The following is a 288,358-nucleotide window of genomic DNA, read 5'->3' on the forward strand; positions in this document are numbered from 1 at the left end:
CCCACCACCCTGACCTGCTCACAGCGGCCTGCCACCTCCGCCCTGTCCCACTCAGTGTATTGCCCCCCGCAGCCCTGACCCGCTCACAGCGGCCTGGGCCCCGCAGCCCTGTGCCGCTCACAGGGACTGGGCCCCGCAGCCCTGTCCCGCTTACAGGGACTGGGCCCCGCAGCCCAGACCCGCTCACAGGGACTGGGCCCCGCAGCCCTGTCCCACTGACAGGGACTGGCCCTGCAGCCCAGACCCGCTCACAGGGACTGAACCCCGCAACCCTGGCCCGCTCACAGCGACTTGCGCCCCGCTGTCTGGACCCGCTCACAGCGACTTGCCCTCCGCAGCCCTGTCCCTCTCACAGGGACTGTGCCACGCCGCCCTGTCGCACTGACAGGGACTGGGCCCCGCCTCCTTGTCCCGCTCAAAGTTACTTGCCCCCGCAGCCCTGACCCGCTCACAGTGACTTTCCCCCTCAGTCCTGACCCCCTCACAGGGACTGTCCCCCGCAGCCCTGACCCGCTCACAGGGACTGGTCCCCTCAGCCCTGTCCCGCAGACAGGGACTGGCCCCCGCAGCCCTGTCCCGCTGACAGGGACTGGCCCCCGCAGCCCTGTCCCGCTGACAGGGACTGGACCCCGCAGCCCTGTCCCGCTGACAGGGACTGGTCCCCTCAGCCCTGTCCCGCTGACAGGGACTGGCCCCCGCATCCCTGACCCGCTCACAGGGACTGGCACCCACAGCCCTGACCCGCTCACAGCGATTTGCCCCCTGCAGTCCTGTCCTGCAGACAGGGACTGGCCCCCGCTGCCCTGTCCCACTGACAGTGACTGGCCCCCGCAGCCCTGACCCGCTCACAGCGATTTTCCCCCGCTGTCCTGTCCCGCTGACAGGGACTCGCCCCCACAGCCCTGTCCCGCTGACAGCGATTTGCCCGCGCAGCCCTGTCCCGCTGACAGCGATTTGCCCCCGCACTCCTGTCCCGCTGACAGCGATTTGCCCCCGCACTCCTGTCCAGCTCACAGCGGTTTGCCCCCGCACTCCTGATCCGCTCACAGCGGTTTGCCCCATGCAATCCAGTCACGCTCACAGCGACTTACTCCCTCAGTCCTGACCCGCTCATCGGGACTGACCCCCGCAGCCCTGACCCGCTCACAGCGATTTGTCACCCGCAGCCCTGACCCGCTCACAGGGACTGGCAGCTGCAGCTGTGACCCGCTAACAGGTACTGGCCCCCACAGCCCTGGCCGTCTCGCAGCGATTTGCCCCCAGCAGTCCTGTCGCGCTCTCAGGAACTGGCCCCTGCAGCCCTGTCCAGCTGACAGCAACGGGCCCCCGCAGTCCTGACCTGCTCACAGGGACTGGCCCCCGCAGCCCTGACCCGCTCCCGGACTGTCCCCCGCACCCCTGTCCCGCTCACAGGGACTGGGCCCCGCCTCCCTGACCCGCTCGCAGTGAACTGGGCCCCGCAGCCCTGTCCCGCTCACAGCGGCCGGCCCCCACCGCCCTGACCCGCTCACAGCAGCCTGCCCCCACCGCCCTGACCTGCTCACAGCGGCCTGCCACCTCCGCCCTGTCCCACTCAGTGTATTGCCCCCCGCAGCCCTGTCCCGCTCACAGCGTATTGCCCCCTGCAGTCCAGACCCGCTCACAGCGGCCTGCCCCCGCCGCCCTGACCCGCTCACAGCGGCCGGCCCCCGCCGCCCTGACCCGCTCACAGCGGCTGGCCCCCGCAACCCGGTCCCGCTCACAGCGTATTGCCCCCTGCAGTCCTGTCCCGCTCACAGGGACTGGGCCCCGCTGCCCTGTCCCGCTCACAGGGACTGGGCCCCGCTGCCCTGTCCCGCTCACAGGGACTGGGCCCCGGCGCCCTGACCCGCTCACAGCAGCCTGCCCCCGCCGCCCTGACCCGCTTGCAGCGACCTGGGCCCCGGCGCCCTGACAGGCTCGCAGCGGCCTGCCCCCGCCGCCCTGACCCGCTGGCAGGGACTGGGCCCTGCTGCCCTGACCCGCTCACAGCGGCCTGGGCCCCGCAGCCCTGACCCGCTCACAGGGACTGGCCCCCTGCAGCCAGACCCGCTCACAGTGACTGGCCCCCGCAGCCCTGACCCGCTCACAGGGACTGGTCCCCGCAGCCCTGACCCGCTCACAGGGGCTCGCCCCCACAGCCCTGACCCGCTCACGGGCTGGCCCCCTGCAGTCCTGACCCGCTCACAGGGGCTGGCCCCCTGCAGTCCTGACCCGCTCACAGGGACTGGACCCTTGCAGCCCTGACCCGCTCACACCGATTTGCCCCGTGCAGTCCTGTCCCGCTGACAGGGACTTGCCCCCGCAGCCCTGAGCCGCTCACAGGAACTGGCCCCCGCAGCCCTGACCCGCGCACGGGGACTGGCCGTCGCAGCCCTGACCCGCTCACAGCGACTTGTCCCCCGCAGCCCTGTCCCGCTGACAGCGACTTGACCCCGCAGGCCTGTCCCGCTGACAGGGACTTGCCCCCGCAGCCCTGACCCGCTGACAGGGACTGGCCCCCTGCAGTCCGACCCGCTCACAGGGACTGGCCCCCGCTGCCCTGACCCTCTCACAGGGACTGGCCCCCAGAGCCCTGACCTGCTCACAGCAACTTGCCCCTCCGTCGTGACCCGCTCACAACGACTTGTCCCCTCTGTCCTGACCCGCTCACAGCGTCTTGCCTCCCATCCCTCTGAGACAGGTCTCCCCTTGCTCAGAAACGGTCCCAATTATCCATGAACCGGAAACCCTGCCCCCTGTGCCAGCTCCTTAACCATGCATTCATCTCACCTGTCTTTCTCTGACTTAGCTCACTAAGATGTGGCACTCATGGCAACCCATAAATTATTACCCTCTCGGTCCTGCCTTTCAGCCTCTTTGCTAACTCCTTGCACATAGTCTGCAGGATGTCTTCCCTCTTTCTGCACATGTCATTGGTACCAACGTGCACCGTGGCCTCTGGCTGCTCACCCTCCCCTTTAAGAATTTGTTGCAACCAATCAGAGATGTCCTTGACCTTGCACCAGGCGAAGCAACACACAGCCCTGGTGTCTCAAATGTGGCTTCAGAATCTATGCCCCCAACGAATGAGTCTCCAACCACACTCACTCACTTGGATTTGCCTTACTCTGTCCCACAGCAGGGTGGTTTGCACTATGGACCTGGCTACTGCTGATTATATAACTGACCCACTTTAGTTTTAGATCAGTGTTAACCTTGGTTTAGTGGATAGCTAAGCACCTCAGTAGTCTACAATACAGGAGAAATACATTATAAGCTGACAGATTCTGTGACAGTCAAGAACAAGCACTGAATTGTTCTGACCTCATTTCCAACACCTGGCCCGTAGCCTTGCATGGCTTGGATTGCACTTGCACATTATAAAAAAATAAATGTAACGATGATGTGAGGGTAAGGACATGGAATTTTTTTGATATGGTCATATTCTCTCTTGTTGGAGCTGATTGCTGCTTAGCACTTGTATGGTGCAAATGTAACTTATCCTTTATCAGGCCAAGCCAGATTGTTGTCCAAGTCTCACTGTATTTTCTCATTGTTGACTTAATGTTGGTTCGGCCCAACAGTGTTGTACATACCCTGCCTATTCTGAAACTCTACCACTTAATATTAAGTCTAATAAAGACAAGTATCCAATCTGCCTTCCAAACCACTTCAACGACCTGGTCCATTACATTGGGGGCTCAACAGGCATGCACATCAAGATCCTGAGATCCCTCTGATCATTGGTGCTTGTGAGGTCCCTATGATTCATCATGGGCTCCAAGATCTGATTGTGCTGTGTCACCTAATCCTTATCCCATTTGTCCTTACATGAAATAATGTTCACAAACGCTTCTCAAAAATTCTTCCCAATCCTACTTTTTGCAATCATGACACAGGTGAGCATAAAACTTGGAACACGACAGCAACAGGAATGTGCCCTTTGGCCCACCATGTTGGGCCAAACATGACAACAAATGAAATAATCCCTTCTGCCTGTCCTTGATCCATAGTCCTCCATTCCTTGCATATTCGTGCACTTAACTAAAAGTCCCTTTTAAATGCTTTCATCGTATCTGCATCCACTACCACCCCGGGCAATGTATTCCACACTTTTAACATGCTCAGTGTGAAATATTTGCCCCTCACATCTCTTTTGAACTTCCCCCCTCTCAGCTTAAATGCATGCCCCCTAATAGTGGACACTTCAACTCCGGGGGAGAAATTTTCTGACCGTTAGCTGTATTTATGTATCTCCTAATTTTGTAGACTTCTATCAAGCCTGCCCTCAGCTTCTACTGCTCCAGAGAAAATGAAGAGTTTTTCCAGCTTCTCCCTCTCGTTCATACCCTCTATTCCAGTCAGCATGCTGGTAAATCTCTTCTGCACCCTGTCCAAAGCCTGCACGTCCTTAGTGTAATGTGGCGGCCAGAATTGAATGCAATACTCTGTGTGGTCTCACCAAAGTCTTGTAAAGCAGCAATGTGACATCCTGACTCTTGCACTGAGTTCCCCTATGAATAAAGGCAAGCATGCGATTTGCCTTCTTGACCACCCTATCTACTTGTGTGGCTACTGTCAGGGAGTTATGGTCTAGGACCCCAAGATCCCTCTGGACATCACTGCTGTTTGGGGTCCTGCCATTAACTGTGTATCCCTTTCCTTAACACTTGGTCTCCTAAAATGCAACACCTCATGCCTGCCCAGATTAAATTCCATCGGCCATTTCTCCGCTCGTGTTTGCAATTGGTCTGTATCTTGCTGTGTCCTTTGACAACCTTCCATGCTGTCCACAAGTCCACTGGTCCTTATATCATCTGCAAACTTAGTAATCCCCCATCTATATTTGCAACCAAGTCATTTACATATATCACAAACAGCAGAAGTCACATCGATGCGGAACACCACTCGTCACTGAGCTGCAGCCAGAAAAACAGCTTTCCACCACTGAGACGGCAAGAACTGTAGATGCTGGAATCAGAGATAACCAAGTGTGGAGCTGGAGGAACGCAGCAGGTCAGGCAGCATCAGAGGAACATGAAAGCTGACATTGTTGATGCTGCCTGGCCTGCTGTGTTCCTCCAGCCCTATACTGTGTTCTCTTTGTTAGCCTTCCACCGCTACCGTCTGCCTGATATGGGCAGGCCAAGTCACCACGGATCTCATGGATCTTAATCTTCTGGATGAGCATACCATGAGGGACCTTGTTGAAAACCTTCGTAAAATCCATGTATATGTTATCAACTGTTCTACCCTAATTGATCACCCTTGTCACCTCCTTGAAAACTTCAACTGACTTGGTAAGACATAACCTGCCCCGCATAATGCCATGCTGGCTGTCCCTTATTAGCCCATACCTTTGAGACATGAGACACTCACCAGTCTGTAGTTTCCTGGAAAGTCCCCGTTTTCCTGCTTGAACAGAGGAACGACTTTATCCACTCACCAGTCTCCGCAACCCCTCCAGTGCCTGGCAAGGATATCAGATCCTGTTGAAAGTGGGGTGTTGATGCATTTGTGTAATGATTGTGTTTTGTTTCAGCCCTAACATTCAAAGCAGTGCAAGAATGTCTTTGTGCAGCAGGCGAGTTGTGATGAGACTGAGCCTTCATACAATTGCAAGATGTTGAAAATTTGCCATTATTTATGAAAACAGTGATAAATTTCCATGATTAACATTTCTGTTACACTGCAATGATTATCCCGTGGCATGTAAAATCAGAAAGATACGATAAAATGAGACTGGGTCATATGCAGGGAGAATGTTTGCCTTTCATGTCTATAGAAGTAGTGAAATATTTCCATGAATTTTAGAGTCACTTTTCCGTTCATTGAAGGACACAATCATCGCCTTGGAAGCTTCATCACGATACTACTTTGCACTTCTGAAGAGGGAAGAAGAAATCAATATGCAAATTCAATTCCATGGTTTTGGAAGTCCCATTGAGAACACGATTCATTTGCGCCGGCACAATGCTCTGACCGAGAAAGAATTGAAGGTGAGTTTGTAGTTTGGAAGATCGCAGCAATTTATGCATCAACTTCTTCATCGATAATGTTCCATTGCTTTCAAACTGCATTTTCCACTCTGCAAGATAATAACTGTTAGAACAAGCAACAGTATCGGTAGATGGTCTATGGGGAATGCAATGTTACAAAACCCAATCCATTCAACAACATATTTCAGATAAGTCAACAAATTAAATATTCCAGCACTGGATAAAACAAGGAAGATGAGAGTGAGGAGGCAATAGCTCTGATGACAAAAGAACAGAAATTTACCTTTATCCATTTGAGCAAAAAAGCAGGCACGCAAATAAATAATCATCTAACAATGCACGTGTGCAACGGAGGCTACAGGGGGACTAAGAATGCCGAATTGTTGTCATGCGTATTGTTGAAAGGGTGATTGAAACAGAATCTGTGGTAAATTTGAAGAAATACAGATGATGCATCTCAGGATGTTGGAGGAAGAACATTTATGGACTGAGGCAAATTGTATTGCCCTTTTCAGGAGTTATTAGGTTCATAATGAATTGAAAGACTTCCTTCCGTGCTGAAAGCTTTAGTTTAGTTGCAGCTGGATGACAATTTCTGTTCCTGGTAGTATTTAGCAAACTGTTAAAAGTGAATGTCACTGCACAGAATTCCAAACATGACTCCAATCAGTAGAGAAAATATCCAAGGGGTATCATGAGTTGTATCCTCTCATGTTGAACAATGCAGCTACAGATACAATGGAGGCACTGATGATAATCTTCCAAGAATCCTCAGATTGTGGAAAATTCTCAGAGGATTGAAAGATTGTGAACATAACACCATTATTACAAAGATGCTTCGACAAAATAGCATGCCAGTATTGCCAATTTAGGTCAAGCTGGGTAGATGTTCATGCCGGCCATGAAAGATGAAATAACAGGGTACTGAATGTGCTATAACATCCGACAGAGTTAACATCCTTTTATAAAGGGGAAATAATACTTGACAAACTTGCTACAGTGCTTTGAGAAGGAAACAAACATTACTGATGAAGGACCACCAGTTGATGTAGTACATTGAGATTTCAACAAAGCATTTGATAAGGTACAGCTCATAAGGTGTCTCAGATGAAAAGAGCCCATGTGTTCAAGGGTAGTTTGTTCGGATGGACAGAGGACTGCATCGTAAATAGAAGTAGAGTTGTAGCAGCAGGATGGTAACTGACAAGTCATGTACGGCCACAGAGCGAATGCTGCGGAGGCCATGCACCTCATGTTGACTGGGTTGATTTTGGAAATGGCGTAGGGGATTGCTATGCTTAGGAAAGTTGGGCAGGCTGGGACTACGTTCATTGGCGTTTATAAGATTGAAAAAATCTTATTTTTTCAACATGTAAGATTCTAAAGAGGCTTGATAGTGTATATCCGGAGAGATTACTCCCATTTGTGAAAGATTTTACGACCAGAGGCCACATTTTCAAATTGGTTGCCTATTAATTCAGGGAAGAATTACTTCTTTCAGGTTGTAGCACTCTATTGAACACTTTAGCCAAGAAGATTTTTGAGGTAATGCCATTAGTCATATGCTAGGCTGTAACGGCCAGGTTAATTTTTAAATCAAGAAACAATGATAATGAGAAAAGGGTCGAGGCCTGAAACGTCAGCTTTTGTGCTCCTGAGATGCTGCTTGGCCTGCTGTGTTCATCCAGCTTCACACTTGGTTATCTTGGATTCTCTAGCATCTGAGCTTCCCATTATCAGTGATAATGAGAAAAGGGTAGTCTTTGCAGTGGAGATACTTCAAGGATCCCCTTATTACTAAAGAATACAGGGAGGAATTAAACACATCACTACCACACCATCACTACCATTAGAGAAGTAGCAGGAGACAATCTAATGGAGTGAAAGCAGATTAGACTCTTTGCCGTGATGGTTTACTTTCTAAGATTCTCAACAATGAGCTTCAGAGTCGGTGTATGCGTTGATTGTAATTTCCCAAAAAGGTTTAGATTCTAGAGAAGCATCTGAGGGCTGGAAAACTGCCGATGTGACATACCTATTTAAAAAGGAGAGAGGCAGAAAGAAGATAACTACAACCGAAACAACGTAACATCTATTGTTGGAAATATGTGGCAATCAACTATGAAGAAAATAATAGCAGGACATTTGGAAAATCAGAATCTAATCAAACAGAATCACCATAGATAATGGGAACTGCAGATGCTGGAGAATCCAAGATGACAAAATGTGAGGCTGGATGAACACAGCAGGCCAAGCAGCATCTCAGGAGCACAAAAGCTGACGTTTCGGGCCTATACCCTTCATCAGAGAGGGGGATGGGGTGAGGGTTCTGGAATAAATAGGGAGAGAGGGGGAGGCGGACTGAAGATGGAGAGAAAAGAAGATAGGTGGAGAGAGTATAGGTGGGGAGGTAGGGAGGGGATAGGTCAGTCCAGGGAAGACGGACAGGTCAAGGAGGTGGGATGAGGTTAGTAGGTAGATGGGGGTGCGGCTAGGGCTGGGAGGAAGGGATGGGTGAGAGGAAGAACAGGTTAGGGAGGCAGAGACAGGTTGGAATGGTTTTGGGATGCAGTGGGTGAAGGGGAAGAGCTGGGCTGGTTGTGTGGTGCAGTGGGGGGAGGGGACGAATTGGGCTGGTTTAGGGATGCGTGGGAGAGATTTTGAAACTGGTGAAGTCCACGTTGATACCATTATGGTGCAGGGTTCCCAGGCGGAATATGAGTTGCTGTTCCTGCAACCTTGGGGTGGCATCATTGTGGCACTGCAGGAGGCCCATGATGGCCATGTCATCTAAAGAATGGGAGGGGGAGTGGAAATGGTTTGCGACTGGGAGGTGCAGTTGTTTGTTGCGAACTGAGCGGAGGTGTTCTGCAAAGCGGTCCCCAAGCCTCCGCTTGGTTTCCCCAATGTTGAGGAAACCACACCGGGTACAGTGGATGCAGTATACCACATTGGCAGATGTGCAGATGAACCTCTGCTTAATGTGGAATGTCATCTTGGGGCCTGGGATAGGGGTGAGGGAGGTGGTGTGGGGCAAGAGTAGCATTTCCTGCGGTTGCAGGGGAACGTGTCGGGTGTGGTGGGGTTGGAGGGCAGTGTGGAGCGAACAAGGGAGTCACGGAGAGAGTGGTCTCTCCGGAAAGCAGACAGGGGTGGGGATGGAAAAATGTCTTGGGTGGTGAGGTCGGATTGTAGATGTCGGAAGTGTCAGAGGATGATGCGTTGTATCCGGAGGTTGGTGGGGTGGTGTGTGAGAACGAGGGGGATCCTCTTGGGGCGGTTGTGGCGGGGGCGGGGTGTGAGGGATGTGTTGCGGGAAATATGGGAGATGCGGTCAAGGGCGTTCTCGATCACTGTTGGGGGCAAGTTGCGGTCCTTGAAGAACTTGGACATCTGGGATGTGCGGGAGTGGAATGTCTTATCGTGGGAGCAGAAGCGGCGGAGGCGGAGGAATTGGGATTAGGGGATGGAATTTTTGCAGGATTGTGGGTGGGAGGAGGTGTATTCTAGGTAGCTGTGGGAGTCGGTGGGCTTGAAATGGACATCAGTTACAAGCTGGTTGCCTGAGATGGAGACTGAGAAGTCCAGGAAGGTGAGGGATGTGCTGGAGATGGCCAAGAGAACTGAAGGTTGGGGTGGAAGGTGTTGGTGAAGTGCATGAACTGTTTGAGCTCCTCTGGGGAGCAAGAGGCGGCACCGATACAGTCATCAATGTACCGGAGGAAGAGGTGGGGTTTGGGGCCTCCAGTGACAGTGCAGCACTCCCTTAATATTGTGAAAGATTTTACGACCAGAGGCCACATTTTCAAATTGGTTGCCAATTAATTTAGGGGAAGAATTACTTCTTTCAGGTTGTAGCAATCTATTGAACACTTTAGCAGAGAAGTTTTTAGAGGTAATGCCATTAATTATATGCTCGGCTGAGATGGCCAGGTTAATTTTTAAATCAAGGAACAACGACAATGAGAAAAGGGTAGCCTTTACAGTGGAAGATACTTCAAGGATCCCGTTATTACGAAAGAATACAGGGAGGAATTAAACACATCACTACCACACCATCACTACCATGAGAGAAGTAGCAGTAGACAATCTAATGGAGTGAAAGCAGATTGGACTCTTCGCCGTGATGGTTGACTTTCTAAGATTCTAAATAATGAGCTTCAGAGTCGGTATATGCATTGACTGTAATTTCCCAAAAAGGTTCAGATTCTCGAGAAGCATCTGAGGGCTGGAAAAATGCTGATGTGACGTCCCTATTTAAAAAGGAGAGAGGCAAAAAGAAGATAACTACAACCGAACCAGTCTAATATCTATTGTTGGAACTGTGTGGCAATCAACTATGAAGAAAATAATAGCAGGACATTTGGAAAATCATAATCTAATCAAACAGAATCACCATAGCCTGATGAAAGAGAAATTATGTCTGGCTAATTTGTTTGGGTTTTTGGAGGAAGTTTTGGGAGGAGAATTAACAGAGGAAAACCAGTAAATGTGTTGTGTTTGGACTTGGAGAAAGCATTGAGAATGTACACAAAAGTAATAAGCTGAGAGCTGAGGTTTTGAAGGTAGTATATTGCTATGGATCAGTATGCTTTGCATGTTCTGGAAGAAGAGATCACATCTCGAGTGAAATGCACCAAGTGAATATATATTTTGGGGAACTTGGTGGCAATGCGGTAAGTCAGTGCAGAGGGTAAGAGGTGCCATTTGCTTGCTTTTTTTGCCTTATAGTTCATAAGCATTTTTTTTTTGAGACAGGGTGAATTGAAGCCAGAATCAGGGACCGAGAGGGTGAACCAGGTTCATTGGTTGGTGATCGCTACTGGTTTAAGAATCTATTATCGGTAGCTTTCAGATTGAAAGTAAATCGGAGAAATATTTACAGGCTACAAACTAAAAGACCAGAATGTTTTCAAATCAAATTAAGATCGAAGTAATTGAAATGGAGATGCCAGGCCAGATGATGATTTGTACCTACATGACGGGCGAGTGGTCAGGCCCCAGACTCCAGCTTACGTTTGATGAACTGGAATCTCAGTTTTCACCAATCAACAAATCATGTGGGGCAGAGTTACCAGGGAATGCTGTGCTTCAGGAGGCAGTCACACACCTTAGATTAACTAGCTGAAATTCGGTCAGTGGCCAATGACAAAGAACAGGGCAGGTGGAAGGATCCAGGATGTAGTGCAGAAGGAACCTTGGCCTTTGATCTTATCGAACAGGTTTGAGATTCTTTCTTCGTGTGTGGATGAGAGTGCAGGGTATAGGGAAGATGAGTAAACTGACTGTAGCACTGTGGGACAGGTGGGACATTCAGGAGGGGATAAAAAGTGAAATGTAGTTATAATCAGAGGTAGTATAGTTAGGGGAATGAACACTGTTCGTTGTGACCAGGATCGAGAGTCTCGAAAGTAGTGTTGCCTGCCTGGTGCCCAGGTTCAGGATATTCCATCTCGGCTACAAAGGAACTTGAAGTGGGAGGAGTAGAAATCCAGCTTTTGTGGTCCACACAGGTACCATTGATATGGAAGAAAGAGGAAAGAGGTTCTCCTGAGGGATTATGAGCACCGAGGTGCTGAGGTGAGAAAGCAGAACCAGAATGGTAATAATCTCTGGATTATTATCTGAGCAATTTGGCACGGTGTGAACATAATTATAGATGTACATTGTTCAAATGGTGGCATGGCAGAAATGTGTTTGAATTCATGGGACATTGGCATCGGTACGGGGAAGGAGGGAGTCGTTCTGGTGTTATAGGCTCGACGAGAATCATATTGGGACAAGTATCCTCGCAAAATACAGAGCTAGGTCTGGGGCTAGGGCGTTAAAATAAAAAGTGTGGAGTGGGTGAGCTCAGTTGCATGGAAAATTGTGGAAAAAGTTAGAAGCTGGTAAGTGCTCAGCAAAGTTTCCAGAGCAAGTAATAGGACAAAAAGTTTGGAAATGGCCATGAGTCTCACTTCAGCTGCAGCAGATAAGAAGGGTGGCTGTAAATGCCAGACTGAAGATCTTGTATTGAATTGCAGGGAGTGTATGAAACAAAGTGAATGAGTTTGTGGTGCAGATTGAAATTGACAGATACATCACTCTGGGTATCACAGAGAGGTGGTTGTTCGGGGATAAGTGTTGGGAATGAAATAGCCCATGATTCATGTCCGATAGAAAGAACAGGCAAATGGGCAGAGATAAGAAAGTGTGGAGCTGGATGAGCACAGCAGGCCAAGCAGCATCTCAGGAGCGTAAAAGCTGACGTTTTGTGCCGAGACCCTTCTACTTCTGTGTGTTCATCCTGATCCACACTTTGTTATCTTGGATTCTGAAACATCTGCAGTTCCCATTATCTCCGATACAAATGGACAGAGATGCCAGGGTTGGCTTGTCCGTAAGAAATGAGGTCGCGCTGAAGGAACCACAGCTCTTGTGCTTGTTTATTAATGACTTGGAGGAAAGAGGTGCATGTGCTGTGGCTAAATTTGTAGATGACAGAAAAAATATTTAGAAAGACAAGGCATGGCCCAGAAACAGAGATTTACCGGGATGTTACTTGGATCGGAATGTATTAGCTATAAGGAGGGTTTGGTGTAAATGCTGTGTCATGATAAATGTAATGAGATCAACCATGATCTCACCGAATGATGGAGGAATATTCAATGGGCCAAATGGCTTTTTTTGTGAGTCTTCTTGTTTGACAATGCATTCATGAAGGTGTTTTTTTTTCTCTCTTGGATAAGATGTGAAAATGAAATGTATACGAGATAATGGGAACTGCAGATGCTGGAGAATCCAAGACAACAAAATGTGAGGCTGGATGAACACAGCAGGCCAAGCAGCATCTCAGGAGGACAAAAGTGCTCCTGAGATGCTGCTTGGCCTGCTGTGTTCATCCAGCCTCACATTTTGTTGTCATGAAATGTATACACTTCCTTTTCATCTGGGAATAAATAATTGTTCTGAACAATTTCCATTGACTAATAGCAATCTGACAAGCTTCGCAATGTAAAGAGATTTTTAGCTTCTTTTTAATTGTAAAGGTATTCTTTGGAATTAATTTGGCATATATTATTTGCATCTCAGGAAGTATGTTCATCACTGCATCTCAAAAAGTGCTCTGTTGTATAACAACAGCTTTTTAAAGATCACTTCAATGGTTGTGATTTTCAGTTGCCATAACACACATTAAATTACACTGTTGGCCAATCTGTCCATGATTATTTCATTATCTTATGCTTCAAACAGACAAGGAAATATTGGTGATGCAATGAAGAGTTTGATTCTCAAATATAATTGCTGTTATAGTTTCCACTTGGAAGAAAGATTCACATCAAATTGACTGGTCAAGGAAATGGGACACTGACTGTGAGTACTTTGAATGTTCGAGTTACTCCTAAAATGAAAGTTATGACCTTGATGATTTCTCTTTCATGCAGCTATGAAGAGACTCTTTTAAAATATCCTCTAGGTTAGTGGTTCAGGCATAAAAGTGCAATATGTATATTTATGTATATACATGTACATGCGTCATCTGAAAAGATAATGAGTATAAATCACTTGTGACAAGGTGAGAATGAGTTATCCAGATAGTAAGAACTGCCAATGTTGGTGTCTGAGATAACACATTGTGGAGCTGGAGGAACACAGCAGGGCAGGCAGCATCAGAGGCTCAAGAAAGTTGAGGTTTTGGGTCAGGACCCTTCCTGAGAAATGGAGGGTGGAAGGGAGCTCAGAAACAAGGAGTGTGGAGGGGGAGGTGGTGCTGGAGAAGGTAGGTGGGATGGTAATAAGTGAGTACTATCCAGATTGGAACAGATTTTCCCCAGGGGGTATTGAGTACGAATTCCAAATCACTCTCAAAATCTTAGTGACTGTTAACATTGATGTTTTTTGTCTGTGTGTTTCAGTAATTGCATGACAGTTGAATGGTTCGTTGAGAGTGAGGAACCTATGGACTCTCACACACCAAGATGGAATTTAGTTCGAAGAGTGACTTCAAAATAGTTGCTTGCTTTTAAAATCTTGACCGTTTTTGCTGTCCAGTTGAATGAATTTAGCTCATACTGCTTCAATCGGAATTAGTGTTTAATAGGAACACATTTGTGAAACTTACAGTTCCGTAAGTTTTAGCATAAACTGGTGCAGCCTTTCGGTGCTTGCAAAAAGGCTCATCTCTCCATTAATACCGAAGGAAAATGGGAGTTTAAAAGTAAGTTCACCCGCTGTCAGGGAATGAAATGTTAATGTTGACTCGAACATAATTTTTTAAAAAGTCATTTCTTTGTGTAACACTGAACTCAAATTAAAATTTGGATATGCTAGTTTTACAGATGGTTGGATATTGAATTCATTTTAAATGAGGGTGAAGATCACTTTAAATCCAGCATATTTGTGAAGAAAAGAAATAGCATGTCAAATAAAATTAACTGCATGACTCTTCATAGCCCTGTATGTAGAATTTCATTCTGAACTATGAGACAGTTGTGACCCCATACTACCTCAGTGCCCATGGCAAGAGTAAGACTCCTGTTTGACGTGCTGTGCACTGCATGGAATGGCGGCAACATCAGATTCATTGATGCTTGAGAATCAAAAGAATATGACGATAAGATTTAAAATCAAAATCTCATTGAACACTTCAAGGAATGTATTAGGAAGATTTGGAAAACATGTATGACTAAGAGAAGGTGGTGGCGCAGATCACATAGACCTGAGTGCTAAAACTTATAACAAATTTCACATTGAATGGAACAGTTTAAACAGGCTGGAGGAAGCAGACATGCCAGCCCAAACTTTTTGAATTTGAACATTCTGTTCGTAAACATCAGCAAAATTGTGGGAAACATGTTTATTCTTTCTCTTTTATTGCACAGAACCATACGATTAGACTGTTTTGATGAGGAATTTAAAGATTATGTGTCCCATCCGTTTGACTCACCGTTTGGTACCATAGGTTGGTACGATCTTCGTTCGAGAAGAAAAAGGGATGTTCCAGATACAGAAAATCGTCAAACCATTTACTACAAAGTCCGTTTCTGGTTAGTATTAATTAATGCAGTTAACATTTTTAGCTCGACATGATTGCACAATGGAGTCAATAAGAAAATTCCATCTGATATTCCACATAAATTTTAAGTGGATATTAAAGCAGCTCATTTCTTTTTCACGCTGTATGCTGCTTTTAAGAATGGTTGTCTTCTTGTCGAAATGTTTAGCTTTGACTCCATGGCTTCTTCCATTAGCTCACATTGAAACACATGTTTCTTCAGCCAAAAATGCACGTTTACCCGGTGTAGCTTGACTAACCTTCCCCTGTGGTCGTTCCTCTGAAATCCCCTGCAGTAGCTCCCCTGAAAAACAACTATACCATTTTGGATACTGTTCCGGGGGATGACTTAGCAGGGGTATGCAGTAGGGTGCAGGTCTCTGGCACAGAGTCTGTCCCTCTTGCACAGAACGGAAGCGGGGATAGGAAGAGAGTGATAGTCATTGGGGACTGAATAGTTAGAGGGACTGATAGAAGATTTGCCGGGAACGAAAGAGACTCACGATTGGTGTGTTGCCTACCAGGTGCCAGGGTCTGTGATGTCACGAATATCCTGGGTGGGAAATTGGCTAGTGCCATTCGGTTGGATTTAAACGAGCTCAGAAGGGGGATGGGAAACTGAGGTGTAGTCCTAGTACACAGGAGGATGAGCATAGGGAGGACATGGTCAGGACCTCACTGTCACAGAAGTGTGCTGGCAGACAGCAAGCTGGATTGAAGTGTGACGACTTTAATGCCGGGAGTATCCGGAATAATGTAGGTGAGCTTGCAGCTTGGATAGGTACCTGGGACTTCGATGTTGTGGCCATTTCGGAGGCATGGATAGAGCAGGGTCAGGAATGGATGTTGCATGTTCTCGGGTTTAGATCTTTCATTCAGGTCTGGGAAGGTGGTAAAAGAGGGGGAGGTGTGGCTTTGTTGGTCAAGGACAGTATAACGGCGGCTGAAAGAACCTTTGAGGACTCGTCTACTGCGGTTGTATGGGCTGAGGTTGCCAAGGAAGGTTTGTCGACTGAGTCAGTGTGGGTCGAAGTTCGGAACAGCAAGGCAGCAGTCACCTCACTGCGGGTTTTCTACAGACCCCAAATAGCAGTTGGGAGATCGAAGAACTCATTGGCCGGCAGATTGTTGAAAAGTGCAAACGTAGCAGGGTTGTTGTTCAGGGTGACTTCAACTTTCCCAATATAGATTGAAACCTCCTCAGTGCAGATGGTTTGGATGGAGCCGTTTTTGTCAGGTGTGTTCAGGAGGGTTTCCTGACTCAGTATGTGGACAGGCCGACGAGGCGGGAGGCCATTTTGGATTTGGTGCTCGGCGATGAGCCAGGACAGGTGTCAGATCTCGTGGTGGGAGAACACTTTGGCGACAGTGACCGCAAGAGCCTCCCATTTACCATAGCCATGGAAAGGGAAAGGAGCAGTTACCAGGGGAAGATATTTCACTGGGGTCAAGGAAACTATGATGCTATCAGACAGGAGTAAGTACAGAATGGGAGCAATTGTTCCACAGAAAGGGCGCAGCAGACATGTGGAGGCTGTTCAAGGAGCAGTTGTTGCGAGTGATGTATAAATTTGTTCCTCTGAGACAGGTAAGAAGGGGTAAGATTAAGGAGCCTTGGATGACGGGTACAGAGGTGCTTCTTGTCAAAAAGAAAAGGCAGCGTACGTAAGGTGGAGGAAGTGAGGGTCTAGCACAGCTTTAGAGTATTACAGGCCTGCTCGGAAGGAGCTCAAAAGATATTGCCTGTACAATTGTTACCTGTTACAACCTTTGCGTCCACGCTTGCTCATTCAATGGTGTCAAGATGCCAGCAGTGCATGTACCTTCTCCATCCCGTAATGCCGTCAGCTCACACAAGACATAGTCCTTACTTAAAATCTTCTGATCAACCAAAGTTCATTGTACTGGACATTTTAGTTATCTGTCATGAAACGAAAACTGATTCTGACTGGCATGACCTGCAGTGCAAATGAATATAATCTGCGAAACGAGATTCCTTATGGGCTTGCAGCCGCTACAAAGAATTGCTTTTCAAAGACGTTGCATACATACATTTTTTTCTCCTATCACCTTAGATTATTTTTTTGTTTATGCATGTTGTGTGGGTTTCCAGTCAGGCGCATAAACACAGGTTGATGCAGTCACTGTTACAACACGGTATTGAAAGAGAATTTGTGATCTTTGGAGTTTCATTCCAGTGTATGAAGGAGTGCACCATCAAGCGACTTCAGAGCACTGCTGGCGACAAATTGTTGCAAGTTTTCAAGTGTTACTGATCGTCACATAAAATATGGCCTTTTTGTTGTTGCACTTTTCATCTTAACTGCAACATATCTAGTATTTAGGCTTGGAAACTATTTCAAGTTTTTTGATTTACTTGTTCAAAATCATTTATGATTGTTGTCATGATATCTACAATATGTTATTTTGATTGGACAAAGAGGATTGGATCTGTCTTAATGGAAATAATGTATGCGCTTATAAAACCCCTTCTGGGCAAGGTAGTTGCTCAGTGGTTAGAGCTGCTCATGCACTGGGGAGCCAATTGAGATTCCAGTCTTGGGTAACTATCTGTGTGGAATTGACACGTCCTCCCCGCGTCTGCGAGGGGCTTCCGCCAGGTGCTGCAGTTTCCTCCCATTGTTCAAAGATGTGCAGGTCCTTATATGTGATTTGTGAAGCATTTCTTAAATGTTTCAATCCTGCCAGCATCCAGTGCCTTGGACAAAATAACTGGAGATGAATAAAAGATACAGTGCCTTTTGACACCATTTCCTGCTGGATTTTCATCAATCCTGCTTTATATCGGTGACAACTTCCATGACCTTTTTTGATGCTCTGTCTGAATTGACAGTCTAGTTCCAAATATTTGTTGTGCAGTATTTCAAGGTCTCTGTTATAGCATACCCACGAATGTCCACTTCAAAAGATACTTCCATATCATAGAATCCCTACGGTGTGGAAACAAGCCCCTTTTGACCCAAGAAGTCCACGGCCACCCTCCAAAGAGCGTCTCACCCTGACTCATCCCCCGACCCTTTCCTCAGTAACCCTACATTTCCCATGACTAACACACCTAATCTACACATCCCTAAACACAATGGGCAAGTTTGGCATGGCCCATACACTGAGCCTGCACATCTTTGGACTGTGGGAGGCAACCAGAGCACCCAGCAGGAACCCATGCAGGCATGGGCAGAATGTACAAACTCCGCACAGAAAATCGTCCAACGGTGGGATCGAACCTGGGTCCCTGGCGCTGTGAGTCAGCAGTGCTAACCACTGAGCCACCGTGCTGCCCTTGGAGTTAGACAGAGCTTGCTTGTTCCTGGGTGGCCTCAAACTGCCAACCTCCACTTCGTGGGAAAAGTGCTGACCAACGGCACTCATCTTCACTGGTTTTTGCTTTGTATCATTGAATTCAATCCTTCAAACTCTATGATAAATATTTAAATTTCCATTGATATGTGAGCGTTGTTTTTAGTTCGTAGTATTGGTTTATTATGTTTCATTGGTACATAATGAATATTGTATGTATATGCAAATGGGCAAGTTGGTAGCGATGCAGTCCGCAGACCTGGAGGATAATAACACTGTCCTCCAATCGCCCACGATGCCCTCTGCAAATTGGTAGAAAACAAAAATTTCTATAAGATTCATCTCTCCTCCCGTCAGTCGATCAAAATTAATTCATGATTTTGTACAGGCCAATAACCGTAAGATTACACGAGCCTAAACAAAACTACTGGCTCATATTAGTTCAGTAAAGTGAAAGGGCAACAATAGAGGTAGTAGGAACTGCAGATGCTGGAGAATCTGAGATAAGAAGGTGTAAAGCTGGATGAACACAGCAGGCCAAGCAGTATCATTCGGCTCTACACCTTGTTATCTCAGATTCTCCAGCGCCAATTTTCTGAAGTCGGGTCTCGTCCCGAAACATCAGCTTTCTTGCTTCTCTGATGCTGCTTGACCTGCTGTGTTCATCCAGCTCTCCACCTTGGGCAACAATAGAGTATGCTTTAAGTCACTAGAGGGGTTTGTCTTCCTTAGGGTGGAGTTAGTGGAACCGAAAAAGATGTCTCCCTCACAGCGTTTGTGACAAAAAAATTGCATCGTTCCTTGGCGGCCTTTCAACAGAAGAATATTCAGAGATTTCCCGAGTGGTAAGAATGTAACTTCTTTTACTTCTCTTTATCTCACTTTTTCCAAAATTGGAAAATAGATTTTAGAAATAACATCGAGCTGATGAAGTGTGAAAAGAATAATAATTCCAAGCAGTGGTGGGAGTTGGTCAGTGAGGTGGGAGGAGTGGATAGGTGGGAGAGAAGGCGGACAGGTCATGGAGGCGGGGATGAGGGGTGGAACTAGTCTTGGGATGAGGCTGGCGGGTGGGGAGATTTTGAGGGTGGCCAAGTCCACATTGAGGCTATTGAGTTGGAAGCTCCCGAGGCAGAATATGAGGTGCTGCTCCTCCAGTTTCTGGGTGGTTTGGTTGTGACACTGGAAGAGGCCCAGGATGGACATGTCATTCAGGGAGTGGGAGGGGGAGTTGAAGTGATGCAATGATTTGGACATGAAAATAGAAGGTGTGGTGAGTAAGTTTCCCAATGATTGAAGGTGTAGTAGCCAGCCAAGAAGGTCACCTCAGAATACAATGGGACATTGACAAGGGCCAATAAACTGAGGAATGGCAGATGGTGTTGAGGTTAGACAAATGTGAGGTGCTACATTTTGGAAAGGCAAATCAGGGCAGCACGTTTACACTCAAGGTTGTGGGGAGTGTTGCTTAATAAAGAGACACTGGAGTGCAGTTTCGTAGTTGCATCAAAGTACAGCCACCGGTAGAAAGGATATGAAGGAGACATTTGGTGTGCTCGCCTTTATCGGTCAGTGCATTGAGTATAGGAGTTGGGAGATCACTTAGCAGCCATATAGGATGTTGGTTCGGCTGCTTTTGGAATACTGCAATCGATTTTGGTCTCCTTGCGAGAGGAAGGATGTCGGTGCAACATTGAGGGCCGAAGGGCCTGTTCTGCGCTGTGTTGTTGTATGTTGTAAACTTGAAAGGGTTCAGAGAAGATCTACAAGGATGTTATGAGCATCGGAGGTTGGAGGTATACCGTGGGCTTGAACAGGCAGCTATTTCTTGGAACTTTGGAGTTCAGGGCTGACCATATAGAAGTTTCTACAATTACGAGGGACATGGATCGAGCGAACAGCCAAGATCTTTCCCCCGGGTTGCTGGAATCCAAAACTGGAGGGAATAGGTTAAAAATGAGAGAGGGAAGATTTAAAATGGACCGGATTTTTTTCATAGTGGTGCATGTATGGAGTGAGCTGCCAGAGGAAGTGGTGGAGGCTTGTACGTTTAAAAGGCATGTGGATGGGTATATGAATAGGATGGGTTGAGAGGAATATGGGCCAAATGCTGGCAAATGGGACTAAATTAATTTAGGATATCTGGTCAACATAGACAAATTGGGCCAAAGGATCTGTTTCCCGACTGTACATCTCTCTGATTCTCAGTGTCTTTTTTCTTAACCACGTGGCCCATAATTAGAAAAACTTGAATCAGGATTTGGGAATATGACAATTCTAATTGGATCTGTTTGATGAAATTAACTCTGTTCGTAATGGTGGTTGAATTATGATTCGTCAAATTTGAGTTTATTGCAGCATCTTATAGAATAGAGGAAACACATGTAATCAAAATTGAAAATCAAAACTTGGTAAAATTTTGCATTGGAAATACATGACCAGCCATTGGAGGAGATTCATGACCATTGCATTCAAGTGAGAACAACAAATGCGATTCAGTGACTCAGTGAAATGGGATTCAGTGACTCAGTGAAATTGGATGCAGTGACTGTGTGAACTGGGATGCAGTGACTGAGGGTAATGGGATGCAGTGACTGAGGGTAATTAGATGCAGTGACTGAGTGAAATAGGATGCAGTGACTGCGGGAAATGGGTTGTAGTGACTGCGGGAAATGGGTTGTAGTGACTGAGGGAAATGGGATACAGTGACTGATGGAAATGGGATGCGTTGACTGATGGAAATGGGATGCGTTGACTGATTGAAAGGAGATGCAGTGACTGTGGGAAATGGCATGCTGTGTCTGAGGGTAATGGAATGCAGTGACTGAGGGGAATGGGATGCCGAGACTGATTGAACTGGGTTGCAGTGACTGAGTAAACTGGGATGCTATGACTATGTCTAATGGGATGCAGTGACTGAGGGAAATGGGATCCAGTGACTGTGGGAAATGGGTTGCAGTGACTGTGGGAAATGGGTTGCAGTGTCTGAGTGAAATGAGCTGAAGTGAATGTGTGAACTGGGATGCAGTGACTCATGGAGATGGGATGCTGTGACTGAGTGAAATGGGATGCTGTGACTGAGGGTAATGGGAGGCAGTGACTGAGGGAAAGGTGATTCCGTGTATTTGGGAAATGGGATGCGGTGACTGTGGCGAATGGGATGCAGTGACTGTGGGAGATGGAATGCAGTGACTGATGGAAATGGGATGCAGTGACTGATGGTTTTGGGATGCAGTGACTCTTAAATGGGATGCAGTGACTGCGTGAAGTGGGCTGCAGTGACTGTGTCAAATGGGTTGCAGTGACTGAGTGAAATGGGATGCAGTGACTGATGGAAATGGGATGCAGTGACTGATGGAAATGGGATGCAGTGACTGATGGGAATGGGATGCAGTGTCTGAGGGAAATGGGATGTAGTGACTGATGGTAATGGGATGCAGTGACTTGGAAATGGGATGCAGTGATTGATGGAAATGGGACGCAGTGACTAAGTGAAATGGGACGCAGTGACTGATGGAAAGGAGATGCAGTGACTCTGTGAAATGGGATGCAGTGACTGAGTGAAATGAGATGCAGTGACTGAGGGAAATGGGATGCAGTGACTGAGGGAAATGGGATGCAGTGACTGAGGGAAATGGGTTGCAGTGACTGAGGGAAATGGGATGCAGTGACTGAGGGAAATGAGATGCCGAGACTGAGTGAACTGGGATGCAGTGACTGATGAAAATGGTATGCAGTGACTGAGGGAAATGGGATGCAGTGACTGACGGAAATGGAATGCAGTGTCTGTTGGAAATGGGATGCTGCGACTGAAGGTAATGGGATGCAGTGACTGAGGCTAATGGGATTCAGTGACTGTGGGGAATAGGATGCAGTGACTGAGGGAAATGGGATGCAGTGACTGAGGGAAATGAGATGCCGAGACTGAGTGAACTGGGATGCAGTGACTGACGGAAATGGTAAGCAGTGACTGATGGAAATGGGAAGCAGTCACTGACGGAAATGGAATGCAGTGTCTGTTGGAAATGGGATCCTGCGACTGAAGGTAATGGGATGCAGTGACTGAGGGTAATGGGATTCAGTGACTGAGATAAATGGGATGCAGTGACTGATGGAAATGGGATGCAGTGAATGAGGGAAATGGGATTCAGTGACTGAGATGAATAGGACGCAGTGACTGATGGAAATGGGATGCAGTGACTAGGGTAATGGGTTGCAGTCACTGAGTGAAATGGGATGCTGTGACACTGTGGAATGGGATGCAGTGACTCAGTGGAATTTGACGCATTGACTGAGGGAAAGGAGATGCAGTGAATGTGGGAAATGGGATGCTCTGACTGAGGGTTATGTGATGCAGTGACTGAGGGTAACGCGATGCAGTGACTGTGGTTAATGGGATGCAGTGAATGAGGGAGAGGAGATGCAGTGAATGTGGGAAATTGGATGCAATGACTGAGGGAAATGGGATGCACTGACTGATGGAAATCAGATGCAGTGTCTGAGGGAAATGGGATGCAGTGTCTGAGGGAAATGGGATGCTGTGACTGAGCGTACTGGGATGCAGTGACTGAGGGTAATGGGATGTAGTGACTGATGGTAATGGGATGTAGTGACTGATGGTAATGGGATGTAGTGACTGATGGTAATGGGATGCAGTGACTGAGGTGAAATGGGATGCAGAGACTGAGTGAAATGGCATGCAGTGATTGAGGAACGGCGATGCAGTGACTGTGGGAAATGGGATGCAGTGACTGATGGAAATGGGATGCAGTGACTGAGGACAATGGGATGCAGTGACTGAGTGAACTGTGATTCAGTCACTGAGTGAACTGTGATTCAGTCACTGTGATGCAGTGGCTGAGTGGAATGGGATGCAGTGACTGAGCGAAATGAGATGCAGTGACTGAGGGACATGGGATGCAGTGACTGAGGGACATGGGATGCAGTGACTGAGGGACATGGGATGCAGTGACTGAGGGACATGGGATGCAATGACTGAGGGACATGCGATGCAGTGACTGAGGGACATGCGATGCAGTGACTGAGGGACATGCGATGCAGTGACCAAGGGACATGGGATGCAGTGACAGAGGGACTGGGAAGGAGTGACTGAGTTAATAGGGAATCAATGCCCGAGCGGGCTTGGGTTGCAGTGACTGAGGGAAGTGGGATACAGTGCCTGACCGAAAAGCGACGCACTGACTGAGTGAAATGGGATGCAGTGACTGAGGGACATCGGATCTTGTGACTTACGGAAATGGGATGAAGTGACTGAGTGAGATGGGATGCACTGTCTGAGTGAAATGGGATGCAGTGTCTGAGTGAAATGGGATGCAGTGAATGAGTGAAATGAGATGCAGTGACTGATGGAAATTGGATGCACTGACAGAGTGACATGCGCTGCAGTGCCAGATAGAAATGTGATGCAGTTACTGTGGGACATGGGATGCAGTGACTGAGGTACTGGGAAGGAGTGACTGAGTTAATAGGGATGCAGTGCCCGAGGGGGCTTGGGGTGCAGTGACTGAGTGAAATGGGATGCAGTGACTGATGGAAATGGGATGCAGTGACTGAGAGAAAAGAGATACATTGACTGAGTGAAATGGGATGCAGTGACTGACGGAAATGGGATGCAGTGACTGAGTGAAGTGGAATGCAGTGACTTAGTGAAGTGGGATGCAGTGACTGAGTGAAGTCGGATGCAGTGACTGAGGGTAATAGGATGCAGTGACTGAGGACAATGGGATGCAGTGACTGGGAAATGGGATGCAGTGATTGATGGAAATGGGACGCAGTGACGAAGTGAAATGGGACGCAGTGACTGATGGAAAGGAGATGCAGTGACTCTGTGAAATGGGATGCAGTGACTGAGTGAAATGGGATGCAGTGACTGAGTGAAATGGGATTGCCGTGACTGTGGAAAGGAGATGCAGTGACTGAGGAAATGGGATGCAGTGACTGAGGGAAATGGGATGCAGTGACTGAGGGAAATGGGATGCAGTGACTGATGGAAATGGAATGCAGTGACTGACGGAAATGGAATGCAGTGACTGACGGAAATGGGATGCAGTGTCTGTTGGAAATGGGATCCTGCGACTGAAGGTAATGGGATGCAGTGACTGAGGGTAATGGGATGCAGTGACTGAGGGTAATGGGATGCAGTGACTGAGGATAATGGGATGCAGTGACTGAGTGAAATGGGATGCAGTGACTGAGGACAATGGGATGCAGTGAATGAGGACAATGGGATGCAGTGACTGAGGCAATGGGATGCAGTGACTGTGGGCAATGGGATGCAGTGACTGAGTGAAATTGGATTGCCGTGACTGTGGAAAGGAGATGCAGTGACTGAGGAAATGGGACGCAGTGACAGATGGAAATGGGATGCCCTGACTGAGTGTAAAGTGAAGCATTGAGTGAAATGGGATGCAGTGGCTGTGTGAAATGGGATGCATTGTCTGTGTGAAATGGGATGCAGTGGCTGTGTGAAATGGGATGCAGTGGCTGTGTGAACTGGGATGCAGTGACTGTGTGAATAGGGATGCAGTGACTGAGGGAAAGGAGGTGCAGTGTCTGTTTGAAATGGGATGCAGCGACTCAAGTGAATGGGATGCTGTGTCTGTGGGGAATGGGATGCAGTGACTGTGGGGAATGGGATGCAGTGACAGTGCGGAATGGGATGCAGTGACTGCGATAAATGGGATGCAGTGACTGATGGAAATGGGATGCAGTGAATGAGGGAAATGGGATGCAGTGAATGAGGGAAATGGGATTCAGTGACTGTGGGGAATGGGATGCAGTGACTGATGGAAATGGGATTCAGTGACTGAGATAAATGGGATGCAGTGACTGATGGAAATGGGATTCAGTGACTGAGATGAATGGGACGCAGTGACTGATGGAAATGGGATGCAGTGACTGAGGGTAATGGGTTGCAGTCACTGAGTGAAATGGGATGCTGTGACATTGTGGAATGGGATGCAGTGACTCACTGGAATGTGACGCATTGACTGAGGGAAAGGCGATGCCGTGAATGTGGGAAATGGGATGCAGTGACTGAGGGAAATGGGATGCAGTGACCGAGTGAAATGAGATGCAGTGACTGAGCGAAATGGGATGCAGTATTTTTGGGAAGTAGGATGCAATCACTGATTGAAATGAGATGCAGAGACTGTGGGAAAGGAGACGCTGAGTCCATGGGAAATGGGATACAGTGAGTGTTGGAAATTGAATGCAGTGTCTGTGAGATATGGGAACCAGTGACTGATGGAAATGGGATGCTGTGACTGTGTTGAAGGAGCTGCAGTGACTGAGTGAAATGTGATGCAGTGACTGAGTGAAATGGGATGCAGTGACTGAGTGAAATGGGATGCAGTGACTTACGGAAATGGGATGAAGTGACTGAGTGAGATGGGATGCAGTGTCTGAGTGAAATGGGATGCAGTGTCTGAGTGAAATGGGATGCAGTTAATGAGTGAAATGAGATGCAGTGACTGATGGAAATTGGATGCACTGACAGAGTGACATGCGCTGCAGTGCCAGATAGAAATGTGATGCAGTTACTGTGGGACATGGGATGCAGTGACTGAGGTACTGGGAAGGAGTGACTGAGTTAATAGGGATGCAGTGCCCGAGGGGGCTTGAGGTGCAGTGACTGAGTGAAATGGGATGCAGTGACTGATGGAAATGGGATGCAGTGACTGATGGAAATGGGATGCAGTGACTGAGTGAAAAGAGATACATTGACTGAGTGAAATGGTATTAAGTGACTGAGGGAAATGGTATGAAGTGACTGAGGGCAATGGGATGCAGTGACTGACGGAAATGGGATGCAGTGTCTGTGTGAAATGGGATCCTGCGACTGAGGTTCATGGGATGCAGTGACTGAGTGAAATGGGATGCAGTGACTGAGGGTAATAGGATGCAGTGACTGAGGACAATGGGATGCAGTGACTGGGAAATGGGATGCAGTGATTGATGGAAATGGGACGCAGTGACTAAGTGAAATGGGACGCAGTGACTGATGGAAAGGAGATGCAGTGACTGAGTGAACTGGGATGCAGTGACTGATGGAAATGGTATGCAGTGACTGAGGGAAATGGAATGCAGTGACTGAGTGAAATGGGATTGCCGTGACTGTGGAAAGGAGATGCAGTGACTGAGGAAATGGGATGCAGTGACTGAGGGAAATGGGATGCAGTGACTGAGGGAAATGGGATGCAGTGACTGAGGGAAATGAGATGCCGAGACTGAGTGAACTGGGATGCAGTGACTGATGGAAATGGTATGCAGTGACTGAGGGAAATGGAATGCAGTGACTGACGGAAATGGGATGCAGTGTCTGTTGGAAATGGGATCCTGCGACTGAAGGTCATGGGATGCAGTGACTGAGGGTAATGGGATGCAGTGACTGAGTGAAATGGGATGCAGTGACTGAGGGCAATGGGATGCAGTGACTGAGTGAAATTGGATTGCCGTGACTGTGGAAAGAAAATGCAGTGACTGAGGAAATGGGACGCAGTGACACATGGAAATGGGATGCCCTGACTGAGTGTAAAGTGAAGCATTGAGTGAAATGGGATGCAGTGGCTGTGTGAAATGGGATGCAGTGGCTGTGTGAAATGGGATGCAGTGGCTGTGTGAAATGGGATGCAGTGGCTGTGTGAACTGGGATGCAGTGACTGTGTGAACAGGAATGCAGTGACTGAGGGAAAGGAGATGCAGTGTCTGTTTGAAATGGGATGCAGCGACTCAAGTGAATGGGATGCCGTGTCTGTGGGGAATGGGATGCAGTGACTGTGGGGAATGGGATGCAGTGACAGTGCGGAATGGGATGCAGTGACTGCGATAAATGGGATGCAGTGACTGATGGAAATGGGATGCAGTGAATGAGGGAAATGGGATTCAGTGACTGTGGGGAATGGGATGCAGTGACTGATGGAAATGGGATTCAGTGACTGAGATAAATGGGATGCAGTGACTGATGGAAATGGGATGCAGTGAATGAGGGAAATGGGATTCAGTGACTGAGGGAAATGGGATGCAGTGACCGAGTGAAATGAGATGCAGTGACTGAGCGAAATGGGATGCAGTATTTTTGGGAAGTAGGATGCAATCACTGATTGAAATGAGATGCAGAGACTGTGGGAAAAGAGACGCTGAGTCTATGGGAAATGGGATACAGTGAGTGTCGGAAATTGAATGCAGTGTCTGTGAGATATGGGAACCAGTGACTGATGGAAATGGGATGATGTGACTGTGTTGAAGGAGCTGCAGTGATGGAGTCAATTGGGATGCAGTGACTGAGTGAAATGGGATGCAGTGACTGAGTGAAATGGGATGCAGTGACTGAGTGAAATGTGATGCATTGACTGCGTGAAATGGGATGCAGTGACTGCGTGAAATGGGATGCAGTGACTGCGTGAAATGGGATGCAGTGACTGCGTGAAATGGGAAGGAATGACTGCGTGAAATGCGATGCAGTGACTGCGTGAAATGGGACGCAGTGACTGAGTGAAATGTGATTCCGTCACTGAGTGAAATATGTTGCACTCACTGAGTGTACTGTGATTCAGTAACTGAGTGTACTGTGATGCAGTCACTGAGTGAAATGGGATGCAGTGGCTGAGTGAAATGAGATGCAGTGACTGAGTGAAATGAGATGCAGTGACTGAGTGAAATGGGATGCAGTGACTGAGGGACATGGGATGCAGTGACTGAGGGACATGGGATGCAGTGACTGAGGGACGTGGGATGCAGTGACTGAGGGACGTGGGATGCAGTGACTGAGGGACGTGGGATGCAGTGACTGAGGGACGTGGGATGCAGTGACTGAGGGACGTGGGATGCAGTGACGGAGGGACGTGGGATGCAGTGACTGAGGGACATTGGATGCCGTGACTGAGGGAAATGGGATGCAGTGACAGAGTGACATGAGCTGCAGTGATAGAGGGACTGAGAAGGAGTTTCTGAGTTAATAGGGAATCAGTGCCCGAGCGGGCTTGGGGTGCACTGACTGGGTGAAATGGGATACAGTGACTGAGGGACATGGGATGCAGTGACTTAGGGACATGGGATGCAGTGACACACGGACATGGGATGCAGTGACCTGAGGGAATTGGGATGCAGTGACTGAGGGAAATGGGATGCAGTGATTGCGTGAAATGGGTTGCAGTGACTGAGTGAAATGCGATGCAGTCACTGAGTGCAATGGGATGCATCACTGAGTGCAATGGGATGCAGGGACGAGGTGAAATGGGATGCAGTGACTGATGGAAATTGGATGCAAAGACTGAGGGAAATGGGATGCAGTCACTGAGGGAAATGGGATGCAGTGAGTGTGGGAAATTGAATGCATCGTCTGTGAGATACGGGAAACAGTGACTGTTGGAAATGTGATGCAGTGACTGTGGTGAAGGAGATGCAGTGATTGAGTAAATTGGATGCAGTGACTGAGTGAAATGTGATGCAGTGACTGAGTGAAATGTGATGCAGTGACTGAGTGAAATGTGATGCAGTGGCTGCGTGAAATGGGATGCAGTGACTGAGTGAAATGTGATGCAGTGACTGCTTGAAATTGGATGCATCACTGAGTGCAATGGGATGCAGTGACCGATGGAAATTGGATGCAGTGACAGAGTGACATGAGCTGCAGTGTCTGATGGAAATGTGATGCAGTGACTGAGGGAAATGGGATGCAGTGACTGAGGGAAATTGAATTCATCGTCTGTGAGATGCGGGAAACAGTGACTGATGGAAATGTGATGCAGTGACTGTGGTGAAGGAGATGCAGTGATTGAGTAGATGGGATGCAGTGACTGAGTGAAATGTGATGCAGTGACTGAGTGAAATGTGATGCAGCGACTGAGTGAAATGGGATGCACTGACCGAGTGAAATGGGATGCAGTGACTGAGGGAAATGGGACGCAGTATTTGTGGGAAGAAGGATGCAATCACTGAGTGAAATGAGATGCTGAGACTGAGGGCAAGGAGATGCAGTGACTATGTGCAAAGGGATGCAGTGAATGTGGGAAATTGAATGCAGCGTCTGTGAGATAAGGGAAACAGTGACTGATGGAAATGGGATGCACTGACTGTGTTGAAGGAGATGCAGTGACTGAGGGGAATGGGATGCAGTGACTGAGGGGAATGGGATGCAGTGACTGAGGGAAATGGGATGCAGTGACTGAGGGAAATGGGACGCAGTGACTGAGTGAAATGTGATTCAGTCACTGAGTGAAATTTGATTCCGTCACTGAGTGAAATGTGATGCACTCACTGAGTGAACTGTGATTCAGTCAGTGGGTGAACTGTGATGCAGTGACTCAGTGAACTGTGATGCTGTCACTGAGTGAAATGAGATGCACTGACTGATGGAATTTGGATGCAGTGGCAGAGTGACATGAGCTGCAGTGACTGAGTGACATGAGCTACAGTGACTGAGTGAAATGCGATGCAGTGACTGCTTGAAATTGGATGCATCACTGAGTGCAATGGGATGCAGTGACCGATGGAAATTGGATGCAGTGACAGAGTGACATGAGCTGCAGTGTCTGATGGAAATGTGATGCAGTGACTGAGGGAAATGGGATGCAGTGACTGAGGGAAATGGGATGCAGTGACTGAGGGAAATTGAATTCATCGTCTGTGAGATGCGGCAAACAGTGACTGATGGAAATGTGATGCAGTGACTGTGGTGAAGGAGATGCAGTGATTGAGTAGATGGGATGCAGTGACTGAGTGAAATGTGATGCAGTGACCGAGTGAAATGTGATGCAGTGACCGAGTGAAATGGGATGCACTGACCGAGTGAAATGGGATGCAGTGACTGAGGGAAATGGGATGTAGTATTTGTGGGAAGAAGGATGCAATCACTGAGTGAAATGAGATGCTGAGACTGAGGGCAAGGAGATGCTGTGACTCTGTGCAAAGGGATGCAGTGAATGTGGGAAATTGAATGCAGCGTCTGTGAGATAAGGGAAACAGTGACTGATGGAAATGGGATGCACTGACTGTGTTGAAGGAGATGCAGTGACTGAGTGGAATGGGATGCAATGACCGAGGGAACTGGGATGCAGTGACTGAGGGAAATGGGATGCAGTGACTGAGGGAAATGAGATGCAGTGACTGAGGGAAATGGGCCGCAGTGACTGAGTGAAATGTGATTCAGTCACTGAGTGAAATTTGATTCCGTCACTGAGTGAAATGTGATGCACTCACTGAGTGAACTGTGATTCAGTCAGTGGGTGAACTGTGATGCAGTGACTCAGTGAACTGTGATGCTGTCACTGAGTGAAATGAGATGCACTGACTGATGGAATTTGGATGCAGTGGCAGAGTGACATGAGCTGCAGTGACTGAGTGACATGAGCTGCAGTGACTGAGTGACATGAGCTGCAGTGACTGAGTGAAATGCGATGCAGTGGCTGAGTGAAATGGGATGAAGTGGCTGAGTGAAATGGGATGAAGTGGCTGAGTGAAATGGGATGCAGTGGCTGAGTGAAATGGGATGCAGTGACTGAGGGAACTGGGATGCAGTGACTGAGGGAAATGGGATGCAGTGACTGAGGGAAATGGGACGCAGTGACTGAATGAAATGTGATTCACTCACTGAGTGAAATGTGATTCAGTCACTGAGTGAAATGTGATACCGTCACTGAGTGAAATGTGATGCACTCACTGAGTGAACTGTGATTCAGTCAGTGGGTGAACTGTGATGCAGTGACTCACTGAACTGTGATGCTGTCACTGAGTGAAATGAGATGCACTGACTGATGGAAATTGGATGCAGTGACAGAGTGACATGAGCTGCAGTGACTGAGTGACATGAGCTGCAGTGACTGAGTGAAATGCGATGCAGTGGCTGAGTGAAATGGGATGCAGTGGCTGAGTGAAATGGGATGCAGTGGGGCGTGAAATGGGATGCAGTGACTGGTGGAAATGAGATGCAATGACTAAGGGAAAGGAAATGCAGTGTCTGTGGGAAATGGGATGCTGCGACTGAGGGTAATGGGATGCAGTGACTGAGGGTAATGGGATGCAGTGACTGATGGAAATGGATGCAGTGACTGAGTGAAATGGGATGCAGTGACTGATGGAAATTGGATGCAGTGACAGAGTGAGGTGATCTGCAGTGACTGAGTGAAATGAGATGCATTGTTTGATGGAAATATGTTGCAGTAACTGACGGAAATGAGATGTAGTGACTGAGGGACATGGGATGCAGTGACTGAGGAACATGGGATGCAGTGACTGAGCGAAATGGGATGCACGATTTTTGGGAAGTAGGATGCAATCACTGATTGAAATGAGATACAGAGACTGTGGGAAAGGAGATGCTGTGACGATGGGAAAATGGATGCAGTGACTGAGTGAAATGGGATGCAATGACTGCGTGAAATGCGATGCAGTGGCTGCGTGAAATGGGATGCAGTGACTCAGTGAAATGTGATTCAGTCACTGAGTGAAATGTGATTCCGTCACTGAGTGAAATATGATGCACTCACTCAGTGTACTGAGATTCAGTCACTGAGTCAACTGTGATTCAGTCACTGAGTGAACTGTGATGCAGTCACTGAGTGAAATGGGATGCAGTGGCTCAGGGAAATGGGATGCAGTGACTGAGTGAAATGGGATGCAGTGACTGATGGAAATGGGATGCAGTGACTCAGTGAAATGAGATACATTGACTGAGTGAAATGGAATGCAGTAACTGAGGGAAATGGGATACAGTGAATGAGGGAAATGGGATGCTTTGACTGAGTGAAATGAGATGCAGTGACTGAGGGACATGGGATGCAGTGACTGAGGGACATGGGATGCAGTGACTGAGGGACATGGGATGCAGTGACTGAGGGAAATGGGATGCAGTGACGAAGTGAAATGGGATGCAGTGACTGAGGGACGTGGGATGCAGTGAATGAGGGACGTGGGATGCAGTGACTGAGGGACGTGGGATGCAGTGACTGAGGGACATGGGATGCAGTGACTGAGGGACATGGCATGCAGTGACTGAGGGACATGGGATGCATCGGCTGAGTGAAATGCGATGCAGAGACTGAGGGAAAGGAGATGCTGTGACTGTGGGAAATGGGATGCAGTGAGTGTGGGAAATTGAATGCAGCGTCTGTGAGATACGGGAAACAATGACTGTTGGAAATGGGATGCAGTGACTGTGGTGAAGGAGATGCAGTGATTGAGTGAAATGGGAAGCACTGACTGAGTGAAATGTGATTCAGTCACTGAGTGAAATGGGATGCAGTCAGTGAGTGAAATGTGTTGCAGTCACTGAGTGAAATGGGATGCAGTGACTGAGTGAAATGGGATGCAGTGACTGAGGGAAATGGGATGCAGTCACTGAGGGAAATGGGATGCAGTCACTGAGGGAAATGGGATGCAGTGACTGAGGGAAATGAGATGCCGCGACTGAGTGAACGGGATGCAGTGACTGATGGAAATGGTATGCAGTGACTGAGGGAAATGAGATGCAGTGACTGACGGAAATGGGATGCGGTGTCTGTTTGAAAAGGGATCCTGTGACTGAAGTTAATGGGATGCAGTGACTGAGTGAAATGGGATGCAGTGACTGAGTGAGGTGGGATGCAGTGACTGAGTGAGGTGGGATGCAGTGACTGAGTGAGGTGGGATGCAGTGACTGAGGACAATGGGATGCAGTGACTGAGAGAAATGGGATGCCGTGACTGAGGGAAATGGGATGCAGTGACTCTGTGAAATGGGATGCAGTGACAGAGTGAAATGGGATGCAGTGACTGAGTGAAATGGGATTGCCGTGACTGTGGAAAGGAGATGCAGTGACTGAGGAAATGAGATGCAGTGACTGAGGAAATGGGATGCAGTGACTGAGGAAATGGGATGCAGTGACTGAGGAAATGGGATGCAGTGACTGAGGGAAATGGGATGCTGTGACTGAGGGAAATGAGATGACGTGACTGAGTGAACTGGGATGCAGTGACTGATGGAAATGGTATGCAGTGACTGAGGGAAATGGGAGGCAGTGACTGACGGAAATGGAATGCAGTTTCTGTTGGAAATGGGATCCTGCGACTGAGGGTAATGAGATGCCGTGACTGAGGGTAATGGGATGCAGTGACTGAGTGAAATGGGATGCAGTGACTGGGAAATGGGATGCAGTGACTGTGTGAAATGGGACGCAGTGACTGAGTGAAATGGGATGCAGTCACTGAGGGAAATGGGATGCAGTGACTGAGGGAAATGAGATGCCGCGACTGAGTGAACGGGATGCAGTGACTGATGGAAATGGTATGCTGTGACTGAGGGAAATGGGATGCAGTGACTGACGGAAATGGGATGCAGTGTCTGACGGAAATTGAATGCCGCATCAGTGAGAAACGGGATGCAGTGACTGAGAGAAATTGGAACCAGCGACTGATTGAAATGGAATGCCGTGACTGAGGGAAATGGGATGCGGTGACTGAGTGAAATGGGAAGCAGTGACTGAGTGAAATGGGATGCCGCGACTGAGTGAACGGGATGCAGTGACTGATGGAAATGGTATGCTGTGACTGAGGGAAATGGGATGCAGTGACTGACGGAAATGGGATGCAGTGTCTGTTTGAAATGGGATCCTGTGACTGAAGTTAATGGGATGCAGTGACTGAGGGAAATGGGATGCAGTCACTGAGGGAAATGGGATGCAGTCACTGAGGGAAATGGGATGCAGTGACTGAGGGAAATGAGATGCCGCGACTGAGTGAACGGGATGCAGTGACTGATGGAAATGGTATGCAGTGACTGATGGAAATGGTATGCAGTGACTGATGGAAATGGGATGCAGTGACTGACGGAAATGGGATGCAGTGTCTGTTTGAAATGGGATCCTGTGACTGAAGTTAATGGGATGCAGTGACTGAGGGAAATGGGATGCAGTCACTGAGGGAAATGGGATGCAGTGACTGAGGGAAATGAGATGCCGCGACTGAGTGAACGGGAGGCAGTGACTGATGGAAATGGTATGCAGTGACTGATGGAAATGGTATGCAGTGACTGATGGAAATGGTATGCAGTGACTGAGGGAAATGGGATGCAGTGACTGACGGAAATGGGATGCAGTGTCTGTTTGAAATGGGATCCTGTGACTGAAGTTAATGGGATGCAGTGACTGAGTGAAATGGGATGCAGTGACTGAGTGAGGTGGGATGCAGTGACTGAGTGAGGTGGGATGCAGTGACTGAGTGAGGTGGGATGCAGTGACTGAGGACAATGGGATGCAGTGACTGAGAGAAATGGGATGCCGTGACTGAGAGAAATGGGATGCCGTGACTGGGAAATGGGATGCAGTGACTCTGTGAAATGTGATGCAGTGACTGAGTGAAATGGGATGCAGTGACTGAGTGAAATGGGATTGCCGTGATTGTGGAAAGGAGATGCAGTGACTGAGGAAATGGGATGCAGTGACTGAGGAAATGGGATGCAGTGACTGAGGGAAATGGGATGCTGTGACTGAGGGAAATGAGATGACGTGACTGAGTGAACTGGGATGCAGTGACTGATGGAAATGGTATGCAGTGACTGAGGGAAATGGGAGGCAGTGACTGACGGAAATGGAATGCAGTTTCTGTTGGAAATGGGATCCTGCGACTGAGGGTAATGAGATGCCGTGACTGAGGGTAATGGGATGCAGTGACTGAGTGAAATGGGATGCAGTGACTGGGAAATGGGATGCAGTGACTGTGTGAAATGGGACGCAGTGACTGAGTGAAATGGGATGCAGTGACTGATGGAAAGGAGATACAGTGACTGATGGAAATGGGATGCAGTGTCTGACGGAAATTGAATGCCGCATCAGTGAGAAACGGGATGCAGTGACTGAGAGAAATTGGAACCAGCGACTGAGGGAAATGGAATGCCGTGACTGAGGGAAATGGGATGCGGTGACTGAGTGAAATGGGAAGCAGTGACTGAGTGAAATGGGATGCAGTGACTGAGTGAAATGGGATGCAGTGACTGAGGGAAATGGGATGCAGTCACTGAGGGAAATGGGATGCAGTGACTGAGGGAAATGAGATGCCGCGACTGAGTGAACGGGATGCAGTGACTGATGGAAATGGTATGCTGTGACTGAGGGAAATGGGATGCAGTGACTGACGGAAATGGGATGCAGTGTCTGTTTGAAATGGGATCCTGTGACTGAAGTTAATGGGATGCAGTGACTGAGGGAAATGAGATGCAGTCACTGAGGGAAATGGGATGCAGTCACTGAGGGAAATGGGATGCAGTGACTGAGGGAAATGAGATGCCGCGACTGAGTGAACGGGATGCAGTGACTGATGGAAATGGTATGCAGTGACTGATGGAAATGGTATGCAGTGACTGAGGGAAATGGGATGCAGTGACTGACGGAAATGGGATGCAGTGTCTGTTTGAAATGGGATCCTGTGACTGAAGTTAATGGGATGCAGTGACTGAGGGAAATGGGATGCAGTCACTGAGGGAAATGGGATGCAGTGACTGAGGGAAATGAGATGCCGCGACTGAGTGAACGGGAGGCAGTGACTGATGGAAATGGTATGCAGTGACTGAGGGAAATGGGATGCAGTGACTGACGGAAATGGGATGCAGTGTCTGTTTGAAATGGGATCCTGTGACTGAAGTTAATGGGATGCAGTGACTGAGTGAAATGGGATGCAGTGACTGAGTGAGGTGGGATGCAGTGACTGAGTGAGGTGGGATGCAGTGACTGAGTGAGGTGGGATGCAGTGACTGAGTGAGGTGGGATGCAGTGACTGAGGACAATGGGATGCAGTGACTGAGAGAAATGCGATGCCGTGACTGAGAGAAATGGGATGCCATGACTGGGAAATGGGATGCAGTGACTCTGTGAAATGGGATGCAGTGACTGAGTGAAATGGGATGCAGTGACTGAGTGAAATGGGATTGCCGTGACTGTGGAAAGGAGATGCAGTGACTGAGGAAATGGGATGCAGTGACTGAGGAAATGGGTTGCAGTGACTGAGGGAAATGGGATGCTGTGACTGAGGGAAATGAGATGACGTGACTGAGTGAACTGGGATGCAGTGACTGATGGAAATGGTATGCAGTGACTGAGGGAAATGGGAGGCAGTGACTGATGGAAATGGAATGCAGTGTCTGTTGGAAATGGGATCCTGCGACTGAAGGTAATGAGATGCCGTGACTGAGGGTAATGGGATGCAGTGACTGAGTGAAATAGGATGCAGTGACTGGGAAATGGGATGCAGTGACTGTGTGAAATGGGACGCAGTGACTGAGTGAAATGGGACGCAGTGACTGATGGAAAGGAGATGCAGTGACTGATGGAAATGGGATGCAGTGTCTGATGGAAATTGAATGCCGCATCAGTGAGAAACAGGATGCAGTGACTGAGAGAAATTGGATCCAGCGACTGAGGGAAATGGAATGCCGTGACTGAGGGAAATGGGATGCGGTGACTGAGTGAAATGGGAAGCAGTGACTGATGGAAATGAGACGCCGTGACTTGGGGAAAGGAGATGCATTGACTGTGGGAAATGGGATGCAGTGACTGTGGGAAATGGGATGCAGTGACTTACGGAAATGGGATGAAGTGACTGAGTGAGATGGGATGCAGTGTCTGAGTGAAATGGGATGCAGTGTCTGAGTGAAATGGGATGCAGTTAATGAGTGAAATGAGATGCAGTGACTGATGGAAATTGGATGCACTGACAGAGTGACATGCGCTGCAGTGCCAGATAGAAATGGGATGCAGTTACTGTGGGACATGGGATGCAGTGACTGAGGTACTGGGAAGGAGTGACTGAGTTAATAGGGATGCAGTGCTCGAGGGGGCTTGGGGTGCAGTGACTGAGTGAAATGGGATGCAGTGACTGATGGAAATGGGATGCAGTGACTGAGTGAAAAGAGATACATTGACTGAGTGAAATGGTATGAAGTGACTGAGGGAAATGGTATGAAGTGACTGAGGGCAATGGGATGCAGTGACTGACGGAAATGGGATGCAGTGTCTGTGTGAAATGGGATCCTCCGACTGAGGTTCATGGGATGCAGTGACTGAGTGAAATGGGATGCAGTGACTGAGTGAAATGGGATGCAGTGACTGAGTGAAGTGGGATGCAGTGACTTAGTGAAGTGGGATGCAGTGACTTAGTGAAGTGGGATGCAGTGACTTAGTGAAGTGGGATGCAGTGACTGAGTGAAGTGGGATGCAGTGACTGAGGGTAATAGGATGCAGTGACTGAGGACAATGGGATGCAGTGATTGGGAAATGGGATGCAGTGATTGATGGAAATGGGACGCAGTGACTAAGTGAAATGGGACGCAGTGACTGATGGAAAGGAGATGCAGTGACTGAGGAAATGGGATGCAGTGACTGAGGGAAATGGGATGCAGTGACTGAGGGAAATGGGATGCAGTGACTGAGGGAAATGAGATGCCGAGACTGAGTGAACTGGGATGCAGTGACTGATGGAAATGGTATGCAGTGACTGAGGGAAATGGAATGCAGTGACTGACGGAAATGGGATGCAGTGTCTGTTGGAAATGGGATCCTGCGACTGAAGGTAATGGGATGCAGTGACTGATGGTAATGGGATGCAGTGACTGAGGGTAATGGGATGCAGTGACTGAGGGTAATGGGATGCAGTGACTGAGGGTAATGGGATGCAGTGACTGAGTGAAATGGGATGCAGTGACTGAGGGCAATGGGATGCAGTGACTGAGTGAAATTGGATTGCCGTGACTGTGGAAAGAAGATGCAGTGACTGAGGAAATGGGACGCAGTGACACATGGAAATGGGATGCCCTGACTGAGTGTAAAGTGAAGCATTGAGTGAAATGGGATGCAGTGGCTGTGTGAAATGGGATGCAGTGGCTGTGTGAAATGGGATGCAGTGGCTGTGTGAACTGGGATGCAGTGACTGTGTGAATAGGGATGCAGTGACTGAGGGAAAGGAGATGCAGTGTCTGTTTGAAATGGGATGCAGCGACTCAAGTGAATGGGATGCCGTGTCTGTGGGGAATGGGATGCAGTGACAGTGCGGAATGGGATGCAGTGACTGCGATAAATGGGATGCAGTGACTGATGGAAATGGGATGCAGTGAATGAGGGAAATGGGATTCACTGACTGTGGGGAATGGGATGCAGTGACTGATGGAAATGGGATGCAGTGAATGAGGGAAATGGGATTCAGTGACTGAGATGAATGGGACGCAGTGACTGATGGAAATGGGATGCAGTGACTGAGGGTAATGGGTTGCAGTCACTGAGTGAAATGGGATGCTGTGACACTGTGGAATGGGATGCAGTGACTCACTGGAATGTGACGCATTGACTGAGGGAAAGGAGATGCAGTGAATGTGGGAAATGGGATGCAGTGACCGAGTGAAATGAGATGCAGTGACTGAGCGAAATGGGATGCAGTATTTTTGGGAAGTAGGATGCAATCACTGATTGAAATGAGATGCAGAGACTGTGGGAAAGGAGACGCTGAGTCTATGGGAAATGGGATACAGTGAGTGTTGGAAATTGAATGCAGTGTCTGTGAGATATGGGAACCAGTGACTGATGGAAATGGGATGCTGTGACTGTGTTGAAGGAGCTGCAGTGATGGAGTCAATTGGGATGCAGTGACTGAGTGAAATGTGATGCAGTGACTGAGTGAAATGTGATGCAGTGACTGAGTGAAATGGGATGCAGTGACTGCGTGAAATGGGATGCAGTGACTGCGTGAAATGGGATGCAGTGACTGCGTGAAATGGGATGCAGTGACTGCGTGAAATGGGATGCAGTGACTGCGTGAAATGGGAAGGAATGACTGCGTGAAATGCGATGCAGTGACTGCGTGAAATGGGATCCAATGACTGCGTGAAATGGGACGCAGTGACTGAGTGAAATGTGATTCCGTCACTGAGTGAAATATGTTGCACTCACCGAGTGTACTGTGATTCAGTAACTGAGTGTACTGTGATGCAGTCACTGAGTGAAATGGGATTCAGTGGCTGAGTGAAATGAGATGCAGTGACTGAGTGAAATGAGATGCAGTGACTGAGTGAAATGGGATGCAGTGACTGAGTGAAATGGGATGCAGTGACTGAGGGACATGGGATGCAGTGACAGAGGGACATGGGATGCAGTGACGGAGGGACATGGGATGCAGTGACTGAGGGACATGGGATGCAGTGACTGAGGGACATTGGATGCCGTGACTGAGGGAAATGGGATGCAGTGACAGAGTGACTTGAGCTGCAGTGACAGAGGGACTGGGAAGGAGTTTCTGAGTTAATAGGGAATCAGTGCCCGAGCGGGCTTGGGGTGCAGTGACTGATGGAAATGGGATACAGTGCCTGACCGAAAAGGGACGCACTGACTGGGTGAAATGGGATGCAGTGACTGAGGGACATGGGATGCAGTGACTTAGGGACATGGGATGCAGTGACTGAGGGACATGGGATGCAGTGACACACGGCCATGGGATGCAGTGACCTGAGGGAATTGGGATGCAGTGACTGAGGGAAATGGGATGCAGTGATTGCGTGAAATGGGTTGCAGTGACTGAGTGAAATGCGATGCAGTCACTGAGTGCAATGGGATGCATCACTGAGTGCAATGGGATGCAGGCACTAGGTGAAATGGGATGCAGTGACTGATGGAAATTGGATGCAAAGACTGAGGGAAATGGGATGCAGTCACTGAGGGACATGGGATGCAGTGAGTGTGGGAAAGAGAATGCATCGTCTGTGAGATACGGGAAACAGTGACTGATGGAAATGTGATGCAGTGACTGTGGTGAAGGAGATGCAGTGATTGAGTAAATTGGATGCAGTGACTGAGTGAAATGTGATGCAGTGACTGAGTGAAATGTGATGCAGTGGCTGCGTGAAATGGGATGCAGTGACTGATTGAAATGTGATGCAGTGACTGAGTGAAATGTGATGCAGTGACTGAGTGAAATGGGATGCAGTGACTGCGTGAAATGGGATGCAGTGACTGCGTGAAATGGGATGCGGTGACTGAGTGAAATGAGATGCGGTGACTGAGGGAAATGGGATGCAGTGACTGAGGGACATGGGATGCAGTGACTGAGGGACATGGGATGCAGTGACTGAGGAACATGAGATGCATCGGCTGAGTGAAATGCGATGCAGAGACTGAGGGAAAGGAGATGCTGTGACTGAGGGAAATCGGATGCAGTGAGTGTGGGAAATTGAATGCAGCGTCTGTTAGATACGGGAAACAATGACTGTTGGAAATGGGATGCAGTGACTGTGGTGAAGGAGATGCAGTGATTGAGTGAAATGGGAAGCACTGACTGAGTGAAATGTGATTCAGTCACTGAGTGATCTGGGATGCAGTCAGTGAGTGAAATGTGTTGCAGTCACTGAGTGAAATGGGATGCAGTCACTGAGTGAAATGGGATGCAGTGACTGAGTGAAATGGGATGCAGTGACTGAGGGAAATGGGATGCAGTCACTGAGGGAAATGGGATGCAGTGACTGAGGGAAATGAGATGCCGCGGCTGAGTGAATGGGATGCAGTGACTGATGGAAATGGTATGCAGTGACTGAGGGAAATGGGATGCAGTGACTGAGGGAAATGGGATGCAGTGTCTGTTTGAAATGGGATCCTGTGACTGAAGTTAATGGGATGCAGTGACTGAGTGAAATGGGATGCAGTGACTGTTTGAAATGTGATGCTGTGACTGAGTGAAATGTGATGCAGTGACTGAGTGAAATGTGATGCAGTGACTGCTTGAAATTGGATGCATCACTGAGTGCAATGGGATGCAGTGACCGATGGAAATTGGATGCAGTGACAGAGTGACATGAGCTGCAGTGTCTGATGGAAATGTGATGCAGTGACTGAGGGAAATGGGATGCAGTGACTGAGGGAAATGGGATGCAGTGACTGAGGGAAATGGGATGCAGTGACTGAGGGAAATTGAATTCATCGTCTGTGAGATACGGGAAACAGTGACTGATGGAAATGTGATGCAGTGACTGTGGCGAAGGAGATGCAGTGATTGAGTAGATGGGATGCAGTGACTGAGTGAAATGTGATGCAGTGACTGAGTGAAATGAGATGCAGTGACTGAGTGAAATGTGATGCAGTGACTGAGTAAAATGTGATGCAGTGACCGAGTGAAATGGGATGCAGTGACTGAGGGAAATGGGACGCAGTATTTGTGGGAAGAAGGATGCAATCACTGAGTGAAATGAGATGCTGAGACTGAAGGCAAGGAGATGCTGTGTCTATGTGCAATGGGATGCAGTGAATGTGGGAAATTGAATGCAGCGTCTGTGAGATAAGGGAAACAGTGACTGATGGAAATGGGATGCACTGACTATGTTGAAGGAGATGCAGTGACTGAGGGAACTGGGATGCAGTGACTGAGGGAAATGGGATGCAGTGACTGAGGGAAATGGGACGCAGTCACTGAGTGAAATGTGTTTCAGTCACTGAGTGAAATGTGTTTCAGTCACTGAGTGAAATGTGATTCAGTCACAGTGAAATGTGATTCCGTCACTGAGTGAAATGTGATGCGCTCACTGAGTGAACTGTGATTCAGTCAGTGGGTGAACTGTGATGCAGTGACTCAGTGAACTGTGATGCTGTCACTGAGTGAAATGAGATGCACTGACTGATGGAAATTGGATGCAGTGACAGAGTGACATGAGCTGCAGTGACGGAGTGACATGAGCTGCAGTGACTGAGTGAAATGCAATGCAGTGGCTGAGTGAAATGGGATGCAGTGGCTGAGTGAAATGGGATGCAGTGGCTGAGTGAAATGGGATGCAGTGGCTGAGTGAAATGGGATGCAGTGACTGGTGGAAATGAGATGCAATGACTAAGGGAAAGGAAATGCAGTGTCTGTGGGAAATGGGATGCAGTGACTGAGGGTAATGGGATGCAGTGACTGAGGGTAATGGGATGCAGTGACTGATGGAAATGGATGCAGTGACTGAGTGAAATGGGATGCAGTGAATGAGTGAAATGAGATGCACGGACTGATGGAAATTGGATGCAGTGACAGAGTGACGTGAGCTGCAGTGACTGAGTGAAATGAGATGCATTGTTTGATGGAAATATGATGCAGTAACTGACGGAAATGAGATGCAGTGACTGTGGGAAATGGGATGCAGTGACTGAGCAAAATGGGATGCAGTGACTGAGCGAAATGGGACGCACGATTTTTGGGAAGTAGGATGCAATCACTGATTGAAATGAGATACAGAGACTGTGGGAAAGGAGATGCTGTGACGATGGGAAAATGGATGCAGTGACTGAGTGAAATGGGATGCAATGACTGCGTGAAATGCGATGCAGTGGCTGCGTGAAATGGGATGCAGTGACTCAGTGAAATGTGATTCAGTCACTGCGTGAAATGTGATTCCGTCACTGAGTGAAATATGATGCACTCACTCAGTGTGCTGTGATTCAGTCACTGAGTCAACTGTGATTCAGTCACTGAGTGAACTGTGATGCAGTCACTGAGTGAAATGGGAAGCAGTGGCTCAGGGAAATAGGATGCAGTGACTCAGTGAAATGAGATACATTGACTGAGTGAAATGGAACGCAGTAACTGAGGGAAATGGGATACAGTGAATGAGGGAAATGGGATGCTTTGACTGAGTGAAATGAGATGCAGTGACTGAGGGACATGGGATGCAGTGACTGAGGGACATGGGATGCAGTGACTGCGTGAAATGGGATGCGGTGACTGAGTGAAATGAGATGCGGTGACTGAGGGACATGGGATGCAGTGAATGAGGGACATGGGATGCAGTGACTGAGGGACATGGGAGGCATCGACTGAGGGAAAGGAGATGCTGTGACTGTGGGATATGGGATGCAGTGAGTGTGGGAAATTGAATGCAGCGTCTGTGAGATACGGGAAACAATGACTGTTGGAAATGGGATGCAGTGACTGTGGTGAAGGAGATGCAGTGATTGAGTGAAATGGGAAGCACTGACTGAGTGAAATGTGATTCAGTCACTGAGTGAAATGGGATGCAGTCAGTGAGTGAAATGTGTTGCAGTCACTGAGTGAAATGGGATGCAGTCACTGAGTGAAATGGGATGCAGTGACTGAGATGAATGGGACGCAGTGACTGATGGAAATGGGATGCAGTGAATGAGGGTAATGGGTTGCAGTCACTGAGTGAAATGGGATGCTGTGACACTGTGGAATGGGATGCAGTGACTCACTGGAATGTGACGCATTGACTGAGGGAAAGGAGATGCAGAGAATGTGGGAAATGGGATGCAGTGACTGAGGGAAATGGGATGCAGTGACCGAGTGAAATGAGATGCAGTGACTGAGCGAAATGGAATGCAGTTATTTTGGGAAGTAGGATGCAATCACTGATTGAAATGAGATGCAGAGACTGTGGGAAAGGAGACGCTGAGTCTATGGGAACTGGGATACCGTGAGTGTTGGAAATTGAATGCAGTGTCTGTGAGATGTGGGAACCAGTGACTGATGGAAATGGGATGCGGTGACTGTGGTGAAGGAGCTGCAGTGATGGAGTCAATTGGGATGCAGTGACTGAGTGAAATGTGATACAGTGACTGAGTGAAATGTGATGCAGTGACTGAGTGAAATGGGATGCAGTGACTGCGTGAAATGAGATGCAGTGACTGAGTGAAATGAGATGCAGTGACTGAGTGAAATGGTATGCAGTGACTGAGGCACATGGGATGCAGTGACGGAGGGACGTGGGATGCAGTGACTGAGGGACATTGGATGCCGTGACTGAGGGAAATGGGATGCAGTGACAGATTGACATGAGCTGCAGTGACAGAGCGACTGGGAAGGAGTTTCTGAGTTAAAAGGGAATCAGTGCCCGAGCGGGCTTGGGGTGCAGTGACTGAGGGAAATGGGATACAGTGCCTGACCGAAAAGGGACGCACTGACTGGGTGAAATGGGATGCAGTGACTGAGGGACATGGGATGCAGTGACTTAGGGACATGGGATGCAGTGACTGAGGGACATGGGATGCAGTGACACACGGACATGGGATGCAGTGACCTGAGGGAATTGGGATGCAGTGACTGAGGGCAATGGGATGCAGTGATTGCGTGAAATGGGTTGCAGTGACTGAGTGAAATGCGATGCAGTCACTGAGTGCAATGGGATGCATCACTGAGTGCAATGGGATGCAGGCACTAGGTGAAATGGGATGCAGTGACTGATGGAAATTGGATGCAAAGACTGAGGGAAATGGGATGCAGTCACTGAGGGAAATGGGATGCAGTGAGTGTGGGAAATTGAATGCATCGTCTGTGAGATACGGGAAACAGTGACTGATGGAAATGTGATGCAGTGACTGTGGTGAAGGAGATGCAGTGATTGAGTAAATGGGATGCAGTGACTGAGTGAAATGTGATGCAGTGACTGAGTGAAATGTGATGCAGTGACTGAGTGAAATGTGATGCAGTGGCTGTGTGAAATGGGATGCAGTGACTGAGTGAAATGTGATGCAGTGACTGAGTGAAATGTGATGCAGTGCCTGAGTGAAATGGGATGCACTGACCGAGTGAAATGGGATGCAGTGACTGAGGGAAATGCGATGCAATGACTGCGTGAAATGCGATGCAGTGGCTGCGTGAAATGGGATGCAGTGACTCAGTGAAATGTGATTCAGTCACTGAGTGAAATGTGATTCCGTCACTGAGTGAAATATGATGCACTCACTCAGTGTACTGAGATTCAGTCACTGAGTCAACTGTGATTCAGTCACTGAGTGAACTGTGATGCAGTCACTGAGTGAAATGGGATGCAGTGGCTCAGGGAAATGGGATGCAGTGACTGAGTGAAATGGGATGCAGTGACTGATGGAAATGGGATGCAGTGACTCAGTGAAATGAGATACATTGACTGAGTGAAATGGAATGCAGTAACTGAGGGAAATGGGATACAGTGAATGAGGGAAATGGGATGCTTTGACTGAGTGAAATGAGATGCAGTGACTGAGGGACATGGGATGCAGTGACTGAGGGACATGGGATGCAGTGACTGAGGGACATGGGATGCAGTGACTGAGGGAAATGGGATGCAGTGACGAAGTGAAATGGGATGCAGTGACTGAGGGACGTGGGATGCAGTGAATGAGGGACGTGGGATGCAGTGACTGAGGGACATGGGATGCAGTGACTGAGGGACATGGCATGCAGTGACTGAGGGACATGGGATGCATCGGCTGAGTGAAATGCGATGCAGAGACTGAGGGAAAGGAGATGCTGTGACTGTGGGAAATGGGATGCAGTGAGTGTGGGAAATTGAATGCAGCGTCTGTGAGATACGGGAAACAATGACTGTTGGAAATGGGATGCAGTGACTGTGGTGAAGGAGATGCAGTGATTGAGTGAAATGGGAAGCACTGACTGAGTGAAATGTGATTCAGTCACTGAGTGAAATGGGATGCAGTCAGTGAGTGAAATGTGTTGCAGTCACTGAGTGAAATGGGATGCAGTGACTGAGTGAAATGGGATGCAGTGACTGAGGGAAATGGGATGCAGTCACTGAGGGAAATGGGATGCAGTCACTGAGGGAAATGGGATGCAGTGACTGAGGGAAATGAGATGCCGCGACTGAGTGAACGGGATGCAGTGACTGATGGAAATGGTATGCAGTGACTGAGGGAAATGAGATGCAGTGACTGACGGAAATGGGATGCGGTGTCTGTTTGAAAAGGGATCCTGTGACTGAAGTTAATGGGATGCAGTGACTGAGTGAAATGGGATGCAGTGACTGAGTGAGGTGGGATGCAGTGACTGAGTGAGGTGGGATGCAGTGACTGAGTGAGGTGGGATGCAGTGACTGAGGACAATGGGATGCAGTGACTGAGAGAAATGGGATGCCGTGACTGAGGGAAATGGGATGCAGTGACTCTGTGAAATGGGATGCAGTGACAGAGTGAAATGGGATGCAGTGACTGAGTGAAATGGGATTGCCGTGACTGTGGAAAGGAGATGCAGTGACTGAGGAAATGAGATGCAGTGACTGAGGAAATGGGATGCAGTGACTGAGGAAATGGGATGCAGTGACTGAGGAAATGGGATGCAGTGACTGAGGGAAATGGGATGCTGTGACTGAGGGAAATGAGATGACGTGACTGAGTGAACTGGGATGCAGTGACTGATGGAAATGGTATGCAGTGACTGAGGGAAATGGGAGGCAGTGACTGACGGAAATGGAATGCAGTTTCTGTTGGAAATGGGATCCTGCGACTGAGGGTAATGAGATGCCGTGACTGAGGGTAATGGGATGCAGTGACTGAGTGAAATGGGATGCAGTGACTGGGAAATGGGATGCAGTGACTGTGTGAAATGGGACGCAGTGACTGAGTGAAATGGGATGCAGTCACTGAGGGAAATGGGATGCAGTGACTGAGGGAAATGAGATGCCGCGACTGAGTGAACGGGATGCAGTGACTGATGGAAATGGTATGCTGTGACTGAGGGAAATGGGATGCAGTGACTGACGGAAATGGGATGCAGTGTCTGACGGAAATTGAATGCCGCATCAGTGAGAAACGGGATGCAGTGACTGAGAGAAATTGGAACCAGCGACTGATTGAAATGGAATGCCGTGACTGAGGGAAATGGGATGCGGTGACTGAGTGAAATGGGAAGCAGTGACTGAGTGAAATGGGATGCCGCGACTGAGTGAACGGGATGCAGTGACTGATGGAAATGGTATGCTGTGACTGAGGGAAATGGGATGCAGTGACTGACGGAAATGGGATGCAGTGTCTGTTTGAAATGGGATCCTGTGACTGAAGTTAATGGGATGCAGTGACTGAGGGAAATGGGATGCAGTCACTGAGGGAAATGGGATGCAGTCACTGAGGGAAATGGGATGCAGTGACTGAGGGAAATGAGATGCCGCGACTGAGTGAACGGGATGCAGTGACTGATGGAAATGGTATGCAGTGACTGATGGAAATGGTATGCAGTGACTGATGGAAATGGGATGCAGTGACTGACGGAAATGGGATGCAGTGTCTGTTTGAAATGGGATCCTGTGACTGAAGTTAATGGGATGCAGTGACTGAGGGAAATGGGATGCAGTCACTGAGGGAAATGGGATGCAGTGACTGAGGGAAATGAGATGCCGCGACTGAGTGAACGGGAGGCAGTGACTGATGGAAATGGTATGCAGTGACTGATGGAAATGGTATGCAGTGACTGATGGAAATGGTATGCAGTGACTGAGGGAAATGGGATGCAGTGACTGACGGAAATGGGATGCAGTGTCTGTTTGAAATGGGATCCTGTGACTGAAGTTAATGGGATGCAGTGACTGAGTGAAATGGGATGCAGTGACTGAGTGAGGTGGGATGCAGTGACTGAGTGAGGTGGGATGCAGTGACTGAGTGAGGTGGGATGCAGTGACTGAGGACAATGGGATGCAGTGACTGAGAGAAATGGGATGCCGTGACTGAGAGAAATGGGATGCCGTGACTGGGAAATGGGATGCAGTGACTCTGTGAAATGTGATGCAGTGACTGAGTGAAATGGGATGCAGTGACTGAGTGAAATGGGATTGCCGTGATTGTGGAAAGGAGATGCAGTGACTGAGGAAATGGGATGCAGTGACTGAGGAAATGGGATGCAGTGACTGAGGGAAATGGGATGCTGTGACTGAGGGAAATGAGATGACGTGACTGAGTGAACTGGGATGCAGTGACTGATGGAAATGGTATGCAGTGACTGAGGGAAATGGGAGGCAGTGACTGACGGAAATGGAATGCAGTTTCTGTTGGAAATGGGATCCTGCGACTGAGGGTAATGAGATGCCGTGACTGAGGGTAATGGGATGCAGTGACTGAGTGAAATGGGATGCAGTGACTGGGAAATGGGATGCAGTGACTGTGTGAAATGGGACGCAGTGACTGAGTGAAATGGGATGCAGTGACTGATGGAAAGGAGATACAGTGACTGATGGAAATGGGATGCAGTGTCTGACGGAAATTGAATGCCGCATCAGTGAGAAACGGGATGCAGTGACTGAGAGAAATTGGAACCAGCGACTGAGGGAAATGGAATGCCGTGACTGAGGGAAATGGGATGCGGTGACTGAGTGAAATGGGAAGCAGTGACTGAGTGAAATGGGATGCAGTGACTGAGTGAAATGGGATGCAGTGACTGAGGGAAATGGGATGCAGTCACTGAGGGAAATGGGATGCAGTGACTGAGGGAAATGAGATGCCGCGACTGAGTGAACGGGATGCAGTGACTGATGGAAATGGTATGCTGTGACTGAGGGAAATGGGATGCAGTGACTGACGGAAATGGGATGCAGTGTCTGTTTGAAATGGGATCCTGTGACTGAAGTTAATGGGATGCAGTGACTGAGGGAAATGAGATGCAGTCACTGAGGGAAATGGGATGCAGTCACTGAGGGAAATGGGATGCAGTGACTGAGGGAAATGAGATGCCGCGACTGAGTGAACGGGATGCAGTGACTGATGGAAATGGTATGCAGTGACTGATGGAAATGGTATGCAGTGACTGAGGGAAATGGGATGCAGTGACTGACGGAAATGGGATGCAGTGTCTGTTTGAAATGGGATCCTGTGACTGAAGTTAATGGGATGCAGTGACTGAGGGAAATGGGATGCAGTCACTGAGGGAAATGGGATGCAGTGACTGAGGGAAATGAGATGCCGCGACTGAGTGAACGGGAGGCAGTGACTGATGGAAATGGTATGCAGTGACTGAGGGAAATGGGATGCAGTGACTGACGGAAATGGGATGCAGTGTCTGTTTGAAATGGGATCCTGTGACTGAAGTTAATGGGATGCAGTGACTGAGTGAAATGGGATGCAGTGACTGAGTGAGGTGGGATGCAGTGACTGAGTGAGGTGGGATGCAGTGACTGAGTGAGGTGGGATGCAGTGACTGAGTGAGGTGGGATGCAGTGACTGAGGACAATGGGATGCAGTGACTGAGAGAAATGCGATGCCGTGACTGAGAGAAATGGGATGCCATGACTGGGAAATGGGATGCAGTGACTCTGTGAAATGGGATGCAGTGACTGAGTGAAATGGGATGCAGTGACTGAGTGAAATGGGATTGCCGTGACTGTGGAAAGGAGATGCAGTGACTGAGGAAATGGGATGCAGTGACTGAGGAAATGGGTTGCAGTGACTGAGGGAAATGGGATGCTGTGACTGAGGGAAATGAGATGACGTGACTGAGTGAACTGGGATGCAGTGACTGATGGAAATGGTATGCAGTGACTGAGGGAAATGGGAGGCAGTGACTGATGGAAATGGAATGCAGTGTCTGTTGGAAATGGGATCCTGCGACTGAAGGTAATGAGATGCCGTGACTGAGGGTAATGGGATGCAGTGACTGAGTGAAATAGGATGCAGTGACTGGGAAATGGGATGCAGTGACTGTGTGAAATGGGACGCAGTGACTGAGTGAAATGGGACGCAGTGACTGATGGAAAGGAGATGCAGTGACTGATGGAAATGGGATGCAGTGTCTGATGGAAATTGAATGCCGCATCAGTGAGAAACAGGATGCAGTGACTGAGAGAAATTGGATCCAGCGACTGAGGGAAATGGAATGCCGTGACTGAGGGAAATGGGATGCGGTGACTGAGTGAAATGGGAAGCAGTGACTGATGGAAATGAGACGCCGTGACTTGGGGAAAGGAGATGCATTGACTGTGGGAAATGGGATGCAGTGACTGTGGGAAATGGGATGCAGTGACTTACGGAAATGGGATGAAGTGACTGAGTGAGATGGGATGCAGTGTCTGAGTGAAATGGGATGCAGTGTCTGAGTGAAATGGGATGCAGTTAATGAGTGAAATGAGATGCAGTGACTGATGGAAATTGGATGCACTGACAGAGTGACATGCGCTGCAGTGCCAGATAGAAATGGGATGCAGTTACTGTGGGACATGGGATGCAGTGACTGAGGTACTGGGAAGGAGTGACTGAGTTAATAGGGATGCAGTGCTCGAGGGGGCTTGGGGTGCAGTGACTGAGTGAAATGGGATGCAGTGACTGATGGAAATGGGATGCAGTGACTGAGTGAAAAGAGATACATTGACTGAGTGAAATGGTATGAAGTGACTGAGGGAAATGGTATGAAGTGACTGAGGGCAATGGGATGCAGTGACTGACGGAAATGGGATGCAGTGTCTGTGTGAAATGGGATCCTCCGACTGAGGTTCATGGGATGCAGTGACTGAGTGAAATGGGATGCAGTGACTGAGTGAAGTGGGATGCAGTGACTTAGTGAAGTGGGATGCAGTGACTTAGTGAAGTGGGATGCAGTGACTTAGTGAAGTGGGATGCAGTGACTGAGTGAAGTGGGATGCAGTGACTGAGGGTAATAGGATGCAGTGACTGAGGACAATGGGATGCAGTGATTGGGAAATGGGATGCAGTGATTGATGGAAATGGGACGCAGTGACTAAGTGAAATGGGACGCAGTGACTGATGGAAAGGAGATGCAGTGACTGAGGAAATGGGATGCAGTGACTGAGGGAAATGGGATGCAGTGACTGAGGGAAATGGGATGCAGTGACTGAGGGAAATGAGATGCCGAGACTGAGTGAACTGGGATGCAGTGACTGATGGAAATGGTATGCAGTGACTGAGGGAAATGGAATGCAGTGACTGACGGAAATGGGATGCAGTGTCTGTTGGAAATGGGATCCTGCGACTGAAGGTAATGGGATGCAGTGACTGATGGTAATGGGATGCAGTGACTGAGGGTAATGGGATGCAGTGACTGAGGGTAATGGGATGCAGTGACTGAGGGTAATGGGATGCAGTGACTGAGTGAAATGGGATGCAGTGACTGAGGGCAATGGGATGCAGTGACTGAGTGAAATTGGATTGCCGTGACTGTGGAAAGAAGATGCAGTGACTGAGGAAATGGGACGCAGTGACACATGGAAATGGGATGCCCTGACTGAGTGTAAAGTGAAGCATTGAGTGAAATGGGATGCAGTGGCTGTGTGAAATGGGATGCAGTGGCTGTGTGAAATGGGATGCAGTGGCTGTGTGAACTGGGATGCAGTGACTGTGTGAATAGGGATGCAGTGACTGAGGGAAAGGAGATGCAGTGTCTGTTTGAAATGGGATGCAGCGACTCAAGTGAATGGGATGCCGTGTCTGTGGGGAATGGGATGCAGTGACTGTGGGGAATGGGATGCAGTGACAGTGCGGAATGGGATGCAGTGACTGCGATAAATGGGATGCAGTGACTGATGGAAATGGGATGCAGTGAATGAGGGAAATGGGATTCACTGACTGTGGGGAATGGGATGCAGTGACTGATGGAAATGGGATGCAGTGAATGAGGGAAATGGGATTCAGTGACTGAGATGAATGGGACGCAGTGACTGATGGAAATGGGATGCAGTGACTGAGGGTAATGGGTTGCAGTCACTGAGTGAAATGGGATGCTGTGACACTGTGGAATGGGATGCAGTGACTCACTGGAATGTGACGCATTGACTGAGGGAAAGGAGATGCAGTGAATGTGGGAAATGGGATGCAGTGACCGAGTGAAATGAGATGCAGTGACTGAGCGAAATGGGATGCAGTATTTTTGGGAAGTAGGATGCAATCACTGATTGAAATGAGATGCAGAGACTGTGGGAAAGGAGACGCTGAGTCTATGGGAAATGGGATACAGTGAGTGTTGGAAATTGAATGCAGTGTCTGTGAGATATGGGAACCAGTGACTGATGGAAATGGGATGCTGTGACTGTGTTGAAGGAGCTGCAGTGATGGAGTCAATTGGGATGCAGTGACTGAGTGAAATGTGATGCAGTGACTGAGTGAAATGTGATGCAGTGACTGAGTGAAATGGGATGCAGTGACTGCGTGAAATGGGATGCAGTGACTGCGTGAAATGGGATGCAGTGACTGCGTGAAATGGGATGCAGTGACTGCGTGAAATGGGATGCAGTGACTGCGTGAAATGGGAAGGAATGACTGCGTGAAATGCGATGCAGTGACTGCGTGAAATGGGATCCAATGACTGCGTGAAATGGGACGCAGTGACTGAGTGAAATGTGATTCCGTCACTGAGTGAAATATGTTGCACTCACCGAGTGTACTGTGATTCAGTAACTGAGTGTACTGTGATGCAGTCACTGAGTGAAATGGGATTCAGTGGCTGAGTGAAATGAGATGCAGTGACTGAGTGAAATGAGATGCAGTGACTGAGTGAAATGGGATGCAGTGACTGAGTGAAATGGGATGCAGTGACTGAGGGACATGGGATGCAGTGACAGAGGGACATGGGATGCAGTGACGGAGGGACATGGGATGCAGTGACTGAGGGACATGGGATGCAGTGACTGAGGGACATTGGATGCCGTGACTGAGGGAAATGGGATGCAGTGACAGAGTGACTTGAGCTGCAGTGACAGAGGGACTGGGAAGGAGTTTCTGAGTTAATAGGGAATCAGTGCCCGAGCGGGCTTGGGGTGCAGTGACTGATGGAAATGGGATACAGTGCCTGACCGAAAAGGGACGCACTGACTGGGTGAAATGGGATGCAGTGACTGAGGGACATGGGATGCAGTGACTTAGGGACATGGAATGCAGTGACTGAGGGACATGGGATGCAGTGACACACGGCCATGGGATGCAGTGACCTGAGGGAATTGGGATGCAGTGACTGAGGGAAATGGGATGCAGTGATTGCGTGAAATGGGTTGCAGTGACTGAGTGAAATGCGATGCAGTCACTGAGTGCAATGGGATGCATCACTGAGTGCAATGGGATGCAGGCACTAGGTGAAATGGGATGCAGTGACTGATGGAAATTGGATGCAAAGACTGAGGGAAATGGGATGCAGTCACTGAGGGACATGGGATGCAGTGAGTGTGGGAAAGAGAATGCATCGTCTGTGAGATACGGGAAACAGTGACTGATGGAAATGTGATGCAGTGACTGTGGTGAAGGAGATGCAGTGATTGAGTAAATTGGATGCAGTGACTGAGTGAAATGTGATGCAGTGACTGAGTGAAATGTGATGCAGTGGCTGCGTGAAATGGGATGCAGTGACTGATTGAAATGTGATGCAGTGACTGAGTGAAATGTGATGCAGTGACTGAGTGAAATGGGATGCAGTGACTGCGTGAAATGGGATGCAGTGACTGCGTGAAATGGGATGCGGTGACTGAGTGAAATGAGATGCGGTGACTGAGGGAAATGGGATGCAGTGACTGAGGGACATGGGATGCAGTGACTGAGGGACATGGGATGCAGTGACTGAGGAACATGAGATGCATCGGCTGAGTGAAATGCGATGCAGAGACTGAGGGAAAGGAGATGCTGTGACTGAGGGAAATCGGATGCAGTGAGTGTGGGAAATTGAATGCAGCGTCTGTTAGATACGGGAAACAATGACTGTTGGAAATGGGATGCAGTGACTGTGGTGAAGGAGATGCAGTGATTGAGTGAAATGGGAAGCACTGACTGAGTGAAATGTGATTCAGTCACTGAGTGATCTGGGATGCAGTCAGTGAGTGAAATGTGTTGCAGTCACTGAGTGAAATGGGATGCAGTCACTGAGTGAAATGGGATGCAGTGACTGAGTGAAATGGGATGCAGTGACTGAGGGAAATGGGATGCAGTCACTGAGGGAAATGGGATGCAGTGACTGAGGGAAATGAGATGCCGCGGCTGAGTGAATGGGATGCAGTGACTGATGGAAATGGTATGCAGTGACTGAGGGAAATGGGATGCAGTGACTGAGGGAAATGGGATGCAGTGTCTGTTTGAAATGGGATCCTGTGACTGAAGTTAATGGGATGCAGTGACTGAGTGAAATGGGATGCAGTGACTGTTTGAAATGTGATGCTGTGACTGAGTGAAATGTGATGCAGTGACTGAGTGAAATGTGATGCAGTGACTGCTTGAAATTGGATGCATCACTGAGTGCAATGGGATGCAGTGACCGATGGAAATTGGATGCAGTGACAGAGTGACATGAGCTGCAGTGTCTGATGGAAATGTGATGCAGTGACTGAGGGAAATGGGATGCAGTGACTGAGGGAAATGGGATGCAGTGACTGAGGGAAATGGGATGCAGTGACTGAGGGAAATGGGATGCAGTGACTGAGGGAAATTGAATTCATCGTCTGTGAGATACGGGAAACAGTGACTGATGGAAATGTGATGCAGTGACTGTGGCGAAGGAGATGCAGTGATTGAGTAGATGGGATGCAGTGACTGAGTGAAATGTGATGCAGTGACTGAGTGAAATGAGATGCAGTGACTGAGTGAAATGTGATGCAGTGACTGAGTAAAATGTGATGCAGTGACCGAGTGAAATGGGATGCAGTGACTGAGGGAAATGGGACGCAGTATTTGTGGGAAGAAGGATGCAATCACTGAGTGAAATGAGATGCTGAGACTGAAGGCAAGGAGATGCTGTGTCTATGTGCAATGGGATGCAGTGAATGTGGGAAATTGAATGCAGCGTCTGTGAGATAAGGGAAACAGTGACTGATGGAAATGGGATGCACTGACTATGTTGAAGGAGATGCAGTGACTGAGGGAACTGGGATGCAGTGACTGAGGGAAATGGGATGCAGTGACTGAGGGAAATGGGACGCAGTCACTGAGTGAAATGTGTTTCAGTCACTGAGTGAAATGTGTTTCAGTCACTGAGTGAAATGTGATTCAGTCACAGTGAAATGTGATTCCGTCACTGAGTGAAATGTGATGCGCTCACTGAGTGAACTGTGATTCAGTCAGTGGGTGAACTGTGATGCAGTGACTCAGTGAACTGTGATGCTGTCACTGAGTGAAATGAGATGCACTGACTGATGGAAATTGGATGCAGTGACAGAGTGACATGAGCTGCAGTGACGGAGTGACATGAGCTGCAGTGACTGAGTGAAATGCAATGCAGTGGCTGAGTGAAATGGGATGCAGTGGCTGAGTGAAATGGGATGCAGTGGCTGAGTGAAATGGGATGCAGTGGCTGAGTGAAATGGGATGCAGTGACTGGTGGAAATGAGATGCAATGACTAAGGGAAAGGAAATGCAGTGTCTGTGGGAAATGGGATGCAGTGACTGAGGGTAATGGGATGCAGTGACTGAGGGTAATGGGATGCAGTGACTGATGGAAATGGATGCAGTGACTGAGTGAAATGGGATGCAGTGAATGAGTGAAATGAGATGCACGGACTGATGGAAATTGGATGCAGTGACAGAGTGACGTGAGCTGCAGTGACTGAGTGAAATGAGATGCATTGTTTGATGGAAATATGATGCAGTAACTGACGGAAATGAGATGCAGTGACTGTGGGAAATGGGATGCAGTGACTGAGCAAAATGGGATGCAGTGACTGAGCGAAATGGGACGCACGATTTTTGGGAAGTAGGATGCAATCACTGATTGAAATGAGATACAGAGACTGTGGGAAAGGAGATGCTGTGACGATGGGAAAATGGATGCAGTGACTGAGTGAAATGGGATGCAATGACTGCGTGAAATGCGATGCAGTGGCTGCGTGAAATGGGATGCAGTGACTCAGTGAAATGTGATTCAGTCACTGAGTGAAATGTGATTCCGTCACTGAGTGAAATATGATGCACTCACTCAGTGTGCTGTGATTCAGTCACTGAGTCAACTGTGATTCAGTCACTGAGTGAACTGTGATGCAGTCACTGAGTGAAATGGGAAGCAGTGGCTCAGGGAAATAGGATGCAGTGACTCAGTGAAATGAGATACATTGACTGAGTGAAATGGAACGCAGTAACTGAGGGAAATGGGATACAGTGAATGAGGGAAATGGGATGCTTTGACTGAGTGAAATGAGATGCAGTGACTGAGGGACATGGGATGCAGTGACTGAGGGACATGGGATGCAGTGACTGCGTGAAATGGGATGCGGTGACTGAGTGAAATGAGATGCGGTGACTGAGGGACATGGGATGCAGTGAATGAGGGACATGGGATGCAGTGACTGAGGGACATGGGAGGCATCGACTGAGGGAAAGGAGATGCTGTGACTGTGGGATATGGGATGCAGTGAGTGTGGGAAATTGAATGCAGCGTCTGTGAGATACGGGAAACAATGACTGTTGGAAATGGGATGCAGTGACTGTGGTGAAGGAGATGCAGTGATTGAGTGAAATGGGAAGCACTGACTGAGTGAAATGTGATTCAGTCACTGAGTGAAATGGGATGCAGTCAGTGAGTGAAATGTGTTGCAGTCACTGAGTGAAATGGGATGCAGTCACTGAGTGAAATGGGATGCAGTGACTGAGATGAATGGGACGCAGTGACTGATGGAAATGGGATGCAGTGAATGAGGGTAATGGGTTGCAGTCACTGAGTGAAATGGGATGCTGTGACACTGTGGAATGGGATGCAGTGACTCACTGGAATGTGACGCATTGACTGAGGGAAAGGAGATGCAGAGAATGTGGGAAATGGGATGCAGTGACTGAGGGAAATGGGATGCAGTGACCGAGTGAAATGAGATGCAGTGACTGAGCGAAATGGAATGCAGTTATTTTGGGAAGTAGGATGCAATCACTGATTGAAATGAGATGCAGAGACTGTGGGAAAGGAGACGCTGAGTCTATGGGAACTGGGATACCGTGAGTGTTGGAAATTGAATGCAGTGTCTGTGAGATGTGGGAACCAGTGACTGATGGAAATGGGATGCGGTGACTGTGGTGAAGGAGCTGCAGTGATGGAGTCAATTGGGATGCAGTGACTGAGTGAAATGTGATACAGTGACTGAGTGAAATGTGATGCAGTGACTGAGTGAAATGGGATGCAGTGACTGCGTGAAATGAGATGCAGTGACTGAGTGAAATGAGATGCAGTGACTGAGTGAAATGGTATGCAGTGACTGAGGCACATGGGATGCAGTGACGGAGGGACGTGGGATGCAGTGACTGAGGGACATTGGATGCCGTGACTGAGGGAAATGGGATGCAGTGACAGATTGACATGAGCTGCAGTGACAGAGCGACTGGGAAGGAGTTTCTGAGTTAAAAGGGAATCAGTGCCCGAGCGGGCTTGGGGTGCAGTGACTGAGGGAAATGGGATACAGTGCCTGACCGAAAAGGGACGCACTGACTGGGTGAAATGGGATGCAGTGACTGAGGGACATGGGATGCAGTGACTTAGGGACATGGGATGCAGTGACTGAGGGACATGGGATGCAGTGACACACGGACATGGGATGCAGTGACCTGAGGGAATTGGGATGCAGTGACTGAGGGCAATGGGATGCAGTGATTGCGTGAAATGGGTTGCAGTGACTGAGTGAAATGCGATGCAGTCACTGAGTGCAATGGGATGCATCACTGAGTGCAATGGGATGCAGGCACTAGGTGAAATGGGATGCAGTGACTGATGGAAATTGGATGCAAAGACTGAGGGAAATGGGATGCAGTCACTGAGGGAAATGGGATGCAGTGAGTGTGGGAAATTGAATGCATCGTCTGTGAGATACGGGAAACAGTGACTGATGGAAATGTGATGCAGTGACTGTGGTGAAGGAGATGCAGTGATTGAGTAAATGGGATGCAGTGACTGAGTGAAATGTGATGCAGTGACTGAGTGAAATGTGATGCAGTGACTGAGTGAAATGTGATGCAGTGGCTGTGTGAAATGGGATGCAGTGACTGAGTGAAATGTGATGCAGTGACTGAGTGAAATGTGATGCAGTGCCTGAGTGAAATGGGATGCACTGACCGAGTGAAATGGGATGCAGTGACTGAGGGAAATGCGATGCAATGACTGCGTGAAATGCGATGCAGTGGCTGCGTGAAATGGGATGCAGTGACTCAGTGAAATGTGATTCAGTCACTGAGTGAAATGTGATTCCGTCACTGAGTGAAATATGATGCACTCACTCAGTGTACTGAGATTCAGTCACTGAGTCAACTGTGATTCAGTCACTGAGTGAACTGTGATGCAGTCACTGAGTGAAATGGGATGCAGTGGCTCAGGGAAATGGGATGCAGTGACTGAGTGAAATGGGATGCAGTGACTGATGGAAATGGGATGCAGTGACTCAGTGAAATGAGATACATTGACTGAGTGAAATGGAATGCAGTAACTGAGGGAAATGGGATACAGTGAATGAGGGAAATGGGATGCTTTGACTGAGTGAAATGAGATGCAGTGACTGAGGGACATGGGATGCAGTGACTGAGGGACATGGGATGCAGTGACTGAGGGACATGGGATGCAGTGACTGAGGGAAATGGGATGCAGTGACGAAGTGAAATGGGATGCAGTGACTGAGGGACGTGGGATGCAGTGAATGAGGGACGTGGGATGCAGTGACTGAGGGACGTGGGATGCAGTGACTGAGGGACATGGGATGCAGTGACTGAGGGACATGGCATGCAGTGACTGAGGGACATGGGATGCATCGGCTGAGTGAAATGCGATGCAGAGACTGAGGGAAAGGAGATGCTGTGACTGTGGGAAATGGGATGCAGTGAGTGTGGGAAATTGAATGCAGCGTCTGTGAGATACGGGAAACAATGACTGTTGGAAATGGGATGCAGTGACTGTGGTGAAGGAGATGCAGTGATTGAGTGAAATGGGAAGCACTGACTGAGTGAAATGTGATTCAGTCACTGAGTGAAATGGGATGCAGTCAGTGAGTGAAATGTGTTGCAGTCACTGAGTGAAATGGGATGCAGTGACTGAGTGAAATGGGATGCAGTGACTGAGGGAAATGGGATGCAGTCACTGAGGGAAATGGGATGCAGTCACTGAGGGAAATGGGATGCAGTGACTGAGGGAAATGAGATGCCGCGACTGAGTGAACGGGATGCAGTGACTGATGGAAATGGTATGCAGTGACTGAGGGAAATGAGATGCAGTGACTGACGGAAATGGGATGCGGTGTCTGTTTGAAAAGGGATCCTGTGACTGAAGTTAATGGGATGCAGTGACTGAGTGAAATGGGATGCAGTGACTGAGTGAGGTGGGATGCAGTGACTGAGTGAGGTGGGATGCAGTGACTGAGTGAGGTGGGATGCAGTGACTGAGGACAATGGGATGCAGTGACTGAGAGAAATGGGATGCCGTGACTGAGGGAAATGGGATGCAGTGACTCTGTGAAATGGGATGCAGTGACAGAGTGAAATGGGATGCAGTGACTGAGTGAAATGGGATTGCCGTGACTGTGGAAAGGAGATGCAGTGACTGAGGAAATGAGATGCAGTGACTGAGGAAATGGGATGCAGTGACTGAGGAAATGGGATGCAGTGACTGAGGAAATGGGATGCAGTGACTGAGGGAAATGGGATGCTGTGACTGAGGGAAATGAGATGACGTGACTGAGTGAACTGGGATGCAGTGACTGATGGAAATGGTATGCAGTGACTGAGGGAAATGGGAGGCAGTGACTGACGGAAATGGAATGCAGTTTCTGTTGGAAATGGGATCCTGCGACTGAGGGTAATGAGATGCCGTGACTGAGGGTAATGGGATGCAGTGACTGAGTGAAATGGGATGCAGTGACTGGGAAATGGGATGCAGTGACTGTGTGAAATGGGACGCAGTGACTGAGTGAAATGGGATGCAGTCACTGAGGGAAATGGGATGCAGTGACTGAGGGAAATGAGATGCCGCGACTGAGTGAACGGGATGCAGTGACTGATGGAAATGGTATGCTGTGACTGAGGGAAATGGGATGCAGTGACTGACGGAAATGGGATGCAGTGTCTGACGGAAATTGAATGCCGCATCAGTGAGAAACGGGATGCAGTGACTGAGAGAAATTGGAACCAGCGACTGATTGAAATGGAATGCCGTGACTGAGGGAAATGGGATGCGGTGACTGAGTGAAATGGGAAGCAGTGACTGAGTGAAATGGGATGCCGCGACTGAGTGAACGGGATGCAGTGACTGATGGAAATGGTATGCTGTGACTGAGGGAAATGGGATGCAGTGACTGACGGAAATGGGATGCAGTGTCTGTTTGAAATGGGATCCTGTGACTGAAGTTAATGGGATGCAGTGACTGAGGGAAATGGGATGCAGTCACTGAGGGAAATGGGATGCAGTCACTGAGGGAAATGGGATGCAGTGACTGAGGGAAATGAGATGCCGCGACTGAGTGAACGGGATGCAGTGACTGATGGAAATGGTATGCAGTGACTGATGGAAATGGTATGCAGTGACTGATGGAAATGGGATGCAGTGACTGACGGAAATGGGATGCAGTGTCTGTTTGAAATGGGATCCTGTGACTGAAGTTAATGGGATGCAGTGACTGAGGGAAATGGGATGCAGTCACTGAGGGAAATGGGATGCAGTGACTGAGGGAAATGAGATGCCGCGACTGAGTGAACGGGAGGCAGTGACTGATGGAAATGGTATGCAGTGACTGATGGAAATGGTATGCAGTGACTGATGGAAATGGTATGCAGTGACTGAGGGAAATGGGATGCAGTGACTGACGGAAATGGGATGCAGTGTCTGTTTGAAATGGGATCCTGTGACTGAAGTTAATGGGATGCAGTGACTGAGTGAAATGGGATGCAGTGACTGAGTGAGGTGGGATGCAGTGACTGAGTGAGGTGGGATGCAGTGACTGAGTGAGGTGGGATGCAGTGACTGAGGACAATGGGATGCAGTGACTGAGAGAAATGGGATGCCGTGACTGAGAGAAATGGGATGCCGTGACTGGGAAATGGGATGCAGTGACTCTGTGAAATGTGATGCAGTGACTGAGTGAAATGGGATGCAGTGACTGAGTGAAATGGGATTGCCGTGATTGTGGAAAGGAGATGCAGTGACTGAGGAAATGGGATGCAGTGACTGAGGAAATGGGATGCAGTGACTGAGGGAAATGGGATGCTGTGACTGAGGGAAATGAGATGACGTGACTGAGTGAACTGGGATGCAGTGACTGATGGAAATGGTATGCAGTGACTGAGGGAAATGGGAGGCAGTGACTGACGGAAATGGAATGCAGTTTCTGTTGGAAATGGGATCCTGCGACTGAGGGTAATGAGATGCCGTGACTGAGGGTAATGGGATGCAGTGACTGAGTGAAATGGGATGCAGTGACTGGGAAATGGGATGCAGTGACTGTGTGAAATGGGACGCAGTGACTGAGTGAAATGGGATGCAGTGACTGATGGAAAGGAGATACAGTGACTGATGGAAATGGGATGCAGTGTCTGACGGAAATTGAATGCCGCATCAGTGAGAAACGGGATGCAGTGACTGAGAGAAATTGGAACCAGCGACTGAGGGAAATGGAATGCCGTGACTGAGGGAAATGGGATGCGGTGACTGAGTGAAATGGGAAGCAGTGACTGAGTGAAATGGGATGCAGTGACTGAGTGAAATGGGATGCAGTGACTGAGGGAAATGGGATGCAGTCACTGAGGGAAATGGGATGCAGTGACTGAGGGAAATGAGATGCCGCGACTGAGTGAACGGGATGCAGTGACTGATGGAAATGGTATGCTGTGACTGAGGGAAATGGGATGCAGTGACTGACGGAAATGGGATGCAGTGTCTGTTTGAAATGGGATCCTGTGACTGAAGTTAATGGGATGCAGTGACTGAGGGAAATGAGATGCAGTCACTGAGGGAAATGGGATGCAGTCACTGAGGGAAATGGGATGCAGTGACTGAGGGAAATGAGATGCCGCGACTGAGTGAACGGGATGCAGTGACTGATGGAAATGGTATGCAGTGACTGATGGAAATGGTATGCAGTGACTGAGGGAAATGGGATGCAGTGACTGACGGAAATGGGATGCAGTGTCTGTTTGAAATGGGATCCTGTGACTGAAGTTAATGGGATGCAGTGACTGAGGGAAATGGGATGCAGTCACTGAGGGAAATGGGATGCAGTGACTGAGGGAAATGAGATGCCGCGACTGAGTGAACGGGAGGCAGTGACTGATGGAAATGGTATGCAGTGACTGAGGGAAATGGGATGCAGTGACTGACGGAAATGGGATGCAGTGTCTGTTTGAAATGGGATCCTGTGACTGAAGTTAATGGGATGCAGTGACTGAGTGAAATGGGATGCAGTGACTGAGTGAGGTGGGATGCAGTGACTGAGTGAGGTGGGATGCAGTGACTGAGTGAGGTGGGATGCAGTGACTGAGGACAATGGGATGCAGTGACTGAGAGAAATGCGATGCCGTGACTGAGAGAAATGGGATGCCATGACTGGGAAATGGGATGCAGTGACTCTGTGAAATGGGATGCAGTGACTGAGTGAAATGGGATGCAGTGACTGAGTGAAATGGGATTGCCGTGACTGTGGAAAGGAGATGCAGTGACTGAGGAAATGGGATGCAGTGACTGAGGAAATGGGTTGCAGTGACTGAGGGAAATGGGATGCTGTGACTGAGGGAAATGAGATGACGTGACTGAGTGAACTGGGATGCAGTGACTGATGGAAATGGTATGCAGTGACTGAGGGAAATGGGAGGCAGTGACTGATGGAAATGGAATGCAGTGTCTGTTGGAAATGGGATCCTGCGACTGAAGGTAATGAGATGCCGTGACTGAGGGTAATGGGATGCAGTGACTGAGTGAAATAGGATGCAGTGACTGGGAAATGGGATGCAGTGACTGTGTGAAATGGGACGCAGTGACTGAGTGAAATGGGACGCAGTGACTGATGGAAAGGAGATGCAGTGACTGATGGAAATGGGATGCAGTGTCTGATGGAAATTGAATGCCGCATCAGTGAGAAACAGGATGCAGTGACTGAGAGAAATTGGATCCAGCGACTGAGGGAAATGGAATGCCGTGACTGAGGGAAATGGGATGCGGTGACTGAGTGAAATGGGAAGCAGTGACTGATGGAAATGAGACGCCGTGACTTGGGGAAAGGAGATGCATTGACTGTGGGAAATGGGATGCAGTGACTGTGGGAAATGGGATGCAGTGACTTACGGAAATGGGATGAAGTGACTGAGTGAGATGGGATGCAGTGTCTGAGTGAAATGGGATGCAGTGTCTGAGTGAAATGGGATGCAGTTAATGAGTGAAATGAGATGCAGTGACTGATGGAAATTGGATGCACTGACAGAGTGACATGCGCTGCAGTGCCAGATAGAAATGGGATGCAGTTACTGTGGGACATGGGATGCAGTGACTGAGGTACTGGGAAGGAGTGACTGAGTTAATAGGGATGCAGTGCTCGAGGGGGCTTGGGGTGCAGTGACTGAGTGAAATGGGATGCAGTGACAGATGGAAATGGGATGCAGTGACTGAGTGAAAAGAGATACATTGACTGAGTGAAATGGTATGAAGTGACTGAGGGAAATGGTATGAAGTGACTGAGGGCAATGGGATGCAGTGACTGACGGAAATGGGATGCAGTGTCTGTGTGAAATGGGATCCTCCGACTGAGGTTCATGGGATGCAGTGACTGAGTGAAATGGGATGCAGTGACTGAGTGAAATGGGATGCAGTGACTGAGTGAAGTGGGATGCAGTGACTTAGTGAAGTGGGATGCAGTGACTTAGTGAAGTGGGATGCAGTGACTTAGTGAAGTGGGATGCAGTGACTGAGTGAAGTGGGATGCAGTGACTGAGGGTAATAGGATGCAGTGACTGAGGACAATGGGATGCAGTGATTGGGAAATGGGATGCAGTGATTGATGGAAATGGGACGCAGTGACTAAGTGAAATGGGACGCAGTGACTGATGGAAAGGAGATGCAGTGACTGAGGAAATGGGATGCAGTGACTGAGGGAAATGGGATGCAGTGACTGAGGGAAATGGGATGCAGTGACTGAGGGAAATGAGATGCCGAGACTGAGTGAACTGGGATGCAGTGACTGATGGAAATGGTATGCAGTGACTGAGGGAAATGGAATGCAGTGACTGACGGAAATGGGATGCAGTGTCTGTTGGAAATGGGATCCTGCGACTGAAGGTAATGGGATGCAGTGACTGATGGTAATGGGATGCAGTGACTGAGGGTAATGGGATGCAGTGACTGAGGGTAATGGGATGCAGTGACTGAGGGTAATGGGATGCAGTGACTGAGTGAAATGGGATGCAGTGACTGAGGGCAATGGGATGCAGTGACTGAGTGAAATTGGATTGCCGTGACTGTGGAAAGAAGATGCAGTGACTGAGGAAATGGGACGCAGTGACACATGGAAATGGGATGCCCTGACTGAGTGTAAAGTGAAGCATTGAGTGAAATGGGATGCAGTGGCTGTGTGAAATGGGATGCAGTGGCTGTGTGAAATGGGATGCAGTGGCTGTGTGAACTGGGATGCAGTGACTGTGTGAATAGGGATGCAGTGACTGAGGGAAAGGAGATGCAGTGTCTGTTTGAAATGGGATGCAGCGACTCAAGTGAATGGGATGCCGTGTCTGTGGGGAATGGGATGCAGTGACTGTGGGGAATGGGATGCAGTGACAGTGCGGAATGGGATGCAGTGACTGCGATAAATGGGATGCAGTGACTGATGGAAATGGGATGCAGTGAATGAGGGAAATGGGATTCACTGACTGTGGGGAATGGGATGCAGTGACTGATGGAAATGGGATGCAGTGAATGAGGGAAATGGGATTCAGTGACTGAGATGAATGGGACGCAGTGACTGATGGAAATGGGATGCAGTGACTGAGGGTAATGGGTTGCAGTCACTGAGTGAAATGGGATGCTGTGACACTGTGGAATGGGATGCAGTGACTCACTGGAATGTGACGCATTGACTGAGGGAAAGGAGATGCAGTGAATGTGGGAAATGGGATGCAGTGACCGAGTGAAATGAGATGCAGTGACTGAGCGAAATGGGATGCAGTATTTTTGGGAAGTAGGATGCAATCACTGATTGAAATGAGATGCAGAGACTGTGGGAAAGGAGACGCTGAGTCTATGGGAAATGGGATACAGTGAGTGTTGGAAATTGAATGCAGTGTCTGTGAGATATGGGAACCAGTGACTGATGGAAATGGGATGCTGTGACTGTGTTGAAGGAGCTGCAGTGATGGAGTCAATTGGGATGCAGTGACTGAGTGAAATGTGATGCAGTGACTGAGTGAAATGTGATGCAGTGACTGAGTGAAATGGGATGCAGTGACTGCGTGAAATGGGATGCAGTGACTGCGTGAAATGGGATGCAGTGACTGCGTGAAATGGGATGCAGTGACTGCGTGAAATGGGATGCAGTGACTGCGTGAAATGGGAAGGAATGACTGCGTGAAATGCGATGCAGTGACTGCGTGAAATGGGATCCAATGACTGCGTGAAATGGGACGCAGTGACTGAGTGAAATGTGATTCCGTCACTGAGTGAAATATGTTGCACTCACCGAGTGTACTGTGATTCAGTAACTGAGTGTACTGTGATGCAGTCACTGAGTGAAATGGGATTCAGTGGCTGAGTGAAATGAGATGCAGTGACTGAGTGAAATGAGATGCAGTGACTGAGTGAAATGGGATGCAGTGACTGAGTGAAATGGGATGCAGTGACTGAGGGACATGGGATGCAGTGACAGAGGGACATGGGATGCAGTGACGGAGGGACATGGGATGCAGTGACTGAGGGACATGGGATGCAGTGACTGAGGGACATTGGATGCCGTGACTGAGGGAAATGGGATGCAGTGACAGAGTGACTTGAGCTGCAGTGACAGAGGGACTGGGAAGGAGTTTCTGAGTTAATAGGGAATCAGTGCCCGAGCGGGCTTGGGGTGCAGTGACTGATGGAAATGGGATACAGTGCCTGACCGAAAAGGGACGCACTGACTGGGTGAAATGGGATGCAGTGACTGAGGGACATGGGATGCAGTGACTTAGGGACATGGGATGCAGTGACTGAGGGACATGGGATGCAGTGACACACGGCCATGGGATGCAGTGACCTGAGGGAATTGGGATGCAGTGACTGAGGGAAATGGGATGCAGTGATTGCGTGAAATGGGTTGCAGTGACTGAGTGAAATGCGATGCAGTCACTGAGTGCAATGGGATGCATCACTGAGTGCAATGGGATGCAGGCACTAGGTGAAATGGGATGCAGTGACTGATGGAAATTGGATGCAAAGACTGAGGGAAATGGGATGCAGTCACTGAGGGACATGGGATGCAGTGAGTGTGGGAAAGAGAATGCATCGTCTGTGAGATACGGGAAACAGTGACTGATGGAAATGTGATGCAGTGACTGTGGTGAAGGAGATGCAGTGATTGAGTAAATTGGATGCAGTGACTGAGTGAAATGTGATGCAGTGACTGAGTGAAATGTGATGCAGTGGCTGCGTGAAATGGGATGCAGTGACTGATTGAAATGTGATGCAGTGACTGAGTGAAATGTGATGCAGTGACTGAGTGAAATGGGATGCAGTGACTGCGTGAAATGGGATGCAGTGACTGCGTGAAATGGGATGCGGTGACTGAGTGAAATGAGATGCGGTGACTGAGGGAAATGGGATGCAGTGACTGAGGGACATGGGATGCAGTGACTGAGGGACATGGGATGCAGTGACTGAGGAACATGAGATGCATCGGCTGAGTGAAATGCGATGCAGAGACTGAGGGAAAGGAGATGCTGTGACTGAGGGAAATCGGATGCAGTGAGTGTGGGAAATTGAATGCAGCGTCTGTTAGATACGGGAAACAATGACTGTTGGAAATGGGATGCAGTGACTGTGGTGAAGGAGATGCAGTGATTGAGTGAAATGGGAAGCACTGACTGAGTGAAATGTGATTCAGTCACTGAGTGATCTGGGATGCAGTCAGTGAGTGAAATGTGTTGCAGTCACTGAGTGAAATGGGATGCAGTCACTGAGTGAAATGGGATGCAGTGACTGAGTGAAATGGGATGCAGTGACTGAGGGAAATGGGATGCAGTCACTGAGGGAAATGGGATGCAGTGACTGAGGGAAATGAGATGCCGCGGCTGAGTGAATGGGATGCAGTGACTGATGGAAATGGTATGCAGTGACTGAGGGAAATGGGATGCAGTGACTGAGGGAAATGGGATGCAGTGTCTGTTTGAAATGGGATCCTGTGACTGAAGTTAATGGGATGCAGTGACTGAGTGAAATGGGATGCAGTGACTGTTTGAAATGTGATGCTGTGACTGAGTGAAATGTGATGCAGTGACTGAGTGAAATGTGATGCAGTGACTGCTTGAAATTGGATGCATCACTGAGTGCAATGGGATGCAGTGACCGATGGAAATTGGATGCAGTGACAGAGTGACATGAGCTGCAGTGTCTGATGGAAATGTGATGCAGTGACTGAGGGAAATGGGATGCAGTGACTGAGGGAAATGGGATGCAGTGACTGAGGGAAATGGGATGCAGTGACTGAGGGAAATGGGATGCAGTGACTGAGGGAAATTGAATTCATCGTCTGTGAGATACGGGAAACAGTGACTGATGGAAATGTGATGCAGTGACTGTGGCGAAGGAGATGCAGTGATTGAGTAGATGGGATGCAGTGACTGAGTGAAATGTGATGCAGTGACTGAGTGAAATGAGATGCAGTGACTGAGTGAAATGTGATGCAGTGACTGAGTAAAATGTGATGCAGTGACCGAGTGAAATGGGATGCAGTGACTGAGGGAAATGGGACGCAGTATTTGTGGGAAGAAGGATGCAATCACTGAGTGAAATGAGATGCTGAGACTGAAGGCAAGGAGATGCTGTGTCTATGTGCAATGGGATGCAGTGAATGTGGGAAATTGAATGCAGCGTCTGTGAGATAAGGGAAACAGTGACTGATGGAAATGGGATGCACTGACTATGTTGAAGGAGATGCAGTGACTGAGGGAACTGGGATGCAGTGACTGAGGGAAATGGGATGCAGTGACTGAGGGAAATGGGACGCAGTCACTGAGTGAAATGTGTTTCAGTCACTGAGTGAAATGTGTTTCAGTCACTGAGTGAAATGTGATTCAGTCACAGTGAAATGTGATTCCGTCACTGAGTGAAATGTGATGCGCTCACTGAGTGAACTGTGATTCAGTCAGTGGGTGAACTGTGATGCAGTGACTCAGTGAACTGTGATGCTGTCACTGAGTGAAATGAGATGCACTGACTGATGGAAATTGGATGCAGTGACAGAGTGACATGAGCTGCAGTGACGGAGTGACATGAGCTGCAGTGACTGAGTGAAATGCAATGCAGTGGCTGAGTGAAATGGGATGCAGTGGCTGAGTGAAATGGGATGCAGTGGCTGAGTGAAATGGGATGCAGTGGCTGAGTGAAATGGGATGCAGTGACTGGTGGAAATGAGATGCAATGACTAAGGGAAAGGAAATGCAGTGTCTGTGGGAAATGGGATGCAGTGACTGAGGGTAATGGGATGCAGTGACTGAGGGTAATGGGATGCAGTGACTGATGGAAATGGATGCAGTGACTGAGTGAAATGGGATGCAGTGAATGAGTGAAATGAGATGCACGGACTGATGGAAATTGGATGCAGTGACAGAGTGACGTGAGCTGCAGTGACTGAGTGAAATGAGATGCATTGTTTGATGGAAATATGATGCAGTAACTGACGGAAATGAGATGCAGTGACTGTGGGAAATGGGATGCAGTGACTGAGCAAAATGGGATGCAGTGACTGAGCGAAATGGGACGCACGATTTTTGGGAAGTAGGATGCAATCACTGATTGAAATGAGATACAGAGACTGTGGGAAAGGAGATGCTGTGACGATGGGAAAATGGATGCAGTGACTGAGTGAAATGGGATGCAATGACTGCGTGAAATGCGATGCAGTGGCTGCGTGAAATGGGATGCAGTGACTCAGTGAAATGTGATTCAGTCACTGAGTGAAATGTGATTCCGTCACTGAGTGAAATATGATGCACTCACTCAGTGTGCTGTGATTCAGTCACTGAGTCAACTGTGATTCAGTCACTGAGTGAACTGTGATGCAGTCACTGAGTGAAATGGGAAGCAGTGGCTCAGGGAAATAGGATGCAGTGACTCAGTGAAATGAGATACATTGACTGAGTGAAATGGAACGCAGTAACTGAGGGAAATGGGATACAGTGAATGAGGGAAATGGGATGCTTTGACTGAGTGAAATGAGATGCAGTGACTGAGGGACATGGGATGCAGTGACTGAGGGACATGGGATGCAGTGACTGCGTGAAATGGGATGCGGTGACTGAGTGAAATGAGATGCGGTGACTGAGGGACATGGGATGCAGTGAATGAGGGACATGGGATGCAGTGACTGAGGGACATGGGAGGCATCGACTGAGGGAAAGGAGATGCTGTGACTGTGGGATATGGGATGCAGTGAGTGTGGGAAATTGAATGCAGCGTCTGTGAGATACGGGAAACAATGACTGTTGGAAATGGGATGCAGTGACTGTGGTGAAGGAGATGCAGTGATTGAGTGAAATGGGAAGCACTGACTGAGTGAAATGTGATTCAGTCACTGAGTGAAATGGGATGCAGTCAGTGAGTGAAATGTGTTGCAGTCACTGAGTGAAATGGGATGCAGTCACTGAGTGAAATGGGATGCAGTGACTGAGATGAATGGGACGCAGTGACTGATGGAAATGGGATGCAGTGAATGAGGGTAATGGGTTGCAGTCACTGAGTGAAATGGGATGCTGTGACACTGTGGAATGGGATGCAGTGACTCACTGGAATGTGACGCATTGACTGAGGGAAAGGAGATGCAGAGAATGTGGGAAATGGGATGCAGTGACTGAGGGAAATGGGATGCAGTGACCGAGTGAAATGAGATGCAGTGACTGAGCGAAATGGAATGCAGTTATTTTGGGAAGTAGGATGCAATCACTGATTGAAATGAGATGCAGAGACTGTGGGAAAGGAGACGCTGAGTCTATGGGAACTGGGATACCGTGAGTGTTGGAAATTGAATGCAGTGTCTGTGAGATGTGGGAACCAGTGACTGATGGAAATGGGATGCGGTGACTGTGGTGAAGGAGCTGCAGTGATGGAGTCAATTGGGATGCAGTGACTGAGTGAAATGTGATACAGTGACTGAGTGAAATGTGATGCAGTGACTGAGTGAAATGGGATGCAGTGACTGCGTGAAATGAGATGCAGTGACTGAGTGAAATGAGATGCAGTGACTGAGTGAAATGGTATGCAGTGACTGAGGCACATGGGATGCAGTGACGGAGGGACGTGGGATGCAGTGACTGAGGGACATTGGATGCCGTGACTGAGGGAAATGGGATGCAGTGACAGATTGACATGAGCTGCAGTGACAGAGCGACTGGGAAGGAGTTTCTGAGTTAAAAGGGAATCAGTGCCCGAGCGGGCTTGGGGTGCAGTGACTGAGGGAAATGGGATACAGTGCCTGACCGAAAAGGGACGCACTGACTGGGTGAAATGGGATGCAGTGACTGAGGGACATGGGATGCAGTGACTTAGGGACATGGGATGCAGTGACTGAGGGACATGGGATGCAGTGACACACGGACATGGGATGCAGTGACCTGAGGGAATTGGGATGCAGTGACTGAGGGCAATGGGATGCAGTGATTGCGTGAAATGGGTTGCAGTGACTGAGTGAAATGCGATGCAGTCACTGAGTGCAATGGGATGCATCACTGAGTGCAATGGGATGCAGGCACTAGGTGAAATGGGATGCAGTGACTGATGGAAATTGGATGCAAAGACTGAGGGAAATGGGATGCAGTCACTGAGGGAAATGGGATGCAGTGAGTGTGGGAAATTGAATGCATCGTCTGTGAGATACGGGAAACAGTGACTGATGGAAATGTGATGCAGTGACTGTGGTGAAGGAGATGCAGTGATTGAGTAAATGGGATGCAGTGACTGAGTGAAATGTGATGCAGTGACTGAGTGAAATGTGATGCAGTGACTGAGTGAAATGTGATGCAGTGGCTGTGTGAAATGGGATGCAGTGACTGAGTGAAATGTGATGCAGTGACTGAGTGAAATGTGATGCAGTGCCTGAGTGAAATGGGATGCACTGACCGAGTGAAATGGGATGCAGTGACTGAGGGAAATGCGATGCAATGACTGCGTGAAATGCGATGCAGTGGCTGCGTGAAATGGGATGCAGTGACTCAGTGAAATGTGATTCAGTCACTGAGTGAAATGTGATTCCGTCACTGAGTGAAATATGATGCACTCACTCAGTGTACTGAGATTCAGTCACTGAGTCAACTGTGATTCAGTCACTGAGTGAACTGTGATGCAGTCACTGAGTGAAATGGGATGCAGTGGCTCAGGGAAATGGGATGCAGTGACTGAGTGAAATGGGATGCAGTGACTGATGGAAATGGGATGCAGTGACTCAGTGAAATGAGATACATTGACTGAGTGAAATGGAATGCAGTAACTGAGGGAAATGGGATACAGTGAATGAGGGAAATGGGATGCTTTGACTGAGTGAAATGAGATGCAGTGACTGAGGGACATGGGATGCAGTGACTGAGGGACATGGGATGCAGTGACTGAGGGACATGGGATGCAGTGACTGAGGGAAATGGGATGCAGTGACGAAGTGAAATGGGATGCAGTGACTGAGGGACGTGGGATGCAGTGAATGAGGGACGTGGGATGCAGTGACTGAGGGACATGGGATGCAGTGACTGAGGGACATGGCATGCAGTGACTGAGGGACATGGGATGCATCGGCTGAGTGAAATGCGATGCAGAGACTGAGGGAAAGGAGATGCTGTGACTGTGGGAAATGGGATGCAGTGAGTGTGGGAAATTGAATGCAGCGTCTGTGAGATACGGGAAACAATGACTGTTGGAAATGGGATGCAGTGACTGTGGTGAAGGAGATGCAGTGATTGAGTGAAATGGGAAGCACTGACTGAGTGAAATGTGATTCAGTCACTGAGTGAAATGGGATGCAGTCAGTGAGTGAAATGTGTTGCAGTCACTGAGTGAAATGGGATGCAGTGACTGAGTGAAATGGGATGCAGTGACTGAGGGAAATGGGATGCAGTCACTGAGGGAAATGGGATGCAGTCACTGAGGGAAATGGGATGCAGTGACTGAGGGAAATGAGATGCCGCGACTGAGTGAACGGGATGCAGTGACTGATGGAAATGGTATGCAGTGACTGAGGGAAATGAGATGCAGTGACTGACGGAAATGGGATGCGGTGTCTGTTTGAAAAGGGATCCTGTGACTGAAGTTAATGGGATGCAGTGACTGAGTGAAATGGGATGCAGTGACTGAGTGAGGTGGGATGCAGTGACTGAGTGAGGTGGGATGCAGTGACTGAGTGAGGTGGGATGCAGTGACTGAGGACAATGGGATGCAGTGACTGAGAGAAATGGGATGCCGTGACTGAGGGAAATGGGATGCCGTGACTGAGGGAAATGGGATGCAGTGACTCTGTGAAATGGGATGCAGTGACAGAGTGAAATGGGATGCAGTGACTGAGTGAAATGGGATTGCCGTGACTGTGGAAAGGAGATGCAGTGACTGAGGAAATGAGATGCAGTGACTGAGGAAATGGGATGCAGTGACTGAGGAAATGGGATGCAGTGACTGAGGAAATGGGATGCAGTGACTGAGGGAAATGGGATGCTGTGACTGAGGGAAATGAGATGACGTGACTGAGTGAACTGGGATGCAGTGACTGATGGAAATGGTATGCAGTGACTGAGGGAAATGGGAGGCAGTGACTGACGGAAATGGAATGCAGTTTCTGTTGGAAATGGGATCCTGCGACTGAGGGTAATGAGATGCCGTGACTGAGGGTAATGGGATGCAGTGACTGAGTGAAATGGGATGCAGTGACTGGGAAATGGGATGCAGTGACTGTGTGAAATGGGACGCAGTGACTGAGTGAAATGGGATGCAGTCACTGAGGGAAATGGGATGCAGTGACTGAGGGAAATGAGATGCCGCGACTGAGTGAACGGGATGCAGTGACTGATGGAAATGGTATGCTGTGACTGAGGGAAATGGGATGCAGTGACTGACGGAAATGGGATGCAGTGTCTGACGGAAATTGAATGCCGCATCAGTGAGAAACGGGATGCAGTGACTGAGAGAAATTGGAACCAGCGACTGATTGAAATGGAATGCCGTGACTGAGGGAAATGGGATGCGGTGACTGAGTGAAATGGGAAGCAGTGACTGAGTGAAATGGGATGCCGCGACTGAGTGAACGGGATGCAGTGACTGATGGAAATGGTATGCTGTGACTGAGGGAAATGGGATGCAGTGACTGACGGAAATGGGATGCAGTGTCTGTTTGAAATGGGATCCTGTGACTGAAGTTAATGGGATGCAGTGACTGAGGGAAATGGGATGCAGTCACTGAGGTTAATGGGATGCAGTCACTGAGGGAAATGGGATGCAGTGACTGAGGGAAATGAGATGCCGCGACTGAGTGAACGGGATGCAGTGACTGATGGAAATGGTATGCAGTGACTGATGGAAATGGTATGCAGTGACTGATGGAAATGGGATGCAGTGACTGACGGAAATGGGATGCAGTGTCTGTTTGAAATGGGATCCTGTGACTGAAGTTAATGGGATGCAGTGACTGAGGGAAATGGGATGCAGTCACTGAGGGAAATGGGATGCAGTGACTGAGGGAAATGAGATGCCGCGACTGAGTGAACGGGAGGCAGTGACTGATGGAAATGGTATGCAGTGACTGATGGAAATGGTATGCAGTGACTGATGGAAATGGTATGCAGTGACTGAGGGAAATGGGATGCAGTGACTGACGGAAATGGGATGCAGTGTCTGTTTGAAATGGGATCCTGTGACTGAAGTTAATGGGATGCAGTGACTGAGTGAAATGGGATGCAGTGACTGAGTGAGGTGGGATGCAGTGACTGAGTGAGGTGGGATGCAGTGACTGAGTGAGGTGGGATGCAGTGACTGAGGACAATGGGATGCAGTGACTGAGAGAAATGGGATGCCGTGACTGAGAGAAATGGGATGCCGTGACTGGGAAATGGGATGCAGTGACTCTGTGAAATGTGATGCAGTGACTGAGTGAAATGGGATGCAGTGACTGAGTGAAATGGGATTGCCGTGATTGTGGAAAGGAGATGCAGTGACTGAGGAAATGGGATGCAGTGACTGAGGAAATGGGATGCAGTGACTGAGGGAAATGGGATGCTGTGACTGAGGGAAATGAGATGACGTGACTGAGTGAACTGGGATGCAGTGACTGATGGAAATGGTATGCAGTGACTGAGGGAAATGGGAGGCAGTGACTGACGGAAATGGAATGCAGTTTCTGTTGGAAATGGGATCCTGCGACTGAGGGTAATGAGATGCCGTGACTGAGGGTAATGGGATGCAGTGACTGAGTGAAATGGGATGCAGTGACTGGGAAATGGGATGCAGTGACTGTGTGAAATGGGACGCAGTGACTGAGTGAAATGGGATGCAGTGACTGATGGAAAGGAGATACAGTGACTGATGGAAATGGGATGCAGTGTCTGACGGAAATTGAATGCCGCATCAGTGAGAAACGGGATGCAGTGACTGAGAGAAATTGGAACCAGCGACTGAGGGAAATGGAATGCCGTGACTGAGGGAAATGGGATGCGGTGACTGAGTGAAATGGGAAGCAGTGACTGAGTGAAATGGGATGCAGTGACTGAGTGAAATGGGATGCAGTGACTGAGGGAAATGGGATGCAGTCACTGAGGGAAATGGGATGCAGTGACTGAGGGAAATGAGATGCCGCGACTGAGTGAACGGGATGCAGTGACTGATGGAAATGGTATGCTGTGACTGAGGGAAATGGGATGCAGTGACTGACGGAAATGGGATGCAGTGTCTGTTTGAAATGGGATCCTGTGACTGAAGTTAATGGGATGCAGTGACTGAGGGAAATGAGATGCAGTCACTGAGGGAAATGGGATGCAGTCACTGAGGGAAATGGGATGCAGTGACTGAGGGAAATGAGATGCCGCGACTGAGTGAACGGGATGCAGTGACTGATGGAAATGGTATGCAGTGACTGATGGAAATGGTATGCAGTGACTGAGGGAAATGGGATGCAGTGACTGACGGAAATGGGATGCAGTGTCTGTTTGAAATGGGATCCTGTGACTGAAGTTAATGGGATGCAGTGACTGAGGGAAATGGGATGCAGTCACTGAGGGAAATGGGATGCAGTGACTGAGGGAAATGAGATGCCGCGACTGAGTGAACGGGAGGCAGTGACTGATGGAAATGGTATGCAGTGACTGAGGGAAATGGGATGCAGTGACTGACGGAAATGGGATGCAGTGTCTGTTTGAAATGGGATCCTGTGACTGAAGTTAATGGGATGCAGTGACTGAGTGAAATGGGATGCAGTGACTGAGTGAGGTGGGATGCAGTGACTGAGTGAGGTGGGATGCAGTGACTGAGTGAGGTGGGATGCAGTGACTGAGTGAGGTGGGATGCAGTGACTGAGGACAATGGGATGCAGTGACTGAGAGAAATGCGATGCCGTGACTGAGAGAAATGGGATGCCATGACTGGGAAATGGGATGCAGTGACTCTGTGAAATGGGATGCAGTGACTGAGTGAAATGGGATGCAGTGACTGAGTGAAATGGGATTGCCGTGACTGTGGAAAGGAGATGCAGTGACTGAGGAAATGGGATGCAGTGACTGAGGAAATGGGTTGCAGTGACTGAGGGAAATGGGATGCTGTGACTGAGGGAAATGAGATGACGTGACTGAGTGAACTGGGATGCAGTGACTGATGGAAATGGTATGCAGTGACTGAGGGAAATGGGAGGCAGTGACTGATGGAAATGGAATGCAGTGTCTGTTGGAAATGGGATCCTGCGACTGAAGGTAATGAGATGCCGTGACTGAGGGTAATGGGATGCAGTGACTGAGTGAAATAGGATGCAGTGACTGGGAAATGGGATGCAGTGACTGTGTGAAATGGGACGCAGTGACTGAGTGAAATGGGACGCAGTGACTGATGGAAAGGAGATGCAGTGACTGATGGAAATGGGATGCAGTGTCTGATGGAAATTGAATGCCGCATCAGTGAGAAACAGGATGCAGTGACTGAGAGAAATTGGATCCAGCGACTGAGGGAAATGGAATGCCGTGACTGAGGGAAATGGGATGCGGTGACTGAGTGAAATGGGAAGCAGTGACTGATGGAAATGAGACGCCGTGACTTGGGGAAAGGAGATGCATTGACTGTGGGAAATGGGATGCAGTGACTGTGGGAAATGGGATGCAGTGACTTACGGAAATGGGATGAAGTGACTGAGTGAGATGGGATGCAGTGTCTGAGTGAGATGGGATGCAGTGTCTGAGTGAAATGGGATGCAGTGTCTGAGTGAAATGGGATGCAGTTAATGAGTGAAATGAGATGCAGTGACTGATGGAAATTGGATGCACTGACAGAGTGACATGCGCTGCAGTGCCAGATAGAAATGGGATGCAGTTACTGTGGGACATGGGATGCAGTGACTGAGGTACTGGGAAGGAGTGACTGAGTTAATAGGGATGCAGTGCTCGAGGGGGCTTGGGGTGCAGTGACTGAGTGAAATGGGATGCAGTGACTGATGGAAATGGGATGCAGTGACTGAGTGAAAAGAGATACATTGACTGAGTGAAATGGTATGAAGTGACTGAGGGAAATGGTATGAAGTGACTGAGGGCAATGGGATGCAGTGACTGACGGAAATGGGATGCAGTGTCTGTGTGAAATGGGATCCTCCGACTGAGGTTCATGGGATGCAGTGACTGAGTGAAATGGGATGCAGTGACTGAGTGAAATGGGATGCAGTGACTGAGTGAAGTGGGATGCAGTGACTTAGTGAAGTGGGATGCAGTGACTTAGTGAAGTGGGATGCAGTGACTTAGTGAAGTGGGATGCAGTGACTGAGTGAAGTGGGATGCAGTGACTGAGGGTAATAGGATGCAGTGACTGAGGACAGTGGGATGCAGTGATTGGGAAATGGGATGCAGTGATTGATGGAAATGGGACGCAGTGACTAAGTGAAATGGGACGCAGTGACTGATGGAAAGGAGATGCAGTGACTGAGGAAATGGGATGCAGTGACTGAGGGAAATGGGATGCAGTGACTGAGGGAAATGGGATGCAGTGACTGAGGGAAATGAGATGCCGAGACTGAGTGAACTGGGATGCAGTGACTGATGGAAATGGTATGCAGTGACTGAGGGAAATGGAATGCAGTGACTGACGGAAATGGGATGCAGTGTCTGTTGGAAATGGGATCCTGCGACTGAAGGTAATGGGATGCAGTGACTGATGGTAATGGGATGCAGTGACTGAGGGTAATGGGATGCAGTGACTGAGGGTAATGGGATGCAGTGACTGAGGGTAATGGGATGCAGTGACTGAGTGAAATGGGATGCAGTGACTGAGGGCAATGGGATGCAGTGACTGAGTGAAATTGGATTGCCGTGACTGTGGAAAGAAGATGCAGTGACTGAGGAAATGGGACGCAGTGACACATGGAAATGGGATGCCCTGACTGAGTGTAAAGTGAAGCATTGAGTGAAATGGGATGCAGTGGCTGTGTGAAATGGGATGCAGTGGCTGTGTGAAATGGGATGCAGTGGCTGTGTGAACTGGGATGCAGTGACTGTGTGAATAGGGATGCAGTGACTGAGGGAAAGGAGATGCAGTGTCTGTTTGAAATGGGATGCAGCGACTCAAGTGAATGGGATGCCGTGTCTGTGGGGAATGGGATGCAGTGACTGTGGGGAATGGGATGCAGTGACAGTGCGGAATGGGATGCAGTGACTGCGATAAATGGGATGCAGTGACTGATGGAAATGGGATGCAGTGAATGAGGGAAATGGGATTCACTGACTGTGGGGAATGGGATGCAGTGACTGATGGAAATGGGATGCAGTGAATGAGGGAAATGGGATTCAGTGACTGAGATGAATGGGACGCAGTGACTGATGGAAATGGGATGCAGTGACTGAGGGTAATGGGTTGCAGTCACTGAGTGAAATGGGATGCTGTGACACTGTGGAATGGGATGCAGTGACTCACTGGAATGTGACGCATTGACTGAGGGAAAGGAGATGCAGTGAATGTGGGAAATGGGATGCAGTGACCGAGTGAAATGAGATGCAGTGACTGAGCGAAATGGGATGCAGTATTTTTGGGAAGTAGGATGCAATCACTGATTGAAATGAGATGCAGAGACTGTGGGAAAGGAGACGCTGAGTCTATGGGAAATGGGATACAGTGAGTGTTGGAAATTGAATGCAGTGTCTGTGAGATATGGGAACCAGTGACTGATGGAAATGGGATGCTGTGACTGTGTTGAAGGAGCTGCAGTGATGGAGTCAATTGGGATGCAGTGACTGAGTGAAATGTGATGCAGTGACTGAGTGAAATGTGATGCAGTGACTGAGTGAAATGGGATGCAGTGACTGCGTGAAATGGGATGCAGTGACTGCGTGAAATGGGATGCAGTGACTGCGTGAAATGGGATGCAGTGACTGCGTGAAATGGGATGCAGTGACTGCGTGAAATGGGAAGGAATGACTGCGTGAAATGCGATGCAGTGACTGCGTGAAATGGGATCCAATGACTGCGTGAAATGGGACGCAGTGACTGAGTGAAATGTGATTCCGTCACTGAGTGAAATATGTTGCACTCACCGAGTGTACTGTGATTCAGTAACTGAGTGTACTGTGATGCAGTCACTGAGTGAAATGGGATTCAGTGGCTGAGTGAAATGAGATGCAGTGACTGAGTGAAATGAGATGCAGTGACTGAGTGAAATGGGATGCAGTGACTGAGTGAAATGGGATGCAGTGACTGAGGGACATGGGATGCAGTGACAGAGGGACATGGGATGCAGTGACGGAGGGACATGGGATGCAGTGACTGAGGGACATGGGATGCAGTGACTGAGGGACATTGGATGCCGTGACTGAGGGAAATGGGATGCAGTGACAGAGTGACTTGAGCTGCAGTGACAGAGGGACTGGGAAGGAGTTTCTGAGTTAATAGGGAATCAGTGCCCGAGCGGGCTTGGGGTGCAGTGACTGATGGAAATGGGATACAGTGCCTGACCGAAAAGGGACGCACTGACTGGGTGAAATGGGATGCAGTGACTGAGGGACATGGGATGCAGTGACTTAGGGACATGGAATGCAGTGACTGAGGGACATGGGATGCAGTGACACACGGCCATGGGATGCAGTGACCTGAGGGAATTGGGATGCAGTGACTGAGGGAAATGGGATGCAGTGATTGCGTGAAATGGGTTGCAGTGACTGAGTGAAATGCGATGCAGTCACTGAGTGCAATGGGATGCATCACTGAGTGCAATGGGATGCAGGCACTAGGTGAAATGGGATGCAGTGACTGATGGAAATTGGATGCAAAGACTGAGGGAAATGGGATGCAGTCACTGAGGGACATGGGATGCAGTGAGTGTGGGAAAGAGAATGCATCGTCTGTGAGATACGGGAAACAGTGACTGATGGAAATGTGATGCAGTGACTGTGGTGAAGGAGATGCAGTGATTGAGTAAATTGGATGCAGTGACTGAGTGAAATGTGATGCAGTGACTGAGTGAAATGTGATGCAGTGGCTGCGTGAAATGGGATGCAGTGACTGATTGAAATGTGATGCAGTGACTGAGTGAAATGTGATGCAGTGACTGAGTGAAATGGGATGCAGTGACTGCGTGAAATGGGATGCAGTGACTGCGTGAAATGGGATGCGGTGACTGAGTGAAATGAGATGCGGTGACTGAGGGAAATGGGATGCAGTGACTGAGGGACATGGGATGCAGTGACTGAGGGACATGGGATGCAGTGACTGAGGAACATGAGATGCATCGGCTGAGTGAAATGCGATGCAGAGACTGAGGGAAAGGAGATGCTGTGACTGAGGGAAATCGGATGCAGTGAGTGTGGGAAATTGAATGCAGCGTCTGTTAGATACGGGAAACAATGACTGTTGGAAATGGGATGCAGTGACTGTGGTGAAGGAGATGCAGTGATTGAGTGAAATGGGAAGCACTGACTGAGTGAAATGTGATTCAGTCACTGAGTGATCTGGGATGCAGTCAGTGAGTGAAATGTGTTGCAGTCACTGAGTGAAATGGGATGCAGTCACTGAGTGAAATGGGATGCAGTGACTGAGTGAAATGGGATGCAGTGACTGAGGGAAATGGGATGCAGTCACTGAGGGAAATGGGATGCAGTGACTGAGGGAAATGAGATGCCGCGGCTGAGTGAATGGGATGCAGTGACTGATGGAAATGGTATGCAGTGACTGAGGGAAATGGGATGCAGTGACTGAGGGAAATGGGATGCAGTGTCTGTTTGAAATGGGATCCTGTGACTGAAGTTAATGGGATGCAGTGACTGAGTGAAATGGGATGCAGTGACTGTTTGAAATGTGATGCTGTGACTGAGTGAAATGTGATGCAGTGACTGAGTGAAATGTGATGCAGTGACTGCTTGAAATTGGATGCATCACTGAGTGCAATGGGATGCAGTGACCGATGGAAATTGGATGCAGTGACAGAGTGACATGAGCTGCAGTGTCTGATGGAAATGTGATGCAGTGACTGAGGGAAATGGGATGCAGTGACTGAGGGAAATGGGATGCAGTGACTGAGGGAAATGGGATGCAGTGACTGAGGGAAATGGGATGCAGTGACTGAGGGAAATTGAATTCATCGTCTGTGAGATACGGGAAACAGTGACTGATGGAAATGTGATGCAGTGACTGTGGCGAAGGAGATGCAGTGATTGAGTAGATGGGATGCAGTGACTGAGTGAAATGTGATGCAGTGACTGAGTGAAATGAGATGCAGTGACTGAGTGAAATGTGATGCAGTGACTGAGTAAAATGTGATGCAGTGACCGAGTGAAATGGGATGCAGTGACTGAGGGAAATGGGACGCAGTATTTGTGGGAAGAAGGATGCAATCACTGAGTGAAATGAGATGCTGAGACTGAAGGCAAGGAGATGCTGTGTCTATGTGCAATGGGATGCAGTGAATGTGGGAAATTGAATGCAGCGTCTGTGAGATAAGGGAAACAGTGACTGATGGAAATGGGATGCACTGACTATGTTGAAGGAGATGCAGTGACTGAGGGAACTGGGATGCAGTGACTGAGGGAAATGGGATGCAGTGACTGAGGGAAATGGGACGCAGTCACTGAGTGAAATGTGTTTCAGTCACTGAGTGAAATGTGTTTCAGTCACTGAGTGAAATGTGATTCAGTCACAGTGAAATGTGATTCCGTCACTGAGTGAAATGTGATGCGCTCACTGAGTGAACTGTGATTCAGTCAGTGGGTGAACTGTGATGCAGTGACTCAGTGAACTGTGATGCTGTCACTGAGTGAAATGAGATGCACTGACTGATGGAAATTGGATGCAGTGACAGAGTGACATGAGCTGCAGTGACGGAGTGACATGAGCTGCAGTGACTGAGTGAAATGCAATGCAGTGGCTGAGTGAAATGGGATGCAGTGGCTGAGTGAAATGGGATGCAGTGGCTGAGTGAAATGGGATGCAGTGGCTGAGTGAAATGGGATGCAGTGACTGGTGGAAATGAGATGCAATGACTAAGGGAAAGGAAATGCAGTGTCTGTGGGAAATGGGATGCAGTGACTGAGGGTAATGGGATGCAGTGACTGAGGGTAATGGGATGCAGTGACTGATGGAAATGGATGCAGTGACTGAGTGAAATGGGATGCAGTGAATGAGTGAAATGAGATGCACGGACTGATGGAAATTGGATGCAGTGACAGAGTGACGTGAGCTGCAGTGACTGAGTGAAATGAGATGCATTGTTTGATGGAAATATGATGCAGTAACTGACGGAAATGAGATGCAGTGACTGTGGGAAATGGGATGCAGTGACTGAGCAAAATGGGATGCAGTGACTGAGCGAAATGGGACGCACGATTTTTGGGAAGTAGGATGCAATCACTGATTGAAATGAGATACAGAGACTGTGGGAAAGGAGATGCTGTGACGATGGGAAAATGGATGCAGTGACTGAGTGAAATGGGATGCAATGACTGCGTGAAATGCGATGCAGTGGCTGCGTGAAATGGGATGCAGTGACTCAGTGAAATGTGATTCAGTCACTGAGTGAAATGTGATTCCGTCACTGAGTGAAATATGATGCACTCACTCAGTGTGCTGTGATTCAGTCACTGAGTCAACTGTGATTCAGTCACTGAGTGAACTGTGATGCAGTCACTGAGTGAAATGGGAAGCAGTGGCTCAGGGAAATAGGATGCAGTGACTCAGTGAAATGAGATACATTGACTGAGTGAAATGGAACGCAGTAACTGAGGGAAATGGGATACAGTGAATGAGGGAAATGGGATGCTTTGACTGAGTGAAATGAGATGCAGTGACTGAGGGACATGGGATGCAGTGACTGAGGGACATGGGATGCAGTGACTGCGTGAAATGGGATGCGGTGACTGAGTGAAATGAGATGCGGTGACTGAGGGACATGGGATGCAGTGAATGAGGGACATGGGATGCAGTGACTGAGGGACATGGGAGGCATCGACTGAGGGAAAGGAGATGCTGTGACTGTGGGATATGGGATGCAGTGAGTGTGGGAAATTGAATGCAGCGTCTGTGAGATACGGGAAACAATGACTGTTGGAAATGGGATGCAGTGACTGTGGTGAAGGAGATGCAGTGATTGAGTGAAATGGGAAGCACTGACTGAGTGAAATGTGATTCAGTCACTGAGTGAAATGGGATGCAGTCAGTGAGTGAAATGTGTTGCAGTCACTGAGTGAAATGGGATGCAGTCACTGAGTGAAATGGGATGCAGTGACTGAGATGAATGGGACGCAGTGACTGATGGAAATGGGATGCAGTGAATGAGGGTAATGGGTTGCAGTCACTGAGTGAAATGGGATGCTGTGACACTGTGGAATGGGATGCAGTGACTCACTGGAATGTGACGCATTGACTGAGGGAAAGGAGATGCAGAGAATGTGGGAAATGGGATGCAGTGACTGAGGGAAATGGGATGCAGTGACCGAGTGAAATGAGATGCAGTGACTGAGCGAAATGGAATGCAGTTATTTTGGGAAGTAGGATGCAATCACCGATTGAAATGAGATGCAGAGACTGTGGGAAAGGAGACGCTGAGTCTATGGGAACTGGGATACCGTGAGTGTTGGAAATTGAATGCAGTGTCTGTGAGATGTGGGAACCAGTGACTGATGGAAATGGGATGCGGTGACTGTGGTGAAGGAGCTGCAGTGATGGAGTCAATTGGGATGCAGTGACTGAGTGAAATGTGATACAGTGACTGAGTGAAATGTGATGCAGTGACTGAGTGAAATGGGATGCAGTGACTGCGTGAAATGAGATGCAGTGACTGAGTGAAATGAGATGCAGTGACTGAGTGAAATGGTATGCAGTGACTGAGGCACATGGGATGCAGTGACGGAGGGACGTGGGATGCAGTGACTGAGGGACATTGGATGCCGTGACTGAGGGAAATGGGATGCAGTGACAGATTGACATGAGCTGCAGTGACAGAGCGACTGGGAAGGAGTTTCTGAGTTAAAAGGGAATCAGTGCCCGAGCGGGCTTGGGGTGCAGTGACTGAGGGAAATGGGATACAGTGCCTGACCGAAAAGGGACGCACTGACTGGGTGAAATGGGATGCAGTGACTGAGGGACATGGGATGCAGTGACTTAGGGACATGGGATGCAGTGACTGAGGGACATGGGATGCAGTGACACACGGACATGGGATGCAGTGACCTGAGGGAATTGGGATGCAGTGACTGAGGGCAATGGGATGCAGTGATTGCGTGAAATGGGTTGCAGTGACTGAGTGAAATGCGATGCAGTCACTGAGTGCAATGGGATGCATCACTGAGTGCAATGGGATGCAGGCACTAGGTGAAATGGGATGCAGTGACTGATGGAAATTGGATGCAAAGACTGAGGGAAATGGGATGCAGTCACTGAGGGAAATGGGATGCAGTGAGTGTGGGAAATTGAATGCATCGTCTGTGAGATACGGGAAACAGTGACTGATGGAAATGTGATGCAGTGACTGTGGTGAAGGAGATGCAGTGATTGAGTAAATGGGATGCAGTGACTGAGTGAAATGTGATGCAGTGACTGAGTGAAATGTGATGCAGTGACTGAGTGAAATGTGATGCAGTGGCTGTGTGAAATGGGATGCAGTGACTGAGTGAAATGTGATGCAGTGACTGAGTGAAATGTGATGCAGTGCCTGAGTGAAATGGGATGCACTGACCGAGTGAAATGGGATGCAGTGACTGAGGGAAATGCGATGCAGTATTTGTGGGAAGAAGGATGCAATCACTGAGTGAAATGAGATGCTGAGACTGAGGGCAAGGAGATGTTGTGACTATGTGCAATGGGATGCAGTGAATGTGGGAAATTGAATGCAGCGTCTGTGAGATAAGGGAAACAGTGACTGATGGAAATGGGATGCACTGACTGTGTTGAAGGAGATGCAGTGACTGAGGGAACTGGGATGCAGTGACTGAGGGAACTGGGATGCAGTGACTGAGGGAAATGGGATGCAGTGACTGAGGGAAATGGGACGCAGTGACTGAATGAAATGTGATTCACTCACTGAGTGAAATGTGATTCAGTCAGTGAGTGAAATGTGATTCCGTCACTGAGTGAAATGTGATGCACTCACTGAGTGAACTGTGATTCAGTCAGTGGGTGAACTGTGATGCAGTGACTCAGTGAACTGTGATGCTGTCACTGAGTGAAATGAGATGCACTGACTGATGGAAATTGGATGCAGTGACAGAGTGACATGAGCTGCAGTGACTGAGTGAAATGGGATGCAGTGGCTGAGTGAAATGGGATGCAGTGGCTGAGTGAAATGGGATGCAGTGGCTGAGTGAAATGGGATGCAGTGGCTGAGTGAAATGTGATGCAGTGACTAAGTGAAATCGGATGCAGTGACTGGTGGAAATGAGATGCAATGACTAAGGGAAAGGAAATGCAGTGTCTGTGGGAAATGGGATGCTGCGACTGAGGGTAATTGGATGCAGTCACTGAGGGTAATGGGATGCAGTGAGTGATGGAAATGGGATGCAGTGACTGAGTGAAATGGGATGCAGTGACTGAGTGAAATGGGATGCAGTGACTGAGTGAAATGCGATGCAGTGACTGAGTGAAATGCGATGCAGTGACTGAGTGAAATGCGATGCAGTGAATGAGTGAAACGAGATGCACGGACTGATGGAAATTGGATGCAGTGACAGAGTGACGTGAGCTGCAGTGACAGTGACGTGAGCTGCAGTGACTGAGGGAAATGAGATGCAGTGACTGAGGGACATGGGATGCAGTGACTGAGGGACATGGGATGCAGTGACTGAGCGAAATGGGATGCACGATTTTTGGGAAGTAGGATGCAATCACTGATTGAAATGAGATACAGAGACTGTGGGAAAGGAGATGCTGTGACGATGGGAAAATGGATGCAGTGACTGAGTGAAATGGGATGCAATGACTGCGTGAAATGCGATGCAGTGGCTGCGTGAAATGGGATGCAGTGACTCAGTGAAATGTGATTCAGTCACTGAGTGAAATGTGATTCCGTCACTGAGTGAAATATGATGCACTCACTCAGTGTACTGTGATTCAGTCACTGAGTCAACTGTGATTCAGTCACTGAGTGAACTGTGATGCAGTCACTGAGTGAAATGGGATGCAGTGGCTCAGGGAAATAGGATGCAGTGACTGAGTGAAATGGGATGCAGTGACTGATGGAAATGGGATGCAGTGACTCAGTGAAATGAGATACATTGACTGAGTGAAATGGAATGCAGTAACTGAGGGAAATGGGATACAGTGAATGAGGGAAATGGGATGCTTTGACTGAGGGACATGGGATGCAGTGACTGAGGGACATGGGATGCAGTGACTGAGGGACATGGGATGCAGTGACTAAGTGAAATGGGATGCAGTGACTGAGGGACGTGGGATGCAGTGAATGAGGGACGTGGGATGCAGTGACTGAGGGACATGGGATGCAGTGACTGCGTGAAATGGGATGCGGTGACAGAGTGACATGAGCTGCAGTATCTGATGGAAATGTGATGCAGTACCTGAGGGAAATGGGATGCAGTGACTTAGGTACTGGGAAGGAGTGACTGAGTTCATGGGGATGCAGTGCCCGAGCGGACTTGGGGTGCAGTGAGTGAGGGAAATGGGATACAGTGCCTGAGTGAAATGAGATGCAGTGACTGAGGGAAATGGGATGCAGTGAGTGTGGGAAATTGAATGCAGCGCCTGTGAGATACGGGAAACAGTGACTGCTGGAAATGGAATGCAGTGACTATGGTGAACGAGATGCAGTGACTGAGTGAAATGGGATCCATGACTGTGTGAAATGTGATGCAGTGACTGAGTGAAATGTGATGCAGTGACTGAGTGAAATGTGATGCAGTGTCAGAGTGAAATGTGTTGCAGTCACTGAGTGAAATGTGTTGCAGTCACTGAGTGAAATGTGTTGCAGTTACTGAGTGAAATGGGACGCATCACTGAGTGAAATGGGACGCATCACTGAGTGAAATGGGACGCAGTGACTGAGGGAAATGGGATGCAGTCACTGAGTGAAATGACATGCAGTGACTAAGTGAAATGGGATGCAGTGACTGAGTGAAATGGGATGCAGTGACTGAGGGACATGGGATGCAGTGACTGTGGGACATGGGATGCAGTGACAGAGGTACTGGGAAGGAGTGACTGAGTTAATAGGGAATCAGTGCCTGACCGGGCTTGGGGTGCAGTGACTGAGGGAAATGGGATACAGTGCCTGACCGAAAAGGGACGCACTGACTGAGTGAAATGGGATGCAGTGACTGAGGGACATGGGATGCAGTGACTTAGGGACATGGGATGCAGTGACTGAGGGACATGGGATGCACTGACACACGGAAATGGGATGCAGTGACTGAGGGAATTGGGATGCAATGACTGATGGAAATGGGATGCAGTGACCGAGTGAAATGAGATGCAGTGACTGAGGGAAATGGGATGCAGTGACTGCGTGAAATGGGATGCAGTGAATTAGTGAAATGAGATGTAGTGACTGATGGAAATGCGATGCAGTTACTGTGGGACATGGGATGCAGTGACAGAGTTAATAGTGATGCAGTGCCCGAGCGGGCTTGGGGAGCAGTGACTGAAGGAAATTGGATACAGTGCCTGAGTGCAATGTGATGCAGTAATTGAGGGAAATAGGATGCAGTGACTGACGGAAATGGGATGCAGTGGCTGAGGGAAATGGGACGCAGTGACTGTGGTGAAGGAGATGCAGTGATTGTGTGAAATGGGATGCAGTGACTGAGTAAAATACGATGCAGTGACTGAGTGAAATGTGGTGCAGTGACTGCTTCAAATGGGACGCTGTGACTGTGGCGAAGGAGATGCAGTGACTGACTGAAATGGGATGCAGTGACAGAGTGAAATGGGATGCAGTGACTGAGGGAATTGGGATGCAGTGACTCCTTGAAATGGGATGCAGTGACAGAGTGACATGAGCTGCAGTATCTGATGGAAATGTGATGCAGAACCTGAGGGAAATGGGATTCAGTGACTGAGGTAATGGGAAGGAGTGACTGAGTTCATGGGAGTGCAATGCCCGAGCGGACTTGGGGTGCACTGAGTGAGGGAAATGGGATACAGTGCCTGAGCGAAATGGGACGCACTGACTGAGTGAAATGGGATGCAGTGACTGAGGGACATGGGATGCATTGACTGAGGGAAATGGGATGCAGTGACTGAGGGAAATGGGATGCAGTGACTGAGTGAAATGAGATGCAGTGACTGAGGGAAATGGGATGCAGTGACTGAGGGACATGGGATGCAGTGACTGAGGGACATGGGATGCATTGACTGCGTGAAATGCGATGCAGAGACTGAGGGAAAGGAGACTCTGTGATTCTGGGAAATGGGATGCAGTGAGTGTGGGAAATTGAATGCAGCGCCTGTGAGATACGGGAAACAGTGACTGATGGAAATGGAAGGCAGTGACTATGGTGAAGGAGATGCAGTGACTGAGTGAAATGGGATGCAGTCACTGAGTGAAATGGGATGCAGTCACTGAGTGAAATGTGTTGCAGTCACTGAGTGAAATGGGACGCATCACTGAGTGAAATGGGATGCAGTGACTGAGGGACATGGGAGGCAGCGACACATGGACATGGGATGCAGCGACACATGGACATGGGATGCAGTGACTGAGGGAATTGGGATGCAGTGACTGAGGGAATTGGGATGCAGTGACTGAGGGAAATGGGATGCAGTGACTGCGTGAAATGGGATGCAGTGAATTAGTGAACTGAGATGTAGTGACTGATGGAAATGTGATGCGGTTACCGTGGGACATGGGATGCAGTGACTGAGGGAAAGGATATTCTTTGATGATGGGAAATGTGGATGCAGTGAGTGTGGGAAATTGAATGCAGCGTCTGTGAGATACAGGAAACAGTGACTGATGGAAATTGGACGCAGTGACTGTGGAGAAGGAGAGTCAGTCATTGAGTGAAATGGGATGCAGTGACTGAGTGAAATGTGATGCAGTGACTGCTTGAAATGGGATGCTGTGACTGGCGAAGGAGATGCAGTGACTGAGTGAAATGGGATGCAGTGACAGAGTGAAATGGGATGCAGTGACAGAGTGACATGAGCTGCAGTATCTGATGGAAATGTGATGCAGTACCTGAGGGAAATGGGAGTCAGTGACTGAGGTAATGGGAAGGAGTGACTGAGTTCATGGGGGTGCAATGCCCGAGCGGACTTGGGGTGCAGTGAGTGAGGGAAATGGGATACAGTGCCTGAGCGAAATGGGACACACTGACTGAGTGAAATGGAATGCAGTGACTGAGGGACATGGGATGCATTGACTGAGGGAAATGGGATGCATTCACTGAGGGAAATGGGATGCAGCGACTGAGTGAAATGAGATGCAGTGACTGAGGGAAATGGGATGCAGTGACTGAGGGACATGGGATGCAGTGACTGAGGGACATGGGATGCATTGACTGAGTGAAATGCGATGCAGAGACTGAGGGAAAGGAGACTCTGTGATTCTGGGAAATGGGATGCAGTGAGTGTGGGAAATTGAATGCAGCGCCTGTGAGTTATGGGAAACAGTGACTGATGAAATGGAATGCAGTGACTATGGTGAAGGAGATCCAGTGACTGAGTGAAATGGGATGCAGTGACTGAGTAAAATGTGATGCAGTGACTGAGTGAAATGTGGTGCAGTGGCTGAGTGAAATGGGATGCAGTGACTGAGTGAAATGGGATGCAGTGTCAGAGTGAAATGTGTTGCAGTCACTGATTGAAATGTGTTGCAGTCACTGATTGAAATGTGTTGCAGTCACTGAGTGAAATGTGTTGCAGTCACTGAGTGACATGGGACGCATCACTGAGTGAAATGGGATGCAGTGACTGGGGGAAATGGGATGCAGTGACTGATGGAAATGGGATGCAGTGACTGAGTGAAATGAGATGCAGTGACACACGGATATGGGTTGCAGTGACTGCGGGAATTGGGATGCAGTGACTGAGTGAAATGGGATGCAGTGACTGAGTGAAATGCGATGCACTGACTGAGTGAAATGGGAAGCAGTGACTGAGTGAAATGGGAAGCAGTGACTGAGTGAAATGAGATGCATTGTTTGACAGAAATGAGATGCAGTGACTGAGGGAAATGGGATGCAGTGACTGAGGGAAATGGGATGCAGTGACCAAGTGAAATGAGATGCAGTGACTGAGCGAAATGGGATGCAGTATTTGTGGGAAGTAGGATGCAATCACTGATTGAAATGAGATGCAGTGGGAAATGGGATACAGTGAGTGTCGGAAATTGAATGCAGCGTCTGTGAGATACTGGAACCAGTGACTGATGGAAATGGGATGCAGTGACTGAGGGAAATGGGATGCAGTGACTGAGTGAGATGGGTTGCAGTGTCTGAGTGAGATGGGATGCAGTGTCTGAGTGAAATGGGATGCAGTGTCTGATTGAAATGGGTTGCAGTTAATGAGTGAAATGAGATGCAGTGACTGATGGAAATTGAATGCAGTGACAGAGTGACGTGAGCTGCAGTGCCTGATGGAAATGGGATGCAGTTACTGTGGGACATGGGATGCAGTGACTGAGGTCCTGGGAAGGAGTGACTGAGTTAATAAGGATGCAGTGCCCGAGCGGGCTTGGAGTACAGTGACTGAGGGAAATGGGATACAGTGGCTGAGAGAAATGGGACGGACTGTCTTCGTGAAATGGGATGCAGTAACTGGTGGAAATGGGATGCAGTGACTGATCGAAATGGGATGCAGTGACTGACAGTAATTGGATGGAGTGACGGACGGTAATGGGATGCAGTGACTGAGGGAAACGGGACGCAGTGTCAGAGTGAAATACGATGCAGTCAATGAGTGAAATGGCTGGCAGTGATTGAGTGATGTGGGATGCGGTGATTGAGGGAAATGGGATGCAGTGACTGAGGGAAATGGGATGCAGTGGCTGAGTGAAATGGGATGCAGTGACTGTTGGAAATGGGATGCAGTGACTGTTGGAAATGGATTGCAGTGACTGTTGGCAATGGGATGCAGTCACTGTTGGAAACGGGATGCAGTGACTGTGGGAAATGGGATGCAGTGACTGTGGGAAATGGCATACTGTGACTTAGGGTAATGGGATGTAGTGACTGAGGGATATGGGATGCAGTGACTGAGGGATATGGGATGCAGTGTCTGAGTGAGATGGGATGCAGTGTCTGAGTGAAATGGGATGCAGTGTCTGATTGAAATGGGTTGCAGTTAATGAGTGAAATGAGATGCAGTGACTGATGGAAATTGAATGCAGTGACAGAGTGACGTGAGCTGCAGTGCCTGATGGAAATGGGATGCAGTTACTGTGGGACATGGGATGCAGTGACTGAGGTCCTGGGAAGGAGTGACTGAGTTAATAAGGATGCAGTGCCCGAGCGGGCTTGGAGTACAGTGACTGAGGGAAATGGGATACAGTGGCTGAGAGAAATGGGACGGACTGTCTTCGTGAAATGGGATGCAGTAACTGGTGGAAATGGGATGCAGTGACTGATCGAAATGGGATGCAGTGACTGACAGTAATTGGATGGAGTGACGGACGGTAATGGGATGCAGTGACTGAGGGAAACGGGACGCAGTGTCAGAGTGAAATACGATGCAGTCAATGAGTGAAATGGCTGGCAGTGATTGAGTGATGTGGGATGCGGTGATTGAGGGAAATGGGATGCAGTGACTGAGGGAAATGGGATGCAGTGGCTGAGTGAAATGGGATGCAGTGACTGTTGGAAATGGGATGCAGTGACTGTTGGAAATGGATTGCAGTGACTGTTGGCAATGGGATGCAGTCACTGTTGGAAACGGGATGCAGTGACTGTGGGAAATGGGATGCAGTGACTGTGGGAAATGGCATACTGTGACTTAGGGTAATGGGATGTAGTGACTGAGGGATATGGGATGCAGTGACTGAGGGATATGGGATGCAGTGACTGAGTGAAATGGGATACTGTGACTGAGGAAAGGAGATGCAGTGACTATGGGAAATGGGATGCAGTGACTGAGTGAAATGGGATGCAGTGACTGAGGGTAATGGGATGCAGTGACTGATGGAAATGGGATGCAGTGACTGATGGAAATGGGATGCAGTGTCTGAGGGAAATGGGATGCAGTGTCTGAGGGAAATGGGATGCAGTGTCTGAGGAAAATGGGATGCTGTGACTGAGGGAAATGGGATGCTGTGACTGAGCGTACTGTGATGCAGTGACTGAGGGTAATGGGATGTAGTGACAGATGGTAATGGGATGCAGTGACTGAGAGAAATGGCCTGCAGTAACTGAGTGAAATGGGATTGAGTGACTGAGGAAAGGAGATGCACTGATTGTGGGAAATGGGAAGCAGTGACTGAGTGGAATGTGAAGCATTGAATGTGTGAAATGAGATGCAGTGTCTGTGGGAAATGGGATGCTGAGACTGAGGGTAATGGGATGCAGTGTCTGAGGGAAATGGGATGCAGTGTCAGAGTGAAATGGGATGCAGTCAATGAATGAAATGGCCTGCAGTGATTGAGTGATGTGGGATGCAGTGACTGAGGGAAATGGGATTCAGTGGCTGAGTTAAATGGGATGCAGTGACTCTTTGAAACGGGATGCAGTGACTGTTGGAAATGGATTGCATTGACTGTTGGCAAAGGGATGCAGTGACTGAGGGAAAGGAAATGCAGTGACTGTGGGAAATGGCATACTGTGACTCAGGGTAATGGGATGCAGTGACTGAGGGGAATGGGATGCAGTGACTGAGTGAAATGGGATACTGTGACTGAGGAAAGGAGATGCAGTTACCATGGGAAATGGAATGCAGTGACTGAGTGAAATGGGATGCAGTGACTGAGGGTAATGGGATGCAGTGACTGTTGGAAATGGGATGCTGTGACTGAGCGTGCTGTGATGCAGTGACTGAGGGTAATGGGATGTAGTGACTGATGGTAATGGGATGCAGTGACTGAGGGAAATGGCCTGTAGTGACAGAGTAAAATGGGATGCAGTGACTGAGGAAAGGAGATGCAGTGACTGTGGGAAATGGGAAGCGGTGACTGAGTGGAATGTGAAGCATTGAATGAGTGAAATGAGATGCAGTGACTGTTTGAAATGGGATGCAGTGGCTGTGTGAACTGGGATGCGGTGACTGTGTGAACTGGGATGCGGTGACTGTGTGAACTGGGATGCAGTGGCTGAGTGAAATGCGATGCAGTGACTGAGGTACGGGGAAGGAGTGACTGAATTAATAGGGATGCAGTGCCCAAGCGGGCTTGGGGTGCAGTGACTTAGGGAAATGGGATACAGTGCCTGAGTGAAATGTGATGCACTGACTGATTGAAATGGGATGCAGTGACTGAGTGGAATGGGATGCAGTGACTGAGTGAAATGGGATGCAGTGACTGAGTGAAATGGGATGCAGTGACTGAGTGATATGCGATGCAGTGACTGCGTGAAATGGGATGCAGTGAATGAGTGAAAAATAGATGCAGTGGGGAGTGAAATGGGATGCAGTGACTGGTGGAAATGAGATGCAGTGACTTAGGGAAAGGAAATGCAGTGTCTGTGGGAAATGGGATGCTGCAACTGAGGGTAATGGGATGCAGTGACTGAGGGTAATGGGATGCAGTGACTGATGGAAATGCGATGCAGTGACTGAGGTAGTGGGAAGGAGTGACTGAGTTAATAGAGATGCAGTGCCCAAGCGGGCTTGGGGTGCAGTGACTTAGGGAAATGGGATACAGTGCCTGAGTGAAATGTGATGCACTGACTGATTGAAATGGGATGCAGTGACTGAGTGGAATGGGATGCAGTGACTGAGTGAAATGGGATGCAGTGACTAAGTGATATGCGATGCAGTGACTGCGTGAAATGAGATGCAGTGGGGAGTGAAACGGGATGCAGTGACTGGTGGAAATGAGATTCAGTGACTTAGGGAAAGGAAATGCAGTGTCTGTGGGAAATGGGATGCTGCAACTGAGGGTAATGGGATGCAGTGACTGAGGGTAATGGGATGCAGTGACTGATGGAAATGCGATGCAGTGACTGAGGTACTGGGAAGGAGTGACTGAGTTAATAGGGATGCAGTGCCTGACCGGGCTTGGGGTGCAGTGACTGAGTGAAATGGGATGCAGTGACTTAAGGAATGGAAATGCAGTGTCTGTGGGAAATGGGATGCTGCGACTGAGGGAAATGGGATGCAGTGACTGAGGGAAATGGGATGCAGTGACTGAGTGAAATGAGATGCAGTGACTTTGTGAACTGGGATGTGGTGACTGTGTGAACTGGGATGCGGTGACTATGTGAACTGGGATGCAGTGGCTGAGTGAAATGGGATGCAGTGCGGAGTGAAATGGGATGCAGTGTCTGAGGGAAATGGGATGCAGTGTCTGAGGGAAATGGGATGCAGTGTCTGAGGGAAATGGGATGCAGTGTCTGAGGGAAATGGGATGCTGTGACTGAGCGTACTGTGATGCAGTGACTGAGGGTAATGGGATGTAGTGACAGATGGTAATGGGATGCAGTGACTGATGGAAATGGGATGCAGTGTCTGAGGGAAATGGGATGCAGTGTCTGAGGGAAATGGGATGCAGTGACTATGGGAAATGGGATGCAGTGACTGAGTGAAATGGGATGCAGTGACTGAGGGTAATGGGATGCAGTGACTGATGGAAATGGGATGCAGTGACTGATGGAAATGGGATGCAGTGTCTGAGGGAAATGGGATGCAGTGTCTGAGGGAAATGGGATGCAGTGTCTGAGGGAAATGGGATGCAGTGTCTGAGGGAAATGGGATGCTGTGACTGAGGGAAATGGGATGCTGTGACTGAGCGTACTGTGATGCAGTGACTGAGGGTAATGGGATGTAGTGACAGATGGTAATGGGATGCAGTGACTGAGAGAAATGGCCTGCAGTAACTGAGTGAAATGGGATTGAGTGACTGAGGAAAGGAGATGCACTGATTGTGGGAAATGGGAAGCAGTGACTGAGTGGAATGTGAAGCATTGAATGTGTGAAATGAGATGCAGTGTCTGTGGGAAATGGGATGCTGAGACTGAGGGTAATGGGATGCAGTGACTGATGGAAATGGAAGCAGTGACTGAGTGAAATGGGATGCAGTGACGGAGGTACTGGGAAGGAGTGACTGAGTTAATAGGGATGCAGTGCCCGAGCGGGCTTGGGGAGCAGTGACTTAGGGAAATGGGATACAGTGCCTGAGTGAAATGTGACGCACTGACTGAGTGAAATGTGACGCACTGACTGAGTGAAATGGGATGCAGTGACTGCGTGAAATGGGATGCAGTGAATGAGTGAAATGAGATGCAGTGACTGAGTGAAATGCGCGCAGTGACTGATAGAAATCAGATACAGTGACTGATGGAACTGGGATGCAGTGACTGACGGAACTGGTATGCGGTGACTTTGTGAACTGGGATGTGGTGACTGTGTGAACTGGGATGTGGTGACTGTGTGAACTGGGATGCAGTGGCTGAGTGAAATGGGATGCAGTGGGGAGTGAAATGGGATGCAGTGACTGGTGAAAATGAGATGCAGTGACTAAGGGAAAGGAAATGCAGCGACTGAGGGTAATGGGATGCAGCGACTGAGGGTAATGGGATGCAGTGACTGAGTGAAATGCGATGCAGTGACTGAGGTACTGGGAAGGAGTGACTGAGTTAATAGTGATGCTTGGGGTGCAGTGACTGAGTGAAATGGGATGCAGTGACTTAAGGAATGGAAATGCAGTGTCTGTGGAATATAGGATGCTGCGACTGAGGGAAATGGGATGGAGTGACTGACGGAAATGGGATGCAGTGTCCGAGCGAAATGGGATGCAGTGACTGAGTGAAATGGGATGCATTGACTGAGGGAAGTGGGATGCAGTGACTGAGGGAAATGGGATGCAGTGACTGAGTGAAATGAGATGCAGTGACTGATCGAAATGGTATGCAGTGACTGACGGAAATGGGAGGCAGTGACTGGGAAATGGGATGCAGTGACAGTGGGAAATGGGATGCAGTGACTGATGGAAATGGGACGCAGTGACTGAGTGAAATTGGACGCAGTGACTGAGTGAAATGGAATTGCCGTGACTGTGGAAAGGAGATGCATTGACTGAGGAAATAGTATGCAGTGACTGAGGGAAATGTGATGCACTGACTGAGTGAAATGGTATGCAGTGACTGAGTGAAATGGTATGCAGTGACTGAGTGGAATGGGATGCAGTGACTGAGTGGAATGGGATGCAGTGCCTGAGTGGAATGGGATGCAGTGACTGAGTGAAATGGGATGCAGTGACTGAGTGAAATGGGATGCAGTGACTGAGGGTAATGGGATGCAGTAACTGAGTGAAATAGGATGCAGTGACTGAGGGGAATCGGATGCAGTGAATGAGGACAATGGGATGCAGTGACTGAGGGCAATGGGATGCAGTGACTGAGGGCAATGGGATGCAGTGACTGAGGGCAATGGGATGCAGTGACTGAGGTACTGGGAAGGAGTGACTGAGTTCATGGGGATGCAGTGCCCGAGCGGACTTGGGGTGCAGTGAGTGAGGGAAATGGGATACAGTGCCTGAGTGAAATGAGATGCAGTGACTGAGGGAAATGGGATGCAGTGACTGAGGGAAATGGGATGCAGTGACTGACGGAAATGTGATGCAGTGTCTGTTTGAAATTGGATCCTGCGATTGAAGTTAATGGGATGCAGTGACTGAGGGTAATGGGATGCAGTGACTGAGTGAAATGGGATGCAGTGACTGAGTGAAATGGGATGCAGTGACTGAGGGCAATGGGATGCAGTGACTGAGGGAAATCGGATGCAGTGACTGAGGGAAATGGGATGCAGTGACTGGGAAATGGGATGCAGTGACAGTGGGAAATGCGATGCAGTGACTGATGGAAATGGGACGCAGTGACTGAGTGAAATGGGACGCAGTGACTGATGGAAAGGAGATGCAGTGACTCTGTGAAATGGGATGCAGTGACTGAGTGAAATGCGATGCAGGGACTGAGTGAAATGCGATGCAGTGACTGAGTGAAACGGGATGCAGTGACTGAGTGAAATGGGATTGCCGTGACTGTGGAAAGGAGATGCAGTGACTGAGGAAATGGGATGCAGTGACTGAGGGAAATGGGATGCAGTGACTGAGGGAAATGAGATGCCGAGACTGAGTGAACTGGGATGCAGTGACTGACGGAAATGGGATGCAGTGTCTGTTTGAAATGGGATCCTGCGACTGAAGTTCATGGGATGCAGTGACTGAGGGTAATGGGATGCAATGACTGAGTGAAATGGAATGCAGTGACTGAGTGAAATGGGATGCAGTGACTGAGGCCAATGGGATGCAGTTACTGAGTGAAATAGGATGCAGTGACTGAGGGGAATCGGATGCAGTGAATGAGGACAATGGGATGCAGTGACTGAGGACAATGGGATGCAGTGACTGAGTGAAATGGGATGCAGTGACTGAGGGCAATGGGATGCAGTGACTGAGGGCAATGGGATGCAGTGACTGAGGGAAATGGGATGCAGTGACTGAGGGAAATGGGATGCAGTGACTGAGGTACTGGGAAGGAGTGACTGAGTTCATGGGGATGCAGTGCACGAGCGGACTTGAGGTGCAGTGAGTGAGGGAAATGGGATACAGTGCCTGAGTGAAATGAGATGCAGTGACTGAGGGAAATGGGACGCAGTGTCAGAGTGAAATGGGATGCAGTCAATGAGTGAAATGGCCTGCAGTGATTGAGTGATGTGGGATGCAGTGACTGAGGGAAATGGGATTCAGTGGCTGAGTTAAATGGGATGCAGTGACTCTTTGAAACGGGATGCAGTGACTGTTGGAAATGGATTGCATTGACTGTTGGCAAAGGGATGCAGTGACTGAGGGAAAGGAAATGCAGTGACTGTGGGAAATGGCATACTGTGACTCAGGGTAATGGGATGCAGTGACTGAGGGGAATGGGATGCAGTGACTGAGTGAAATGGGATACTGTGACTGAGGAAAGGAGATGCAATTACCATGGGAAATGGAATGCAGTGACTGAGTGAAATGGGATGCAGTGACTGAGGGTAATGGGATGCAGTGACTGTTGGAAATGGGATGCTGTGACTGAGCGTGCTGTGATGCAGTGACTGAGCGTGCTGTGATGCAGTGACTGAGGGTAATGGGATGTAGTGACTGATGGTAATGGGATGCAGTGACTGAGGGAAATGGCCTGTAGTGACAGAGTAAAATGGGATGCAGTGACTGAGGAAAGGAGATGCAGTGACTGTGGGAAATGGGAAGCGGTGACTGAGTGGAATGTGAAGCATTGAATGAGTGAAATGAGATGCAGTGACTGTTTGAAATGGGATGCAGTGGCTGTGTGAACTGGGATGCGGTGACTGTGTGAACTGGGATGCGGTGACTGTGTGAACTGGGATGCAGTGGCTGAGTGAAATGCGATGCAGTGACTGAGGTACGGGGAAGGAGTGACTGAATTAATAGGGATGCAGTGCCCGAGCGGGCTTGGGGTGCAGTGACTTAGGGAAATGGGATACAGTGCCTGAGTGAAATGTGATGCACTGACTGATTGAAATGGGATGCAGTGACTGAGTGGAATGGGATGCAGTGACTGAGTGAAATGGGATGCAGTGACTGAGTGAAATGGGATGCAGTGACTGAGTGATATGCGATGCAGTGACTGCGTGAAATGGGATGCAGTGAATGAGTGAAAAATAGATGCAGTGGGGAGTGAAATGGGATGCAGTGACTGGTGGAAATGAGATGCAGTGACTTAGGGAAAGGAAATGCAGTGTCTGTGGGAAATGGGATGCAGTGACTGAGGGTAATGGGATGCAGTGACTGAGGGTAATGGGATGCAGTGACTGATGGAAATGCGATGCAGTGACTGAGGTAGTGGGAAGGAGTGACTGAGTTAATAGAGATGCAGTGCCCAAGCGGGCTTGGGGTGCAGTGACTTAGGGAAATGGGATACAGTGCCTGAGTGAAATGTGATGCACTGACTGATTGAAATGGGATGCAGTGACTGAGTGGAATGGGATGCAGTGACTGAGTGAAATGGGATGCAGTGACTAAGTGATATGCGATGCAGTGACTGCGTGAAATGAGATGCAGTGGGGAGTGAAACGGGACGCAGTGACTGGTGGAAATGAGATTCAGTGACTTAGGGAAAGGAAATGCAGTGTCTGTGGGAAATGGGATGCTGCAACTGAGGGTAATGGGATGCAGTGACTGAGGGTAATGGGATGCAGTGACTGATGGAAATGCGATGCAGTGACTGAGGTACTGGGAAGGAGTGACTGAGTTAATAGGGATGCAGTGCCTGACCGGGCTTGGGGTGCAGTGACTGAGTGAAATGGGATGCAGTGACTTAAGGAATGGAAATGCAGTGTCTGTGGGAAATGGGATGCTGCGACTGAGGGAAATGGGATGCAGTGACTGAGGGAAATGGGATGCAGTGACTGAGTGAAATGAGATGCAGTGACTGAGTGAAATGGTATGCAGTGACTGAGGGAAATGGTATGCAGTGACTGACGGAAATGGGATGCAGTGACTGAGGGACATGGGATGCAGTGAATGAGTTAAATGAGATGCAGTGACTTATGGAAATTGGATGCAGTGACAGAGTGACATGAGCTGCAGTGTCTGATGGAAATGTGATGCAGTACCAGAGGGAAATGGGATGCAGTGACTGAGGTACAGGGAAGGAGTGACTGAGTTCATGGGGATGCAGTGCCCGAGCGGAATTGGGGTGCAGTGAGTGAGGGAAATGGGATACAGTGCCTGAGTGAAATGGGACGCACTGACTGAGTGAAATGGGATGCAGTGACAGAGTGAAATGGGATGCCGTGACAGAGTGAAATGGGATGCCGTGACAGAGTGAAATGGGATGCAGTGACAGAGTGAAATGCGATGCAGTGACAGAGTGAAATGCGATGCAGTGACAGAGTGAAATGCGATACAGTGACAGAGTGAAATGCGATGCAGGGACTGAGTGAAATGCGAGGCAGTGACTGAGTGAAACGGGATGCAGTGACTGAGTGAAATGGGATTGCCGTGACTGTGGAAAGGAGATGCAGTGACTGAGGAAATGGGATGAAGTGATTGAGGGAAATGGGATGCAGTGACTGAGTGAAATGGGATTGCCGTGACTGTGGAAAGGAGATGCAGTGACTGAGGAAATGGGATGCAGTGACTGAGGGAAATGGGATGCAGTGACTGAGGGAAATGGCATGCCGAGACTGAGTGAAATGAGATGCACTGACTGATGGAAATTGGATGCAGTGACAGAGTGACATGAGCTGCAGTGTCTGATGGAAATGTGATGCAGTACCAGAGGGAAATGGGATGCAGTGACTGAGGTACAGGGAAGGAGTGACTGAGTTCATGGGGATGCAGTGCCCGAGCGGAATTGGGGTGCAGTGAGTGAGGGAAATGGGATACAGTGCCTGAGTGAAATGGGACGCACTGACTGAGTGAAATGGGATGCAGTGACAGAGTGAAATGGGATGCCGTGACAGAGTGAAATGGGATGCCGTGACAGAGTGAAATGGGATGCAGTGACAGAGTGAAATGGGATGCAGTGACAGAGTGAAATGCGATGCAGTGACAGAGTGAAATGCGATGCAGTGACAGAGTGAAATGCGATGCAGTGACAGAGTGAAATGCGATGCAGGGACTGAGTGAAATGCGAGGCAGTGACTGAGTGAAACGGGATGCAGTGACTGAGTGAAATGGGATTGCCGTGACTGTGGAAAGGAGATGCAGTGACTGAGGAAATGGGATGAAGTGATTGAGGGAAATGGGATGCAGTGACTGAGTGAAACGGGATGCAGTGACTGAGTGAAATGGGATTGCCGTGACTGAGGAAATGGGATGCAGTGACTGAGGGAAATGGGATGCAGTGACTGAGGGAAATGGCATGCCGAGACTGAGTGAAATGAGATGCACTGACTGATGGAAATTGGATGCAGTGACAGAGTGACATGAGCTGCAGTCACTGAGTGAAATGAGATGCATTGTTTGATGGAAATGGTCTGCAGTAACTGACAGAAATGAGATGCAGTGACTGAGGGAAATTGGATGCAGTGACTGAGGGAAATGGGATGCAGTGACCGAGTGAAATGAGATGCAGTGACTGAGCAAAATGGGATGCACTATTTTTGGGAAGTCGGATGCAATCACTGATTTGAATGAGATGCAGAGACTGTGGGAAAGGAGATGCTGTGTCTATGGGAAATGGGATACAGTGAGTGTCGGAAATTGAATGCAGCGTCTGTGAGATACAGGAACCTGTGACTGATGGAAATGGGATGCTGTGACTGTGGTGAAGGAGATGCAGTGATGGAGTGAATTGGGATGCAGTGACTGAGTGAAATGGACTACAGTGACTGCGTGAATTGCGATGCAGTGAATGCATGAAATGCGATGCTGTGACTGCGTGAAATGGGATGCAGTGACTGCGTGAAATGGGACGCAGTGACTCAGGGAAATGTGATTCAGTCACTGAGTGAAATGTGATTCTGTCACTGAGTGAAATATGATGCACTCACTGAGTGTACTGTGATTCAGTCACTGAGAAAACTGTGATGCAGTCACCGAGTGAAATGGGATGCAGTGGCTGAGTGAAATGGGATGCAGTGACTGAGGGAAATGGGATGCAGTGACTGAGGGAAATGGGATGCAATCACTGAGGGAATTGCAATGCAAAGAATGAGGGAAAGGTCATGCTGTGACGATGGGAAATGGGATGCAGTGAGGGTGGGAAATTGAATGCAGCGTCTGTGAGATATGGGAAACAGTGACTGATGGAAATTGGATGCAGTGATTGAGTGAAATGGGATGCAGTGACTGAGTGAAATGTGATGCAGTGACTGCGTGAAATGTGATGCTGTGACTGCGTGAAATGGGATGCAGTGACTGCGTGAAATGGGGTGCAGTGACTGCGTGAAATGCGATGCAGTGACTGTGTGAAATGGGATGCAGGGACTGCGTGAAATGGGACACAGTGACTCAGGGAAATGTGATTCAGTCACTGAGTGAAATGTGATTCTGTCACTGAGTGAAATATGATGCACTCACTGAGAGTACTGTGATTCAGTCACTGAGAAAACTGTGATGCAGTGACAGAGTGACATGAGCTGCAGTGTCTGATGGAAATGTCATGCAGTACCTGATGGAAATGGGATGCAGTGACTGAGGTACTGGGAAGGAGTGACTGAGTTCATGGGGATGCAGTGCCAGAGCGGACTTGGGGTGCAGTGAGTGAGGGAAATGGGATACAGTGCCTGAGTGAAATGAGACGCAGTGACTGAGGGAAATGGGATGCAGTGACTGAGTGAAATGAGATGCAGAGACTGAGGGAAAGGAGATGCTGTGACGATGGGAAATGGGATGCAGTGAGTGTGGGAAATTGAATGCAGGGCCTGTGAGATAGGGGAAACAGTGACTGATGGAAAAGGAATGCAGTGACTATGGTGAAGGAGATGCAGTGACTGAGTGAAATGGGATGCAGTGACTGTGTGAAACGTGATGCAGTGACTGAGTGAAATGGGATGCAGTGACTGAGTGAAATGGAATGCAGTGACTGAGTGAAATGGGATGCAGTGACTGAGTGAAATGGGATGCAGTGACTGAGTGAAGTGGGATGCAGTGACTGAGTGAAATGGGATGCAGTGACTGTAGGAAATTGAATGTAGTGACTGAGTGAAATGGGATGCATTGTCTGATGGAAATGGGATGCAGTGTCTAATGTAAATGGGATGCAGTGTCTCGGGGAAAGGAAATGCAGTGACTGAGTGAAATGGGATGCAGTGACTGAGTGAAATGGGATGCAGTGACTGCGTGAAATGCGATGCAGTGACTGATGGAAATGGGATGCAGTGACTGTTGGAAATTGAATGTAGTGACTGAGTGAAATGGGATGCATTGTCTGATGGAAATGGGATGCAGTGTCTGATGGAAATGGGATGCAGTGGCTGAGTGAAATGGGATGCAGTGACTGAGGGAAATGGGATGCAGTGACTGAGTGAAATGGGATGCAGTGACTGCGTGAAATGCGATGCAGTGACTGAGTGAAATGGGACGCAGTGACTGAGTGAAAGGGGATGCAGTGACAGCGTGAAAGGGGATGCAGTGACAGCGTGAAAGGGGATGCAGTGACTGCTTGAAATGGGATGCAGTGACTGAGTGAAATGGGATGCAGTGACTGAGTGAAATGGGATGAAGTGAATGAGTGAAATGAGATGCAGTGACTGATGGAAATTGGATGCAGTGACTGATGGAAATTGGATGCAGTGACAGAGTGACATGAGCTGCAGTGACTGAGTGAAATGAGATGCAGTGTCTGATGTAAATGTGATGCAGTGACTGAGGTACTGGGAAGGAGTGAGTGTGTTAATAGGGATGCAGTGCCCGAGCGGGCTTGGGGTGCAGTGACCGAGGGACCTGGGATGCAGTGACTGAGTGAAATGGGATGCAGTGACTGACGGAAATGGGATGCAGTGACTGAGGGAAATGGGATGCAATGACTGAGGGAAATGGGATGCAATCACTGAGTGAAATGCGATGCAGAGACTGAGGGAAAGGAGATGCTGTGACGATGGAAAATGGGATACAGTGAGTGTGGGAAATTGAATGCAGCGTCTGTGAGATATAGGAAACAGTGACTGATGGAAATTGGACGCAGTGACTGTGGTGAAGGAGGTGCAGTGATTGAGTGAAATGGGATGCAGTGACTGAGGGACATGGGATGCAGTGACTGAGGGAAATGGGATGCAGTGACTATGGGAATTGGGATGCCTTGACTGAGGGAAATGGGATGCAATCACTGAGTGAAATGCGATGCAGAGACTGAGGGAAAGGAGATGCTGTGACGATGGAAAATGGGATACAGTGAGTGTGGGAAATTGAATGCAGCGTCTGTGAGATATAGGAAACAGTGACTGATGGAAATTGGACGCAGTGACTGTGGTGAAGGAGGTGCAGTGATTGAGTGAAATGGGATGCAGTGACTGAGGGACATGGGATGCAGTGACTGAGGGAAATGGGATGCAGTGACTATGGGAATTGGGATGCCTTGACTGACGGAAATGGGATGCAGTGATTGACGGAAATTGAATGCAGCCTCAGTGAGAAACGGGATACAGTGACTGAGTGAAATGGGATGCAGTGACTGATGGAATTGGGGTGCAGTGACCACATCAGTACTGTGTGATGATCCTGGCCAGGTGTTAGATTTCAAAGTCGTTGATCACCTTGGTGATAGCGATCACAATTCTGTTATGTTTACTTCAGTGATGGAAAGGGATAGGTGTACACCACTGGGCAAGAGTTATAGCTGGCGGAAAGGCAATTACGAAGAGATTATGCAAGATTTAGGGAGCATAGGATAGGGAAGGAAACTGCAGTGGATGGGCACAATAGAAATGTGGAGCTTATTCAAGGAAAAGCTCCTGTGTGTCCTAGATAAGTATGTACCTGTCAGGCAGGCAGTAAGCTGTAGGGTGCGGGAGCCGTGGTTTACGAAGGAAGTGGAATCTCTGGTCAAGAGGAAGAAGGCGGCTTCTGTTACTTTCAGATGTGAAGGCTCAGTTAGGGTGATTGAGGGTTACAAGGTAGCCAGGAAAGACCGAAAGAGAGAGCTCAGAAGATCCAGGAGGAGACATGAGAAGTTGTTGGTGGATAGGATCAGGGTAAACCCTCAGGCTTTCTATCGGTATTTAAGGAATAAAAGAATGACAAAAGTAAGATGAGGCCCAATCAAGGATAGTAGTGGTAAGTTGTGTGTGGAGTCAGATGAGATAGGGGAAGCGCTAAATGATTATTTTTCAACAGTATTCACTCTGGAAAACCACAATGTTGTCGAGGAGAATACAGACAAACAGGCTACTGGACTAAGTGGGATTGAGGTTCAGAAGGAAGAGGTATTTGAAATCCTACAGAGGGTGAAGATAGCTATGTCCCCTGGGCCGGATGGGATTTATCCTCGGATCCTCTGAGAATCCAGGGAGGAGATTGCCGAGCCTTTGGCATTGATCTTTAACTCATCATTGTCTACAGGAATAGTGCCAGATGACTGGAGGATAGCAATTGTGGTTCCCCTGTTCAAGAAGGGGAGTAGAGACAACCCTGGTAATTATCGGCCAGTGAGCCTTACCTCACTTGTCGGTAAAGTGTTGAAAAAGGTTATATGGGATAGGATTTACAATCATCTAGAAAAGAATAAATTGATTCGGGATAGTCAGCATTGTTTTGTGAAGGGAAGGTCGTGCTTCACAAACCTTATTGAGTTCTTTGAGAAGGTGACCAAACAGGTGGATGAGAGTAAACCGGTTGATGTGGTGTATATGGATTTCAGCAAGGCGTTCGATAAGGTTCCCCATAACAGACTATTGTACAAAATGCAGAGGAATGGAATTGTGGGAGAAATAGCAGTTTGGATCGGAAATTAGCTTGCTGAAAGAAGACAGAGGGTGGTAGTTGATGGGAAACGTTCATCCTGGAGACCAGTTACTGGTGGTACCGCAAGGGTCGGTGTTGGGTCCACTGCTGTTTGTCATTTTTATAAATGACCTGGATGAGGGCGTAGAAGGATGGGTTAGTAAATTTGCAGACGACACTAAGATCGGTGGAGTTGTGGATAGTGACAAAGGATTGGTTGCAGAGGGACATAGATAAGCTGCAGAGCTGGTCTGAGAGGTGGCAAATGGAGTTTAATGCAGACAAGTATGAGGTGATGCACTTTGGTAGGAGTAACCAGAACGCAAAGTACAGGGCTAATGGTAAGATGCTTAGTAGTATAGATGAGCAGAGAGATCTTGGTGTCCATGAACACAGATCCTTGAAAGTTGCCACCCAGGGTGACAGGGCTGTTCAGAAGGCATACAGTGTTTTAGCTTTGATTAATAGAGGGATCGAGTTCCGGAACCAAGAGGTTATGGTGAAGCTGTACAAAACTCTGGTGCGGCCGCACTTGGAGTATTGCGTACAGTTCTGGTCACCGCATTATGAGAAGGATGTGGAAGCTTTGAAAAGGGTGCAGAGGAGATTTACTAGGATGTTGCCTGGTATAGAGGGAAGGTCTTAGAATGAATGGCTGAGGGACTTGAGGCTGTTTTCGTTAGAGAGAAGAAGGTTGAGAGGTGACTTAATTGAGACATATAAAATAATCAGAAGGTTAGATAGGGTGGATAGGGAGAGCCTTTTTCCTCGGATGGTGACGGCGAACACGAGGGGGCATAGCTTTAAATTGAGGGGTGAAAGATATAGGACAGATGTCAGAGGTAGTTTCTTTACTCAGAGAGTAGTAAGGGAATGGAACGCTTTGCCTGCAACGGTCGTAGATTTGCCAACTTTAGGTACATTTAAGTCGCCATTGGATAAGCATATGGGCGTACATGGAATAGTGCAGGTAGATGGGCTTGAGATCGGCATGACAGGTCGGCACAAGATCGAGGGCCGAAGGGCCTGTACTGTGCTGTAATGTTCTATGTTCTATGGCCAGCTCTCCCTGTGTTCCGTGTGATTTAACTTCCCTCTTGGACTACCGTGAGGAACCTTCTTGAACGCCTTACTGAAGCCCGTATGCATCCATCTTTCTGCCTTAATGAGTGCTCTTGATTACTACTTTAAAAAACTCAATCAAATTACATGAGTTATGATTTCCTGTGCACATGTGTCCTCGGATCCCATGGACTGTTTCCTGTTCTAACAGTCTTCAAATGGGGGATCTTGTCAAAAGCTTTGCTGATGCCCAAGTAGACTGTATCAAATGCATTGCCCTCATGCACACACCTAGTTAGCTCTTCAGTCATAGATTCATAGAGTCATACAGCACAGAATCAGGACCTTCAATCCCAATCATCTGTACTGATCAGGTGTCCCAAACTTAACCGGTCCCATTTGCCTGTGTTTGGTATCCGTCTAAACCTTTCCTAATTGTGTACCTGTCCAAATGTCTTTTAAATACAGCAATTTTATCTGCCTCGACCACATCTGTTGGCAGCTCATTCCATTCACGAACCCCACCCCCCCCCACCCCTTGTGGAAAGTTGGTTGAAAGTCAAAGCTGTGAATGTTAGAGATTCATCAACAAACCTCTTGCTGTCAACTGAAAGAAACCAGAGCTGATAAATCTCATTAGTAAACAAAATCATAGTTCTCTAGGTTTAGTAACCATTATTTAGTAATTCCTCTTTTAATAGCTCTCACACAGTTGGCTGTCACTGAGGGGACTTCTCCTTGTACATTTCCTGCCATTAACCCAGTGCACTCTACAGGGACAGAAGACAGTAAAACTAAATAAAGAAACTCTAATTCAAAGAAAGAAGAATTATGGAAATGTCCTGCCCTCACCCCTTCTTTCCTCACAACCGCTCCCCACCCCTTTCACAAAGAACGATCAAACGAATGCTGTTGTAACATCTTACTTTGTTCCAATCCTAGTTTATTTGTTGCTGAAACAGACTTTCTTGCTATTGGTCCCTTTGCACTTAACTATTCCAATGCACCCTGCGCACCTCCCGCTTTCTATTCTCGATAAAATCAGGGTCTTCTGCTGTTTATGTTAACCGTTCATAGCACATCCTGTGCCCCTTGACCTGCATCAATTCCAAGTTCAGCAAATCCTCAATTTTAATATTAATTAATAAACTCTAGTTTCGGTTTCAAATCCCTCCACGGTCTTGAATCCCTCCCCTAATCTCTGTAATCCCCTCCAGTCTCCTAGTTTTCAGAGCTATCTACAGTCTTACACTAACTCATTCCTGAACATTTCCAGTTGTAGTTAGCTCACAGGTGGCATTGCTGTGAGCTGCCAAGGTAGTAACACTGGAATTTCTTTCCTCAACCACTCTGTCCCTCAACCAGTTATTCCTCATTTCGTACACTGAGCATGAGTGACCTGCAGTGAGGTCTCAAGGAATTGGAGCCAGTTCACCAGAGGATGAAGTCACACTCCATTTCAGCTACAGGGGATTCAGATGAGAACTGCAATGGGGATGGGGTGGCCGACAGAAGAAGGATTGGTGCATTGGCAGGTTAGAAAGCCTGCCCTTAATGTCACGGAGCATGAAAGACTCTGGCTTCAATCTGGCGCAGTGTTTGGAACCCATCCACTCCAGCACTGAGTTGTGGCCAACCTGATGGGAACAGTTACAGATTGAGTCATGATTGGTATCTCTGCTCCAGAAAAAGCAGAAGCCAATGAAATGGCTGCAAGGTCAGACTCATGTCATCATGCCCAGCAATTCCAGTGCTCAAAGTGCAGTGCATTTCCAGCACTGCTGCCCAGGGCTGGGTGGTGGTGGGGTGGTGGGGGTGACAGTCACAGCAAGAAGTGGCAGTGATGCAATGGGTCATGAAGCACCTGTCTGCAAGTGTCCTTCCCTTATTGCCAATCCTTTGCCTTGTTAGTGCCCTTGCGAACATTGCTGGTCAGCCAGCCAGCCCTGATTTCTGCCACACCTTGCTGTTGTGGTACAGTCCTGGGTGGGCCCTTCTGGAGCTAGAGTTACTCAGGATAAACACAATAAAAATCATCAGCTTTCACCTGCAGTGCCACAGTCACAGGGATCGCACTCTGTGGGAGCATTAAGCAAGAAAAAGGCACCTGTAATACTGGTATGAAGGAAATAAATGAGGGCAGTTGATATTTGCATGCATTATGGCATAGATTGTTCAACATTATTGTTTTGAAATATCGATATTGTGATGGCATTTACTGTTGTTTGTAGACAAGTGGTGCAGTGGTAGTCAACAGCCAAGGAGAGGGAAGGTTCAGCCTTGTTAGTGGAATTTGAGCTTACATTTACCTGTATTACAGTTGGTCGAGTGGATCACAGAAAGTCTGGCAACAAAAAAGCTGCAATGGTTACCTCGTCACTGCTTCCAACTCCTCCTCTTTCTCAGCTGGTGCCCGATCACTGGCAGCGACAGCGTACCCTCATGATGCCAAGGTTGGAGACTGTCAAGAATCATGACGACACCGGCCCTTCTCTGTACTGCAGGACTGCCCCAGAGTGCTCCAGGCAGCAGAAACAACATTGAACTACTCCAGTGGTCTGCACCATTACATTTCCTGTGGTACTTTATGCAGCCCCTCTGAGTGTGTAATACACACTCCCATATGGACCACGTCATCAAACAAAGGCTCTTGTCACCTCCTCATTACTTCAAGTTGTTCAAATGAGGATGGCAGGGCAGAATATTGAAGAATTATTACAAAGTCTTCTGTTCAGTATCCTGCTGCTCTCTGACAAGGAAAACTGAAATGTACTTGATTTTCATGTAATTTTGATTCCCATTACAGGTCCTTATGGGAACAGGAAAAATGACAAGCTGGAAAATTTTGCAAGTAATCTTTGGGCCAGCCTGGAATCTTCCCATCCTCTGGCCATGACCTTGTGACCCTGCTTGGAGGTTGTACTTACAGTTTCAGAAGTGATCAATTCCAGTGAGGATGTCTGTACTAAGGTGAAAGCTCACGCACAGTTCTTCACGACGGGAAAAATGGCTCCATTCAGACTCTGGAGATTCAGGTATTCCACTGAGAATCGTTGTCTCCTTCATCATTCACCTTATTCCAGTCACCTGTCCTGCTCTGTGTGATTTCTGTCCATTCTCTCAGTCATGCTTGTCTGAGGGGATAGCCACTACTGTAGCCCTGTTGTTGACTTGTGCAGTATCCTCACAGTCAGGGAATGCTTCCCCATTCCTGAGAGATTTCAGTTGGCTTAAACAGCTCTGAAAACCACTAAACACTTTTACAAGAGTCAGCGGAAATCCACTTGCATCTAACCTGTAAGTAGTTGGTGATATCTCTCTCCTCACTGCACTGGATTAAGAGAGGATTGTAACTGGAATACTGAGGTCAAAACATATACCATTAGCATCCAAGCAGCATTACGCATACTTCCATCAGAATGTGAATCAGATGACAGGGATTATACCTAGCACTTGGAGAACTGACAGAAACCCCAGGTTACCTTGTCAGGAAAGTTCCAGTGAATGAAGTGCCAACCGAGCACTTACCGTTCGGGGGCAGTCTGTGGCTAAAACCCCACTCACTGAGAGATGCTGGCCAAACAGAGACTAGTGTCTCGCCATTGCAGGTGGTGCCACCAGGAAGGGTGGCTGATGCTGGTACTGCAATTAATCCAATGCTGTTCGTGAGTCATGAACAAATTGGGGCCGTGGGAGAGGTTTTCTGGCCAGGGAATCAGGAGGTTGTAAGAAAAGGTAGTCAGGTGCTATCTGTTTGCCATCGCTACTAATATGGCCTGGCGGATCAACGGTTAGCACTGCTGCCTCACAGCTCCAGGGACCCAGGTTCAATTCCAACCTCAGGTGACTGTCTGTGTGGAGTTTGCACATTCTGTATATGTCTGCATGGGTTTCCTCTGGGTGCTCCAGTTTCCTCCCACAGTCCAAAGATGTGCAGGTTAGATGGCTTGGCCATGCTAAGTTGCTAAGAGTGTCCAGGTATGTGTGGGTTAGGTGGGTTATAGTGGAATGGGTGTGGGTGGAATGCTGCAAAGGTCAATGCTGGGTCAAAGGGTCTGATTGTACACTGTAGGGATTCTATAACTAAGAGTTTTACTTCTCAAACTTTCTGTGTGATATTTGTTCAGCCTAAGTTATTAATTGCCCACTCAGGGGAGTAAAGACCATTTACCAGCCTTCCCAATCGAGACTGCATCAGGGTAAAACTTGAAAGGCAGTCAGGTCCGTACTTACACTCTCCAGCTCAAACCCCGCATAAAGAGAGGGCTGTTAAATTCTACCCGTCATGTACAAAATCCAGCACCTACGTGATTGCCTGCAAAAATGCCATCCATCACTGCCCACAACAGAAGAGTGAACCTGGCAGAAACGCAGAATTGCTACAATGCAGAAGGAGGACATTCAGCCCATCATACTTGCCAAGCTCTCTGAGCACTCTAATTTAAGGCCAATCTTCTACCTTTTTCCAAAAACCCTGCATGTATTTTTTTTTCTGTTTAAGTAACCATCCCTCTTGCGTGCCTTCGCTGAATCTGCCACCACCACATTTCCAGGCAGTGGATTCCAGGCCCAGATCACTCACTGGCTGAATAAAGTATTTTTTCTCACTGCCCATTTGCTTCTTTTGTTAGCATCTTTGAAACTGTGCCCTCTGGTTCTAGATTCATTTTAGGAGTGGGAACATTTTATTCCTAGATAACAAGGTGTAGAACTGGATGAAGAGCTTTCTGAACTTACTTCAGAAAAATGAAGAAGGGTCTAGGCCTGAAATGTCAGCCTTCCTGCTCCTCTGATACTGCTGGGCCTGCTGCGTTCATCCAGCTCAGCACCTTGTTATCTCAGATTCCCCAGCATCTGCAGTTCCTGCTATCTCTGAAGCATTTTATTCCTATCTGCTTTCTCCTGAGCACTCATGGTTTTGGAAAGTTTCTATCCAGTTTCCAAGGAAAGCAGTCCCAGTACCTTGAAAAAATCCTCATAACTGAGTTTCTCATCCCTGAGAATCATTCTCATAAATGGAGGCGTTGTGACAACATCACTGGACTAGTAATCCGGAGATTCAGGTAATCAGAATCAACTTTCACCATGACGCATGTTTGAATCCAATTTCAATTTAAAAACAACACCCAGGAATGAAAGTCTAATGGCGCCCATGAAATGGACCAACGACTGTGCTGTACATTTCTATGACTCTATGTCTCATAACAGGTCGCAGTACATTGGAGTTTTGTGTCATCTGTACAGTACAATGTTGTCCCCTGCACACCCAAGCCTAGATCATTTATGTACGTATCAGGAAAGCAAGGGTCTCACTACCAGCCTCAGGGGAACTCCACAACAAACATCCTCTCAATCAGAAAAACACCCATCACACTCTCTTTCTTGTGATCAGAGATAATGGGAACTGCAGATGCTGGAGAATCCAGGATAACAAAGTGTGTAGCTGGATGAACACAGCAGGCTGAGCAGCATCTCAGGAGCACAGCAGCTGACGTCAGCTTTGGTGCTCCTGAGATGCTGCTTGGCCTGCTGTGTTCATCCAGCTACACACTTTGTTATATTACACTCTCTTTCTCATCCCTCAGACAATTTTGGATCCATTTTGCTGCTGTCGCTTTCATTCTAAGATTTTCTTCAAAAATTGTACAAAATGCTTTTGGATAGCCCATGCACAGCACAACAGCATCTTTGTCCTTTTCAACCTTCTCTGTTACCTGCGCCTATCTCAAGCATCCAAATGATGTGGGCAAGTGGATACTGATGTTATTGGATCTTAAGACACGGAAAATAACTCATTGATAATGTGGTATCCCAAATTAGAACCATCAGAGATTTACATGTCGGTGATAATTTACACACATGAGAGGGGTGCAGACACTTAGAGCCGTTCAGCCGCTAGGTGAAAACATTTCCGAGTTAATTGCCGCCCTGCGCAGAGTGCACACACAAATCTTGATGACAAGCATGACCCCAAGTCAGACAGCATCATGAGCATTGCTTCCAGATTAAAAATAACCCAGGGAGAACAAGACACTGCCTTTCAGACAGGTGTGGAGATAATTCCCAAATAACTAGCTTGATCCCAGACCACAGATGGGATGTACAATTATGGATTGACCAGATAAGGAACCAGCCAGGGTGCTCAGTGATAACTGGTTAACATGGCGGGGAAGGGAGTGAAAAAATAACGAGACGTGCTAATCGGAATTGAGCTGTATTTGTGTGTTAAGTATAATTGAAGGGGCGTAAGAAGTGGGAGAGGGCTGTGGTGGCGGGTGGAATGATTGATGGAAGCCGCATTTGCTTCTTGTCCAAGTTTAATTCACTTCCGGAGACGCCGGTATTATTTTCAAATTGGCGCTATTTGCAGCGTAAAATTGCAATCGCCAAATGTTATGCTGACTCCTGAGACAGCAGGTTGGCAACCCCCAGTGAAAAGGGACCAGGATGCTAAATCTCCCCTTCCCCTACTGCATCCCTAAACCAGCCCAGTTCGTCCCCTCCCCCCACTGCACCACACAACCAGCCCAGCTCTTCCCCCCCCACCCACTGCATCCCAAAACCAGTCCAACCTGTCTCTGCCTCCCTAACCTGTTCTTCCTTTCACCCATCCCTTCCTCCCACCCCAAGCTGCACCCCCATCTACCTACTAACCTCATCCCACCTCCTTGTCCTGTCCGTCTTCCCTGGACTGACCTATCCCCTCCCTACCTCCCCACCTATACTCTCTTCTCCTATCTTCTTTACTCTCCATCTTCGGTCCACCTCCCCCTCTCTCCCTACTTATTCCAGTTCCCTCTCCCCATCCCCCTCTCTGATGAAGGGTCTAGGCCCAAAACGTCAGCTTTTGTGCTCCTGAGATGCTGCTTGGCCTGCTGTGTTCATCCAGCCTCACATTTTATTATCTTGGGAGAGAGAGCCGTTTTGGTTTGTGATACACGAGACGAGGCTGTCTATGCCTTTCACCCATCGGTAGCTCTCCTCCAGTCCCTGCCTCTGCCTCTATGCACACACACTGCCAGGCATAGTCTTCCTCCCTCTCTGTGTGTGTGTGTGTCTCTCTCTCGCTTCAGCTCCTAAAACGTAAGATGCATCGGATATAAAAACACGCATATAAACACACACACACACACACACATCAACAAGCCAAGGGGAAAGATCAGGAATTACTGCAAGCTGTCAAAACCGAAGATGTAGCTGCAGTGCAGAAGCTGTTGCAAAGGCCGAAACAAGGCAAAGCGAGTGAGTACCCTTTACACACCGTTCCATTGGCTGATGTGAATGTGCCTGCGTTTTTTTGTGTGTGTGTGTTTTGCAAATGTCCTGTTATTGTGGAGTAGGAGGGGACGGAGTTTGGTCTGTTGTTCAATATGGGCTCTCCTATCTTGACCGATGCTGTTAGCGACTCTTGATACAGTGCAATCGGTGGGAATGTAGCATTAGCCTGAATAGTGCGTTCTCTCTCCCTCAGACAGCTCCCCTGCATCCCTTAGCTTCACAAGACGGCGCTTTCTGCTCCTAACAGCGCAGATTGAACGTTGAGGATTGATCAGGTCAATACTGGGAATCCTAGATTCCCTATCAACCGGGCAAGAGATTGCAGATAATAAGATGTGAGGCTGGATGAACACAGCAGGCCAAGCAGCATCTCAGGAGCACAAAAGCTGACATTTAGGGCCTCGACCCTTCATCAGAGAGGGGGATGGGGGGAGGGAACTGGAATAAATAGGGAGAGAGGGGGAGGCGGACCGAAGATGGAGAGAAAAGAAGATAGGTGGAGAGAGTGTAGGTGGGGAGGTAGGGAGGGGATAGGTCAGTCCAGGGAAGACGGACAGGTCAAGGAGGTGGGATGAGGTTAGTAGGTAGCTGGGGGTGCGGCTTGGGGTGGGAGGAAGGGATGGGTGAGAGGAAGGACCGGTTAGGGAGGCAGAGACAGGTTGGACTGGTTTTGGGATGCAGTGGGTGGGGGGGAAGAGCTGGGCTGGTTGTGTGGTGCAGTGGGGGGAGGGGATGAACTGGGCTGGTTTAGGGATGCGGTGGGGGAAGGGGAGATTTTGAAACTGGTGAAGTCCACATTGATACCATATGGCTGCAGGGTTCCCAGGCGGAATATGAGTTGCTGTTCCTGCAACCTTCGGGTGGCATCATTGTGGCAGTGCAGGAGGCCCATGATGGACATGTCATCAAGAGAATGGGAGGGGGAGTGGAAATGGTTTGCGACTGGGAGGTGCAGTTGTTTGTTGCGAACTGAGCGGAGGTGTTCTGCAAAGCGGTCCCCAAGCCGCCACTTGGTTTCCCCAATGTAGAGGAAGCCGCACCGGGTACAGTGGATGCAGTATACCACATTGGCAGATGTGCAGGTGAACCTCTGCTTAATGTGGAATGTCATCTTGGGGCCTGGGCTGGGGGTGAGGGAGGAGGTGTGGGGACAAGTGTAGCATTTCCTGCGGTTGCAGGGGAAGGTGCCGGGTGTGGTGGGGTTGGAGGGCAGTGTGGAGCGAACAAGGGACTTGGAATCTCCAGCATCTGCAGTTCCCATGATCTCAAGAGATTGCAGATGGTTTGTAGCGAATCCACGGTTGAGATACAACGCACAGAATCAGTTAGTATGAGGGGAAAGGTGGTTCTGGAGGTTTGCACTGTGCTGTTTCGGCAAAAAAAGTGCCCGACCAGAGAATATCAGGCCAGTGACTAAGATGGTTAAACAGCTAATTCTAGTGGAAAGCTGTCAAGAAGGTAATAGCTCAGAGTCTCGCTTCCGAGGAAGTGCAAACTGGAGATCTTGTTTGACCCACTCTGTGCAGGTTGTTGCTGCTGTGTTGCAAAGAGAGCCTAGAGACGTGAGGGGGGACTCGGATGTGACAAATGCAGTGACTCCACACCCGGGCAGTGGTTTGGCAACATGATTCGGACCCCGTTAGCTTGCAGCCCTCTGGCGTTGTTCCCTGACTGCCGGATGCTCACTGGCTCGCACGCCCCAAACGACCGGGGCTATTTTAAATTTAACCCCTTGATTGATGGGCTGACAAGTGCCTGTTGATGACAAAGCAATAGATGCTGCAGATCTGGTAATTCGAAGCAGTTTTGCTGGGAGACGCTTTAAATGATAGATTTCAATTCTAAAATTAACCAGGATTAAACGGGGGAGACCTCGAGCTGGCTGATCTATGATGTAGTAATAACAGTATTTTCGGAAAGATTGTCTGAGACGCAGGAGTGATGTCTCTCCCAGCTATCCTGGCTGCAAGGAGGAGGAAAAGGCAACCCTTTCCGAACAAGGCACAGTGAGGATTTCTGAAACATTTATGTATCGCTTAACTGGAAACTTGATAATGTACGCCACAATGTGGGAGGGGGAATCTTATTCAGTTCTATATTTGCCGAAAGCTTCACTCCAGATATTTTGTTAAAAATTAAGGAATAATGGGATTTGAAGGGTACACTGCGAGTAAATCGTGGGAAAATGTTAATTTATTTTGATGTGACTTGCTCCTACATGAGTAAAACATATTGTGATTAAGGATGATGGAATAAACTAAAAGCATTATTTGCCAGGATGAGATTCTGTCATAGTCTGGAGATGCGCTGCTCTGCTATCCAGTTATGAAGAGCTGCTGTAGTTGTGTTCTACAAGACTCCAATTGTTGGATGCAGTGGAAGTCTTTGAGGAGAAGACACCATGTCCCTTTAAAAATAGTTTCTTACTGATTGATCATGTCACACACACTACTTTGATTTGTAATTTTCTGGCTTATTCTCTGGTGTTGAGAACCTTTGTGGGTTGACTCTCCCTTTGACCTCATGATCCCTGTTGAGTTTAGATTTTGAATGCGTGGCCTGTGCATTTGTTGGATTTCTCTCTATTGGTTCTCTAAGTTCACTGACTGAATGCAACACTGTATCAATGTTTACCAATAATGATCATATCTGTGATGATGATGCTATTTTCCTTGGGACAGATAATGAAACTCTCCATGCTTCACAAAGTCTGTCTTCGTGTCTATTGGTGCTCCATAATTGGTGACCATGCCTTCAGCTGACAATGCCTTAAGCTCTGGAATTTCTTCCATAAACCTCACCACTCCTTTACCACCCCGCCCCCCCGACCATGTTCTCCTTTACATTATTGGTTATAAAATACCAGAGCGGTTACCTGTGTTGATATCGCCAGTGTCACGTTTGATTAGATCATTCCTCCTATGAAATATTGTGAGACATTTTACTTTTACCAATGCAAGATGCATACATGCTGTTGTTATTAGACAATAAATCGAGGTGGGAGGGTGCGGCATCATTGGGTTTTAAATGGCTGGAGAGGCCTAACGCCAAATACCCAGCAGGTAGCTGTGTTGGGGCTGGGTTTGAGGGTGGGGTGGCAGATGGTGACTGTCTCTTCTAAATTAGCCCATGCTCCCATTCGAGGATCATATGTAATGCCTTGCTTATCACCAGTCTTCAAAATTCTGACAACACCCCAACTCCCCAACATATCCTCACTAGGGCCTACCAATTCTTCTCACTTGGTGAGCTGAATCTGGAACAATTGTCCAAGTCCCAAGTGCAATACCAGTAATGACCACGTCTTCTGGTGGTGCTGCTGGTACAGTGCTGGAATGCTGCCAATCTCTTACTGGCCTGAATCTCTCTGAGGCAGGACATCTTCATGTATAAGCGGAGCAATCAACCCATCAGATGGTTGCAGAGCTTGGCAGACTTCCCCACCTCTGTGCTTTTAGTCAAAGAAGTGGGGAACCCAGAGTCTTGTGTCATTCAGCCCTGAGGCAGTTGACCCTTACTTGCCTTCTGAAGTAGTATAGCAAATAGTTCATAAAAATGGGCAATAAAATGGTGACTTTGCCAGCATAATCCACATAATTAGAACTTTTCTTTATTAAATTGGGAACTCTGTGTGGTGTGTGCAATGCTAATGGAAGTACAGATCCTGGCTAAGCCCAGTGTTCTGTCTCCACCTCCCATGATAATACGAGGTACTGACTGATTGGTTTCTTGGCTGAGACTGTGGCCACTTACTTTGCAGCCAAAAACACGAAGCAGTGTTTTTAGGAGAGGATGGGACAAAATATTTAGAAGAGTGTCGAGAGGGTCCATAAAGTTTTGCAACTGAAGATATAAAAGCTGCTAGAGTTTAAAAATAACTTGGATCTGTATTTGAACTAACATTAATGTCGAGGGCCAAGAGCTGGAAAACAGGATTCAACTTGATAATTTTAATTTGGCTGGCAAAGATGCGCTGGGCCAAATGCTCTCCTTCCATTGCTGCAAATTTCCACGATACTCCAAAATCATGTCAAAGATTTCTGCAGAAGGGTCTTGGCTTGAAACATCAGCCTTCCTGCTCCTCTGATGTTGCTTGGCCTGCTGTGTACATCCAGCTCTACACCTTGTTATCTCTATTGTAGAGCATCTATGTGTCCCACTGTTATTTTACTATCATGCCAGATGTGTAGTACGTGATTTCTCTGCAAGTTGGTATGACAAATTAAAATGATGAGACATTTTTATTCTTTTAATGATAAAACTCAAAATTCCAACTGCACCTATGTCAACTCCTGTGCTGTGACATGTCTTTACAGATTGAAAGGTGCATTTTATTTCAGTTGGGATGATTCTTGGATTTCTGCCAGAATTCAGCAGTTTGAGGTTTGCTGTGACAATTCCATGCCTTTTGACCTTCAACACAATCACAGTGAAAATGACGTGGAAATTACAATATGGATACTGTGTGTGTGTGTGTGTGTGTGTGTGTGTGTGTGTGTGTGTGTGTGTGTGTGTGTGTGTGTGTGTGTGTGTGTGTGTGTACCTTGTGATATTTGATATAATCATTTGATATAATCACTGGCGTTACTTTGGAGAGGTTTTGGTCTCCCCTTTGAATATTGAAGTAGAATGTAAAGCTCTTCCAGAAGTTTCGCTAATGACATAGAGCATCAGTCTGATGAAAACCTACCTCTTCCCCTTGCTACTATCTACTTGTTATTGCAGTATCAGTTTCTGAGACATGCCTTAGAATCCATTAAAGACGTGAATAAAGGCAAACAGTTGCCACTCACTCTAACCAACGTTTTTGTATAAAGATTTTACCCTCTACATGGACATGAGTCTTAATCCCATGTGCCCACTCTGTTCCAGTGAATGCTTTATTCATCCTTACTTTGACCACTTGCTTAACCTATTCCTAAATATTGACTTGGCTGCCTGTTCAGTCATTAATTCTGGTTGCACATTTTGAACTCTATGTGTTTGATGCAGCAGTTGGAAACAAGGGCTTGTGCTGCTTTAGTTATACCATCAATAGAGACTTTAAATAGTCATTAAAGAAAGGAAGAACTGGCACTGAATCAATTACCTGGGGTTTTTTTGTATTCATTCTTAGAATGGAGCTGCTGCTGGCTGGCCAGTATTTATTGCCCACTCATAGCTGCCCTTGACAAGGTGTTGGTGAGCTGCCTTCTTGAACCATGGCTTGGAGGGCAACTTGCAGGTGGTGGTATTCCCATAAATTTGCTGCCCTTATCCTTCTAGATGGTAGTATTTATGAAAGTGTTGGTTTCTAAAGAGCCTTGGTGAATTTATGCAGGGGATTTTGTAGATGATGTGCACAGCTGCTACTTCCCATCACTGGTGGAGGGAATGAATTTTTCTCGCTGTTGCTTTGTTAACTGTAGCAGCTTGCTGTGCCTAAATTGACTGCTGCATTTCCTGACATTGCAATAGTGACTACACTTCCAAAATATGAATACTGCTGAGAAAAGGCATATTTTGCTCCAGTTTTTCAACTTGCACTTAACAGGACAATTCACATCAAATACAATGTAAAAGGATCAACTATTATAGTAAATAAGAAGTGAGTCCTGGTGTTTTCCCTGTGGAAACACCTCAGAGTCCACTGTAATTGCTTTATTCATCTTTACTTCAACCATTTGCTGTACCTGTTCCTAAATATTGATGTGGTTCCACTTCCAAATGAATCAGCACTCTCTTTGTGTACAGCTTTTCCCTTCACTTCTTGCAAATTGCCCCAATAAGTGCAAGATGAAAAGGATAAACAAAATGTATTTTTTTCAAGTTCTGTATTACCAACTGATGACTGCCAAAATACTTCATTGGCTGTAAAGTGCTTTGGAATGTCCTGAGGCCATGAAAGGGAAGAAAGAGAAGGCTTTCTTTCTTAACATTGTGCATTTCACAGCTTTAGGATATCCCAAACAACTTCTGGCCAAGAGAATAGTTGAGAATTGGAGTCACTGTCGTAATGTGGAAACACGGCGGTCCATTTGTGCACAGTGAGATCTCACAAACGGCAACATCACAGTGACCAGAAAACCCCTTCAGTAATATCAGTTCAGAGCTTAGTATTGACCAAAACACCAGGATAACTCTGCTTGACAACAGAGGCATTACATTACCTGAGAGGGAATACGAGTATTTAACAACTAGACACCTGAAGCCACAATTTCAATGGGTAGAGTGTTGGTTCGAATGGTATCATCCAAAGGTCAGCACCTCCAACAAGGGAGCACTGGGTATGTTAGCCTAGATTTTCTTCTCAGGTCTATAGATCCTGACTTGAACAATGACATTCTGTCTTAACGGTTGGAGTGAAACCCACTGAGCTGCAGCTAATATAGAACATAGAACATAGAACATAGAACAGTACAGCACAGAACAGGCCCTTCAGCCCACAATGTTGTGCCGACCATTGATCCTCATGTATGCACCCTCAAATTTCTGTGACCATATACATGTCCAGCAGTCTCTTAAATGACCCCAATGACCTTGCTTCCACAACTGCTGCTGGCAACGCATTCCATGCTCTCACAACTCTCTGCGTAAAGAACCTGCCTCTGACATCCCCTCTATACTTTCCACCAACCAGCTTAAAACTATGACCCCTCGTGCTAGCCATTTCTGCCCTGGGAAATAGTCTCTGGCTATCAACTCTATCTATGCCTCTCATTATCTTGTATACCTCAATTAGATCCCCTCTCCTCCTCCTTTTCTCCAATGAAAAGAGACCGAGCTCAGTCAACCTCTCTTCATAAGATAAGCCCTCCAGTCCAGGCAGCATCCTGGTAAACCTCCTCTGAACCCTCTCCAAAGCATCCACATCTTTCCTATAATAGGGCGCCCAGAACTGGACGCAGTATTCCAAGTGCGGTCTAACCAAAGTTTTATAGAGCTGCAACAAGATCTCACGACTCTGAAACTCAATCCCCCTGTTAATGAAAGCCAAAACACCATATGCTTTCTTTACAACCCTGTCCACTTGGGTGGCCATTTTAAGGGATCTATGTATCTGCACACCAAGATCCCTCTGTTCCTCCACACTGCCAAGAATCCTATCGTTAATCCTGTACTCAGCTTTCAAATTCGACCTTCCAAAATGCATCACCTTGCATTTATCCAGGTTGAACTCCATCTGCCACCTCTCAGCCCATCTCTGCATCCTGTCAATGTCCCGCTGCAGCCTACAACAGCCCTCTACACTGTCAACGACACCTCCGACCTTTGTGTCGTCTGCAAACTTGCTGACCCATCCTTCAATCCCCTCATCCAAGTCATTAATAAAAATTACAAACAGTAGAGGCCCAAGGACAGAGCCCTGTGGAACCCCACTCACCACTGACTTCCAGGCAGAATATTTTCCTTCTACTACCACTCGCTGTCTTGTGTTGGCCAGCCAATTCTGTATCCAAGCAGCTAAGTTCCCCTGTATCCCATTCCTCCTGACCTTCTGAATGAGCCTACCATGGGGAACCTTATCAGATGCCTTACTGAAATCCAAATACACCACATCCACAGCTCGACCCTCATCAACTTTTCTAGTCACATCCTCAAAAAACTCGATAAGGTTTGTAAGGCATGACCTACCCCTCACAAAGCCGTGTTGACTGTATTTGATCAAGCCATGCTCTTCCAGATGGTCATAAATCTTATCCCTCAGAATCCTTTCTAACACCTTGCAGACGACAGACGTGAGACTTACTGGTCTATAATTGCCGGGGATTTCCCTATTTCCTTTCTTGAAGAGAGGAATTACATTTGCCTCTCTCCAGTCCTCAGGTACGACTCCAGTGGAGAGCGAGGATGCAAAGATCTTCGCAAGTGGCGAAGCAATTGCATTTCTCGCTTCCCAAAGCAGCCGAGGACAAATCTGGTCCTGGCCTGGCGACTTGTCAATGTTAATGTTTGACAAAATTTTCAGCACATCAGCTTCGTCTATCTCTATCCATTCCAGCATGCACACCTGCTCTTCAAAGGGTTCATATCCAATGATTGATCTGTATAGTGAGTGAAAGGAAAATGGTGTAAACACCACACTGTGCAGCCTGCTCTCATTCACTCACTCGGAGCAAATTTTCAGAAACTTGCCAGTAGATAGTGAGTGCACCTTCTTATTAAGCTGCTGCTTGTAGCCGCTCCTGCCAGGAGACCTGCTGTCATGGTGTGCCAATTCTGTCTGTCTTATGCCACCCTCATACATCGGTTGTGGTTTGTTGGCAGCCATTCTGTGACACCACTCTGTGACCTGTTCCTGGGAAGATAGGGTTCTCCTGTGAGGAAAGGTTGGATCTGTACCAGTTGGAACTTAGAAGAATGAGAATTGATCCTATGGCAATATATAAAATCCTGAGGGGACTTGATACATTGTGTACAGGGAAAATGTTTCCTCTCGTGAGGGAATCTCAAAAAAGGGGGTACAGTTTAAGAACAGGAGGTCTTCTTTCTATGATGGAGACAAGGAGGATTTCCATCAGAGGGGTATGGGTCTGTGGAATTCTCTTCCCCAAAAAGTATTGGCGGCTGTACCATTGACTTTATTCTAGGTTGAGTTAGATGGTTTTTTGATAGATGTGGGAGACGAGGGCTTGGGGAAAAGGGACAGAGGGGCTTGAGTCCACAAGCAGATCAGCCACTGGATGGTGGAGCAGAGTTAAAGGGCTGAATGGCTTTCTGTTGCTCTCAAATGACATGTTCCTATATTCCGTTCTAACATCCATCATCCAACTGCACATAGGTTGACCCCTCTTCCTGCTGCTGTCCAGAATCTCTTAGCTTGTAAGCTCAGATCAAATAGCCAAAGTTGTGACTCTTTTTTTCTGGGTGTCACTTATTAAACTTGGAGAGAGGAAAAAGGAGTATATGAGTACCTTTTGTTCTTCTCATTTTAGATTCAATCTTTTTATAATATTTCTGAGAACTGCTTGAGAAACAGAGTCATAGAATCATACAGCATGGAAACAGATTCTTCAGTCAAACCAGCCCGTGCCAAACATATTTTCGAGCTAAACTAGTCCCACCTGCCTGCTCCTGGTCCATAACTCTCCAAATCTTTCCTGTTCATGTACGATTCTAAGTGTCTTTTAAGTGTTATAGCATCTAACTCAGGAAATGAATAGTTTTTTTGTGGGTGCATGTGGAATGTACTGTATCATGGTGAGGGAAAGTAAAAGGTGTATTCAGATTGAGGAAATGAATGCTGGCCTGAACAGAATTGGTTGCTTTGTATGGCCTTATTGATTTTGCTTGCCTCTCGTACCTTGTCGTAAAACTGCTTGTAACTTCAAGGAAGGCGAACAGCAATTGCTGTGGGTTTTGCAGAACACATTGTAAGTACATACAGATTTATTTTTTAAAAAAGCTATTAAACCAAAGAAATGGAATTGCACAATAAATCAGAAAGTAACGTGGCAGCCTAGCTGCTTGCTGAAACACTTAGACTTTGTATAGATGGCTTTGTGCTTTGCCATCCACTTTCCACAATGGTTAAAATCATAAAATTGTACAGCACAGAATGAGTGCATTCAATCCATTATGCCTGGGTTGACTGGCGGAAAGAGATTTCTGATCTGCCCCACTTCCCAGTCTTTTCTCTGCACCACTGCAAATATTTCCCATTTTAAACTACTTCATTCCTCCTGCCTCAGAGCATCTTGCTTTCATTGTGCTGCTTGGGTTGGCCTAGAAACACAATTGGCAAAGTGGGTGGGAAGAGAGGTGATTCATTCTGAATGCCTCTTTTTAAAATATTATTTATTTATTGAATGTGGGCATCACTGATACGGGGACAGCATTAATTGCTCATGAGCAGATGCTCCTGAGCTGCCTTCCAAAACCACAGTATTCCCAAAGCGATGATAAGGAGGGAGCTGCAGAATTCTCAATCAGTAAAGATGATGGAATGGCAACATTTTCATGTCAGGATTGTGTGTACATCCGAAGATTGGAGGGAAACTGAGAAGTGATGCCCCCATGTGCCTGCTGTCCTTGCCCTGCTGGTTGGTAGATGTTGTGGGTTCTGGAGAAACCTTTGAAGAAATGTTGTTGCGTTACTGCACTGTATCTTGTAGATTCCAGTTGGAGCATCCACTTTAAGGCATCTACTTGCATCCTCATTCGAGATTCTCTATTCTGAGTGTAGGGAGTCACTTACTATGCTAGTATTGCATGGTGCTGACTTTTACAAGCTGCCAATCAAGATGAAGTCACGGAGAAAAGAAATAGCTGTGATGTGAAGGTACATGACAGATTCCATTGTTACTGTATTGGCTTAGTAGAAATATCACCATTGAGTCAAAAGGTTGTGGATTCAAGTCACACAGCTGGAGAGTATCAGAGAGGGTAAGTGAAGAAGGGTGTTCCTCATGACTGGAGATTGCAGAACCAAAGGTCACAGACTAAGGATGCACAGTAGAACGAAGATGAGGAGAAATGTCTTCGCCAAGAGAATGGTGAGCCAGTGGAATTTTCTATCATTGAATATTTTTAAGACAGAGGTAGATATTGTTCTTCGAGCTAAAGAGATCAAAGAATATGGGGAGAAAGCAGGAACAGCAATGAGCAGGCATGCTCATATTTTATGGTGGAGCAGGCTCAAGAACTGAATGGCCTACTCCCAGTCCAATTTTCTCTGTTTCTATGTTAAATTGGGAAAGGGGAATGGATAATCTGGTAGTTAATTAATTATTGCTTTAAGCATAAAATTAAACTGAACATTTATAACTCACTGACCTAGTTCCAAACACACATAAATAGGATTCAGACTTGATTGATATTCCCCAATAAGGACAAACCAAAGTGCTTTGAAACAGACAAAGTGTAGTCACTGCTGTAACATAGAGAATGTATTTGCATAAGTTCCTACAAACAGTAAATTTACTTGCATGAGCTCCCACAAACTGTAATGTGATAATGACCTGATAATCACTTTTAGCAATGTTGATAGTGAGATCTCACCTGTTTTTCCTCTAAAGAATACCATGTGATTTTTTTTACTTCCACCTGGGAGAGCAAACAAAGGTACAGATTTATCACCAATGCAGCACAGCAGGACAAGAAATGAGAATTGTTACGATTCCAGCTGCTTCAGCAAGTGGAATAGTCAAACCCCAGAATAAAACCTGCCTCGCTAGATCTTTTTCCCCTTTGTCAAACCTTGTGGTCTTTCACTGAAACATAAGCACATCAGACTACAGATTAGATTTTACCAATAAAACAGAAGTTTATTACATTGAAGAAATAAAATAAACCAAAATATCAAATATAGCAGTTTCAAAAATTTCAGAACACATTGCAAAAGAAAGTTACCCATGAGAACTTTCCCCTTGACTACTCTCAAACATAAAGCTTAGCCTTCCTCAGTATTTTCATAGTCTGCAGAATTCTAACAAAATACTTTAACTGTTCTAAACAAGAGATAGAAGTTACAGAGACAGAGACTGCATTGTTTTAAATGACAAAGGAAATGCTTTTGTAAAGCACAAAAAGTGTAGCAATGAGATAAGTACAGGAATAAAAGATGGATCCAGAAAAGGTGTGAATGCTTTCAACAGTTCCATGACCAGCAGCTTTCCAATACAGCCGAAGGCAACATGTTGCTTTATTCTGAAACCTCAGCCAAGATTGCTTCTCAGTGAATCAGTCATGAAACTCTCTGAGGAATACTACAATATGATCAGTGTTACTGCTGTGGAATGCCTACTGAATGTTTAATGTTTCACCACACATCCATAAGGCAGCCCCACAGTCAGTGCACCATCCCTTTACTACCATACTACATGGGCTAGATATAGCTTTCACCTCAGTGGGCAAGAACTTAAATCCAAAAACCTTACAACTCAAGAAATAAATAGTGTTAAAAACCAAAAGAACTGTGGATGCTGTAAATAAGAGACAAAAAACAGAAGTTGCTGAAAAAGCTCAGCCGGTCTGGGCAGCATTTGTGAAGAGAAATCAAAGTTAAGGCTTCAGGTCCGGTCACCTTTCCTCTGAAATAAATAGTATTAGTCACTGATGTATAGCTGACAGTAAAATTCGGCCTTTTTCTCTCCATAAATTCTGCCAGGCCTGTTGAGTTTCTCCAGCGCTTGCTGTTATTTCAGATTTCCAGCATTCTCAGTATTACGCTTTCAATGTAGGCGTCAGCTGGCATACCCTTGGAGGTGTTTGTGTCCTGTTTAGACCTCCCCAATATGAAAACATGTATATGGACATGTGGTTATCTTAGGAAATGATGTTGAAGCATCCCCTAGGCAGGGATGTAAGATGTAGCAATTTCCCCAGATCTTTAACTCCTGCAGCGAGGCGCCAAGAAGCTTTGCCTAGATTTCGGAATGGGCTACAACACGGAAAATCTCCTATACTGTCTGTAATGAATATAGTATCCATCGTTAATCAATTCTGGAGAGGGATTCAGGAGATGAGATTTTTATGAGTAAGGCCTGTGCTCAATTGAAGTGCAAAATACTGAGTTTAAATTCCTTTCCTTGTACATTATTTTCATGTAACTGCAAAATGAATTTGAGATTTCCCATGTATACGAATGATAAACATGCAGCTCTGAAGATGTTGAAGAAATTCACTTTATTAAATAGTGCTCCCCATCAATATTTGCGAGTGAAAATGGATTCTAAAGTGAAATTTCATATCCTACTAAAACAGTGCTGTGTCCAAGGGCACAATTAACTTGTATTCAATGCTTGTCTTTGGGCAAATAATGTGCACAACAGAATCATTGGTTGTTTCCCTTCCGGATCAGAAGCACCTCTGTTAGTCCTCTTTCTCTTCTACAATGTCGAAAACTATACAGTCTGCTCCCAACAAAGTTTTTTCATTTATTCTTCTTTTGCTGGTGCTATGATTCCAGCTGCTGTTGTTACAAGCCAGGCCACATCCGAGAATGAAATCTGACTTGATTATCAATTTTTCTTCAATTTAGTGTGGCAGCCTTTCACTGAAACATAAGCACACAAAGCTGCACATTTGGTTTTAACAATAAAACAGTTCATTGCACTAAAGAAAGTAAAATACAATAAAGCAAACCAAACTAACTATATAACACAGTTTGAAAGGTTGCAAAACACAACAAAACAGCATCCCATGTACTCCCTAAAACAGTCACTTTACAGTTACTTAACAATCTGGAGCGGTTTTCTTTCTCTATCAAATCTGCATGTTAGATTTAACTGCTTCTGCTCAGTTTCTGTCCCTCAAATTGTGGGGTCTTCCTCCTTCACCATTCACACAACTGAGAGTTTAGACTTCCTCAGTGTTTTACTAATCCACACGGTTCTCCCCAGACATTCCAGCTCTGGAAGTTTCACTAACTACACCCTTTCACAAAAATAGCTTATTTCCTTAGCCCCTCTGAACAGTCTCCATTTCTAGGATAGATTATACTTGGTTCTGACCCCAGTTGAGTTGAGAGTATGACTTGGAGGGGAACTTGTAGCTGATAGAGTTGCAAACCATGTGCTGCTCATTGCTCCCCCCCAGTATCTGGAAACATACGCTGTGCCTCTAAGCTGATCAGTATTGTATCATTTATTGTGTATCCTATTGACTAGTTTGCCCTCCCCAAATGCCTTACTGCACATTCCGGCAGATTAAATTCTATTTGTCCCTTTCTGTTAACCGATCAGCCCATTGTTACTATATTCCAAGTCTGCAGCTTTCTTCCTCTTTATCAACCATGCACTCATTTTTAGTCTATCATCTGCAAATTTTTAATGGTGCCCCCTGCACTTAAGTTTGCTTCTTTGCTATCTACCATGAAAGGGAAAGGACCCAATACTGAACCCTGTGGAATCCCAATAGAAATGACCTTTCAACTACAACTACAGTGAGCATTACCCTTTGTCTGCAGTCACTGAGTTTATTTTGTTCCATTTGCTACTTTCCCTCAGATTCCATCACCACCTTCTGTTTTGACCAATTCATCATGTGTGAACTAGTCCAAAGCCACCTTGAAACCTACGTAAGCTGCATCAAATGCTCTACTCTCCTTGACCCTCTTTAACACCAATTCAAATTGGTGCGGCATAGTGACTCTGTGGTTAGAACTGCTGACTCACAGCACCAGGGATCAGGGTTTGATTCCAGCCTCAGGAGACTGTCTGTGCGGAGTTTGCACACTCTCACCATGTCTGTGTGGGCTTCCTCCAGGTGCTCTGGTTTCCTTCCACAGTCCAAAGATGTGGAGGGTAGGTGGATTGGCCATGCTAAATTGGCCATGCTAAATTACCCATAGTGTGCAGGGACGTGTAGATTAGGTGGATTAGCCATTGGAGATGAAGGGTTACAGGGATAGGATAGGGGATGTGTTGGCTGGGACGCTGTTTGGAGGGTTGGTGTTGACTTGATGGGATGAATCGCCTGCTTGCACCCTGTAGGGATTCTATGAATCATGAAATTCAAATATAGAATCAAGTTCATCAGACACAAATGAAATCAGAAAATCCCAGAACTGCTCAGAAGGTCTGGCAGCGTCTGTGGACAGAGAAACAGAATTAATGTTTCATTAACCTGCCATCAGAAGTCCAAAGATAGGTCCATTGTGCTGAATATTTCCAGCGTGTTTTGGTCTTACTTTAGATTGCCAGCATTTGCAGTATTTTGCTGTTGTACTACCCAGACGTGATCACCCGTGAACAAATCCACACTGAGTGTATTTAATTACAAATCGGTAGTTATTAGGACAAGTGACATAAAGTATTGCCAAAAAGGCAGCTTTCAGGAGGAAAGAGTGAAAATGGAGGGGCATGGGAAGGGAATTCCAGAGATTCGGGCCTAGGCAGCTAAAAGTTGGAGGAGGGGTGATGGTCTAGTGATATTATCGCTGGACTGTTAATCCAGAAACCCAAGTAATGTTTTGGGGACCTGGGTTCGAAACCCACCACGGCAGATGGTAGAATTTGAATTCAAGAAATATTTGGAATTAACAATCTAATGATGGCCGTGAATCCATTGTCGATTGTTGGAAAAACCTGTCTAGGTTCACTGATGTCCTTTAGGAAAGAAAACTGCATTCCTTACCTGGTCTGCCCTACATGTGACTCCAGACCCACAGCAATGTGGTTGACTCTTAACTGCCCTCCGGGCAATAAGGGATGGGCAATAAATGCTGCCTGACCAGTGACGCCCTCATCTTGTGAATGAATCAAGAAAAATGCAACAATGTAAAATTAGACAGAGATAGAAGTTACAGAGACAGAGACTGCATTGTTTTAAATGACAAAGGAAATGCTTTTGTAAAGCACAAAAAGTGTAGCAATGAGATAAGTACAGGAATAAAAGATGGATCCAGAAAAGGTGTGAATGCTTTCAACAGTTCCATTACCAGCAGCTTTCCAATACAGCCGAAGGCAACATGTTGCTTTATTCTGAAACCTCAGCCAAGATTGCTTCTCAGTGAATCAGTCATGAAACTCTCTGAGGAATACTACAATATGATCAGTGTTACTGCTGTGGAATGCCGACTGAATGTTTAATGGATATTTTAGTCTCCTGATCAATGGATGTAACAGGGATGCTCTTGAACTCTCCTTGTTCATTCCTCAGTGGAAAATGTTGGGGAAAGAGCACAAGTTTTATACTCTATCAAATCTTCACACCTCGTAATTCTATTATTGGAGCTTCATTCTTGAGACCAGATAGAAGAATGTTTTATTAATATAGATGCTACATAGCCACTAATAAATCTAACAGGAAAGTCAGGAGAAGCAACTTTGCCCAGAAAGTGGTTAAAATTTGAACCAGGAAGAGTGGCTGAAATGATAGCACAGATACTTTTAAGAGGAAGCCAGAGGAGCACATGAGGTAAAGGGGATGGTAGGGTTAAAAAGGGGTAGAAAGAATCTTGTGTGAAACATAGATAACATCATGAGCCTGTTTCTGTACTGCAAACTCTGTTTGTTAAGCATTGACTTCAGAATTAAGCACAGTCTCTCCAGAAAAGGCGATTGTTTAGAACAGTTAAAGGAATAAGTTGTCTCAGAGTAAGGGTTATTATTTGTGAATCTTTCAGACCCCGAGTATTTTGTTTGAATTCTGCAGACTGTGAAAAAACTGAGGAAGGCTAAGCTTAAGTTTGTGAGTAGTCAAGGGGAAAGTTCTCATGGGTAACTTTCTTTTGCAATGTGTTCTGAAATTTTTGAAACTGCTATATTTGATATTTTGGTTTATTTTATTTCTTCAATGTAATAAACTTCTGTTTTATTGGTAAAATCTAATCTGTAGTCTGATGTGCTTATGTTTCAGTGAAAGACCACAAGGTTTGACAAAGGGGAAAAAGATTGAGCGAGGCAGGTTTTATTCTGGGGTTTGACTATTCCACTTGCTGAAGCAGCTGGAATCGTAACGGTTCTCATTTCTTGTCCTGCTGTGCTGCATTGGTGATAAATCTGTACGTTTCCTGGCTGTAACCGTACCAGGAAGTTCAAGAGTTCAGTGAAATGATGCTTCATTATTAACATCAACTTCATCAGGAATACACCACACAGAAAACATTTCCCGAATTCGTAGAATGTCTTCGTGGACAAAGTTGGATCAATGGTTGTTTTAAATTTGTTCTCCACTATGGAAAGTGGAGTGTTTCTCATTCGAACTGTGTATTGTGAAATAGTGGTTAGCTGCTGCTAGTTGTAAGTTATTATTTCATTAACATGAGAGTTCAATATTCCAGCCATTGGACCTTGCATTGTTTTCACTATTATTGTGGTTAACTCATGTGTTTCTGTTTAAAGTGGCATTTGATGAATGCTCGTGGACATTGTGCACAGGGAGTAAGCAATTTAAACTCCTTTAAACACTCTACATAGTCACTTAATTCGTTGCATGGGTAAACCTAATGAGAAAATATATGTACTAATTTATATTTGTGTATATAATATTTATACATATAATATTTTATATATTACATATCTATAATATTTATATGAATATATTTGTGTTGGTTGCATTACCCGAAACACTACTCGGGTAGTGTCTCCCACCCATCCTCCTCGAAGCAAAAAAAAAGTTTCTGTGCGACAGAAGGTAACTAGTTTATTTTTTATTCTTTATTTTAAACAGTCTCTTTGGGAATTTAGAATAATGGGAACGGAGGTCAGGGCAGTTGAATGCTCCTCCTGCAGAATGTGGGAGGTAAGGGTCACCACTAGTGTCCCTGCTGACTACAGCGGCGGGAAGTGCACCCAACTCCAGCTCCTTGAAAACCGCGTGAGGGAACTGGAGCTGGAGCTGGAGCTCACAGGGACTGGCCCCGCAGCCATGTCCCGCTTACAGCGTACTGCCCCCAGCAGCCCTGACCCGCTAGCAGGGACTGGCCCCCGCAGCCCTGACCCGCTCACAGCGACTTGCACCCCGCAGTCCTGTCCCGCTCACCGCGTACTGCCCCCCGCAGACGTGTCCCGCTCACAGGGCCTGGGCCCTGCAGCCCTGTCCCGCACACAGCGTACTGGCCCCCGCAGCCGTGTCCCACTCACAGGGACTGGAGCCCGTAGCCCTGAGCGCTCATCGTGACTTGCCCCCGCAGCCCTGACCCGCTCACAGGGACTGGGCCCCGCAGCCCTGACCCGCTCGCAGGGACTGGGCCCCGCAGCCCTGACCCGCTCGCAGGGACTGGGCCCCGCAGCCCTGACCCGCTCGCAGGGACTGGGCCCCGCAGCCCTGACCCGCTCGCAGGGACTGGGCCCCGCAGCCCTGACCCGCTCGCAGGGACTGGGCCCCGCAGCCCTGACCCGCTCGCAGGGACTGGGCCCCGCAGCCCTGACCCGCTCGCAGGGACTGGGCCCCGCAGCCCTGACCCGCTCGCAGGGACTGGGCCCCGCAGCCCTGACCCGCTCGCAGGGACTGGGCCCCGCAGCCCTGACCCGCTCGCAGGGACTGGGCCCCGCAGCCCTGACCCGCTCGCAGGGACTGGGCCCCGCAGCCCTGACCCGCTCGCAGGGACTGGGCCCCGCAGCCCTGACCCGCTCGCAGGGACTGGGCCCCGCAGCCCTGACCCGCTCGCAGGGACTGGGCCCCGCAGCCCTGACCCGCTCGCAGGGACTGGGCCCCGCAGCCCTGACCCGCTCGCAGGGACTGGGCCCCGCAGCCCTGACCCGCTCGCAGGGACTGGGCCCCGCAGCCCTGACCCGCTCGCAGGGACTGGGCCCCGCAGCCCTGACCCGCTCACAGCGTAATGCCCCCCGCAGCCGTGTCCCGCTCACAGCGTACTGCCCCCCGCAGCCGTGTCCCGCTCACAGAAACTGGCCCCAAAAGCCCTGATCTGCTCACAGAAACTGGCCCCAAAAGCCCTGATCTGCTCACAGGGACTGCCCCCCGTAGCTGTGGCTCACTAACAGGGACTGGCCCTCAGCAGTCCTGTCCCGCTCACAGCGCACTGCCCCCCCGCAGCCCTGTCCCGCTCACAGCGCACTGCCCCCCCGCAGCCCTGACCCGCTCACAGGGACTGGGCCCCCGCAGCCCTGACCCGCTCACAGGGACTGGGCCCCCGCAGCCCTGACCCGCTCACAGGGACTGGGCCCCCGCAGCCCTGACCCGCTCACAGGGACTGGGCCCCCGCAGCCCTGACCCGCTCACAGGGACTGGGCCCCCGCAGCCCTGACCCGCTCACAGGGACTGGGCCCCCGCAGCCCTGACCCGCTCACAGGGACTGGGCCCCCGCAGCCCTGACCCGCTCACAGGGACTGGGCCCCCGCAGCCCTGTCCCGGTCACAGCGTACGGCCCCCCGCAGCCGTGTCCCGCTCACAGCGGACTGGGCCCCGCAGCCCTGTCCCGCTCACATGGTATTGCCCCCAGCAGCCCTGACCCGCTCACAGGGACTGGTCCCCGCAGCCCTGACCCGCTCACAGGGACTGGTCCCCGCAGCCCTGACCCGCTCACAGGGACTGGTCCCCGCAGCCCTGACCCGCTCACAGGGACTGGTCCCCGCAGCCCTGACCCCCTGACAGCTATTTGCCACCGCAGCCCTCACCCGATCACAGGGACTGGCCTCCGCAGACCTGTCCCGCTCACAGGCACTGTCCCCCGCAGCCCTGTCCCGCTCACAGGCACTGTCCCCCGCAGCCCTACCCGCTCACAGCGACTGGCATCCGCGGCCCTGATCCGCTCACAGGGACCGGCCCCCGCAGCCCTGACCCGCTCACAGGGACCGGCCCCCCGCAGCCCTGACCCGCTCACAGGGACCAGCCCCCGCAGCCCTGACCCGCTCACAGGGACCGGCCCCCGCAGCCCTGACCCGCTCACAGCGTCTTGCCTCCCATCCCTCTTACACAGGTCACCCCTTGCTCAGAAATGGTCCCAATTATCCATGAACCGGAAATCCAGCCCCCTGTGCCAGCTCCTTAACCATGCATTTTCATCTCACCTATCTTTCTCTGACTTAACTCACTAACATGTGGCACTCGTGGTAACCCATAAATTATTACCCTCTCGGTCCTGCCTTTCAGCCTCTTTGCTAACTCCTTGTACACAGTCCGCAGGATGTCATCCCTCTTTCTGCCTATGTCATTGGTACCAACGTGCACAGTGGCCTCTGGCTGCTCACCCTCCCCCTTAAGAATTTCTGGCACCCAATCAGAGATGCCCTTGACCTTGGCAGCAGGGATGCAACACGCAGCCCTGGTGTCTCAAATGTGGCTACAGAATCTATGCCCCCAACGAATGAGTCTCCAACCACGTTCGCTCACTTGGATTTGCCTGACCCTGTCCCACAGCAGGGTGGTTTGTACCATGGACCTGGCTACTGCTGATTGTATAACTGACCCAGTTTAGTTTTAGATCAGTGTTAACCTTGGTTTCGTGGATAGCCAAGCACCTGAGTCGTCTACAATACAGGAGAAATACATTCTTAAGCTCACGGATTCTGTGACAGTCAAGGACAAGCACTGAATTGTTCTAACCTCATTTCCAACACCTGGCCCATAGCCTTGCATGGCTTGGATAGCACTTGCACGTTTAAAAAAAAAATAAATGTAAGGATGATGTGAGGTTAAGGACATGGAATTTTTTTGATGTGGTCATATTCTCTCTTGTTGGAGCTGATTGCTGCTTAGCACTTGTGTGGCGCAAATGTAACTTAACCTTCATCAGGCCAAGCCTGATCGTAGTCCAAGTCTCACTGTATTTTCTCACCGTTGACTTCACTGTTGGGCCTAACCAACATTTTGTACATACCCTGCCTATTCTGAAACTCTATCACTTAATATTAAGTCTAATAAAGACAAGTATCCAATGTGCCTTCCAAACCACTTCAACGACCTGGTCCATTACATTGGGGGATCAACAGGCATGCACATCAAGATCCTGAGATCCCTCTGATCATTGGTGCTTGTGAGGTCCGTATGATTCATCATGGGCTCCAAAATCTGTTTGTGCTGTGTCACCTGATCCTTATCCCGTTTGTCCTTACATGAAATAATGTTCGCAAACGCTTCTCAAAAATTCTTCCCAATCCTACTTTTTGTAATCATGATACAAGTGAGCATAAAACTTGGAACACGACAGCAACAGGAATGTGCCCTTTGGCCCACCATGTTGGGCCAAACATGACAACAAATGAAATAATCCCTTCTGCCTGTCCTTGATCCATAGTCCTCCATTCCTTACCTATTCGCGTACTGAACTAAAAGTCCCTTTTAAATGCTTTCATCGTATCTGCATCCACTACCACCCCGGGCACTGTATTCCACACTTTTAACATGCTCAGTGTGAAATATTTGCCCCTCACATCTCTTGAACTTCCCCCCTCTCAGCTTAAATGCATGCCCCCTAATAGTGGACACTTCAACTCGGGGGGAGAAATTTTCTGACCGTTAGCTGTATTTATGTATCTCCTAATTTTATAGACTTCTATCAAGCCTGCCCTCAGCTTCTACTGCTCCAGAGAAAATGAAGAGTTTTTCCAGCTTCTCCCTCTCGTTCATACCCTCTATTCCAGTCAGCATGCTGGTAAATCTCTTCTGCACCCTGTCCAAAGCCTGCACGTCCTTAGTGTAATGTGGTGGCCAGAATTGAATGCAATACTCTGTGTAGTCTCACCAAAGTCTTGTAAAGCTGCAATGTGACATCCTGACTCTTGCACTGAGTTCCCCTCTGAATAAAGGCAAGCATGCGATATGCCTTCTTGACCACCCTATCTACTTGTGTGGCTACTGTCAGGGAGTTATGGTCTAGGACCCCAAGATCCCTCTGGACATCACTGCTGTTTGGGGTCCTGCCATTAACTGTGTATCCCTTTCCTTAACACTTGGTCTCCTAAAATGCAACACCTCATGCCTGCCCAGATTAAATTCCATCGGCCATTTCTCCGCTCGTGTTTGCAATTGGTCTGTATCTTGCTGTGTCCTTTGACAACCTTCCATGCTGTCCACAAGTCCACTGGTCCTTATATCATCTGCAAACTTAGTGATCCCCCATCTGCATTTGCAACCAAGTCATTTACACATATCACAAACAGCAGAAATCACATCGATGCGGAACACCACTCGTCACTGAGCTGCAGCCAGAAAAACAGCTTTCCACCACTGAGACGGCAAGAACTGCAGATGCTGGAATCAGAGTTAACCAAGTGTGGAGCTGGAGGAACGCAGCAGGTCAGGCAGCATCAGAGGAACAGGAAAGCTGACATTGTTGATGCTGCCTGGCCTGCTGTGTTCCTCCAGCCCTATACTGTGTTATCTTTGTCAGCCTTCCACCGCTACCGTCTGCCTTATATGGGCAGGCCAAGTCACCATGGATCTCATGGATCTTAATCTTCTGGATGAGCATACCATGAGGGACCTTATTGAAAACCTTCGTAAAATCCATGTATATGTTATCAACTGTTCGATCCGAATTGATCACCCTTGACACCTCCGTGAAAACTTCAACTGACTTGGTAAGACATAACCTGCCTTGCATAATACCATGCTGGCTGTCCCTTATTAGCCCATACTTTTGAGACATGAGACACTCACCAGTCTGTAGTTTCCTGGAAAGTCCCTGTTTTCCTGCTTGAACAGAGGAATGACTTTATCCACTCACCAGTCTCCGCAACCCCTCCAGTGCCTGGCAAGGATATCAGATCCTGTTGAAAGTGGTGTGTTGATGCATTTGTGTCATGATTGTGTTTTGTTTCAGCCCGAACATTGAAAGCAGTGTAAGAATGTCTTTGTGCAGCAGGCGAGGTGTGATGAGACTGAGCCTTCATACAATTGCAAGATGTTGAAAATTTGCCATTATTTATGAAAACAGTGATAAATTTCCATGATCAACATTTCTGTTACACTGCAATGATTATCCCGTGGCATGTAAAATCAGAAAGATACGATAAAATGAGACTGGGTCATATGCAGGGAGAATGTTTGCCTTTCATGTCTATAGAAGTAGTGAAATATTTCCGTGAATCTAAAAGTCACTTTTCCGTTCATTGAAGGACACAATCATCGCCTTGGAAGCTTCATCACGATACTACTTTGCATTTCTGAAGAGGGAAGAAGAAATCAATATGAAAATTCAATTCCATGGTTTTGGAAGTCCCATTGAGAACACGATTCATTTGCGCCGGCATAATGCTCTGACCGAGAAAGAATTGAAGGTGAGTTTGTAGTTTGGAAGATCGCAGCAATTTATGCATCAACTTCTTCATCGATAATGTTCCATTGCTTTCAAACTGCATGTTCCACTCTGCAAGATAATAACTGTGAGAACAAGCAACAGCATCGGTAGGTGGTTTATGGGGAATGCAATGTTACAAAACCCGATCCATTCAACAACATATTTCAGATATGTCAACAAATTAAATATTCCAGCACAGGATAAAACAAGGAAGATGAGAGTGAGGAGGCAATAGCTCTGATGACAAAAGAACAGAAATTTACCTTTATCCATTCGAGCAAAAAAGCAGGCACGCAAATAAATAATCATCTAACAATGCACATGTGCAACGGAGGCTACAGGGGGACTAAAAATGCCGAATTGTTGTCATGCGTATTGCTGAAAGGATGATTGAAACAGAATCTGTGGTAAATTTGAAGAAATACAGATGATGCATCTCAGGATGTTGGAGGAAGAACATTTATGGACTGAGGCAAATTGTATTGCCCTTTTCAGGAGTTATTGGGTTCATAATGAATTGAAACACTTCCTTCTGTGCTGAAAGCTTTAGTTTAGTTGCAGCTGGATGACAATTTCTGTTCCTGGTAGTATTTAGCAAACTGTTAAAAGTGAATGTCACTGCACAGAATTCCAAACATGACTCCAATCAGTAGAGAAAATATCCAAGGTGTGTGATGAGTTGTATCCTCTCATGTTGAACAGCGCAGCGACAGATACAATGGAGGCACTGATGATAATGTTCCAAGAATCCTTAGATTGTGGAAAATTCGCAGAGGATTGAAAGATGGTGAACATAACACCATTATTACAAAGATACTTGGACAAAATAGTAAGCAAGTATTGCCAATTTAGGTCAACCTGGGTAGATGTTCATGCCGGCAATGAAAGATGAAATAACAGGGTACTGAGTGTGCTATAACATCCTACAGAGTGAACATCCTTTCATAACGGGGAAATAATACTTGACAAACTTGCTACAGTGCTTTGAGAAGGAAACAAACATTACTGATGAAGGACCACCAGTTGATGTCGTACATTGAGATTTCAACAAAGCATTTGATAAGGTACAGCTCGTAAGGTGTCTCGAAGGAAAAGAGCCCGTGTGTTCAACGGTAGTATGTTCGGATGGACAGAGGACTGCATCGTTAATAGAAGTAGAGTTGTAGCAGCAAGATGGTAACTGACAAGTCATGTACAGCCACAGAGCGAATGCTGCGGAGGCCGTACACCTCATGTTGACTGGGTTGATTTCGGAAATGGCGGAGGGGATTGCTATGCTTAGGAAAGTTGGGCAGGCAGGGACTACGTTCATTGGCGTTTTTAAGATTGAAAACAATCTTATGTTTTCGCCATTTAAGATTCTTAAGAGGCTTGATAGTGTATATCCGTAGAGATTAATCCCATTTGTGAAAGAGTTTACGACCAGAGGCCACATTTTCAAATTGGTTGCCTACTAATTCAGGGAAGAATTACTTCTTTCAGGTTGCAGCAATTTATTGAACACTTTAGCCAAGAAGGTTTTAGAGGTAATGCCATTAATCATATGCTAGGCTGTAACGGCCAGGTTAATTTTTAAATCAAGAAACAATGATAATGAGAAAAGGGTCGAGGCCTGAAACGTCAGCTTTTGTGCTCCTGAGATGCTGCTTGGCCTGCTGTGTTCATCCAGCTTCACACTTTGTTATCTTGGATTCTCCAGCATCTGCAGTTCCCATTATCAGTGATAATGAGAAAAGGGTAGTCTTTACAGTGGAAGATACTTCAAGGATCCCCTTATTACTAAAGAACACAGGGAGGAATTAAACACATCACTACCACACCATCACTACCATGAGAAAAGTAGCAGTAGACAATCTAATGGAGTGAAAGCAGATTGGACTCTTTGCCGTGATGGTTTACTTTCTAAGATTCTAAACAATGAGCTTCAGAGTCGGTGTCTGCTTTGACTGTAATTTCCCAAAAAGGTTTAGATTCCAGAGAAGCATCTGAGGGCTGGAAAACTGCTGATGTGACGTCCCTATTGAAAAAGGAGAGAGGCAAAAAGAAGATAACTACAACCGAACCAGCCTAACATCTATTGTTGGAAATATGTGGCAATCAACTATGAAGAAAATAGTAGCAGAACATTTGGAAAAATCAGAATCTAATCAAACAGAATCACCATAGCCTGATGAAAGAGAAATTATGTCTGGCTAATTTGTTTGGGTTTTTGGACGAAGTTTTGGGAGGAGAATTAATAGAGGAAAACCAGTAAATGTGTTGTGTTTGGACTTGGAGAAAGCATTGAGAATGTACTCAAAAGTAATAAGCTAAGAGCTGAGGTTTTGAAGGTAGTATATTGCTATGGATCAGTATACTTTGCACGTTCTGGAAGGAGAGATCACATCTCGAGTGAAATGCATCTAGTGAATATATATTTTGGGGAACTTGGTGGCAATCCGGTAAGTCAGTGCAGAGGGTAACAGGTGCCATTTGCTTGCTTTTTTTGCCTTATAGTTCATAAGCATTTTTTTTGAGACAGGGTGAATTGAAGCCAGAATCAGGGACCGAGAGGGTGAACCAGGTTCATTGGTTGGTGATCGCTACTGGTTTAAGAATCTATTATCGGTAGCTTTCAGATTGAAAGTAAATTGGAGAAATATTTACAGGCTACAAACTAAAAGACCAGAATGTTTTCAAATCAAATTAAGAGCGAAGTAATTGAAATGGAGATGCCAGGCCAGATGATGATTTGTACCTACATGACGGGCGAGTGGTCAGGCCCCATACTCCAGCTTAGGGTTGATGAACTGGAATCTCAGTTTTTACCAATCAACAAATCATGTGGGGGACAGTTACTGGGGAATGCTGTGCTTCAGGAGGCAGTCACACACCTTAGATTAACTAGCTGAAACTTGGTCAGTGGCCAATGACAAAGAACAGGGCAGGTGGAAGGTTTCAGGATGTCGTGCAGAAGGAACCTTGGCCTTTGATCTTATCTAACAGGTTTGAGATTCTTTCTTCCTGTGTGGATGAGAGTGCAGGGTATAGGGAAGATGAGTAAACTGACTGTAGCACTGTGGTACAGGGGGACATTGAAGAGGGAATAAAAAGTGAAATGTAGTTATAATCAGAGGTAGTATAGTTAGGGGAATGAACACTGTTCGTTGTGACCAGGATCGAGAGCCTCGAAAGTAGTGTTGCCTGCCTGGTGCCCAGGTTCAGGAGATTCCATCTCGGCTACAAAGGAACTTGAAGTGGGAGGAGTAGAAATCCAGCTATCATGGTCCACACAGGTACCATTGATATGGAAGAAAGAGGAAAGAGGTTCTCCTGAGGGATTATGAGCACTGAGGTGCTGAGGTGAGAAAGCAGAACCAGAATGGTAATAATCTCTGGATTATTATCTGAGCAATTTGGCACGGTGTGAACATAATTATAGATGTACATTGTTCAAATGGTGGCATGGCAGAAATGTGTTTGAATTCATGGGACATTGGCATCGGTATGGGGAAGGAGGGAGTCGTTCTGGTGTTATAGGCTCGACGAGAATCATATTGGGACAAGTATCCTCGCAAAATACAGAGCTAGGTCTGGGGCTAGGGCGTTAAAATAAAAAGTGTGGAGTGGGTGAGCTCAGTTGCATGGAAAATTGTGGAAAAAGTTAGAAGCTGGTAAGTGCTCAGCAAAGTTTCCAGAGCAAGTAATAGGACAAAAAGTTTGGAAATGGTCAGGAGTCTCACTTCAGCTGCAGCAGATAAGAAGGGTGGCTGTAAATGCCAGACTGAAGATCTTGTATTGAATTGCAGGGAGTGTATGAAACAAAGTGAATGAGTTTGTGGTGCAGATTGAAATTGACAGATACATCACTCTGGGTATCACAGAGAGGTGGTTGTTAGGGGATAAGTATTGGGAACGAAATAGCCAATGATTCATGTCCGATAGAAAGAACAGGCAAATGAACAGAGATAACAAAGTGTGGAGCTGGATGAGCACAGCAGGCCAAGCAGCATCTCAGGAGCGTAAAAGCTGACATTTTGTGCCGAGACCCTTCTACTTCTGTGTGTTCATCCTGCTGTGTTCATCCAGATCCACACTTTGTTATCTTGGATTCTGAAGCATCTGCAGTTCCCATTATCTCCGATACAAATGGACAGAGATGCCAGGGTTGGCTTGTCAGTAAGAAATGAAGGAACCAAATGAAGGAACGCGCTGAAGGAACCAAAGCTCTTGTGCTTGTTTATTAATGACTTGGAGGAAAGCGGTGCACGTGCTGTGGCTAAATTTGCAGATGACTGAAAAAATATTTAGAAAGACAAGGCATGGCCCAGAAACAGAGATTTACCAGGATGTTACTTGAATCGGAATGTATTAGCTATAAGGAGGGTTTGGTGTAAATGCTGTGTCATGATACATTTAATGAGATCAACCATGATCTCACCGAATGATGGAGGAATATTCAATGGGCCAAATGGCTTTTTTTGTGAGTCTTCTTGTTTGACAATGCATTCATGAAGGTGTTTTTTTTTCTCTCTTGGATAAGATGTGAAAATGAAATGTATACGAGATAATGGGAACTGCAGATGCTGGAGAATCCAAGACAACAAAATGTGAGGCTGGATGAACACAGCAGGCCAAGCAGCATCTCAGGAGGACAAAAGTGCTCCTGAGATGCTGCTTGGCCTGCTGTGTTCATCCAGCCTCACATTTTGTTGTCATGAAATGTATACACTTCCTTTTCATCTGGGAATAAATAATTGTTCTGAACGATTTCCATTGACTAATAGCAATCTGACAAGCTTCGCAATGTAAAGAGATTTTTAGCTTCTTTTTAATTGTAAAGGTATTCTTTGGAATTAATTTGGCATATATTATTTGCATCTCAGGAAGTATGTTCATCACTGCATCTCAAAAAGTGCTCTGTTGTATGACAGTAGCTTTTTAAAGATCACTTCAATGGTTGTGATTTTGAGTTGCCATAACACACATTAAATTACACTGTTGGCCAATCTGTCCATGATTATTTCATTATCTTATGTTTCAAACAGACAAGGAAATATTGGTGATGCAATGAAGTGTTTGACTCTCAAATATAATTGCTGTTATAGTTTCCACTTGGAAGAAAGATTCACATCAAATTGACTGGTCAAGGAAATGGGACACTGACTGTGAGTACTTTGAATGTTCGAGTTATTCCTAAAATGAAAGTTATGACCTTGATGATTTCTCTTTCATGCAGATATGAAGAGACTCTTTTAAAATATCCTCTCGGTTAGTGGTTCAGGCATAAAAGTGCAATATGTATATTTATGTATATACATGTACATGCGTCATCTGAAAAGATAATGAGTATAAATCACTTGTGACAAGGTGAGAATGAGTTATCCAGATAGTAAGAACTGCCAATGTTGGTGTCTGAGATAACACATTGTGGAGCTGGAGGAACACAGCAGGGCAGGCAGCATCAGAGGCTGAGGAAAGTTGAGGTTTTGGGTCAGGACCCTTCCTGAGAAATGGAGGGTGGAAGGGAGCTCAGAAACAAATAGTTTTGAGGGGGAGGAGGTGGTAGGGAAGGTAGGTGGGATGGTGATAAGTGAGTACTATCCAGATTGGAACAGATTTTCCCCAGGGGGTATTGAGTACGAATTCCAAATCACTCTCAAAATCTTAGTGACTGTTAACATTGATGTTTTTTGTCTGTGTGTTTCAGTAATTGCATGACAGTTGAATGGTTCGTTGAGAGTGAGGAACCTATGGACTCTCACACACCAAGATGGAATTTAGTTCGAAGAGTGACTTCAAAATAGTTGCTTGCTTTTAAAATCTTGACCGTTTTTGCTGTCCAGTTGAATGAATTTAGCTTCATACTGCTTCAATAGGAATGAGTGTTTAATAGGAACATATTTGTGAAACTTACAGTTCCGTAAGTTTTAGCATAAACTGGTCCAGCCTTTCGGTGCTTGCAAAAAGGCTCACCTCTCCATTAATACCGAAGGAAAATTGGAGTTTAAAAGTAAGTTCACCCGTTGTCAGGGAATTAATGTTAATGTTGACTCGAACATAATTTTTAAAAAAGTCATATATTTGTGTAACACTGAACTCAAATTAAAATTTGGATATGCTAGTTTTACAGATGGTTGGATATTGAATTCATTTTAAATGAGGGTGAAGATCACTTTAAATCCAGCATATTTGTGAAGAAAAGAAATAGCATATCAAATAAAATTAACTGCATGACTCTTCATAGCCCTATATGTAGAATTTCATTCTGAACTATGAGACAGTTGTGACCCCATACTACCTCAGTGCTCATGGCAAGAGTAAGACTCCTGTTTGACGTGCTGTGCACTGTATGGAATGGCGGCAACATCAGATTCATTGATGCTTGAGAATCAAAAGAATATGACGATAAGATTTAAAATCAAAATCTCATTGAACACTTCAAGGAATGTATTACAGGAAGAGGGGGAAAGCATGTATGACTAAGAGAAGGTGGTGGCGCAGATCACATAGACCTGTGTGCTAAAACTTATGACAAATTTCACATTGAATGGAACAGTTTAAACAGGCTGGAGGAAGCAGACATGCCAGCCCAAACTTTTTGAATTTGAGCATTCTGTTCATAAACATCAGCAAAATTGTTGGAAACATGTTTATTCTTTCTCTTTTATTGCACAGAACCATACGATTAGACTGTTTTGATGAGAAATTTAAAGATTACGTGTCCCATCCGTTTGACTCACAGTTTGGTACCATAGGTTGGTACGATCTTCGTTGGAGAAGGAGAAGGGATGTTCCAGATACAGAAAACCGTCAAACCATTTACAACAAAGTCCATTTCTGGTTAGTATTAATTAATGCAGTTAACATTTTTAGCTCGACATGATTGCACAATGGAGTCAATAAGAAAATTCCATCTGATATTCCACATAAATTTTAAGTGGATATCAAAGCAGCTCATTTCTTTTTCACGCTGTATGCTGCTTTTAAGAATGGTTGTCTTATTGTCGAAATGTTTAGCTTTGACTCCATGGCTTCTTCCATTAGCTCACATTGAAACACATGTTTCTTCAGCCAAAAATGCACATTTACCCGGTGTAGCTTGACCAACCTTCCCCTGTGGTCGTTCCCCTGAAATCCCCTGCGGTAGCTCCCCTGAAAAACAACTATACCATTTTGGATACTGTTCCGGGGGACGAGTTGGCAGTGGGTATGCAGTAGGGTGCAGGTCTCTGGCACAGAGTCTGTCCCTCTTGCACAGAAGGGGAGCGGGGATAGGAAGAGAGTGATAGTCATTGGGGACTCAATAGTTAGAGGGACTGATAGAAGATTTGCCGGGAACGAAAGAGACTCACGATTGGTGTGTTGCCGACCAGGTGCCAGGGTCTGTGATGTCTCGGGTCGTGTGTTTAGGGTCCTGAGGGGAGAGGCTGACCAGCCCCAAGTCGTGATATACATAGGCACCAACGGCATGTGTAGAAAGAGGGATAGGGATGTCAGGCAGGATTTGAGGGAGCTAGGGTGGAAGCCGAGAGCTAGAACAAGCAGAGTGGTCATCTCTGGTTTGTCACCCGTACCACGTGATAGCGAGGCAAAGAACAGGGAGAGATTTCAGCTGAAGACGTGGCTGCAGGGATGGTGCAGGTGCGAGTGCTTCAGGTACATGGACAATTGGGGCTCGTTCTGGGGAAGGTGGGACCTGTACAAACAGGACGGTCTCCACTTGAATGAGAGGGGCACGAATATCCTGGGTGGGAAATTGGCTAGTGCCATTTGGTTGGATTTAAACGAGCTCAGAAGGGGGATGGGAAACTGAGGTGTAGTCCCAGTACACAGGAGGATGAGCGTAGGGAGGACATGGTCAGGACCTCACTGTCACAGGAGTGTGCTGGCAGACAGCAAGCTGGATTGAAGTGTGACGACTTTAATGCCGGGAGTATCCGGAATAATGTAGGTGAGGTTGCAGCTTGGATAGGTACCTGGGACTTTGATGTTGTGGCCATTTCGGAGGCATGGATAGAGGAGGGTCAGGAATGGATGTTGCAGGTTCTCGTGTTTAGATCTTTCATTAAGGTCTGGGAAGGTGGTAAAAGAGGGGGAGGTGTGGCTTTGTTGGTCAAGGACAGTATAACGGCGGCTGAAAGAACCTTTGAGGACTTATCTACTGTGGTGGTATGGGCTGAGGTTGCCAAGGAAGGTTTGTCGACTGAGCCAGTGTGGGTGGACGTTCGGAACAGCAAGGCAGCAGTCACTTCACTGGGGGTTTTCTACAGACCCCAAATAGCGGTTGGGAGATCGAAGAACTCATTGGCCGGCAGATTGTTGAAAAGTGCAAACGTATCAGGGTTGTTGTTATGGGTGACTTCAACTTTCCCAATATAGATTGAAACCTCCTGAGTACAGATGGTTTGGATGGAGCCGTTTTTGTCAGGTGTGTTCAGGAGGGTTTCCTGACTCAGTATGTGGACAGGCCGAGGGGGGAGGCCATTTTGGATTTGGTGCTCGGCGATGAGCCAGGACAGGTGTCAGATCTCGTGGTGGGAGAACACTTGGGCGACAGTGACCGCAAGAGCCTCACATTTACCATAGCCATGGAAAGTGAAAGGAGCAGTTACCAGGGGAAGATATTTCACTGGGGTCAAGGAAACTATGATGCTGTCAGACAGGAGTTGGGAAGTACAGATTGGGAGCAATTGTTCCACAGAAAGGGCGCAGCAGACATGTGGAGGCTGTTCAAGGAGCAGTTGTTGCGAGTGATGTATAAATTTGTTCCTCTGAGACAGATAAGAAGGGGTAAGATTCAGGAGCCTTGGATGACGGGTACAGAGGTGCTTCTTGTCAAAAAGAAAAGGCAGCGTACGTAAGGTGGAGGAAGTGAGGGTCTGGCACAGCTTTAGAGTATTACAGGCCTGCTCGGAAGGAGCTCAAAAGATATTGCCTGTACAATTGTTACCTGTTACAACCTTTGCGTCCACGCTTGCTCATTCAATGGTGTCAAGATGCCAGCAGTGTATGTACCTTCTCCATCCCCTAATGCCGTCAGCTCACACAAGACATAGTCCTTACTTAAAATCTTCTGATCAACCAACGTTCATTGTAATGGACATTTTAGTTATCTGTCATGAAACGAAAACTGATTCTGACTGGCATGACCTGCAGTGCAAATGAATATAATCTGCGAAACGAGATTCCTTATGGGCTTGCAGACGCTACAAAGAATTGCTTTTCAAAGACGTTGCATACATACATTTTTTTCTCCTGTCACCTTAGATTATTTTTTTGTTTATGCATGTTGTGTGGGTTTCCAGTCAGGCCCATAAACTCAGGTTGATGCAGTCACTGTTACAACATGGTATTGAAGGAGAATTTGTGATCTTTGGAGTTTCATTCCAGTGTCTGAAGGAGTGCACCATCAAGCCACTTCAGAGCACTACTGGCGACGAATTGTTGCAAGTTTTCAAGTGTTACCGATCGTCACATAAAATATGGCCTTTTTGTTGTTGCGCTATTCGTCTTAACTGCAACATATCTAGTATTTAGGCTTGGAAACTATTTCAATTTTTTTGATTTACTTGTTCAAAATCATTTATGATTGTTGTCATGATATCTACAATATGTTATTTTGATTGGACATAGAGGATTGGATCTGTCTTAATGGAAATAATGTATGCGCTTATAAAACCCCTTCTGGGCAAGGCAGTTGCTCAGTGGTTAGAGCTGCTCATGCACTGGGGAGCCAATTGAGATTCCAGTCTTGGGTAACTATCTGTGTGGAATTGACACGTCCTCCCCGCGTCTGCGAGGGGCTTCTGCCAGGTGCTGCAGTTTCCTCCCATTGTTCAAAGATGTGCAGGTCCTTATATGTGATTTGTGAAGCATTTCTTAAATGTTTCAATCCTGCCAGCATCCAGTGCCTTGGACAAAATAACTGGAGATGAATAAAAGATACTGTGCCTTTTGACACCATTTCCTGCTGGATTTTCATCAATCCTGCTTTATATCGGTGACAACTTCCATGACCTTTTTTGATGCTATGTCTGAATTGACAGTCGAGTTCCAAATATTTGTTGTGCAGTATTTCAAGGTCTCTGTTACAGCATACCCATGAATGTCCACTTCAAAAGATACTTCCATATCATAGAATCCCTACGGTGTGGAAACAAGCCCCTTTTGACCCAAGAAGTCCACGGCCAGGCTCCAAAGAGCATCTCACCCTGACTCATCCCCCGACCCTTTCCTCAGTAACCGTACGTTTCCCATGACTAACACACCTAATCTACACATCCCTAAACACAATGGGCAAGTTTGGCATGGCCCATACACTGAGCCTGCACATCTTTGGACTGTGGGAGGAAACCAGAGCACCCAGCAGGAACCCATGCAGGCATGGGCAGAATGTACAAACTCCGCACAGAAAATCGTCCAACGGTGGGATCGAACCTGGGTCCCTGGCGCTGTGAGTCAGCAGTGCTAACCACTGAGCCACCGTGCTGCCCTTGGAGTTAGACAGAGCTTGCTTGTTCTTGGGTGGCCTCAAACTGCCAACCTCCACTTAGTGGCAAAAGTGCTGACCAACTGCACTCATCTTCACTGGTTTTTGCTTTGTATCATTGAATTCAATTCTTCAAACTCTATGATAAATATTTAAATTTCCATTGATATGTGAGCGTTGTTTTTAGTACGTAGTATTGGTTTATTATGTTTTTTTGGTACATAATGAATATTGTATGTGTATGCAAATGGGCAAGTTGGTAATGATGCAGTCCGCAGACCTGGAGGATAATAACACTGTCCTTCAATCGCCCACGATGCCCTCTGCAAATTGGTAGAAAACACAAATTTCTAAAAAATTCATCTCTCCTCCCGTCAGTCGATCAAAATTAATTCAGGATTTTGTACAGGCCAATAAGCGTAAGATTACACGAGCCGAAACAAAACTACTGGCTCATATTAGTTCAGGAAAGTGAAAGGGCAACAATAGAGGTAGGAGGAACTGCAGATGCTGGAGAATCTGAGATAAGAAGGTGTAAAGCTGGATGAACACAGCAGGCCAAGCAGTATCATCCGGCTCGACACCTTGTTGTCTCAGATTCTCCAGCGCCAATTTTCTGAAGTAGGGTCTCGTTCCGAAACATCAGCTTTCTTGCTTCTCTGATGCTGCTTGACCTGCTGTGTTCATCCAGCTCTCCACCTTGGGCAACAATAGAGTATGCTTTAAGTCACAAGATATGTTACGTGGGTTTGTCTTCCTTAGGGTGGACAATGGGATGCAGTGACTGAGGACAATGGGATGCAGTGACTGAGGGCAATGGGATGCAGTGACTGAGGGCAATGGGATGCAGTGACTGAGGGCAATGGGATGCAGCGACTGAGGACAATGGGATGCAGCGACTGAGGACAATGGGATGCAGCGACTGAGGACAATGGGATGCAGTGACTGAGGGCAATGGGATGCAGTGACTGAGGGCAATGGGATGCAGTGATTGAGGACAATGGGATGCAGTGACTGAGTGACATGGGATGCAGTGACTGAGGGACATGGGATGCAGTGACTGAGGGACATGGGATGCAGTGACTGTGGGAAATGGCATACTGTGACTCAGGGTAATGGGATGCAGTGACTGAGGGGAATGGGATGCAGTGAGTGTGGGAAATTGAATACAGCGTCTGAGAGATACGGGAAACAGTGACTGATGGAAATGGGATGCAGTGAATGTGGGACATGGGATGCAGTGATTGAGTGAAATGTGATGCAGTGACTGAGTGAAATGTGATGCAGTGACTGAGTGAAATGTGATGCAGTGACTGAGTGAAATGGGATGCAGTGACTGAGGGAAATGGGATGCAGTGACTGAGGGAAATGAGATGCCAAGACTGAGTGAACTGGGATGCAGTGACTGATGGAAATGGTATGCAGTGACTGAGGGAAATGGGATGCGGTGACTGACGGAAATGGGATGCAGTGACTGAGGGACATGGGATGCACTGACTGAGGGATATGGGATGCACTGACTGAGGCACATGGGATGCAGTGACAGAGGTACTGGGAAGGAGTGACTGAGTTAATAGGGAATCAGTGCCCGAGCGGGCTTGGGGTGCAGTGACTGAGGGAAATGGGAGACAGTGCCTGACCGAAAAGGGACGCACTGACTGAGTGAATTGACATGCAGTGACTGTGGGACATGGGATGCAGTGACTGAGGGACATGGGATGCACTGACTGAGGGAAATGGGATGCAGTGACTGAGTGAAATGGGATGCAGTGACTGAGGGACGTGGGATGCAGTGACTGAGGGACGTGGGATGCAGTGACTGAGGGACGTGGGATGCAGTGAATGAGGGACGTGGGATGCAGTGAATGAGGGACGTGGGATGCAGTGACTGAGGGAAATGGGATGCAGTGACTGAGGGAAATGGGATGCAGTGACTGAGGGAAATGAGATGCCGAGACTGAGTGAACTGGGATGCAGTGACTGAAGGAAATGCGATGCAGTGACTGAGGGAAATGGGATGCAGTGTCTGTTGGAATTGGGATCCTGCGACTGAAGGTAATGGGATGCAGTGACTGAGGGTAATGGGATGCAGTGACTGAGGGTAATGGGATGCAGTGACTGAGTGAAATGGGATGCAGTGACTGAGTGAAATGGGATGCAGTAACTGAGGGTAATGGGATGCAGTGACTGAGTGAAATGGGATGCAGTGAATGAGGACAATGGGATGCAGTGACTGAGGACAATGGGATGCAGTGACTGAGGGCAATGGGATGCAGTGACTGAGGACAATGGGATGCAGTGACGGAGGACAATGGGATGCAGTGACTGAGGGGAATGGGATGCAGTGACTGAGGGGAATGGGATGCAGTGACTGAGGGGAATGGGATGCAGTGACTGATGGGAATGGGATGCAGTGACTGAGGGAAATGTGATGCACTGACTGAGGGAAATGGGACGCAGTGACTGGGAATTGGGACGCAGTGACTGATGGAAAGGAGATGCAGTGACTGATTGAAATGGGATGCAGTGACTGAGTGAAATGGGATTGCCGTGACTGTGGAAAGGAGATGCAGTGACTGAGGAAATGGGACGCGGTGACGGATGGAAATGGGATGCTCTGACTGAGTGTAAAGTGAAGCATTGAGTGAAATGGGATGCAGTGGCTGTGTGAAATGGGATGCAGTGGCTGTGTGAAATGGGATGCAGTGACTGGTGGAAATGAGATGCACTGACTTAGGGAAAGGAAATGCAGTGTCTGTGGGAAATGGGATGCTGCGACTGAGGGTGATGGGATGCAGTGACTGACGGAAATGGATGCAGTGACTGAGTGAAATGGGATGCAGTGACTGAGTGAAATGCGATGCAGTGACTGAGGTACTGGGAAGGAGTGACTGAGTTAAAAGTGAGGCAGTGCCCGTGCGGGCTTGGGGTGCAGTGACTTAGGGAAATGGGATACAGTGCCTGAGTGAAATGTGACGCACTGACTGAGTGAAATCGGATGCAGTGACTGAGTGGAATGGGATGCAGTGACTGCGTGAAATGGGATGCAGTGAATGAGTGAAATGAGATGCAGTGTCTGAGGGACATGGGATGCAGTGACTGAGGGAAATGGGATGCAGTGACTGAGGGAAATGGGATGCAGTGACTGAGGGACATGGGATGCAGTGACTGAGGGAAATGGGATGCAGTGACTGAGGGACATGGGATGCAGTGACAGAGTGACATGAGCTGCAGTGTCTGATGGAAATGTGACGCAGTAACTGAGGGAAATGCGGTGCAGTGACTGAGGTACTGGGTAGGAGTGACTGAGGGACATGGGATGCAGTGACTGAGGGACATGGGATGCAGTGACTGAGGGAAATGGGATGCAGTGACTGAGGGACGTGGGGTGCAGTGACAGAGGGAAAGGAGATGCAGTGACTGTGGGAAATGGGACGCAGTGAGTGTGAGACATGGGATGCAGTGATTGAGTGAAATGTGATGCAGTGACTGAGTGAAATGTGATGCAGTGACTGAGTGAAATGAGATGCAGTGACTGAGGGAAATGGGATGCTGTCAGTGAGTGAAATGTGTTGCAGTCACTGAGTGAAATGTGTTGCAGTCACTGAGTGAAATGTGTTGCAGTCACTGAGTGAAAGGGGATGCAGTGACTGAGTGAAATGCGATGCAGTGACTGAGTGAAATGCGATGCAGTGACTGTTGGAAATGGGATACAGTGACTGAGGGAAATGGGATGCAGTGACTGACGGAAATGGGATGCAGTGACTGACGGAAATGGGATGCAGTCAGTGAGTGAAATGTGTTGCAGTGACTGAGTGAAATGGGATGCAGTGACTGAGTGAAATGGGATGCAGTGACTGAGGACAATGGGATGCAGTGACTGAGGGACATGGGATGCAGTGACTGAGGGAAATGGGATGCAGTGACTGAGGGACATGGGATGCAGTGACTGAGGGGAATGCATGCAGTGAGTGTGGGAAATTGAATACAGCGTCTGAGAGATAGGGGAAACAGTGGCTGATGGAAATTGGATGCAGTGAATGTGGGACATGGGATGCAGTGACTGAGTGAAATGCGATGCAGTGACTGAGGGAAACGGGCTGCAGTGACTGAGGGAAATGGGATGCAGTGACTGAGGGAAATGAGATGCCAAGACTGATGGAAATGGGATGCAGTGACTGATGGAAATGGGATGCAGTGACTGAGGGAAATGGGATGCAGTGTCTGTTTGAAATGGGATCCTGCGACTGAAGTTAATGGGATGCAGTGACTGAGTGAAATGGGATGCAGTGACTGAGGGTAATGGGTTGCAGTCACTGAGTGAAATGGGATGCTGTGACACTGTGGAATGGGATGCAGTGACTCAGTGGAATGTGAAGCATTGACTGAGGGAAAGGAGATGCAGTGAATGTGGGAAATGGGATGCTCTGGCTGAGGGTAATGTGATGCAGTGACTGAGGGTAACGCGATGCAGTGACTGTGGTTAATGGAATGCAGTGAATGAGGGATAGGAGATGCAATGACTGTGGGAAATGGGATGCAATGACTGAGGGAAATGGGATGCAGTGACTGATGGAAATGGGTTGCAGTCACTGAGTGAAATGGGATGCTGTGACACTGTGGAATGGGATGCAGTGACTCAGTGGAATGTGAAGCATTGACTGAGGGAAAGGAGATGCAGTGAATGTGGGAAATAGGATGCTCTGGCTGAGGGTAATGTGATGCAGTGACTGAGGGTAACGCGATGCAGTGACTGTGGTTAATGGAATGCAGTGAATGAGGGATAGGAGATGCAATGACTGTGGGAAATGGGATGCAATGACTGAGGGAAATGGGATGCAGTGACTGATGGAAATCAGATGCAGTGTCTGAGGGAAATGGGATGCAGTGTCTGAGGGAAATGGGATGCTGTGACTGAGCGTACTGGGATGCAGTGACTGAGGGTAATGGGATGTAGTGACTGTTGGTAATGGGATGCAGTGACTGAGGTGAAATGGGCTGCAGAGACTGAGTGAAATGACATGCAGTGATTGAGGAACGGAGATTCAGTGACTGTGGGAAATGGGATGCACTGACTGATGGAAATGGGATGCAGTGACTGAGGACAATGGGATGCAGTGACTGAGTGAACTGTGATTCAGTCACTGAGTGAACTATGATTCAGTCACTGAGTGAACTGTGATGCAGTGGCGGAGTGAAATGAGACGCAGTGACTGAGTGAAATGAGACGCAGTGACTGAGTGAAATGAGATGCAGTGACTGAGTGAAATGAGATGCAGTGACTGAGGGAAATGGGATGCAGTGACTGAGGGACATGGGATGCAGTGACTGAGGGGAATGCATGCAGTGAGTGTGGGAGATTGAATACAGCGTCTGAGAGATAGGGGAAACAGTGGCTGATGGAAATGGGATGCAGTGAATGTGGGACATGGGATGCAGTGATTGAGTGAAATGTGATGCAGTGACTGAGTGAAATGCGATGCAGTGACTGAGGGAAATGGGCTGCAGTGACTGAGGGAAATGGGATGCAGTGACTGAGGGAAATGAGATGCCAAGAATGATGGAAATGGGATGCAGTGACTGTTTGAAATGGGATGCAGTGACTGAGGGTAATGGGTTGCAGTCACTGAGTGAAATGGGATGCTGTGACACTGTGGAATGGGATGCAGTGACTCAGTGGAATGTGAAGCATTGACTGAGGGAAAGGAGATGCAGTGAATGTGGGAAATTGGATGCTCTGGCTGAGGGTAATGTGATGCAGTGACTGAGGGTAACGCGATGCAGTGACTGTGGTTAATGGAATGCAGTGAATGAGGGATAGGAGATGCAATGACTGTGGGAAATGGGATGCAATGACTGAGGGAAATGGGATGCAGTGACTGATGGAAATCAGATGCAGTGTCTGAGGGAAATGGGATGCAGTGTCTGAGGGAAATGGGATGCTGTGACTGAGCGTACTGGGATGCAGTGACTGAGGGTAATGGGATGTAGTGACTGATGGTAATGGGATGCAGTGACTGAGGTGAAATGGGCTGCAGAGACTGAGTGAAATGACATGCAGTGATTGAGGAACGGAGATTCAGTGACTGTGGGAAATGGGATGCACTGACTGATGGAAATGGGATGCAGTGACTGAGGACAATGGGATGCAGTGACTGAGTGAACTGTGATTCAGTCACTGAGTGAACTATGATTCAGTCACTGAGTGAACTGTGATGCAGTGGCTGAGTGAAATGAGACGCAGTGACTGAGTGAAATGAGACGCAGTGACTGAGTGAAATGAGATGCAGTGACTGAGTGAAATGAGATGCAGTGACTGAGGGAAATGGGATGCAGTGACTGAGGGACATGGGATGCAGTGACTGAGGGGAATGCATGCAGTGAGTGTGGGAAATTGAATACAGCGTCTGAGAGATGGGAAACAGTGGCTGATGGAAATGGGATGCAGTGAATGTGGGACATGGGATGCAGTGATTGAGTGAAATGTGATGCAGTGACTGAGTGAAATGCGATGCAGTGACTGAGGGAAATGGGCTGCAGTGACTGAGGGAAATGGGATGCAGTGACTGAGGGAAATGAGATGCCAAGAATGATGGAAATGGGATGCAGTGACTGTTTGAAATGGGATCCTGCGACTGAAGTTAATGGGATGCAGTGACTGAGGGTAATGGGTTGCAGTCACTGAGTGAAATGGGATGCTGTGACACTGTGGAATGGGATGCAGTGACTCAGTGGAATGTGAAGCATTGACTGAGGGAAAGGAGATGCAGTGAATGTGGGAAATGGGATGCTCTGGCTGAGGGTAATGTGATGCAGTGACTGAGGGTAACGCGATGCAGTGACTGTGGTTAATGGAATGCAGTGAATGAGGGATAGGAGATGCAATGACTGTGGGAAATGGGATGCAATGACTGAGGGAAATGGGATGCAGTGACTGATGGAAATCAGATGCAGTGTCTGAGGGAAATGGGATGCAGTGTCTGAGGGAAATGGGATGCAGTGACTGAGCGTACTGGGATGCAGTGACTGAGCGTACTGGGATGCAGTGACTGATGGTAATGGGATGCAGTGACTGAAGGAAATGCGATGCAGTGACTGAGGGAAATGGGATGCAGTGACTGACGGAAATGGGATGCAGTGTCTGTTGGAATTGGGATCCTGCGACTGAAGGTAATGGGATGCAGTGACTGAGGGTAATGGGATGCAGTGACTGAGGGTAATGGGATGCAGTGACTGAGTGAAATGGGATGCAGTAACTGAGGGTAATGGGATGCAGTGACTGAGTGAAATGGGATGCAGTGAATGAGGACAATGGGATGCAGTGACTGAGGACAATGGGATGCAGTGACTGAGGACAATGGGATGCAGTGACTGAGGGGAATGGGATGCAGTGACTGAGGGAAATGGGATGCAGTGACTGAGGGAAATGTGATGCACTGACTGAGGGAAATGGGACGCAGTGACTCGGAATTGGGACGCAGTGACTGATGGAAAGGAGATGCAGTGACTGATGGAAAGGAGATGCAGTGACTGATTGAAATGGGATGCAGTGACTGAGTGAAATGGGATTGCCGTGACTGTGGAAAGGAGATGCAGTGACTGAGGAAATGGGACGCGGTGACGGATGGAAATGGGATGCTCTGACTGAGTGTAAAGTGAAGCATTGAGTGAAATGGGATGCAGTGGCTGTGTGAAATGGGATGGAGTGGCTGTGTGAAATGGGATGCAGTGACTGGTGGAAATGAGATGCAGTGACTGGTGGAAATGAGATGCACTGACTTAGGGAAAGGAAATGCAGTGTCTGTGGGAAATGGGATGCTGCGACTGAGGGTGATGGGATGCAGTGACTGACGGAAATGGATGCAGTGACTGAGTGAAATGGGATGCAGTGACTGAGTGAAATGCGATGCAGTGACTGAGGTACTGGGAAGGAGTGACTGAGTTAATAGTGAGGCAGTGCCCGTGCGGGCTTGGGGTGCAGTGACTTAGGGAAATGGGATACAGTGCCTGAGTGAAATGTGACGCACTGACTGAGTGAAATCGGATGCAGTGACTGTGTGGAATGGGATGCAGTGACTGCGTGAAATGGGATGCAGTGAATGAGTGAAATGAGATGCAGTGTCTGAGGGACATGGGATGCAGTGACTGAGGGAAATGGGATGCAGTGACTGAGGGACATGGGATGCAGTGACTGAGGGAAATGGGATGCAGTGACTGAGGGACATGGGATGCAGTGACAGAGTGACATGAGCTGCAGTGTCTGATGGAAATGTGACGCAGTAACTGAGGGAAATGCGATGCAGTGACTGAGGTACTGGGTAGGAGTGACTGAGGGACATGGGATGCAGTGACTGAGGGACATGGGATGCAGTGACTGAGGGAAATGGGATGCAGTGACTGAGGGACGTGGGGTGCAGTGACAGAGGGAAAGGAGATGCAGTGACTGTGGGAAATGGCATACTGTGACTCAGGGTAATGGGATGCAGTGACTGAGGGGAATGGGACGCAGTGAGTGTGAGACATGGGATGCAGTGATTCAGTGAAATGTGATGCAGTGACTGAGTGAAATGTGATGCAGTGACTGAGTGAAATGAGATGCAGTGAATGAGGGAAATGGGATGCAGTCAGTGAGTGAAATGTGTTGCAGTCACTGAGTGAAATGTGTTGCAGTCACTGAGTGAAATGCGATGCAGTGACTGAGTGAAATGCGATGCAGTGACTGAGTGAAATGCGATGCAGTGACTGTTGGAAATGGGATGCAGTGACTGAGGGAAATGGGATGCAGTGACTGACGGAAATGGGATGCAGTCAGTGAGTGAAATGTGTTGCAGTGACTGAGTGAAATGGGATGCAGTGACTGAGTGAAATGGGATGCAGTGACTGAGGACAATGGGATGCAGTGACTGAGGGACATGGGATGCAGTGACTGAGGGAAATGGGATGCAGTGACTGAGGGAAATGGGATGCAGTGACTGAGCGACATGGGATGCAGTGACTGAGGGGAATGCATGCAGTGAGTGTGGGAAATTGAATACAGCGTCTGAGAGATAGGGGAAACAGTGGCTGATGGAAATTGGATGCAGTGAATGTGGGACATGGGATGCAGTGATTGAGTGAAATGTGATGCAGTGACTGAGTAAAATGTGATGCAATGACTGAGTGAAATGCGATGCAGTGACTGAGGGAAACGGGCTGCAGTGACTGAGGGAAATGGGATGCAGTGACTGAGGGAAATGAGATGCCAAGACTGATGGAAATGGGATGCAGTGACTGATGGAAATGGGATGCAGTGACTGAGGGAAATGGGATGCAGTGACTGAGGGAAATGGGATGCAGTGTCTGTTTGAAATGGGATCCTGCGACTGAAGTTAATGGGATGCAGTGACTGAGTGAAATGGGATGCAGTGACTGAGGGTAATGGGTTGCAGTCACTGAGTGAAATGGGATGCTGTGACACTGTGGAATGTGAAGCATTGACTGAGGGAAAGGAGATGCAGTGAATGTGGGAAATGGGATGCTCTGGCTGAGGGTAATGTGATGCAGTGACTGAGGGTAACGCGATGCAGTGACTGTGGTTAATGGAATGCAGTGAATGAGGGATAGGAGATGCAATGACTGTGGGAAATGGGATGCAATGACTGAGGGAAATGGGATGCAGTGACTGATGGAAATGGGTTGCAGTCACTGAGTGAAATGGGATGCTGTGACACTGTGGAATGGGATGCAGTGACTCAGTGGAATGTGAAGCATTGACTGAGGGAAAGGAGATGCAGTGAATGTGGGAAATGGGATGCTCTGGCTGAGGGTAATGTGATGCAGTGACTGAGGGGAACGCGATGCAGTGACTGTGGTTAATGGAATGCAGTGAATGAGGGATAGGAGATGCAATGACTGTGGGAAATGGGATGCAATGACTGAGGGAAATGGGATGCAGTGACTGATGGAAATCAGATGCAGTGTCTGAGGAAAATGGGATGCAGTGTCTGAGGGAAATGGGATGCTGTGACTGAGCGTACTGGGATGCAGTGACTGAGGGTAATGGGATGTAGTGACTGATGGTAATGGGATGCAGTGACTGAGGTGAAATGGGCTGCAGAGACTGAGTGAAATGACATGCAGTGATTGAGGAACGGAGATTCAGTGACTGTGGGAAATGGGATGCACTGACTGATGGAAATGGGATGCAGTGACTGAGGACAATGGGATGCAGTGACTGAGTGAACTGTGATTCAGTCACTGAGTGAACTATGATTCAGTCACTGAGTGAACTGTGATGCAGTGACTGAGTGAAATGAGACGCAGTGACTGAGTGAAATGAGACGCAGTGACTGAGTGAAATGGGATGCAGTGACTGAGGGACATGGGATGCAGTGACTGAGGGGAATGCATGCAGTGAGTGTGGGAAATTGAATACAGCGTCTGAGAGATAGGGGAAACAGTGGCTGATGGAAATGGGATGCAGTGAATGTGGGACATGGGATGCAGTGACTGAGTGAAATGTGATGCAGTGACTGAGTGAAATGTGATGCAGTGACTGAGTGAAATGCGATGCAGTGACTGAGGGAAATGGGCTGCAGTGACTGAGGGAAATGGGATGCAGTGACTGAGGGAAATGAGATGCCAAGAATGATGGAAATGGGATGCAGTGTCTGTTTGAAATGGGATCCTGCGACTGAAGTTAATGGGATGCAGTGACTGAGGGTAATGGGTTGCAGTCACTGAGTGAAATGGGATGCTGTGACACTGTGGAATGGGATGCAGTGACTCAGTGGAATGTGAAGCATTGACTGAGGGAAAGGAGATGCAGTGAATGTGGGAAATGGGATGCTCTGGCTGAGGGTAATGTGATGCAGTGACTGAGGGTAACGCGATGCAGTGACTGTGGTTAATGGAATGCAGTGAATGAGGGATAGGAGATGCAATGACTGTCGGAAATGGGATGCAATGACTGAGGGAAATGGGATGCTGTGACTGAGCGTACTGGGATGCAGTGACTGAACGTACTGGGATGCAGTGACTGATGGTAATGGGATGCAGTGACTGAGGTGAAATGGGCTGCAGAGACTGAGTGAAATGACATGCAGTGATTGAGGAACGGAGATGCAGTGACTGTGGGAAATGGGATGCACTGACTGGTGGAAATGGGATGCAGTGACTGAGGACAATGGGATGCAGTGACTGAGTGAACTGTGATTCAGTCACTGAGTGAACTGTGATGCAGTGGCTGAGTGGAATGGGATGCAGTGACTGAGGGACATGGGATGCAGTGACTGAGGGACATGGGATGCAGTGACTGAGGGACATGGGATGCAGTGACAGAGGTACTGGGAAGGAGTGACTGAGTTAATAGGGAATCAGTGCCCGAGCGGGCTTGGGGTGCAGTGACTGAGGGAAATGCGAGACAGTGCCTGACCGAAAAGGGACGCACTGACTGAGTGAAATGGGATGCAGTGATTGAGTGAAATGACATGCAGTGACTGTGGGACATGGGATGCAGTGACTGAGGGACATGGGATGCACTGACTGAGGGAAATGGGATGCAGTGACTGAGTGAAATGGGATGCAGTGACTGAGGGACGTGGGATGCAGTGACTGAGGGACGTGGGATGCAGTGACTGAGGGACGTGGGATGCAGTGACTGAGGGACATGGGATGCAGTGACTGAGGGAAATGGGATGCAGTGACTGAAGGAAATGGTATGCAGTGTCTGTTGGAAATGGGATCCTGCGACTGAAGGTAATGGGATGCAGTGACTGAGGGTAATGGGATGCAGTGACTGAGGGTAATGGGATGCAGTGACTGAGGGTAATGGGATGCAGTGACTGAGTGAAATGGGATGCAGTGACTGATTGAAATGTGATACAGTGACTGAGGGTAATGGGATGCAGTGACTGAGTGAAATGGGATGCAGCGAATGAGGACAATGGGATGCAGTGACTGAGGACAATGGGATGCAGTGACTGAGGGGAATGTGATGCAGTGACTGAGGGAAATGGGATGCAGTGACTGGGAATTGGGACGCAGTGACTGAGTGAAATGGGACGCAGTGACTGAGTGAAATGGGACGCAGTGACTGATGGAAAGGAGATGCAGTGACTGATTGAAATGGGATGCAGTGACTGAGTGAAATGGGATTGCCGTGACTGTGGAAAGGAGAAGCAGTGACTGAGGAAATGGGACGCGGTGACGGATGGAAATGGGATGCTCTGACTGAGTGTAAAGTGAAGCTGTGAGTGAAATGGGATGCCGTGGCTGTGTGAAATGGGATGCCGTGACTGGTGGAAATGAGATGCAGTGACTGGTGGAAATGAGATGCACTGACTTAGGGAAAGGAAATGCAGTGTCTGTGGGAAATGGGATGCTGCGACTGAGGGTGATGGGATGTAGTGACTGAGTGAAATGCGATGCAGTGACTGAGGTACTGGGAAGGAGTGAGTGAGTTAATAGGGATGCAGTGCCTGTGCGGGCTTGGGGTGCAGTGACTTAGGGAAATGGGATATAGTGCCTGAGTGAAATGTGACGCACTGACTGAGTGAAATCGGATGCAGTGACTGAGTGGAATGGGATGCAGTGACTGTGGGACGTGGGATGCAGTGACTGTGGGACGTGGGATGCAGTGACTGAGGGAAATGGGATGCAGTGACTGAGGGAAATGGGATGCAGTGACCGAGTGAAATGAGATGCAGTGACTGAGCGAAATGGGATGCACTATTTTTGGGAAGGAGGATGCAATCACTGATTGAAATGAGATGCAGAGACTGTGGGAAAGGAGATGCTGTGACGATGGGAAATGGGATGCAGTGACTGTGTGAAATGGGATGCAGTGACTCAGTGACATGTGATTCAGTCACTGAGTGAAATGTGATTCCGTCACTGAGTGAAATATGAATCACTCACTGAGTGTACTGTGATGCAGTCACTGGGTGAACTGTGATGCAGTCACTGAGTGAACTGTGATGCAGTCACTGAGTGAAATGGGATGCAGTCACTGAGTGAAATGGGATGCAGTGGCTGAGGGAAATGTGATGCAGTGACTGAGTGAAATGGGATGCAGTGACTGAGGGAAATGGGATGCAGTGACAGAGTGACATGAGCTGCAGTGTCTGATGGAAATGTGATGCAGTACCTGAGGGAAATGGGATGCAGTGACTGAGGTAGTGGGAATGAGTGACTGAGTTCATGGGGATGCAGTGCCCGAGCGGACTTGCGGTGCAGTGAGTGAGGGAGATGGGATACAGTGCCTTAGTGAAATGAGATGCAGTGACTGAGGGAAATGGGATGCAGTGACTGAGTGAAATGGGATGCAGTGACTGAGTGACATGGGATGCAGTGACTGAGTGACATGGGAAGCACTGACTGAGTGAAATGCGATGCAGAGGAAAGGAGATGCTCTGACTATGGGAAATGGGATGCAGTGAGTGTGGGAAATTGAATGCAGCGCCTGTGAGATACGGGAAACAGTGACTGATGGAAATGGAACGCAGTGACTATGGTGAAGGTGATGCAGTGACTGAGTGAAATGGGATGCAGTGACTGTGTGAAATGTGATGCAGTGTCTGAGTGAAATGTGATGCAGTGACTGAGTCAAATGGGGTGCAGTGACTGAGGGACATGAGATGCAGTGACTGAGTGAAATGGGATGCTTTGACTGAGGGAAATGGGACGCTTTGACTGAGGGAATTGGGACCCTTTGACTGAGGGAAATGGGATGCAGTGCCTGAGTGAAATGGGATGCAGTGCCTGAGTGAAATGGGATGCAGTGACTGAGTGAAATGGGATGCAATCACTGAGTGAAATGTGTTGCAGTCACTGAGTGAAATGCGATGCATTGCTGATTGAAATGGGCTGCAGTGACTGAGAGAAATGGGCTGCAGTGACTGAGAGAAATGGGCTGCAGTCACTGAGTGAAATGTGTTGCAGTCACTGAGTGAAATGGGATGCATTACTGATTGAAATGGGCTGCAGTGACTGAGAGAAATGGGCTGCAGTGACTGAGAGAAATGGGCTGCAGTCACTGAGTGAAATCTGTTGTAGTCACTGAGTGAAATGTGATGCATCACTGAGTTGAATGGGATGCAGTGACTGAGGGATATGAGATGCAGGGACTGAGTGAAATGAGATGCAGTCACTGAGTGAAATGTGTTGCAGTCACTGAGTGAAATGTGATGCATCACTGAGTTGAATGGGATGCAGTGACTGAGGGATATGAGATGCAGGGACTGAGTGAAATGAGATGCAGTGACTGAGGGAAAAGGGATTCAGTATTTTTGGGAAGTAGGATGCAATCACTGAGTGAAATGCGATCCAGAGACTGTGGGAAAGGAGATGCTGTGACTGTGGGAAATGGGATGCAGTGAGTGTGGGAAATTGAATGCAGCGTGTGTGAGATACGGGGAACAGTGAGTGATGAAAATGGGATGCAGTGACTATGGTGAAGGAGATGCAGTGATTGAGTGAAATGGGATGCAGTGACAGAGTGAAATGGGATGCAGTGTCTGCGTGAAATGCAGTGCAGTGACTGCGTGAAATGCGGTGCAGTGACTGCGTGAAATGGGATGCAGTGACTGCTTCAAATGGGATGCATCACTGAGTGAAATGGGATGCAGTGACTGAGTGAAATGGGATGCAGTGTCTGCGGGAAATGGGATGTAGTGACTGAGTGAAATGGGATGCATCACTGAGTGTAATGGGATGCAGTCTCTGAGTGAAATGGGATGCATCACTGAGTGAAATGGGATGCAGTGACTTAGGGAAATGGGATGAAGTGTCTGAGTGAAATGTGATGCAGTGACTGAGTGAAATGGGATGCAGTCTCTGAGTGAAATGGGATGCAGTGGCTGAGGGAAATGTGATGCAGTGACTGAGTGAAATGGGATGCAGTGACTGAGGGAAATGTGATGCAGTGACTGAGTGAAATGGGATGCAGTGACTGAGGGAAATGGGATGCAGTGACTGAGGGAAATGGGATGCAGTGACTGAGTGAAATGGGATGCAGTGACTGAGTGAAATGGGATTGCCGTGACTGTGGAAATGAGAAGCAGTGACTGAGGAAATGGGACGCGGTGACGGATGGAAATGGGATGCTCTGACTGAGTGTAAAGTGAAGCTGTGAGTGAAATGGGATGCCGTGGCTGTGTGAAATGGGATGCCGTGACTGGTGGAAATGAGATGCAGTGACTGGTGGAAATGAGATGCACTGACTTAGGGAAAGGAAATGCAGTGTCTGTGGGAAATGGGATGCTGCGACTGAGGGTGATGGGATGTAGTGACTGAGTGAAATGCGATGCAGTGACTGAGGTACTGGGAAGGAGTGAGTGAGTTAATAGGGATGCAGTGCCTGTGCGGGCTTGGGGTGCAGTGACTTAGGGAAATGGGATATAGTGCCTGAGTGAAATGTGACGCACTGACTGAGTGAAATCGGATGCAGTGACTGAGTGGAATGGGATGCAGTGACTGTGGGACGTGGGATGCAGTGACTGTGGGACGTGGGATGCAGTGACTGAGGGAAATGGGATGCAGTGACTGAGGGAAATGGGATGCAGTGACCGAGTGAAATGAGATGCAGTGACTGAGCGAAATGGGATGCACTATTTTTGGGAAGGAGGATGCAATCACTGATTGAAATGAGATGCAGAGACTGTGGGAAAGGAGATGCTGTGACGATGGGAAATGGGATGCAGTGACTGTGTGAAATGGGATGCAGTGACTCAGTGACATGTGATTCAGTCACTGAGTGAAATGTGATTCCGTCACTGAGTGAAATATGAATCACTCACTGAGTGTACTGTGATGCAGTCACTGGGTGAACTGTGATGCAGTCACTGAGTGAACTGTGATGCAGTCACTGAGTGAAATGGGATGCAGTGGCTGAGGGAAATGTGATGCAGTGACTGAGTGAAATGGGATGCAGTGACTGAGGGAAATGGGATGCAGTGACAGAGTGACATGAGCTGCAGTGTCTGATGGAAATGTGATGCAGTACCTGAGGGAAATGGGATGCAGTGACTGAGGTAGTGGGAATGAGTGACTGAGTTCATGGGGATGCAGTGCCCGAGCGGACTTGCGGTGCAGTGAGTGAGGGAGATGGGATACAGTGCCTTAGTGAAATGAGATGCAGTGACTGAGGGAAATGGGATGCAGTGACTGAGTGAAATTGGATGCAGTGACTGAGTGACATGGGATGCAGTGACTGAGTGACATGGGAAGCACTGACTGAGTGAAATGCGATGCAGAGGAAAGGAGATGCTCTGACTATGGGAAATGGGATGCAGTGAGTGTGGGAAATTGAATGCAGCGCCTGTGAGATACGGGAAACAGTGACTGATGGAAATGGAACGCAGTGACTATGGTGAAGGTGATGCAGTGACTGAGTGAAATGGGATGCAGTGACTGTGTGAAATGTGATGCAGTGTCTGAGTGAAATGTGATGCAGTGACTGAGTCAAATGGGATGCAGTGACTGAGGGACATGAGATGCAGTGACTGAGTGAAATGGGATGCTTTGACTGAGGGAAATGGGACGCTTTGACTGAGGGAATTGGGACCCTTTGACTGAGGGAAATGGGATGCAGTGCCTGAGTGAAATGGGATGCAGTGCCTGAGTGAAATGGGATGCAGTGACTGAGTGAAATGGGATGCAATCACTGAGTGAAATGTGTTGCAGTCACTGAGTGAAATGCGATGCATTGCTGATTGAAATGGGCTGCAGTGACTGAGAGAAATGGGCTGCAGTGACTGAGAGAAATGGGCTGCAGTCACTGAGTGAAATGTGTTGCAGTCACTGAGTGAAATGGGATGCATTACTGATTGAAATGGGCTGCAGTGACTGAGAGAAATGGGCTGCAGTGACTGAGAGAAATGGGCTGCAGTCACTGAGTGAAATCTGTTGTAGTCACTGAGTGAAATGTGATGCATCACTGAGTTGAATGGGATGCAGTGACTGAGGGATATGAGATGCAGGGACTGAGTGAAATGAGATGCAGTCACTGAGTGAAATGTGTTGCAGTCACTGAGTGAAATGTGATGCATCACTGAGTTGAATGGGATGCAGTGACTGAGGGATATGAGATGCAGGGACTGAGTGAAATGAGATGCAGTGACTGAGGGAAAAGGGATTCAGTATTTTTGGGAAGTAGGATGCAATCACTGAGTGAAATGCGATCCAGAGACTGTGGGAAAGGAGATGCTGTGACTGTGGGAAATGGGATGCAGTGAGTGTGGGAAATTGAATGCAGCGTGTGTGAGATACGGGGAACAGTGAGTGATGAAAATGGGATGCAGTGACTATGGTGAAGGAGATGCAGTGATTGAGTGAAATGGGATGCAGTGACAGAGTGAAATGGGATGCAGTGTCTGCGTGAAATGCAGTGCAGTGACTGCGTGAAATGCGGTGCAGTGACTGCGTGAAATGGGATGCAGTGACTGCTTCAAATGGGATGCATCACTGAGTGAAATGGGATGCAGTGACTGAGTGAAATGGGATGCAGTGTCTGCGGGAAATGGGATGTAGTGACTGAGTGAAATGGGATGCATCACTGAGTGTAATGGGATGCAGTCTCTGAGTGAAATGGGATGCATCACTGAGTGAAATGGGATGCAGTGACTTAGGGAAATGGGATGAAGTGTCTGAGTGAAATGTGATGCAGTGACTGAGTGAAATGGGATGCAGTCTCTGAGTGAAATGGGATGCAGTGGCTGAGGGAAATGTGATGCAGTGACTGAGTGAAATGGGATGCAGTGACTGAGGGAAATGTGATGCAGTGACTGAGTGAAATGGGATGCAGTGACTGAGGGAAATGGGATGCAGTGACTGAGGGAAATGGGATGCAGTGACTGAGTGAAATGGGATGCAGTGACTGACTGAAATGGGATGCAGTGACTGAGGGACGTGGGATGCAGTGAATGAGGGACGTCGGATGCAGTGACTGAGTGAAATGGGATTGCCGTGACTGTGGAAAGGAGATGCAGTGACTGAGGAAATGGGATGCAGTGACTGAGAGAAATGGGAAGCAGTGACTGAGGGAAATGGGCTGCAGTAACTGAGGGAAATGAGATGCCGAGACTGAGTGAACTGGGATGCAGTGACTGATGGAAATGGTAAGCAGTGACTGACGGAAATGGGATGCAGTGTCTGTTGGAAATGGGATCCTGCGACTGAAGGTAATGGGATGCAGTGACTGAGGGTAATGGGATGCAGTGACTGAGGGTAATGGGATGCAGTGACTGAGTGAAATGGGATGCAGTGACTGAGGGGAATCGGATGCAGTGAATGAGGACAATGGGATGCAGTGACTGAGGACAATGGGATGCAGTGACTGAGGACAATGGGATGCACTGACTGAGAGGAATGTGATGCAGTGACTGAGGGAAATGTGATGCAGTGACTGAGGGAAAGGGGATGCAGTGACTGGTAATTGGGATGCAGTGACTATGGAAAATGGGACGCAGTGACTGAGTGAAATGGGAGGCAGTGACTGATGGAAAGGAGATGCAGTGACTGAGTGAAATGGGATGCAGTGACTGAGTGAAATGGGATGCAGTGACTGTGGAAAGGAGATGCAGTGATGAGGAAATGGGACGCGGTGACGGATGGTAATGGGATGCTCTGACTGAGTGTAAAGTGAAGCATTGAGTGAAATGGGATGCAGTGGCTGTGTGAAATGGGATGCAGTGTCTGCGGGAAATGGGATGTAGTGACTGAGTGAAATGGGATGCATCACTGAGTGTAATGGGATGCAGTCTCTGAGTGAAATGGGATGCATCACTGAGTGAAATGGGATGCAGTCTCTGAGTGAAATGGGATGCAGTGTCTGCGGGAAATGGGATGTAGTGACTGAGTGAAATGGGATGCATCACTGAGTGTAATGGGATGCAGTCTCTGAGTGAAATGGGATGCATCACTGAGTGAAATGGGATGCAGTGACTTAGGGAAATGGGATGAAGTGTCTGAGTGAAATGTGATGCAGTGACTGAGTGAAATGGGATGCAGTCTCTGAGTGAAATGGGATGCAGTGGCTGAGGGAAATGTGATGCAGTGACTGAGTGAAATGGGATGCAGTGACTGAGGGAAATGTGATGCAGTGACTGAGTGAAATGGGATGCAGTGACTGAGGGAAATGGGATGCAGTGACTGATGGAAATGGGATGCAGTGACTGAGTGAAATGGGATGCAGTGACTGACTGAAATGGGATGCAGTGACTGAGGGACGTGGGATGCAGTGAATGAGGGACGTCGGATGCAGTGACTGAGTGAAATGGGATTGCCGTGACTGTGGAAAGGAGATGCAGTGACTGAGGAAATGGGATGCAGTGACTGAGAGAAATGGGAAGCAGTGACTGAGGGAAATGGGCTGCAGTAACTGAGGGAAATGAGATGCCGAGACTGAGTGAACTGGGATGCAGTGACTGATGGAAATGGTAAGCAGTGACTGACGGAAATGGGATGCAGTGTCTGTTGGAAATGGGATCCTGCGACTGAAGGTAATGGGATGCAGTGACTGAGGGTAATGGGATGCAGTGACTGAGGGTAATGGGATGCAGTGACTGAGTGAAATGGGTTGCAGTGACTGAGGGGAATCGGATGCAGTGAATGAGGACAATGGGATGCAGTGACTGAGGACAATGGGATGCAGTGACTGAGGACAATGGGATGCACTGACTGAGAGGAATGTGATGCAGTGACTGAGGGAAATGTGATGCAGTGACTGAGGGAAAGGGGATGCAGTGACTGGTAATTGGGATGCAGTGACTATGGAAAATGGGACGCAGTGACTGAGTGAAATGGGACGCAGTGACTGATGGAAAGGAGATGCAGTGACTGAGTGAAATGGGATGCAGTGACTGAGTGAAATGGGATGCAGTGACTGTGGAAAGGAGATGCAGTGATGAGGAAATGGGACCCGGTGACGGATGGTAATGGGATGCTCTGACTGAGTGTAAAGTGAAGCATTGAGTGAAATGGGATGCAGTGGCTGTGTGAAATGGGATGCAGTGGCTGTGTGAGATGGGATGCAGTGTCTGAGTGAGATGGGATGCAGTGTCTGAGTGAGATGGGATGCAGTTAATGAGTGAAATGAGATGCAGTGACTGATGGAAATAGAATGCAGTGACAGAGTGACATGAGCTGCAGTGCCTGATGGAATTGCGATGCAGTTACTGTGGGACATGGGATGCAGTGGCTGAGGTCCTGGGAAGGAGTGACTGAGTTAATAGGGATTCAGTGCCCGAACGGGCTTGGGGTACAGTGACTGAGGGAAATGGGATACAGTGGCTGAGAGAAATGAGACGCATTGTCTTAGTGAAATGGGATGCAGTGAGTGAGGGACATGGGATGCAGTGAGTGAGGGACATGGGATGCACTGACTGAGGGAAGTGGGATGCAGTGACTGAGGGAAATCGGATGCAGTGACTGTTGTAAATGGGTTGCAGTGACCGATTGAAATGAGATGCAGTGACTGAGGGAAATGGGATGCAGTATTTGTGGGAAGTAGGATGCAATCACTGATTGAAATGAGATTCATAGAATGATGGAAAGGAGATGCTGTGTCTATGGGAAATGGGATGCAGTGAGTGTGGGAAATTGAATGCAGCGTCTGTGAGATACGGGCACCAGTGACTGATGGAAATGGGATGCAGTGACTGTGTTGAAGGAGATGCCGTGATTGAGTGAAATAGGATGCAGTGACTGAGTGAAATGTGATGCAGTGACTGAGTGAAATGGGATGCAGTGACTGCGTGAAATGCGATGCAGTGACTGCGTGAAATGCGATGCAGTGACTGCGTGAAATGCGATGCAGTGACTGCGTGAAATGCGATGCAGTGACTGCGTGAAATGGGATGCAGTGACTGCTTCAAATGGGATGCAGTGACTGAGTGAAATGGGATGCAGTCACTGAGTGAAATGGGATGCAGTCACTGAGTGAAATGGGATGCATTACTGAGAGAAATGGGCTGCAGTGACTGAGAGAAATGGGACGCAATGACTAAGGGAAATGGGACGCTTTGACTGAGGGAAATGGGACGCTTTGACTGAGGGAATTGGGACGCTTTGACTGAGGGAAATGGGATGCAGTGCCTGAGTGAAATGGGATGCAGTGCCTGAGTGAAATGGGATGCAGTGACTGAGTGAAATGGGCTGCAGTGACTGAGTGTAATGTGTTGCAGTCACTGAGTGAAATGGGAAGCAGTCACTGAGTGAAATGTGTTGCAGTCACTGAGTGAAATGGGATGCATTACTGATTGAAATGGGCTGCAGTGACTGAGAGAAATGGGCTGCAGTGACTGAGAGAAATGGGCTGCAGTGATTGAGAGAAATGGGCTGCAGTCACTGACTGAAATGTGATGCATCACTGAGTTGAATGGGATGCAGTGACTGATGGATATGAGATGCAGGGACTGAGTGAAATGAAATGCAGTCACTGAGTGAAATGTGTTGCAGTCACTGAGTGAAATGTGTTGCAGTCACTGAGTGAAATGTGATGCATCACTGAGTGAAATGTGATGCATCACTGAGTGGAATGGGATGCATCACTGAGTGGAATGGGATGCAGTGACTGAGGGATATGAGATGCAGGGACTGAGTGAAATGAGATGCAGTGACTGAGGGAAAAGGGATTCAGTATTTTTGGGAAGTAGGATGCAATCACTGAGTGAAATGCGATCCAGAGACTGTGGGAAAGGAGATGCTGTGACTGTGGGAAATGGGATGCAGTGAGTGTGGGAAATTGAATGCAGCGTGTGTGAGATACGGGGAACAGTGAGTGATGAAAATGGGATGCAGTGACTATGGTGAAGCGGATGCAGTGATTGAGTGAAATGGGATGCAGTGTCTGCGTGAAATGCGGTGCAGTGTCTGCGTGAAATGCGGTGCAGTGACTGCGTGAAATGCGGTGCAGTGACTGCGTGAAATGCGGTGCAGTGACTGCGTGAAGTGGGATGCAGTGACTGCTTCAAATGGGATGCATCACTGAGTGAAATGGGATGCAGTGACTGAGTGAAATGGGATTCAGTGACTGAAATGGGATGAAGTGACTGAGTGAAATGTGATGCAGTGACTGAGTGAAATGCAATGCAGTGACTGAGTGAAATGCAATGCAGTGACTGAGTGAAATGCGATGCAGTGAATGAGTGAAATGAGATGCACTGACTGATGGAAATTGGATGCAGTGACAGAGTGACATGAGCTGCAGTGACTGAGTGAAATGAGATGCATTGTTTGATGGAAATATGATGCAGTAACTGACGGAAATGAGATGCAGTGACCAAGGGAAATGGGATGCAGTGACCGAGTGAAATGAGATGCAGTGACCGAGCGAAAAGGGATGCAGTATTTTTGGGAAGTAGGATGCAATCACTGATTGAAATGAGATGCAGAGACTGTGGGAAAGGAGTTGCTGAGTCTATGGGAAATGGGATACAGTGAGTGTCGGAAATTGAATGCAGCGTCTGTGTGATACGGGAACCAGTGACTGATGGAAATGGGATGCTGTGACTGTGGTGAAGGAGATGCAGTGATGGAGTGAACTGGGATGCAGTGACTGAGTGAAATGTGATGCAGTGACTGAGGGAAATGGGATGCAGTGACTTAAGGAAAGGAAATGCACTGTCTGTGGGAAATGGGATGCAGTGACTGAGCGAAATGGGTTGAAGTGACTGAGTGAAATGGGATGCACTGACTGAGGGAAATGGGATGCACTGACTGAGTGAAATGAGATGCATTGTTTGATGGAAATGTGATGCAGTAACTGACGGAAATGGGATGCAGTGACTGAGGGAAATGGGATGCAGTGACTGAGGGAAATGGGATGCAGTGACCAAGTGAAATGAGATGCAGTGACTGAGCGAAATCGGATGCAGTATATGTGGGAAGTAGGATGCAATCACTGATTGAAGTGAGATGCAGAGTCTGAGGGAAGGGAGATGCTGTGTCTATGGGAAATGGGATACAGTGAGTGTCGGAAATTGAATGCAGCGCCTGTGAGATACGGGAACCAGTGACGAATGGAAATGGGATGCAGTGACTGAGGGAAATGGGATGCAGTGACTGAGTGAGATGGGATGCAGTGTCTGAGTGAGATGGGATGCAGTGTCTGATTGAAATGGGATGCAGTTAATGAGTGAAATGAGATGCAGTGACTGATGGAAATTGGATGCAGTTACTGTGGGACATGGGATTCAGTGACTGAGGTCCTGGGAAGGAGTGACTGAGTTAATAGGGATGCAGTGCCCGAGTGAAATGAGATGCAGTGACTGAGGGAAATGGGATGCAGTGACTTAAGGAAAGGAAATGCAGTGTCTGTGGGAAATGGGATGCTGCGACTGAGGGAAATGGGATGGAGTGACTGACGGAAATGGGATGCAGTGACTGAGCGAAATGGGTTGCAGTGACTGAGTGAAATGGGTTGCAGTGACTGAGTGAAATGGGATGCAGTGACTGAGTGAAATGGGATGCACTGACTGAGGGAAATGGGATGCACTGACTGAGTGAAATGAGATGCATTGTTTGATGGAAATGTGATGCAGTAACTGACGGAAATGGGATGCAGTGACTGAGGAAAATGGAATGCAGTGACTGAGGGAAATGGGATGCAGTGACCTATTGAAATGAGATGCAGTGACTGAGCGAAATCGGATGCAGTATTTGTGGGAAGTAGGATGCAATCACTGATTGAAGTGAGATGCAGAGTCTGAGGGAAGGGAGATGCTGTGTCTATGGGAAATGGGATACAGTGAGTGTCGGAAATTGAATGCAGCGCCTGTGAGATACGGGAACCAGTGACGAATGGAAATGGGATGCAGTGACTGAGGGAAATGGGATGCAGTGACTGAGTGAGATGGGATGCAGTGTCTGAGTGAGATGGGATGCAGTGTCTGAGTGAGATGGGATGCAGTGTCTGATTGAAATGGGATGCAGTTAATGAGTGAAATGAGATGCAGTGACTGATGGAAATTGGATGCAGTTACTGTGGGACATGGGATTCAGTGACTGAGGTCCTGGGAAGGAGTGACTGAGTTAATAGGGATGCAGTGCCCGAGCCGGCTTGGAGTACAGTGACTGAGGGAAATGGGATACAGTGGCTGAGAGAAATGGGATGCACTGTCTTAGTGAAATGGGATGCAGTGGCAGAGTGAAATGGGATGCAGTAACTGGTGGAAATGGGATGCAGTGACTGATCGAAATGGGATGCGGTGACTGAGTGAGGGAGATGCTGTGATGGAGTGAATTGGGATGCAGTGACTGAGTGAAATGTGATGCAGTGACTGAGTGAAATGGGATGCAGTGACTGAGCGAAATGGGTGGCAGTGACGAGTGAAATGGGTTGCAGTGACCGAGTGAAATGGGATGCATTGACTGAGGAAAATGGGATGCAGTGACTGAGGGAAATGGGTGCAGTGACTGAGTGAAATGAGATGCAGTGACTGAGGGAAAGGAGATGCTGTGACGATGGGAAATGGGATGCAGTGAGTGTGGGAAATTGAATGCAGCGTCTGTGAGATAAGGGAAACAGTGACTGATGGAAATGGGATGCAGTGACTATGGTGAAGGAGATGCAGTGACTGAGTGAAATGGGATGCAGTGACTAAGTGAAATGGGAAGCACTGACAGAGTGAAATGCGATGCAGTGACTGAGTGAAATGAGATGCCTTGTTTGATGGAAATATGATGCAGTAACTGATGGAAATGAGATGCAGTGACAGAGTGAAAAGCGATGCAGTGACTGAGTGAAATGGGATGCACTGACTGAGTTAATATGGATACAGTGCCCGAGCCGGCTTGGAGTACAGTGACTGAGGGAAATGGGATACAGTGGCTGAGAGAAATGGGATGCACTGTCTTAGTGAAATGGGATGCCGTGACTGAGGGAAATGGGATGCAGTGACTGAGTGAAAGGAGATGCACTGTCTGATGGAAATGTGATGCAGTGACAGAGGTACTGGGAAGGAGTGACTGAGTTAATAGGGAATCCATGCCCGAGCGGGCTTGGGGTGCAGTGACTGAGGGAAATGGGATGCAGTGACCGAGTGAAATGAGATGCAGTGACTGAGCAAAATGGGATGCACTATTTTTGGGAAGTAGGATGCAATCACTGATTGAAATGAGATGCAGAGACTGTGGGAAAGAAGATGCTGTGATGGTGGGAAATGGGATGCAGTGACTGTGTGAAATGGGATGCAGTGACTCAGTGAAATGTTATTCAGTCTCTGAGTGAAATGTGATTCCGTCACTGAGTGAAATATGATGCAGTGACTGCGTGAAATGGGATGCAGTGACTGTGGTGAAGGAGATGCAGTGACTGAGGGAAATGGGATACAGTGACTGAGTGAAATGGGATGCAGTGATTGAGTGAAATGGGATCCAGTGACCGAGTGAAATGGGAAGCAGTGACTGAGGGACATGGGAAGCAGTGACTGAGGGACATGGGAAGCAGTGACTGAGGGACATGGGATGCAGTGACTGAGGGAAATCGGACGCCGTGACTGAGGGAAATGGGATGCAGTGACTGAGTGAAAGGAGATGCACTGTCTGATGGAAATGTATGCAGTGACAGAGTGACATGAGCTGCAGTGACAGAGGTACTTGAAAGGAGTGACTGAGTTAATAGGGAATCAGTGCCCGAGCGGGCTTGGGGTGCAGTGACTGAGGGAAATGGGATGCAGTGACCGAGTGAAATGAGATGCAGTGACTGAGCAAAATGGGATGCACTATTTTTGTGAAGTAGGATGCAATCACTGATTGAAATGAGATGCAGAGACTGTGGGAAAGAAGATGCTGTGATGGTGGGAAATGGGATGCAGTGACTGTGTGAAATGGGATGCAGTGACTCAGTGAAATGTGATTCAGTCACTGAGTGAAATGTGATTCCGTCACTGAGTGAAATATGATGCACTCACTGAGTGTACTGTGATTCAGTCACTGAGTGAACTGTGATTCAGTCACTGAGTGAACTGTGATGCAGTCACTGGGTGAACTGTGATGCAGTCACTGAGTGAAATGGGATGCAGTGGCTGAGGGAAATGTGATGCAGTGACTGAGTGAAATGGGATGCAGTGACTGAGGGAAATGGGATGCAGTGACTGAGGGAAATGGGATGCAGTGACAGAGTGACATGAGCTGCAGTGTCTGATGGAAATGTGATGCAGTACCTGAGCGAAATGGGATGCAGTGACTGAGGTAGTGGGAATGAGTGACTGAGTTCATGGGGATGCAGTGCCCGAGCGGACTTGCGGTGCAGTGAGTGAGGGACATGGGATACAGTGCCTTAGTGAAATGAGATGCAGTGACTGAGGGAAATGGGATGCAGTGACTGAGTGAAATGGGATGCAGTCTCTGAGTGAAATGGGATGCAGTCTCTGAGTGAAATGGGATGCAGTCTCTGAGCGAAATGTGTTGCAGTCACTGACTGAAATTGGACGCATCACTGAGTGAAATGGGACGCAGTGACTGAGGGAAATGGGATGCAGTGACTGAGTGAAATGGGAAGCACTGACTGAGTGAAATGACATGCAGTGACTGAGTGAAATGAGATGCCTTGTTTGATGGAAATATGATGCAGTAGTTGGACGGAAATGAGATGCAGTGACAGTGTGAAATGGGATGCAGTGACTGAGGGACATGGGATGCAGTGACTGAGGGACATGGGATGCAGTGACTGAGGGAAATGGGATGCAGTGACTGAGTGAAATGAGATGCAGTGTCTGAGGGACATGTGATGCAGTGACTGAGGGACATGGGATGCAGTGACACACGGACATGGGATGCACTGTCACACGGACATGGGATGCAGTGACTGAGAGAATTGGGATGCAATGACTGAGGGAAATGGGATGCAGTGACTGAGTGAAATGGGAAGCACTGACTGAGTGAAATGCGATGCAGTGACTCAGTGAAATGAGATGCCTTGTTTGATGGAAATATGATGCAGTAACTGACGGAAATGAGATGCAGTGACAGAGTGAAATGGGATGCAGTGACTGAGGGACATGGGATGCAGTGACTGAGGGACATGGGATGCAGTGACTTAAGGACATGGGATGCAGTGACTGAGGGAAATGGGATGCAGTGACTGAGTGAAATGACATGCAGTGACTGAGTGAAATGAGATGCCCTGTTTGATGGAAATATGATGCAGTAATTGGACGGAAATGAGATGCAGTGACAGAGTGAAATGGGATGCAGTGACTGAGGGACATGGGATGCAGTGACTGAGGGACATGGGATGCAGTGACTGAGGGAAATGAGATGCAGTGTCTGAGGGACATGTGATGCAGTGACTGAGGGACATGGGATGCAGTGACAGACGGACATGGGATGCACTGTCACACGGACATGGGATGCAGTGACTGAGAGAATTGGGATGCAATGACTGAGGGAAATGGGATGCAGTGACCGAGTGAAATGAGATGCTGTGACTGAGGGACATGTGATGCAGTGACTGAGGGACATGGGATGCAGTGACACACGGACATGGGATGCACTGTCACAGGGACATGGGATGCAGTGACTGTGAGAATTGGGATGCAATGACTGAGGGAAATGGGATGCAGTGACTGCGTGAAATGGGATGCAGTGAATTAGTGAAATGAGATGTAGTGACTGATGGAAATGTGATGCAGTTACTGTGGGACATGGGATGCAGTGACTGAGTGAATAGTGATGCAGTACCCGAGCGGGCTTGGGGTGCAGTGACTGAGGAAAATGGGATACCGTGCCTGAGTGCAATGTGATGCAGTAATTGAGGGAAATAGGATGCAGTGACGGAGGTACTGGGAAGGAGTGACTGAGGGAAATGGGATGCAGTGACTGACGGAAATGGGATGCAGTGACTGAGGGAAATGGGATGCAACCACTGAGTGAAATGCGATGCAGAGACTGAGGGAAAGGAGATGCTGTCACGATGGGAAATGTGGATGCAGTAAGTGTGGGAAATTGAATGCAGCGTCTGTGAGATACGGGAAACAGTGACTGATCGAAATTGGACGCAGTGACTGTGGGGAAGGAGATGCAGTCATTGAGTGAAATGGGATGCAGTGACTGAGTAAAATACGATGCAGTGACTGAGTGAAATGTGATGCAGTGACTGCTTGAAGTGGGATGCTGTGACTGTGGCGAAGGAGATGCAGTGACTGAGTGAAATGGGATGCAGTGACTGAGTTAAATGGGATGCAGTGACTGAGGGAAATGGGATGCAGTGACTGAGGGAAATGGGATGCAGTGACAGAGTGACATGAGCTGCAGTATCTGATGGAAATGTGATGCAGAACCTGAGGGAAATGGGATTCAGTGACTGAGGTAACAGGAAGGAGTGACTGAGTTCATTGGGGTGCACTGCCCGAGCGGACTCGGGGTGCAGCGAGTGACGGAAATGGGATACAGTGCCTGAGCGAAATGGGACGCACTGACTGAGTGAAATGGGATGCAGTGACTGAGGGACATGGGATGCATTGACTGAGGGAAATGGGATGCAGTGACTGTGGGAAATGGGATGCAGTGACTGAGGGAAATGGGATGCAGTGACTGAGGGAAAGGAGTCGCTGTGATTCTGGGAAATGGGATGCAGTGAGTGTCGGAAATTGAATGCAGCGCCTGTGAGATACGGGAAACTGTGACTGATGGAAATGGGATGCAGTGACTATGGTGAAGGAGATCCAGTGACTGAGTGAAATGGGATGCAGTGACTGAGTAAAATGTGATGCAGTGACTGAGTAAAATGTGATGCAGTGACTGAGTGAAATGGGATGCAGTGACTGAGTTAATAGGGATACAGTGCCCGAGCCGGCTTGGAGTACAGTGACTGAGGGAAATGGGATACAGTGGCTGAGAGAAATGGGATGCACTGTCTTAGTGAAATGGGATGCAGTGGCTGAGTGAAATGGGATGCAGTGACTGGTGGAAATGGGATGCAGTGACTGATCGAAATGGGATGCAGTGACTGATCGAAATGGGATGCGGTGACTGAGGTGAGGGAGATGCAGTGATGGAGTGAATTGGGATGCAGTGACTGATGGAAATTGGATGCAGTGACAGAGTGACATGAGCTGCAGTGACTGAGTGAAATGAGATGCATTGTTTGATGGAAGTATGATGCAGTAACTGACGGAAATGAGATGCAGTGACTGAGGGAAATGGGATGCAGTGACTGAGGGAAATGGGATGCAGTGACCGAGTGAAATGAGATGCAGTGACTGAGCGAAATGGGATGCAGTGACTCAGTGAAATGTGATTCAGTCACTGAGTGAAATGTGATTCCGTCACTGAGTGAAATATGATGCAGTGACTGAGTGAAATGTGATGCAGTGACTGAGTGAAATGGGATGCAGTGACTGAGTGTAATGGGATGCAGTGACTGAGTGCAATGGGATGCAGTGACTGCGTGAAATGGGATGCAGTGACTGCGTGAAATGGGACGCAGTGACTCAGTGAAATGTGATTCACTCACTGAGTGAAAGGTGATTCCGTCACTGAGTGAAATATGATGCACTCACTGAGTGTACTGTGATTCAGTCACTGAGTGAACTGTGATTCAGTCACTGTGTGAACTGTGATGCAGTGGCTGAGTGAAATGGGATGCAGTGACTGAGTGAAATGAGATGCAGTGACTGAGTGAAATGAGATGCAGTGACTGAGTGAAATGAGATGCAGTGACTGACTGAAATGCGATGCAGTGACTGAGGTACTGGGAAGGAGTGACTGAGTTAATAGGGATGCAGTGCCCAAGCGGGCTTGGGGTGCAGTGACTGAGTGAAATGGGATGCAGTGACTTAAGGAAAGGAAATGCAGTGTCTGTGGGAAATGGAATGCTGCGACTGAGGGAAATGGGATGCAGTGACTGACGGAAATGTGATGCAGTGACTGAGCGAAATGGGTGGCAGTGACGAGTGAAATGGGTTGCAGTGACTGAGTGAAATGGGATGCACTGACAGAGGGAAGTGCGATGCAGTGACTGAGGGAAATGGGATGCAGTGACTGAGTGAAATGAGATGCAGTGACTGAGCGAAATGGGATGCACTATTTTTGGGAAGTAGGATGCAATAACTGATTGAAATGAGATGCAGAGACTGTGGGAAAGGAGATGCTGTGTCTATGGGCAATGGGATACAGTGAGTGTCGGAAATTGAATGCAGCGTCTGTGTGATACGGGAACCAGTGACTGATGGAAATGGGATGCTGTGACTGTGGTGAAGGAGATGCAGTGATGGAGTGAATTGGGATGCAGTGACTGACTGAAATGTGATGCAGTGACTGAGTGACATGTGATGCAGTGACTGAGTGAAATGGGATGCAGTGACTGCGTGAAATGCGATGCAGTGACTGCGTGAAATGCGATGCAGTGACTGAGTGAAATGGGATGCAGTGACTGCGTGAAATGGGACGCAGTGACTCAGTGAAATGTGATTCTGTCACTGAGTGAATTGTGATTCCGTCACTGTGTGAAATATGATGCACTCACTGAGTGTACTGTGATTCAGTCACTGAGTGAACTGTGATTCAGTCACTGAGTGAAATAGGATGAAGTGGCAGAGTGAAATGGGATGCAGTGACTGAGTGAAATGAGATGCAGTGTCTGAGTGAAATGAGAAGCAGTGACTGAGTGAAATGGGATGCAGTAACTGAGGGACATGGGATGCAGTGACTGCGTGAAATGGGATGCAGTGACTGTGGTGAAGGAGATGCAGTGACTGAGGGAAATGGGACGCAGTGACTGAGTAAAATACAATGCAGTGACTGAGTGAAATGTGATGCATTGACTGTGTGAAATGGGATGCAGTGACTGTGGTGAAGGAGATGCAGTGACTGAGTGAAATGGGATACAGTGACTGAGTGAAATGGGATGCAGTGACTGAGTGAAATGCGAAGCAGTGACTGATGGACATGGGAAGCAGTGACTGAGGGACATGGGATGCAGTGACTGAGGGAAATGGGATGCCGTGACTGATGGAAATGGGATGCAGTGACTGAGTCAATGGAGATGCACTGTCTGATGGAAATGTGATGCAGTGACAGAGTGACATGAGCTGCAGTGACAGAGGTACTGGGAAGGAGTGACTGAGTTAATAGGGAATCAGTGCCCGAGCGGGCTTGGGGTGCAGTGACTGAGGGAAATGGGATACAGTCCCTGACCGAAAAGGGACGCACTGACTGAGTGAAATGGGATGCAGTGACTGAAGGACATGAGATGCAGTGACTGAGAGCCATGGGATGCAGTGACACACGGACATGGGATGCAGTGACTGAGGGACATGGGATGCAGTATTTGTAGGAAGGAGGATGCAATCACTGAGTGAAATGCGATGCAGAGACTGAGGGAAAGGAGATGCTGTGAATATGGGAAATGGGATGCAGTGAGTGTGGGAAATTGAATGCATCGTCTGTGAGATACGGGAAATAGTGACTGATGGAAATGTGATGCAGTGACTGTGGTGAAGGAGATGCAGTGACTGAGTGAAATGGGATGCAGTGACTGCGTGAAATGCGATGCAGTGACTGAGTGAAATGGGATGCAGTGACTGAGTGAATTGGGATGCATCACTGAGTGAAATGGGATGCAGTGACTGATGGAAATTGGATGCAGTGACAGAGTGACATGAGGTGCAGTGACTGAATGAAATGTGATGCAGTGACTGAGGGAAATGGGATGCAGTGACTGCGTGAAATGGGATGCAGTGAATTAGTGAAATGAGATGTAGTGAATTAGCGAAATGAGATGTAGTGACTGATGGAAATGTGATGCAGTTACTGTGGGGCATGGGATGCAGTGACTGAGGTACTGGGAAGGAGTGACTGAGTGAAATGCGATGCAGTGACTGAGTGAAATGAGATGCACTGACTGATGGAAATTGGATGCAGTGACCTGAGGGAAATGCGATGCAGTGACTGAGTGAAATGAGATGCCTTGTTTGATGGAAATATGATGCAGTAACTGACGAAAATGAGATGCAGTGACAGAGTGAAATGGGATGCAGTGACTGAGGGACATGGGATGCAGTGACTGAGGGACATGGGATGCAGTGACTGAGGGAAATGGGATGCAGTGACTGAGGGAAATGCGATGCCTTGTTTGATGGAAATATGATGCAGTAACTGACGGAAATGAGATGCAGTGACTGAGTGAAAATCGATGCAGTGACTGAGTTAATAGGGATGCAGTGCCCGAGCCGGCTTGGAGTACAGTGACTGAGGGAAATGGGATACAGTGGCTGAGAGAAATGGGATGCACTGTCTTAGTGAAATGGGATGCAGTGACCGAGTGAAATGTGATGCAGTGACTGAGGGAAATGGGATGCAGTGACTGCGTGAAATGGGATGCAGTGAATTAGTGAAATGAGATGTAGTGAATTAGTGAAATGAGATGTAGTGACTGATGCAAATGTGATGCAGTTACTGTGGGGCATGGGATGCAGTGACTGAGGTACTGGAAAGGAGTGACTGAGTGAAATGCGATGCAGTGACTGAGTGAAATGAGATGCACTGAATGATGGAAATTGGATGCAGTGACAGAGCGACATGAGCTGCAGTGACTGAGTGAAATGAGAAGCTTAGAATGCACTGTCTGTGAGATACGAAAACAGTGACTGATGGAAAGGGATGCAGTGACTGTGGTGAAGGGGATGCAGTGACTGAGTGAAATGTGATGCAGCGACTGAGTGAAATGCGATGCAGTGACTGCGTGAAATGCGATGCAGTGACTGCGTGAAATGCGATGCAGTGACTGCGTGAAATGGGATGCAGTGACGACGTGAACTGGGACGCAGTGACTGAGTGTAATGTGATTTAGTCACTGAGTGAAATGTGATTCCGTCACTGAGTGAACTGTGATGCAGTTATTGAGTGAAATGGGATGCAGTGGCTGAATGAAATGAGATGCAGTGACTGAGTGAAATGAGATGCAGTGACTGAGTGAAATGAGATGCAGTGACTGAATGAAATGAGATGGAGTGACTGAGTGAAATGGGCTGCAGTGACTGCGTGAAATGGGATGCAGTGACGACGTGAACTGGGACGCAGTGACTGAGTGTAATGTGATTTAGTCACTGAGTGAAATGTGATTCATTCACTGAGTGAACTGTGATGCAGTTATTGAGTGAAATGGGATGCAGTGGCTGAATGAAATGAGATGCAGTGACTGAGTGAAATGAGATGCAGTGACTGAGTGAAATGAGATGCAGTGACTGAATGAAATGAGATGGAGTGACTGAGTGAAATGGGCTGCAGTGACTGCGTGAAATGGGCTGCAGTGACTGAGAGAAATGGGCTGCAGTCACTGAGTGAAATCTGTTGCTGTCTCTGAGTGAAATGTGATGCATCACTGAGTTGAATGGGATGCAGGGACTGAGTGAAATGAGATGCACTGACTGAGGGAAAAGGGATTCAGTATTTTTGGGAAGTGGGATGCAATCACTGAGTGAAATGCGATGCAGAGACTGAGGGAAAGGAGATGCTGTGACTATGGGAAATGGTATGCAGTGAGTGTGGGAAATTGAATGCAGCGTGTGTGAGATACGGGAAACAGTGACTGATGGAAATGAGATGCAGTAACTGTGTTGAAGGAGATGAGGTGACTGAGTGAAATGGGATGCAGTGACTGCGTGAAATGCGATGCAGTCTCTGAGTGAAATGGGATGCAGTCTCTGAGTGAAATGGGATGCAGTCTCTGAGTGAAATGGGATGCAGTCTCTGAGCGAAATGTGTTGCAGTCACTGACTGAAATTGGACGCATCACTGAGTGAAATGGGACGCAGTGACTGAGGGAAATGGGATGCAGTGACTGAGTGAAATGAGATGCCTTGTTTGATGGAAATATGATGCAGTAACTGACGAAAATGAGATGCAGTGACAGAGTGAAATGGGATGCAGTGACTGAGGGACATGGGATGCAGTGACTGAGGGACATGGGATGCAGTGACTGAGGGAAATGGGATGCAGTGACTGAGGGAAATGAGATGCAGTGTCTGAGGGACATGTGATGCAGTGACTGAGGGACATGGGATGCAGTGACACAAGGACATGGGATGCACTGTCACACGGACATGGGATGCAGTGACTGAGAGAATTGGGATGCAATGACTGAGGGAAATGGGATGCAGTGACCGAGTGAAATGAGATGCTGTGACTGAGGGAAATGAGATGCAGTGACAGAGTGAAATGGGATGCAGTGACTGAGTGAAATGGGATGCAGTGACTGAGTTAATAGGGATGCAGTGCCCGAGCCGGCTTGGAGTACAGTGACTGAGGGAAATGGGATACAGTGGCTGAGAGAAATGGGATGCACTGTCTTAGTGAAATGGGATGCAGTGGCTGAGTGAAATGGGATGCAGTAACTGGTGGAAATGGGATGCAGTGACTGATCGAAATGGGATGCGGTGACTGAGGTGAGGGAGATGCAGTGATGGAGTGAATTGGGATGCAGTGACTGAGTGAAATGTGATGCAGTGACTGAGTGAAATGTGATGCAGTGACTGAGTGTAATGGGATGCAGTGACTGAGTGTAATGGGATGCAGTGACTGAGTGCAATGGGATGCAGTGACTGCGTGAAATGGGATGCAGTGACTGCGTGAAATGGGATGCAGTGACTGCGTGAAATGGGACGCAGTGACTCAGTGAAATGTGATTCACTCACTGAGTGAAAGGTGATTCCGTCACTGAGTGAAATATGATGCACTCACTGAGTGTACTGTGATTCAGTCACTGAGTGAACTGTGATTCAGTCACTGTGTGAACTGTGATGCAGTCACTGAGTGAAATGGGATGCAGTGGCTGAGTGAAATGGGATGCAGTCACTGAGTGAAATGAGATGCAGTGACAGAGTGAAATGAGATGCAGTGACTGAGTGAAATGAGATGCAGTGACTGAGTGAAATGAGATGCAGTGACTGACTGAAATGCGATGCAGTGACTGAGGTACTGGGAAGGAGTGACTGAGTTAATAGGGATGCAGTGCCCGAGTGAAATGAGATGCAGTGACTGAGGGAAATGGGATGCAGTGACTTAAGGAAAGGAAATGCAGTGTCTGTGGGAAATGGGATGCTGCGACTGAGGGAAATGGGATGGAGTGACTGACGGAAATGGGATGCAGTGACTGAGCGAAATGGGTTGCAGTGACTGAGTGAAATGGGTTGCAGTGACTGAGTGAAATGGGATGCAGTGACTGAGTGAAATGGGATGCAGTGACTTAAGGAAAGGAAATGCAGTGTCTGTGGGAAATGGAATGCTGCGACTGAGGGAAATGGGATGGAGTGACTGACGGAAATGGGATGCAGTGACTGAGCGAAATGGGTGGCAGTGACGAGTGAAATGGGTTGCAGTGACTGAGTGAAATGGGATGCAGTGACTGAGGGAAGTGCGATGCAGTGACTGAGGGAAATGGGATGCAGTGACTGAGGGAAATGGGATGCAGTGACTGAGGGAAATGGGATGCAGTGACTGAGTGAAATGAGATGCAGTGACTGAGCGAAATGGGATGCATTATTTTTGGGAAGTAGGATGCAATCACTGATTGAAATGAGACGCAGAGACTGAGGGAAAGGAGATGCTTTGACGATGGGAAATGGGATGCAGTGAGTGTGGGAAATTGAATGCTGCGTCTGTGAGATAAGGGAAACAGTGAGTGATGAAAATGGGATGCAGTGACTATGGTGAAGGAGATGCAGTGATTGAGTGAATTGGGATGCAGTGACTGAGTAAAATACAATGCAGTGACTGAGTGAAATGTGATGCAGTGGCTGCGTGAAATGGGGTGCAGTGACTGTGGTGAAGGAGATGCAGTGACTGAGGGAAATGGGATACAGTGACTGAGTGAAATGGGATGCAGTGACTGAGGGACATGGGATGCAGTCACTGAGTGAAATGTGATGCAGTGACTGAGTGAAATGGGATGCAGTGAATGAGTGAAATGGGATGCAGTGACTGAGTGAAATGGGATGCAGTCTCTGAGTGAAATGGGATGCAGTCTGTGAGCGAAATGTGTTGCAGTTCCTGAGTGAAATGGGATGCAGTCTCTGAGCGAAATGTGTTGCAGTCACTGACTGAAATTGGACGCATCACTGAGTGAAATGGGACGCAGTGACTGAGGGAAATGGGATGCAGTGACTGAGTGAAATGGGAAGCACTGACTGAGTGAAATGCGATGCAGTGACTCAGTGAAATGAGATGCCTTGCTTGATGGAAATATGATGCAGTAACTGACGGAAATGAGATGCAGTGACAGAGTGAAATGGGATGCAGTGACTGAGGGACATGGGATGCAGTGACTGAGGGACATGGGATGCAGTGACTGAGGGAAATGGGATGCAGTGACTGAGTGAAATGAGATGCAGTGTCTGAGGGACATGTGATGCAGTGACTGAGGGACATGGGATGCAGTGACACACGGACATGGGATGCACTGTCACACGGACATGGGATGCAGTGACTGAGAGAATTGGGATGCAATGACTGAGGGAAATGGGATGCAGTGACTGAGAGAATTGGGATGCAGTGACTGCGTGAAATGGGATGCAGTGAATTAGTGAAATGAGATGTAGTGACTGATGGAAATGTGATGCAGTTACTGTGGGACATGGGATGCAGTGACTGAGTGAATAGTGATGCAGTGCCCGAGCGGGCTTGGGGTGCAGTGACTGAGGGAAATGGGATACAGTGCCTGAGTGCAATGTGATGCAGTAATTGAGGGAAATAGGATGCAGTGACTGAGGTACTGGGAAGGAGTGACTGAGGTACTGGGAAGGAGTGACTGAGGGAAATGGGATGCAGTGACTGACGGAAATGGGATGCAGTGACTAAGTGAAATGGGAAGCACTGACAGAGTGAAATGCGATGCAGTGACTGAGTGAAATGAGATGCCTTGTTTGATGGATATATGATGCAGTAACTGACGGAAATGAGATGCAGTGACTGAGTGAAAAGCGATGCAGTGACTGAGTTAATAGGGATGCAGTGCCCGAGCCGGCTTGGAGTACAGTGACTGAGGGAAATGGGATACAGTGGCTGAGAGAAATGGGATGCACTGTCTTATTGAAATGGAATGCAGTGACCGAGTGAAATGTGATGCAGTGACTGAGTGAAATGGGATGCAGTGACTGCGTGAAATGGGATGCAGTGAATTAGTGAAATGAGATGTAGTGAATTAGTGAAATGAGATGTAGTGACTGATGGAAATGTGATGCAGTTACTGTGGGGCATGGGATGCAGTGACTGTGGTACTGGGAAGGACTGACTGAGTGAAATGCGATGCAGTGACTGAGTGAAATGAGATGCACTGACTGATGGAAATTGGATGCAGTGACAGAGCGACATGAGCTGCAGTGACTGAGTGAAATGAGAAGCTTAGAATGCACTGTCTGTGAGATACGAAAACAGTGACTGATGGAAAGGGATGCAGTGACTGTGGTGAAGGGGATGCAGTGACTGAGTGAAATGTGATGCAGCGACTGAGTGAAATGTGATGCAGCGACTGAGTGAAATGTGATGCAGTGACTGCGTGAAATGCGATGCAGTGACTGCGTGAAATGGGATGCAGTGACGACGTGAAATGGGATGCAGTGACTGAGTGTAATGTGATTTAGTCACTGAGTGAAATGTGATTCCGTCACTGAGTGAAATATGATGCACTCACTGAGTGTACTGTGATTCATTCACTGAGTGAACTGTGATGCAGTTACTGAGTGAAATGGGATGCAGTGGCTGAATGAAATGAGATGCAGTGACTGAGTGAAATGAGATGCAGTGACTGAATGAAATGAGATGGAGTGACTGAGTGAAATGGGCTGCAGTGACTGCGTGAAATGGGCTGCAGTGACTGAGAGAAATGGGCTGCAGTCACTGAGTGAAATCTGTTGCTGTCTCTGAGTGAAATGTGATGCATCACTGAGTTGAATGGGATGCAGGGACTGAGTGAAATGAGATGCACTGACTGAGGGAAAAGGGATTCAGCATTTTTGGGAAGTAGGATGCAATCACTGAGTGAAATGCGATGCAGAGACTGAGGGAAAGGAGATGCTGTGACTATGGGAAATGGTATGCAGTGAGTGTGGGAAATTGAAAGCAGCGTCTGTGAGATATGGGGAACAGTGTGTGATGAAAATGGGATGCAGTGACTGTGGTGAAGGAGATGCAGTGATTAAGTGAAATGGAATGCAGTGACTGAGTGAAATGGGATGCAGTGTCTGCGTGAAATGTGGTGCAGTGACTGCGTGAAATGCGGTGTCGTGACTGCGTGAAATGGGATGCATCACTGAGTGAAATGGGATGCAGTGACAGATGAAAATGGGATGCAGTGACTGAGTGAAATGGGATGAAGTGACTGTGTGAAATGGGATGAAGTGACTGAGTGAAATGTGATGCTTTGACTGAGTGAAATGCAATGCAGTGACTGAGTGAAATGCGATGCAGTGAATGAGTGAAATGAGATGCACTGACTGATGGAAATTGGATGCAGTGACAGAGTGACATGAGCTGCAGTATCTGATGGAAATGTGATGCAGAACCTGAGGGAAATGGGATTCAGTGACTGAGGTAACAGGAAGGAGTGACTGAGTTCATGGGGATGCAGTGCCCGAGCGGTCTTGGGGTGCAGTGAGTGAGTGAAATGGGACACAGTGCTTGAGTGAAATGAGATGCAGTGACTGAGTGAAATGAGATGCAGTGACTGAGTGAAAGAGATGCAGTGACGAGTGAAATGGGTTGCAGTGACTGAGTGAAATGGGATGCAGTGACTGAGGGAAGTGCGATGCAGTGACTGAGGGAAATGGGATGCAGTGACTGAGGTACTGGGAAGGAGTGACTGAGTGAAATGCGATGCAGTGACTGAGTGAAATGAGATGCACTGACTGATGGAAATTGGATGCAGTGACAGAGCGACATGAGCTGCAGTGACTGAGTGAAATGAGAAGCATAGAATGCACTGTCTGTGAGATACGAAAGCAGTGACTGTTGGAAATGGGATGCAGTGACTGTGGTGAAGGGGATGCAGCGACTGAGTGAAATGGGATGCAGTGACTGAAATGCGATGCAGTGACTGTGTGAAATGGGATGCAGTGACTGTGTGAAATGGTACGCAGTGACTCAGTGAAATGTGATTCCGTCACTGAGTGAAATGTGATTACGTCACTGAGTGAAATATGATGCACTCACTGAGTGAACTGTGATTCAGTCACTGAGTGAACTGTGATTCAGTCACTGAGTGAACTGTGATTCAGTCACTGACTGAACTGTGATTCAGTCACTGACTGAACTGTGATGCAGTCACTGAGTGAAATGGGATGCAGTGACTGAGGGACATGGGATGCAGTGACTTAGGGACATGGGATGCAGTGACACACGGACATGGGATGCAGTGACTGAGGGAATTGGGATGCAGTGATTGCGTGTAATGGAATGCAATGACTGAGCGAAATGCGATGCAGTCACTGAGTGCAATGTGATGCAGTGACTGAGTGAAATGCGATGCAGTGACTGCTTGAAATGGGATGCAGTGACTGATGGAAATTGGATTCAGTGACAGAGTGACATGAGATGCAGTGTCTGATTGATATGTGATGCAGTGACTGGGGGAAATGGGTTGCAGTGACTGGGGGAAATGGGCTGCAGTGCCTGAGTGAAATGGGATGCAGTGACTGATTGAAATGGGATGCAGTGACTGAGGGAAATGGGATACAGTGCCTGACCGAAAAGGGACGCACTGACTGAGTGAAATGGGATGCAGTGACTGAGGGACATGGGATGCAGTGACTGAGGGACATGAGATGCAGTGACTGAGGGTAATGGGACGCAGTGACTGAGGGCAATGGGATGCAGTGACTGAGGGACAGGAGGTGCCGTTACTGAGGGAATGGAGATACAGTGACTGTGGAAAGGAGATGCAGTGACTGTGGGAAATGGAATGCTGTGACTGAGGGTAATGGGATGCACTGTCTCAGTTCAATGAGATTCACTGTCTCAGTTAAATGGGCTGCAGTGACTGAGTGAAATGGGATGCTGTGACTGAGTGAAATGGGATGCAGTGACTGAGGGAAATGGGATGCAGTGACTGTGGGAATTGGGTTGCAGTGACTATAGGAAAAGGTTGCAGTGACTGAGGGAAATGGGATGCAGTGACTGAGGGAAATGGGATGCAGTGACTGTGGGAATTGGGTTGCAGTGACTATAGGAAAAGGTTGCAGTGACTGAGGGTAATGGGATGCAGTGACTGAGGGTAATGGGATGCAGTGACTGAGTGAAATGGGATGCAGTGACTGAGTGAAATGTGATGCAGTCACTGAGTGAAATGTGATGCATTCACTGAGGGAAATGAGATGCACTGACTGAGGGTAATGTGATGCAGTGGCTGAGTGAAATGCGATGCTGTGACTGCGGAAGGGACATGCAGTGACTGAGTGAAATGGGGTGCTGTGACTCGGTGAAATGTGATGCAGTGACTGAGTGAAATGGGATGCAGTGACTGAGTGAAATGGGATGCAGTCACTGAGTGAAATGGGATGCAGTCACTGAGTGAAATGGGATGCAGTCACTGAGTGAAATGGGAAGCAGTCACTGAGGGAAATGAAATGCAGGGACTGAGGGTTATGAGACGCAGTGACTGAATGAAATGCGATGCAGTGACTGTGGGAAATGGGATGCAGTGACTTAGTGAAATGAAATGCAGTGACTGAGGGAAAGGAGATGCAGTGACTGTGGGAAATGGGCCGCAGTGCCTGAGTGAAATGGGCCGCAGTGCCTGAGTGAAATGGGCCGCAGTGCCTGAGGGTAATGGGGTGCACTGACTGAATGAAATGCGATGCAGTGACTGTGGGAAATGGGATGCCGTGACTGTGGGGAATAAGGGGTGGGGACTGAGGGTAATGCGATGCAGTGACAAAGGAAAGGACATGCAGTGACTATGGGAAATGGGATGCACTGACTGAGTGAGATGGGGTGCCGGGACTGTGGGGAGTAGGGTGTGGTGACTGATGGAAATTGATTTACTGTCTCAGTTGAACAGGATTCACTGTCTCCGTTAAATGGGATGCAGTGACTGAGTGAAATGTTATGTAGTGACTGATTGAAATGGGATGCAGTGGCTGATCGAAATGAGTTGCAGTGACAGAGGGAAATGAGATGCAGTGAATGAGGGACAGAAGGTGCCGTGAATGAATGAAATGAGGTGCCATGACTGAGGGAAAGTAGATGCAGTGACTGAGAGAAAGGAGATGCAGTGACCGTGGGAAATGGATTGCAGTGACTGAGGGAAATGGGATGCAGTGCCTGAGTGAAATGGGATGCAGTGCCTGAGTGAAATGGGCTGCAGTGCCTGAGTGAAATGGGATGCAGTGACTGACTGAAATGGGATGCAGTGACTGAGGTACGTGGGCTGCAGTGCCCGAGTGAAATGGGCTGCAGTGCCTGAGGGATAATGGGATGCATTGACTGATGGAAATGGGATGCAGTGACTGAGGGAATTGAGATGCAGTGACTGAACGAAATGAGATGCAGTGACTGAGGGAAATGAGATGCAGTGACAGAGGGAAATGAGATGCAGTGACAGAGGGAAATGAGATGCAGTGACTGAGGGACAGGTGGTGCCGTGACTGAGGGACAGGTGGTGCCGTGACTGAGGGACAGGAGGTGCCGTGACTGAGGGACAGGAGGTGCCGTGACTGAGGGACAGGAGATGCCATGACTGTGGGAAATGAGATGCAGTGACTGTGGGAAAGGAGATGCAGTGACTGTGGGAAATGGGTTGCAGTGACTGTGAGAAAAGTTTGCAGTGACTGTGGGAAAAGGGAGGCAGTGTCTGAGTGAAATGGGATGCAGTGACTGAGTGAAAAGGGATGCAGTGACTGACTGAAAAGGGATGCAGTGACTGAGTGAAATGGGATGCAGTGACTGACTGAAAAGGGATGCAGTGACTGAGTGAAATGGGATGCAGTGACTGAGTGAAATGGGATGCAGTGACTGAGGGTAATGGGACGCAGTGACTGAGGGTAATGGGACGCAGTGACTGAGGGAAATGAGATGCAGTGACTGCGGGAAAGGAGATGCAGTGACTGAGGGAAATGAGATGCAGTGCCTGTGTGAAATGTGATGCAGTGCCTGAGTGAAATGCGATGCAGTGACTGAGGGAAAGGAGATGCAGTGACTGTGGGAAATGGAATGCTGTTACTGAGGGTAATGGGATGCTGTGACTGAGAGAAATGGGATGCTGTGACTGAGTGAAATGGGATGCAGTGACTGTGGGAAATGGGTTGCAGTGACTGTGGGAAACGTTTGCTGTGACTGTGGGAAACGGGAGGCAGTGACTGAGGGAAATGGGACGCAGTGACTGAGTGTAATGGGATGCAATCACTGAGTGAAAAGGGATGCAGTGACTGAGTGAAAAGGGATGCAGTGACTGAGGGTAATGTGGTGCAGTGCCTGAGTGAAATGGGATGCAGTGACTGAGTGAAATGGGATGCAGTGACTGAGTGAAATGGGACGCAGTGACTGAGGGAAATGGGAGGCAGTGACTGAGGGACAGGAGGTGCCGTTACTGAGGGAAATGGATTGCTCTGACTGAGGGTAATGGGATGCACTGTCTCAGTTCAATGAGATTCACTGTCTCAGTTAAATGGGATGCAGTGACTGAGTGAAAAGGGATGCAGTGACTGAGTGAAATTGGAGGCAGTGACTGAGGGAAATGGGAAGCAGTGACTGAGGGAAATGGGAGGCAGTGACTCTGGGAAATGGGATGCACTGACTGAATGAGATGGGGTGCTCAGACTGAGTGAAATGTGATGCAGTGACTGAGGGAAAGGAGATGCAGTGACTGACTGAAATGGGAGGTAGTGACTGAGTGAAATGAGAGGGAGTGACTGAGTGAAGTGGGAGGCAGTGACTGAGTGAAGTGGGACGCAGTGACTGAGGGTAATGGGATGCAGTGACAGAGGGGAATGGGATGCAGTGACTGAGCGTAATGGGATGCAGTGACTGAGCGTAATGGGATGCAGTGACTGAGTGAAATGGGATGCAGTGACTGAGTGAAATGGGAAGCAGTGAGTGAGGGTCATGGGATGCAGTGAGCGAGGGTCATGGGATGCAGTGACTGAAGGAAATGGGATGCAATGACTGAGTGAATATGATGAAGTGGCTGAGTGAAATGGGATGCAGTGGCTGAGTGAAATGGGATGCAGTGGCTGAGTGAAATGGGATGCAGTGGCTGAGTGAAATGGGATGCAGTGGCTGAGTGAAATGGGATGCAGTGGCTGAGGAAAATGAGTTGCAGTGACTGAGCGAAAAGAGATGCAGTGACTGAGGGTCATGGGATGCATCGTCTCAGTTCAATGAGATTCACTGTCTCAGTGAAATGGGACGCAGTGACTGAGGGAAATGTGATGCCGTGACTGTGGAATAGGGTGCGGTGACTGATGGAAATGGATTCACTGTCTCACTTGGATAGGATTCACTGTCTCCTGCTCAGACGGACTGGCCCCCACAGCCCTGACCCGCTCAGAGGGACTGGCTTCCTCCGCCCTGACCCACTCAGAGGGACTGGCCCCCGCAGCCCTGACCCACTCAGAGGGACTGGCCCCCGCTGCCCTGACCCGCTCAGAGGGACGAGCCCCCGCTGCCCTGACCCGCTCAGTGCGACTTGCCCCCTGCAGTCCTGACCCGCTCACTGCGACTTGCCCCCCGCAGACCTGACCCGCTCACTGCGACTTGCCCCCCGCAGCCCTGACCCGCTCACTGCAACACTGCCCCCCACAGCCCTGACCCGCTCACTGCGACTTGCCCCCCGCAGCCCTGACCCGCTCACTGCGACACTGCCCCCGGAAGCCCTGACCCGCTCACTGCGATTTGCCCCCCGCAGTCCTGACCCGCTCACAGGGACTGGCCCCCCGCAGACCTCACCCGCTCACAGGGACTGGCCCCCGCAGCCCTGACCCGCTCAGAGGGACTGGCTTCCTCCGCCCTGACCCGCTCAGAGGGACTGGCCCCCGCAGCCCTGACCCACTCAGAGGGACTGGCCCCCGCAGCCAGAGCCGCTCAGAGGGACGAGCCCCCGCTGCCCTGACCCGCTCAGTGCGACTTGCCCCTTGCAGTCCTGACCCGCTCACTGCGACTTGCCCCCCGCAGACCTGACCCGCTCACTGCGACATGCCCCCCGCAGCCCTGACCCGCTCACTGCAACACTGCCCCCCGCAGCCCTGACCCGCTCACTGCGACTTGCCCCCCGCAGCCCTGACCCGCTCACTGCGACACTGCCCCCGGAAGCCCTGACCCGCTCACTGCGATTTGCCCCCCGCAGTCCTGACCCGCTCACAGGGACTGGCGCCCCGCAGACCTCACCCGCTCACAGGGACTGGCCCCCGCAGCCCTGACCCGCTCAGAGGGACTGGCTTCCTCCGCCCTGACCCGCTCAGAGGGACTGGCCCCCGCAGCCCTGACCCGCTCAGAGGGACTGGCCCCCGCAGCCAGAGCCGCTCAGAGGGACTAGCCCCCGCTGCCCTGACCCGCTCAGTGCGACTTGCCCCCTGCAGTCCTGACCCGCTCACTGCGACTTGCCCCCCGCAGACCTGACCCGCTCACTGCGACTTGCCCCCCGCAGCCCTGACCCGCTCACTGCAACACTGCCCCCCGCAGCCCTGACCCGCTCACTGCGACTTGCCCCCCGCAGCCCTGACCCGCTCACTGCGACACTGCCCCCGGAAGCCCTGACCCGCTCACTGCGATTTGCCCCCCGCAGTCCTGACCCGCTCACAGGTACTGGCCCCCCGCAGACCTCACCCGCTCACAGGGACTGGCCCCCGCAGCCCTGACCCGCTCAGAGGGACTCTCCCCCGCAGCCCTGACCCGCTCACTGCGACTTGGCCCCCGCAGACCTGACCCGCTCACAGGGACTGGCCCCCGCAGCCCAGACCCGCTCAGAGGGACTGTCCCCCGCAGCCCTGACCCGCTCACTGCGACTTGCCCCCCGCAGCCCTGACCCGCTGACAGGGACTGGCCCCCCGCAGACCTCACCCGCTCACAGGGACTGGCCCCGGCAGCCCTGACCCGCTCACTGCGACTTGCCCCCCGCAGCCCTGACCCGCTGACAGGGACTGGCCCCCCGCAGACCTCACCCGCTCACAGGGACTGGCCCCCGCAGCCCAGACCCGCTCACAGGGACTGGCCCCCGCAGACCTGACCCGCTCACTGCGACTTGCCCCCCGCAGTCCTGTCCCGCTGACAGGGATTTGCCGCCCGCAGTCCTCTCCCGCTCACAGGGACTGGCCCCCGCAGCCCTGACCCGCTCTCTGCGACTTTCCCCCCGCAGTCCTTTCCTGCTGACAGGGACATGCCCCCGCAGGTCTGACCCGCTCAGAGGGACTGGCCGCCGCAGCCCTGACCCGCTGAGATGGACTGGCCCCCGCAGCCCTGACCCGCTCAGAGGGACTGTCCCCCGCCGCCCTGACCCGCTCAGAGGGACTGTCCCCCGCAGCCCTGACCCGCTCAGAGGGACTGGCCCCCGCAGCCCTGACCCGCTCAGAGGGACTGGCCCCCGCAGCCCTGTCCCGCTCAGAGGGCTGGGCCCCCACAGCCCTGACTCCGCTCACTGCGACTTGACCCCCGCAGTCCTGTCCCACTCACTGCGACTTGCCCCCCGCAGCCCTGACCCGCTCACTGCGACACTGCCCCCCGCAGCCCTGACCCACTCACGCGGACTGTTCCCCCGCTGCCCTGTCCCGCTGACAGGGACTTGCCCTCGCAGCCCTGACACGCTCACTGCGACTTGACCCTTGCAGTCCTGTCCCGCTGACAGGGACTGGCCCCCGCAGCCCTGACCCGCTCACAGGAACTGGCCCCCGCAGCCCTGATCCGCTGACAGCGACTGGCCCCCGCAGCCCTGACCCGCTCAGAGGGACTGGCCCCCGCAGCCCTGACCAGCTCAGAGGGACTGCCTCCCTGACCCGCTCCCGGGGATTGGCCCCCGCAGCCCTCGCCCGCTCAGAGGGACTGGCCCCCGCAGCCGTGACACGCTCCCGGGGACTGGCCCCCGCAGCCCTGACCCGCTCAGTACGACCTGCCCCCCGCAGACCTGACCCGCTCACTGCGACCTGCCCCCCGCAGCCCTGACCCGCTCAGGGGGACCGTTCCCCTGCAGCCCTGACCCGCTCACGAGGACCGGCCCCCCGCAGCCCTGACCCGCTCAGAGGGACTGTCCCCCGCAGCCCTGACCCGCTCAGAGGGCTTGGCCCCCGCAGCCCTGACCTGCTCACAGGGACTCACCGCCGCAGCCCTGACGCGCTCACAGGGACCGGCCACCCGCTCGCTGCGACACTGCACCCTGCAGCCCTGACCCCCTCACTGCGACTTGCGCCCCGCAGACCTGACCCACTCAGGGGGACTGGCCCCCGCAGCCCTGACCCGCTCACTGCGACTTGCCCCCCGCAGCCCTGACCTGCTCACTGCGACTTGCCCCCCGCAGCCCTGACCCGCTCACTGCGACTTGCCTCCGCAGCCCTGACCTGCTGACTGCGACACTGCCCGCCTCAGCCCTGACCCGCTCTCTGCGACTTGCCCCCCGCAGCCCTGTTCCGCTCACTGCGACTGACCCCCGCAGCCCTGACCCGCTGACAGGGACTTGCCCCCCGCAGCCCTGACCCGCTCAGGGGGACCGGCCCCCTGCAGCCCTGACCCACTGACGCGGACCGGCCCCCACGCAGCCCTGACTCGCTCACTGCGACACTGCCCCCCGCAGCCCTGACCCGCTCACAGGGACTGGCCCCCGCAGCCGTGACCCGCTCACAGGGACTGGTCCCCCGCAACCCTGACCCGCTCAATGCGACATTGCCCCCCGCACCCCAGACCTGCTCACTGCGACTTGCCTCCCGCAGCCCTGACCCGCTATGAGGGCCGTCCCCTGCAGCCCTGACCCGCTCGCAGGGAATGGCCCCCGCAGCCCTGACCCGCTGTCTGCAACTTGACCCCCGCGGACCTGACCCGCTCACAGGGACTTGCCCCTTGCAGTCCTGACCCTCGCACTGCGACCTGCTCCCCGCAGTCCTGACCCGCTCACAGTGACCTGCCCCTTGCAGTCCTGTCCCGCTGACAGGGACTTGCCCCGGCAGCCCTGACCCGCTCAGAGGTACTGGCCCCCGCAGCCCTGACCCACTCACAGGGACTGGCCCCCGCAGCCCTGAACCGCTCTCTGCGACTTGCCCCACGCATCCCTGAGCCGCTCACTGCGACTTGCCCCCCAAAGCCCTGACCCGCTCACAGGGACTTGCCCCTTGCAGTCCTGACCCGCTCACTGCGACCTGCGCCCCCCCCGCAGTCCTGACCCGCTCACTGCGACACTGCCCCCCGCACCCCTGACCAGCTCACTGCGAATGGCCCCCCGCAGCCCTGACCCGCTCACTGCGACCTGCCCCCCGCAGCCCTGACCCGCTCACTGCGACACTGACCCCCGCAGTCCTCACCCGCTCAGGGGGACCGGCCCCTCGCAGCCCTCACCCGCTCACGCAAACCGGCACCCCGCAGAACTGACCCGCTCACTGCCACCTGCCCCTTGCAGTCCTGTCCCGGTGACAGGGACTGGCCCCTGCAGCCCTGACCCGCTCACAGGAACTGGCCCCCCGCAGCCCTGACCCGCTCACTGCGACTTGCCCCCCGCAGACCTGATCCGCTCACTGCGACTTGCCCCCCGCAGTCCTGACCCACTAACTGCGACTGGCCCCCCGCCGCCCTGACCCGCTCAGGGGGACCGGCCCCCCCACAGCCCTGACCTGCTCACGGGGACCGGCCCCCCACAGCCCTGACCCACTCACTGCGACTTGCCCCCCGCAGCCCTGACCCGGTGACAGGGACTGGCCCCCGCAGCCCTGTCCAGCTCACAGGGACTGGCCCCCACAGCCCTGACCCGCTCACTGCGACTTGCTCCCTGCAGTCCTGTCCCGCTGACAGGGACTTGCCCCCGCAGCCCTGACCCGCTCATTGCGTCTGGCCCCCCGCAGCCCTGACCCGCTCACTGTGACTTGCCCCCCGCAGACCTGACCCGCTCACTGCGACTTGCCCCCGCAGTCCTGTCCCGCTCACTGCGAATGGCCCCCTGCAGCCCTGACCCGCTCACTGCGACACTGCCCCCGACAGCCCTGATCCGCTCACTGCGACTTGGCCCCGCAGCTCTGACCCGCTCAGAGCGACTGGCCCCCACCGCGCCGACCCGCTCACATGGACTGGCCCACGCAGCCGTGACCCGCTCACTGCGACTTGTTGCCCACAGACCTGACCCGCTCAGTGCCATTTGCCCTCCGCGGTCCTGACCCGCTCACTGCGACACTGCCACCCGCAGCCCTGACCCGCTCACTGCGACCTGCCCTCCGCAGCCCTGACCCGCTCTCTGCGACACTGCCCCCCCCAGCCCTGACCCGCTCGCAGGGACTGGCCGCCGCAGCCCTGACTCGCTCACAGGTACTGACCCTCCGCAGCCCTGACCCGCTCAATGCTACCCAGCCTCCCGCAGCCCTGACCCGCTCACTGCGACTTGCCCCCCGCAGCCCTGACCCGCTCACTGCGACTTGCCCCCTGCAGTCCTGTCCTGCTGACAGGGACTGGTACCCGCACCCCTGACCCGCTCACTGCGACTGGCCCCCCGCAGAGCTGACCCGCTCACTGCGACCCTGCGTCCCGCAGCCCTGACCCGCTGACTGCGACTTGCCCCCTGCAGTCCTGTCCTGCTGACAGGGACTGGTACCCGCAGCCCTGACCCGCTCACAGGGACTGGCCCCCCGCAGCCCTGACCCACTCACTGCGACCCTGCCTCCCGCAGCCCTGACCCGCTCACTGCGACTTGCCCCCCACAGAGCTGACCCGCTCACTGCGACACTGCCCTCCTCAGCCCTGACCCGCTCACTGCGACTTGCCCCCTCAGCCCTGACCCGCTCACTGCGACACTGCCCCCCACAGCCCTGATCCGCTCAGGGGGACCGGCCCCCCGCAGCCCTGACCCGCTCACTGCGACACTGCCCACCGCAGTCCTGTCCCGCTGACAGGGACTGGCCCCCGCAGCCCTGACCTGCTCACAGGGACTGGCCCCCCGCAGCCCTGACCCGCTCACTGCGATGGGTCCCCGCAGCCCTGACGCGCTCACTGCGACTTGCTCCCCTGCAGTCCTGTCCCGCTGACAGGGACCTGCCCCCCTGCAGTCCTGTCCCGCTGACAGGGACCTGCCCCCCTGCAGTCCTGTCCCGCTGACAGGGACCGGCCCCCCTGCAGTCCTGTCCCGCTGACAAGGACATGCCCCCGCAGCCCTGACCCGCTCACAGGCACTGGCCCCCCGCAGCCCTGAACCGCTCAGTGCGACATTGCCCCCCGCTCCCCAGACCCGCTCACTGCGACTTGCCCCACGCAGCCCTGACCCGCTCAGAGAGCCTGCCCCCGCAGCCCTGACCTGCTCACAGGGAATGGCCCCTGCAGCCCTGACCCGCTCACTGCGACTTGCCCCCCGCAGAGCTGACCCGCTCACTGCGACCAGCCTCCCGCAGCCCTGACCCCTCACTGCGACTTGCCCCCCGCAGACCTGACCCGCTCAGGGGGACAGGCCCCCCGCAGCCCTGACCCGCTCACTGCGACTTGCCCCCCGCAGACCTGACCCGCTCACTGCGACCTGCCCCCCTGCAGTGCTCTCCCGCTGACAGGGACCTGCCCCCTTGCAGTCCTGTCCCGCTGACTGGGACATGCCGCCGCAGCCCTCACACGCTCACAGGGACTGGCCCCCGCAGCCCTTACCCACTCACAGGGACTGGCCCCTGCATCCCTGACCCTCACACCGCGACAATGCCCCCCGCACCCCAGACCCGCTCACTGCGACACTGCACCCCGCAGCCCTGACCCGCTCAGAGGGCCTGCCCCCGCAGCCCTGACCCGCTCGCTGCGACACTGCACCCCGCAGCCCTGACCCCCTCACTGCGACTTGACCCCCTCACTGCGACTTGCCCCCCGCAGTCCTGTCCCGCTGACAGGGACTTGCCCCTGCAGCCCTGACCCGCTCACTGCGACTTGCCCCCCGCAGCCCTGACCCGCTCACTGCGACACTGCCCCCGGAAGCCCTGACCCGCTCACTGCGATTTGCCCCCCGCAGTCCTGACCCGCTCACAGGGACTGGCCCCCCGCAGACCTCACCCGCTCAGAGGGACTGGCCCCCGCAGCCCTGACCCGCTCAGAGGGACTGGCTTCCTCCACCCTGACCCGCTCAGAGGGACTGGCCCCCGCAGCCCTGACCCGCTCAGAGGGACTGGCCCCCGCAGCCAGAGCCGCTCAGAGGGACTAGCCCCCGCTGCCCTGACCCGCTCAGTGCGACTTGCCCCCTGCAGTCCTGACCCGCTCACTGCGACTTGCCCCCCGCAGACCTGACCCGCTCACTGCGACTTGCCCCCCGCAGCCCTGACCCGCTCACTGCAACACTGCCCCCCCGCAGCCCTGACCCGCTCACTGCGACTTGCCCCCCGCAGCCCTGACCCGCTCACTGCGACACTGCCCCCGGAAGCCCTGACCCGCTCACTGCGATTTGCCCCCCGCAGTCCTGACCCGCTCACAGGTACTGGCCCCCCGCAGACCTCACCCGCTCACAGGGACTGGCCCCCGCAGCCCTGACCCGCTCAGAGGGACTCTCCCCCGCAGCCCTGACCCGCTCACTGCGACTTGGCCCCCGCAGACCTGACCCGCTCACAGGGACTGGCCCCCGCAGCCCAGACCCGCTCAGAGGGACTGTCCCCCGCAGCCCTGACCCGCTCACTGCGACTTGCCCCCCGCAGCCCTGACCCGCTGACAGGGACTGGCCCCCCGCAGACCTCACCCGCTCACAGGGACTGGCCCCGGCAGCCCTGACCCGCTCACTGCGACTTGCCCCCCGCAGCCCTGACCCGCTGACAGGGACTGGCCCCCCGCAGCCCTGACCCGCTCACAGGGACTGGCCCCCGCAGCCCAGACCCGCTCACAGGGACTGGCCCCCGCAGACCTGACCCGCTCACTGCGACTTGCCCCCCGCAGTCCTGTCCCGCTGACAGGGACTTGCCGCCCGCAGTCCTCTCCCGCTCACAGGGACTGGCCCCCGCAGCCCTGACCCGCTCACTGCGACTTTCCCCCCGCAGTCCTTTCCTGCTGACAGGGACATGCCCCCGCAGGTCTGACCCGCTCAGAGGGACTGGCCGCCGCAGCCCTGACCCGCTGAGATGGACTGGCCCCCGCAGCCCTGACCCGCTCAGAGGGACTGTCCCCCGCTGCCCTGACCCGCTCAGAGGGACTGTCCCCCGCAGCCCTGACCCGCTCAGAGGGACTGGCCCCCGCAGCCCTGACCCGCTCAGAGGGACTGGCCCCCGCAGCCCTGACCCGCTCAGAGGGCTGGGCCCCCACAGCCCTGACTCCGCTCACTGCGACTTGACCCCCGCAGTCCTGTCCCACTCACTGCGACTTGCCCCCCGCAGCCCTGACCCGCTCACTGCGACACTGCCCCCCGCAGCCCTGACCCACTCACGCGGACTGTTCCCCCGCTGCCCTGTCCCGCTGACAGGGACTTGCCCTCGCAGCCCTGACCCGCTCACTGCGACTTGACCCTTGCAGTCCTGTCCCGCTGACAGGGACTGGCCCCCGCCGCCCTGACCCGCTCACAGGAACTGGCCCCCGCAGCCCTGACCCGCTGACAGCGACTGGCCCCCGCAGCCCTGACCCGCTCAGAGGGACTGGCCCCCGCAGCCCTGACCCGCTGACAGGGACTTGCCCCCGCAGCCCTGACCCACTCAGAGGGACTGGCCCCCGCAGCCCTGACCAGCTCAGAGGGACTGCCTCCCTGACCCGCTCCCGGGGATTGGCCCCCGCAGCCCTCGCCCGCTCAGAGGGACTGGCCCCCGCAGCCGTGACACGCTCCCGGGGACTGGCCCCCGCAGCCCTGACCCGCTCAGTACGACCTGCCCCCCGCAGACCTGACCCGCTCACTGCGACCTGCCCCCCGCAGCCCTGACCCGCTCAGGGGGACCGTTCCCCTGCAGCCCTGACCCGCTCACGGGGACCGGCCCCCCGCAGCCCTGACCCGCTCAGAGGGACTGTCCCCCGCAGCCCTGACCCGCTCAGAGGGCTTGGCCCCCGCAGCCCTGACCCGCTCACAGGGACTGTCCCCCGCAGCCCTGACCTGCTCACAGGGACTCACCGCCGCAGCCCTGACGCGCTCACAGGGACCGGCCACCCGCAGCCCTGACCCGCTCGCTGCGACACTGCACCCCGCAGCCCTGACCCCCTCACTGCGACTTGACCCCCGCAGTCCTGTCCCGCTGACAGGGACTTGCCCCCGCAGCCCTGACCCGCTGACTGCGACTTGCACCCCGCAGCCCTGACCCCTCACTGCGACTTGCGCCCCGCAGACCTGACCCACTCAGGGGGACTGGCCCCCGCAGCCCTGACCTGCTCGCTGCGACACTGCACCCCGCAGCCCTGACCCCCTCACTGCGACTTGCCCCCGCAGTCCTGTCCCGCTAACAGGGACTTGCCCCTGCAGCCCTGTCCCGCTTACTGCGACTTTCCCCCCGCAGCCCTGACCCGCTGACTGCGACTTGCACCCCGCAGCCCTGACCCCTCACTGCGACTTGCCCCCCGCAGACCTGACCCGCTCAGGGGCACTGGCCCCCGCAGCCCTGACCCGCTCACTGCGACTTGCCCCCCACAGCCCTGACCCAGTGACAGGGACTGGCCCGCGCAGCTGTGACCCGCTCACAGGGACTGGCCCCCGCAGCCCTAACCCGCTCACAGGGACTGGCCCCCCGCAGTCCTGTTCCACTGACAGGGACTTGCCCCCGCAGCCCTGACCCATTCACTGCGAGTTGCCCCCCGCAGCCCTAACCCGCTCACAGGGACTGACCCCCGCATCCCTGACCCGCTTACCGGGACTTGCCCCCCGCAGCCCTGACCCGCTCACTGCGACTTGCCCCCCGCAGCCCTGACCCGCTCAGACGGCCTGCCCCTCGCAGCCCTGACCCGCTCACAGGGCTTGGCCCTCCGCAGCCCTGACCCGGTGACAGGGACTGGCCCCCACAGCCCTGACCCGCTCACTGCCGCTTGCCCCCCACAGTCCTGTCCCGCTGACAGGGACCTGCCCCCTTGCAGTCCTGTCCCGCTGACAGGGACTTGCACCCGCTGCCCTGACCCGCTCTCTGCGACTGGCCCCCCGCAGCCCTGACCCGCTCACTGCGACTTGCCCCCCGCAGCCCTGACCCGCTCACTGCGACTTGCCCCCCGCAGACCTGACCCGCTCACTGCGACTTGCCCCCCGCAGTCCTGTCCCGCTGACAGGGACCTGCCCCTTGCAGTCCTGTCCCGCTGACAGGGACTTGCACCCGCTGCCCTGACCCGCTCACTGCGACTTGTCCCCCGCAGCCCTGACCCGCTCACTGCGACAAGCCCCCCGCAGCCCTGACCCGCTCAGGGGGACCGGCCCCCCGCAGCCCTGACCCGCTCAGGGGGACCGGTCCCCCGCAGCCCTGACCCGCTGATAGGGGCTGGCCCCCGCAGCCCTCAGCAGCTCACAGGGACTGGCCCCCCGCAGACCTGACCCGCTCACTGCAACTGGCCCCCCGCAGCCCTGACCCGCTCACTGCGACTTGCCCCCCGCAGTCCTGTTCCGCTGACAGGGACTTGCCCCCGCAGCCCTGACCCACTCACTGCGAGTTGCCGCCCGCAGCCCTGACCCGCTCACCGGGACTGACCCCCGCATCCCTGACCCGCTTACCGGGACTGGCCCCCCGCAGCCCTGACCCCCTCACTGCGACTTGACCCCCTCACTGCGACTTGACCCCCGCAGTCCTGTCCCGCTGACAGGGACTTGCCCCTGCAGCCCTGTCCCGCTTACTGCGACTTTCCCCCCGCAGCCCTGACCCGCTGACTGCGACTTGCACCCCGCAGCCCTGACCCCTCACTGCGAGTTGCCGCCCGCAGCCCTGACCCGCTCACCGGGACTGACCCCCGCATCCCTGACCCGCTTACCGGGACTGGCCCCCCGCAGCCCTGACCCCCTCACTGCGACTTGACCCCCACAGACCTGACCCGCTCAGGGGGACTGGCCCCCGCAGCCCTGACCCGCTCACTGCGACTTGGCCCCCGCAGCCCTGACCCGCTCACAGGGACTGGCCCGCGCAGCTGTGACCCGCTCACAGGGACTGGCCCCCGCAGCCCTAACCCGCTCACAGGGACTGGCCCCCTGCAGTCCTGTTCCGCTGACAGGGACTTGCCCCCGCAGCCCTGACCCATTCACTGCGACAAGCCCCCCGCAGCCCTGACCCGCTCAGGGGGACCGGCCCCCCGCAGCCCTGACCCGCTCAGGGGGACCAGTCCCCCGCAGCCCTGACCCGCTGATAGGGGCTGGCCCCCGCAGCCCTCAGCAGCTCACAGGGACTGGCCCCCCGCAGAGCTGACCCGCTCACTGCAACTGGCCCCCCGCAGCCCTGACCCGCTCACTGCGACTTGCCCCCCGCAGTCCTGTTCCGCTGACAGGGACTTGCCCCCGCAGCTCTGACCCACTCACTGCGAGTTGCCGCCCGCAGCCCTGACCCGCTCATCGGGACTGACCCCCGCATCCCTGACCCGCTTACCGGGACTGGCCACCCGCAGCCCTGACCCCCTCACTGCGACTTGACCCCCTCACTGCGACTTGACCCCCGCAGTCCTGTCCCGCTGACAGGGACTTGCCCCTGCAGCCCTGTCCCGCTTACTGCGACTTTCCCCCCGCAGCCCTGACCCGCTGACTGCGACTTGCACCCCGCAGCCCTGACCCCTCACTGCGACTTGTCCCCCACAGACCTGACCCGCTCAGGGGGACTGGCCCCCGCAGCCCTGACCCGCTCACTGCGACTTGCCCCCCGCAGCCCTGACCCGCTCACAGGGACTGGCCCGCGCAGCTGTGACCCGCTCACAGGGACTGGCCCCCGCAGCCCTAACCCGCTCACAGGGACTGGCCCCCCGCAGTCCTGTTCTGCTGACAGGGACTTGCCCCCGCAGCCCTGACCCATTCACTGCGAGTTGCCCCCCGCAGCCCTGACCCGCTCACAGGGATTGGCCCTCCTCAGCCCTGACCCGGTGACAGGGACTGGCCCCCACAGCCCTGACCCGCTCACTGCCGCTTGCCCCCCGCAGTCCTGTCCCGCTGACAGGGACCTGCCCCGTGCAGTCCTCTCCCGCTGACAGGGACTTGCCCCCCGCAGCCCTGACCCGCTCACTGCGACTTGTCCCCCGCAGCCCTGACCCGCTCACTGCGACACTGCCCCCCCCAGCCCTGACCCGCTCGCAGGGACTGGCCGCCGCAGCCCTGACTCGCTCACAGGTACTGACCCCCCGCAGCCCTGACCCGCTCAATGCTACCCAGCCTCCCGCAGCCCTGACCCGCTCACTGCGACTTGCCCCCTGCAGTCCTGTCCTGCTGACAGGGACTGGTACCCGCAGCCCTGACCCGCTCAGAGGGACTGGACCCCCGCACCCCTGACCCGCTCACTGCGACTGGCCCCCCGCACCCCTGACCCGCTCATTGTGACTTGCCCCCCACAGCCCTGACCCGCTCACTTCGACTTGCCCCCCGCAGAGCTGACCCGCTCACTGCGACACTGCCCTCCTCAGCCCTGACCTGCTCACTGTGACTTGCCCCGCGCAGCTCTGACCCACTCAGAGGGACTGGCCCATGCTGCGCTGACCCGCTTACATGGACTGGCCCCCGCAGCCCTGACCCGCTCACTGTGACACTGCCCCTAGCAGCCCTGACCCGCTCACTGCGACTTGCCCCACGCAGCCCTGACCCGCTCACACGGACTGGCCCACGCAGCCCTGACCCGCTCACAGGGACTGGCCCCCCGCAGCCCTGACCCGCTCACGGGGACCGGCCCCCCTGCAGTCCTGTCCCGCTGACATGGACATGCCCCCGCAGCCCTGACCCGCTCACTGCGACTTGCCCTCCGCAGTCCTGACCTGCTCACTGCGACTTGCCCCCCGCAGCCCTGACCCGCTCACTGCGACACTGCCCCCCGCAGCCCTGACCCGCTCACAGGGACTGGCCCCCCGCAGCCCTGACCCGCTCACTGCGACTTGCCCCCCGCAGCCCTGACCCGCTCACAGGGACTGGCCCACCGCACCCCTGACCCGCTGACAGGGACTTGTCCCCGCAGCCCTGACCCGCTCACTGCGACTGGCCCCCCGCTGATCGAAGTAATTGAAATGGACATGCCAGGCCAGATGATGATTTGTACCTATATGACGGGGGAGTGGTCAGGCCCCAGACTCCAGCTTACGGTTGATGAACTGGAATCTCAGTTTTTACCAATCAACAAATCATGTGGGGCAGAGTTACCAGGGAATGCTGTGCTTCAGGAGGCAGTCACACACCTTAGATTAACTAGCTGAAACTCGGTCAGTGCCCAATGACAAAGATCAGGGCAGAACAGGTTTGAGATTCTTTCTTCGTGTGTGGATGAGAGTGCAGGGTATAGGGAAGATGAGTAAACTGACTGTAGCACTGTGGTACAGGGGGGACATTCAGGAGGGGATAAAAAGTGAAATGTAGTTATAATCAGAGGTAGTATAGTTAGGAGAATGAACACTGTTCGTTGTGACCAGGATCAGGAGTCTCGAAAGTAGTGTTGCCTGCCTGGTGCCCAGGTTCAGGATATTCCATCTCGGCTACAAAGGAACTTGAAGTGGGAGGAGTAGAAATCTAGCTTTTTTGGTCCACACAGGTACCATTGATATGGAAGAAAGAGGAAAGAGGTTCTGCTGAGGGATTATGAGCACCGAGGTGCTGAGGTGAGAAAGCAGAACCAGAATGGTAATAATCTCTGGATTATTATCTGAGCAATTTGGCATGGTGTGAACATAATTATAGATGTACATTGTTCAAATGGTGGCATGGCAGAAATGTGTTTGAATTCATGGGACATTGGCATCGGTATGGGGAAGGAGGGAGTCGTTCTGGTGTTATAGGCTCGACGAGAATCATATTGGGACAAGTATCCTCGCAAAATACAGAGCTAGGTCTGGGGCTAGGGCGTAAAAATAACAAGTGTGGAGTGGGTGAGCTCAGTTGCATGGAAAATTGTGGAAAAAGTTAGAAGCTGGTAAGTGCTCAGCAAAGTTTCCAGAGCAAGTAATAGGACAAAAAGTATGGAAATGGTCAGGAGTCTCACTTCAGCTGCAGCAGATAAGAAGGGTGGCTGTAAATGCCAGACTGAAGATCTTGTATTGAATTGCAGGGAGTGTATGAAACAAAGTGAATGAGTTTGTGGTGCAGATTGAAATTGACAGATACATCACTCTGGGTATCACAGAGAGGTGGTTGTTAGGGGATAAGTGTTGGGAACGAAATAGCCAATGATTCATGTCCGATAGAAAGAACAGGCAAATGGGCAGAGATAACAAAGTGTGGAGCTGGATGAGCACAGCAGGCCAAGCAGCATCTCAGGAGCGTAAAAGCTGACGTTTTGTCAGGCAGCATCAGAGGCTGAGGAAAGTTGAGGTTTTGGGTCAGGACCCTTCCTGAGAAATGGAGGGTGGAAGGGAGCTCAGAAACAAATAGCGTGGAGTGGGAGGAGGTGCTGGGGAAGGTAGGTTGGATGGTAATAAGTGAGTACTATCCAGATTGGAACAGATTTTCCCCAGGGGGGAATTAGTACCAATTCCAAATCACTCTCAAAATCTTAGTGACTGTTAACGTTGATGTTTTTTGTCTGTGTGTTTCAGTAATTGCATGACAGTTGAATGGTTCGTTGAGAGTGAGGAACCTATGGACTCTCACACACCAAGATGGAATTTAGTTCGAAGAGTGACTTCAAAATAGTTGCTTGCTTTTAAAATCTTGACCGTTTTTGCTGTCCAGTTGAATGAATTTGGCTTCATACTGCTTCAATAGGAATTAGTGTTTAATAGGAACATATTTGTGAAACTTACAGTTCCGCAAGTTTTAGCATAAACTGGTGCAGCCTTTCGGTGCTTGCAAAAAGACTCACTTGTCCGTTAATACCGAAGGAAAATTCGAATTTAAAAGTAAGTTCACCCGGTGTCAGGGAATTAAATGTTAATGTTGACTCGAATATAATTTTTAAAAAAGTCATATATTTGTGTAACACTGAACTCAAATTAAAATTTCGATTTGCTGGTTTTACGTTGGATTCATTTTAAATGAGGGTGAAGATCACTTTAAATCCAGCATATTTGTTAAGAAAAGAAATAGCATGTCAAATAAAATTAACTGCATGACTCTTCATAGCCCTATATGTAGAATTTCATTCCGAACTATGAGACAGTTGTGACCCCATACTTACCTCAGTGCTCATGGCAAGAGCAAGACTCCTGTTTGACGTGCTGTGCACTGCATGGAATGGCGGCAACATCAGATTCATTGATGCTTGAGAATCAAAAGAATATGACGATAAGATTTAAAATCAAAATCTCATTGAACACTTCAAGGAACGTATTACAGGAAGAGGGGGAAAGCATGTATGACTAATAGAAGGTGGTGGCGCAGATCAAATAGACCTGTGTGCTAAAACTTAACACAAATTTCACATTGAATGGAACAGTTCAAACAGGCTGGAGGAAGCAGACATGCCAGCCCAAACTTTTTGAATTTGAGCATTCTGTTCGTAAACATCAGCAAAATTGTTGGAAACATGTTTATTCTTTCTCTTTTATTGCACAGAACCATACGATGAGACTGTTTTGATGAGGAATTGAAAGATTATGTGTCCCATCCATTTGACTCACAGTTTGGTACCATAGGTTGGTACGATCTTCGTTGGAGAAGGAAAAGGGATGTTCCAGATACAGAAAATCGTCAAACCATTTACGACAAAGTCCGTTTCTGGTTAGTATTAATTAATGCAGTTAACATTTTTAGCTCGACATGATTGCACAATGGAGTCAATAAGAAAATTCCATCTGATATTCCACATAAATTTTAAGTGGATATTAAAGCAGCTCATTTCTTTTTCACACTGTCTGCTGCTTTTAAGAATGGTTGTCTTATTGTCAAAACGTTTAGCTTTGACTCCATGGCTGCTTCCATTAGCTCACATTGAAACACATGTTTCTTCAGCCAAAAATGCACGTTTACCCGGTGTAGCTTGACTAACCTTCCCCTGTGGTCGTTCCCCTGAAATCCCCTGCGGTCGCTCCCCTGAAAAACAACTATACCATTTTGGATACTGTTCCGGGGGACGAGTTGGCAGTGGGTATGCAGTAGGGTGCAGGTCTCTGGCACAGAGTCTGTCCCTCTTGCATAGAAGGGAAGCGGGGATAGGAAGAGAGTGATAGTCATTGGGGACTCAATAGTTAGAGGGACTGATAGAAGATTTGCCGGGAACGAAAGAGACTCACGATTGGTGTGTTGCCTACCAGGTGCCAGGGTCTGTGATGTCTCGGATCATGTGTTTAGGGTCCTGAGGGGAGAGGTTGACCAGCCCCAAGTCGTGGGACACGTAGGCACCAACGACATAGGTAGAAAGAGGGATAGGGATGTCAGGCAGGATTTCAGGGAGCGAGGGTGGAAGTTGAGAGCGAGAACAAACAGAGTGGTCGTCACTAGTTTGTCACCGTACCACGTGATAGCGAGGCAAAGAACAGGGAGAGATTTCAGCTGAAGACGTGGCTGCAGGGATGGTGCAGGTGGGACGGCTTCAGGTACATGGACAATTGGGGTTCATTCTGGGGAAGGTGGGACCTGTACAAACAGGACGATATCCACTTGAACCAGAGGGGCACTAATATCCTGGGTGGGAAATTGGCCAGTGCCATTCGGTTGGATTTAAACGAGCTCAGAAGGGGGATGGGAAACTGAGGTGTAGTCCCAGTACACAGGAGGATGAGCGTAGGGAGGACATGGTCAGGACCTCACTGTCACAGAAGTGTGCTGGCAGACAGCAAGCTGGATTGAAGTGTGACGACTTTAATGCCGGGAGTATCCGGAATAATGTAGGTGAGCTTGCAGCTTGGATAGGTACCACGGACTTCGATGTTGTGGCCATTTCGGAGACATGGATAGAGCAGGGTCAGGAATGGATGTTGCAGGTTCTCGGGTTTAGATCTTTCATTAAGGTCTGGGAAGGTGGTAAAAGAGGGGGAGGTGTGGCTTTGTTGGTCAAGGACAGTATAACGGCGGCTGAAAGAACCTTTGAGGGCTCATCTACTGAGGCGGTATGGGCTGATGTTGCCAAGGAACGTTTGTCGACTGAGTCAGTGTGGGTGGAAGTTTGGAACAACAAGGCAGCAGTCACCTCACTGGAGGTTTTCTACAGACCCCAAATAGCAGTTGGGAGATCGAAGAACTCATTGGCCGGCAGATTGTTGAAAAGTGCAAACGTATCAGGGTTGTTGTTATGGGTGACTTCAACTTTCCCAATATAGATTGAAACCTCCTCAGTGCAGATGGTTTGGATGGAGCCGTTTTTGTCAGGTGTGTTCAGGAGGGTTTCCTGACTTAGTTTGTGGACAGGCCGACGAGGGGGGAGGCCATTTTGGATTTGGTGCTCGGCGATGAGCCAGGACAGGTGTCAGATCTTGTGGTGGGAGAACACTTTGGCGACAGTGACCGCAAGAGCCTCACATTTACCATAGCCATGGAAAGGGAAAGGAGCAGTTACCAGGGGAAGATATTTCACTGGGGTCAAGGAAATTATGATACTATCAGACAGGAGTTGTGAAGTACAGATTGGGAGCAATTGTTCCACAGAAAGGGCGCGGCAGACATGTGGAGGCTGTTCAAGGAGCAGTTGTTGCGAGTGATGTATAAATTTGTTCCTCTGAGACAGGTAAGAAAGGGTAAGATTAAGGAGCCTTGGATGACGGGTACAGAGGTGCTTCTTGTCAAAAAGAAAAGGCAGCGTACGTAAGGTGGAGGAAGTGAGGGTCTAGCACAGCTTTAGAGTATTACAGGCCTGCTGGGAAGGAGCTCAAAAGATATTGCCTGTACAATTGTGACCTGTTACAACCTTTGCGTCCACGCTTGCTCATTCAATGGTGTCAAGATGCCAGCAGTGAGTGTACCTTCTCCATCCCCGAATGCTGTCAGCTCACATAAGACATAGTCCTTACTTAAAATCTTCTGATCAACCAAAGTTCATTGTAATGGACATTTTAGTTATCTGTCATGAAACGAAAACTGATTCTGACTGGCATGACCTGCAGTGCAAATGAATATCATCTGCGAAACGAGATTCCTTATGGGCTTGCAGCCGCTACAAATAATTGCTTTTCAAAGACGTTGCACACATACATTTTTTTCTCCTATTACCTTAGATTATTTTTTTGTTTATGCATGTTGTGTGGGTTTCTAGTCAGGCCCATAAACACAGGTTGATGCAGTCACTGTTACAACAGGGTATTGAAGGAGAATTTGTGATCTTTGGAGTTTCATTCCAGTGTATGAAGGAGTGCATCATCAAGCCACTTCAGAGCACTACTGGCGACAAATTGTTGCAAGTTTTCAAGTGTTACCGATGGTCACATAAAATATGGCCTTTTTGTTGTTGCGCTATTCATCTTAACTGCCCCATATCTAATATTTCGGCTTGGAAACTATTTCAAGTGTTTTGATTGACTTATTCAAAATCATTTCTGATTGTTGTCATGATATCTACAATATGTTATTTTGATTAGAAATAGAGGATTGGATCTGTCTTAATGGAAATAATGTATGCGCTTATAAAACCCCTTCTGGGCAAGGTAGTTGCTCACTGGTTAGAGCTGCTCATGCACTGGGGAGCCAGTTGAGATTCCAGTCTTGGGTAACTATCTGTGTGGAATTGACACGTCCTCCCCGCGTCTGCGAGAGGCTTCTGCCAGGTGCTGCAGTTTCCTCCCATTGTTCAAAGATGTGCAGGTCCTTATATGTGATTTGTGAAGCATTTCTTAAATGTTTCAATCCTGCCAGCATCCAGTGCCTTGGACAAAATAACTGGAGATGAATAAAAGATACAGTGCCTTTTGACACCATTTCCTGCTGGATTTTCATCTATCCTGCTTTATATCGGTGACAACTTCCATGACCTCTTTTGATGCTATGTCTGAATTGACAGTCTAGTTCCAAATATTTGTTGTGCAGTATTTCAAGGTCTCTGTTACAGCATACCCATGAATGTCCATTTCAAAAGATACTTCCATATCATAGAATCCCTCCAGTGTGGAAACAAGCCCCTTTTGACCCAACAAGTCCACAGCCACCCTCCAAAGAGCATCTCACCCTGACTCATCCCCCGACCCTTTCCTCAGTAACCCTACATTTCCCATGACTAACACACCTAATCTACACATCCCTAAACACAATGGGCAAGTTTGGCATGGCCCATACACCTAGCCTGCACATCTTTGGACTGTGGGAGGAAACCAGAGCACCCAGCAGGAACCCATGCAGGCATGGGCAGAATGTACAAACTCCGCACAGAAGATCGCCCAACGGTGGGATCGAACCTGGGTCCCTGGCGCTGTGAGTCAGCAGTGCTAACCACTGAGCCACCGTGCTGCCCTTGGAGTTAGACAGAACTTGCTTGTTCCTGGGTGGCCTCAAACTGCCAACCTCCACTTAGTGGCAAAAGTGCTGACCAACTGCACTCATCTTCACTGGTTTTTGCTTTGTATCATTGAATTCAATTCTTCAAACTCTATGATAAATATTTAAATTTCCATTGATATGTGAACGTTGTTTTTAGTACGCTGTATTGGTTTATTATGTTTCATTGGTACATAATGAATATTGTATGTGTATGCAAATGAGCAAGTTGGTAATGATGCAGTCCGCAGACCTGGAGGATAATAACACTGTCCTTCAATCGCCCACAATGCCCTCTGCAAATTGGTAGAAAACAAAAATTTCTATAAAATTCATCTCCTCCCGTCAGTCGATCAAAATTAATTCAGGATTTTGTACAGACCAATAACCGTAAGATTACACGAGCCTAAACAAAACTACTGGCTCATATTAGTTCAGTAAAGTGAAAGGGCAACAATAGAGGCAGTAGGAACTGCAGATGCTGGAGAATCTGAGATAAGAAGGTGTAAAGCTGGATGAACACAGCAGGCCAAGCAGTATCATCCGGCTCTACACCTTGTTATCTCAGATTCTCCAGCGCCAATTTTCTGAAGTAGGGTCTCGTCCCGAAACATCAGCTTTCTTGCTTCTCTGATGCTGCTTGGCCTGCTGTGTTCATCCAGCTCTCCACCTTGGGCAACAATAGAGTATGCTTTAAGTCACTAGATATGTTACGTGGGTTTGTCTTCCTTAGGGTGGAGTTAGTGGAACCGAAAAAGATGTCTCCCTCACAGTTTTTGTGACAAAAGAATTGCATCGTTCCTTGGCGGCCTTTCAACAGAATATTCAGAGATTTCCCGAGTGGGAAGAATGTAACTTCTTTTACTTCTCTTTGTCTCACTTTTTCCAACAATTGGAAAATAGATTTTAGAAATAACGTCGAGCTGATGAAGTGTGAAAAGAAAAATAATTCCAAGCAGTGGTGGGAGTTGGTCAGTGAGGTGGGAAGAGTGGATAGGTGGGAGAGAAGGCGGACAGGTCATGGAGGCGGGGATGAGGGGAGGAACTAGTCTTGGGATGAGGCTGGCGGGTGGGGAGATTTTGAGGGTGGCCAAGTCCATATTGAGGCTATTGAGTTGGAAGCTCCCGAGGCAGAATATGAGGTGCTGCTCCTCCAGTTTCTGGGTGGTTTGGTTGTGACACTGGAAGAGGCCCAGGATGGACATGTCATTCAGGGAGTGGGAGGGGGAGTTGAAGTGATGCAATGATTTGGATATGAAAATAGAAGGTGTGTTTAATAAGTTTCCCAATGATTGAAGGTGTAGTAGCCAGCCAAGAAGGTCACCTCAGAATACAATGGGACATTGACAAGGGCGAATAAACTGAGGAATGGCAGATGGTGTTGAGGTTAGCTAAATGTGAGGTGCTACATTTTGGAAAGGCAAATCAGGGCAGCACGTTTACACTGAAGGTTGTGGGGAGTGTTGCTTAATAAAGCGTCGCTGGAATGCAGTTTCGTAGTTCCATCAAAGTACAGCCACCGGTAGAAAGGATATGAAGGAGATATTTGGTGTGCTCGCCTTTATTCGTCAGTGCATTGAGTATAGGAGTTGGGAGATCACTCAGCAGCCATGTAGGACGTTGGTTCGGCTGCTTTTGGAATACTGCAATCGCTTTTGGTCTCCTTGCGAGAGGAAGGATGTCGGCGCAACATTGAGGGCCGAAGGCCTGTTGTGCGCTGTATTGTTGTCTGTTGTAAACTTGAAAGGGTTCAGAGAAGATTTACAAGGATGTTACCAGCATCGGAGGTTGGAGGTATACCGTGGGCTTGAACAGGCAGCTATTTCTTGGAACTTTGGAGTTCAGGGCTGACCATATCGAAGTTTATTCAATTACGAGGGACGTGGATAGAGCAAACAGCCAAGATCTTTTCCCCGGGTTGCTGGAATCCAAAACTGGAGGGAATAGGTTAAAAATGAGAGAGGGAAGATTTAAAATGGACCGGATTTTTTTCATAGTGGTGCAGGTATGGAATGAGCTGCCAGAGGAAGTGGTGGAGGCTGAAACGTTTAAAAGGCATGTGGATGGGTATATGAATAAGACGGGTTGAGAGGAATATGGGCCAAATGCTGGCAAATGGGACTAAATTAATTTAGGATATCTGGTCAACATAGACAAATTGGGCCAAAGGATCTGTTTCCCGACTGTACATCTCTCTGATTCTCAGTGTCTTTTTTCTGAACCACGTGGCCCATAATTAGAAAAACATGAATCAGGATTTGGGAATGTGACAATTCTAATTGGATCTGTTTGATGAAATTAACTCTGTAGGTAATGGTGGTTGAATTATGATTTATCAAATTTGAGTTTATTGCAGCATCTTATAGAATAGAGGAGACACATGTAATCAAAATTGAAAATCAAAACTTGGTAAAATTTTGCATTGGAAATACATGACCAGCCAGTGACCAGAGATTCATGACCATTGCATTCAAGTGAGAACAACAAATGCGATTCAGTGACTCTGTGAAACGGGATGTAGTGACTCAGTGAAATGGGATGCAGTGGCTTGTGGAGATGGGATGCAGTGACTTATGGAAATGGGATGCACTGACTGAGGGAAATGGGATGCAGTGACTGAGGGAAAGGAGATTCACTGACTGTGGGAAATGGGATGCAGTGACTCTTGGTACTGGGATGCAGTGACTGAGGGTAATGGGATTCAGTGACTGAGGGTAATGGGATGCAGTGACTGAGGGTCATGGGATGCAGTGACTGAGGGTAATGAGATGCAGTGACTGCAGGAAAGGAGATGCAGTGACTGCGAGAAAGGAGATGCACTGACTGAGGGAAAGGAGATGCAGTGACTGAGTGAGATGGGATGCAGTGACTGAGTGGAATGGGATGCAGTGATTGAAGGAAATGGGGGCAGTGACCGATGGAAATGGGATGCAGTGACTGAGGGAAATGGGATGCAGTGACTGTGGGAAATGGGATGCAGTGGCTGATGGAAAGGAGATGTAGTGACTGAGTGAACTGGGATTCAGTGACTGAGCGAAATGGGATGCAGTGACTGAGGGTAATGGGATGCAGTGACTGAGGGTAATGGGATGCAGTGACTGAGGGTAATGGGATGCAGTGACTGAGGGTAATGGGATGCAGTGACTGATGGTAATGGGATGCAGTGACTGAGTGAAATGAGCTGCAGTGACTGAGTGAAATGGGATGCAGTGGCTGTGTGAAATGGGATGCAGTGGCTATGTGAAATGGGATGCAGTGACTGTGAACTGGGACGCAGTGTCTGTTTGAAATGGGATCCTGCGACTGAAGTTAATGGGATGCAGTGACTGAGGGAAATGGGATGCAGTGACTGAGTGAACTGGGATGCAGTGACTGAGTGAACTGGGATGCAGTGACTGAGTGAACTGGGATGCAGTGACTGATGGAAATGGGATGCAGTGACTGATGGAAATGGGATGCAGTGACTGAGGGAAATGAGATGCAGTTAATGGCAAAAGGAGATGCAGTGACTGAGTAAAATGGGTGGCAGTGACTGAGTGATGTGGGAGGCAGTGACTGAGTGAAATGGGTGGCAGTCACTGAGTGAAATGGGAGGCAGTCACTGAGTGAAATGGGATGCTGTGACTGATGGAAATGGGATGCAGTGACTGAGGGAAATGAGATGCAGTTAATGGCAAAAGGAGATGCAGTGACTGAGTGAAATGGGTGGCAGTGACTGTGTGAAGTGGGAGGCAGTAACTGTGTGAAGTGGGAGGCAGTGACTCGGTGAAATGGGGTGCAGTGACTGAATGAAATGGGATGGAGTGACTGACTGAAATGGGATGGAGTGTCTGACTGAAATGGGATGGAGTGTCTGAGTGAAATGGGATGGAGTGACTGAGTGAAATGGGATGGAGTGACTGAGTGAAATGGGAGTCAGTGACTGAGTGAATTGGGAGTCAGTGACTGAGTGAAATGGGAGGCAGTGACTGAGTGAAATGGGAGGCAGTGACTGAGTGAAATGGGAGGCAGTGACTGAGTGAAATGGGATGCAGTGACTGAGTGAAATGGGATGCAGTGACTGAGTAAAATGGGATGCAGTGACTGAGTGAAATGGGATGCAGTGACTGCGTGAAATGGGATGCAGTGACTGAGGGAATTGGGATGCAGTGGCTGAAGGAAAGGAGACGCAGTGACTTTTGGAAACGGGTTGCAGTGATTGAGTGAAATAGGTAGCAGTGATTGAGTGGAATGGGATGCAGTGGCTGAGTGAAATGGGATGCAGTGACTGAGTGAAATGGGATGCTGTGCCTCAGTGGAATGGGATGCAGTGACTGAGGGAAAGGTGATTCAGTGACTGTGAGAAATGGCAAGCTGTGACTGAGGAAAGGAGATGCAGTGACTGTGGGAAATGGGATGCAATGACGGAGGGAAATGGGACGCAGTGGCTGAGTGAAGTGGGATCCCGTGTCTGTGGGAAACGGGATGCGGTGACTGTGGGGAATGTGATGCAGTGACTGAGGGAAATGGGATTCAGTGACTGCGTGAAATGGGATGCAGTGACAGCGTGAAATAGGATGCAGTGACTGATGTAAATGGGATGCAGTGGCTCAGTGAAATGGGATGCCGTGGCTGAGTGAAATGGGATGCCGTGGCTGAGTGAAATGGGATGCCGTGGCTGAGTGAAATGGGAAGCAGTGACTGAGTGAAATGTGATGCAGTGACTGAGTGAAATGTGATGCAGTGACTGAGTGAAATGGGATGCAGTCACTGAGTGAAATGGGATGCAGTGATGGATGGTAATGGGATGCAGTGACTGAGTGAAATGGGATGCAGTGACTGACTGAAATGGTATGCAGTGAGTGAGTGAAATGGGAAGCAGTGACCGAGGGAAATGGAATGCGGTGACTGTGGGGAATAGTGTGTGGTGACTAACGGAAACGGATGCACTGTCTCAGCTGAATAGTGTTCACTCTCTTCGTTAAATGGGATGCAGTGACTGAGGGAAATGGGATGCAGTGACTGAGGGAAATGGGAGGGAGTGACTGACTGAAATGGGAGGGAGTGACTGACTGAAATGGGAGGGAGTGACTGACTGAAATGGGAGGCAGTGACTGAGTGAATTGGGATGGTGTGACTGAGGGTAATGTAATGCAGTGACTGAGTGAAATGCGATGCAGTTAATGGTAAAAGGAGATGCAGTGACTGAGTCAAGTGCGAGGCAGTGACTGAGTGAAATGGGTGGCAGTGACTGAGTGAAATGGGATGCACTCACTGAGTGAAATGGGATGCTGTGACTGATGGAAATGGGATACTGTGACTGAGGGTAATGTGATGCAGTGACTGAGTGAAATGGGATGCAGTGACTGAGTGAAATGGGATGCAGTGACTGAGTGAAATGGGAGGCAGTGACTGAGTGAAATGGGAGGCAGTGACTGAGTGAAATGGGAGGCAGTCGCTGAGTGAAATGGGACGCAGTCACTGAGTGAAATGGGACGCCGTGACTGAGTGAAATGGGACGCCGTGACTGAGTGAAATGGGACGCCGTGACTGAGTGAAATGGGATGCCGTGACTGAGTGAAATGGGATGCAGTGACTGACTGAAATGGGTGCAGTGACAGAGTGAAATGGGATGCAGTGAGTGAGTGAAATGGGAAGCAGTGACCAGGGAAATGGAATGCGGTGACTGTGGGGAATAGGGTGCGGTGACTGACGGAAACGGATGCTCTGTCTCAGCTGAATAGTGTTCACTGTCTCCGTTAAATGGGCTGCAGTGACTGAGGGAAAGGACATGCAGTGAATGTGGGAAATTGGTTGCAGTGACTGAGGGAAATGGGAGGGAGTGACTGACTGAAATGGGAGGGAGTGACTGACTGAAATGGGAGGGAGTGACTGAGTGAAATGGGAGGCAGTGACTGAGTGAATTGGGATGCTGTGACTGAGGGTAATGTAATGCAGTGACTGAGTGAAATGCGATGCAGTTAATGGCAAAAGGAGATGCAGTGACTGAGTCAAGTGGGAGGCAGTGACTGTGTGAAGTGGGAGGCAGTGACTGCGTGAAGTGGGAGGCAGTGACTGCGTGAAGTGGGATGCAGTGACTGCGTGAAGTGGGATGCAGTGACTGCGTGAAATGGGATGCTGTGACTGATGGAAATGGGATACTGTGACTGATGGAAATGGGATACTGTGACTGAGGGTAATGTGATGCAGTGACTGTGGGTAAGGGGATGCAGTGACTGAGTGAAATGGGAGGCAGTGACTGAGTGAATTGGGATGCTGTGACTGAGGGTAATGTAATGCAGTGACTGAGTGAAATGCGATGCAGTTAATGGCAAAAGGAGATGCAGTGACTGCGTGAAGTGGGAGGCAGTGACTGCGTGAAGTGGGAGGCAGTGACTGAGTGAAATGGGACGCAGTGACTGAGTGAAATGGGACGCAGTGACTGAGTGAAATGGGAAGCAGTGAGTGAGGGTCATGGGATGCAGTGAGCGAGGGTCATGGGATGCAATGACTGAAGGAAATGGGATGTGGTGACTGAGGGAAATGGAATGCGGTGATTGTGGGGAATAGGGTGCGATGACTGAGGGAAATGGATGCACGATCCCAGTTGAATAGGATTCAATGTTTCCGTTAAATAGGATGTCGTGACTGAGTCAAATGGGATGCTGTGACTCAGTTAAATGGGATGCAGTGACTGAGTGAATATGATCAAGTGGCTGAGTGAAATGGGATGCAGTGACTGAGTGAAATGGGTTGCAGTGGTTGAGTGAAATGGGATGCAGTGGCTGAGTGAAATGGGATGCAGTGGCTGAGTGAAATGGGATGCAGTGGCTGAGGAAAATGAGATGCAGTGACTGAGGGAAAAGAGATGCAGTGACTGACGGAAAAGAGATGCAGTGACTGAGGGTAATGGGATGCACTGTCTCAGTTCAATGAGATTCACTGTCTCAGTTAAATGGGACGCAGTGACTGAGGGAAATGTGATGCCGTGACTGTGGGGAATAGGGTGCGGTGACTGTTGGAAATGGATTCACTGTCTCACTTGGATAGGATTCACTGTCTCTGTTAAATGGGAAACAGTGACTGAGTGAAATGGGAGGCAGTGACTGAGTGAAATGGGAGGCAGTGACTGATTGAAATGGGATGCAGTGACTGAGGGAAATGAGATGCAGTGACTGTGGGGACATGGGATGCAGTGACTGGGATAATGGGATGCAGTGACTGGGGTAATGGGTTGCAGTGGCTGAGTGAAATGGGATGCAGTGGCTGAGTGAAATGGGATGCAGTGACTGAGGGAAAGGAAATGCAGTGAACGTGGGAAATGTGATGCAGTGACTGAGTGACATACGATGCAGTGACTGACGATAAGAGATGCAGTGACTATGGGATATGGGATGCAGTGACTGACTGAAATGGGAGTGACTGAGTGAAATGGGAGGGAGTGACTGAGTGAAATGGGAGGGAGTGACTGAGTGAAATGGGAGGCAGTGACTGAATGAAATGGGAGGCAGTGACTGAGTGAAGTGGGAGGCAGTGACTGAGGAAATTGCAGGCAGTGACTGAGTGAAATGGGATGCCGTGACTGAGTGAAATGGGACGCAGTGACTGAGGGTAATGGGACGCACTGACGGAGTGAAATGGGACGCAGTGACGGAGGGAAATGGGATGCAGTGACTGAGGGAAATGCGATGCGGTGCCTGAGCGAAATGCGATGCGGTGAGTGAGGGAAAGGAGATGCAGTGAATGTGGGAAAGGAGATGCAGTGAATGTGGAAAATGGGAGGCAGTACCTGACGGAAATTGAATGCAGCGTCAGTGAGAAACGGGATACAGTGACTGAGGGAAATGGGACGCAGTGACTGAGTGAAATGGGACGCAGTGACTGAGTGAAATAGGATGCAGTGACTGAGTGTAATGTGATGCCGTGACTGTGGGGAATAGGGTGCGGTGACTGATGGAAATGGATTCACTGTCGCAGTTGAATAGGATTCACTGTCTCCATGAAATGGGATGCAGTGACTGAGGGAAATGGGAAGCAGTGACTGAGAGAAAAGGGATGCAGTGACTAAGTGAAATGGGATGCAGTGACTGAGTGAAATGGGATGCAGTGACTGAGTGAAATGGGATGCAGTGACTGAGTGTAATGGGATGCAGTGACTGACTGAAATGGGATGCAGTGACTGTGGGGAATAGGGTGTGGTGACTGATGGAAGTGGATTCCCTGCCTGACTTGGACAGGTGTCACTGTCTCCTGCTCCGAGGGACTGGCCCCCGCAGCCCTGACCCGCTCCCAGGGACTGGCCCCCGCAGCCCTGACCCGCGCACAGGGACTGGCCCCCGCAGCCCTGACATGCTCAGAGGGCCTGGCCCCCGCCGCCCTGACCCGCTCAGAGGGACTGGCCCCCGCAGCCCTGACCCGCTCAGAGGGACTGGCCCCCGCAGCCAGATCCGCTCAGAGGGACTAGCCCCCGCAGCCCTGACCCGCTCACTGCGACTTGCCCCCTGCAGTCCTGACCCGCTCACTGCGACTTGCCCCCTGCAGTCCTGACCCGCTCACTGCAACTTGCCCCCCGCAGACCTGACCCGCTGACAGGGACTTCCCCCTTGCAGTCCTGTCCTGCTGACAGGGACTTGCCCCCGCAGACCTGACCCGCTCACTGCAACACTGCACCCCGCAGCCCTGACCCGCTCACGCGGACTGGCCGCCCGCAGCCCTGACCGGCTCACTGCGACTTGCCCCCCGCAGCCCTGACCCACTCACTGCGACTTGCCCCCCGCAGCCCTGACCCGCTCACTGCGACTTGCCCCCCGCAGTCCTGACCCGCTGACAGGGACTTGCCACCCGCAGTCCTGACCCACTCACTGTCACTTGCCCCCTGCAGCCCTGACCCGCTCACAGGGACTGGCCCCCCGCAGCCCTGACCCGCTCACAGGGACTGGTCCCCGCAGCCCAGACCCGCTCACAGGGACTGGCCCCCAGCAGCCCTGACCCACTCTCTGCGACTTGCCCCCCGCAGCCCTGACCGGCTCACTGCGACTTGCCCCCCGCAGCCCTGACCCACTCACTGCGACTTGCCCCCCGCAGCCCTGACCCGCTCACTGCGACTTGCCCCCCGCAGTCCTGACCCGCTGACAGGGACTTGCCCCCCGCAGTCCTGTCCCACTCACTGTCACTTGCCCCCCGCAGCCCTGACCCGCTCACAGGGACTGGCCCCCCGCAGCCCTGACCCGCTCACAGGGACTGGTCCCCGCAGCCCTGACCCGCTCACAGGGACTGGTCCCCGCAGCCCAGACCCGCTCACAGGGACTGGCCCCCAGCAGCCCTGACCCACTCTCTGTGACTTGCCCCCCGCAGTCCTGACCTGCTCACTGCAACTTGCCCCCCACAGCCCTGACCCGCTCACTGCGACTTGCCCCCCACAGTCCTGACCCGCTCACAGGGACTGGCCCCCCACAGCCCTGACCCGCTCACAGGGACTGGCCCCCGCAGCCCAGACCCGCTCACAGGGACTGGCCCCCCGCAGCCCTGACCCGCTCACTGCGACTTGACCCCGCAGACCTGACCCGCTCACTGCGACTTGCCCCCCGCAGTCCTGTCCCGCTGACAGGGACTTGCCGCCCGCAGCCCTGACCCGCTCACTGCGACTGGCCGCCCGCAGCCCTGACCCGCTCACTGCGACTTTCCCCCCCGCAGTCGTGTCCCGCTGACAGGGACTTGCCCCCCCGCAGTCCTGTCCTGCTGACAGGGACATGCCCCCGCAGGTCTGACCCGCTCAGAGGGACTGGCCGCCGCAACCCAGACCCGCTGAGATGGACTGGCCCCCGCAGCCCTGACCCGCTCAGAGGGATTGGCCCCCGCAGCCCTGACCCGCTCAGAGGGACTGTCCCCCGCAGCCCTGATCCGCTCAGAGGGACTGTCCCCCACTTGCCCCCCGCAGCTCTGACCCGCTCAGTGCGACACTGCCCCCCCGCAGCCGTGACCCGCTCCCTGCAACTTGCCGCCCACAGCCCTGACCTGCTCACTGTGACTTGCCCCCCGCAGTCGTGTCCCGCTGACTGGGACTTGCCCCCCGCAGCCCTGTCCCGCTGACAGGGACTGGCCCCCGCAGCCCTGACCTGCTCACTGCGACACTGCCCCCCGCAGCCCTGACCCGCTCACGGGGACTGGCCTCCCGAAGCCCTGACCCCCCTCACTGCGACACTGCGCCCCGCAGCCCTGACCCGCTCAGTGGGACTGTCCCCCACAGCCCTGACCCGCTCAGAGGGCGTGGCCCCCGCAGCCCTGACCCGCTCAGAGGACTTGGCCCCCGCAGCCCTGACCCGCTCAGAGTGACTGGCCCCCGCTGCCCTGACCCGCTCAGAGGGACTGGACCCCGCAGCCCTGACCCGCTCGGAGGTCTTGGCCCCCGCAGCCCTGACCCGCTCAGAGGGACTGGCCCCCGCAGCCCTGACCTGCTCACAGGGACTCTCCGCCGCAGCCCTGACTCGCTCACAAGGACCGGCCCCCCGCAGCCCTGACCCGCTCACTGCGATTGGCCCCCCGCAGCCCTGACCTGCTCACTGCGACTTGTCCCCCGCAGCCCTGACCTGCTCACTTCGACTTGCCCCCCGCAGTCCTCACCCGCTGACAGGGACTTGCCCCCGCTGCCCTGACCCGCTCACTGCGACTTGCCCCCCGCAGCCCTGACCCGCTCACAGGTACTGGCCGCCGCAGCCCTGACTCGCTCACAGGGACTCGCCCCCCGCAGCCGTGACCCACTCACTTCGACTTGCCCCCCTCAGCCCTGACCCGCTGACTGCGACTTGCCCCCCGCAGCCCTGACCCGCTCACAGGGACTGGCCTGCTGCAGCCCTGACTCGCTCACAGGGACTGGCCCCCCGGCAGTCCTGTCCCGCTGACAGGGACATGCCCCCGCAGCCCTGACCCACTCACAGGGACTGGCCCCCGCATCCCTTACCTGCTCAGAGGGACTGGCCCCCCGCAGCCCTGACCTGCTCATTGCGACTTGCCCCTGCAGCCCAGACCTGCTCACTGCGACTTGCCCCCCGCAGTCCTGACCCACTCACTGCAACTTTCCCCCCGCAGCCCTGACCCGCTCACAGCGACTGGCCCCCGCAGCCCTGACCCGCTCACTGCGACTTGCACCCCGCAGCCCTGTCCCGCTGACAGGGACTTGCCCCCGCAGCCCTGACCCGCTCACTGCGACTGGCCCCCCCCGCAGCCCTGACCCGCTCACTGCGACTTGCACCCCGCAGCCCTGACCCGCTCATGGGGAATTGCCCCCGCAGTCCTGTCCCGCTCACATTGACTTGCCCCTGCAGCCCAGACCCGCTCACTGCGACTTGCCCCCCGCAGTCCTGACCCACTCACTGCAACTTTCCCCCCGCAGCCCTGACCCGCTCACTGCGACTGGCCCCCCCCGCAGCCCTGACCCGCTCACTGCGACTTGCACCCCGCAGCCCTGACCCGCTCATGGGGAATTGCCCCCGCAGTCCTGTCCCGCTCACATTGACTTGCCCCCGCAGCCCTGACCCGCTCACTGTGACAATGCCCTCCCGCAGCCCTGACCTGCTCACTGCGACTTGACCCCCGCAGTCCTGTCCCGCTGACAGGGACTTGCCCCCGCAGCCCTGACCCGCTCACTGCGACTTTCCCCCGCAGCCCTGACCCGCTCACAGGAACTGTCCTCCGCAGCCCTGACCCGTTCACTGCGACTTGCCCCCCGCAGCCCTGACCCCCTCAGAGGGACTGTCCCCTGCAGCCCCGACCCGCTCACTGCAACTTGCCCCCCGCAGCCCTGACCCGCTCACAGGGACTGGCCCCCGCAGCCCTGACCCGCTCACAGGGACTGGCCCCCGCAGTGGTGACCCACTAACAGGGACTGGCCCCCCGCAGACCTGACCCGCTCACTGCGACTGGCCCCCCGCAGACCTGACCACTCACTGCGACTGGTCCCCCGCAGCACTGACCCGCTCACTGCGACCTGGCCCCCGCAGCCCTGACCCACTCACTGCGACTTTCTCCCCGCAGCCCTGACCCACTCACCGGGTCTGGTCACCGCACCCTGACCCGCTCACAGGTTCTGGCCTCCGCAGCCCTGGCCCGCTCACTGTGACACTGCCCCCCGCAGCCCTGACCCGCTCACTGCGACTTGCCCCCCGCAGACCTCCCCGCTCGCTGCGACCTTCCCCCCGCATCCCTGACCCGCTCAGGGGGACCGGCCCCCCGCAGCGCTGACCCGCTTACGGGGACCGGTCCCCCAAGCCCTGACCCGCTCACTGCGACTTGCCCCCCGCAGCCCTAACCCGGTGAAAGGGACTGGCCCCCGCAGCTCTGACCAGCTCACAGGGACTGGCCCCCACAGCCCTGACCCGCCTACTGCGACTGGCCCCCCGCAGCCCTGACCCGCTAACTGTGACTGCCCCCCCCGCAGCCCTGACCCGCTCACTGCGACTCGCACCCCGCAGCCCTGATCCGCTCACGGGGCCTTGCCCCCCGCTGCCCTGACCCGCTCACTGCGACACTGCCACTCGCAGCCCTGACCTGCTCACTGCGACTTGCCCCCCGCAGCCCTGACCCGCTGACAGGGACTTGCCCCTGCATCCCTGACCGCATCACTGCGACACTGCCCCCCGCAGCCCTAACCCGGTGAAAGGGACTGGCCCCCGCAGCTCTGACCAGCTCACAGGGACTGGCCCCCACAGCCCTGACCCGCCTACTGCGACTGGCCCCCCCGCAGCCCTGACCAACTCACTGCGACTTGCCCCCCAGAGCCCTGACCAGCTCACTACGACACTGCCCCCTGCAGCCCTGACCCGCTCACTGCGACTTGCCCCCCGCAGTCCTGTCCCGCTGACAGGGACTTGGCACCGCAGCCCTGACCCGCTCACTGCGACTTGCACCCCGCAGCCCTGACCCGCTGACGGGGACTTGCCCCCCGCAGTCCTGTCCCACTGACAGGGACTTGCCCCTGCAGCCCTGACCCGCTCACTGCGACACTGCACCCCGCAGCCCTGACCCCCTCACTGCGACTTGCCCCCCGCAGTCCTGTCCCACTGACAGGGACTTGCCCCTGCAGCCCTGACCCGCTCACTGCGACACTGCACCCCGCAGCCCTGACCCCCTCACTGCGACTTGCCCCCCGCAGTCCTGTCCCACTGACAGGGACTTGCCCCTGCAGCCCTGTCCTGCTCACTGCGACTTTCCCCCCGCAGCCCTGACCCGCTCACTGCGACTTTCACCCCGCAGCCCTGACCCGCTGACTGCGACTTGCACCCCGCAGCCCTGACCCGCTCACAGGAACTGGCCCGCCGCAGCCCTGACCGGCTCACAGGGACTCTCAGCCGCAGCCCTGACTCGCTCACAGGGACTGGCCCCCGCAGCCCTGAACCGCTCACTGCGACCTGCCCCGCTGCAGTCCTGTCCCGCTGACGGGCACCTGCCCCCCTGCAGTCCTGTCCCGCTGACAGGGACATGCCCTCGAAGCCCTGACCCGCTCACCGGGACTGGCCCCCGCATCACTGACCTGCTCTCAGGGACTGGCCCCCGCAGCCGTGACCTGCTCACAGTGACTGGCCCCCGCAGCCGTGACCTGCTCACAGGGACTGGCCCCCGCAGCCCTGACCCGCTCACTGCGACTTGCACCCTGCAGCCCTGACCCGCTCATGGGGAATTGCCCCCGCAGTCCTGTCCCGCTCACATTGACTTGCCCCCGCAGCCCTGACCCGCTCACTGCGACTGGCCCCCGCAGCCCTGACCCGCTCACTGCGACTGGCCCCGCAGCCCTGACCCGCTCACTGCGACTTGACCCCCGCAGTCCTGTCCCGCTGACTGGGACTTGCCCCCGCAGCCCTGACCCGCTCTCTGCGACTGGCCACCCGCAGCCCTGACCCGCTCACTGCGACCTGCCCCCCGCAGCCCTGAACCGCTCACTGCGACCTGCCCCCGCAGCCCAGACCCGCTCACGGGGACTGGCCCCCCGCAGCCCTGACCAGCTCACTGCGACACTGCCCCCCGCAACCCTGACCCACTCACTGCGACTTTTCCCCCGCAGCCCTGCCCCACTCACAGGGACTGGTCCCCACACCCTGACCCGCTCACAGGAACTGTCCTCCGCAGCCCTGACCCGCTCACAGGAACTGGCCCCCCGCAGTCCTGACCCCCTCAGAGGGACTGGCCCCTGCAGCCCTGACCCGCTCACTGCAACATGCCCCCCGCAGCCCTGACCCGCTCACAGGGATTGGCCCGCCGCAATCCTGACACGCTCACAGGGACTGGCCCCCGCAGACCTGACCCGCTCACAGGGACTGGCCCCCGCAGCCCTGACCCGCTCACTGCGACTTGCCCCCGCAGCCCTGACCCGCTCACTGCGACTTGCCCCCCGCAGACCTGTCCCGCTGACAGGGACTTGCCCCCGCAGCCCTGACCCGCTCACAGGGACTGGCCCCCGCAGCCCTGACCCGCTCACTGCAACTTGCCCCCCGCAGCCCTGACCCGCTCACAGGGACTGGCCCCCACAGCCCTGACCCGCCTACTGCGACTGGCCCCCCGCAGCCCTGACCCGCTAACTGTGACTGGCCCCCCCGCAGCCCTGACCCGCTCACTGCGACTCGCACCCCGCAGCCCTGATCCGCTCACGGGGCCTTGCCCCCCGCTGCCCTGACCCGCTCACTGCGACACTGCCACTCGCAGCCCTGACCTGCTCACTGCGACTTGCCCCCCGCAGCCCTGACCCGCTGACAGGGACTTGCCCCTGCATCCCTGACCGCATCACTGTGACACTGCCCCCCGCAGCCCTAACCCGGTGAAAGGGACTGGCCCCCGCAGCTCTGACCAGCTCACAGGGACTGGCCCCCACAGCCCTGACCCGCCTACTGCGACTGGCCCCCCCGCAGCCCTGACCAACTCACTGCGACTTGCCCCCCAGAGCCCTGACCAGCTCACTACGACACTGCCCCCTGCAGCCCTGACCCGCTCACTGCGACTTGCCCCCCGCAGTCCTGTCCCGCTAACAGGGACTTGGCACCGCAGCCCTGACCCGCTCACTGCGACTTGCACCCCGCAGCCCTGACCCGCTGACGGGGACTTGCCCCCCCGCAGTCCTGTCCCACTGACAGGGACTTGCCCCTGCAGCCCTGACCCGCTCACTGCGACACTGCACCCCGCAGCCCTGACCCCCTCACTGCGACTTGCCCCCCGCAGTCCTGTCCCACTGACAGGGACTTGCCCCTGCAGCCCTGACCCGCTCACTGCGACACTGCACCCCGCAGCCCTGACCCCCTCACTGCGACTTGCCCCCCGCAGTCCTGTCCCACTGACAGGGACTTGCCCCTGCAGCCCTGTCCTGCTCACTGCGACTTTCCCCCCGCAGCCCTGACCCGCTCACTGCGACTTTCACCCCGCAGCCCTGACCCGCTGACTGCGACTTGCACCCCGCAGCCCTGACCCGCTCACAGGAACTGGCCCGCCGCAGCCCTGACCCGCTCACAGGGACTCTCAGCCGCAGCCCTGACTCGCTCACAGGGACTGGCCCCCGCATCCCTGAACCGCTCACTGCGACCTGCCCCGCTGCAGTCCTGTCCCGCTGACGGGGACCTGCCCCCCTGCAGTCCTGTCCCGCTGACAGGGACATGCCCTCGAAGCCCCTGACCCGCTCACCGGGACTGGCCCCCGCATCCCTGACCTGCTGTCTGGGACTGGCCCCCGCAGCCGTGACCTGCTCACAGTGACTGGCCCCCGCAGCCGTGACCTGCTCACAGGGACTGGCCCCCGCAGCCCTGACCCGCTCACTGCGACTTGCACCCTGCAGCCCTGACCCGCTCATGGGGAATTGCCCCCGCAGTCCTGTCCCGCTCACATTGACTTGCCCCCGCAGCCCTGACCCGCTCACTGCGACTGGCCCCCGCAGCCCTGACCCGCTCACTGCGACTGGCCCCGCAGCCCTGACCCGCTCACTGCGACTTGACCCCCGCAGTCCTGTCCCGCTGACTGCGACCTGCCCCCCGCAGCCCTGAACCGCTCACTGCGACCTGCCCCCACAGCCCAGACTCGCTCACGGGGACTGGCCCCCCGCAGCCCTGACCAGCTCACTGCGACACTGCCCCCCGCAACCCTGACCCACTCACTGCGACTTTTCCCCCGCAGCCCTGACCCACTCAGAGGGACTGGTCCCCACACCCTGACCCGCTCACAGGAACTGTCCTCCGCAGCCCTGACCCGCTCACAGGAACTGGCCCCCCGCAGTCCTGACCCACTCAGTGCGACTTTGCCCCCGCAGTCCTGACCCCCTCAGAGGGACTGGCCCCTGCAGCCCTGACCCGCTCACTGCAACATGCCCCCCGCAGCCCTGACCCGCTCACAGGGATTGGCCCGCCGCAATCCTGACACGCTCACAGGGACTGGCCCCCGCAGACCTGACCCGCTCACAGGGACTGGCCCCCGCAGCCCTGACCCGCTCACTGCGACTTGCCCCCGCAGCCCTGACCCGCTCACTGCGACTTGCCCCCCGCAGACCTGTCCCGCTGACAGGGACTTGCCCCCGCAGCCCTGACCCGCTCACAGGGACTGGCCCCCGCAGCCCTGACCCGCTCACTGCAACTTGCCCCCCGCAGCCCTGACCCGCTCACAGGGACTGGCCTCCGCAGCCCTGGCCCGCTCACTGCAACTGGCCCCCGCAGCCCTGACCAGCTCACTGCGATATACCCCCCGCAGACCTCCCCGCTCACTGCGACCTCCCCCCCGCATCCCTGACCCGCTCAGGGGGACCGGCCCCCCGCAGCACTGACCCGCTTACGGGGACCGGCCCCCCAAGCCCTGACCCGCTCACTGCGACTTGCCCCCCACAGCCCTGACCCGCTCACTGCGACTTGCCCCCCACAGCCCTGACCCGCTCACTGCGACTTGCCCCCCACAGCCCTGACCCGCTCACAGTGACTTGCCCCCCGCAGCCCTGACCCGCTCACAGGGACTGGCCCCCACAGCCCTGACCCGCCCACTGCGACTGGCCCTCCGCAGCCCTGACCCACTCACTGCGATTGCCCCCCAGAGCCCTGACCAGCTCACTACGACACTGCCCCCCGCAGCCCTGACCCGCTCACTGCGACTTGCCCCCCGCAGACCTGTCCCGCTGACAGGGACATGCCCCCGCAGCCCTGACCCGCTCAGAGGGCCTGCCCCCGCAGCCCTGACCCGCTCGCAGGGATTGGCCCCGCGCAGCCCTGACCCGGTGACAGGGACTGGCCCCCACAGCCCTGACCCGCTCACTGCGGCTTGCCCCCCGCAGTCCTGTCCCGCTGACAGGGACTTGCCCCCGCAGCCCTGACCTGCTCACTGCGTCTTGCCCCCTGCAGCCCTGACCTGCTCACAGTGACTTGCCCCCCGCAGGCCTGACCCGCTCACTGCAACTTGCCCCCCGCAGTCCTGTCCCGCTGACAGGGACCTGCCCCTTGCAGTCCTGTCCCGCTGACAGGGACTTGCCCTCGCAGCCCTGACCCGCTCCCAGGGACTTGCCCCCGCAGCCCTGACCCACTCACAGGGACTGGCCCCCGCAGCCCTGACCCGCTCACAGGGACTGGCCCCCACAGCCCTGACACGCTCGCAGGGATTGGACCCCCGCAGCCCTGACCCGGTGACAGGGACTGGCCCCCACAGCCCTGACCCGCTCACTGCGGCTTGCCCCCCGCAGTCCTGTCCCGCTGACAGGGACTTGCCCCCGCAGCCCTGACCTGCTCACTGCGTCTTGCCCCCTGCAGCCCTGACCCGCTCACAGTGACTTGCCCCCCGCAGACCTGACCCGCTCACTGCAACTTGCCCCCCGCAGTCCTGTCCCGCTGACAGGGACCTGCCCCTTGCAGTCCTGTCCCGCTGACAGGGACTTGCCCTCGCAGCCCTGACCCGCTCACAGGGACTTGCCCCCGCAGCCCTGACCCACTCACAGGGACTGGCCCCCGCAGCCTTGACCCGCTCACAGGGACTGGCCCCCACAGGCCTGACACGCTCACAGGGGCTCGCCTCCACAGCCCTGACCCGCTCACAGGGGCTGGCCCCCTGCAGTCCTGACCCGCTCACAGGGACTGGACCGCAACCCCGGCCCGCTCACAGACACTGGCCCCCACTGCCCCGACCCGCTCACAGGCACTGGCCCCCGCAGCCCTGACCCGCTCACAGGGACTGGCCCCCCGCGGCCATGACCCGCTCACAGGGACTGGCCCCCGCAGCCCTATTCTGCTCACAGCGATTTGCCCCCTGCAGTCCTTTCGCGCTCACAGGGCCTGGCCCTCGCAGCCCTGACCCGCTCACAGCGATTTGCCCCCGCAGCCCTGACCCGCTCACACGGACTGGCCCCCGCAGCCCTGACCCGCTCACAGGGATAGGGCCCTGCAGCCCTGACCCGCTCACGGCGATTTGCCCCCTGCAGTCCTGTCCCGCTGACAGGGACTGTCCCCCTGCAGTCCTGACCCGCTCACAGGGACTGGCCCCCACTGCCCTGATCCGCTCACAGCGATTTACCCCGCAGTCCTGTCCCGCTGACAGGGACTTGCCCTCGCAGCCCTGACCCGCTCCCAGGGACTTTCCCCCGCAGCCCTGACCCACTCACAGGGACTTGCCCGCACCGCCCTGACCCCCGCTCACAGGGACTGGCGCCCGCAGCCCTGACCCGCTCACAGGGCCTTGCCCCCACTGCCCTGACCCGCTCACACGGTCTGGCCCCAGCAGCCCTCTCCCGCTCACAGGGACTGGCCCCGCAGCCCTGCCCCGCTCACAGCGGCTGGCCCCCGCAGCCCTGACCCGCTCACAGGGCCTGGCCCCCGCAGCCCTGACCCGCTCCCACGGACTGGCCCCAGCAGCCCTCTCCCGCTGACAGGGACTGGCCCCGCAGCCCTGCCCCGCTCACAGCGGCTGGCCCTCGCAGCCATGACCCGCTCACAGCGATTTGCCCCCGCAGCCCTGACCCGCTCACAGGGCCTGGCCCCCGCAGCCCTGACCCGCTCACACGGTCTGGCCCCAGCAGCCCTCTCCCGCTCACAGGGACTGGCCCCGCAGCCCTGCCCCGCTCACAGCGGCTGGCCCCCGCAGCCCTGACCCGCTCACAGGGCCTGGCCTCCGCAGCCCTGACCCGCTCACACGGACTGGCCCCAGCAGCCCTCTCCCGCTCACAGGGATTGGGCCCTGCAGCCCTGACCCGCTCACAGCGATTTGCCCCCTGCAGTCCTGTCCCGCTGACAGGGGCTGTCCCCCTGCAGTCCTGACCCACTCACAGGGACTGGTCCCCGCAGCCCCGACACGCTCACAGGGGGTCGCCCCCACAGCCCTGACCCGCTCACAGGGGCTGGCCCCCTGCAGTCCTGACCCGCTCACAGGGACTGGACCCGCAGCCCCGACCCGCTCACAGGCACTGGCCCCCGCAGCCCTGACCCGCTCACATGGACTGGCCCCCGCAGCCCTATTCCGCTCACTGCGATTTGCCCCCTGCAGTCCTTTCGCGCTCACAGGGACTGGTCCCCGCAGCCCTGATCCGCTCACAGGGACTCGCCCCCACATCCCTGACCCGCTCACAGGGGCTGGCCCCCTGCAGCCCTGACCCGCTCAGAGGAACTGCACCCGCAGCCCCGACCCGCTCACAGGCACTGGCCCCCGCAGCCATGACCTGCTCACAGGCACTGTCCCCCGCAGCCCTCTCCCGGTCACAGCGATTTTCCCCCGCACCCCTGACCCCCTCACAGTTACTGGCCCCCGCAGCCCTGACCCGCTCACAGGGACTGGCCCCCGCAGCCCTCTCCCGCTCACAGGGACTGGCCCCCTGCAGTCCGACCCGCTCACATGAACTGGCCCCCGCAGCCCTGACCCGCACACAGGGACTGGGTCCTGCAGCCCTGACCCGCTCACAGCGATTTGCCCCCTGCAGTCCTGTCCCGCTGACAGGGACAGTCCCCCTGCAGTCCTGACCCGCTCACAGGGACTGGCCCCCACAGCCCTGATCCGCTCACAGCAATTTACCCCGCAGTCCTGTCCCGCTGACAGGGACTTGCCCTCGCAGCCCTGACTCGCTCACAGGGGCTCGCCCCCACATCCCTAACCCGCTCACAGGGGCTGGCCCCCTGCAGCCCTGACCCGCTCAGAGGAACTGGCCCCCGCAGCCCCGACCCGCTCACAGGCACTGGCCCCCACAGCCATGACCTGCTCACAGGCACTGTCCCCCGCAGCCCTCTCCCGGTCACAGCGATTTTCCCCCACACCCCTGACCCCCTCACAGTTACTGGCCCCCGCAGCCCTGACCCGCTCACAGGGACTGGCCCCCGCAGCCCTGATCCGCTCAAAGGGACTGACCCCGCAGCCCTGACCCGCGCACGGGACTTGCCCCCCGCAGCCCTGTTCCGCTCACAGCGATTTGCCCACTGCAGTCCTTTCGCGCTCACAGGGACTGGCCCACGCAGCCCAGACCCGCTCACAGCAACTTGCCCCCCGCAGCCCTGTCCCGCTGACAGCGACTTGCCGCTGCAGCCCTGATCCGCTCACAGGGACTGGCCCCCGCATTCCTGTCGCTCTCACAGCGGCTGGCCCCCGCAGGCCTGACCGGCTCACAGCCATTTGCCCCCTGCAGTCCTGTCGCGCTCTCAGGGACTGGCCGCTGTAGCCCTGTCCAGCTGACAGCAACTGGCCCCCTCAGCCCTGTCCCGCTGACAGGGACTGGCTCCCGCAACCCTGTCCCGCTGACAGTGACTGGCCCCCGCAGCCCTGTCCCGCTGACAGGGAATGGCCCCCGCAGCCCTGACCCGCTCACAGCGAATGGCCCCCGCAGCCCTGACCCGCTCACAGCGACTTGCCCCCCGCAGCTCTGACCTGCTCACAGCGACTTGCCCCCGCAGCCCTGACCCGCTCACAGGGACTGGCCCCCGCTGCCCTGACCCGCTCACAAGCACTGGCCCCCGCAGCCCTGACCCGCTCACAGGGACCGGCCCCCGCAGCCCTGACCCGCTCACAGGGACTGGACCCGTAGCCCTGACCCGCTCACAGGGACCGGCCCCCGCAGCCCTGACCCGCTCACAGGGACTGGACCCGTAGCCCTGACCCGCTCACAGGGACTGGCCCCCGCAGCCCTGACCCGCTCACAGGGACTGGCCCCCGCACCCCTGACCCCCTCACAGTTACTGGCCCCCTGCAGTCAGACCCGCTCACATGAACTGTCCCCCGCAGTCCTTTCCCGCTCACAGTGACTTGGCCCCGCTGCCCTGACCCTCTCACAGGGACTGGCCCCCGCTGCCCTGACCCTCTCACAGGGACTGGCCCCCGCAGCCCTGACCCGCTCACAGGCTCTGGCTCCCGCAGCCCTGACCCGCTCACAGGGACTGGCCCCCGCAGTCCTGACCCGCTCGCAGGGCCTTGCCCCCGCAGCCCTGACCCGCTCACAGGGACTGGCCCCCGCAGTCCTGACCCGCTCGCAGGGACTGGCCCCCTGCAGTCCTGTCCCGCTGACAGGGACTTCCCCCCGCAGCCCTGACCCGCTCTCAGGGACTGGCTGCCGCAGCCCTGACCCGCTCACAGGGACTGGCCCACGCAGACCAGACCCGCTCACAGCGACTTGCCCCCTGCAGCCCTGACCCGCTCACAGCGACTTGCCCCCTGCAGTCCATTCCTGCTGACAGGGACTGGCACCGCAGCCCTGTCCCGCTGACAGGGACTGGCCCCCGCAGCCCTGATCCGCTCACAGCGATTTACCCCGCAGTCCTGTCCCGCTGACAGGGACTTGCCCTCGCAGCCCTGACCCGCTCCCAGGGACTTTCCCCCGCAGCCCTGACCCACTCACAGGGACTTGCCCGCGCCGCCCTGACCCCCGCTCACAGGGACTGGCGCCCGCAGCCCTGACCCGCTCACAGGGCCTTGCCCCCGCTGCCCTGACCCGCTCACACGGTCTGGCCCCAGCAGCCCTCTCCCGCTCACAGGGACTGGCCCCGCAGCCCTGCCCCGCTCACAGCGGCTGGCCCCCGCAGCCCTGACCCGCTCACAGGGCCTGGCCCCCGCAGCCCTGACCCGCTCCCACGGACTGGCCCCAGCAGCCCTCTCCCGCTGACAGGGACTGGCCCCGCAGCCCTGCCCCGCTCACAGCGGCTGGCCCTCGCAGCCATGACCCGCTCACAGCGATTTGCCCCCGCAGCCCTGACCCGCTCACAGGGCCTGGCCCCCGCAGCCCTGACCCGCTCACACGGTCTGGCCCCAGCAGCCCTCTCCCGCTCACAGGGACTGGCCCCGCAGCCCTGCCCCGCTCACAGCGGCTGGCCCCCGCAGCCCTGACCCGCTCACAGGGCCTGGCCTCCGCAGCCCTGACCCGCTCACACGGACTGGCCCCAGCAGCCCTCTCCCGCTCACAGGGATTGGGCCCTGCAGCCCTGACCCGCTCACAGCGATTTGCCCCCTGCAGTCCTGTCCCGCTGACAGGGGCTGTCCCCCTGCAGTCCTGACCCACTCACAGGGACTGGTCCCCGCAGCCCTGACACGCTCACAGGGGGTCGCCCCCACAGCCCTGACCCGCTCACAGGGGCTGGCCCCGCAGCCCCGACCCGCTCACAGGCACTGGCCCCCGCAGCCCTGACCCGCTCACATGGACTGGCCCCCGCAGCCCTATTCCGCTCACTGCGATTTGCCCCCTGCAGTCCTTTCGCGCTCACAGGGACTGGTCCCCGCAGCCCTGATCCGCTCACAGGGACTCGCCCCCACATCCCTGACCCGCTCACAGGGGCTGGCCCCCTGCAGCCCTGACCCGCTCAGAGGAACTGGACCCGCAGCCCCGACCCGCTCACAGGCACTGGCCCCCGCAGCCATGACCTGCTCACAGGCACTGTCCCCCGCAGCCCTCTCCCGGTCACAGCGATTTTCCCCCGCACCCCTGACCCCCTCACAGTTACTGGCCCCCGCAGCCCTGACCCGCTCACAGGGACTGGCCCCCGCAGCCCTCTCCCGCTCACAGGGACTGGCCCCCTGCAGTCCGACCCGCTCACATGAACTGGCCCCCGCAGCCCTGACCCGCACACAGGGACTGGGTCCTGCAGCCCTGACCCGCTCACAGCGATTTGCCCCCTGCAGTCCTGTCCCGCTGACAGGGACAGTCCCCCTGCAGTCCTGACCCGCTCACAGGGACTGGCCCCCACAGCCCTGATCCGCTCACAGCAATTTACCCCGCAGTCCTGTCCCGCTGACAGGGACTTGCCCTCGCAGCCCTGACTCGCTCACAGGGGCTCGCCCCCACATCCCTAACCCGCTCACAGGGGCTGGCCCCCTGCAGCCCTGACCCGCTCAGAGGAACTGGCCCCCGCAGCCCCGACCCGCTCACAGGCACTGGCCCCCACAGCCATGACCTGCTCACAGGCACTGTCCCCCGCAGCCCTCTCCCGGTCACAGCGATTTTCCCCCACACCCCTGACCCCCTCACAGTTACTGGCCCCCGCAGCCCTGACCCGCTCACAGGCTCTGGACCCCGCAGCCCTGACCCGCACACAGGGACTGGCCCCCGCAGCCCTGATCCGCTCAAAGGGACTGACCCCGCAGCCCTGACCCGCGCACGGGACTTGCCCCCCGCAGCCCTGTTCCGCTCACAGCGATTTGCCCACTGCAGTCCTTTCGCGCTCACAGGGACTGGCCCACGCAGCCCAGACCCGCTCACAGCAACTTGCCCCCCGCAGCCCTGTCCCGCTGACAGCGACTTGCCGCTGCAGCCCTGATCCGCTCACAGGGACTGGCCCCCGCATTCCTGTCGCTCTCACAGCGGCTGGCCCCCGCAGGCCTGACCGGCTCACAGCCATTTGCCCCCTGCAGTCCTGTCGCGCTCTCAGGGACTGGCCGCTGTAGCCCTGTCCAGCTGACAGCAACTGGCCCCCTCAGCCCTGTCCCGCTGACAGGGACTGGCTCCCGCAACCCTGTCCCGCTGACAGTGACTGGCCCCCGCAGCCCTGTCCCGCTGACAGGGAATGGCCCCCGCAGCCCTGACCCGCTCACAGCGAATGGCCCCCGCAGCCCTGACCCGCTCACAGCGACTTGCCCCCCGCAGCTCTGACCCGCTCACAGCGACTTGCCCCCGCAGCCCTGACCCGCTCACAGGGACTGGCCCCCGCTGCCCTGACCCGCTCACAAGCACTGGCCCCCGCAGCCCTGACCCGCTCACAGGGACCGGCCCCCGCAGTCCTGTCCCGCTGACAGGGACTTGCCCTCGCAGCCCTGACTCGCTCACAGGGGCTCGCCCCCACATCCCTAACCCGCTCACAGGGGCTGGCCCCCTGCAGCCCTGACCCGCTCAGAGGAACTGGCCCCCGCAGCCCTGACCCGCTCACAGCGACTTGCCCCCTGCAGTCCATTCCTGCTGACAGGGAATGGCCCCCGCAGCCCTGATCCGCTCACAGCGATTTACCCCGCAGTCCTGTCCCGCTGACAGGGACTTGCCCTCGCAGCCCTGACCCGCTCCCAGGGACTTTCCCCCGCAGCCCTGACCCACTCACAGGGACTTGCCCGCGCCGCCCTGACCCCCGCTCACAGGGACTGGCGCCCGCAGCCCTGACCCGCTCACAGGGCCTTGCCCCCGCTGCCCTGACCCGCTCACACGGTCTGGCCCCAGCAGCCCTCTCCCGCTCACAGGGACTGGCCCCGCAGCCCTGCCCCGCTCACAGCGGCTGGCCCCCGCAGCCCTGACCCGCTCACAGGGCCTGGCCCCCGCAGCCCTGACCCGCTCCCACGGACTGGCCCCAGCAGCCCTCTCCCGCTGACAGGGACTGGCCCCGCAGCCCTGCCCCGCTCACAGCGGCTGGCCCTCGCAGCCATGACCCGCTCACAGCGATTTGCCCCCGCAGCCCTGACCCGCTCACAGGGCCTGGCCCCCGCAGCCCTGACCCGCTCACACGGTCTGGCCCCAGCAGCCCTCTCCCGCTCACAGGGACTGGCCCCGCAGCCCTGCCCCGCTCACAGCGGCTGGCCCCCGCAGCCCTGACCCGCTCACAGGGCCTGGCCTCCGCAGCCCTGACCCGCTCACACGGACTGGCCCCAGCAGCCCTCTCCCGCTCACAGGGATTGGGCCCTGCAGCCCTGACCCGCTCACAGCGATTTGCCCCCTGCAGTCCTGTCCCGCTGACAGGGGCTGTCCCCCTGCAGTCCTGACCCACTCACAGGGACTGGTCCCCGCAGCCCCGACACGCTCACAGGGGGTCGCCCCCACAGCCCTGACCCGCTCACAGGGGCTGGCCCCCTGCAGTCCTGACCCGCTCACAGGGACTGGACCCGCAGCCCCGACCCGCTCACAGGCACTGGCCCCCGCAGCCCTGACCCGCTCACATGGACTGGCCCCCGCAGCCCTATTCCGCTCACTGCGATTTGCCCCCTGCAGTCCTTTCGCGCTCACAGGGACTGGTCCCCGCAGCCCTGATCCGCTCACAGGGACTCGCCCCCACATCCCTGACCCGCTCACAGGGGCTGGCCCCCTGCAGCCCTGACCCGCTCAGAGGAACTGGACCCGCAGCCCCGACCCGCTCACAGGCACTGGCCCCCGCAGCCATGACCTGCTCACAGGCACTGTCCCCCGCAGCCCTCTCCCGGTCACAGCGATTTTCCCCCGCACCCCTGACCCCCTCACAGTTACTGGCCCCCGCAGCCCTGACCCGCTCACAGGGACTGGCCCCCGCAGCCCTCTCCCGCTCACAGGGACTGGCCCCCTGCAGTCCGACCCGCTCACATGAACTGGCCCCCGCAGCCCTGACCCGCACACAGGGACTGGGTCCTGCAGCCCTGACCCGCTCACAGCGATTTGCCCCCTGCAGTCCTGTCCCGCTGACAGGGACAGTCCCCCTGCAGTCCTGACCCGCTCACAGGGACTGGCCCCCACAGCCCTGATCCGCTCACAGCAATTTACCCCGCAGTCCTGTCCCGCTGACAGGGACTTGCCCTCGCAGCCCTGACTCGCTCACAGGGGCTCGCCCCCACATCCCTAACCCGCTCACAGGGGCTGGCCCCCTGCAGCCCTGACCCGCTCAGAGGAACTGGCCCCCACAGCCCCGACCCGCTCACAGGCACTGGCCCCCACAGCCATGACCTGCTCACAGGCACTGTCCCCCGCAACCCTCTCCCGGTCACAGCGATTTTCCCCCACACCCCTGACCCCCTCACAGTTACTGGCCCCCGCAGCCCTGACCCGCTCACAGGCTCTGGACCCCGCAGCCCTGACCCGCACACAGGGACTGGCCCCCGCAGCCCTGATCCGCTCAAAGGGACTGACCCCGCAGCCCTGACCCGCGCAGGGGACTTGCCCCCCGCAGCCCTGTTCCGCTCACAGCGATTTGCCCACTGCAGTCCTTTCGCGCTCACAGGGACTGGCCCACGCAGCCCAGACCCGCTCACAGCAACTTGCCCCACGCAGCCCTGTCCCGCTGACAGCGACTTGCCGCTGCAGCCCTGACTCGCTCACAGGGGCTCGCCCCCGCAGCCCTGACCCGCTCACAGGGACTGACCCCCGCTGCCCTGACCCGCTCACAAGCACTGGCCCCCGCAGCCCTGACCCGCTCACAGGGACCGGCCCCCGCAGCCCTGACCCCCTCACAGTTACTGGCCCCCTGCAGTCAGACCCGCTCACATGAACTGTCCCCCGCAGTCCTTTCCCGCTCACAGTGACTTGGCCCCGCTGCCCTGACCCGCTCACAGGGACTGGCCCCCGCAGCCCTGACCCGCTCACAGGGACTGGCCCCCGCACCCCTGACCCCCTCACAGTTACTGGCCCCCTGCAGTCAGACCCGCTCACATGAACTGTCCCCCGCAGTCCTTTCCCGCTCACAGTGACTTGGCCCCGCTGCCCTGACCCTCTCACAGGGACTGGCCCCCGCTGCCCTGACCCTCTCACAGGGACTGGCCCCCGCAGCCCTGACCCGCTCACAGGCTCTGGCTCCCGCAGCCCTGACCCGCTCACAGGGACTGGCCCCCGCAGTCCTGACCCGCTCGCAGGGACTGGCCCCCACAGCCCTGATCCGCTCACAGCAATTTACCCCGCAGTCCTGTCCCGCTGACAGGGACTTGCCCTCGCAGCCCTGACTCGCTCACAGGGGCTCGCCCCCACATCCCTAACCCGCTCACAGGGGCTGGCCCCCTGCAGCCCTGACCCGCTCAGAGGAACTGGCCCCCGCAGCCCTGACCCGCTCACAGCGAATGGCCCCCGCAGCCCTGACCCGCTCACAGCGACTTGCCCCCCGCAGCTCTGACCCGCTCACAGCGACTTGCCCCCGCAGCCCTGACCCGCTCACAGGGACTGACCCCCGCTGCCCTGACCCGCTCACAAGCACTGGCCCCCGCAGCCCTGACCCGCTCACAGGGTCCGGCCCCCGCAGCCCTGACCCGCTCACAGGGACTGGACCCGTAGCCCTGACCCGCTCACAGGGACTCCCCCCGCAGCCCTGACCCGCTCACAGGGACTGGCCCCCGCACCCCTGACCCCCTCACAGTTACTGGCCCCCTGCAGTCAGACCCGCTCACATGAACTGTCCCCCGCAGTCCTTTCCCGCTCACAGTGACTTGGCCCCGCTGCCCTGACCCTCTCACAGGGACTGGCCCCCGCTGCCCTGACCCTCTCACAGGGACTGGCCCCCGCAGCCCTGACCCGCTCACAGGCTCTGGCTCCCGCAGCCCTGACCCGCTCACAGGGACTGGCCCCCGCAGTCCTGACCCGCTCGCAGGGCCTTGCCCCCGCAGCCCTGACCCGCTCACAGGGACTGGCCCCCGCAGTCCTGACCCGCTCGCAGGGACTGGCCCCCTGCAGTCCTGTCCCGCTGACAGGGACTTCCCCCCGCAGCCCTGACCCGCTCACAGGGACTGGCTGCCGCAGCCCTGACCCGCTCACAGGGACTGGCCCACGCAGCCCTGACCCGCTCACAGGCTCTGGCTCCCGCAGCCCTGACCCGCTCACAGGGACTGGCCCCCGCAGTCCTGACCCGCTCGCAGGGCCTTGCCCCCGCAGCCCTGACCCGCTCACAGGGACTGGCCCCCGCAGTCCTGACCCGCTCGCAGGGACTGGCCCCCTGCAGTCCTGTCCCGCTGACAGGGACTTCCCCCCGCAGCCCTGACCCGCTCACAGGGACTGGCTGCCGCAGCCCTGACCCGCTCACAGGGACTGGCCCACGCAGACCAGACCCGCTCACAGCGACTTGCCCCCTGCAGCCCTGACCCGCTCACAGCGACTTGCCCCCTGCAGTCCATTCCTGCTGACAGGGACTGGCACCGCAGCCCTGTCCCGCTGACAGGGAATGGCCCCCGCAGCCCTGATCCGCTCACAGCGATTTACCCCGCAGTCCTGTCCCGCTGACAGGGACTTGCCCTCGCAGCCCTGACCCGCTCCCAGGGACTTTCCCCCGCAGCCCTGACCCGCTCACAGGGATTGGCCCCCGCAGTCCTGACCCGCTCGCAGGGACTGGCCCCCTGCAGTCCTGTCCCGCTGACAGGGACTTCCCCCCGCAGCCCTGACCCGCTCACAGGGACTGGCTGCCGCAGCCCTGACCCGCTCACAGGGACTGGCCCACGCAGCCCAGACCCGCTCACAGCGACTTGCCCCCTGCAGCCCTGACCCGCTCACAGTGATTTGCCCCCTGCAGTCCATTCCCGCTGACAGGGACTGGCCCCCGCAGCCCTGTCCCGCTGACAGTGACTGGCCCCCGCAGCCCTGTCCCGCTGACAGGGAATGGCCCCCGCAGCCCTGATCCGCTCACAGCGATTTACCCCGCAGTCCTGTCCCGCTGACAGGGACTTGCCCTCGCAGCCCTGACCCGCTCCCAGGGACTTTCCCCCGCAGCCCTGACCCGCTCACAGGGATTGGCCCCCGCAGCCCTCTCCCGCTCACAGGGATTGGCCCCCGCAGCCCTGACCCGCTCACAAGCACTGGCCCCCGCAGCCGTGACCCGCTCACAAGCACTGGCCCCCGCAGCCCTGACCCGCTCACATGCACTGGACCCTGCAGCCCTGACCTGCTCACAGGGACTGGCCCCCGCAGCTCTGACCCGCTCACAGGGACTGGCCCCCTGCAGTCCGACCCGCTCACATTAACTGGCCCCCGCAGCCCTGACCCGCACACAGGGACTGGGTCCTGCAGCCCTGACCCGCTCACAGCGATTTGCCCCCTGCAGTCCTGTCCCGCTGACAGGGACAGTCCCCCTGCAGTCCTGACCCGCTCACAGGGACTGGCCCCCACAGCCCTGATCCGCTCCCAGTGACTTGCCCCCGCAGCTCTGACCCACTCACATGGACTGGCCCCCGCAGCCCTGACCCGCTCACAGGGACTGGCCCCCGCAGTCCTGACCCGCTCACAGGGACTGGACACCACAGCCCTGATCCGCTCACAGCGATTTACACCGCAGTCCTGTCCCGCTGACAGGGACTTGCCCTCGCAGCCCTGACCCGCTCACAGGGGCTCGCCCCCATATCCCTGACCCGCTCACAGGGGCTGGCCCCCTGCAGCCCTCATCCGCTCAGAGAGACTGGACCCGCAGCCCTGACCCGCTCACAAGCACTGGCCCCCGCAGCCCCGACCCTCTCACAGGCACTGGCCCCCGCAGCCATTACCTGCTCACAGGGACTGTCCCCTGCAGCCCTCTCCCGGTCACAGCGATTTTCCCCCGCACCCCTGACCCCCTCACAGTTACTGGCCCCCGCAGCCCTGGCCCGCTAACAGGGATTTGCCCCCTGCAGTCCTGTCCCGCTCACAGCGACTGGCCCCTGCATTCCTGTCACTCTCACAGCGGCTGGCCCCCACAGCCCTGACCCGCTCACAGGGACTGCCCCCCCGCAGCCCTGACCCGCTCACAGGGACTGGCCCCCGCAGCCCCGACCCGCTCACAGCGATTTGCCCCCTGCAGTCCTGACCCGCTCAGAGGGACTGGCCCCCGATCCCTGACCCGCTCACAGCGATTTGCCCCCTGCAGTCCTGTCGCGCTCAGTGGTACTGGCCCCCGCAGCCCTCTCCCGCTGACAGGGACTGACCCCCGCAGCCCTCTCCCGCTGACAGGGACTGGCCCCCGCAGCCCTGACCCGCTCACAGGGGTTCGCCCCACAGCCCTGACCCGCTCGCAGTGATTTTCCCCCTGCAGTCCTTTCGCGCTCACAGGGTCTCGCCCCCGCTGCCCTGACCCTCTCACAGGGTCTGGCCCCCGCAGCCCTGACCCGCTCACAGGGACTGGCCCCCACTGCCCTGACCCACTCACAGGGGCTCGCCCCCACATCCCTGACCCGCTCACAGGGGCAGGCCCCCTGCAGCCCTGACCCGCTCACAGGGACTGGACCCGCAGCCCTGACCCGCTCACAAGCACTGGCCCATCGCAGCCCCGACCCGCTCACAGGCACTGGCCCCCGCAGCCCTGACCCGCTCACAGGAACTGGCCCCCGCAGCCATGACCTGCTCACAGGGACTGTCCCCCGCAGGCCTCTCCCGGTCACAGCGATTTTCTCCCGCACCCCTGACCCCCTCACAGTTACTGGCCCCCGCAGCCCTGACCCGCTCACAGGGACTGGCCCCCTGCAGTCAGACCCGCTCACATGAACTGGCCCCCGCAGCCCTGTCCCGCTCGCAGTGATTTGCCCCCTGCAGTCCTTTCGCGCTCACGGGGACTGGCCCCCCGCAGCCCGGACCCGCTCACAGGCTCTGGCCCCCGCAGCCCTGACCCGCACACAGGGACTGGGTCCTGCAGCCCTGACCCGCTCACAGCGATTTGCCCCCTGCAGTCCTGTCCCGCTGACAGGGACTGTCCCCCTGCAGTCCTGACCCGCTCACAGGGACTGGCCTCCACAGCCCTGATCCGCTCACAGCGATTTACCCCGCAGTCCTGTCCCGCTGACAGGGACTTGCCCTCGCAGCCCTGACCCGCTCACAGGGGCTCGCCCCCACTTCCCTGACCCGCTCACAGGGGCTGGCCCCCTGCAGCCCTGACCCGCTCAGACGGTCTGGACCCGCAGCCCTGACCCGCTCACAAGCACTGGCCCCCGCAGCCCCGACCCTCTCACAGGCACTGGCCCCCGCAGCCATTACCTGCTCACAGGGACTGTCCCCTGCAGCCCTCTCGGTCACAGCGATTTTCCCCCGCACCCCTGACCCCCTCACAGTTACTGGCCCCCGCAGCCCTGACCCGCTCACAGGCTCTGGCCCCCGCAGTCCTGACCCGCTCGCAGGGACTGGCCCCCACAGCCCTGACCCGCTCACAGGGACTGCCCCCCCGCAGCCCTGACCCGCTCACAGGGACTGGCCCCCGCAGCCCTGTCCCGCTCACAGGGATTGGCCTCCGTAGCCCTGTCCACTCACAGCGGCTGGCCCCTGCAGCCCCGACCCGCTCACAGCGATTTGCCCCCTGCAGTCCTGACCCGCTCAGAGGGACTGGCCCCCGATCCCTGACCCGCTCACAGCGATTTGCCCCCTGCAGTCCTGTCGCGCTCAGTGGTACTGGCCCCCGCAGCCCTCTCCCGCTGACAGGGACTGACCCCCGCAGCCCTCTCCCGCTGACAGGGACTGGCCCCCGCAGACCTGTCCCGCTGACAGGGACTTGCCCCCGCAGCCCTGACCTGCTCACAGCGACTTGCCCCTCCTTCCTGTCCTGCTCACAGGCACTTGTTCCCTCCGTCGTAACCCGCTCACAACGACTTGCCCCCTCCGTCCTGACCCGCTCACAGCGTCTTGCCTCCCATCCCTCTTAGACAGGTCACCCCTTGCTCAGAAACGGTCCCAATTATCCATGAACCGGAAACCCTGCCCCCTGTGCCAGCTCCTTAACCATGCATTCATCTCACCTATCTTTCTATGACTTAGCTCACAAACATGTGGCACTCATGGCAACCCATAAATTATTACCCTCTCGGTCCTGCCTTTCAGCCTCTTTGCTAACTCCTTGCACATAGTCCGCAGGATGTCATCCCTCTTTCGGCCTATGTCATTGGTACCAACGTGCCCCGTGGCCTCTGGCTGCTCACCCTCCCCTTTAAGAATTTGTTGCAACCACTCAGAGATGTCCTTGACCTTGGCACCAGGGAAGCAACACGCGGCCCTTGTGTCTCAAATGTGGCAACAGAATCTATTCCCCCAACGAATGAGTCTCCAACCACGTTCGCTCACTTGGATTTGCCTTACTCTGTCCCACAGCAGGGTGGTTTGTACTATGGACCTGGCTACTGCTGATTATATAACTGACCCAGTTTAGTTTTAGATCAGTGTTAACCTTGGTTTAGTGGATAGCCAAGCACCTCAGTAGTCTACAATACAGGAGAAATACATTATAAGCTGACAGATTCTGTGACAGTCAAGAACAAGCACTGAATTGTTCTGACCTCATTTCCAACACCTGGCCCGTAGCCTTGCATGGCTTGGATTGCACTTGCACATCAAAAAAAAATAAATGTAACGATGATGTGAGTGTAAGGACATGGAATTTTTTTGATATGGTCATATTCTCTCTTGTTGGAGCTGATTGCTGCTTAGCACTTGTATGGTGCAAATGTAACTTATCCTTTATCAGGCCAAGCCTGATCGTTGTCCAAGTCTCACTGTATTTTCTCATCGTTGACTTAATGTTGGTTCGGCCCAACAGTGTTGTACATACCCTGCCTATTCTGAAACTTTACCACTTAATATTAAGTCTACTAAAGACAAGTATCCAATCTGCCTTCCAAACCACTTCAACGACCTGGTCCATTACATTGGGGGATCAACAGGCATGCACATCAAGATCCTGAGATCCCTCTGATCATTGGTGCTTGTGAGGTCCCTATGATTCATCATGGGCTCCAAGATCTGATTGTGCTGTGTCACCTAATCCTTATCCCATTTGTCCTTACATGAAATAATGTTCACAAACGCTTCTCAAAAATTCTTCCCAATCCTACTTTTTGCAATCATGACACAGGTGAGCATAAAACTTGGAACACGACAGCAACAGGAATGTGCCCTTTGGCCCACCATGTTGGGCCAAACATGACAACAAATGAAATAATCCCTTCTGCCTGTCCTTGATCCATAGTCCTCCATTCCTTGCATATTCGTGCACTTAACTAAAAGTCCCTTTTAAATGCTTTCATCGTATCTGCATCCACTACCACCCCGGGCACTGTATTCCACACTTTTAACATGCTCAGTGTGAAATATTTGCCCCTCACATCTCTTTTGAACTTCCCCCCTCTCAGCTTAAATGCATGCCCCCTAATAGTGGACACTTCAACTCCGGGGGAGAAATTTTCTGACCGTTAGCTGTATTTATGTATCTCCTAATTTTATAGACTTCTATCAAGCCTGCCCTCAGCTTCTACTGCTCCAGAGAAAATGAAGAGTTTTTCCAGCTTCTCCCTCTCGTTCATACCCTCTATTCCAGTCAGCATGCTGGTAAATCTCTTCTGCACCCTGTCCAAAGCCTGCACGTCCTTAGTGTAATGTGGCGGCCAGAATTGAATGCAATACTCTGTGTGGTCTCACCAAAGTCTTGTAAAGCTGCAATGTGACATCCTGACTCTTGCACTGAGTTCCCCTTTGAATAAAGGCAAGCATGCGATATGCCTTCTTGACCACCCTATCTACTTGTGTGGCTACTGTCAGGGAGTTATGGTCTAGGACCCCAAGATCCCTCTGGACATCACTGCTGTTTGGGGTCCTGCCATTAACTGTGTATCCCTTTCCTGAACACTTGGTCTCCTAAAATGCAACACCTCATGCCTGCCCAGATTAAATTCCATCGGCCATTTCTCCGCTCGTGTTTGCAATTGGTCTGTATCTTGCTGTGTCCTTTGACAACCTTCCATGCTGTCCACAAGTCCACTGGTCCTTATATCATCTGCAAACTTACTAATCCCCCATCTACATTTGCAACCAAGTCATTTACATATATCACAAACAGCAGAAGTCACATCGATGCGGAACACCACTCGTCACTGAGCTGCAGCCAGAAAAACAGCTTTCCACCACTGAGACGGCAAGAACTGTCGATGCTGGAATCAGAGATAACCAAGTGTGGAGCTGGAGGAACGCAGCAGGTCAGGCTGCATCAGAGGAACAGGAAAGCTGACATTGTTGATGCTGCCTGGCCTGCTGTGTTCTCTTTGTTAGCCTTCCACCGCTACCGTCTGCCTTATATGGGCAGGCCAAGTCACCACGGATCTCATGGATCTTAATCTTCTGGATGAGCATACCATGAGGGACCTTGTTGAAAACCTTCGTAAAATCCATGTATATGTTATCAACTGTTCTGCCCTAATTGATCACCCTTGTCACCTCCTTGAAAACTTCAACTGACTTGGTAAGACATAACCTGCCCCGCATAATGCCATGCTGGCTGTCCCTTATTAGCCCATACCTTTGAGACATGAGACACTCACCAGTCTGTAGTTTCCTGGAAAGTCCCTGTTTTCCTGCTTGAACAGAGGAACGACTTTATCCACTCACCAGTCTCCGCAACCCCTCCAGTGCCTGGCAAGGATATCAGATCCTGTTGAAAGTGGGGTGTTGATGCATTTGTGTCATGATTGTGTTTTGTTTCAGCCCTAACATTCAAAGCAGTACAAGAATGTCTTTGTGCAGCAGGCGAGTTGTGATGAGACTGAGCCTTCATACAATTGCAAGATGTTGAAAATTTGCCATTATTTATGAAAACAGTGATAAATTTCCATGATCAACATTTCTGTTACACTGCAATGATTATCCCGTGGCATGTAAAATCAGAAAGATACGATAAAATGAGACTGGGTCATATGCAGGGAGAATGTTTGCCTTTCATGTCTATAGAAGTAGTGAAATATTTCCATGAATCTAAGAGTCACTTTTCCGTTCATTGAAGGACACAATCATCGCCTTGGAAGCTTCATCACGATACTACTTTGCATTTCTGAAGAGGGAAGAAGAAATCAACATGCAAATTCAATTCCATGGTTTTGGAAGTCCCATTGAGAACACGATTCATTTGCGCCGGCACAATGCTCTGACCGAGAAAGAATTGAAGGTGGGTTTGTAGTTTGGAAGATCGCAGCAATTTATGCATCAACTTGTTCATCAATAATGTTCCATTGCTTTCAAACTGCATTTTCCACTCTGCAAGATAATAACTGTTAGAACAAGCAACAGTATCGGTAGATGGTCTATGGGGAATGCAATGTTACAAAACCCAATCCATTCAACCACATATTTCAGATATGTCAACAAATTAAATATTCCAGCACAGGATAAAACAAGGAAGATGAGAGTGAGGAGGCAATAGCTCTGATGACAAAAGAACAGAAATTTACCTTTATCCATTCGAGCAAAAAAGCAGGCACACAAATAAATAATCATCTAACAATGCACGTGTGCAACGGAGGCTACAGGGGGACTAAGAATGCCGAATTGTTGTCATGCGTATTGCTGAAAGGATGATTGAAACAGAATCTGTGGTAAATTTGAAGAAATACAGATGATGCATCTCAGGATGTTGGAGGAAGAACATTTATGGACTAAGGCAAATTGTATTGCCCTTTACAGGAGTTATTAGGTTCATAATGAATTGAAAGACTTCCTTCTGTGCTGAAAGCTTTAGTTTAGTTGCAGCTGGATGACAATTTCTGTTCCTGGTAGTATTTAGCAAACTGTTAAAAGTGAATGTCACTGCACAGAATTCCAAACATGACTCCAATCAGTAGAGAAAATATCCAAGGGGTATCATGAGTTGTATCCTCTCATGTTGAACAATGCAGCTACAGATACAATGGAGGCACTGATGATAATCTTCCAAGAATCCTTAGATTGTGGAAAATTCTCAGAGGATTGAAAGATTGTGAACATAACACCATTATTACAAAGATACTTCAACAAAATAGCAAGCAAGTATTGCCAATTTAGGTCAACCTGGGTAGATGTTCATGCCGGCAATGAAAGATGAAATAACAGGGTACTTAGTGTGCTATAACATCCTACAGAGTTAACATCCTTTCATAAAGGGGAAATAATACTTGACAAACTTGCTACAGTGCTTTGAGAAGGAAACAAACATTACTGATGAAGGACCACCAGTTGATGTCGTACATTGAGATTTCAACAAAGCATTTGATAAGGTACAGCTCATAAGGTGTCTCAAATGAAAAGAGCCCATGTGTTCAAGGGTAGTTTGTTCGGATGGACAGAGGACTGCATCGTAAATAGAAGTAGAGTCGTAGCAGCAGGATGGTAACTGACAAGTCATGTACGGCCACAGAGCGAATGCCGCGGATGCCATACACCTCATGTTGACTGGGTTGATTTCGGAAATGGCGTAGGGGATTGCTATGCTTAGGAAAGTTGGGCAGGCTGGGACTACGTTCATTGGCGTTTATAAGATTGAAAAAATCTTATTTTTTCAACATGTAAGATTCTAAAGAGGCTTGATAGTGTATATCCGTAGAGATTACTCCCATTTGTGAAAGATTTTACGACCAGAGGCCACATTTTCAAATTGGTTGCCTATTAATTCAGGGAAGAATTACTTCTTTCAGGTTGTAGCACTCTATTGAACACTTTAGCCAAGAAGGTTTTAGAGGTAATGCCATTAATCATATGCTAGGCTGTAACGGCCAGGTTAATTTTTAAATCAAGAAACAATGATAATGAGAAAAGGGTCGAGGCCTGAAACGTCAGCTTTTGTGCTCCTGAGATGCTGCTTGGCCTGCTGTGTTCATCCAGCTTCACACTTTGTTATCTTGGATTCTCCAGCATCTGAGCTTCCCATTATCAGTGATAATGAGAAAGGGGTAGTCTTTACAGTGGAAGATACTTCAAGGATCCCCTTATTACTAAAGAATACAGGGAGGAATTAAACACATCACTACCACTCCATCACTACCATTAGAGAAGTAGCAGTAGACAATCTAATGGAGTGAAAGCAGATTAGACTCTTTGCCGTGATGGTTGACTTTCTAAGATTCTCAACAATGAGCTTCAGAGTCGGTGTCTGCGTTGATTGTAATTTCCCAAAAAGGTTTAGATTCCAGAGAAGCATCTGAGGGCTGGAAAACTGCCGATGTGACATACCTATTTAAAAAGGAGAGAGGCAAAAAGAAGATAACTACAACCGAAACAACGTAACATCAATTGTTGGAAATATGTGGCAATCAACTATGAAGAAAATAATAGCAGGGCATTTGGAAAATCAGAATCTAATCAAACAGAATCACCATAGATAATGGGAACTGCAGATGCTGGAGAATCCAAGATGACAAAATGTGAGGCTGGATGATCACAGCAGGCCAAGCAGCAACTCAGGAGCACAAAAGCTGACGTTTCGGGCCTAGACCCTTCATCAGAGAGGGGGATGGGGTGAGGGTTCTGGAATAAATAGGGAGAGAGGGGGAGGCGGACTGAAGATGGAGAGAAAAGAAGATAGGTGGAGAGAGTATAGGTGGGGAGGTAGGGAGGGGATAGGTCAGTCCAGGGAAGACGGACAGGTCAAGGAGGTGGGATGAGGTTAGTAGGTAGATGGGGGTGCGGCTAGGGGTGGGAGAAGGGATGGGTGAGAGGAAGAACAGATTAGGGAGGCAGAGACAGGTTGGACTGGTTTTGGGATGCAGTGGGTGAAGGGGAAGAGCTGGGCTGGTTGTGTGGTGCAGTGGGGGGAGGGGACGAATTGGGCTGGTTTAGGGATGTGGTGGGAGAGATTTTGAAACTGGTGAAGTCCACGTTGATACCATTATGCTGCAGGGTTCCCAGGCGGAATATGAGTTGCTGTTCCTGCAACCCTGGGGTGGCATCATTGTGGCACTGCAGGAGGCCCATGATGGCCATGTCATCTAAAGAATGGGAGGGGGAGTGGAAATGGTTTGCGACTGGGAGGTGCAGTTGTTTGTTGCGAACTGAGCGGAGGTGTTCTGCAAAGCGGTCCCCAAGCCTCCGCTTGGTTTCCCCAATGTTGAGGAAACCACACCGGGTACAGTGGATGCAGTATACCACATTGGCAGATGTGCAGATGAACCTCTGCTTAATGTGGAATGTCATCTTGGGGCCTGGGATAGGGGTGAGGGAGGTGGTGTGGGGGCAAGTGTAGCATTTCCCGCGGTTGCAGGGGAAAGTGTCGGGTGTGGTGGGGTTGGAGGGCAGTGTGGAGCGAACAAGGGAGTCACGGAGAGAGTGGTCTCTCCGGAAAGCAGACAGGGGTGGGGATGGAAAAATGTCTTGGGTGGTGAGGTCGGATTGTAGATGGCGGAAGTGTCAGAGGATGATGCGTTGTATCCGGAGGTTGGTGGGGTGGTGTGTGAGAACGAGGGGGATCCTCTTGGGGCGGTTGTGGCGGGGGCGGGGTGTGAGGGATGTGTTGCGGGAAATATGGGAGATGCGGTCAAGGGCGTTCTCGATCACTGTGGGGGGCAAGTTGCGGTCCTTGAAGAACTTGGACATCTGGGATGTGCGGGAGTGGAATGTCTTATCGTGGGAGCAGAAGCGGCGGAGGCGGAGGAATTGGGAATAGGGGATGGAATTTTTGCAGGATGGTGGGTGGGAGGAGGTGTATTCTGGGTAGCTGTGGGAGTCGGTGGGCTTGAAATGGACATCAGTTACAAGCTGGTTGCCTGAAATGGAGACTGAGAGGCCCAGGAAGGTGAGGGATGTGCTGGAGATGGCCCAGGTGAACTGAAGGTTGGGGTGGAAGGTGTTGGTGAAGTGGATGAACTGTTTGAGCTCCTCTGGGGAGCAAGAGGCGGCACCGATACAGTCATCAATGTACCGGAGGAAGAGGTGGGGTTTGGGGCCTCCAGTGACAGTGCAGCACTCCCTTAATATTGTGAAAGATTTTACGACCAGAGGCCACATTTTCAAATTGGTTGCCAATTAATTTAGGGGAAGAATTACTTCTTTCAGGTTGTAGCAATCTATTCAACACTTTAGCAGAGAAGGTTTTAGAGGTAATGCCATTAATTATATGCTCGGCTGAGATGGCCAGGTTAATTTTTAAATCAAGGAACAACGACAATGAGAAAAGGGTAGCCTTTACAGTGGAAGATACTTCAAGGATCCCCTTATTACTAAAGAATACAGGGAGGAATTAAACACATCACTACCACACCATCACTACCATGAGAGAAGTTGTAGTAGACAATCTAATGGAGTGAAAGCAGATTGGACTCTTCGCCGTGATGGTTGACTTTCTAAGATTCTAAACAATGAGCTTCAGAGTCGGTATATGCATTGACTGTAATTTCCCAAAAAGGTTCAGATTCTCGAGAAGCATCTGAGGGCTGGAAAAATGCTGATGTGATGTCCCTATTTAAAAAGGAGAGAGGCAAAAAGAAGATAACTACAACCGAACCAGTCTAATATTGTTGGAAATGTGTGGCAATCAACTATGAAGAAAATAATAGCAGGACATTTGGAAAATCATAATCTAATCAATCAGAATCACCATAGCCTGATGAAAGAGAAATTATGTCTGGCTAATTTGTTTGGGTTTTTGGAGGAAGTTTTGGGAGGAGAATTAACAGAGGAAAACCAGTAAATGTGTTGTGGTTGGACTTGGAGAAAGCATTGAGAATGTACACAAAAGTAATAAGCTAAGAGCTGAGGTTTTGAAGGTAGTATATTGCTATGGATCAGTATGCTTTGCATGTTCTGGAAGAAGAGATCACACCTCGAGTGAAATGCACCAAGTGAATATATATTTTGGGGAACTTGGTGGCAATGCGGTAAGTCAGTGCAGAGTGTAAGAGGTGCCATTTGCTTGCTTTTTTTGCCTGATAGTTCATAAGCATTTTTTTTTGAGACAGGGTGAATTGAAGCCAGAATCAGGGACCGAGAGGGTGAACCAGGTTCATTGGTTGGTGATCGCTACTGGTTTAAGAATCTATTATCGGTAGCTTTCAGATTGAAAGTAAATCGGAGAAATATTTACAGGCTACAAACTAAAAGACCAGAATGTTTTCAAATCAAATTAAGATCGAAGTAATTGAAATGGAGATGCCAGGCCAGATGATGATTTGTACCTACATGACGGGCGAGTGGTCAGGCCCCATACTCCAGCTTACGTCTGATGAACTGGAATCTCAGTTTTGACCAATCAACAAATCATGTGGGGCAGAGTTACCAGGGAATGCTGTGCTTCAGGAGGCAGTCACACACCTCAGATTAACTAGCTGAAACTCGGTCAGTGGCCAATGACAAAAAACAGGGCAGGTGGAAGGATCCAGGATGTAGTGCAGAAGGAACCTTGGCCTTTGATCTTATCGAACAGGTTTGAGATTCTTTCTTCCTGTGTGGATGAGAGTGCAGGGTATAGGGAAGATGAGTAAACTGACTGTAGCACTGTGGTATAGGTGGGACATTCAGGAGGGGATAAAAAGTGAAATGTAGTTATAATCAGAGGTAGTATAGTTAGGGGAATGAACACTGTTCGTTGTGACCAGGATCGAGAGTCTCGAAAGTAGTGTTGCCTGCCTGGTGCCCAGGTTCAGGAGATTCCATCTCGGCAACAAAGGAACTTGAAGTGGGAGGAGTAGAAATCCAGCTATCGTGGTCCACACAGGTACCATTGATATGGAAGAAAGAGGAAAGAGGTTCTCCTGAGGGATTATGAGCACCGAGGTGCTGAGGTGAGAAAGCAGAACCAGAATGGTAATAATCTCTGGATTATTATCTGAGCAATTTGGCACGGTGTGAACATAATTATAGATGTACATTGTTCAAATGGTGGCATGGCAGAAATGTGTTTGAATTCATGGGACATTGGCATCGGTATGGGGAAGGAGGGAGTCGTTCTGGTGTTATAGGCTCGACGAGAATCATATTGGGACAAGTATCCTCGCAAAATACAGAGCTAGGTCTGGGGCTAGGGCGTAAAAATAAAAAGTGTGGAGTGGGTGAGCTCAGTTGCATGGAAAATTGTGGAAAAAGTTAGAAGCTGGTAAGTGCTCAGCAAAGTTTCCAGAGCAAGTAATAGGACAAAAAGTATGGAAATGGTCAGGAGTCTCACTTCAGCTGCAGCAGATAAGAAGGGTGGCTGTAAATGCCAGACTGAAGATCTTGTATTGAATTGCAGGGAGTGTATGAAACAAAGTGAATGAGTTTGTGGTACAGATTGAAATTGACAGATACATCACTCTGGGTATCACAGAGAGGTGGTTGTTAGGGGATAAGTGTTGGGAACGAAATAGCCAATGATTCATGTCCGATAGAAAGAACAGGCAAATGGGCAGAGATAACAAAGTGTGGAGCTGGATGAGCACAGCAGGCCAAGCAGCATCTCAGGAGCGTAAAAGCTGACGTTTTGTGCCGAGACCCTTCTACTTCTGTGTGTTCATCCTGATCCACACTTTGTTATCTTGGATTCTGAAGCATCTGCAGTTCCCATTATCTCCGATACAAATGGACAGAGATGCCAGGGTTGGCTTGTCAGTAAGAAATGAGGTCGCGCTGAAGGAACCACAGCTCTTGTGCTTGTTTATTAATGACTTGGAGGAAAGAGGTGCATGTGCTGTGGCTAAATTTGCAGATGACTGAAAAAATATTTAGAAAGACAAGGCATGGCCCAGAAACAGAGATTTACCGGGATGTTACTTGGATCGGAATGTATTAGCTATAAGGAGGGTTTGGTGGAAGTGCTGTGTCATGATAAATGTAATGAGATCAACCATGATCTCACCGAATGATGGAGGAATATTCAATGGGCCAAATGGCTTTTTTTGTGAGTCTTCTTGTTTGACAATGCATTCATGAAGGTGTTTTTTTTTTCTCTCTTGGATAAGATGTGAAAATGAAATGTATACGAGATAATGGGAACTGCAGATGCTGGAGAATCCAAGACAACAAAATGTGAGGCTGGATGAACACAGCAGGCCAAGCAGCATCTCAGGAGGACAAAAGTGCTCCTGAGATGCTGCTTGGCCTGCTGTGTTCATCCAGCCTCACATTTTGTTGTCATGAAATGTATACACTTCCTTTTCATCTGGGAATAAATAATTGTTCTGAACGATTTCCATTGACTAATAGCAATCTGTCAAGCTTCGCAATGTAAAGAGATTTTTAGCTTCTTTTTCATTGTAAAGGTATTCTTTGGAATTAATTTGGCATATATTATTTGCATCTCAGGAAGTATGTTCATCACTGCATCTCAAAAAGTGCTCTGTTGTATAACAACAGCTTTTTAAAGATCACTTCAATGGTTGTGATTTTCAGTTGCCATAACACACATTAAATTACACTGTTGGCCAATCTGTCCATGATTATTTCATTATCTTATGTTTCAAACAGACAAGGAAATATTGGTGATGCAATGAAGAGTTTGATTCTCAAATATAATTGCTGTTATAGTTTCCACTTGGAAGAAAGATTCACATCAAATTGACTGGTCAAGGAAATGGGACACTGACTGTGAGTACTTTGAATGTTCGAGTTACTCCTAAAATGAAAGTTATGACCTTGATGATTTCTCTTTCATGCAGCTATGAAGAGACTCTTTTAAAATATCCTCTAGGTTAGTGGTTCAGGCATAAAAGTGTGATATGTATATTTATGTATATACATGTACATGCGTAATCTGAAAAGATAATGAGTATAAATCACTTGTTACAAGGTGAGAATGAGTTATCCAGATAGTAAGAACTGCCAATGTTGGTGTCTGAGATAACACATTGTGGAGCTGGAGGAACACAGCAGGGCAGGCAGCATCAGAGGCTCAAGAAAGTTGAGGTTTTGGGTCAGGACCCTTCCTGAGAAATGGAGGGTGGAAGGGAGCTCAGAAACAAATAGCGTGGAGGGGGAGGAGGTGCTGGGGAAGGTAGGTGGGATGGTAATAAGTGAGTACTATCCAGATTGGAACAGATTTTCCCCAGTGGGTATTGAATACGAATTCCAAATCACTCTCAAAATCTTAGTGACTGTTAACGTTGATGTTTTTTGTCTGTGTGTTTCAGTAATTGCATGACAGTTGAATGGTTCGTTGAGAGTGAGGAACCTATGGACTCTCACACACCAAGATGGAATTTAGTTCGAAGAGTGACTTCAAAATAGTTGCTTGCTTTTAAAATCTTGACCGTTTTTGCTGTCCAGTTGAATGAATTTAGCTCATACTGCTTCAATAGGAATTAGTGTTTAATAGGAACATATTTGTGAAACTTACAGTTTCGCAAGTTTTAGCTTAAACTGGTGGAGACTTTCGGTGCTTGCAAAAAGGCTCATCTCTCCATTAATACCGAAGGAAAATTGGAGTTTAAAAGTAAGTTCACCCGCTGTCAGGGAATGAAATGTTAATGTTGACTCGAACATAATTTTTAAAAAAGTCATATATTTGTGTAACACTGAACTCAAATTAAAATTTGGATATGCTAGTTTTACAGATGGTTGGATATTGAATTCATTTTAAATGAGTGTGAAGATCACTTTAAATCCAGCGTATTTGTGAAGAAAAGAAATAGCATGTCAAATAAAATTAACTGCATGACTCTTCATAGCCCTATATGTAGAATTTCATTCCGAACTATGAGACAGTTGTGACCCCATACTACCTCAGTGCTCATGGCAACAGTAAGACTCCTGTTTGACGTGCTGTGCACTGCATGGAATGGCGGCAACATCAGATTCATTGATGCTTGAGAATCAAAAGAATATGACAATAAGATTTAAAATCAAAATCTCATTGAACACTTCAAGGAATGTATTACAGGAAGAGGGGGAAAGCATGTATGACTAATAGAAGGTGGTGGCGCAGATCACATAGACCTGTGTGCTAAAACTTAGCACAAATTTCACATTGAATGGAACAGTTTAAACAGGCTGGAGGAAGCAGACATGCCAGCCGAAACTTTTTGAATTTGAGCGTTCTGTTCGTAAACATCAGCAAAATTGTGGGAAACATGTTTATTCTTTCTCTTTTATTGCACAGAACAATACGATTAGACTGTTTTGATGAGGAATTTAAAGATTATGTGTCCCATCCGTTTGACTCACAGTTTGGTACCATAGGTTGGTACGATCTTCGTTGGAGAAGGAAAAGGGATGTTCCAGATACAGAAAATCGTCAAACCATTTACTACAAAGTCCGTTTCTGGTTAGTATTAATTAATGCAATTAACATTTTTAGATTGACATGATTGCACAATGGAGTCAATAAGAAAATTCCATCTGATATTCCACATAAATTTTAAGTGGATATTAAAGCAGCTCATTTCTTTTTCACGCTGTATGCTGCTTTCAAGAATGGTTGTCTTACTGTCGAAATGTTTAGCATTGACTCCATGGCTTCTTCCATTAGCTCACATTGAAACACATGTTTCTTCAGCCAAAAATGCACGTTTACTCGGTGTAGCTTGACTAACCTTCCCCTGTGGTCGTTCCCCTGAAATCCCCTGCAGTAGCTCCCCTGAAAAACAACTATACCATTTTGGATACTGTTCCGGGGGATGACTTAGCAGGGGTATGCAGTAGGGTGCAGGTCTCTGGCACAGAGTCTGTCCCTCTTGCACAGAAGGGAAGCGGGGATAGGAAGAGAGTGATAGTCATTGGGGACTCAATAGTTAGAGGCACTGATAGAAGATTTGCCGGGAACGAAAGAGACTCACGATTGGTGTGTTGCCTACCAGGTGCCAGGGTCTGTGATGTCACGAATATCCTGGGTGGGAAATTGGCTCGTGCCATTCGGTTGGATTTAAACGAGCTCAGAAGGGGGTTGGGAAACTGAGGTGTAGTCCTAGTACACAGGAGGATGAGCATAGGGAGGACATGGTCAGGACCTCACTGTCACAGAAGTGTGCTGGCAGACAGCAAGCTGGATTGAAGTGTGACGACTTTAATGCCGGGAGTATCCGGAATAATGTAGGTGAGCTTGCAGCTTGGATAGGTACCTGGGACTTCGATGTTGTGGCCATTTCGGAGGCATGGATAGAGCAGGGTCAGGAATGGATGTTGCAGGTTCTCGGGTTTAGATCTTTCATTAAGGTCTGGGAAGGTGGTAAAAGAGGGGGAGGTGTGGCTTTGTTGGTCAAGGACAGTATAACGGCGGCTGAAAGAACCATTGAGGACTCGTCTACTGCGGTTGTATGGGCTGAGGTTGCCAAGGAAGGTTTGTCGACTGAGTCAGTGTGGGTGGATGTTCGGAACAGCAAGGCAGCAGTCACTTCACTGGGGGTTTTCTACAGACCCCAAATAGCAGTTGGGAGATCGAAGAACTCATTGGCCGGCAGATTGTTGAAAAGTGCAAACGTATCAGGGTTGTTGTTGTGGGTGACTTCAACTTTCCCAATATAGATCGAAACCTCCTGAGTGCAGATGGTTTGGATGGAGCCGTTTTTGTCAGGTGTGTTCAGGAGGGTTTCCTGACTCAGTATGTGGACAGGCCGACGAGGCAGGAGGCCATTTTGGATTTGGTGCTGGGGATGAGCCAGGACACGTGTCAGATCTCGTGGTGGGAGAACACTTTGGCGACAGTGACCGCAAGAGCCTCCCATTTACCATCGCCATGGAAAGGGAAAGGAGCAGTTACCAGGGGAAGATATTTCACTGGGGTCAAGGAAACTATGATGCTGTCAGACAGGAGTTGGGAAGTACAGATTGGGAGCAATTGTTCCACAGAAAGGGCGCAGCAGACATGTGGAGGCTGTTCAAGGAGCAGTTGTTGCGAGTGATGTATAAATTTGTTCCTCTGAGACAGGGTAGAAGGGGTAAGATTAAGGAGCCTTGGATGACGGGTACAGAGGTGCTTCTTGTCAAAAAGAAAAGGCAGCGTACGTAAGGTGGAGGAAGTGAGGGTCTAGCACAGCTTTAGAGTATTACAGGCCTGCTGGGAAGGAGCTCAAAAGATATTGCCTGTCCAATTGTTACCTGTTACAACCTTTGCGTCCACGCTTGCTCATTCAATGGTGTCAAGATGCCAGCAGTGCATGTACCTTCTCCATCCCCTAATGCCATCAGCTCACACAAGACATAGCCCATACTTAAAATCTTCTGATCAACCAAAGTTCATTGTAATGGACATTTTAGTTATCTGTCATGAAACGAAAACTGATTCTGACTGGCATGACCTGCAGTGCAAATGAATATAATCTGCGAAACGAGATTCCTTATGGGCTTGCAGCTGCTACAAATAATTGCTTTTCAAAGACGTTGCATACATACATTTTTTTCTCCTATCACCTTAGATTTTTTTTTGCTTATGCATGTTGTGTGGGTTTCCAGTCAGGCGCATAAACACAGGTTGATGCAGTCACTGTTAAAACACGGTATTGAAGGAGAATTTGTGATGTTTGGAGTTTCATTCCAGTGAATGAAGGAGTGCACCATCAAGCCACTTCAGAGCACTACTGGCGACAAATTGTTGCAAGTTTTCAAGTGTTACCGATCGTCACATAAAATATGGCCTTTTTGTTGTTGTGCTATTCATCTTAACTGCAACATATCTCGTATTTCGGCTTGGAAACTATTTCAAGTTTTTTGATTTCCTTGTTCAAAATCATTTCTGATTGTTGTCATGATATCTACAATATGTTATTTTGATTGGACATAGAGGATTGGATCTGTCTTAATGGAAATAATGTATGCGCTTATAAAACCCCTTCTGGGCAAGGTAGTTGCTCAGTGGTCAGAGCTGCTCATGCACTGGGGAGCCAATTGAAATTCCAGTCTTGGGTAACTATCTGTGTGGAATTGACATGTCCTCCCCGCGTCTGCGAGGGGCTTCCGCCAGGTGCTGCAGTTTTGCTCCCATTGTTCAAAGATGTGCAGGTCCTTATATGTGATTTGTGAAGCATTTCTTAAATGTTTCAATCCTGCCAGCATCCAGTGCCTTGGACAAAATAACTGGAGATGAATAAAAGATACTGTGCCTTTTGACACCATTTCCTGCTGGATTTTCATCAATCCTGCTTTATATCAGTGACAACTTCCATGACCTTTTTTGATGCTCTGTCTGAATTGACAGTCTAGTTCCAAATATTTGTTGTGCAGTATTTCAAGGTCTCTGTTATAGCACACCCACGAATGTCCACTTCAAAAGATACTTCCAAATCATAGAATCCCTACGGTGTGGAAACAAGCCCCTTTTGACCCAAGAAGTCCACGGTCACCCTCCAAAGAGTGTCTCACCCTGACTCATCCCTCGACCCTTTCCTCAGTAACCCTACATTTCCCATGACTAACACACCTAATCTACACATCCCTAAACACAATGGGCAAGTTTGGCATGGCCCATACATTGAGCCTGCGCATCTTTGGACTGTGGGAGGAAACCAGAGCACCCAGCAGGAACCCATGCAGGCATGGGCAGAATGTACAAACTCCGCACAGAAGATCGCCCAACGGTGGGATCGAACCTGGGTCCCTGGCGCTGTGAGTCAGCAGTGCTAACCACTGAGCCACCGTGCTGCCCTTGGAGTTAGACAGAGCTTGCTTGTTCCTGGGTGGCCTCAAACTGCCAACCTCCACTTAGTGGCAAAAGTGCTGACCAACTGCCCTCATCTTCACTGGTTTTTGCTTTGTATCATTGAATTCAATCCTTAAAACTCTATGATAAATATTTAAATTTCCATTGATATGTGAGCGTTGTTTTTAGTACGCAGTATTGGTTTATTATGTTTCATTGGTACATCAGGAATATTTTATGTATATGCAAATAGGCAAGTTGGTAACGATGCAGTCCACAGACCTAATAACACTGTCCTTCAATCGCCCACGATGCCCTCTGCAAATTGGTAGAAAACAAAAATTTCTATAAAATTCATCTCTCCTCCCGTCAGTCGATCAAAATTAATTCAGGATTTTGTACAGGCCAATAACCGTAAGATTACACGAGCCTAAACAAAACTACTGGCTCATATTAGTTCAGTAAAGTGAAAGGGCAACAATAGAGGTAGTAGGAACTGCAGATGCTGGAGAATCTGAGATAAGAAGGTGTAAAGCTGGATGAACACAGCAGGCCAAGCAGTATCATCCGGCTCTACACCTTGTTATCTCAGATTCTCCAGCGCCAATTTTCTGAAGTCGGGTCTCGTCCCGAAATATCAGCTTTCTTGCTTCTCTGATGCTGCTTGACCTGCTGTGTTCATCCAGCTCTCCACCTTGGGCAACAATAGAGTATGCTTTAAGTCACTAGATATGTTACATGGGTTTGTCTTCCTTAGGGTGGAGTTAGTGGAACCGAAAAAGATGTCTCCCTCACAGCGTTTGTGACAAAAGAATTGCATCGTTCCTTGGTGGCCTTTCAACAGAAGAATATTCAGAGATTTCCCGAGTGGTAAGAATGTAACTTCTTTTACTTCTCTTTATCTCACTTTTTCCAACAATTGGAAAATAGATTTTAGAAATAACGTCGAGCTGATGAAGTGTGAAAAGAAGAATAATTCCAAGCAGTGGTGGGAGTTGGTCAGTGAGGTGGGAGGAGTGGATAGGTGGGAGAGAAGGCGGACAGGTCATGGAGGCGGGGATGAGGGGAGGAACTAGTCTTGGGATGAGGCTGGCGGGTGGGGAGATTTTGAGGGTGGCCAAGTCCACATTGAGGCTATTGAGTTGGAAGCTCCCGAGGCGGAATGTGAGGTGCTGCTCCTCCAGTTTCTGGGTGGTTTGGTTGTGACACTGGAAGAGGCCCAGGATGGACATGTCATTCAGGGAGTGGGAGGGGGAGTTGAAGTGATGCAATGATTTGGATATGAAAATAGAAGGTGTGGTTAGTAAGTTTCCCAATGATTGAAGGTGTAGTAGCCAGCCAAGAAGGTCACCTCAGAATACAATGGGACATTGACAAGGGCCAATAAACTGAGGAATGGCAGATGGTGTTGAGGTTAGCTAAATGTGAGGTGCTACATTTTGGAAAGGCAAATCAGGGCAGCACGTATACACTGAAGGTTGTGGGGAGTGTTGCTTAATAAAGAGACACTGGAGTGCAGTTTCGTAGTTCCATCAAAGTACAGCCACCGGTAGAAAGGATATGAAGGAGACATTTGGTGTGCTCGCCTTTATCGGTCAGTGCATTGAGAATAGGAGTTGGGAGATCACTTAGCAGCCATATAGGACGTTGGTTCGGCTGCTTTTGGAATACCGCAATCGATTTTGGTCTCCTTGCGAGAGGAAGGATGTCGGCGCAACATTGAGGGCCGAAGGGCCTGTTCTGCGCTGTATTCTTGTATTTTGTAAACTTGAAAGGGTTCAGAGAAGATCTACAAGGATGTTATGAGCATCGGAGGTTGAAGGTATACCGTGGGCTTGAACAGGCAGCTATTTCTTGGAACTTTGGAGTTCAGGGCTGACCATATCGAAGTTTATACAATTACGAGGGATGTGGATAGAGCGAACAGCCAAGATCTTTTCCCCGGGTTGCTGGAATCCAAAACTGGAGGGAATAGGTTAAAAATGAGAGAGGGAAGATTTAAAATGGACCGGATTTTTTTCATAGTGGTGCATGTATGGAGTGAGCTGCCAGAGGAAGTGGTGGAGGCTTGTACGTTTAAAAGGCATGTGGATGGGTATATGAATAGGATGGGTTGAGAGGAATATGGGCCAAATGCTGGCAAATGGGACTAAATTAATTTAGGATATCTGGTCAACATAGACAAATTGGGCCAAAGGATCTGTTTCCCGACTGTACATCTCTCTGATTCTAAGTGTCTTTTTTCTTAACCACGTGGCCCATAAGTAGAAAAACTTGAATCAGGATTTGGGAATGTGACAATTCTAATTGGATCTGTTTGATGAAATTAACTCTGTCGGTAATGGTGGTTGAATTATGATTCGTCAAATTTGAGTTTATTGCAGCATCTTATAGAATAGAGGAGACACATGTAATCAAAATTGAAAATCAAAACTTGGTAAAATTTTGCATTGGAAATACATGACAAGCCATTGGAGGAGATTCATGACCATTGCATTCAAGTGAGAACAACAAATGCGATTCAGTGACTCAGTGAAACGGGATGCAGTGACTCAGTGAAATTGGATGCAGTGACTGTGTGAACTGGGATGCAGTGACTGAGGGTAATGGGATGCAGTGACTGAGGGTAATTAAATGCATTGACTGAGTGAAATAGGATACAGTGACTGCGGGAAATGGGTTGTAGTGACTGCGGGAAATGGGTTGTAGTCACTGAGGGAAATGGGATACAGTGACTGATGGAAATGGGATGCAGTGACTGATGGAAATGGGATGCGTTGACTGATGGAAAGGAGATGCAGTGACTGTGGGAAATGGCATGCTGTGTCTGAGGGTAATGGGATGCAGTGACTGAGGGGAATGGGATGCCGAGACTGATTGAACTGGGTTGCAGTGACTGAGTAAACTGGGATGCTGTGACTATGTCTAATGGGATGCAGTGACTGAGGGAAATGGGATCCAGTGACTGTGGGAAATGGGTTGCAGTGTCTGAGTGAAATGGGATGCAGTGACTGAGTGAAATGGGCTGCAGTGAATGTGTGAACTGGGATGCAGTGACTGATGGAGACGGGATGCTGTGACTGAGTGAAATGGGATGCTGTGACTGAGGGTAATGGGAGGCAGTGACTGAGGGAAAGGTGATTCTGTGTATTTGGGAAATGGGATGCGGTGACTGTGGCGAATGGGATGCAGTGACGGTGGGAGATGGAATGCAGTGACTGAGTGAAATGGGATGCTGTGACTGAGGTTAATGGGATGCCGTGACTGAGGTTAATGGGATGCAGTGACTGAGGGAAAGGAGATGCAGTGACTGTGGGAAATGGCATGCTGTGACTGAGAGAAATGGCATGCTGTGACTGACGGTTTTGGGATGCAGTGACTCTTAAATGGGATGCAGTGACTGCGTGAAGAGGGCTGCAGTGACTGTGCGAAATGGGTTGCAGTGACTGAGTGAAATGGGATGCAGTGACTGAGTGCAATGGGATGCAGTGAATGAGTGCAATGGGATGCAGTAACGGAGGAAAGGCGATGCGGTGACTGTGGGAAATAGCATGCTGTGTCTGAGGGGAATGGGATGCAGTGACTGTGGAAATGGGATGCAGTGACTGTTAAATGGGCCGCAGTGACTGAGTGAAATGGGCAGCAGTGACTTGGTGAAATGGGATGCAGTGACCGAGGGAAACGGGACGCAGTGTCAGAGTGAAATAGGATGCAGTCAATGAGTGAAATGTCCTGCAGTGATTGAGTGAAGTGGGATGCAGTGACTGAGGGAAATGGGATGCAGTGGCTGAGTGAAATGGGATGCACTGACTCTTGGAAATGGGATGCAGTGACTGTTGGAAATGGATTGCAGTGACTGTTGGCAATGGGATGCAGTCACTGTTTGAAATGGGATGCAGTGACTATGGGAAATGGGATGCAGTGACTGAGGGAAAGGAGATGCAGTGACTGTGGGAAATGGCATACTGTGACTCAGGGTAATGGGATGCAGTGACTGAGGGGAATAGGATGCAGTGACTGAGTGAAATGGGATACTGTGACTGAGGAAAGGAGATGCAGTGACTATGGGGAATGGCATGCAGTGACTGAGTGAAATGGGATGCAGTGACTGATGGAAATGGGATGCAGTGACTGATGGGAATGTGATGCAGTGTCTGAGGGAAATGGGATGCTGTGACTGAGCGTACTGTGATGCAGTGACTGAGGGTAATGGGATGTAGTGACTGATGGTAATGGGATGCAGTGACTGGGTAATGGGATGCAGTGACTGGGAAATGGGATGCAGTGACTGTGGAAATGGGATGCAGTGACTGTTAAATGGGCCGCAGTGACTGAGTGAAATGGGCAGCAGTGACTGAGGAAAGGAGATGCAGTGACTGTCTGAAATGGGACGCAGTGACTGAGTGACCTGGGATGCAGTGACTGAGTGACCTGGGATGCAGTAACTGAGTGAAATGGGATGCAGTGACTGAGCTAAATGGGATGCATGACTGATGGAAATGGGATGCAGTGACTGAGGGGAATGCGATGTAGTGACTGAGGGGAATGCGATGCAGTGACTCATGGAACGGAGATGCAGTGACTGAGTGAAATGGGCTGCAGTGACTGAGGGAAATGGATGCTCTGACTGAGGGTAATGGGATGCAGTGACTGTGTGAAATGGGATGCAGTGACTGTGTGAAATGGGCTGCAGTGTCTGTGCGAACTGTAATGCAGTCACTGTGTGATCTAGGATGCGGTGGCCAAGTGAAATGGGGTGCAGTGGCTGAGTGAAATGGGATGCAGTGGCTGAGTGAAATGGGATGCAGTGGCTGAGTGAAATGGGATGCAGTAATTGGTGGAAATGGGATGCAGTGACTGTGGGAAATGGGATGCGGTGACTGACAGTAATTGGATGGAGTGACGGACGGTAATGGGATGCAGTGACCGAGGGAAACGGGACGCAGTGTCAGAGTGAAATAGGATGCAGTCAATGAGTGAAATGTCCTGCAGTGATTGAGTGAAGTGGGATGCAGTGACTGAGGGAAATGGGATGCAGTGGCTGAGTGAAATGGGATGCACTGACTCTTGGAAATGGGATGCAGTGACTGTTGGAAATGGGATGCAGTGACTGTTGGAAATGGGATGCAGTGACTATGGGAAATGGGATGCAGTGACTGAGGGAAAGGAGATGCAGTGACTGTGGGAAATGGCATACTGTGACTCAGGGTAATGGGATGCAGTGACTGAGGGGAATAGGATGCAGTGACTGAGTGAAATGGGATACTGTGACTGAGGAAAGGAGATGCAGTGACTATGGGAAATGGCATGCAGTGACTGAGTGAAATGGGATGCAGTGACTGATGGAAATGGGATGCAGTGACTGAGTGAAATGGGATTGCCGTGACTGTGGAAAGGAGATGCAGTGACTGAGGGAAATGGGATGCAGTGACTGAGGGAAATGGGATCCTGCGACTGAAGGTAATGGGATGCAGTGACTGAGGGTAATGTGATGCAGTGACTCTGTGAAATGGGATGCAGTGACTGAGTGAAATGGGATGCAGTGACTGAGTGAAATGGGATTGCCGTGACGGATGGAAATGGGATGCCCTGACTGAGTGTAAGGTGAAGCATGGAGTGAAGTGGGATGCAGTGGCTGTGTGAAATGGGATGCAGTGGCTGTGTGAAATGGGATGCAGTGGCTGTGTGAACTGGGATGCAGTGGCTGTGTGAATAGGGATGCAGTGACTGAGGGAAAGGAGATGCAGTGTCTGTTTGAAATGGGATGCTGCGACTCAAGTGAATGGGATGCCGTGTCTGTGGGGAATGGGATGCAGTGACTGTGGGGAATGGGGTGCAGCGACTGTGGGGAATGAGATGCAGTGACTGAGATAAATGGGATGCAGTGACTGATGGAAATGGGATGCAGTGAATGAGGGAAATGGGATTCAGTGACTGTGGGGAATGGGATGCAGTGACTGTGGTGAAGGAGATGCAGTGACTGAGGGAAATGGGATGCAGTGACTGAGGTCCTGGGAAGGAGTGACTGAGTTCATGGGGATGCAGTGCCCGAGCGGACTTGGGGTGCAGTGAGTGAGGGAAATGGGATACAGTGCCTGAGTGAAATGGGATGCAGTGCCTGAGTGAAATGGGATGCAGTGACTGAGTGAAATGAGATGCAGTGACTGAGTGAAATGAGATGCAGAGACTGAGGGAAAGGAGATGCTGTGCCTATGGGAAATGGGATGCAGTGAGTGTGGGAAATTGAATGCAGCGCCTGTGAGATACGGGAAACAGTGACCGAGGGAAATGGAATGCAGTGACTGAGTGAAATGTGATGCAGTGACTGTGTGAAATGTGATGCAGTGACTGAGTGAAATGTGATGCAGTGACTGAGTGAAATGTGATGCAGTGACTGAGTGAAATGGGATGCAGTGACTGAGGGAAATGGGATGCAGTCTCTGAGTGAAATGTGTTGCAGCCACTGAGTGAAATGTGTTGCAGTCACTGAGTGAAATGGGACGCATCACTGAGTGAAATGGGACGCAGTGACTGAGGGAAATGGGTTGCAGTCACTGAGTGAAATGTCATGCAGTGACTAAGTGAAATGGGAAGCACTGACTGAGTGAAATGCGATGCAGTGACTGAGTGAAATGAGATGCCTTGTTTGATGGAAATATGATGGAGTAACTGACGGAAATGAGATGCAGTGACTGAGTGAAAAGTGATGCAGTGACTGAGTGAAATGGGATGCAGTGACTGAGGAGAATGGGATGCAGTGACTGAGATGAATGGGACGCATTGACTGATGGAAATGGGATGCAGTGACTGAGGGAAAGGAGATGAAGTGACTGTGGGAAATGGCATACTGTGACTAGGGTAATGGGATGCAGTGACTGAGGGGAATGGGATGCAGTGACTGAGTGAAATGGGATACTGTGACTGAGGAAAGGAGATGCAGTGACTATGGGAAATGGCATGCAGTGACTGAGTGAAATGGGATGCAGTGACTGAGGGAAATGGGATGCAGTGACTGATGGGAATGGGATGCAGTGTCTGAGGGAAATGGGATGCTGTGACTGAGGGTAATTAGATGCAGTGACTGAGTGAAATAGGATACAGTGACTGCGGGAAATGGGTTGTAGTGACTGCGGGAAATGGGTTGTAGTCACTGAGGGAAATGGGATACAGTGACTGATGGAAATGGGATGCAGTGACTGATGGAAATGGGATGCGTTGACTGATGGAAAGGAGATGCAGTGACTGTGGGAAATGGCATGCTGTGTCTGAGGGTAATGGGATGCAGTGACTGAGGGGAATGGGATGCCGAGACTGATTGAACTGGGTTGCAGTGACTGAGTAAACTGGGATGCTGTGACTATGTCTAATGGGATGCAGTGACTGAGGGAAATGGGATCCAGTGACTGTGGGAAATGGGTTGCAGTGTCTGAGTGAAATGGGATGCAGTGACTGAGTGAAATGGGCTGCAGTGAATGTGTGAACTGGGATGCAGTGACTGATGGAGACGGGATGCTGTGACTGAGTGAAATGGGATGCTGTGACTGAGGGTAATGGGAGGCAGTGACTGAGGGAAAGGTGATTCTGTGTATTTGGGAAATGGGATGCGGTGACTGTGGCGAATGGGATGCAGTGACGGTGGGAGATGGAATGCAGTGACTGAGTGAAATGGGATGCTGTGACTGAGGTTAATGGGATGCCGTGACTGAGGTTAATGGGATGCAGTGACTGAGGGAAAGGAGATGCAGTGACTGTGGGAAATGGCATGCTGTGACTGAGAGAAATGGCATGCTGTGACTGACGGTTTTGGGATGCAGTGACTCTTAAATGGGATGCAGTGACTGCGTGAAGAGGGCTGCAGTGACTGTGCGAAATGGGTTGCAGTGACTGAGTGAAATGGGATGCAGTGACTGAGTGCAATGGGATGCAGTGAATGAGTGCAATGGGATGCAGTAACGGAGGAAAGGCGATGCGGTGACTGTGGGAAATAGCATGCTGTGTCTGAGGGGAATGGGATGCAGTGACTGTGGAAATGGGATGCAGTGACTGTTAAATGGGCCGCAGTGACTGAGTGAAATGGGCAGCAGTGACTTGGTGAAATGGGATGCAGTGACTGAGGAAAGGAGATGCAGTGACTGTCTGAAATGGGACGCAGTGACTGAGTGACCTGGGATGCAGTGACTGAGTGACCTGGGATGCAGTAACTGAGTGAAATGGGATGCAGTGACTGAGCTAAATGGGATGCATGACTGATGGAAATGGGATGCAGTGACTGAGGGGAATGCGATGTAGTGACTGAGGGGAATGCGATGCAGTGACTCATGGAAATGGGATGCTGTGACTGAGGGAACGGAGATGCAGTGACTGAGTGAAATGGGCTGCAGTGACTGAGGGAAATGGATGCTCTGACTGAGGGTAATGGGATGCAGTGACTGTGTGAAATGGGCTGCAGTGTCTGTGCGAACTGTAATGCAGTCACTGTGTGATCTAGGATGCGGTGGCCAAGTGAAATGGGGTGCAGTGGCTGAGTGAAATGGGATGCAGTGGCTGAGTGAAATGGGATGCAGTAATTGGTGGAAATGGGATGCAGTGACTGTGGGAAATGGGATGCGGTGACTGACAGTAATTGGATGGAGTGACGGACGGTAATGGGATGCAGTGACCGAGGGAAACGGGACGCAGTGTCAGAGTGAAATAGGATGCAGTCAATGAGTGAAATGTCCTGCAGTGATTGAGTGAAGTGGGATGCAGTGACTGAGGGAAATGGGATGCAGTGGCTGAGTGAAATGGGATGCACTGACTCTTGGAAATGGGATGCAGTGACTGTTGGAAATGGATTGCAGTGACTGTTGGCAATGGGATGCAGTCACTGTTTGAAATGGGATGCAGTGACTATGGGAAATGGGATGCAGTGACTGAGGGAAAGGAGATGCAGTGACTGTGGGAAATGGCATACTGTGACTCAGGGTAATGGGATGCAGTGACTGAGGGGAATAGGATGCAGTGACTGAGTGAAATGGGATACTGTGACTGAGGAAAGGAGATGCAGTGACTATGGGAAATGGCATGCAGTGACTGAGTGAAATGGGATGCAGTGACTGATGGAAATGGGATGCAGTGACTGATGGGAATGTGATGCAGTGTCTGAGGGAAATGGGATGCTGTGACTGAGCGTACTGTGATGCAGTGACTGAGGGTAATGGGATGTAGTGACTGATGGTAATGGGATGCAGTGACTGGGAAATGGGATGCAGTGACTGTGGAAATGGGATGCAGTGACTGTTAAATGGGCCGCAGTGACTGAGTGAAATGGGCAGCAGTGACTGAGGAAAGGAGATGCAGTGACTGTCTGAAATGGGACGCAGTGACTGAGTGACCTGGGATGCAGTGACTGAGTGACCTGGGATGCAGTAACTGAGTGAAATGGGATGCAGTGACTGAGCTAAATGGGATGCATGACTGATGGAAATGGGATGCAGTGACTGAGGGGAATGCGATGTAGTGACTGAGGGGAATGCGATGCAGTGACTCATGGAACGGAGATGCAGTGACTGAGTGAAATGGGCTGCAGTGACTGAGGGAAATGGATGCTCTGACTGAGGGTAATGGGATGCAGTGACTGTGTGAAATGGGATGCAGTGACTGTGTGAAATGGGCTGCAGTGTCTGTGCGAACTGTAATGCAGTCACTGTGTGATCTAGGATGCGGTGGCCAAGTGAAATGGGGTGCAGTGGCTGAGTGAAATGGGATGCAGTGGCTGAGTGAAATGGGATGCAGTGGCTGAGTGAAATGGGATGCAGTAATTGGTGGAAATGGGATGCAGTGACTGTGGGAAATGGGATGCGGTGACTGACAGTAATTGGATGGAGTGACGGACGGTAATGGGATGCAGTGACCGAGGGAAACGGGACGCAGTGTCAGAGTGAAATAGGATGCAGTCAATGAGTGAAATGTCCTGCAGTGATTGAGTGAAGTGGGATGCAGTGACTGAGGGAAATGGGATGCAGTGGCTGAGTGAAATGGGATGCACTGACTCTTGGAAATGGGATGCAGTGACTGTTGGAAATGGGATGCAGTGACTGTTGGAAATGGGATGCAGTGACTATGGGAAATGGGATGCAGTGACTGAGGGAAAGGAGATGCAGTGACTGTGGGAAATGGCATACTGTGACTCAGGGTAATGTGAAGCAGTTACTGAGGGGAATAGGATGCAGTGACTGAGTGAAATGGGATACTGTGACTGAGGAAAGGAGATGCAGTGACTATGGGGAATGGCATGCAGTGACTGAGTGAAATGGGATGCAGTGGCTGAGTGAAATGGGATGCAGTGACTGAGTGAAATGGGATTGCCGTGACTGTGGAAAGGAGATGCAGTGACTGAGGGAAATGGGATGCAGTGACTGAGGGAAATGGGATCCTGCGACTGAAGGTAATGGGATGCAGTGACTGAGGGTAATGTGATGCAGTGACTCTGTGAAATGGGATGCAGTGACTGAGTGAAATGGGATGCAGTGACTGAGTGAAATGGGATTGCCGTGACGGATGGAAATGGGATGCCCTGACTGAGTGTAAGGTGAAGCATGGAGTGAAGTGGGATGCAGTGGCTGTGTGAAATGGGATGCAGTGGCTGTGTGAAATGGGATGCAGTGGCTGTGTGAACTGGGATGCAGTGGCTGTGTGAATAGGGATGCAGTGACTGAGGGAAAGGAGATGCAGTGTCTGTTTGAAATGGGATGCTGCGACTCAAGTGAATGGGATGCCGTGTCTGTGGGGAATGGGATGCAGTGACTGTGGGGAATGGGGTGCAGCGACTGTGGGGAATGAGATGCAGTGACTGAGATAAATGGGATGCAGTGACTGATGGAAATGGGATGCAGTGAATGAGGGAAATGGGATTCAGTGACTGTGGGGAATGGGATGCAGTGACTGTGGTGAAGGAGATGCAGTGACTGAGGGAAATGGGATGCAGTGACTGAGGTCCTGGGAAGGAGTGACTGAGTTCATGGGGATGCAGTGCCCGAGCGGACTTGGGGTGCAGTGAGTGAGGGAAATGGGATACAGTGCCTGAGTGAAATGGGATGCAGTGCCTGAGTGAAATGGGATGCAGTGACTGAGTGAAATGAGATGCAGTGACTGAGTGAAATGAGATGCAGAGACTGAGGGAAAGGAGATGCTGTGCCTATGGGAAATGGGATGCAGTGAGTGTGGGAAATTGAATGCAGCGCCTGTGAGATACGGGAAACAGTGACCGAGGGAAATGGAATGCAGTGACTGAGTGAAATGTGATGCAGTGACTGTGTGAAATGTGATGCAGTGACTGAGTGAAATGTGATGCAGTGACTGAGTGAAATGTGATGCAGTGACTGAGTGAAATGGGATGCAGTGACTGAGGGAAATGGGATGCAGTCTCTGAGTGAAATGTGTTGCAGCCACTGAGTGAAATGTGTTGCAGTCACTGAGTGAAATGGGACGCATCACTGAGTGAAATGGGACGCAGTGACTGAGGGAAATGGGTTGCAGTCACTGAGTGAAATGTCATGCAGTGACTAAGTGAAATGGGAAGCACTGACTGAGTGAAATGCGATGCAGTGACTGAGTGAAATGAGATGCCTTGTTTGATGGAAATATGATGGAGTAACTGACGGAAATGAGATGCAGTGACTGAGTGAAAAGTGATGCAGTGACTGAGTGAAATGGGATGCAGTGACTGAGGAGAATGGGATGCAGTGACTGAGATGAATGGGACGCATTGACTGATGGAAATGGGATGCAGTGACTGAGGGAAAGGAGATGAAGTGACTGTGGGAAATGGCATACTGTGACTAGGGTAATGGGATGCAGTGACTGAGGGGAATGGGATGCAGTGACTGAGTGAAATGGGATACTGTGACTGAGGAAAGGAGATGCAGTGACTATGGGAAATGGCATGCAGTGACTGAGTGAAATGGGATGCAGTGACTGAGGGAAATGGGATGCAGTGACTGATGGGAATGGGATGCAGTGTCTGAGGGAAATGGGATGCTGTGACTGAGGGTAATTAGATGCAGTGACTGAGTGAAATAGGATACAGTGACTGCGGGAAATGGGTTGTAGTGACTGCGGGAAATGGGTTGTAGTCACTGAGGGAAATGGGATACAGTGACTGATGGAAATGGGATGCAGTGACTGATGGAAATGGGATGCGTTGACTGATGGAAAGGAGATGCAGTGACTGTGGGAAATGGCATGCTGTGTCTGAGGGTAATGGGATGCAGTGACTGAGGGGAATGGGATGCCGAGACTGATTGAACTGGGTTGCAGTGACTGAGTAAACTGGGATGCTGTGACTATGTCTAATGGGATGCAGTGACTGAGGGAAATGGGATCCAGTGACTGTGGGAAATGGGTTGCAGTGTCTGAGTGAAATGGGATGCAGTGACTGAGTGAAATGGGCTGCAGTGAATGTGTGAACTGGGATGCAGTGACTGATGGAGACGGGATGCTGTGACTGAGTGAAATGGGATGCTGTGACTGAGGGTAATGGGAGGCAGTGACTGAGGGAAAGGTGATTCTGTGTATTTGGGAAATGGGATGCGGTGACTGTGGCGAATGGGATGCAGTGACGGTGGGAGATGGAATGCAGTGACTGAGTGAAATGGGATGCTGTGACTGAGGTTAATGGGATGCCGTGACTGAGGTTAATGGGATGCAGTGACTGAGGGAAAGGAGATGCAGTGACTGTGGGAAATGGCATGCTGTGACTGAGAGAAATGGCATGCTGTGACTGACGGTTTTGGGATGCAGTGACTCTTAAATGGGATGCAGTGACTGCGTGAAGAGGGCTGCAGTGACTGTGCGAAATGGGTTGCAGTGACTGAGTGAAATGGGATGCAGTGACTGAGTGCAATGGGATGCAGTGAATGAGTGCAATGGGATGCAGTAACGGAGGAAAGGCGATGCGGTGACTGTGGGAAATAGCATGCTGTGTCTGAGGGGAATGGGATGCAGTGACTGTGGAAATGGGATGCAGTGACTGTTAAATGGGCCGCAGTGACTGAGTGAAATGGGCAGCAGTGACTTGGTGAAATGGGATGCAGTGACTGAGGAAAGGAGATGCAGTGACTGTCTGAAATGGGACGCAGTGACTGAGTGACCTGGGATGCAGTGACTGAGTGACCTGGGATGCAGTAACTGAGTGAAATGGGATGCAGTGACTGAGCTAAATGGGATGCATGACTGATGGAAATGGGATGCAGTGACTGAGGGGAATGCGATGTAGTGACTGAGGGGAATGCGATGCAGTGACTCATGGAAATGGGATGCTGTGACTGAGGGAACGGAGATGCAGTGACTGAGTGAAATGGGCTGCAGTGACTGAGGGAAATGGATGCTCTGACTGAGGGTAATGGGATGCAGTGACTGTGTGAAATGGGCTGCAGTGTCTGTGCGAACTGTAATGCAGTCACTGTGTGATCTAGGATGCGGTGGCCAAGTGAAATGGGGTGCAGTGGCTGAGTGAAATGGGATGCAGTGGCTGAGTGAAATGGGATGCAGTAATTGGTGGAAATGGGATGCAGTGACTGTGGGAAATGGGATGCGGTGACTGACAGTAATTGGATGGAGTGACGGACGGTAATGGGATGCAGTGACCGAGGGAAACGGGACGCAGTGTCAGAGTGAAATAGGATGCAGTCAATGAGTGAAATGTCCTGCAGTGATTGAGTGAAGTGGGATGCAGTGACTGAGGGAAATGGGATGCAGTGGCTGAGTGAAATGGGATGCACTGACTCTTGGAAATGGGATGCAGTGACTGTTGGAAATGGATTGCAGTGACTGTTGGCAATGGGATGCAGTCACTGTTTGAAATGGGATGCAGTGACTATGGGAAATGGGATGCAGTGACTGAGGGAAAGGAGATGCAGTGACTGTGGGAAATGGCATACTGTGACTCAGGGTAATGGGATGCAGTGACTGAGGGGAATAGGATGCAGTGACTGAGTGAAATGGGATACTGTGACTGAGGAAAGGAGATGCAGTGACTATGGGGAATGGCATGCAGTGACTGAGTGAAATGGGATGCAGTGACTGATGGAAATGGGATGCAGTGACTGATGGGAATGTGATGCAGTGTCTGAGGGAAATGGGATGCTGTGACTGAGCGTACTGTGATGCAGTGACTGAGGGTAATGGGATGTAGTGACTGATGGTAATGGGATGCAGTGACTGGGTAATGGGATGCAGTGACTGGGAAATGGGATGCAGTGACTGTGGAAATGGGATGCAGTGACTGTTAAATGGGCCGCAGTGACTGAGTGAAATGGGCAGCAGTGACTGAGGAAAGGAGATGCAGTGACTGTCTGAAATGGGACGCAGTGACTGAGTGACCTGGGATGCAGTGACTGAGTGACCTGGGATGCAGTAACTGAGTGAAATGGGATGCAGTGACTGAGCTAAATGGGATGCATGACTGATGGAAATGGGATGCAGTGACTGAGGGGAATGCGATGTAGTGACTGAGGGGAATGCGATGCAGTGACTCATGGAACGGAGATGCAGTGACTGAGTGAAATGGGCTGCAGTGACTGAGGGAAATGGATGCTCTGACTGAGGGTAATGGGATGCAGTGACTGTGTGAAATGGGATGCAGTGACTGTGTGAAATGGGCTGCAGTGTCTGTGCGAACTGTAATGCAGTCACTGTGTGATCTAGGATGCGGTGGCCAAGTGAAATGGGGTGCAGTGGCTGAGTGAAATGGGATGCAGTGGCTGAGTGAAATGGGATGCAGTGGCTGAGTGAAATGGGATGCAGTAATTGGTGGAAATGGGATGCAGTGACTGTGGGAAATGGGATGCGGTGACTGACAGTAATTGGATGGAGTGACGGACGGTAATGGGATGCAGTGACCGAGGGAAACGGGACGCAGTGTCAGAGTGAAATAGGATGCAGTCAATGAGTGAAATGTCCTGCAGTGATTGAGTGAAGTGGGATGCAGTGACTGAGGGAAATGGGATGCAGTGGCTGAGTGAAATGGGATGCACTGACTCTTGGAAATGGGATGCAGTGACTGTTGGAAATGGGATGCAGTGACTGTTGGAAATGGGATGCAGTGACTATGGGAAATGGGATGCAGTGACTGAGGGAAAGGAGATGCAGTGACTGTGGGAAATGGCATACTGTGACTCAGGGTAATGTGAAGCAGTGACTGAGGGGAATAGGATGCAGTGACTGAGTGAAATGGGATACTGTGACTGAGGAAAGGAGATGCAGTGACTATGGGGAATGGCATGCAGTGACTGAGTGAAATGGGATGCAGTGGCTGAGTGAAATGGGATGCAGTGACTGAGTGAAATGGGATTGCCGTGACTGTGGAAAGGAGATGCAGTGACTGAGGGAAATGGGATGCAGTGACTGAGGGAAATGGGATCCTGCGACTGAAGGTAATGGGATGCAGTGACTGAGGGTAATGTGATGCAGTGACTCTGTGAAATGGGATGCAGTGACTGAGTGAAATGGGATGCAGTGACTGAGTGAAATGGGATTGCCGTGACGGATGGAAATGGGATGCCCTGACTGAGTGTAAGGTGAAGCATGGAGTGAAGTGGGATGCAGTGGCTGTGTGAAATGGGATGCAGTGGCTGTGTGAAATGGGATGCAGTGGCTGTGTGAACTGGGATGCAGTGGCTGTGTGAATAGGGATGCAGTGACTGAGGGAAAGGAGATGCAGTGTCTGTTTGAAATGGGATGCTGCGACTCAAGTGAATGGGATGCCGTGTCTGTGGGGAATGGGATGCAGTGACTGTGGGGAATGGGGTGCAGCGACTGTGGGGAATGAGATGCAGTGACTGAGATAAATGGGATGCAGTGACTGATGGAAATGGGATGCAGTGAATGAGGGAAATGGGATTCAGTGACTGTGGGGAATGGGATGCAGTGACTGTGGTGAAGGAGATGCAGTGACTGAGGGAAATGGGATGCAGTGACTGAGGTCCTGGGAAGGAGTGACTGAGTTCATGGGGATGCAGTGCCCGAGCGGACTTGGGGTGCAGTGAGTGAGGGAAATGGGATACAGTGCCTGAGTGAAATGGGATGCAGTGCCTGAGTGAAATGGGATGCAGTGACTGAGTGAAATGAGATGCAGTGACTGAGTGAAATGAGATGCAGAGACTGAGGGAAAGGAGATGCTGTGCCTATGGGAAATGGGATGCAGTGAGTGTGGGAAATTGAATGCAGCGCCTGTGAGATACGGGAAACAGTGACCGAGGGAAATGGAATGCAGTGACTGAGTGAAATGTGATGCAGTGACTGTGTGAAATGTGATGCAGTGACTGAGTGAAATGTGATGCAGTGACTGAGTGAAATGTGATGCAGTGACTGAGTGAAATGGGATGCAGTGACTGAGGGAAATGGGATGCAGTCTCTGAGTGAAATGTGTTGCAGCCACTGAGTGAAATGTGTTGCAGTCACTGAGTGAAATGGGACGCATCACTGAGTGAAATGGGACGCAGTGACTGAGGGAAATGGGTTGCAGTCACTGAGTGAAATGTCATGCAGTGACTAAGTGAAATGGGAAGCACTGACTGAGTGAAATGCGATGCAGTGACTGAGTGAAATGAGATGCCTTGTTTGATGGAAATATGATGGAGTAACTGACGGAAATGAGATGCAGTGACTGAGTGAAAAGTGATGCAGTGACTGAGTGAAATGGGATGCAGTGACTGAGGAGAATGGGATGCAGTGACTGAGATGAATGGGACGCATTGACTGATGGAAATGGGATGCAGTGACTGAGGGAAAGGAGATGAAGTGACTGTGGGAAATGGCATACTGTGACTAGGGTAATGGGATGCAGTGACTGAGGGGAATGGGATGCAGTGACTGAGTGAAATGGGATACTGTGACTGAGGAAAGGAGATGCAGTGACTATGGGAAATGGCATGCAGTGACTGAGTGAAATGGGATGCAGTGACTGAGGGAAATGGGATGCAGTGACTGATGGGAATGGGATGCAGTGTCTGAGGGAAATGGGATGCTGTGACTGAGGGTAATTAGATGCAGTGACTGAGTGAAATAGGATACAGTGACTGCGGGAAATGGGTTGTAGTGACTGCGGGAAATGGGTTGTAGTCACTGAGGGAAATGGGATACAGTGACTGATGGAAATGGGATGCAGTGACTGATGGAAATGGGATGCGTTGACTGATGGAAAGGAGATGCAGTGACTGTGGGAAATGGCATGCTGTGTCTGAGGGTAATGGGATGCAGTGACTGAGGGGAATAGGATGCAGTGACTGAGTGAAATGGGATACTGTGACTGAGGAAAGGAGATGCAGTGACTATGGGGAATGGCATGCAGTGACTGAGTGAAATGGGATGCAGTGGCTGAGTGAAATGGGATGCAGTGACTGAGTGAAATGGGATTGCCGTGACTGTGGAAAGGAGATGCAGTGACTGAGGGAAATGGGATGCAGTGACTGAGGGAAATGGGATCCTGCGACTGAAGGTAATGGGATGCAGTGACTGAGGGTAATGTGATGCAGTGACTCTGTGAAATGGGATGCAGTGACTGAGTGAAATGGGATGCAGTGACTGAGTGAAATGGGATTGCCGTGACGGATGGAAATGGGATGCCCTGACTGAGTGTAAGGTGAAGCATGGAGTGAAGTGGGATGCAGTGGCTGTGTGAAATGGGATGCAGTGGCTGTGTGAAATGGGATGCAGTGGCTGTGTGAACTGGGATGCAGTGGCTGTGTGAATAGGGATGCAGTGACTGAGGGAAAGGAGATGCAGTGTCTGTTTGAAATGGGATGCTGCGACTCAAGTGAATGGGATGCCGTGTCTGTGGGGAATGGGATGCAGTGACTGTGGGGAATGGGGTGCAGCGACTGTGGGGAATGAGATGCAGTGACTGAGATAAATGGGATGCAGTGACTGATGGAAATGGGATGCAGTGAATGAGGGAAATGGGATTCAGTGACTGTGGGGAATGGGATGCAGTGACTGTGGTGAAGGAGATGCAGTGACTGAGGGAAATGGGATGCAGTGACTGAGGTCCTGGGAAGGAGTGACTGAGTTCATGGGGATGCAGTGCCCGAGCGGACTTGGGGTGCAGTGAGTGAGGGAAATGGGATACAGTGCCTGAGTGAAATGGGATGCAGTGCCTGAGTGAAATGGGATGCAGTGACTGAGTGAAATGAGATGCAGTGACTGAGTGAAATGAGATGCAGAGACTGAGGGAAAGGAGATGCTGTGCCTATGGGAAATGGGATGCAGTGAGTGTGGGAAATTGAATGCAGCGCCTGTGAGATACGGGAAACAGTGACCGAGGGAAATGGAATGCAGTGACTGAGTGAAATGTGATGCAGTGACTGTGTGAAATGTGATGCAGTGACTGAGTGAAATGTGATGCAGTGACTGAGTGAAATGTGATGCAGTGACTGAGTGAAATGGGATGCAGTGACTGAGGGAAATGGGATGCAGTCTCTGAGTGAAATGTGTTGCAGCCACTGAGTGAAATGTGTTGCAGTCACTGAGTGAAATGGGACGCATCACTGAGTGAAATGGGACGCAGTGACTGAGGGAAATGGGTTGCAGTCACTGAGTGAAATGTCATGCAGTGACTAAGTGAAATGGGAAGCACTGACTGAGTGAAATGCGATGCAGTGACTGAGTGAAATGAGATGCCTTGTTTGATGGAAATATGATGGAGTAACTGACGGAAATGAGATGCAGTGACTGAGTGAAAAGTGATGCAGTGACTGAGTGAAATGGGATGCAGTGACTGAGGAGAATGGGATGCAGTGACTGAGATGAATGGGACGCATTGACTGATGGAAATGGGATGCAGTGACTGAGGGAAAGGAGATGAAGTGACTGTGGGAAATGGCATACTGTGACTAGGGTAATGGGATGCAGTGACTGAGGGGAATGGGATGCAGTGACTGAGTGAAATGGGATACTGTGACTGAGGAAAGGAGATGCAGTGACTATGGGAAATGGCATGCAGTGACTGAGTGAAATGGGATGCAGTGACTGAGGGAAATGGGATGCAGTGACTGATGGGAATGGGATGCAGTGTCTGAGGGAAATGGGATGCTGTGACTGAGGGTAATTAGATGCAGTGACTGAGTGAAATAGGATACAGTGACTGCGGGAAATGGGTTGTAGTGACTGCGGGAAATGGGTTGTAGTCACTGAGGGAAATGGGATACAGTGACTGATGGAAATGGGATGCAGTGACTGATGGAAATGGGATGCGTTGACTGATGGAAAGGAGATGCAGTGACTGTGGGAAATGGCATGCTGTGTCTGAGGGTAATGGGATGCAGTGACTGAGGGGAATGGGATGCCGAGACTGATTGAACTGGGTTGCAGTGACTGAGTAAACTGGGATGCTGTGACTATGTCTAATGGGATGCAGTGACTGAGGGAAATGGGATCCAGTGACTGTGGGAAATGGGTTGCAGTGTCTGAGTGAAATGGGATGCAGTGACTGAGTGAAATGGGCTGCAGTGAATGTGTGAACTGGGATGCAGTGACTGATGGAGACGGGATGCTGTGACTGAGTGAAATGGGATGCTGTGACTGAGGGTAATGGGAGGCAGTGACTGAGGGAAAGGTGATTCTGTGTATTTGGGAAATGGGATGCGGTGACTGTGGCGAATGGGATGCAGTGACGGTGGGAGATGGAATGCAGTGACTGAGTGAAATGGGATGCTGTGACTGAGGTTAATGGGATGCCGTGACTGAGGTTAATGGGATGCAGTGACTGAGGGAAAGGAGATGCAGTGACTGTGGGAAATGGCATGCTGTGACTGAGAGAAATGGCATGCTGTGACTGACGGTTTTGGGATGCAGTGACTCTTAAATGGGATGCAGTGACTGCGTGAAGAGGGCTGCAGTGACTGTGCGAAATGGGTTGCAGTGACTGAGTGAAATGGGATGCAGTGACTGAGTGCAATGGGATGCAGTGAATGAGTGCAATGGGATGCAGTAACGGAGGAAAGGCGATGCGGTGACTGTGGGAAATAGCATGCTGTGTCTGAGGGGAATGGGATGCAGTGACTGTGGAAATGGGATGCAGTGACTGTTAAATGGGCCGCAGTGACTGAGTGAAATGGGCAGCAGTGACTTGGTGAAATGGGATGCAGTGACCGAGGGAAACGGGACGCAGTGTCAGAGTGAAATAGGATGCAGTCAATGAGTGAAATGTCCTGCAGTGATTGAGTGAAGTGGGATGCAGTGACTGAGGGAAATGGGATGCAGTGGCTGAGTGAAATGGGATGCACTGACTCTTGGAAATGGGATGCAGTGACTGTTGGAAATGGATTGCAGTGACTGTTGGCAATGGGATGCAGTCACTGTTTGAAATGGGATGCAGTGACTATGGGAAATGGGATGCAGTGACTGAGGGAAAGGAGATGCAGTGACTGTGGGAAATGGCATACTGTGACTCAGGGTAATGGGATGCAGTGACTGAGGGGAATAGGATGCAGTGACTGAGTGAAATGGGATACTGTGACTGAGGAAAGGAGATGCAGTGACTATGGGAAATGGCATGCAGTGACTGAGTGAAATGGGATGCAGTGACTGATGGAAATGGGATGCAGTGACTGATGGGAATGTGATGCAGTGTCTGAGGGAAATGGGATGCTGTGACTGAGCGTACTGTGATGCAGTGACTGAGGGTAATGGGATGTAGTGACTGATGGTAATGGGATGCAGTGACTGGGAAATGGGATGCAGTGACTGTGGAAATGGGATGCAGTGACTGTTAAATGGGCCGCAGTGACTGAGTGAAATGGGCAGCAGTGACTGAGGAAAGGAGATGCAGTGACTGTCTGAAATGGGACGCAGTGACTGAGTGACCTGGGATGCAGTGACTGAGTGACCTGGGATGCAGTAACTGAGTGAAATGGGATGCAGTGACTGAGCTAAATGGGATGCATGACTGATGGAAATGGGATGCAGTGACTGAGGGGAATGCGATGTAGTGACTGAGGGGAATGCGATGCAGTGACTCATGGAACGGAGATGCAGTGACTGAGTGAAATGGGCTGCAGTGACTGAGGGAAATGGATGCTCTGACTGAGGGTAATGGGATGCAGTGACTGTGTGAAATGGGATGCAGTGACTGTGTGAAATGGGCTGCAGTGTCTGTGCGAACTGTAATGCAGTCACTGTGTGATCTAGGATGCGGTGGCCAAGTGAAATGGGGTGCAGTGGCTGAGTGAAATGGGATGCAGTGGCTGAGTGAAATGGGATGCAGTGGCTGAGTGAAATGGGATGCAGTAATTGGTGGAAATGGGATGCAGTGACTGTGGGAAATGGGATGCGGTGACTGACAGTAATTGGATGGAGTGACGGACGGTAATGGGATGCAGTGACCGAGGGAAACGGGACGCAGTGTCAGAGTGAAATAGGATGCAGTCAATGAGTGAAATGTCCTGCAGTGATTGAGTGAAGTGGGATGCAGTGACTGAGGGAAATGGGATGCAGTGGCTGAGTGAAATGGGATGCACTGACTCTTGGAAATGGGATGCAGTGACTGTTGGAAATGGGATGCAGTGACTGTTGGAAATGGGATGCAGTGACTATGGGAAATGGGATGCAGTGACTGAGGGAAAGGAGATGCAGTGACTGTGGGAAATGGCATACTGTGACTCAGGGTAATGTGAAGCAGTGACTGAGGGGAATAGGATGCAGTGACTGAGTGAAATGGGATACTGTGACTGAGGAAAGGAGATGCAGTGACTATGGGAAATGGCATGCAGTGACTGAGTGAAATGGGATGCAGTGACTGATGGAAATGGGATGCAGTGACTGAGTGAAATGGGATTGCCGTGACTGTGGAAAGGAGATGCAGTGACTGAGGGAAATGGGATGCAGTGACTGAGGGAAATGGGATCCTGCGACTGAGGGAAATGGGAAGCATTGACTGAGTGAAATGCGATGCAGAGACTGCGGGAAAGGAGATGCTGTGACTATGGGAAATGGGATGCAGTGAGTGTGGGAAATTGAATGCAGCGCCTGTGAGATACGGGAAACAGTGACCGAGGGAAATGGAATGCAGTGACTATGGTGAACGAGATGCAGTGACTGAGTGAAATGTGATGCAGTGACTGAGTGAAATGTGATGCAGTGACTGTGTGAAATGTGATGCAGTGACTGAGTGAAATGTGATGCAGTGACTGAGTGAAATGTGATGCAGTGACTGAGTGACTGAGGGAAATGGGATGCAGTCTCTGAGTGAAATGTGTTGCAGCCACTGAGTGAAATGTGTTGCAGTCACTGAGTGAAATGGGACGCATCACTGAGTGAAATGGGACGCAGTGACTGAGGGAAATGGGATGCAGTCACTGAGTGAAATGACATGCAGTGACTAAGTGAAATGGGAAGCACTGACTGAATGAAATGCGATGCAGTGACTGAGTGAAATGAGATGCCTTGTTTGATGGAAATATGATGGAGTAACTGACGGAAATGAGATGCAGTGACTGAGTGAAAAGTGATGCAGTGACTGAGTGAAATGGGATGCAGTGACTGAGGAGAATGGGATGCAGCGACTGAGAGAAATGGGATGCAGTGACTGGGAAATGGGATGTAGTGATTGATGGAAATGGGACGCAGTGACTAAGTGAAATGGGATGCAGTGATTGATGGAAAGGAGATGCAGTGACTCTGTGAAATGGGATGCAGTGACTGAGTGAAATGGGATGCAGTGACTGAGTAAAATGGGATTGCCGTGACTGTGGAAAGGAGATGCAGTGACTGAGGAAATGGGATGCAGCGACTGAGGGAAATGGGATGCAGTGACTGAGGGAAATGAGATGCCGAGACTGAGTGAACTGGGATCCAGTGACTGATGGAAATGGTATGCAGTGACTGAGGGAAATGGGATGCACTGACTGACGGAAATGGAATGCAGTGTCTGTTGGAAATGGGATGCTGCGACTGAAGGTAATGGGATGCCGTGACTGAGGGTAATGGGATGCAGTGACTGAGTGAAATGGGATGCAGTGACTGGGAAATGGGATGCAGTGACGATGGGAAATGGGACGCAGTGACTGAGTGAAATGGGACGCAGTGACTGATGGAAAGGAGATGCAGTGACTCTGTGAAATGGGATGCAGTGACTGATGGAAATGGGATGCAGTGACTGATGGAAATGGGATACAGTGTCTGACGGAAATTGAATGCAGCATCAGTGAGAAACGGGATGCAGTGACTGAGAGAAATGGGATCCAGCGACTGAGGGAAATGGAACGCCGTGACTGAGGGAAATGGGATGCAGTGACTGATGGAAATTGGACGCCGTGACTTGGGGAAAGGAGATGCAGTGACTGTGGGAAATGGGATGCAGTGACTTACGGAAATGGGATGCAGTGACTGAAGGAAATGGGATGAAGTGACTGAGTGAGATGGGATGCAGTGTCTGAGTGAAATGGGATGCAGTGTCTGAGTGAGATGGGATGCAGTTAATGAGTGAAATGAGATGCAGTGACTGATGGAAATTGGATGCACTGACAGAGTGACATGCGCTGCAGTGCCAGATGGAAATGTGATGCAGTTACTGTGGGACATGGGATGCAGTGTCTGAGGTACTGGGAAGGAGTGACTGAGTTAATAGGGATGCAGTGCCCAAGGGGGCTTGGGGTGCAGTGACTGATGGAAATGGGATGCAGTGACTGAGTGAAAAGAGATACATTGACTGAGTGAAATGGAATGCAGTAACTGAGGGAAATGGTATGAAGTGACTGAAGTTAATGGGATGCAGTGACTGAGTGAAATGGGATGCAGTGCCTGAGTGAAGTGGGATGCAGTGACTGAGTGAAGTGGGATGCAGTGACTGATGGCAATGGAATGCAGTGACTGAGTGAAGTGGGATGCAGTGACTGATGGCAATGGAATGCAGTAACTGAGGGACATGGGATGCAGTGACTGAGGGACATGGGATGCAGTGACTGAGGGAAATGGGATGCAGTGACTAGGTGAAATGGGATGCAGTGACTGAGGGACGTGGGATGCAGTGAATGAGGGACGTGGGATGCAGTGACTGAGGGAAATGGGATGCAGTGACTGGGAAATGGGATGCAGTGATTGATGGAAATGGGACGCAGTGACTAAGTGAAATGGGACGCAGTGACTGATGGAAAGGAGATGCAGTGACTGAGTGAAAAGAGATACATTGACTGAGTGAAATGGAATGCAGTAACTGAGGGAAATGGGATGCAGTTACTGAAGTTAATGGGATGCAGTGACTGAGTGAAATGGGATGCAGTGCCTGAGTGAAGTGGGATGCAGTGACTGAGTGAAGTGGGATGCAGTGACTGAGTGAAGTGGGATGCAGTGACTGATGGCAATGGAATGCAGTAACTGAGGGACATGGGATGCAGTGACTGAGGGACATGGGATGCAGTGACTGAGGGAAATGGGATGCAGTGACTAGGTGAAATGGGATGCAGTGACTGAGGGACGTGGGATGCAGTGAATGAGGGACGTGGGATGCAGTGACTGAGGGAAATGGGATGCAGTGACTGGGAAATGGGATGCAGTGATTGATGGAAATGGGACGCAGTGACTAAGTGAAATGGGACGCAGTGACAGATGGAAAGGAGATGCAGTGACTCTGTGAAATGGGATGCAGTGACTGAGTGAAATGGGGTGCAGTGACTGAGTGAAATGGGATTGCCGTGACTGTGGAAAGGAGATGCAGTGACTGAGGAAATGGGATGCAGTGACTGAGGGAAATGGGATGCAGTGACTGAGGGAAATGGGATGCACTGACTGAGTGAACTGGGATGCAGTGACTGAGGGAAATGGGATGCAGTGACTGACGGAAATGGAATGCAGTGTCTGTTGGAAATGGGATCCTGCGACTGAAGGTAATGGGATGCCGTGACTGAGGGTAATGGGATGCAGTGACTGGGAAATGAGATGCAGTGACTATGGGAAATGGGACGCAGTGACTGAGTGAAATGGGACACAGTGACTGATGGAAAGGAGATGCAGTGACTCTGTGAAATGGGATGCAGTGACTGAGTGAAATGGGATGCAGTGACTGAGTGAAATGGGATGCCGTGACTGAGGGAAATGGGATGCAGTGACTGAGTGAAATGGGAAGCAGTGATTGATGGAAATGAGACGCCGTGACTTGGGGAAAGGAGATGCAGTGACTGTGGGAAATGGGATGCAGTGACTTACGGAAATGGGATGCACTGACAGAGTGACATGCGCTGCAGTGCCAGATGGAAATGTGATGCAGTTACTGTGGGACATGGGATGCAGTGACTGAGGCTCTCGGAAGGAGTGACTGAGTTCATAGGGATGCAGTGCCCGAGGGGGCTTGGGGTGCAGTGACTGAGGGGAATGGGATGCAGTGACTGACGGAAATGGGATGCAGTGTCTGTGTGAAATGGGATCCTGCGACTGAAGGTAATGGGATGCAGTGACTGAGGGTAATGTGATGCAGTGACTGAGTGAAATGGGATGCAGTGACTGAGGGGAATCGGCTGCAGTGAATGAGGACAATGGGATGCAGTGACTGAGAAATGGGATGCAGTGACTATGGGCAATGGGACGCAGTGACTATGGGGAATGGGACGCAGTGACTGAGTGAAATGGGATGCAGTGACTGAGTGAAATGGGATTGCCGTGACGGATGGAAATGGGATGCCCTGACTGAGTGTAAGGTGAAGCATTGAGTAAAATGGGATGCAGTGGCTGTGTGAAATGGGATGCAGTGGCTGTGTGAACTGGGATGCAGTGGCTGTGTGAATAGGGATGCAGTGACTGAGGGAAAGGAGATGCATTGTCTGTTTTAAATGGGATGCTGCGACAAAAGTGAATGGAATGCCGTGTCTGTGGGGAATGGGATGCAGTGACTGTGGGGAATGGGGTGCAGCGACTGTGGGGAATGAGACGCAGTGACTGAGATAAATGGGATGCAGTGACTGATGGAAATGGGATGCAGTGAATGAGGGAAATGGGATTCAGTGACTGTGGGGAATGGGATGCAGTGACTGTGGTGAAGGAGATGCAGTGACTGAGGGAAATGGGATGCAGTGACTGGGAAATGGGATGCAGTGACTGAGTGAAATGGGATGCAGTGACTGAGTGAAATGGGATTGCCGTGACGGATGGAAATGGGATGCCCTGACTGAGTGTAAGGTGAAGCATTGAGTGAAATGGGATGCAGTGGCTGTGTGAAATGGGATGCAGTGGCTGTGTGAACTGGGATGCAGTGGCTGTGTGAATAGGGATGCAGTGACTGAGGGAAAGGAGATGCATTGTCTGTTTTAAATGGGATGCTGCGACAAAAGTGAATGGAATGCCGTGTCTGTGGGGAATGGGATGCAGTGACTGTGGGGAATGGGGTGCAGCGACTGTGGGGAATGAGATGCAGTGACTGAGATAAATGGGATGCAGTGACTGATGGAAATGGGATGCAGTGAATGAGGGAAATGGGATTCAGTGATTGTGGGGAATGGGATGCAGTGACTGAGGGAAATGGGATTCAGTGACTGAGATAAATGGGATTCAGTGACTGAGATAAATGGGATGCAGTGACTGATGGAAATGGGATGCAGTGAATGAGGGAAATGGGATTCAGTGACTGATGGAAATGGGATGCAGTGACTGAGGGAAAGGAGATGCAGTGACTGTGGGAAATGGCATACTGTGACTCAGGGTAATGGGATGCAGTGACTCAGTGGAATGTGACGCATTGACTGAGGGAAAGGAGATGCAGTGAATGTGGGAAATGGGATGCTCTGACTGTGGGTAATGTGATGCAGTGACTGAGGGCAACGCGATGCAGTGACTGTGGTTAATGGGATGCAGTGAATGAGGGATAGGAGATGCAGTGAATGTGGGAAATTGGATGCAATGACTGAGGGAAATGGGATGCAGTGACTGATGGAAATCAGATGCAGTGTCTGAGGGAAATGGGATGCAGTGTCTGAGGGAAATGGGATGCAGTGACTGAGGGAAATGGGATGCAGTGACTGAGGGTAATGGGATGCAGTGACTGAGGGTAATGGGATGCAGTGACTGAGGGGAATGGGATGCAGTGACTGAGTGAAATGGGATGCAGTGACTGAGGGTAATGGGATGCAGTGACTTTGTGAAAATGGATGCAGTGACTGAGGGGAATCAGATGCAGTGAATGAGGACAATGGGATGCAGTGACTGAGTGAAATGGGGTGCAGTGACTGAGTGAAATGGGATTGCCGTGACTGTGGAAAGGAGATGCAGTGACTGAGGAAATGGGATGCAGTGACTGAGGGAAATGGGATGCAGTGTCTGAGGGAAATGGGATGCAGTGACTGAGGGAAATGGGATGCAGTGACTGAGGGTAATGGGATGCAGTGACTGAGGGTAATGGGATGCAGTGACTGAGGGGAATGGGACGCAGTGACTGAGTGAAATGGGATGCAGTGACTGAGGGTAATGGGATGCAGTGACTTTGTGAAAATGGATGCAGTGACTGAGGGGAATCAGATGCAGTGAATGAGGACAATGGGATGCAGTGACGGCGGGCAATGGGATGCAGTGACTGAGTGAAATTGGATTGCCGTGACTGTGGAAAGGAGATGCAGTGACTGAGGAAATGGGACGCAGTGACAGATGGAAATGGGATGCCCTGACTGAGTGTAAAGTGAAGCATTGAGTGAAATGGGATGCAGTGGCTGTGTGAACTGGGATGCGGTGACTATGTGAACTGGGATGCAGTGGCTGAGTGAAATGGGATGCAGTGGCTGAGTGAAATGGGATGCAGTGGGGAGTGAAATGGGATGCAGTGACTGGTGGAAATGAGATGCAGTGACTTAGGGAAAGGAAATGCAGTGTCTGTGGGAAATGGGATGCTGCGACTGAGGGTAATGGGATGCAGTGACTGATGGAAACGGATGCAGTGACTGAGTGAAAAGGGATGCAGTGACTGAGGTACTGGGAAGGAGTGACTGAATTAATCGGGATGCAGTGCCCGAGCGGGCTTGGGGTGCAGTGACTGAGTGAAATGGGATGCAGTGACTTCAGGAATGGAAATGCAGTGTCTGTGGGAAATGGGATGCTGCGACTGAGGGAAATGGGATGGAGTGACTGACGGAAATGGGATGCAGTGACTGAACGAAATGGGATGCAGTGACTGAGTGAAATAGGTTGCAGTGACTGAGTGAAATGGGATGCAGTGACTGAGTGAAATGGGCTGCACTGACTGAGGGAAGTGGGATGCAGTGACTGAGGGAAATGGGATGCAGTGAATGTGGGAAATGGGATGCAGTGACTGAGTGAAATGAGATGCAGTGACTGATGGAAATGGGATGCACTGTCTGAGGGAAATGGGATGCTGTGACTGAGCGTACTGTGATGCAGTGACTGAGGGTAATGGGATGTAGTGACTGATGGTAATGGGATGCAGTGACTGAGGGAAATAGCCTGCAGTGACTGAGTGAAATGGGATGCAGTGTCTGAGGAAAGGAGATGCAGTGACTGTGGGAAATGGGAAGCGGTGACTGAGTGGAATGTGAAGCATTGAATGAGTGAAATGAGATGCAGTGACTGTTAGAAATGGGATGCAGTGGCTGTGTGAACTGGGATGCGGTGACTGTGTTAACTGGGATGCAGTGGCTGAGTGAAATGCGATGCAGTGACTCAGGTACTGGGAAGCAGTGACTGAATTAATAGGGATGAAGTGCCCGAGCGGGCTTGCGGTGCAGTGACTTAGGGAAATGGGATACAGTGCCTGAGTGAAATGTGATGCACTGACTGAGTGAAATGGGATGCAGTGACTGAATGGAATGGGATGCAGTGACTGAGTGGAATGGGATGCACTGACTGAGTGAAATGGGATGCAGTGTCTGATTGAAATGGGATGCAGTTAATGAGTGAAATGGGATGCAGTGACTGATGGAAATTGAATGCAGTGACAGAGTGACATGACCTGCAGTGCCTGATGGAAATGGGATGCAGTTTTTGTGGGACATGGGATGCAGTGACTGAGGTCCTGGGAAGGAGTGACTGAGTTAATGGGGAGGCAGTGCCCGAGCGGGCTTGGAGTACAGTGACTGAGGGAAATGGGATACAGTGGCTGAGAGAAATGGGATGCACTGTCTTCGTGAAATGGGATGCAGTGGCTGAGTGAAATGGGATGCAGTAACTGGTGGAAATGGGATGCTGTGACTGATCGAAATGGGATGCAGTGACTAACAGTAATTGGATGGAGTGACGGACGGTAATGGGTTGCAGTGACTGAGGGAAATGGGACGCAGTGTCAGAGTGAAATAGGATGCAGTCAATGAGTGAAATGGCCGGCAGTGATTGAGTGATGTGGGATGCAGTGACTGAGGGACATGAGGTGCAGTGGCTGAGTGAAATGGGATGCTCTGACTCTTGGAAATGGGATGCAGTGACTGTTGGAAATGGATTGCAGTGACTGTTGGCAATGGGATGCAGTCACTGTTGGAAATGGGATGCAGTGAGTGTGGGAAATGGGATGCAGTGACTGAGGGAAAGGAGATGCAGTGACTGTGGGAAATGGCATACTGTGACTCAGGGTAATGGGATGTAGTGACTGAGGGGAATGGGATGCAGTGACTGAGTGAAATGGGATACTGTGACTGTGGAAAGGAGATGCAGTGACTATGGGAAATGGGATGCAGTGACTGAGTGAAATGGGATGCAGTGACTGAGGGTAATGGGATGCAGTGACTGATTGAAATGGGATGCAGTGACTGATGGAAATGGGATGCAGTGTCTGAGGGAAATGGGATGCTGTTACTGAGCGTACTGTGATGCAGTGACTGAGGGTAATGGGATGTAGTGACTGATGGTCATGGGATGCAGTGACTGAGAGAAATGGCCTGCAGTAACTGAGTGAAATGGGATGCAGTGACTGAGGAAAGGAGATGCACTGATTGTGGGAAATGGGAAGCAGTGACTGAGTGGAATGTGAAGCATTGAATGTGTGAAATGAGATGCAGTGACTGTTTGAAATGGGATGCAGGGGCTGTGTGAACTGGGACACGGTGACTGTGTGTACTGGGATGCAGTGGCTGAGTGAAATGCGATGCAGTGACTCAGGTACTGGGAAGGAGTGTTTGAATTAAGAGGGATGCAGTGCCCGAGCAGGCTTGGAGTGCAGTGACTTAGGGAAATGGGATACAGTGCCTGAGTGAAATGTGATGCACTGACTGAGTGGAATGGGATGCAGTGACTGAGTGGAATGGGATGCAGTGACTGAGTGGAATGAGATGCAGTGGGGAGTGAAATGGGATGCAGTGAATGAGTGAAATGCGCGCAGTGACTGATAGAAATCGGATACAGTGACTGATGGAACTGGGATGCAGTGACTGACGGAACTGGGATGCGGTGACTTTGTGAACTGGGATGCAGTGGCTGAGTGAAATGGGATGCAGTGGCTGAGTGAAATGGGATGCAGTGGGGAGTGAAATGGGATGCAGTGACTGGTGGAAATGAGATGCAGTGACTTAGGGAAAGGAAATGCAGTGTCTGTGGGAACTGGGATGCAGTGACTGAGGGTAATGGGATGCAGTGACTGAGGGTAATGGGATGCAGTGACTGAGTGAAAATGGATGCAGTGACTGAGTGAAATGCGATGCAGTGACTGAGGTACTGGGAAGGAGTGACTGAGCTAATAGAGATGCAGTGCCCGAGCGGGCTTGGGGTGCAGTGACTGAGTGAAATGCGATGCAGTGACTTAAGGAATGGAAATGCAGTGTCTGTCGGATATAGGATGCTGCGACTGAGGGAAATGGGATGGAGTGACTGACGAAAATGGGATGCAGTGTCTGAGCGAAATGGGATGGAGTGACTGACGGAAATGGGATGCAGTGTCTGAGCGAAATGGGATGCAGTGACTGATTGAAATGGGATGCACTGACTGAGGGAAGTGGGATGCAGTGACTGAGGGAAATGGGATGCAGTGACTGAGTGAAATGAGATGCAGTGACTGATGGAAATGGTATGCAGTGACTGTGGGAAATGGGATGCAGTGACTGACGGAAATGGGATGCAGTGTCTGTTTGAAATGGGATCCTGCGACTGAAGTTAATGGGATGCAGTGACTGAGGGTAATGGGATGCAGTGACTGAGTGAAATGGGATGCAGTGACTGAGTGAAATGGGATGCAGTGACTGAGGACAATGGGATGCAGTGACTGAGGGAAATGGGATGCAGTGACTGAGGGAAATGGGATGCAGTGACTGGGAAATGGGATGCAGTGACAGTGGGAAATGGGATGCAGTGACTGATGGAAATGGGACGCAGTGACTGAGTGAAATGGGACGCAGTGGCTGAGTGAAATGGGACGCAGTGACTGAGTGAAATGGAATTGCCGTGACTGTGGAAAGGAGATGCATTGACTGAGGAAATAGGATGCAGTGACTGAGGGAAATGTGATGCACTGACTGAGTGAAATGGGATGCAGTGACTGAGTGGAATGGGATGCAGTGACTGAGTGGAATGGGATGCAGTGACTGAGTGGAATGGGATGCAGTGACTGAGTGAAATGCAATGCAGTGACTGCGTGAAATGAGATGCAGTGGGGAATGAAATGGGATGCAGTGACTGGTGGAAATAAGATGCAGTGTCTGGTGGAAATGAAATGCAGTGTCTGTGGGAAATGGCTGCTGGGACTGAGGGTAATGGGATGCAGTGACTGATGGAAATGGAAGCAGTGACTGAGTGAAATGGGATGCAGTGACGGAGGTACTGGGAAGGAGTGACTGAGTTAATAGGGATGCAGTGCCCGAGCGGGCTTGGGGTGCAGTAACTTAGGGAAATGGGATACAGTGCCTGAGTGAAATGTGACGCACTGACTGAATGAAATGGGATGCAGTGACTGAGTGAAATGCGATGCAGTGACTGAGTGAAATGCG

The 288,358-nt window shown here is 50.8% G+C and overlaps 1 long non-coding RNA gene across 1 annotated transcript; it reads left to right on the forward strand.

The window, feature by feature from the left end:
* Positions 1 to 13,293: 13,293 nt before the first annotated feature.
* LOC132207802 (uncharacterized) lies at positions 13,294 to 141,392 on the forward strand. The gene is made up of 4 exons (XR_009443841.1): positions 13,294 to 13,355; positions 109,157 to 109,385; positions 136,071 to 136,232; positions 141,340 to 141,392. It is a non-coding gene; the product is annotated as an uncharacterized LOC132207802 (long non-coding RNA).
* Positions 141,393 to 288,358: the final 146,966 nt, after the last annotated feature.

This window comes from Stegostoma tigrinum, unplaced genomic scaffold, assembly GCF_030684315.1.
Source record: "Stegostoma tigrinum isolate sSteTig4 unplaced genomic scaffold, sSteTig4.hap1 scaffold_160, whole genome shotgun sequence".
In the NCBI taxonomy this organism is placed as follows: domain Eukaryota; kingdom Metazoa; phylum Chordata; class Chondrichthyes; order Orectolobiformes; family Stegostomatidae; genus Stegostoma; species Stegostoma tigrinum.